General features: G+C 40.5%; 9 protein-coding genes across 20 annotated transcripts; 7 read left to right on the forward strand and 2 right to left on the reverse strand.

Annotated features, from left to right (window-relative positions):
- Positions 1 to 46,644: 46,644 nt before the first annotated feature.
- dnd1 (DND microRNA-mediated repression inhibitor 1) lies at positions 46,645 to 55,122 on the forward strand. The gene is made up of 5 exons (XM_041796823.1): positions 46,645 to 46,793; positions 50,050 to 50,155; positions 52,347 to 52,672; positions 53,260 to 53,392; positions 54,335 to 55,122. Exons 1-5 carry the CDS (start codon positions 46,773 to 46,775, stop codon positions 54,895 to 54,897), a joined length of 1,149 nt encoding a protein of 382 aa, XP_041652757.1. The 5' UTR covers positions 46,645 to 46,772; the 3' UTR covers positions 54,898 to 55,122.
- A 1,547-nt stretch (positions 55,123 to 56,669) lies between these two features.
- hars (histidyl-tRNA synthetase) lies at positions 56,670 to 70,117 on the reverse strand. Of its 2 annotated transcripts, XM_041797581.1 has the most exons (14): positions 69,954 to 70,092; positions 67,013 to 67,399; positions 66,790 to 66,879; positions 66,346 to 66,465; positions 66,167 to 66,262; positions 64,852 to 64,977; positions 64,642 to 64,749; positions 63,634 to 63,732; positions 62,795 to 62,888; positions 62,506 to 62,633; positions 61,672 to 61,944; positions 61,477 to 61,593; positions 60,741 to 60,887; positions 56,670 to 58,380 (listed from the first exon to the last, which is right to left on the reverse strand). In XM_041797581.1, the coding sequence occupies exons 2-14, from the start codon at positions 67,136 to 67,138 to the stop codon at positions 58,321 to 58,323; spliced, it is 1,584 nt and encodes a 527-aa protein (XP_041653515.1). In that variant the 5' UTR covers positions 67,139 to 67,399; positions 69,954 to 70,092; the 3' UTR covers positions 56,670 to 58,320. The 2 variants fall into 2 exon arrangements, with proteins under 2 accessions (XP_041653515.1, XP_041653516.1); XM_041797582.1 differs by lacking the exon at positions 67,013 to 67,399 and having other exon boundaries at positions 69,954 to 70,117.
- A 1,442-nt stretch (positions 70,118 to 71,559) lies between these two features.
- On the forward strand, positions 71,560 to 78,464 carry mlsl (malate synthase-like). 2 transcript variants are annotated; one of them, XM_041797849.1, is made up of 15 exons: positions 71,560 to 71,595; positions 72,264 to 72,392; positions 72,472 to 72,690; positions 73,367 to 73,457; positions 73,545 to 73,621; positions 74,050 to 74,160; positions 74,243 to 74,302; positions 74,619 to 74,775; positions 74,927 to 75,125; positions 75,290 to 75,368; positions 75,451 to 75,543; positions 75,959 to 76,031; positions 76,631 to 76,698; positions 77,324 to 77,448; positions 77,948 to 78,464. In XM_041797849.1, the coding sequence occupies exons 1-15, from the start codon at positions 71,590 to 71,592 to the stop codon at positions 78,117 to 78,119; spliced, it is 1,659 nt and encodes a 552-aa protein (XP_041653783.1). In that variant the 5' UTR covers positions 71,560 to 71,589; the 3' UTR covers positions 78,120 to 78,464. The 2 variants fall into 2 exon arrangements, with proteins under 2 accessions (XP_041653783.1, XP_041653784.1); XM_041797850.1 differs by lacking the exon at positions 71,560 to 71,595 and adding an exon at positions 71,630 to 71,724.
- A 3,490-nt stretch (positions 78,465 to 81,954) lies between these two features.
- Positions 81,955 to 183,441, forward strand: ebf1a (EBF transcription factor 1a). Of its 4 annotated transcripts, none has more exons than XM_041797288.1 (16): positions 81,955 to 82,026; positions 109,537 to 109,693; positions 110,584 to 110,647; positions 111,290 to 111,345; positions 112,521 to 112,594; positions 115,537 to 115,605; positions 144,558 to 144,639; positions 147,733 to 147,874; positions 150,115 to 150,245; positions 153,392 to 153,518; positions 164,438 to 164,526; positions 172,134 to 172,199; positions 172,653 to 172,815; positions 173,937 to 174,116; positions 177,700 to 177,897; positions 180,877 to 180,959. In XM_041797288.1, exons 4-16 carry the CDS (start codon positions 111,334 to 111,336, stop codon positions 180,942 to 180,944), a joined length of 1,401 nt encoding a protein of 466 aa, XP_041653222.1. In that variant the 5' UTR covers positions 81,955 to 82,026; positions 109,537 to 109,693; positions 110,584 to 110,647; positions 111,290 to 111,333; the 3' UTR covers positions 180,945 to 180,959. The 4 variants fall into 4 exon arrangements, with proteins under 4 accessions (XP_041653222.1, XP_041653219.1, XP_041653220.1 ...); XM_041797285.1 differs by lacking the exon at positions 81,955 to 82,026 and adding an exon at positions 108,022 to 108,773 and having other exon boundaries at positions 180,877 to 181,392; XM_041797286.1 differs by lacking the exons at positions 81,955 to 82,026; positions 180,877 to 180,959 and adding exons at positions 108,023 to 108,773; positions 182,096 to 183,441.
- On the forward strand, positions 82,355 to 89,087 carry il12ba (interleukin 12Ba). The gene is made up of 9 exons (XM_041797289.1): positions 82,355 to 82,715; positions 85,065 to 85,152; positions 85,247 to 85,531; positions 85,671 to 85,773; positions 86,088 to 86,329; positions 86,793 to 86,965; positions 87,072 to 87,193; positions 88,547 to 88,593; positions 88,739 to 89,087. The coding sequence occupies exons 1-8, from the start codon at positions 82,641 to 82,643 to the stop codon at positions 88,584 to 88,586; spliced, it is 1,128 nt and encodes a 375-aa protein (XP_041653223.1). The 5' UTR covers positions 82,355 to 82,640; the 3' UTR covers positions 88,587 to 88,593; positions 88,739 to 89,087.
- Positions 183,442 to 221,765: 38,324 nt separating the features above from the next.
- On the forward strand, positions 221,766 to 238,405 carry clint1a (clathrin interactor 1a). Of its 3 annotated transcripts, none has more exons than XM_041797644.1 (12): positions 221,766 to 221,952; positions 228,410 to 228,514; positions 230,134 to 230,230; positions 230,693 to 230,801; positions 231,261 to 231,425; positions 231,532 to 231,541; positions 232,070 to 232,289; positions 232,369 to 232,456; positions 234,324 to 234,389; positions 234,882 to 235,186; positions 236,963 to 237,173; positions 237,302 to 238,405. In XM_041797644.1, exons 1-12 carry the CDS (start codon positions 221,912 to 221,914, stop codon positions 237,634 to 237,636), a joined length of 1,752 nt encoding a protein of 583 aa, XP_041653578.1. In that variant the 5' UTR covers positions 221,766 to 221,911; the 3' UTR covers positions 237,637 to 238,405. The 3 variants fall into 3 exon arrangements, with proteins under 3 accessions (XP_041653578.1, XP_041653577.1, XP_041653576.1); XM_041797643.1 differs by having other exon boundaries at positions 221,767 to 221,952; positions 231,532 to 231,715; positions 234,885 to 235,186; XM_041797642.1 differs by having other exon boundaries at positions 221,768 to 221,952; positions 231,532 to 231,715.
- Positions 238,406 to 240,796: 2,391 nt separating this feature from the next.
- On the reverse strand, positions 240,797 to 247,392 carry lsm11 (LSM11, U7 small nuclear RNA associated). Its single transcript, XM_041798248.1, has 4 exons — positions 246,914 to 247,392; positions 243,737 to 243,876; positions 243,521 to 243,604; positions 240,797 to 241,353 (listed from the first exon to the last, which is right to left on the reverse strand). Exons 1-4 carry the CDS (start codon positions 247,371 to 247,373, stop codon positions 241,048 to 241,050), a joined length of 990 nt encoding a protein of 329 aa, XP_041654182.1. The 5' UTR covers positions 247,374 to 247,392; the 3' UTR covers positions 240,797 to 241,047.
- On the forward strand, positions 247,184 to 255,892 carry thg1l (tRNA-histidine guanylyltransferase 1-like). 3 transcript variants are annotated; one of them, XM_041798250.1, is made up of 7 exons: positions 247,184 to 247,314; positions 249,976 to 250,172; positions 250,290 to 250,466; positions 250,550 to 250,719; positions 250,825 to 250,913; positions 252,034 to 252,141; positions 254,506 to 255,892. In XM_041798250.1, the coding sequence occupies exons 2-7, from the start codon at positions 249,985 to 249,987 to the stop codon at positions 254,662 to 254,664; spliced, it is 891 nt and encodes a 296-aa protein (XP_041654184.1). In that variant the 5' UTR covers positions 247,184 to 247,314; positions 249,976 to 249,984; the 3' UTR covers positions 254,665 to 255,892. The 3 variants fall into 3 exon arrangements, with proteins under 3 accessions (XP_041654184.1, XP_041654185.1, XP_041654183.1); XM_041798251.1 differs by lacking the exon at positions 247,184 to 247,314 and adding an exon at positions 249,556 to 249,635; XM_041798249.1 differs by lacking the exon at positions 247,184 to 247,314 and adding an exon at positions 249,642 to 249,792.
- A 3,383-nt stretch (positions 255,893 to 259,275) lies between these two features.
- On the forward strand, positions 259,276 to 284,772 carry adam19b (ADAM metallopeptidase domain 19b). Of its 3 annotated transcripts, none has more exons than XM_041796928.1 (23): positions 259,276 to 259,517; positions 259,793 to 259,905; positions 260,018 to 260,088; positions 271,372 to 271,450; positions 271,699 to 271,775; positions 275,194 to 275,404; positions 275,489 to 275,554; positions 276,327 to 276,398; positions 276,513 to 276,679; positions 276,860 to 276,944; positions 277,264 to 277,403; positions 277,510 to 277,687; positions 277,783 to 277,872; positions 277,971 to 278,166; positions 280,382 to 280,490; positions 280,590 to 280,806; positions 280,987 to 281,064; positions 282,097 to 282,205; positions 282,292 to 282,421; positions 282,547 to 282,649; positions 282,736 to 283,059; positions 283,131 to 283,228; positions 283,309 to 284,772. In XM_041796928.1, the coding sequence occupies exons 1-23, from the start codon at positions 259,400 to 259,402 to the stop codon at positions 283,313 to 283,315; spliced, it is 2,838 nt and encodes a 945-aa protein (XP_041652862.1). In that variant the 5' UTR covers positions 259,276 to 259,399; the 3' UTR covers positions 283,316 to 284,772. The 3 variants fall into 3 exon arrangements, with proteins under 3 accessions (XP_041652862.1, XP_041652864.1, XP_041652865.1); XM_041796930.1 differs by having other exon boundaries at positions 259,796 to 259,905; XM_041796931.1 differs by lacking the exon at positions 283,309 to 284,772 and having other exon boundaries at positions 283,131 to 283,232.
- The last annotated feature ends 3,586 nt before the right edge of the window (positions 284,773 to 288,358 follow it).

The following is a 288,358-nucleotide window of genomic DNA, read 5'->3' on the forward strand; positions in this document are numbered from 1 at the left end:
AAACTATGTTGACCATGATTGATTTATAAAATCAATAAAAGAGTAAACCATCCAAGGGGGTGAATACTTTTTATAGGCACTGCACATGCTCAGTATTGGTGACCGATATTATCAAATACCAGCAACATTTATATCCTGATGTCTCTGCAAATGTCTCTAACAGCAAAGTGCAGCTAATCTTTCATATGACCTTGTTTGATTTGTGCAGAGGGAAGTGCTTTGTCTTTGAAGGGAGCTTACTTTGATCAGGGAGAATGGAGCAGGTGTGTGTCTTCTCACCAAATCTGTGTCCATTGTATTGTATATACAAACTTTTTCATGATTTTCAACAAAGTCCAGATGTTTCCATTGGTGTTACATATTGTCTCATTTATGAATAAAAAATTAATCCACATATCAAACTGGCCTTGGTATGTCTTTATGTTGTAAAAGTAACATTTTTGTCCTTTTCTCCACATCATTTGATTATTCCATCATGGTGAGCACTCACTTTCAACAACCATTCAGCATCAGCAACAAACCCATTGTATATGAGTTCCATCCACTTTTTAAAACCACCTGATTTTACCCCCTCACTTTTACTGTGTAACAAAATACTTGGCATATCTCTACATCTAAATGATTAAAATCAAGGAAACTCCTTTGGAAGATGATGATGAAGACTGAGTTACTAGTAAATGTGCATTAGTATTACTACTAGTACTTTTATCATTCTTCTCTTTATTCTTATTAGCCTATTATTATTGTGCAGTATTAATAAACTACCCTTGGTAGTAACAGCATTTATTAAAGAGTTAGGCTTGCTTTTGATGAGTAATTTTGTCAGCTGACAGAAATTTAGAAAGGCATCTGGCTGCAGCCCTCGAGCAAACCTCTACGCTGGGGCGTTTGGCTGGAGACCTCTATGGTGGGGCGAAACCTCTGCGCTGGGGCGTGACGTATATTACCCGCGACGAAATTTCAGCTCTATCCGCTTGCCGACAGGCTGACCCTAAATCTAACCAGTTGGGTTTTAATGCCTAAATCTAACCAGTTTGATTTTAATGCCTAAACCTAACCAGTCGGATTTTAATGCCTAAACCTAACCAGTCGGATTTAAACGCCTAAACCTAACCAGCCGGGTTTTAATAGCGTAGTTGGCGTCTGCTACTGCACACCCCAGCATAGGCTTGGGCAATGTACGTCACACCCCAGTGAAGAGGTTTTGCCCCACTGTAGAGGTCTCCAGCCGAACTCCCCAGCGTGGAGGTTTGCTCGAGGGCTGCAGCCAGACCCTCTTGGAAATTTACAGCCTATCATGGCATCTCTGGTCATGATGTTGAGTCAGGCTTTTATTATTGTGATAACTGGCTGCTCTTTACCATTGACATGTTACTTGTCAGATGAAATAGATTTTTGATTATAATAATGTCCTTTCTCTTCTTTTAAATCCTATTTGAGGTCTATTTGGGGGATTGAACATGTTAAACCTGTTGGTGTAATGAACAGTTCACTCTCTTAGCCTTCCTCTTCATGACTATTTTGTTGATGTTAGCATTAGCTAACAAAGCAATGAGGCTGAAGAGACTTTGTAAGTGAACTAAAGCAAGTTTGTGAGCAACAGGTGAGTTCATTATCAACATTAAGATAAATGTCAGACTTGTGCTCTGTGTAGAGGGTTGCCAACTTAGCGACTTTGTCGCTATATTCAGCAAGTTTTCAGACCCCTCTAGCGGCACTTTTTCAAAAAAGCGACTGGCGACTAATTTAACAACTTCTTCTGGTTTTATTGGAGACTTTTGGAGACTCTGACGTGAAAGCACGTATCATTGTTACTCTTCTCAGTGAGCAGTGGTTGCTGCCGTGGGACCCTCCCCATCCCAAAGCACTCACAGGCAGCCCAGTCTTCATGCAGCAGTCCCTCTCAGCTGCAGTCAGAGCAGGAGAGGTTCAACCCTCCATGTCCAGACAGCACGTTAACCGCGCTGTGAAGGCGCCTTGACAGTTTTTCTATTGTTTCTTTTTGGTTCATTTAGATTATTAACGTAGGTTGTATACCAAAAAAAAAAAAAAAAAAGATTATGAAATATGTTTGAAAATGTTCATGTTTAACTGTGATTTGTTGTAGGCTCTTCAATGGACCATAAGTTTTCAAACTAAACCAAAGTTAAGAAACTAAACTTATAAAAAACAGAATATTAAATCAACTGAAAATAAGATTTGAAGTGACTGCCAGAGTATCTCTCTTGAGTCATTTTTGCCAGTCCAGGGTTTGATTGGTTTAATTATTCTATCAGTGATAACCTGGATTGGATTAAACTGAAAGCAGTGGGCAGACTGGTGTGGTCAGGTTGTGACGCAGTCAAAGTGAAGGAGTCCAAATAAGTGATTTTAAAAAATGTGTGTGACTTGTCCCACCCATATACAATAGATACAATGCCCATGGGTTACACAGACACAGAGCAAAGTACAGACATATATTTGAGTTTATAAAATGACTTAAATATATCCGTAAATTATTACACTTTATGCCATGTCCTGCCTTTGGTCCACAAGTTGCTCCACTTTGCTTTCACACCTCAAACAAACCGCACCAGGATTTGTTTGGAAGCAAACCGAGACCCCTGTTTTTAGGCAGACCAGAAGTTATATGTTTGGTCCTCACCAGAGTTTGAATGAGCTCTCACACTAATCCAAATAAACCAAACCAGAGTTTGTTTAAAGTGGGCCAAACTAACCTGACACGCCAGATGGAGTTGTTTCACACATCCAACTGGAAAACCTTCCGTAGAAGGCATTTGGGAAAGGGCAGAGCCTTTGAAAAAATACTCAGAGGGTGATTGATGAACGCTCTGTCACATCTTTATGGGCCAATCAGAGCAACAAAACACATGACGTAGCCGTTACCGAAGTTTGCCACTACGGAGAAGTAAACTCCAGAGAACTGGTTAATGCAGACCATGGCGACTGCAGACATGTCAGTACATGACTTTTTTTTTTTTTTTTTTAAGGAAACAACTCACTGCTGTTCTTTGTTCTTCTTTCTAACTAAAAAATTTCGTCGAGTTCTGATAAAACTGGCACTTCAGCAGCATCCACGCTCATGTCTTCCACCATATCTGCACCAGCCTCTTCTCGCTGCTTGCATACGTCATGATTCTGTTGTGCGAGAAGTACTGCCCCTCAGGAATACCTGAGTTGGACAGCTCTGTCATCACTTATAAACATCTTCAGACAGGCGGTGGTGCTGCTGCTAGAAACAGACAGACTCTAAAGGCATTCGTTATAAACATGAGCACACTACACAGCACGATTATTCATGACAGTAATTAAAGGGATACAACAGCTATTACCATCCAACCATATCAGACCCGTGTGGTTGATAGTCACTAGTTACCATGGTAATTTATTGAACTGAAACAATGTAACGTCCATGCACAGATGAACATGTTTGAGAAACAGATGGCGAGTCCGAGTTACATTGCAGTAACTTCCTCATGTGACGCCGTGTTTGTTGTTTACATCCCACAGATGAGGTATTTTCATACAGCCTGAGCTCTGTGGTTAGTACACTAGGTTAAACAGCAAGTGAATTTCCAGTCTTAATCTCTTTCTGCCACACACCCTTAAGTTAAATTTGAATACAGAATAAAACTCTGCTTTACACCACGTTCAATTACTTTCTGGCTATTATGTAAAGCTCCTCTTTATCTCTGTTGAACCTAATCATGTAAAACTGCATTGTTATTTAGCTCAGTGTATTTCACAGATGCATTTCTCCTTTTTTCAGTGAGAACAGAGATTTTGCTTCCCCAAAGGAGTCAAACACACACTGAATACACATAAAGTAAGTCTATTGTGGGGGCTCAGATAACCTCGGGTGACAAGCATGGGATGGAAACTATAAAAGGAGGCAAATATGGGGGGATTAAACCATAATACAGTATTTCCCCACATGTAGTCTTCAAAGTTATTTGGTTTCTTTAAAGCAGTGGATTACAAAGTGGGGTCATTTAGAGGGCTGCAGGGGCGACACCTGTAAAACTACTATAGCATCACTTTCATTTCATTTGCACATCAAAACACAAGAGAAAAACAGAGGAAGTACTCTCTGACTGCCTGCAAGTGTCAACATGTTTTTACATTCATCACAGCAGAAACTATTTATGTGTCCATCTCAAGGGAGTTCCCTGATTTTGATAATGTTCAAGACCCTTTAAAGGTAAGATGAGCTTATTTTCTCCAGTAATTTACGTAGGTTTTAATCTTATTATGGCTGAAAGCAACCGAAAAGTCCCCCTTTGGTGGCCTCCTGTATGACAATGAGGTTTTAAAGCAAAGATAGAGGACCCTGGTGCAGACTATAAGAAGGATTATTCAGCTAAAAAGGAAAAACAAAAAACAGAGGGCTTACTGTGATGAGGCCAGGGAAATAAACATCTAAAAAAAAAAAAGGAAATGATAATAATAAGGTCAAGCAAAACAAGTGGAGGCATCAGTGGGTGTTAGCCACTAAATAAGATCAACATAAAGGGCCAGATTTAAACTGTCAAAAGGTTTTTCTTGCCCAGGTTCTTCAACAGTTAAAGTGACAAAGAGGAGGCCACTGTTGAAGAAAACTCATTAAATCTCTACTGCAGTTTACCAGAGGGAATGTTGGAGACTCCATGGCTAAGTGGAATAACGTTCTTTGGATAAAATTGTGCTATTTGGCCATCAGACGAGGCGCTATGTTTGTCAAACACCAAACACATCACCACAAACACACCATCCCCACTGTGAGGCACAGAGGTGGCAGCATCATGCTATGGGGATGCTTCTTAATGGTCAGCCCTGGCAGGCTTGTGAAGGAAGTTAAAATGATTGTGGCAAAATATCTTATTCAGTCTGCAAGACAACTATAGCTAGAGAGAAGATTGATTTCCCAGCAATGACCTGACGCATGCTGCAAAAGCTATACAGAAATGTTTAAAGACAACAAGCTGAATGTTTTGCCTCGCCATGTCAGAGCCTGATTGTATTTTATTTTCTTGTCTTTAATCTCTAAATATCTCTGTATTTAATTACACATTCTGTCTTTGTTTACATCAGGCACCATCCTCAGTGGAGGAAATTTCTCTTTCTTACTGAACAGTTTGTACCTATTTTTAAACTCCTGTTGTCCTCTACAGTTTGTCCTCCATAGTCTGTGATTATAGATGTTCCTAACAACTGTCTGCAATTTGTAGTAATGGTGTGTTCTTTTTGTGATGATGTGTTCAAAAGCCATCTTTCGGAAAAAAAAATGTCACTTTTATTAGTTATTGGTTAATCAAAATGAAGTATTTAACACAGACATGGAATAAATGTATATATTAAAAACAATGAAGGCCTTTTTTTATGTTTTATATCTTAAAATGATACATTTAGATCTGGGCCTGTCAGATGAAAAGTGTAATAAGACAAAGAGTATTTTGCAGTTCACAAGGTTTATTTATGGAATAATATACAGCTGTGTTCTTTAAAGACATCATTATGGTATTGTGAAGTAGGAAATGTTTAAGAAACTATTAGCATTGTGCTCTTTTACTGTATATCTCAGCGTTCACCACTCAGACAGTGAATGAATGTTGTCTGGTTTGGTGCAGAGTGAGTGTGGAGCAGAGCGCCGTGGCTGTGATGCAGGCTGTTGGGTGCACTGCTGGACTGTATGATTGTGTAAATGTAGGAGAGAGGAGCTAGAGGAGACACTTTTACAGCTGGTCAACCATAAAAAGCATCAACACAGAGGTACAAGCCCATAATACACTTACACACACTTACATGCATACAGTTCTTCCCATTATGCATGCTTCAGTTTCCACACATGCACTTTCTTTAATTTGTGATCAAGGCAGCTGAGATGGCAAGTGGTTTTTACGAGGAGAGTCTGCAAAATTCTAATGTCTGGATCATGGGTGTCAAATTGAGGAGGAGACCGCCAAGGACTCAAATGGGGGAGGGGCCTGAAATCAACATGATTCTTAATGCTTTCTTAACCTTGATTAGGATTAAAGTTCATTTTAAAAACTTATTTATTTAAAGTTGTCACAAAACTGGATGTAAAATTGTTGATGTGATTTGTGAACTCAAACTAGCTGATTGTATGCCATCACAGCAAAAATAGAAGTCTCCAGACGACCATTATTGGGAATTTTTGGTTTATTTCCTAAGTCCAGTGGCATTATGTTTTTGAGCTGTAGGTCCATCTGAACTATCCTATACTGCCTGGGCCATGCAAACATGGTACCTCAAGAAATTTTGAGGGATTATCTTCAAACTTGCACAAATGTTCACTGTGACATGGGGATATACTGAATACACTGGAGGTACAAGGTCAAGGCCATCTCAGCCATTCCTCTGACCCGCAATGGTCCTCTCACTGTCTAGCCAACACATGGCTCTTGAGCCACATGTGATGATGATGATTTGTGGCTCTTTTATGTCCTAATTTGAAATACTATTCCCCCAGAAAACCTTAAAAAAAGGAAACTCTGACCTCAGAAATTGTCCATTGCAAGTGAGTTTTATCAGTTTGGTTTCCACACTTATACAGCAGGCTTTAATTGTCAAACTTAACCTTTATTTTTTTGTCTGAGTATTTCCATTGCCCTTATATGCATTTTTTTGCCCGTTTTTCTTTTTTTGCCACTTTTGATCTATTTTTACTGATTTTACACCTTCTTTTTGCAAATGTTTGCCACTTTCATCCTTTTTGCCCATTTTTCATCCTTTTATTCTGCTTTCTGCCTTTTGCAATATTTTGCCCCTTTTTGCAATTTTTCCCTTTTTCACACAGTTAAGTTGCCTTTTGCCATTTAATGCCGATTTTTCCCATTCTCCCACTCTTTGCTACTTTTTGTCTATTTTTCCCAAATTTTTACTGATTTTTTTAACCATTTTAGTCACTTTTTTATTAATTTATTTTTTTTGCCACATTTTTGCCACCTGTAACCCATTTTTTGTCACTTGTCACCTCTCTTTGCCACTTTCTGCCCTTTTTTTAATCACGTTTTCTCCCCAGTTTTGGCACTTTTCACCCAGTTTATGCCATTTTATGCAAATTTTGCCCCTTTTCATGTATTTTTGCCACCTTTGACTCATTTTATTGCCACTTTAAACCATTTTGGCCACTTTTCACCACTTAGATTGTGACGCTTGCAGAGGTATTTTTCAATAATTTTGCTCCTTGGTTGAGCAGGGTTGCGTAACCCTGGTCCAGCACTTGCATACTTGGCAGAGCTGTAAAACCACCAAGTGGTAGTTCTAGTTTTTAACCCTCTGAGACCTGAGCTATTTCTTGACCATTTTGTCTTGCCTGGACTTTTTGTCCTAAAAAGCTTATTAACAATCAACACTGTGGTGTACAGTTCCCTTTTTAGGACAACCTGAGCTTTAAGAATATGTGCGCTGCAGTAATCTCTCTTGAATTGTAAAAAGGTTATTGTAAAGACTAAAGAAAATGCTGAACAGAATTAAAACTAAAAGATGAAAACTTTTTTAGCATTGGTTGTCAAAGCCCATGTGATATCCATTTTGGGAAAACATTATGGTGGCTAATGCTAAGCTAGCCGCAGAGATGATAGAAAATTGATTAAAAAGTGGGTAAAAAGATGTTCAATATCGAAATTACAGGTGTGGATTTAATCTCTCAAGACTCCAAAAAGTCACCCAAGTTCCAGGCTCCCTAAAAAAGCTACCATAAGGGATATGAAGGCATGGATAGCATCATTAGAACGTAAACAACAGGCTTCCAGAGGACAAAATGTAAGTGGCTACAATTTATGGTTTAAAAGTTATTTAAGCTTAAATAACCCGTGTCTCTTCTTGGTGTATTCAACATCAGTCCCAGAAGGTTACTGAGGACTGCAGCCAAACTCCCCCACACTATAATCTGCACAAAAGCTGACAGGAACAAGCACGACTTCAAAAGCAATCAAATTAAATCGGGCACCTTCCTGCACATCTGTGCTGAGGTGTTGACATGTTCTAAGTTCTTTGGAGTGTAACTGTTATGAGCCAATCAGAAAATAACATCTCATCTCACTGCTGCTCTTTCTCTTCTTATCTTGAGATGGTTTAAGTCACTTTCATTCATAACTTGGGTACTTTTTACATACTTTTTGGTACTGTTGAACAGATTTTTCAGATATTGGAAAAAGTATGAAGGATTTTGACTTCAGAGTTAACTGTGGCTTTGGTGGGATGTGATTTCTTTTCAAAGGCCCAGAAATCCCAGTGAAGCCCCTGGCCTAACTGTTACAGATTAGTCTCATGAACAACAGAAGGGGAAAAATAATAGAATTAAAATCTATCCAAAGTATTTGGCTTTGTTTTGCACAGAATCATGAGCCTGAGATTATACAATGCAGAGCAACAGGGAGACACAGAGACAAAGATGGGCAGAAGGCTTTTGTTCATGTATTAACGGCTGTTTCAGCCTCACTTACAAATCCCAAACCCTAATCAGAGAGTCCATTTTAATGATGACATGAACACACACATGCACAGAAGTGTAACAACCTTGTCCCATCAAGCAAATTACATGCCTCTATGTTCACCCCCAGAGGTCATTCACCCTCATGGCCTGTTGGGCGACAAGCTGTTCAGCTAATCAGTGGAGAGCCTCCTCTCTCCAGGGAGAGACATATGGTTAACAACACTGTGACATCACAACAAACAACTACAGCTGTGACATCACAAAGTGAAGGCCTTTCAGCAGGGTCATAAATCTCTTTGTGACCACATCTGGCTCCACCTCGCGGTCTGCTGCCATGTGAGGTCTATATATCCACCTGCAAGTGCAGAACAATGTGTGGGGCTGATGGTCACAGTAATTTAAAGCTATCTTATAGGTCATGAAATGATGTCAGATTACATTAAAACCTCCCTCCCCCTTCTCTTACTCATTCTTACAGCCATTTAAAGAAGGGTACAGTCAGAGCTGTCCCTCCCTTTTTCATACAGTGCTCACAGTGCACATAGAGCACGGTCATCCTTAGAATAAACACAAAAATAAAGTTAGCACTTACATACTGTACATTTATAATGTGGTTTGACAAGCAATAATTTTGTCACAGTGACTCTATCGCACTGATTTCTCTGACTTTGAAGGTGTTGGAAATGCAGGGTTAACTAACAACAAAAAACAGAAACAAAATATAGTCAGTCTTTTTTTTTAGTTAATCTGGACCAGGGCTTCCTAAAGTGGGTCATCTGGTGGTCCCTGGAGGTACTGCAAGTGGGCCACAAGAGGTCATTTACCATAAATAAAAATCATAAGTATAATGTCTAAAATTTCTTAAGATCAAGTTTTAAAAGGACATAAAACACCTGATAACTTGTTAGAATGTTCTTAAGAACAGAACTAACCAAACACAGCCAAACAACAACAAAGCTAAGCTTATAGATGTATTTCAAAACTATAAACATCGTAAAAAAGTTCTCTTTTTGCTGTCATTTAATTCATAAAGTTAAACTTCCATTTATTCTGGATCTATCTCAGTGTGAAATATTTCAAGACCCCACAATCATGGAGAAGACTGCTGACTTGACACCATTCACTAGGAGGGTAAGCCACAGAAGGCCGTTCCTGAAAGGGCAGGCTGTTTATGGAGGCTGTATCAAAGCATATTCATTCATTTTCATAGCTGACTGGAAGAGAAAAGTGTGGTAAGAAAAGATGCACCAGCAACAGGGATGAGCTCAGCAATCAGAGGATTATCAAACGAAGCAGAATGAAGAACTTAGAGGAGCTTCACAAGAAGTGGACTGTGGCCGGGGTCAGGGGATCAAGAGCCACCACACACAGACAGGTTCAGGAAATGGACTACAAGTGTCGTGTTCCGAGTTTTGAGCCACTCCTGAACCAGAGATGTCATCTGTGTTTCACCTGGGCTAAGGAGAAAATGTTGCTCAGTGGTCCACAGTCTTGTTTTCAGATGAAAGTAAATGTTGCATTTCATTTGGAAAATGAAAATGGCTAATTTGTTAGGGTCATTAGTTTGGGACTGACAGATGTAAAACTGCATTTTGCAAGTTCTGGAGGAAACAGGTAGTTTAAGATGCTCTGAGCCTCTGCTGATTGGTCAGATAGTGTGACGTCACTTTCCATGACACTGACTGATATGATTCCCTTCCCCACAAAAGGATATTAAAACATGAAAATGACAATAAAAGTGAACAGACACTGCACATTTTTTTACTAAATTACCAGTTCAATTTTAGCAGAGTAGCATGGGGTACCTCCATGCTGATGGATTCTGAAACAACAACTCTGTCACGTAGGCTGTTAATGAAGAATCACAGTGAGAGAACGAAACCACTGCAATCATGTGCAATCATTTTAATGAAATTATTTTAATGGATTTTTTTACATACTAATAAATGCTGATTATGTTGCTTTCATAAACAAATGTTATATTTAGCTGCAAAACAGACTTGACTGAATAAATGAAGCTTTCGTCAGAGCCAGAAACTTCTACAAGCTACAGAAGAAGAGTGTGAAACTCTCAACATGTTTTGGAGTGTCTTTAAACAAGTTCCAAGTTTTACATCTATCATAAATGTATCTTATTTACATTAAAACTATTTACATGCAGAGCAAAAACAATGATAGACTCAGGGGAAAGAAGAGGAGAGAGAAAAAGAGAACAGGTGCAACTTAACAAAAACCTACTGAAAAGACTAAACAGTGTAAATAGTTGCACACAAAAAATTCAATGAGCTGATATAATGATATTACACTTCACACAGTGCTGCTCTCGGGAGCAGACACCAAAGTATGATGCTGGTGATCAAACTGGAGACTTTGAGCATTATTTTCAGTATTTTTATCCTGAATTTTTAATTAAAAAAACAGCTAATGATTGGTGTTTTCAGGGTCAGGCTGTTCAGAAAAGTATGTTACTTAATTCGCAAGCAGGGCGAAAATGAACTCTTAAAGCTCAGGGAGACCAGAACAAATATCACCCTTCATCTGCTGTTATCTCATTATCTACATTATTTAACTACAGCTTACATGCTTTATGCATTTGTTTCATAATTTTTCCACCTCTGAATGGGTCAAGAAAAACATTTAAGGTTTTGGAGTGGCCCAGTCAAAGTCCGGCTTTAAATCCAGTTGAGATGTTGTGGTGTGTGGTGTGACCTTAAACGGGCAGTTCATGCTCAAAAACCCTCTAAAATGGCTGAGTTTAAACAATTCTGTGAGGAAGAGTGGGTCAAAATTCCTCCACAGCAATGAGAAAGACTTATCACCAGTTACAAACGCTTGATTTCAGTTATGGCTGCTAAGGGTGCGAACCAGTTATTGGGTTCAGGGGGGCAATTACTTTTTCCAACAAGGCCAGATAGGTTTGGACCCCCCCCATTTTCTATTTACTGGGGTTGTCTGTGAAATATAAAAATTGGTTTGATAATCTGAAACATTAAAGTGTGATAAATATGCAAAAACATCAGGAATCAGAAAGAGGGCAAATACCTTTTCACGGCACTGTATGAGTTAAAATTAGCTTCATATATATTATTTTACATGGATTGAATACAGGTATTTTTTAGCTGTCTGCTTTTTAAGTGTAGACAACAAACGCAAAAAAGAACAAATTGTTCTTTTTTTGACTCATGCAATGAAGCATAAACTGTTGAAAACTGTTATTTTTTAATCATTATTTTTGTATGAATTTGTGAGGGACAACTTAAAACTGTACAAATGGAATAAACAAAAACCCCTCAGTATTTGGTTTCAGTGGTGAGTGAGCCTTCAGTGGCTGTTAGCTTGTGTGCTCAAGCAATCATGTGTCCACTGTACTCTTAAAAACAGGTACTAAAGAGCAATGTGACCATAAAATATAGGTACATAGGTACATAGATACTGGAGTTCACTCAGTGCAAAACACATGAGAGCCTGCTTGGTTTTCATATGCAGTTTTTGCAAACTTAAAGTTGGCTCTCATGTGTTTTGCACCAACCTGAGGCTTAACCTTGCAAAGCAGATGGATACGTCCGTTTCCACGTGTCTTACTGGCGAATCCATCTTGCAAAGCTCCCGTCTGAGCCACTTGGGCCTGGTTAGAAAGTGACAGGACCAATCAGTGTCGAGGGGCAATACTTTCGGGCGTGGCGGAGTGGTGACGTAAGCAATCAGTGAGAAGAAGCCGGTGCAATTATGGCAGAAGAAACTAGCGTGGATGCTGCTAAAGCGTCAGTTTTATCAGAACTTGATGACATTTCTTCGTTAAAAGAACAAAAAGCAGCAGTGAGTTGTTTTCTTTTCAAAAACGACAAAAGTGGTGTACTGACATGTCTACAGTCGCCATGGTTCATGTTATGCAGCTGTCTATGGAGTTTACTCCTCGGTAGGGGCGCACCTCTGTAGCGGCTACGTCACATGTCTTGTTGCTCTGATTGGCCCGTAAAGATGTGACAAACAGAACATACATCCAATCACCCTCCAAGATTTTTTTCAAAGGCTCTGCCCTTTCCCAAACACACAAACATCTGGAGTGTCAGGTTACCTGAGGCTTCCATCTGCCCGCTCTGCTATAAAGCTCAGATCGGTGGAGGGCTGCAATGAAGGTTGTCCTTCTGGAACTTTGTCCAATCTCCACACAGGATCCTTGGAGCTCAGTCAGAGTGGCCATCGGGTTCTTGGGACACCTACTAAGGGCGTTTTCCCCCTGATTGCTTTGTTTGGCCAAGATTCCTGGATGTGTCAAACTTCTTCCATTGGAGAATTATAGAGCCACTGAGCTCTTGAGAACTTTCAGTGCAGCAGGTTTTTGTAAGCCTTCCTCAGACCTTCCAACAATTCTGTCTCTGAACTCTGCAGGCAGTCCCTTTGACCTTAATGGCTTGGTTTTTGCTGATATTATTGTCAGCTGTGAGGACTCCTCTGCTCATAGCTACAGGTAGTTCCATCAGGTTTCCATTCATCCATAAAGATGAATTTATTGGACAACTGGAAGCCTGAGTCATATTCATATATTTTTGACCAGCGTACAGCATCTCCTTAAAAAAAGAATAGTGTGCTAAAAGTGAAAGAGCATTGGAGAGATTATTGCTGCTCCTGACCTTTTAAACATCACTGTGGTGATTCACTGATACTAATATGAAACCTTTGTTAAAAGAAGCTGGATTGCGTCTTTTTATTTTGGTGTTGAGGGACTCTGATTGAACCTGAACGTCCGTGGTGGTCACCAGTTTTTGCTTCTTGGGAGGTGTTTGTGTCACGGTTTGAGACTCCACTGACCCTTTCAGCATAGAAATCAACACGCCAACTGCATCCCATCACGAACAAGGAGAAATAATCAGAGAGGAGGGGAGGAGGGGATGTAGACCCACGCGAGCATGAAATAACCCGATATTGTTACCAAACAATTTCACATGAAATTTCCCCCACTCAACCCCCGCCAATCTCTCGTACCTACACCTCTCATTTTCTCCCGTCCTTTTTGTCTCCAACCATCCATCTCTTGTTCCTCTCCTCATCTCCTCCCTCCTTCCTCCCACCTCCGCATGAATATCTCTCTCCCCTCTCCAGGTTGCCCTCCGCCTCTTCCCGTCTTCCTCTCGTTTATAGGCTTGTTAGTTCCACTTGAAATGCCAAATGACAAACAATCTAAACCCAGTGAGCCGCTACCTTGCTGCCCTCGTAGAGCCGCGGAGTCTAAACAAACAGGATATGAGCTGAAACGCTCACACAATCCGCCCCCACCAGCCCGCCATAAATCCTCATATAGGATTCAGACACTTCACACTCACATACACAAACACGAGATGTGCACCAGCAAACACAAAGTCATTTTTAACCTTTGGATTTAACGTGTGAAGAGACAGAGTGCGGTAGCATCAGATACTGCGATGTTTTCAAACTCTCGGCTTCAAGCATGACTGAGAGTTCTCCTTCAGCATCTTCAAAATACTAAGGGATGGAACAATTTAGAGTTTTATATGCTCATTAGGATTGTTAGTGTGTCTTTGTATTAAAAGTCTGTCTACGCTGCAAACATTCTTATCTTTTCAAGTCTGGTTTGTCATAATAACATGAACCATAGCACCTAATACAAGCCAAATTCACCTTTGTTCAGTCTTTGTTCTAAGCACAGTAGCATCCTGGGAGAAAGAATATCACTTGCTGCAAAGACACACAATGTCATACTCTGAGAAACACACATACAAACTATAGCTGAAAACTCAAGTGTGAGCTTTCTGTCTTGGAAATACCAGCATTATTTTCCCTCCTCGAGATGGAGACAAAAATATCAAAGTGAGTCGTCGTTTATGTGCAGGAAAGAGAACTTTTTCCACACCAAGAACAGTAAGTATAACCTCACGAAGAAGTCAAGTTTAATAACACTCTTTGGCTAGTGAAGTTACAAACACTGGAAACCCAGGTGCAGTTGACGTTAGCTTGGCAGACCAAGGAGGAGCGGTTCAGGTCGGGGGTGGGAGCATATGCTGGTTCAGCACTTCACCACATCAACCATGGTCCTGTACTACTCTGGCTGCCTGATTGCCATCCTGTAGGCCCCTGCCCCATCTGTCCAGGTATCCTCCCAGCTGCCCCCTCCATGCCCCCCGTTTGGACCAGTCCACCAGGTCCAGGGCACCCAGCATGCGCAAGCTGGATCAAGCCCATGAAAGCTGGCTAAGTGCCTGTAAAAACTGGGCTGCTGTTCCCATATCAGGCAGCTGACCCTTCCAATCCCAGCACTCCTGAGCACGTCAGCAGACACATGGTCTTTCCAACAATACCCAAAGATGTGCCGAAGAGAAGCCAATCCCAAAGGAGTCCAGCCTCACAAGACTCAGACTTTTGTCTGCATTCTCTGATACCGGGAACGCCATGCTGTCTCGCTCAGTGAACCTATCGCTCCATGCACAAGTCCAAGTCCGTGGTTGATCTCAGCCTGCCAGTCAGCATTTTAAAGGATTACACTAAGGTAGGTGAACTGCTCTTCAACTTCCTTTCCCTCACCATTCACAGACACAGATTCAATGGCAGCATCCAAGGCATCCCCAAATGCCTGGATCTTCGTTTTGGCCCAGGAGACGGGAATTCAAGGAAGAGCCACTCCAGCCAGACAACCAAGGTTTGATTTTGAATCACTGCCAGCTGCACAGCGTTTCACCAAGGAAGCACTAGATAGACTGATAGCAAGGTATATTGTTGACGACTTGCTTCTAATATCAACTGTATTCTGCTTACTTTAGAGAATGCTTGACTTGAAATACATGCATTAACACTATCAAAAGTTTGGAAAGATTTCTACTGGGTTCAGTTGTTTCACCACTTTCCAACATGATGATAATGGCTGCAATGTTGCATGAAATTTGAGCTACTGTATTTCCTCTCACATTGCCACAACATTAATTAATGTAATGTGTATATTAATGAGTAGTGAAGCAAAAATAAGTCACTAGTTACTATTACAATGCAGTAACTCAGTCAGTAATTTTCAGTAACCCATCACTGATCATTCCAGTAACCTAAGAGAAAGTCAGGGATTTCAAACACTGATTTTCTTTTGCAGTGGAGCAGATTTGTTTCAGAGACTGTGCACTGCTTTTTTCTGTTAATGACATCAATAAAAAGTTGTCAAAAATACAGCCCATGGGAGCTGATGTGTCATTAGCTCGTTTTATTTTTTATTTTTAGCACAAAAGTGAGCTTGAATCAAATTACAATTCACTTTTAAAGACACTGAGACTTGTGTTGCTGAGTTGATTTATGAGCCATTATGTGACAGTCTTTTTAAGTCGTTTTGAATTGTTGTACATTTTATCCACAATGCTCAAAATATTCTTTGTCACACCTAAAGATGTTGGAGAAATGACATAGTGATTGGTTGTTGTTTGACAAAGCTTTATTTCAAAGGCAGCCTTGGATCACTTGAATATCAATATGAAACCTTTATTAAACATAATTTACAATTAATAATCCTTGAGCTCTGCTGGGGGTTGATGAAAAGATCAGGGAGGAACTGTGAGATTAACATAAACCATCTAATTTTTCCTCTGAGAGATAATTCACCATCCTGTATCATCTGGAGATAAATAATGATGTTAAATAACTTCATATGTATGACTGTTTTTATGTCAGCCATCATGAGAATTAGTATTTCCAATGCTTAAATATAGATTTCCCAAGCACCAGATGCATTAAACTTAACACAGAGAGTAAAACCAGACAGTCACAGTGCCAAAATTGTGCCTGAACCTGTCAATTTGTCTAAGAAAATTCCTAAATATATACATACAAAAATATTTGTGTTGCCATGGAATGCATGAATACATGTAAACACATAGGTCTAAAAGTAAACATGCACACTCAAACATTTATGTGCATAAAATCCATCCATCAATCTTCTTATCTGAGGTCGGTCATGGTGGCAGCAGGCAAGTGACTCAAGTAAGGGAGTTCTAGGTCTGCCCCGGGTCTCTTCCAAATTGATCGGGCCCAGAAGACCTCCACAGGGAGTTGCCTGGGAAGAGTCCTGATGAGGTGCCATCTTAAATGGTTCCTTTCGATGTGAAGGAGCAGCAGCTCTACTACTCCGGATGTCCAAGCTCCTCATCCTATAAGGCTGAGCCCAACCACCCTCCTGAGGAATCTCATTTGACCACTTAAACCCATGATGTCATTCTTTCAGTCATTACCCAGAGTTCACAACCATGGGTGAGGGTTGGAACGAAGACCGACCGATAAATCAAAAGCTTTGCCTTCTGTTTCCTCACCACATCAGTGCAACAGTGCAACACCTGCACAACTGCTGATGCTGCACTAATTCGCCTGTCAATCACAAAGTCCATTCTGCCCTCACTCGTGAACAAGACTGCAAGATACTTTAACTCCTTCATTTGGGACAAAGACTCACTCTCCATACAGAGAGAGTAATCCACTGTTGTAACAGCAGAGTACCATGGCCTCAGACTTGGAGGTGCTTATTCTCATACCAGCTGCTTTGCACTCAGCTGCAAACCACCTCACATCATCTGCAAACAGCAGAGATGAAATTCCCTGAAGCAAATCTCCCTTTCCAGCTGTGCCTTGAGATCCTGTCCATGAAAATCACAAGGGGCCAGCCCTGGTGGAGGCTGCATTGTAAATGTGTCCAACTCTTCGGAGGATGCATTGAAAATCACCACCTTATCATGGTGGAGGGGTTTGTGAGTTCCAGTGAACCCTGGAGCTGTGTGGTTGGGAGCTTTAGCCCCTGGTAGCGTTCACAGAGTCCACAGCTTGGTCATTTTGCCTGGAATAGAGAAACCAGGGGGCCCCTCTGGAGCCAAACCTAAGGAGTTAGCATGATGATGAAAAAGTTTACAAGTTAACAGTTAAACAAATGTCAAAATTTTATGTGGGCTTTGTTAAAAAAAATATATGAAATAACATCAGCTTGAGTGCCATATTTCTTCAGGTGTGATCACTTGGGTACTGTCTGCAGATAGAGTTGTTTAAAAGGATTCAGCAATGTGTCAAACATTCAATATTAAATGCTGGAGGGGAGCTGTCATTACAAAATCTTGATAAACAAACATACTAGACCATCTGAATCATAAAACACATGTGGCACTGTGGCTCTAGCACACACAGTACTCCTCCTTTATCAAACATCTGCTGTTGCTGCGTTTCGCTGTCGGCTCTGATCCTCGCTGAGTGACTGTTTCATGCTGCTATCAGAGCCATCACCACCCTGCATGTGGGCCTGCAGTGGATGTGTGTTGGAAGTGTGTGTGTTTGTTTTCTGAGGAGGAGGGAGGTCGAAGGGTGAACAAACATATCCTTTTGAGTCAGTGGCTGCAGAGCTAATATTGACCAGTCCGCTGGGCGACACGCGGCAGGTCAAATTAAGCACAGTAGCGACAGTCGACAAGCTCCAAGAGCCAATGAGACGCCTTATCAGCGGGATGAATTATTGTCCGTCTGTCAGACTGATCACCAGCACGACACAGGGTGGGGGGGGCAAGCCACACATGGTCTGGGCATGCAGCAGGCATGTTTGTTTATTTGTACCTAGTGTTTACTTTTGTTCATTTACCTTTTTTTATTCATCTCTACCATCTTTTGTACATACGTTGAAAAGTATTACTGCTCCGTGCAGTAATAATGTGAGGATGGTCTAATCTAGACAGATTTATACATATACCTTATTCGTTCCAGGTCTTGGTGATGGATTTAACAGAATTCAGGGGGATATTGAGTACCTTTGAAGTTTTTTGGTATCCGTCTCTTGACTTATATTCCTCAGTAACCTTTTTTTCTGAGTCGCTTGTAGTGTTCTTTTGTCTTAATGGTGTAATGGTAGCCAGGAATGCTGATTGACCAGTGACTGGACCTTCAAGACACAGATGTCTTTATATTACAATCATTTGAAACAATCAGGTGATCCCCATTTCTCTAACTGTGAGACTACCAGCACCAATAATCTGTTAAATTAGGCCAGTCACTTTAAAGGGGGTGAATATTATACATTCACTTATTTTACCTTTTTTTCTTTCTGTTTTCACTTTGACATTAAAGAGTTTTTTTTATAAATATATTGACCATGATTGATTCATAAAATCAACAAAAGAGTAAAAGATCTTCTAAAGGCACTGTGCCCCATTAAATGCATATTAGAAACAGTCAACAGGCATGTCAGGTTAATATTTTCCGGTTAGCTGTAAAAGGAATCCTGAATCTTGTTGGATAGATATTTGTATCTCTAGTATATATATTGAACTAAAACCTCACTACATATCTGCATTTTGAGTAATTTGAGTTTATAAACTCACCAGGAGGCTGTCATGTTTTGGTCCGCACTGGCGCTTTGACATCACAGTTCTGCAGCGCTCCTCACCGTTCCTATGCAGTAACCTGTTTCAGCCAGTGTTAGGGCTGCATCTCAGAAACGCAGCATGTCTAACTCACAGAGAGTTTTAAAATTTGAGCTCTCTTCTATTTTTTATTTGCACCACGAGTGGTTATCTGTCCATCTAGACAGGAAAATGATAAATACACAGCCATATTTACCTTGTATCAAATATTTAAATCCACATCAGTAGAATATGTTTGAAATCAGTTTCTTGATGAAGCAGATGAAGGCCACAAGCTAAAATGCATCTGTTTAATAGTGTTCCTCGAACTACTACTCTTTATGGAGCTTTCTGTTTCCACACAGTTTGGGTAAAGATAAACACGTAGGAAAGCACTTCTGGTTTGTGCTTTTCAAAGTAAAAGTCCCCTAAGCATTTCTTTGGAGAAACTCCGTTCTTTTATTTTGAAAAGCTCCCAGCATGCTTCCACTACACACTGAATCCAGTCACTTGTACAGAGTTTTATTAAGGTAAAGTGTAGGAGGAATGACAGAGCTTTGACAGCAGGGAGACAAAACCAACACGCAGCAAACTCATGTCAGCAACAGCTGCAAGCAGCAAAACCGTCTGATAAACGGTTACTGCTGGCAACGGTGAGGAGCTCAAAGAGAGCGCTGCGGAGCTGTGACGTCACACTACAGGTGCAAACCAAAACATGGCAGCCCCACGGTAAGTTTATGAGCTCAAATTCACTCAAAATGTAGATATGCTGGGTATTTAGGGAGATTTTTAGTTCAATATACATTTGAGAGATAAAAAATATCCATCCAACAAGATGAACTTGTCTGATCATGCAGGTTTCCTTTTAAATTAACCAACAATGTGCCATCTCCTGTCGTTTTTTTAAGTTTTTAACAAATATTATTTGATAATTTACTTTTAATTCACTTGTATTTTAAAAGTTTCTGAGCATCAGTATGCACTCCATGCTCTAGTGTATTTATGGAGCTTATTATCTCTGCTCATTGAACACTTTCAGTGGGACGTGTCTCAATACAGACAAATTAATGTGTGAGTCAGATAGTTTAATGGAGGTAGACTTAACTTTGAAATCTAGAGTACAACAGAGAACTTCTAAAATACAGAACCAGCTCTGTTTACAGGCTGGGCTGTTTGTATGCATGAATTCAAATATTTTATTTTTTTTTATTTTATTTTTAACATTTAAATGCAGACAGAATTGATTTTAATTCATGGTTGTGAGGGTTGTATTTGAATATATTTTGTTTTAGTTAATTTTAGAACTCTGTTAACGTGGATGCTTTATGACCAATGATGTATCCAGTCTCAATTCAGGTGATAAAGATGTTTCTATCATATCATCTTTCTTTTTATACAGCCAGTGCTCTATCAGACATCTTTGGTGAAATATGTACCCAATAAAAATGACAGGATGGCAATTCCTGAACCAGGAGGTTCTCAATCAAAACAATAACAGAAGGTGAGAGTAGAGACATGCTGACTGGGCCAGATATGGCCCTGTTGTTCTTCAATTTTGGTCCATATTGGGAAAATGGGTCTACCCCAGTGTCTTTTTGCACAATAGGCCTGATCTGTTGTGGACTCATATGGCAGATTTGTAATAGTTTTGGACCAGCAAGGGTCCAGATTAACAGAAACCAATTTAATGTTTGGCCCAAATATGCAGGCATATGAAGGCCTGATAAAGACATTTGGTCCAGATCCGGCTCAAAGCTGGTTTAGAGCCCAATCTGGGCCAAATTGTTCCAGCTTTGAGCTAGATCTGGGCCAAATGTCATTGCTGGATGTTAGCTTAAACTACCTTGACAGAAAAAGTACTTTTGCTCCAGTATGGGCTGGATGAACAGCAAAGATGTTTCCCAAATCTGGGAAGTGAATGACAGCCCAAATCAGGCCCAAGTGTGTGACAGCAGTGTCTGAACCATAACAAAACCAGATCTCTACATGTGACTCCCAGACCAGACTCCATACCATTCCCAGAGCCTAGATTCATTTATACCAAACCTTTGATCCTTCCTCTGTCTGAAGGATCCTCCAGGGTCAGGTCTCTTTAAAACAAGGCCGGTGTACACATTTGTTACAGGCTAGTGAGAGTACACAGCAAAAACTGCATACTCAAATTAACACTGTCAGAGTTAATACTGACACTTTTACAGTGTATATATGGGTCCAAACCACATAGTGTGGATTTGATTCTTTCTGGTGAGTTAGTACCTTAACACTAGTTAAGTGTCATTACTGGCTCTTTTTGGAGTTAAAATTTGGCACCTTTTAATACTGACCAGCGTTACTATAGCTCAACACGTCTTTGTGTTAGAAATTTACTCTCTTGTGTAACATTTTCAGAAGATTTTTTCTTTTTTTCTTTTTATTTTTTTTTACATATTTTTGCAATGTATTGTTCCTAATTACTAAATATTGCTGTTTTATATTGGACACCTGTGGCAATGCCAACTGGTGGGGATGGAGCAGAGAGAGAAATATAGAGTTGGCATTCATCTTTTCGTAATAATCAGATCATGGATTGGGATGAGGGTGGAATGCCCTCTACAGGTTGGGAATGAGATCCTGCCCCAAGTGGAGGAGTTCAAGCATCTCGGGGTCTTGTTCGCAAGTGAGGGAAGAATGGAGCGGGAGATTGACATGCAGATCAGTGCGGCGTCGGCAGTGATGCGGTCTCTGCATTGGTCTGTCGTGGTGAAGAAAGAGCTTAGTCGAAAGGCGAAGCTCTCGATTTACCGGTTGATCTATGTTCCTACCATCACCTATGGTCACGAGCTGTGGGTAGTGACTGAAAGAACAAGATCGTGGATACAGATGACTGAAATGAGTTTCCTCCGCAGGGTGTCTGGGCTCTCCCTTAGAGATATGCTGAGCCCAGAAACATGGGAGGGACTCGGAGTACAGCCGCTGCTGCGCCGCTTCGAGAGGAGCCAAAAGAGGTGGCTCAGGCATCTGGCCCAGATGCCTCCTGGACGCCCCCCCTGGTGAGATGTTCCGGGCAGGTCCCACTGGGAGGAGGCCCCAGGGAAGACCCAGGACACGCCAGAGAGACGATGTCTCTCGGCTGGCCTGGGAATGCCTTTGGATCCCACGGGAAGAGCTGGATGAAGTAGCTGGGTAGCGGGAAGTTTGGGCTTCCCTGCTTAGGCTGCTACCCCCGCTAACCAGCTTCAGATAAGCGGAAGAACATAGATGGATGGATGGATGGATGGCATTTCAACATCCATTTCTACAGAACACATTAAGCCACATGTGGGAAGTCACTAACTCAGTGGATAACTTCCCTCATGGTGCAGATGTGTCTAACATCAAAAATACAATAATCTACCAGAAACATGAGTAAACACATATAAAAACTAGAAAAGCATTCAGAGAGCACAGACCCAAAATCAAATCAGTTCTTCCTTATGGCAGTTCTGACATTTCCTGAAAATTTCATCAAAGTCCGTCCATAACTTTTTGAGTTTTGTTGTTAACAAACAAACAAACTAACTAACTAACCCTGCTAATCACATAACCTCCTTGGCAGAGGTAAAAATCCAAACACATTTAAAACACACAACGAATGATGGGAAACTCCACCATCCAGATCTGAAATAGCAGTGTGCAGTGCTTGGATCAACTGACTCTCTTCAAAGTTGAATTAACACTGACTGCACTGACATTGTCAACGTACTCCAACACTGATGGCCATTGTGCTCTGAATGGATTTAAAATTACACTTTGGGGCTAAAAATCAACTCTGAAATGTTTGAAATGAAATGAGATTTCAACACTCCTGGTTTTGCTGTGTACTTGGTTATGTCGTAGGTATGGTTGCGCCCAAATACGCAGCAGCAGAAGTTAGAATGGGAGCCAGCTTTTACCCGGCATCATCTAATATGCTATCACATCATCATATAATCATAATAAATATACAACATGATCATGTAATCTTTAATTATGTAATATAATGATATTCTATGGCACTACTTTTACTCATCCACCTTTACTTTGATAACATAAAATAATGATGAGAACACATTTGCGTTGGAAACAGGGCATTTTAACAAGTATTGGCTTCATCCTGATATTGTTGTATTTATGAAAAACTGAAATTTTTAAGAGAAGGATAACACTGTTCATTGGTATGTGGGCAAAAACAGCTGTTTGAGGACCCTTCCTTCACTTAATGAGGCGGAAGAGCTGTTAAAAGTGCACTTCCTGGTTTACGCTCCAAGCTACAAAGCATTCAGAGACTGTCCACAAGGTTGGCCAGAGGTAACCTTTTTTGAATTAATGTAGACATTTAAGTGCAAAACATTCCTATGTTGCACCTTAAAATGTTTGATGGAAACACAAATTTACTGTGTTGGACTCTACAGTGTAACACATATCAATAAACCATTTTGTTTAATAAAAAACAACCATTACCACTGACTGAAAAGAGAAGAAAAAAGGATACAAATAACCTAACATAACCCCAAAGGTAGTCTTATTATCCTCACTGTAGGTCCAGCTGAACAGGTAAGAATTTTTCCAGGCCTTAAATCTTGTGTATAATAAAGCGGACTTTGATTAATGTATTGGAAAGTGTTTCCTGACATCGGTAATAAAGGAGGAAACTAAAAACACCCAGGCTGTGCTGGTGTGCAAACCCCTTCTAACGGCGACTGCTGCTGTCGCTTAATTGTGTTTTAAAAGATTTCAGTAATTACATTAGAAAGGAAACAAAAGCCAATTTACCTTTTCCTGAACGGACTGGAGGGTTGTTAATTAGATCAGTGAAAGCAGGATTCATTGGAACGCCTCTGTTTAATGCACGCAACACTGCAGGTGATTATAGGCAACACTTTATAGGTAGGACGGCTGTGACTGAACCAGCAGAAGAAATGAGAAGTGAAACATGATTAAACCTTTCACAGCTGCATCCAAACAGTTGTTGGCAGCATCTTTGACCTGAAGCAGTGAGCTGAATGAACCAGTCATCTTAGAAAGCTGCAAGCGTTATATTCAAAATGATGCCTCTGTCAGATTACAATATATGAGTGTTAGAAATCCTTAACTGTTCTCTGTCATGATTCATTTAAGCTCTCAAAATCAACACATCTGTCAGATAACTGGAAATGATTTTCAGTGATTTGTGGAGTTATTTAATTTAACATCTGAATCGCCACTGTACTCTCCTGTTCATAATATTTCAACCTAAAAGTTCCTGCTTCTTTAGAAAGGGTCCTCACAATCAAAATCCCGTAAAGATTTAATCTAAATGAATAACAATGATCCACTGATTGTTTCAAATCTACAACTAAAAGGCATTATTCATGACTCAGCACCAGTGTGCATGTGCTGTGCATTCAAAAAGTATTCAGACAACTTCACTTTTTTCAGTTTTATGTTGCAGCCTGTAGAAAAGTATAGTAGAAAAAACATTTTAATCTCATTAATCTGCACTTAGTACCCCATCATGACAAAGTAAAAACAGAATATTAGAATTTCTTACCAATTTGTTAAAAAGAAAAAGCTGAAATATCACACTGTTGAAAACTCATTAAATCTCAATTAGTGTTTGCCAAAAACCATGGTCAAGTATGATAGGTAAGGTAGTCGACAAACATTTCTTGTTATGGTTTAAGTCAACAAAATTAACACTGCTGCAGAGCTCAGAGACAGGATTGTTGCAAGGCACAGATCTGGGGAAGGCTACAAATAAGTCTGCTGTATTGAAGGTTCCAGAGCCTCCGTAATCCTCCAATGGAAGAAATTTCAAACTGAGCAATATGGTGAAGATAGCGTGAGTAAGAGAGGTGACCAAGAACTTGATGGACGCTGACTGAGCTCCACAGATCCCGTGTGGAGAGGGGACAAAGTTCCAGAAGGACAACCATCACTGCAGCCCTCCACCAATTTGAGCTATATGGCAGAGTGGCTAAGGAAGCCTCTCCTCAGTGCACAACACTTGAAAGACCGCTTGGAGTTTGCAAAAACAAGCCCTCTCAAACTGTTAGAAACAAGATTCTCTGGTGTGATGAAGCAAAGACTGAACCGTTTGGCCTCACATCTTGACATTATCTCTGGAGGAAACCAGGCATCACCCATCACTCCAGCACCATCCCAACAATGAAGCACAGTTGGGGCAGCATCATGCTGTGAAGGTGCTTTTAAGCAGCAGGGAGGGGGAGACTTGTCAGGGTTGAATGAAAGCTAGAAGTACAGAGATATCCTAAATGAAAACCTGCTCCACAGCGCTCAGGACCTTAGACTGGGTTGAAGGTGACCTTCGAACAAACACACAGCAAAGGCAACACAGGAACAGCTTAGGGTTGTAAAGTGTAAAGGTTCTAGAGGGGCCCATTTAGAGTCTGAATTGAACCCTATCTAACAACAATGGAGAGACCTGAAAATAGCTGTCCAATGACCTTTGGACTGATCTAAATTCTCCTTGAACTGAAACATGCAGAGATACTGTGTTTATTAAGGTTTGTCACATTACAGGAGATAAAGACATCTGTGCATCTGCTAGTGAACCTGTGACACCAACAGTTTGTCTCAGGGTTGAAAGGTGTGGATGGTGTGAAGAGACAAGACAAAAATACAGAGGAGAAAGATAAGAGTGCACGCAGGGCCAGGCCTCCCAACATCAAGGTCCCCTCATTAGTGAGCAGCTGTTGAGCCGCAGTCAGATGACTCAAGTTGATTTGAAAGTCTTTAAAGAGTTGTCGCAGCCGGGCTCTGCCTCGTGTGTATCGGAGAGGAATGACGATTGAAAAGTGATGGAGAGTGACAGCCGACAGATTGCAGGCGCTCACAGCTCGCCCTCAGGTGAGACTGGGGAAGACAGATCACCCCTGCTGATGTTCAGGCGAGGGAGGCGGAGAGCACAGCTGTGTGTGAGGAGGGGGGAGTCAGGGTGCAGAGAGAGAGAGAGAAAACGAGCATACAGTAAAATCATGCACACCAGACACACATATCCTCTCTTAAGTGTGTGCATAGCAGATCGTGTGTGTTTCTGACATTTTGGGCTTGTGTGTGTGTGGGGGTGGGGGTGTGTGTGTGTACGTGTTTGCACAAGGGTGTGTGTGTCAGACAAGACCCCGCGGCTGAGGATCTGCTGTCGCTAAGCAGCTGACACTTCTTAGCGACAGACTGACAGATTTTCACAAACTAATTTGACTCTGAGGAAGACGACACAAGACGCTCATGAAACTTTTCTCATCCTGCCAGTGGAGAAAATAAACCGCCGAGCTGACGAGGACGAGGATGACGAGCCAACCTTAAACACTCGACATAAACTCACCCAGGCATGCACGAACACAGTCAGTAGGTGTATGTTGAAGTCAAGCTACATTAAAAGCTCAATTAGGCAATTTAGCTTGACAACAGTCCATGTCTTAGTATAGAATTGAATGGTGAAACATCTATTTTACAGATCTGTACATTTTATACTCTACTTTACTTTTGGCATAAATGAACTAAACACTACCCCAACCCCACTTCTGCTGTACTTAGCATTAACATCAATCAACATTTGGGTCAGAGCAACACAGTAACTTTGGAGTAGAAGCAGAATGGGACCAGTTTGGGTCTGACTGAGGTGTAAGCATAAAAGAATATAACTGTCTCCAACTGTTTTTTCAAGGACGTGTTAGACAATTTGTACCATTTTGCTGGACTAACTTATTCAAACAGTGCATTCAGAAAGTATCTAGATCCCCTTCACTTTTTTGAATTTTTATTATGTTGCAGCCTGATGCAATTTATTAAAAAATAAAAAGCTGGTTTATCACATTAAATGTTGAAGGAATCTCATTAAATCTTAACTACAGTTTGTATCAAGGCATAAGGGAGACTCCATAGTCAAGTGGAAGAAAGTTTTATGATCTTTTTGGCCATCAGACGAGACGCTATGATTGGCAGACACCAAACACTACCACGCAAACACACTGCCCCCTTTGTGAAGCACGGTGGTGGCAGCATCATGCGATGGGGATGTGGCTTGCCAGCCATTCCAGGAAACATACAGGGTAAAAGTAGAGGGTGAAATGAAGGTGGCAAATGATGTATCACAAAACAAATAGCACATTGGCATAAGTGTTCCGTCCGTTTGCAACAACAGTTGATGTGTCTAAACTTTGACTGGAGTCAACCTATGGTAAATTAATTGGGCATGATTTAGCCTCAATGCATACCAGAGCAAAACCAAGCCCTGTGGTCAAAGGAACGGCCTGCAGAGCTCAGAAACAGGATTGTTGCAAGGCACAGATCTCGGCAAGGCCACAAAAATATTTCTCCTGTACTGAAGGTTCCCAAGACCACTGTGGTCTCCATAATTCTCCAATGGAAGAAGTTTGGCACAACCAGGACTCTTCTAAGACCTGGTCGCTAAGAAAGGTGACCAAAACCACAGATACCTGTATGGGTGTAGCAGGGGGAGAAAAAGGTATTGATTACCCGGGCCCACAGTAGTGAGGGGCCCTTGAAAAGCCTGCAATGGTTTTAACGGTGTTTTGATTTTCTATCAATCTGATTGGATAATTAATCAACATATCGATGTACAATGACTGATCGTCACACCCCTAGTAAAGAGTCACTAAAAGGTTTTGAATTTCAGTAACATTTCTTTAACACACTACTTTTAAATGACAGTGATCTTATAATGTGTCAAGTTATTTGAAAAATAATGTTACCGACATTGTTGACAGTTTATACCATAAAAAGCTTACTATATGATTTTCAGACCTCTTATTTGACACACCCTTTTATCCTTGAGCGTTCCTATTCCCTTCTTTCCTCACACTAAGGGAGGGGCAGAGAAACAACCTAGCTATGGCTGAGACGGCCAAGCCTGTCCTAGACCCATCGGAGGCAAATGGATTTTGGCCTGAGCCAGCTCCAGGCCTGGTCTGGGGTTTAAGCAGAGAATATAATCTCTAAACCACAAAATATTTACATAAGGTATGTCAGATTTTTGTGTTACAAATATTCAGATATGAACTTAATATTCAAATATTTAGTCACACTTCCTATCTTAACTTTAGTGCTAAAGTGTCCATTGGGGTCTTTTTTCAGTAGTAGCACCTATTGTTCATAAAGCAATGCAACTTAAAGCCTCATCAGCACCCTGAGCAAAAAAAAATGCTCAGGAATTCTTTTATGTTTTTATATTTTCTGAGATATTTCCTATCCATATGTATAAAGCCCATTATAAGACAGACTTGCTAGACATTACCGAGGGAAGTAGAAGTCAGCTTTTAATAGTCTGGCAATAGTAAATGCAATGAAAAGACGGACGATTGAGGTTGTGAGGGCTGCCAGCACAATGAAATGAAATTATATGAAAACTGAAAAATAGAAAAATCAGTGTATTGCAGGTGCTTCTGGAGATCTGCTTTTTTACTGTCTACACTTTGTGCTTTGGTGTTGTTGGTTTTTACCAATAATGTGAATGTAGAGGCCCCTAAAATGTCATAGCTCAAGGCCCTGGCTACTGCTGATCATGTTTTCTTACTGGAACACATCTTAAATCTGTGTTGTTTCAAAGATAAATGTCTGTTCTGCTCCTTTGTTGATACCGTTTGGAATGACTTTGTCACTTTGGTATGAATTATTAAGAACAGGTTTTAACGGCACATTTTTGGAGCTGGTAAGGAACATGTACAAAAACATAAAAGCATGATCATTTGTAAATGGTGTTAAATGTGAATTTTTGTAAGCTTGGCAGGAGTTGGCCAGGGTGAAAACTTATCACCCTTTCTGTTTGCACTATTTATAAAAGGTCACATATTATGTAAAATACACTTTTTTTGGCTTTTCTAATAAAAAATATGTGCCCCGGGCCTGTCCACAATCCCACCAAGAATCAGAAAAATCCATTCCTTCCCCTCTCTCTTTCTCCACCTTTCAGAAAATGTGTGCTTGAACAAGCCGTTCTCAGATTTTCCCCTCATGATGTCATTTGGGGAGTTAGTACCGCCTCCAGGTTCAGTTGGCCCTCCCTGCTTGGAAGAAAGTTCCGCCCTCCTATCCTGATCCTCCTCTTAGCTGGAGAGGAGGATCTGGAGTTCCACGTCCATTAAGCCACATCCATTTTCTGAGAAGGGCGGAGTCCGGGGCGGAGTCAGGGAGCTCAGTATCATTTAAAGCCACAGGCACAGAAACAGCTCGTTCTTTCATCTACAGTCCAACAACATCCACCTCACTCTTCACAACCAGCCCATAACCATCAACAAAGAAGCAACATTCCTCAGTATCACCTTCCAAAGTGACATGACCTGGACCAAACACATCAGTGACCTGGAACACAAAACAAACAACAGACCCAACCACCTCAAATCCCTCTGCAGAAAGCATGGTGCCTCATCCTCCACAATAATCAAAGTTTACCTAGCATACATCCGTCATCAATCAGTCAACACCCCTCTGTCACTCATCCTTCAGGAAAAGACCCCCAGCCTCCCAACCATCCATAACCCTGATCACTGCTGCCTGAGACAACATACAACATGAACATACACTACATAACACTACACAACACCATACAATACCACTCTACACATTACACAGCATGCACACACACTGATCATTAACATTTACTCTAATAAAACAAAAATCAGTAAAACACAAATAAAACAAAAATCTATAAAAAAAAAAACGAATGAAACATAAAGAAAACAAAAACAAGCACCCTTCAACCTTTTGCCTTGGTACCCACTTGTCTCATCCTCTTGAGTCCTCTGCTTCCTCTTTTTCTGTGGACACCTAAACCCAACCATGGACAGGAAAGGGCACAAGCCCTGAGCTGTCCCACCAGGCTCAAGAAAACTCTTTGACCCCCTTTGAGCTCGTTCTTTGCAGGGCTGAAACAGAGGGTTTTTTTGGACATGCAAAAATCCTATACTGGAATTTTTTTCAGAAACAAACTTTACAGGCATGTGACCTTTAATAACCTTGAGAAAAATTTACAATAGAATGGCATTTGATGACTCAGCAATTTATAGCCAAGTTATGATATTGTTGTATGCTGGTGACACATTTATAATGCCCACAACAAAAGAAGGTTTGCAGAAAGTAATAAACCCCATGTGTGAACTCTGTAACTACCTGAAGTTTGTTTTAATGTTTTTAGTTGTCAAAAAGCAGATGTCAGTCATTGCCAGTTACAACGGTTCATTTAAAACAGCATTGGAGGTGTCACATAAGTAAGCTTCCTATGCAGTTCACCATGCTCTGTAAATGCTTGATCTGTGAGTAAATGCCACTCTTGAGCTTTCTGACAATTGCTCATCCAGAATTTTGGGTTTGATTACCTGCTCAAAAAATAATTAGCAGGCAACCTTTGCACAATATATAGGACTGAATAAAAGGGTATTTTGCATTAAGCCATTTAAAGGTGATAAAATGAATGGGCCTTGGGCTTATATCTCAGTATATATCTCAGCTAAAATATGTTTCACATTTAGCTTTTTGAAGGCAGTTTGAGTTGCTCTGTGTAAGAATGGTGCTCTATCAATAAAGTTGCCTTTACTTCTCTAATTTATTGTCAGTGGATTAAAATAATCTCTGTGTAGATATTGTGTGAAACAACACAGCTAAGAAGAAATAAAGACAGAGAGCCATTTTTAATAAGAATTAAAGGCTCTTGGAGGAAGTTCAACACCAACTCATGAGTAACCAGCCAACACAGTTAGTCACATTGATATTACTTTGCAGAGGGCAGGGCTTGTAAAAACAGTTTCACCCAAACACATTCACACTCGTCCTCTCATCAACGACCCAACACTCAGCCGGCTCTTGTGGGAAATTACCCGGCTGACATACAATGGCCCGGTGTTTGTCTCTGCGTTTGTGTGCTCAGGCCAATAAAAAAGTGTTGATGTGAACCTTTGGCAGAGTAGCTTAGCAACCACCTGAAAAGAGCACGAATTAAATGCCACACACAGAGCCATGTAAAAACAACCTCTATATTAACTCCACGGGGACCCTCAGACGGTCAATAAAAATGCCCTGAGACCTTGATGCAGATCTGATTGTCCTGAAAGCGGCCTGCGCTGCTTATCTAGGATGCAGTAATTCACTTAGATCCTGATACTTCAGATAAACTCTGCTGGGAACACAGGAACGATCAAACAGACATGACGGGAGGAAACACCGTTTTCTTAAATCAATATCCTCCCCCACAGACCTCCAATTCTGCCTCGCCCATCTCGTCTTCTTCTCGTCTATCTTTCCATCAAGGTTAGCCGGAGATATACTCACTGACCTTGCATTCGTATACACAGCTAGCTGCGTCAGGTACATAAGTGACCTTTTGCTCTTTGATTGGGAGGTCAGCAGGCCAGGAAGCATTTGAAGCATGGTGGCAGCATCATGCTGTGGGGATCCTTTTTGGCTGCTGGCTCTGAAAGGCCTGTAAAGTTAGAGGGTTAAATGAATGGAGCAACACGGACTCAGTGCTGTGATTGCAGCCAAAGGTGTATCTACTAAATACTGAGTTGAAGGGGATGAATATTTATGCAGCCACCGATGTAACATCACATTTATTTACCTGACATTATTTTGTAGGAATCTGCTTTCAGGTAGGTTTGTTTTTTTGGCAAAAAGCCAAATGTCATTGATCATGACTGATTTATAAAATCATTAAAAGGGTAAAACAAGGGGGTGAATACTTCTTATAGGCACTGTCCCATGGATAAACTCCCTCCTCCTTATCTGCACCTTCCTATCTTATCTTTTGTTTTTGTTTTTTGTTTGTTTTGGCACAATTAATCACATGGCCCCCATCCTGCAGCAGCGGCATTATCTGAAAAAAATCCATAAAAGTCATCAGTGTTTTTGTTGTTTTTCATTTCTGAACCTGCTGCTTCAGCAAGCTCAGCTCAGCCCCCCTGATGCAGTCGGAGGGAGAAAGAGGGTCAGTTGATCAGTAAACCTTCAGAGTAGTGCCAACGCTACGCCCTCTCAAACACACACACTGAGGGCTGGCAGTTGGCTCTTGGATTGGGGTACAGTCAGCGGTCTTTCACAGCTTGTTGTTTCATTCTGTCCTTCCAAATGAAATAAAACATCCTCATTAACAGCAGTTTGGGTTTTCTGCTCTGTAAAACATTGTGGTGCAAAATAGTCAGAGGTTTTATCCAAAATCAAGAGCCTCAACACAACAAAAATAAAGAGATCTTTTAGCCGATAAAGCTTATTTTGAGCCATCGTTGTATTAAATGAGTTTTAAGAGGATCAGCCACAGTGATTGTACGTCACATGCACTTTTCAAGCCAAGCAATCGTATCATGCTGAAGCCCACCTCTTCTATCTGTGCCAAGACCAAGAAACTTCACCTTGCCGGACGCTGTATGGCGCACCCTTATCCAATAAACAAACTGGACTTTGGGGTGTTTGTATGTTAAAATGCCATTACAAAGCAGCAAACAGGTATTTGAAGCAGCTGGTGCCTCTGGAGTCCCACGAACCTTAGGGTGTAGGATCCTCCAGAGGCTTGCAGTTGTGCATAAATCTATTATTTGACCACCCCTAACAAATGCTCACAAGCAGAAACGGTTGCAGTGGGCCCAGATATACACAAAGACTCGTTTTCTGTCATGTCCCAACAAGGCTGCAACATCAGCAAGGAGATGGTGGAGACATGTTTTGGGCTGCAATCATGGAGAGAGAGCTGGTAGGCCCATTTAGGGTCCCTGAAGGTGTGAAAATGACCTTGGCAAAGTATATAGAGTTTCTGACTGACCACTTTCTTCCATGGTACAAAAAGAAGAACTGTGCCTTCTGTAGCAAACTTATCTTCATGCAAGATAATGCACCATCTCACGCTGCAAAGAATATCTCTGTGTCATTGGCTGCTATGGGCATTTTTGGAAAAAAAAAATAGGTATCATTGGGAGGTTTGTTCAATAGAATCTGAATTATGCTCTAACAGTTAATGACTTGAAAAAATACAGACAGTCATTTGCATCGACTATTTTAGGAAATCTAAACAGAGCAGGTTGACCCAGACAGAAAGCCAGACACAGGACTGAACAGAGCAACTAGTCAACTTCAAAATAAAACACCATATTCTGACAGGGATTTTATTTCATTCAGTCACTTTAGCAACATTACAGTAAGTCAAAACAGGAGGAAAGTGAGATACAATTTATGGCTTCCAACCAATCCAGTATCATAAAGTCATTAAATCCCTCCTAAGGTAACCAGAAACATATTTCAGATATTTGTTGATATCCTGACCTTGACTCGATAGCGCTACAAGTCATAAACAAACAGGCAAGCAAAACCTCTGAGGTTTACTTCCAACACACACAAACACACATGTACATGGAGGCCATTCATGATCCTAACAGCCCAGCTATCATGCTTTGGCTCGCTAACACTGATCACCTGAGCAGCTGTAAGCTGCAGAGAAGCTCTCCCGTGGGTGCTGTTTTGTCACCATATTTTCTCTTTCTGCCGGCTCTTCAAGGCTGAATAAATGTGTTCATGTATCCCATTAAAATCAAGAAACACTTACCACCTTCTCTGTGCAGGGAAATATCTGATGCGACTGCTAATGAAAAAAAAAAGGCTTAACTGTGAAAAATACCACAGCTTCAAGGAGCAGATATCAAAATATGAGAGTGTGAAGGAGCTATTTAAAACCTCTGGCTAAATCTGCTCCTCTCATCACAAACACTTACACTCTGCTCAGTTTGTTTTTAATGACTTCCTTTAGCAAGCATGTTTTGGCTTCGATTTAAAATTCTTTCAAAATGAGGAATTCCCTTGAAATGTGTCGCTCAGCATCCTCAAAATCTGAGTGAAAATGAACACTCATAACTGTGGCAAAGCCATGTTCAAAAACTGCTTATTTGGTCATTTAGACCAAGAGGGTTGCGTACAGATATTCTCAATTCAAACCCTGTGATTACTAATAATTCAATGAAAGGAAGAATATGTTGCTTTCCTGATCATTTATTTTACCAACATTTATGTTTCTGAAGTAAAGCCTATATAGAAAAAGCTAATTTATTGACAAACACAGAGTTAAATTGTTTCCGGTTGTTTGTCTGATGCAGTGATTGTGATGGTTACTTGTTATTTTACTTACATATTTATCTTTGTACATTTATTGAAGAATTTAAGAAACTTTTACTGAAACGCTTGAAACCAGTACAATCTACTTAAAGAAACAATGATGACAAAATAAAAAATCAAAGAAACACAAAAAAAGAATAAATAAATTTTAATTAAACCGATAAATTGAAATAAATACACACATTTTAAAAGCAATTAAAATAAAATTAAAGTAATGAAGAGGTTAATAAATAATTTTCTAATTTTGTAAACAAATGAAAAAAATAGATTAGATTAAATTAATTAAAAATAAATACAAAAATAATATAGCTTTAAAAAATAAAAACTTAATGACTCAAAAGAAATGGAAGACAAGTTTTAAATTGTAGTCAAATGAAAATAAATAAACATAAAAGAATTCACCATATACCAGTAGTGAAAGACTATTAGAGAAATGTTTCTGTTTTCTACTTTTTTCTTAAAGTTTATATTTCATTAGTATTTTAAATTGACTTGGGGGCCACAAGTTGCCCACCCCTGATCTAGACCCTCTCTCATGGATGTGTGGGAGTATCAGCTCACACCTTGATTGACAAATGGTTAAATTTTGCCAAGTTGCAATGTTACCTAATGACCCAAAAGACCAATACTTGAGACATTTGTTGACTGACGTTTCACACAGTCATGGACGAAAGTATTGGCACCCATCGAATTTTTCCAGAAAATACACCATTTCTCCCAGAAATTGTTGCAATTACAAATATTTTTGGTATACATGTTTATTTCATTTATGTGCATTGGAACAACACAAAATGCAAAGGAAAACAGCCAAAATCGGCATAATTTTACCAGTGGCTGCTGGTGCATTTTTCTTCATGGGGGCTACAACAAAATCCCAATTTGATATGTTATGTATGTAAGGTATATCAAAAAATGTTACTACACCGAGGGTTAAGTTATATGAATATGCCTTTTTATACGTCTGCATTTGTTTGGTTGGTGAACAAATATTAAGGTCTGGTCCAAGCTCTTTAATTCTAAATTTCCCCTTCAATGTCCTCCTCTCCAAATGCCTTATTCTTAAACACTCGACTGAGTTTTCCTGTTGAATTTTGCCAACTGTCTTCCTGGCAACTCTTGATGAGCTAAAGGACGAACGCAGGCACAATTTCTGACAGAAAGCCAGAGGTGTACAGCCACGGTGCATGACTTCCTCTGTGTGTCTCAAATTACGACGCGTGTCTCTCTGCTGCCACCTGTTGGTGTCTGGCGAGTGGTAAGTGGTAATCCCTTCGGGGGCGCAGTCATGTAGCACCCACAGATCTCTTGTACTGAAGAAGAACGAATGCACACACGCAGTTTATAACAAAGGTTTATGGAAGGCTGTGGGCGCAGGAGCTCTGTGCCCCAGGGAGGAAATGAGTGAACAGGAGGTAAGGACAAATGCTTAGAACATTCGTGATCTAATGATTTATTGCACAATACATTTAAATCTCTTAATAAATCATCTTTATACAATGCATGATAGAGTTTATCTATATTCATATAAATTTATTGATATGTAAAGTGGGGGTATTATGCCTTTTTTTCAAGGCTTTACACATCTCTCTGATACCCACGTAGTAGCTTCACATGGTTTACAGCTCAAAAAACTCCTCATGTTTCTTATACTGGCATCCTGAAAAACCCTTATTTTAACCTCCGTCTGAAACGCTTCATTTTCGCTGCTGTCTCTTTAACATCCCCCAACCCCCACACGGACCTGCTTTCCTCCGACTGGCCGATTTTCCAGAGGTTGGCCGGCGGCAGGACTCAATGTTTTGTGCCTGCCCCCTCCAATGTGGCTAATTTGCTTTGCTAGTATTTGTAAACTTTGAATGAACCGGTCCAACTGAGTAAAATATGGCAAATTTTAATATACGTCTGTACGTGTTAGACCCAGAGTCTGATCCTGATAGTTTGGAGAGAGTGGGGGAAGAAAACCAGCAGCAGCAGGATGTATCTGTCTGGTAAGTGTTTAATTACTGTGTTACTAAATGGCTTTGATAATGGTGGACTCCTATTGCAATGACCTCATCAGTTGACTCCACTCGGAGAGATTCCCAACAAACCGTTTCATCAGTTTACACTCCAATTCCAAGATTTCTGCCACATACGTTTATCTTGCGGTTTGAAAATTTGCACACGTGAAGTATAGACACCCAACATTGTGACTTTATATTTATGTTTTAAGAATCCGAAAAGTATAATACCCCCTCTTTAAAGCAAATGTTTAAAAAATTATTCAATGAACTTAAGATCTGTCCTCTCTTTGTGGAGAGTCATGGGGGGGCTTTTCCAAAAAAGCTCTACCTCAGTCTCACCTGTCAACAAAATGTTCTCTCAGAAGGATTGAGGTTTACTCAGGTACATTTTTGCAAACTCCAGTCTGGCTTTTTATGTCTCTTTGTCAGCAGTGGGGTTCTCTTCGGCCTCCTGCCATAGCGCTTCATCTCATTCAGATGACGACTTATGGTAGTTGACACTTCTGCACCCTGAGTCTGCAGGACAGCCTGAATTTGTGAAGAAGTTGACTGAGGATGTTTATCCACCATTCTAACTATCCTGCATCACATTCTTTTGTCAATTTTTCTCTTCCATCCACGTCCAAGGAGATTAGCCACAGTTCCATGGGGAGGAGTAGTAGAGGACGATGGCCACAGGTAGGAATGGCCTCCTGGGACATTGGATTGTAGGGGAATGTGCTGAGTTTGTCTAGCACGCCATGGAGAGGGTGGGAGACATTTTTGAAGATGCCCTGTAGTCAGTCTAACACAGCTGTAAGCCTGTTCAGACAGACTAAACTGCAATCATTTCTATACCCATGCATTGGTCTGATAAAGTGAAGAATATAAGAAAACTTCTGATCCTGTAAACTGACATTGTGGTTTAGGGTAACTCAAAGGGCCCTGTGAGGCTGAATCAGGCCATACTGCAGCTCTCATATTTTCAGACCTGAAGTTAGTCTGTTTCAGAGAGCTGCAATGACCGGACACCCTGCAGTCTGCTGTACTGTTGAAGGACTGTGCTGGTGCTGTTCCATATTTTTTGCCCATAAACTATAAATGGCCTATTTACTGCCAACCATTCTCCAAACTATACCATATGTTTGTAGATTGATTTCCTTGCTTGCAGGCAGCCGGTGAACTGTGCTGAGTTTCAGAACATCAGCGGAGAGCGCAGAGGAAACTTTGAGATCTGGAGGCTCTACTGGGCGCTAAAACACAACCATTACACTTGATTGTTTTCCACACTCTCCTCATATGAAAAGGACTTTGAAAAGAGCCCCACGGCTTCCTTTTTTCCTTACATACAGTGCCTTGACAAAAAAAAGTACTAAAAAACCCTGTACTGTCAAAGTGAAAACAGATTCCTTCAAAGTGTCAATCAAACAAAAATATGTCATGTATAATATGCGAATGCATTTTCGCCTCCTTAAGAGCAACTGACCTAATTCAGCCTCACAAGTAGTGAAATGAGGATCACCTGAGTGCAGGGAATGTGTCTTACACATTCCATTTCAGTCACGCTTTTCAGCAGGCACCCCAGATAGTTGCAGTTAGCCATATACTAGGTTTTAACCTGGTCTGCTTACTGCAAGAAGTTTGTGCTTACTGGATCCTCTGCATCCTCAATGACAAGCAGTTTACTTCTTCATCTTCTATTCCCGACTATTCAAACCTCAACCTAAACCCAAATCCCACTGCTTGACTCATCTCAGTTGAATTTCCCAGTCCCAACTCCAAATCCAAAGCTTTATCCTCCATTTAACCCTTTAAAAAGCAGGAAGCGCCCAAAGTGGCTTCAATCTGTTTTTCACGAGGATAGAGAGCAAACAACATGCACACACACAAACACACACTTAAACAAACTGTCAGGCACAGACGGTTGTTACTGAATAAAACATTTGAGACATGAGTAAACGGACTTTTATACCAGCTGAGGCCGGGCAGGGGGAGCACTGCAAGCCTTGATGTGCAGATGTGACGGGGAGATGAATGAACAGCAGGAGACCTTCCTCTCTCAGTGCACACACTCAGATAGCTCCGCATGTCACACGTCACACAGCCGCTGCGAGACAGCACATACACAAGCACAGCCCATGAGTTTGTGTGAGACTTTAAGTATCATTAGGATGTTTCCTTCTGTGTTGATTTCTGCACTCCCTGTGAAGAGAAGTCACAAAAATCTAGTGTTTACATTTGGGGTGATAAGAAAAAAACAGTTCCTTCTCAAATATTTTTTCTTTTATATACACAGCAGCAAGTGAAAGTTTTAATTTACAAGATTTTTCTGTAATTGCGTTTGACAAGAGAGGAGATTACTGCATCATCAGCATATGCACTAAAAATGTTTTTACATAGATATTTAATAAATAAAATAGAGGGCTGCATGGTGGTGAAATGGTTAGAGCTCACCTCACAATAAAAAGGTTCTTGGTTTAGAATCCATATCAGACATTTTGTTTTTCAGAGTTTGCCTGTTCTCCCTGTGCATGGGTGAGTTTTCCAGTTTCCTCCAACAGACTAAAACATCCTTGCTCTTATTAAATTATTCTAAATTGCCCATGAGTGTGATTGTTACAACTAATGATTGTCTTTATATGTCAGTGTTCTCCAAGGCTGCAAAACACATCCAGTCTACATGTGTTTTGTGGACTTAGAGAAAGCTTACGACCATTATGATGGGGGGGGGGGGGTGACCTCAGAATTCCATCTCTGCTTTTTGCAGATGATCTGGTTCTGTTGGCCTCTTCAGCTAGTGACCTCCAGCAGGCACTGGGGTGGTTTGTATATGAGTGCAAAGTGGTCAAGATGAGGGTCAGCACCTCAGAATGCGAGGCCATGGTTCTTTGACTAAATGGTGGCTAGCTCCCTCCAGATGGGGATGGTTAGAGTTTGGAGCAAAGACTTTTTCATTTTTGAAAGTTCTTGGTGCACCAGCCGAGTCTCTGGTTTCTTCCAGTTTGCACAAATCACCACCATCCCCAACCACCACCCATCTACCCTTGAAGCCAGCCCAGGGACAAGGGTTAGAGTTAGGGAGAGTCTTGGCTCTCAAATTACGGTTAGGGTTAGGGAGGGTCTGGGCTGTCTGGTCCAAGCTGAGGGCAAAGGGTTAGAGTTATACCTCTTTTCCACTGGCTGAAAAACCTGTTTAAACACGCTAACAATCTGCTTCTGTTGGCAGTGGGAAAGGCTCTAATTGGCATTCAGACCCACGTTGACTGACTCTGCAATGGACACAGGTTTTTATCAGTTCACCTCTGATCAGCTCCAGTGGGAACGTCACACCCGGGTGAACGCGGGATGACTGGCATAACGTGCCTACGTCATAATATCATGCCCGTAACTTGGGGCAGCAAAAGGACACCGGCAGCTGAGGGATGAGCATTGTTGTTTTTTGGACTCAGCGTGAGATTTATATTTGCAAGATGGCACAGCACTGGCAAGACAGCGAGATCAGAAAGCTTCTATTGGTCCGTGGAGAAGAGAAGATTTGGCGCCAGGTCACAGGGACTGTGCGAGACACAACCATATACAACAATATAGCTAAAATTCTGAGTGAGCTCCGTCTGTAACTTCTGCGACTCTTTGCCATCTCAGCAACAAATTCCATCCACCTTCGTATCATCAGCGCTCGAATGTCGTTCAGTCTGCACTGAGTTTGAAAATTTGGAAAGAGGGACAAAAGTACAAAGTATGAAAAACAGTTGACCACCATATCCATGGCTTCCATGCTCCTTTCCATTGTTTACCTAGTTGTGTTTCGACGCACTGATGATGATGTCATCAACGTGATGACATCAGCTTGACGAACCAGAGGTAAAAAAAAAAAAACAGCCCCTCAGTTCTACTGCTGGCGATCAGACCCGGGTCTGCTGGCAATGGGAAAGGAGTCACTTACTGATTGTTAGCAGGTTTACCCGCATTTAAAAAACTCGCTTTTACACGCTAATTTTAGTGGGAAAGCGGTATTACAGTAAGGTAGGGTCTTGGCTCTCTGGCCCAAGCTGAGAGCCAAGGGTTAGGGTTAGGGTTAGGGAGAGTCTTGGCTCTCTGGTTGTGGTTAGGGTAAGGGTTAGGGTTATGAAGGGTTTTGGTTCTCTAACCCTTTTCCTGGCCTAGGTGAAGGAGTACAAGTATCTCTGGGTCTTGGTCATAAGTGAGGGTACAGACTACAAGATTTAAAAGGCAGATCGGTGCAGCATCGACAGTATTGCAGATGTTATACCGTACTGTTGTGGTGAAGAGGGAGCTGAGCCAGAAGGCAAAACTTTCATTAGGTGAGGGTTTGTTCCATGATCTTTGGGTAATCACTGAACAAATACTTGTTATGAATTTTTACTTTTTTTAATTTAAGGAGTATTTTCCATAAAAATTGAAGTGTATTTTCTCTACAGTAAACCACTATTTTTGTTTCATGGATGAGTTTTACATAAGGAGGGAGAAAAGCTATTAAAAGTGGCCTTTTATCATGCGCTTTTTGCAAAGCATTCTAGAATAGCATGAACCAGAAAGGCCACTTTTAAAACGTTTCCTCTCATTTTTGGAAATTCATCCATGAAACAAAAACAGTGGTTTAGTGTTTAGTAAAAACATCTTATTTCACTGTCATTTTTTATAAATTCAAAGTGCAAAACTTCTACTTATTGTGCCTTTTTAAGGAGCTCTGTGAAAAAAAAAACAATGAGTAATTTCTTTTAGAGAAATGGACGATACAGTGTGTTTTAGCAGGTGTTTATGATGTCATCCTGTAACCAGGCTAAACATGATTAAATAGTACACTGTTGGGATAAAAAGGATTAGTTTTTGGACTAGCTGTTTCCCTTTGCTGCACCCTTAGATAAAAGTCTGTAGTTGTTTGGAGTACCATCTATGGTGGACTGGCACATGTGGCCTCCCTAACCTCAAAAAATCAAAACTTGGGTTGAATGATGACTTTCTCTCTTCTCTCTCAGTTCCAGCTTCAGTCAGAAGAGCATGAATATGTGAGTGTATGTTGATGTGTGTGTGTGTGGGTGCTCATCCAGACACACACACCCCTCACAGAGACGGCCTTGTAACTAAAACAAATAGCTGAGCTGAAAAATCAAAGTCAGCGGTATGGCAGTGTTCTGCTCTCCCTATAAGCTGCTGCTTAATGTGGCGTCGTGCACTCTGAAAATGTTTGTGTCGCTGACAAAGCAGCACTCTTCCATCCATGCCAGACACCTGTGCTTTATCCTGAGACAGACGGCACAACACACACATTGTAGCACAGAGAGAAAACTCCTCTTTGTATGGAACACACTTGTCCTCGTCCTTCAAACCTACACTGTATGTGTTTATTTGAATTCAGGGTTTATTTTGTTTGTTCAAGGACCGCTTCATTCAAACTAGTCAAACTTTTTGGACCAAAGAAGCCCCTATGAGTATAGATGCAAATGAAAACTGTGGGTTCCAACCTTTTAAGATACAAACAGCAATGAGCGGGTTTCAGAAATCCCAAAGTTGAAAAATGTCACATCAGTGGATTTACTTTTGTTTAAAGAGGGAGGGAGAACAATCAAACATTCATGTCATCATCATAAAGCCTGCAGCATTTCTATAACTGAGCACTCAAAGTTGTGCCATTTTTTTAACCTTCGTTTGATTTGAATGAAATGTGGCGCATGACTTTAAAAGACACTTTAGGATGACTCTAGTGAGTTTCATCAGGATTCATCAAAGGCACCTTGAGTTACTGGTAAGTAACATATAGGCCACACCACTCATTTTTCCCTGCTGAAATTCTGTCTAACCAATGTAGAGTTATGTTTCTGCACCACTTTGGATGTTTTACACTATCATTGATTTAATAAATCAATCATGGCCAATTTAATTTGACGTTTTTAACAAGAAAAAAATCTGATTTCTACACAGAACTGTATATTGAATAAAAATATGTAATGTAAATAAAGTGACTGCATAAATATTCGCTCCCTGCAAGTCATATTTAGTAGATGCACCTTTGGCTGCAATCCCAGCACTGACTCTGTGTGTACAGATCTCAATCAGGCTTGCACATCTGGACAACTTTACTCCATTCTTCTTTGCAAAACTGAACAAGCTCTGTCAGGATGCATTGGGATCAGCCCTTTTCATGTCCAGCCACAAATCAAATTATCTATTAGCCTGAGGTCTGGGCTTTGACTTTCCAGAACATTCACTTTGTTGACTTTTCTGTGTAGCCTTCTCTGTATGTTAGGGGTCATTGTCTTAGAATAAACCTTCTCCCAAGCTGAAGTTCTCTTACAGACTGACTAAGATTGTCCTCCAGAATTTTCTTATACTTTGCTGCATTACTTTACCCTCTACCTTTACAAGCCTTCTTAATCACCTGCCAAGAAGCATCCCTGCAGCATGATACTGCCGCCACCGTGCTTCACAGTGGGTATGTTGTAATTTCGTTGATGTGCAGAGTTTGGTGCCCACAAAACTAAGTGTCTTGTCTGATGGCCAATAAAAGCACCAGTTGGTCTCATCAGATCAAAGAACATTCTTCCACTTGACCATGGAGATTCTCACGTGCCTTTTGGTGAATTGTTGTTGAGATTTAATATGACTTTTCTTCAACAGCTTTCTCTTTGTCATTTTCCCATTGAGCTTTGACTGTCGAAAAACCTTAATAATAGTTGTTGTGCAGAGTCTCCAGTTTCAGCTGTTGAAGCTTGTAACTCCTCCAGAGTAGTCATTGGTGTCTTGGCGGCCTCTCTCACTAGTCTCCTTCTTGCCCAGTCACTCAGTTTGTGAGGACAGCCTGATCTAGGCAGATTAATACATGTGCCATATTCCTCCCATTTCTTGATGATGGATTTAACTGAACTCCACGGGATGTTCAGGGCCTATTTTTTTGTAACTATCCCCTGACTTATACTTTTTAATAACCTTTTTTCTGAGTTGCTTCTTGTGTTCTTTTGTCTTTGTGGTGTAATGGTAACCAGGAATACTGATTAACTAGTGACACAGGTGTCTTTATGCTACAGTCATTTGAGACACATTCACTGCACTCAGGTGATCCCCATTCTACTAATTGTGAGACTACCAGCACCAAACAGCTGGACAGTCACTTTCAAAGGGATGAATATTTATGCACTCATTCATTTTACCTTAGATTTTCTTTTAATGATATTTTTGTAGAAATCTGTTTTCACTTTGACATTAAGGAGTTTTTTTGTTTTCTTTTTTGGTAAAAATAAATGAATATATAAAACAAATTATTTTGACCATGACTGATTTATGAAATCAATAAATGGTTAAAATATCCAAGGGGGTAAATACTTCTTATAGGCACCGTATCAAGAATTTTGGTGACTGGATGAATCCTTTTTGAGCTTAGACCATTTTACTGGTGAAGTAAAAGTGAAAGTCATCATCATTGATCAATATCTTTGAAAACAGATAGAATCCAACATGCTTTGTGCTGCTTACAATGAGCATTGACTGATTTTCAAAATAATTTAAAATGGTGTAAAATCCATCATGGCCGACATCGATGGTCTATGAGGCTTCTTGTAGGGCATATTAAAGTGTGAGGGGGTGGCCTTCTAAAAACTGCTTTTTCTTTCCTTATAAAAAGCGCCACCATCTGGATGATTGGAAACATTTTTGGAAAGATAATTCATGGGATTAATAAAAGAAATACTAACAAATTTTCAGAAAAATGCTCACTGGTAAAACAGTTGGAATTCAAATCCTAGAGAGGGATAAACAAGAACTAAACATCAAAACTCAAAATATAGTTATGAAGAAAAATGGTTGTTTTAGGGCCTTACTCTAGCAGGCCAATCCAGTTCATTAACACTATAGAAAAGTTCAGGTATAGAATAAATAATAAATAAGGTATAAAATAAATAAGTGAGATAACAATGCTTTAACCATAACTTTTAAACAATAATCTGGTGAAATCACAGTACTGAATTTATCCAGCAGAGGGCACTATCTCTTTTTTTCATCCTCCCTGTGCAGATAACCAAAAAATAAAAAACACAGTTTTCATATTTACTGATTTAGTGCTAACTTCAGTCACTGGAGCATGGGTGTCAAACTCGTGGACCGGGGGCCAAATCCAGCCCGTGGTACAGTCAAACCTGGCCCACGGGATCATATCATATTTTTATTATAACTGGCCCACCAGAATAAAAATGTAAATTAAACCAATATGATTTAAAATATCCTTGTTAAACCATAAAAATTTGAAAAAGTAAAGAGTAAAAATAATAAGATAGAAAATGAGGAATAGGGGAAAAGAAATAGGTTTGTGTTTTCATTTCATACTTTTGATTCACAAAATTATAGCTTAAATTATAACTTAAACCTATGATTTTATTTGTCATTTATCTTAACCTTTGCAACTCTTAATTTTGACTTTTACCTCATATTTTGACCTTTTTACTCATTTTTTCAAGTTTTATCTCATTTTTTGACCTTTTAACTTTTAATTTTGGCTTTTAATTCCATATATTTACCTCAAAGACTCAAAATAAACTCATATTTTGACCATTCAAACTCATGATTTCAAATTTTTTCCTCATATTTTTACCTTTTGAATTCCCAATTTGAAATTCTTAGTCATATTTTGACCCTTAAACTAATTTGTTTCAATTTTATTTCATATTTGACCTTCCAACCCATTATTTTGACTTTTAATCCCGTATTTTAACCTTTAAGGCTCATGATTTCAAATTTATCTCATATTTTGACCCTTTAAAAAGTAATGGTTTTGATTTTATCTCTCATATATTTGTAGATTAAACACATTATTTTTGTGTGTGTTTTGACCTTTTAAACTAATAAATTCGACTTTTTATTTCAAATTTTGAGCTTTTAAATTCATTATTTTGACTTTTTCAATCTCAAAATATTTTTATTTTACACATAATTCACTGTGTGTAATGAGGTTGACAGTTTATGGTTAAATGTTGACCCTGTTTGGCTCTCAGATTAGACCTAAATTCAGAATCCAGCCCCTGCTGTGGTTGAGTTTGACACCCCTGCACTGGAGGCCGAAGAGCAATGATTCCCCATGTTTGCTCTAAACAGACCACTTTGGGTCAATTTGATCAAATTTTTTCTTAACCTTTTTTTTATCTTCAGTTCAGCATTTATTGCATAATAACTAATGTTTAATTAATGAAAGACCAATAGACAACAGTGCATGTTTACAATGTCATGAGTGTTAACAGATTTCATTTAATTCATAAACATTCTTTAATAAAAAAAAATCAAATATTATCAAATATTGATAATGGGATTTTTTTTATTCAACATATTGATCTCAAAGTGTTTACTAAATGGAGTCTACATTTTCGATTGATGTTATTCCTTATGAAGATTTTTTGCAAACATTGCTTTTCTTCCAGATGTTAAAGATCTTGATATTTCATGTTTTTAACATGTTTTTAAAATGTTACACTTTCGTGTTCATAATTTTCTGAGCATGTCTGACGTATTTTTCTCTTAAGAGGTCCTGTGCAAGGAAACAGACCTGGTCCAACAGTGACACCTTGTGGTCATATACTTGTATTACGACTGTTGTAAAACGAGAAGGAAAACATTGGTATAATATATATTCTCTTATTTTGCTTTTTATCTTTGCATCTTGGACAACACTTTAAAATGTTGTTTTTAAGGACTAAGTATTGGGTGTTTATGCCTTTATTGGCAGGTTTATGGCAGTAGTCGGTGGTTTGGTTTAAGAAGCAGCTCATGGAAATCAAAAATCCACTATCTCAAAGTATTACCAAAAGTGTGGAAAATTCCAATTTCCACAGGTTTCCCGAGCCTTCATCCTCTCACTGGTTTAGTGCACACAAAAGCAATCAAGGGGGAAGATTGCTGATTTGCCAAGTGCCCAGAAAACAACCATTAACACCCGTCAGAGGGGGGGCTGGCCACAGAGGGTCACTGCTGAAAGGGCAGGCTGTCCTCAGAGCAGATCCATGGAAAGTTGACTGGAAGGAAAACGTGTGGTAAAAAGACGTGCACAAGCAACAGAGATTAGCTCAGCCTGGTTGTCAAACAAGGCAGACTCAAGCACTTAGGGGAGCTCAAGGAATGAACTAAGGCTGGAATACAGAGCCACCACACACAGAGATGGGCCCAGGAAATGGACTACAAGTGTCTTATTTCTAAAGTTGAGCCAGTCCTGAACTAAAGATGTCATTAGTGTTTCACTTGGTCTCAGAAGAAAAAAGAACTGGATCACTGATCAGTGGTCCAAACTCCTATTTACAGATGGAAGTTAATTTTGTGTCTCATTTGGAAATCAAGGTCCCAGATTCTGGAGGAAGATCTGAGATGCACAGAACCCTTCAGTGCTTGAAGTCTAGTGTTTTCAGTTTCCACAGTCAGTGATGATTCGGGGTGCCATGCCATCTGCTGCTCTTGGTCCACAGTGCTTTATCAAGTCCAGAGTCAACGCTGCAGTCTACCAGGAGATTTTAGAGCACTTCATGCTCAAATCTGCTGACGAGCTTTATGGAGATACTGCGTGTGTGTGTGTTTTATTTGTTTTGTTAGAAAAATGGTTATAGCCCCTCAAAAATGCAGAGGCGTTTTTACGAAATGATTGGTAGGGGCCTGTTAGTAGCTCATGGTGACCCATCAGAACAAACTTCATCAAGAATCAGCCCATGAGTTCAGTATTGATTAGAATACGTTCCCCTATCGCCCTGAAGAGTCCTATGATGTGGGCTGGTCCAGAAGTTCCAAACACCAGCGGACAGTGAAGTGGTCCTTGTGCCAAGTGTGACCTGTCGACCAATGGTGAGCCCCAGGTGTGTCCGCTAGCATCAGAGTGATGTCATTGTGCGCGCGAAGATAACGAGGGTAAAGATGGAGAACAAGCAGGGGCAGGTAAGGTTTAATTAATGTGTTTTTTGTCGTGTTTTCGCTTTAAGTGTCATTGTTTATAAACTATATAAGAAGTTGAAAAGAGTTAAAAACTAGGTGCAAAAGATTTTATTGGAGAGGCGGCACGAGACCGTTCTCGTTAATTGAAAAATAGACCTACTTGTAGGTTTTGTTTCCCATGGTTCCTACTTTATCGTTACTTTGTGTCTGTAGTCTTAGTTTGTGTCGTTTCTATCATTAGTTTGATTGGCTAATGTGTACGGTTAGTTTGCATCGCGCGCTTGGACAGCTGTTTTAAAAACGTTTAGCTGGCTACACTGTTGCAAGAGTCCTCTCTCTGGAAGGTATCTGCTCTTGTCTGACATCGCTGTAGCGTTTTTGTTCCCCTCCACTGCCTTATTACTCGGTCCATGAAGGCTAACTGTGTTAACTGGTTTTACACTAATGTTTAAAAAGTAGTCTTTAACTCAGAGGAAGCGTTGTGGGTGAACATTAATGTAAAACTTTATCAACAAAAGACTGAACAGCCTGGTGTGACTTCAGCTGATTAACAGTGGATGCAGGTGTGTTAGAATCTGCTTCACTGCAGGTGAGGTTTAAACTGTAAGTTACAATAGGCCTGTTTATTATGGGCATGTAGAGTTATGTGTTTGAACAGTTTTAAAATCTTCACCTAATGATATGGAAAAGTTCCAAAACTTTACATATGACTACATTTACTTCTTCAGATGGGAGAGGGTTTACTATCATTGGAAATTGCAATCAAACAAAATTGCACAATAACATTGGCAACGTTTCTGGAGCTACCAAAAAGCTCTCAATCTTTAATGAAGGGATTATGAAAATGTGCATTGATACATTTGACATCTAACCCAAATTTCTGTTCAAATTTGAGTATTCAGACTTGTCTTTATTATTCCTGTAAATGACAGTTTGTTGTGTTGTCAGTCTTGTTACCAGCACCACTGTTTATTTTACCTGACTAGTTCAGCTAAAAAGGGTTAATGTCTCAAATAACCTTCAACACAAAAACAAACCAGATTTTAACCTTTTAATTTAAATGAACTTGTCAAGTGTTCGATCATTTATATTATTGATTTGCTGCTAAACCCACTTTTGCTTTCAAACATTTCCAATCTTCACATCAACTCACTCTGCCCCACCCACCTCAGCCTCCTCTGACTAGTAAAAAACATCCTCTACTGTCAGTGTTTGAGCTTCAGTTCAAGCTTAGACATTGATATTGGCTTAAAATTTGTAAGAGCTGTGATGCTCCAGGGCTGGACTGCACGGGGCTACCTCACAGCAGGAAGAAGATTCCTGGTTCTCTTCCCGGTCAGCTTCCTGATCCGAGCCTTTCTGTGCTAAGTTTGTGTGCTCTTCCCATGCGTGGGTGGGTTCTCTCAGAGTTCTCCTGCATCCTGCCATCACCAAAGACATGCTCGTTAGGCTAATTGGTGACTTTAAATTGACCTCAGGTGTGAGTGTGAGAGTGTCTGGTTGTTTGTCTCTGTGTCAGCCCATCAATTGCCTGTTGAGGGTGTACCCTGCCTCTTGCCCAATGACAGTTGGGATAGGCTCCAGCCCCTCCTAGGCACTCTAGGTGCCAGATCCACCTGGCCTGCTCGATAGCCATGTCTGGCCCTATTTGAAACACAAATCCTGGAGGCAGTCTCTGATAAACCCCGCTCTGTGGGGGCGAGCGTTGGCATCTTGAAGGACAGAGTTCATTCCCAGACTGTGGAGATAAGGGATTGCCACTGGTTGCAGAATCTCATCTAGATATCTCTCTGCTTTGAGAGAGCCTCCAATGATGACAGGCCTCATTTTTCCAGTGAGGGAGATGCTGCCTCACACCTTCACACTGCCTCCATCTAAAGATAATACTCTACTCTGTAAACAAGAGTCAAGAGCAGAATGATCTGTTTGGCATTTGCAGAGAAGATTTTGTAAATTTGTCATAGGCGCAACCCACATACTCAGCTCTGCTGCTCATCCTACAAATGCCTGTTCCTTACAAATGTGGCACCATTTAAAAGGAGGTAAAGAGGCTTTATAAAAGTATAAGATTTATTGCCAAGAAGCATTGTTACAACAAAGAATTAATCTACCAAACACTAATTTCCTTACTTTATGTGCTAAGTTTAGTAGGGTTTTCGTGATACCTGAATCATGACAACCATGATACAATTCTAGTGAAAGGTTTTGAAATAAATGCAACTAAATTAGTATTGGGCAGTTTCTTGTTATCAGTTGTCAGAGACTGCAGCCAGATTCCAAAAGCAGAAACAGGCACAAAAACAGTGCAGATGATTTTGTGCAATATAAATGGCCTTGTGTAAAGGAATGTGCCTTCAGTTTTTGAGGATCATAACTCTCTCCTCTGTCCCATGAAATTGATATACGCATGAGGACAAAATTATTAGCCCCCCTATGAATTTTTTTCTTTTCTCAAGTATTTCCCAAGTGCTGTTAAACAGGGTGGAGATTCTTTAACACAGCTTTTCCAAACATCCTAATTTTATTTTGGATGCCTCCATTATTTTACTTTGCACAGAGAAACAAAATTATTTCCCAAACACCAAAAACTACTAGGATCAAAATTATTAGCCCCCTTTAGAACTGACCTTTTAGTTGAGCCATAGCAAAAACAACTGTTGGTCAGTGATACACCTTAACTTTGCAATGCTCAAAGCTTGTAAAATCAAGTTAAAACCAATGGTTATTTCGCAGTTTACACACCCCTGGTGAAGAACTACCTTATGATGACCAAAGTGAGCATTATTGAGAGGCCTGCACAAAGCCCTGACTTAAATCCCATTGAAAACCTGTGAGGTGAACTGAAGACCAAGGTCCATGCAAGAAGACCATCAAATCTGGAGGAGCTTGAGAGATTTGCCAAAGAAGAATGGGCTGGGATTCCTGAGGAGACATGTCAGAGACTTGTTGAAAACTACAACAAACAACTGCAGGACGTTACCCAGCAAAAAGGAGACACTACTGACTATTAGCACCAGGGGGGCTAATAATTTTGACCCTAGTAGTTTTGTTTTGTTGTGGAATATTGTCATTTCTTTGTGCAAAGTAAAATAATTTCAGCATCCAAAATTAAACTTGGATGTTTGAAAAAGCTGAGTTAAAAATTCTTTAAGATGTTTAACAGAACTTGAGAAATATGTTTAGATCAATGAAATTTTCATAGGGGAGGGCTAATAATTTTGTCCTCATGTGTAGTGTGGAATTATTTTTTTTCCCTTAGGTTCTGAACCTGGAGCGGGTGGAGAAGCTGGAAACATGGCTGAAGACGACTAACACGAAGCTGACTCAGGTTAATGGCCAGAGGAAATATGGAGGACCTCCTGAAGGTGAGAGAGGCTGCTCAGATCAAACACAGTCTTTAGTTTTAACACTTTAAACTTTACCAAAGATAACAATAGTATCATGGTCTAGAGAGTTTGTGAAAATTGTGTGATTAAATGTTAGATTTAGATATTATAATGTTTGATTAACCCTCAAGCATCACTTTAATTTACGACCCTTTAAAGCCATTAAGGACAAAAATGTCCACTTCCACTTCAGTCCTGGGTATGTCCAACATTAGCCAAAATATTGACTTTGATGCATTATTAGTTTTGGTGTAGCATCCGATTTAAAATTTACTACCCTGTCAAGTCACTTTTGGACGAAAACGTCCCATTGACTCCCATTCGAACCACATTTTTTGATCTCATAGCCGTTGCATGGTATTTTCACGCATTCTGTAATGTTATGTTTCATTATTAAGAAAAATAATAAAATCTATCGTGTTTAATGTTCATCACTAAAATCAGCCATTTCCCCAATATAAGCCTATGAATGAAAAGCCTGTCAATTCATTAGTTTTTGTGCCTGTGTTATTGAGCTTATGACAGAGTCAGAGAAACCAGTTTAGACAACAGCGATGGACGATCAAATGGGAGCGAGTTCTGTTGCTAAAACAGAGTGTTGATAAGGGGAGAGAAGATTTTATTTCCTGATTGTTTCAAAGCAGTTACAATCAAAAGAAGTTACAGTAACACACCAAAAATGAAGGAAGATTCAGGATTTTAACTGATACTGAGGACGATGAAGATGTTTATTTTGGATGCTTATATTATTTTACCTTGCACACAGAAACAAAATTATTTAAAAAAAAAACTGGGTGTAAATTATTAGCCTTTTTAGAATTGACCTCATTGAGCCTTGGGACAAACCACTGTCGTGCAATGATGTGCTTTAACTTTGTAATGCTCAAAGTTTGTAAAATCAAGCTAAAGCTGAGGTTGTCAAGAACTGGAGAGAGAAGTAGCATCAAGAAATTCAGACAGTCACACATTACAGACCAAGCCTGGCAGAGGCAGGAAGAGAATAACTTCAAAGACTCTGAAAAGAAAACTAGTAGGAGATGTGTCTGAAGACCCCAGAATAACTGCCATGACACTAGTGAATAACCTAGCCAAGTTGGGAGTTGTAGTCTCAAAGAAGATAGTCTCTAGAGCCCTGTATAGGAATGGACTGCAAGGTTTCAGACCAAGAACAACTTCTTCAGAAGAGACACCTCCAAGCCACGCTGAAGTCTGCTAAGGACAACCTGGAGAAAGATTATGAATACTGGAAGCGTGTCCTTTGGTTAGATGAGACCAAACTAGGGCTCTTTGGTCATACAGACGTTGCTGATGTTTGGAGAAAGAAGGGAGAGGAGCATCACCCAAAGACCACCGTCCCTACAGTGAAACATGGTGGTGGGAGTATTATGCTGTGGGGATGCTTCAGTGCATCTGGAACTGGGTATCTGTTAAAGGTGGAAGGAATCATGAAGAAAGGAGGAAGAAAAGAAAACCTCAAGCAGTCAGCAGCACAACAGGGTCTTGTTACCAACACGACAGTGGCCCAAAACATGCGTGGCTCCTGGTGAAGAACTACCTCTGGAAGGCCAACATGAACTTTATTGAGTGGCCTGCACAAAGCTCTGACTTGAATCCCATTGAAAATCTGTGTGGTGAACTGAAGACCAAAGTCCACACCGGAAGGCCATCAAATCTGGAGGACCTTGATAGATTGGCCACAAAGAATGAGCTGGGATTCCTCAGGAGATGTGTCTGAGACTTGTTGAAAACTACAAAAAAAGACTGTTGACTAACCAAAAAAAAGGAGACACTATTGAATATTAGCATCATGGAGGGGCTAATATTTTAGACCCTGGTTGTTTTTGTTTTTTCGTGAAATGTCTTTGTTTCTGTCTGCAAAGTAAAATAATGTAAGCATACAAAATAAAACTAGGATGTTTTGAAAGCTGTGTTAAAAATCCTTGCTCTGTTTAATAACACTTAAAAATACTTTTAGAAAGATAGATTTTGTTATTTGTACAATTAATGAAAACCAGAGAAGGAAAACAACATGTTCTTCAATGATCTCATCATTATCTGGAAAATGTCTTTGTTTTGCCCTTAAATTTAGGCGTTAGCAGACAAACTATCATCATGTGATTAATGTCACTAACGATTTGGACAAACGTCTCCCTCCCATCTCTCCTCATAGTGTGGGATGGCCCCTTCCCAGGAGCCCGCTGTGAGGTCTTCATCAGCCAGATACCGCGGGATGCTTATGAGGATCTGTTGATCCCTCTGTTCTCCTCTGTGGGGCCCCTCTGGGAGTTCAGGCTCATGATGAACTTCAGTGGCCAAAACCGTGGCTTTGCTTACGCCAAATACGGCTCGCCAGCTGTAGCCGCTGACGCCATCCGCCTGCTGAACGGCCACACGCTGGAACCTGGCACCCGCCTCAGTGTCCGCCGCAGCACTGAAAAAAGACACCTCTGTGTGGGAGAGCTTCCAGCCTCCACCAGGCAGGAGGACCTGCTGCAGGTACAAGTGCTCTGTTGAAATTAAAACTTTTTTTTTGAAGGAGTGCATGTGAGAGCACTCTTTAATAAGGCAATAAATATATGAAGGGTAATTAATAATAAAAGTGAGAGTAAGTCATTTGAAATTTACTTAAAGTACTCAGTAGCTACTTTTGATACCTGAGGAGGAATTAAAAGTCAAATGCAAAAGCTGTTTCAGATGAAATGTGGAATCATTCTCTCGCCACTGACCATCATGTGCTGTGAAAGTCAAACTTTAGGCCATTGTCTTGTTTGCTGAACGCTAGGATCTTCTCCTTTTGGCTTTTAATGTTTTTTTTTTTTTAACCCAGTACTTAATGCTTTTTAAAATGTAGTGAAGTAAAATACTTCCCTCATATAAACTCGAGTAAAAAGCTATTTAATTACAGTAACTTGAGTTAATGTAATTAGTTGTAGTTAGTTACTTTCCTTCCCTGCTAGCTGATCATTACTGTATTTGCCCTAATGTAAGATGATCTTAATCATGAGACAGCTCATTTTAAAAGCTAGATTTTTAAGTAATAATTCTAGCTAAATGTATGCTACGTAACCACTGTTAACTCTCAGGTGCTGCGTGTTCTGACGGACGGCGTGGAGCAGGTATCACTGAAGGCTGGCCCTGGGATAGAAGGGGTGTCTGCTATTGTCGCCTTTTCATCGCACCATGCTGCATCGATGGCTAAGAAGGTGCTGGTAGAAGGTAGGCAAGTTCCAGGACCCAATTTGTCAAATGTTTCACATTTATCCTGATTTTCTGAAGATAAAGCAGATTGGATAGACCGATGCAGCTACAACATTTAAAGCCTGGTTGTTCAAGTAATGTAACAGAGTTTTCATTATGTTATTGGATCAAATCTGGAAATCAAGTTTGTTTAAAGGCAGAAAAGATTTACATAATCAGATGAGGTCATGTAATTAGGTTGTATTTTAAGTTTTGGTTTTAAATTTTAGATGGACAATGTTCCAGGTAAGATATTGGTATCAGCAGATAAAGTTAAATATTTTAATCCGCAGATATGAAAATTGCTGCCAATGTTTACAGCCAATATAATGACCATACATTTTGGGTGCTACACACTGAAAGGGGCCCCCTATGAGCAGAAGACTGTTTACTTCCACCTCTCTTTTCAGGAAACATTTGGTGCTCTTTCTAATGATAAAAGGTGTGTATAGATCGATATTGGCTAAAGAGTTTGGAAATATCAGATGTGCATGATATAGGATACTGGCAAAAATCTAATATCATGCACCCTAATTTTAGAGTAGGAATGTGATAACTTTGATTAAAAAAGTCAGGGTTATCCTGATCCTAGCTAAGGGCTGGATTCACACTGGATTGCAGGGACAATAAAAGTAAGAAAATTATTAAACTGGTCTAACAAAACATTTTACAGAATAGTTGAGAGTATTGCACTTGTGTTTCTTCACCTTTGAATTGAAGCAGCAGATGTCCCATTGTTTACAAAGGGAAACTGATATTCAGAACAGGAAAAAAAAACATTTGAACAGATGCAGTGCAGAAAGAGCATCCATTGGTTGCATGCTGTTAGGACATGAAAAAAATACATCAGATAGTTGCAGCCATTTTGAGGTAGTGAGGATAATTTCTTTAATGTTTTTCCTCTCTCTATTTGGTCTCCAGCATTCAAAAAACAATTTTCGCTGACCGTCTCCATTAAATGGCAGTCATCAGTGAAGCCCAACGCTGAGGACCCTTTGCCGCCAAAGAAAGCTTCAAAGGGCCTCCTTTCATCAACCCAGAAGCTGCCGCGCCACATCATGAACTCTCCTCGCCCCTCTGTCCTGCCTCCTCGCCTGGCTCGCCCTCCGCCCATCCCCCCGGGTTTCTGCAGAGCTGTGGGACAACCCATCGCCCTCCAGCACGGCCCCTCTCCCAACTTCCCCCCCATCCAGGGGCATCTGGTGCCTCCTGTCCCCTCAGCATCCCCCATGGTTCTCCTGTGTAGGGCCTGCGAGGCAAGTGGCATGGGCCGGCCATACTATGAGATACACCTCAGCCACGCTGGGCCTGATGGATTCCTCTACTTCACCTATGAGGTGAGCATCCCTGGGATCCCCACTGCCTTCAGAGGCCTCGTCATGATCTTGCCAGGACCATCTGCCTTGGCCACAATGGAGGAGGCTCAGCATGCTGCAGCCCAGCAGGTTCTGCTGACTATTTACAACAAGCAAGTCGCTCAATGATGTGCTGATGTTGATCTCCTGTGCATGTTGTACCACACCGTTTGTTACTGTTTGTTTTTTCAATATTATCTGAATGTAGTTATTCGGCTGAATTCAACACGTTTTTATTAGTGACATAGATGTGTTTGTGTTTTGGTTGTGTATGGTTTGTTTCATGCATGCTTTTTATTGTGTGTTACTGTTTAATGTTTTCCTTGTTTTAACTAAAAAGATTTGACTCAAAAATGTCAAATGTGTTTATTATTTTTGTCCATAATGAAGGAATATGGTCGCATTTAGATAGTAAGAGTTTTCATGATTGGCTGATTGTAGATTGTGATTGCTATAGATGTAAGGTAATTTTGTTAGCGACCATCCTAGCACGCCCTGGGGGAGCACATTAAGAAATTTTCCACATTTCAAAGCTTTACAAGTTTAGAACAGCTCTGTCCAGCTCTTAAGTAACCTAACTGAAAATAAATAATTAAAACAAGAAACTTAAAACCCTTAAGTAGACTACCTGGCTTAAAACCACCATTGAAGCATGAAAACCCTTTATATATTGCTGTGCATTTGCTTCTGCCTCTGTAGATGGCATCTGCAATATGGTAATGTTGGTTTCCTAGTGTGTCATTTCAGATTGCATTCAGCATTGTGGAAACGCAGAGAATTAGCATGTGAACACATAGTGGAGGGGAACTATCCTGCTGGCTCTAATGTTCATATCACTATCATGTCCCTCCTTGTTAACCCTCTGTTCCTTCCTCTAAAGAGTGGAGCAACTTCCTACCACCTCATCTTGAGTTATACATTGCACATGAGGAATCAAGGTCAAAAATCACCCTTTTAGGAGGAAGTATTTACAGTGCCTATAAAAGTAGGCTTCAGATGTTTTACCCTTTTATTGTTTTATAGTCAATCATGGTTGATATAATTTTTTATGACATACAAAAAGCCTCCTTAATGTCAGTGAAAACATATTTCTATAATGTGAAGTCAGTTAAATACCACCGTACACCTTTGACTGCAATCACAGCCCTGAGTCTGTGTGGATGGGTCTAAATCAGGCATGCACATCTAGACACAGCAATTTTACTCCATTCTTTGCAAAACTGCTCAAGCTCTGTCAGGTTGCACAGTGATCGGGCGTGACCAGCCCTTTTCAAGTCCAACCACAAATTCTATTGGACTGAGATCCGGGCGTCAGCTGGGCCACTTCACAACAGTCACCTAGTTGTCTTCCAACTATTCCTGTGTAGCTTTGGCTGTATGCTTCAGGTCATTGTCTAGCTGGAAAATAAATCTCCCATGCTGTAGTTCTCTTGCAGACTAAGATTGTCCTCCAGGATTTTCCTATATTTTGCTACACTTATTTTACCCTCTACCTTTACAAGCCTTCCACCGCCTGCATCCAAGAAGCATCCCCACAGCATGATGCTGCCAATACTGTGCTTCACAGTGGAGAGGATGTGTTTGTGGTAAAGTATAGAGTCTGATAGTGTCACTAATTGGGAGACTCCTCTGGTCAGTTAGGTCATTCCATTTAAGAGGGTGAATATAATCGCTTATTTCACATTACATATTTTTGTTTGACATTACTTTGCAGAAATCTGTTTTTCCCTTCCATATTGAAGAGGTTTTTGTACTTTTTTTTGGCATCAAAAGAAAGTTATATCGACCATGATTGATTTATAAAATCAATAAGAAGGTAAAACATCCAAGGTGGTGAATTCTTTTTAAAGGCACTGTATGCACAGAGAGTAACACACTCCACACAGCAGAAGCTTTTCTGTATGGTACTGAATGATGAATGCATTTATTTATGACACTTTAGCGTACAGGCATGTGTGACACAAATTATCTAAGAGCTTAACTGCAGAAAAGAGTTTATTGTCCTTCATCCAGCACAGACAAACGGTTCCAGATGGAATGCAGCTTAAGATTATAGTGATAATGAATCTGATAAGGACAGACTCATCTCCTTGTTGACTTAATATACTTTGTTCAAACCATTTCTTACACAGGAAGCAGCTATGGACTCCTTCAAAGAATATTGGAAACATTTCATGAGAAAATACTGGAAATTTGGATGGAATATATTTCATCCAAAGCCCTTGTGATTGTGGATCTGTGAAGACAGATTTTTGGTCCTTGCAACTTCACTGTTGACATGCCTGACAAATGACTATTTGATTGTTTTGACATTTCTCAAACATTAAAAGAAGATGTGGACAACTTTAGATGAACATTATGAAAAACATTGTCAGAATAGCAGATACTTAAACTCTGTTATATTAGTAAAAATCAAATTATATTAATGTCAAAATTTGTGATACTTTTTGGACAAGTATTCTGAACGGAAACAATGTGTTATTTTCATGATTGATGGCATCAAAAAGTACAGAAGCTTTATAAAGAAATAGATTTTCAGTCATGTTTTAAATCAAAAGCCACCAGAAGAGGAACTGTAACCTCATTCGCCCTCTCACAAACCTCACAATGAGCCTAATGCAACCAGACAATTTTCACCAATACTTTTTCCTGCCACCCCCCCTAAGAAATGTTTCCACAAGTAGTAGCTCTGAGCTGATGAGAGAACGCAGCAGGATATTTTCAGAGAAATTGGAGTGGGTTGGTGATATTTTTTTCATGTGGCTGGTACATGACCAAAGACTGTATGCTGCTGGACCACAACGATCTCCTTGCATGTCATGAAACTGCTTTAATGCAGTTTTTTAAAGCTTCTGTCATTTTCAATATTAATGATAATGATAATAAAAGAGGTGGTGTAAAAAGAAGTATCAAAGTATAAATAAATCTGACAGCCTTAATGCCAATCAATACTTTTTCCAGGCATCACTTCATAAGCTTATTAGTTTTTAGCCCCAAACAAGAGTTTTAATTTCAATCTGAGATCAAACTGCTGGGGTTTTGTTTGGAGGAAATTTGGATTGGTTCATCTAAAAAAAGAGGTCATGGTTGGGCATTTATATTTTGTTAATGTTTTATTTAAGTTGCGTCTTGGACAAGGCAAAAACAAAAACCTTCACTGAGACAGTCACAGAGCTCTCAAGAGACATCATTTTTGGGATAAAATATGTTTCTAAGAAGTCCTGAAAGCAAGGGGATTTTTTTATTTTTCTTAAATGTCACTGTTTTCTCCTTGTAGATTTTTATAATAGCATCCCCTTTAGAAGCAAATCCTGTTAAACTCACTTCCAGTCAGTTCACTGCTCGTGTAACAGCCCTCCTGAATGCACCAAACGCTTTGTAATGGCGCTCTATGTGGCTGCTACAAGAACAACAGGATGGATGTGTGTCTCCAGAGTTGTGCCAAGTCCAACATGCTTGACTGAAGAATGATAGGCCGGTCTGTTTAGGAGTCTGCAGTGTGTGAAGCGACGGGGTGATGTGGCTGGGTATTGTAGCTGAACATGGTGGGGACTATGCCTCAGATGTCCTCCTCCTGATTTCGGCTATAAGGTCTGCTCTGGAAATATCAGCCTGTGGAGAGAGCAGACAAGCAAAAGCCTAGCTTAGTCCTACAACCTAGGGCAGGGCTATTCAATTACAAATTCATCTGGGCCAAATTTCAAAATCAAGAAATGTAGCCGGGCCAGACATGTTCGGCGCCCAGTAAGTAGCTGGTAATGTCAAAATTCTAAACTATACAGATCAATTTGATGAAAAATATGCACTTTTTATTCATAGTTTCCCTTTTAAGTTTGCCAACATGACAAAAGCGCTTCAAAAAGTGCATAACAACACAACAACAGAGCTGCATTTAAACATAACCTAAGGTAGTAGAAATGTTTGTTTCACTTGAATAAAAATAAAATCAATAAAATGAAAGAATAAAATGAAATTCTGTAAATAACAATTTTGGTCACATCTTACTCAGGCATATCTTTGAGTGCATAAAAACTAAATTTGCACGGTTGTAGCTACAGTTGGAAAGGAAATGTTTTATACTTGGTATTTTGGAGCCACTTCTGTCAGCATCGATAGCCACGCTTCAAAACAACGCAGTGCATTGTAGGTAGACTGTTGCTAGGCTACACAGAGTTTAGGCTGGGCCACATGTGGCCCAGGGGCCGCTAATTGAATAGGCCTGACTTAGGGGATAGGGATAAAACCTTCACACTTTAAAGGGCACAAGATGCAGAATTTTTGCACTGAAGTTACCTAAAAAATGTATTTAAATTTAGTAGTAACAGGATGTATCTTGTCCTGGCAGCTAAAATTATAGGAAAGCCAGTACTAATGCTGAACTAATGCTGTCTAATTTCTCCAAAACCCCACAAAGTGATGACATGTAAACTGAACATGTCCAACTGTTTGCAGCAGATAGCAGTTAACACAGCGAGCATATCCCTCGATTCAACACACTAGCTGTTCAGCTCACTAGCCCTCAGACCGTATCCTTTTCAGACTGCTTCCAAGTACAAAAATTACTCATGTAGTCAGTTTCATAATGACACAATATCTTTGTAAGGTCTCATCCACACATAGGCAGGTATTTTTAAAACTGGAGAATTCATAATCAAAAAAATTCTGTCCGTACACATAGGGTTTTAAAACATCCTCGTCTACATGAAAACACAAAAATGCACCGTAAATTCTTTGTTATTCTTGTTAAGTTGAGCTGCTGTTGAGTGTAGCTCAACAAAAAATGAATGAGGATGAGTCTGTGTGTGGAGGTGGATGGTGCGTTGGCTGGGAGGGAGGTAGGAATATCGCATTATTTTCATGAGTCTGCAGTCTCTGTGCGTCATTCCTTCAAAGCAGAAATAAGCGACACATTAAATTCTATAAAAAACTGACCAGCGATCATTGATCTTTAGAATAATTTATAAATGGCAGCACGAGTAGGCCTAATGCAACGTTTTATTATAGGAGAACTACTTTTTTCCCCACAGTTTTCACTACAATAACAATGTTTCAAATTAACTAAACTATAACTAAATATATCATTCATAAAGTTACTTTGTCGAAATGTATATCTTACAACCACTATGTAATAAAAATTATTTAATACTATTTTTAATGCATCCATAACAGATTTTGTGGACAACTCTTAAGCCATACATTTCTAACAACCTCAGGTTGATTTAAAATAAGAGTTAAATGTACAATCTTGGCTCCTTCTTCAAGGACTCATGATGTTGCAAAGTTTGGAGGCTCTTTTTAACTAAGTCGTTGAAACTAAAGTAAACCTGTGCAACACGTAGTTTTATTGTGACAAAAAGGGCACTGCCTGTTATTTTTAAGATCCGTGTTATGTGGTGTTAAAAAGCTTTGAAATTTGAAGCCTGAATTAATTAAATATGTAAACAAGGGCAAAAATACGCTCGGCAGAACCTTATGTGACGTACCAGTTTCAGCCCCAGACTTAGCTGGACAGTTAACCTACTCCAGAGCAGGCTAGTTCTGAAGACTAAGTAACCATGGTTACTCAGCTGAGACTCCAATTAGCCACACTGATGGAATAGAGTTACTTCTAAAATAAACCATGCTAACCAAAGTAAGCCAGGCTTAACACTTTATCTACTTTCATACCACCCATGGCTCCTGTTTGTATTGCCATCGATAGCTAACGCTAAGAGTTAACCTAAGATGGCCTCAGTATGGATAGTGTGACGATATTATTGACATTATTGGAACAGGAACCTTATAGTTGTCAGTTTGTGTTCTTGAGGAGGTAAGGGTTGGAGTAGAAGATAATCCCTCCCATAGGTTGCCACAGCACCATCTTTTTCTTATTGTTTTGATGAGAAAGGTTGAACTAAAACACTGTGCATTTAAAACTCCTGTGTCTTTCTGTATCTATTTGACAGCAGGAGAGTGACTGTGTGTGTTTGTACCTCCTCTCTGGTAGCCACCACCCGGAGTTTGACCACTCCATCTTTCAGCTCCTGTTCTCCCAGTATGGCCACCAGTGGGATCCCAGACTCCTCGCAGTGCTGCAGCTGACTCAGCAGTTTCGGGTTTTTCTTGTACATCACCTCTGCCTGAAGACATGCACAACAACAATAAATTCACAACTTTGTCTTCTTGTGATTATTAATACATGTTAAAAACAATTAGCCCTACATTAAGCCACTTCCTGATGCCTTGTGTGAGTGTACTGACCAATCAGAGGCTCTGTTACAGATCTAAGTTTTTGTATCAGCTTAGCACCAAGTAAAAGCAGATTCACACTACCTAATATATGATGTGTAGATTATTCTGTGTACATTGTACTGAAACAGGCATATGCAATGTAAAATCATTTTTCATTGCAATTAACTTCACCCTGTTTTCACACAATGCATCCACCATTATGCCTGCACAACATGAAAAAAAACTGCTATGTGTGGTAATATTTTAAGTATTGCAATAAGGATATACATTGGGATAAATAAACAAAAGATAAAGCGAGCATATTATACGTAATTTACAGTTTCTATGATTACCTCTTGATGTTTTACACAACATCCATGTTTGTCACACATCCCACCTGAATCTAAAACAAATCCCAGACCCCTTCCCCCAAATTGGAACTTTTTAATCCAAGGAAAGCTCACAGACAGCATGCAATCTGCACAGACACAAACACACCTTGATGCCGGCGTTCCAGAGCTCAGTGATGAGTTTGAGTTTTTCTTCCAGCAGGTTTTTCTGAGCAGATGCCACCATAACCTGAACCTCCGTGGTACGAACCTTCTCTGCTGAGGCCTGAACAACATGGCACAGTTATAATCCAGACATCTACACAAATTTATCCTTATTATCTTAGAACAGTCGACACGTCACCTCTGCCTTCTGCTCCATGATTGAGAAAACCCTCTCAATGCCGATGCTCACACCCACACATGGCACTTTCCTTCCTTTGGGGTCGAACATGCCCACCAGGCCATCGTACCGCCCCCCGCCAGCCACGCTGCCCACGCTAACACTCTCCTCTGAAGGGGAACCATTTTGGGCTTCATTGCACACCGGGACCACGCCTGCCTGAGTCAGAATCGCCTCATAAATGACTCCTGTGTAATAGTCCAGACCGCGGGCCAGACTGAGGTCAAACACCACCTGGAGGGGACGATGGGAAAGATAAAAAGTGTTTAGAGTAGAAAAGAAATGTGGTAAAGATGGGAACAACAAAGAGGAAAATGAGAAGAAAAAACAATAATGCTATTCAACTATATTAGGGATGGGTATCAGGAACTCAGTCCCAAAAGCAGTGTAGACAACATTAGATATGCCATATTTGATGTAATTTTTTATCCCATTTTCATTTTGGCAGTATTCTGATTGGAAATGTAGATAAAATATCTGTAGGCTGTGTGACCATATTTAGCACGGCCATGTGATTAAAGCTGAAGGCTGGTGATGCTAGCACTGCTAACATTTGCCACACTTGGAAAATTGTACTACCTCATCAACCCACAGAGAGTGCAAATACATTTTGCTCAACTTTGTGATTGTTGTCTTACCATAGACTAGTCATGTAGTTTGAATATAACTTTCTGTAAAACCAACTTAGAAATTTTTGGCCTAGAAGCATCCCTATTAGGGTAGTATTGGTATCAGTAAACTTCAACAATACCCATCCCTCTTGATAAAAATAGTGTTGACCACAGTGTGTCTCACCTTGTCTGTGACCTGGAAGAGCTCCAGGTATCCGAAGAGTAGCTTTATGTCAGTCAGGCCAGCACAGGCCTGCTTACTCTGAGACATTTTTGGGTCCTGAAGGAGGCGCTCTGCGAGGTCCTTTCCCCCTAAAGAAAAAACACATTCCTGTTTGCACATCCAGCACACAAACAGCAGGTTCTGATTTACTTAGGGCCAATATTTCACAAGCTGCAGCTGCTGGATGAAGGTTTGGCATGTTCCTTTATTGATGTGATAAATTGTGTTAGTGAGGGGGGAAAAGTCTCACCCTGCATGCTGACATATTCCCCGATCTGGTCAGCAGCTTCCTCTGACAGGCCCTTCTCATCCACCATCTCCTTCCTCACCTCCTCCCATGGCATCTGAGCTCAGCAGGGAGAAAAAGGGCTGATTAGGGATGCTTTCAGCAGAAACCAAAACCACCAATTTAATCTAAATGTCTGGGCCAGGTTGTTTAAAAAGTTACATCTTTTTTTCTGTTCATGATAAGATAATCCGTCCCAACATAATCCTAATTTTAAATCAAGAATTGAACTGGATCAACTTAATCCAGGCACAGACTATGAGAGATGACAAATATAGACAACCGGAGATTGAGACTGGACTTCTATAACATGCTTTGTCCACATGGGGGTGCTGAAATCCATGTGAACTGAAATTCATTGGCAAAATATTTTACAAAGAAATATTCATTTATTTTCTTCACCCAACAAATATATACCTATCATCTTTTTATCATCATCATCACCCATTATCATTGTAGTGATTTAGCAACTCATTTGAATACAACAATCTGTGTTAGTCATTAGCATCTCTGTAACAATAACGTTTAGCTTTATTGCATTTTGTTTAGTTCTCCTGAATCCAGCCCTCTACTAGGATCACAATGATTTCTTTTTTTTTAATTCAAGTTTTTAACATATCTTGTAATCTTTTAAGGCCTCTTAAAATAATCAGGCTCTTGTTTTCATAACAGTATTTAATTTTACAGAGCACAGTGCCATCTATGAAGAACAGTCTTTTAGTGAGCAAATGTTTTACATGAGCATCAGGATCTTAAAAATTCTGTCTAAAACTGGAAACAAGAGTTAATGCATGTGTGTGTACCTTGTCCAGTTTATCCACTGTTGAACAGATCGTCCGAAACTTGTCATCTGGAACACCACACACAGCAAACATCCCATCAAGGATGCGTCTGTCATTGACCTGGAAACAAAGAATGTGGTTAGAGAGATGACAAATATTTATTAAAGTCTTTAAGATTTTATGGCTGTTGACACTTTGATATTCAACAAATATCCATCAATCAGTATGACACTGACTGAACCATTCAAACAGAAATCTTCCATAGTAGCCAAGTTTTCATTTGTTTACTTATAAGCTTATTTGGGACAAGTGTCCAAACAAAGCCTTTACTGTAAAATCTGGGGGGAAAAAGTTGTATCAGTATTCTGAGGGAAAAGTTTTTAACCGTCTTTTTATGTGATGATTTCCATTGAGTTTAGCAAAGTCCTAAATGTGCGGTTTCCAAGCCGCAGTGTTGCTCTTTTACTACCATCAATTTTCATCATTTGGAGTTTATTATTCTGCTAGCTAACAGCGATAGTTGAGCTCCCAGCCTGTGGTAACTTTTGTTTTTTTGAAATTCAGATCTATTGCTAGTGCGTTTCTCTGCACTCTTCCAGTCACTTATTGTGTTTAATTTAGCAGTCTTTTCAATCAAATTAGCCCTCCACAAGGTTTATTTACTAACAGTTTACTACTATTTCTTCAGATGCACAACTATTACCTATTGAGGGAGAAAATATCTTAAAAGTGGCCAGCCTGCATCGCTGTGCCCCAGCATGTTTTGAGTAGTGATGTGGCCACTTGCAAAACACAACAAAGGGGATACATTTTTCCAATTCATCAGGTAATGGTAGCGTCTGCTTGGTGCATATTTCAGCATTTTATCCTGGCATGTTGGTTGCACCAGTATATAAGACTGAGCTAACTTTGTAGCTTGAAATATTGTTGTTCAACTGTGTTTTACTCTAAATGTATGGTAATTCTTTTACTCCAAACTCTAGCAAAATTATGATGAGACCTGAAAACATGTGAATGAACATGTCAAACCTTGATACGGAAGTCTCCAAGGTCCAGCTCACTCAGGATTTCATGGACGATCTTCAGACACTCGGCATCTGGAATCATAGGGTCATACTGCCCTGCTATGTCAAAATCCTGAAACGCACACGATTATTACTTTTACAAGTTAAAATAAACAAGATGCGACAAGTCAGGCAGAAAAACACACAGGAGAGAATGAGTTTGATGGAGACTCACGCATTGGTAGAACTCTCTGTAGCGCCCGCGGGTCATGGCTGGGTTGTCGCGGCGGTACACCTTGGCGATGTGATAGCGTTTGATGTTGGTTATCTTGTTCATCGCCAGGTAGCGAGCGAAGGGCACCTGGAGAAGGTCAGGTCAAGGCAAACAGAGTAATGGCCACAGCCTTGTGGATGTACACCTCAACCAACTAATCAATATGTAGTTTAAATCAATTTATGCTTACTAAATTCATGAGATCTTCATATTACCCCAAAGAGTAAGTTAACAGCTTAAGTAGACCGTGACCAATTTGGCTACAGCAGATCCAGTAATCATGGATGGGAAGTTTCCTCCATTTAAATGTTTTACGACAACATACTGCAGCAACCTTTTAATGTGGTCGTACTCAAAAAACTAAGGGTGAAGCTTATAACCAGCTTTGTGTGAGAGCGCACTCATACTAGGCAGTCAACACCGTGCCTATACATGCTTGAACCCAAAGTCAAGTTTTTTTGACCTACCTCCAAATTCCACATACTCCGCCTGTGCCATGATCCAGGTGGGAACAGTATGTAAATAGCAAATTATTTTGCTTTTCTGGGGTTCAATTGTCATTCATTTCAACATGATTCCATGATTTTATTGCTTCTAATGTGAGTGAACTAGCAAGTTAAAAGGTTTGTGTTTGCTACAACAGATGTTTGGTTTTATTAAAAATTAGTGGTTTTCTAACTAAATGGTTAACTTTTCTTTGTCAATGGCGCTGTAGTGGCCCTGTCATCCACTGATCCTTTGCCAGGGTTAGACTCCTCACAACAGGTAAACCAAGAACCTGTTGCAAGGAGACTATGGATGGAAATTTTATGATGAAAAAAAAATTGGTCTGTCATAAAGATTCATAGAGCAGTTTCACAGTGAGCATAAACTGGCATTGCCTCTAATTAATAGAGCAAACACTCACTATGAAGACTGTATTTCACCAAGAACAGAGGTTGGTAACACTGCACTTCTTGGCCATGACAGTTGATAAACATAAACTGTAGCCTATGTATAATGTAGTCAGTTTCACAGGCTTGGAAGAGTTGATTGAGGCTGATTGGCTTCTGAATCACATGACATCCTTTATGTTCAAAAACCAGCTGTATGTGACTTGACAAACTCAAACAGAGAGAACACAGTGAGCCAACCTGATTCAAGCTGCAACAGTTCAGCTCACACAGCTGTAACTGTTTCCTGCGTTATTCTACGAAACTCTCATTGTGTTGTTAATATTTGGTCTGAAGGGGGCTTTACAGAGCCGAGTGTCTATGTGCTGCTGATTGAAGGATACGGTGAGGTCATATCTGAGGGACAGCAGCTCTCCTCCTTGATCTTTGAGGTCGTAGATGAGCTTTGAATCTTCTCCATACTTCCCTGTCAGCGTTTCCTACAAACAACAGGAGGATAACAAACCTCTGCATGCCATGATTTAAAGCTTAAACTACATTTAAAGTCTGTGTGCAAATATACCTTAAGTTCAAAAACAGGCGTGTCGATGGTCTCTGCTCCGTGGCGTTTGAAGCAGTTGATGATGGTGTTGAAGACTTTCTCTCTGATGGCCATCTGTTTGGGGTTGTAGTCCCTTGTTCCCTGATGGAAAAATACATTTACTATGTTTCGGTCCGACTGCTGTGCCAACTTAACAAAAAAATACATAGGCAAAAAATGTCAGGTTTAAATAATGTATTTATGTTTTTTGATGATAATAACAATGCAGAAATTTTTCACTTTTTCAAAATTATATATTATTTTGTTTTTCTAAATCTTGCATATGGTTAATGTCAGAGTCTTTTATAATGTGCAGGGGGGCTTCATAGGACAATTTATTGTTCTGGATGTATAATAAAATATCTGCTGAGTGTCAGCATGAGTTGAGTAACTGTGTGTTTGAAAACAGTAACACCTCAGTCTCACCTTTGCTGTTTTGAGGACAAACTGTTGTTTGCCTTCATCTCCGCCTATCTTTGCCTTCAACTCCAGCAGTTTGGCAACTTCTTCATCAATCTGCAATGAAAACAAGAACAATGCACACATTACTTGTAGATGATGTGCTGTGTGATTAACATCAGCAGGAAAAGTATAAAACAAAACAGGAATTATTTCTTCAACACCCTTTCATACAGCACCAGGGGCCTACCTGAGCCACAGTGATCCCAGGGAAAGAGTGCAGGGATTGGGCAGTCCGACGACCCACCAGAGCAAAAGTACGAACACAAAACAAGCCCAGAGTGTTCATCCCACAGTTCATCGGGTACAAAAACATTTGGAAAAATTTACACCCGTCCAAAAATCGGGCAAGAAAAAGTTCAGGAGTGCATCATGGGTAAAGTAATGTCCCGTAGCATTGTCCATCAGCAGCCAATCACAATGGTCCACAGAAGGACGACAGGAGTGTGGGCGGGAGAGCAGCAGTGATGTCAAGGAGGGTTGAGGTAGATGATGGTGATGATGAAGGGCGAGGCAAGCCGGGGACATCCAGGGTTGGGCAGGAAGAACAGGAGAAAAGTGGTAAGCAACCCTAGCACTAGGGGAGGGCGAGGCATGATGCATCATCATCATCATCATCATCATCACAGCGTGGAGGATAGAACATGAGATGTCGCAAGTCAATCAAAGCAGCGAGCCAAACGCAGCTCACACACATGCACAAAGACAGGTTCCTGCTCTGATCCTCTCATCATATCTAAATATCAAGTGTACTCAATGCAACTGGCAATTTAAATACCATTTACAGTATATATAGAACTTCAGTTAATCGTCTGTTTTATATATAGTGTCATACAGAAACACAACACTTTCAGCCACTGAAATCTGATAGTGCCTCTGTTTGTCAAGGACTAAGTTAAATGCTCCCTCTGACCCTCTTTTTATGACCTCAAACTTCTGAAGCTTATTGATAGTTACATTTTTCAAAATGCTTTTAGATGTATGATTTAGTATCTAGACTCAATGATAGACTATGTGACCTTAGTCCAATTTGCTCTCCTTCTCATGCACATAACAAAAGGAACAGACAACTATAGTACCGGTAAGAAACATAAGATGAAATGTGCAATTTTCAGCGTGACCTGCAGCAGTCCACAAATCTGGAACAGGCTTGAAAGCACAATAAAAATGTCCAAATTTTTGTCTGTCCTCATAAAGAGCCTGAGACAACAGCTGTGACTAAAATATGGGATCTCTGATCATTTCTTAATAGCTTCCCATAGACAAAATATATGCAAAGTAATTTAAATTGTTATTTTGAAAGTGCCATTGTCTACATGTACTTTATTTGTGTCACATTTAGGACCTTAAGAGTAATTCAGGGTATTTTAGAGTACAGTATATAGTTAATATTGCGCCAGCTGGTCGAATTCTATTTTTATTAGTGAATTGTTTAATGATGTCTGGGCCCTCATCTACAAGCTCCACGTAGCTTCTGGGGAGTCCCATTTTAAAGATAAGTTTATGATTTATCATGATGGTTTGTATTACATTTTTATTGGTTTTGTCAAAAAAAACTGACTGATTAATTAATAGATTGATTTGCTTCTTTACTTCACAAACAAACAAAACATTATAACAGTTATTTTTACAATACCATAACTTTATTTATCCTGCAGGGAAATTCAGTTGTCTGGAGTCTCTCTCATCTGTTTACGGTAGCATTATAAAGTCTAATTGCTGTTGGATGCTGATTATTATTATAGAATGCTACATTTTTGTTTTGCTGAGACTACTAATTTCATATTTATGAGTGGCATTGGAAGTTGCATGTTATTCCAAATAAACACACCACAGACCTCATAAGAAAAACAGCAGCTAAAAAAACTGATCAGAATCATGCTATTACTGAGCCTGAACGCGCCTGCCTATGGCAAGTTATTGCATCAGCTACAGCTACACGCTGTGTACAGATATGCTGACCGTTTAAGTGTTTCCTGACATCCTTGACTTAAAGGCATTTTCCGAATAAAACTGGCCTTTAAACCGATCCTTTAAGGTGATGGCATTAGACTATTTAGCTCTCATTAGTGGGGGGGGGATGCTGAGTAATTAGCTCCTGTTAGCTAGCTGCGCACAGAGTCGCACTTAGCTAATGGAGCTAGGTAGCTATTCCAAGTAACTTCCTCGAGCATTCAAGACGTGGCCAATATCACCTAAAGCAGGGGCAATTTTATCAAACTTGTTTTACATGTAATGTTTTAATAACAAAAGGATGAAGTTCTTGCTAAATCGAAGAAAATCAAGCTAATGTATAACAGGAGGACGTTGAAACCTTCAGCTACTATATGGTTCACTTTAAATTGATGGAAAGTCCAACACGGTTTGGTATGAGGGTTTTCCTTTTAGTCCTACGAATGAAAAACGTTCGTCTTATTTTTACCACGCCTCTCTTTTCTAACATTAAACTGAAAGAAATGACTCATCGAGTAACTGATGTGATAACTGGCCAACTTACCACTGAAAACAATAGATTGTGGTTGGGGTTTGTTTCGTTTTTACCATAGAGGTGAACATCCGTCAAATCCAGTGCATTTTAACATGAATTCAGTTAACGACCGAAACATACAGGCCCTATATACAAACAAAGGCATACTGTTTAATCTTGATCCCTGTCGGAAATTTCGGCATATATATAATTTGCGTAAATGTTGAACTTTAAAAATTAAATCCATTCTATTAGACCGCACTGAATTGAAAAAGTCGACTAGGTTTAGGGGTTTCCTTTTGGCCCTGAGGAATGAACCAAGTTCGCATCATCTATATGGGTATGGCTGGCTAGGAAATTAAACGTAATGGTTTCATTTAACATAAGCAGGTATTGTGATAACAAGCTTTAATTCTGGTGTAAAAATGCGTCGGAGTGGCTGTTCAGTAAAACAAGAGCAAACAAGACAGACCGCAACAGACCTACTGAACTTCAGTGGGTTTACAGGGATTTCCTTTAAGACATGTGGAATGAATGAAGGCTTGTTTGTATCGTCCCTGGCTACATACTTGCTTATTTAACAGCCAAACAGACATGCAGCTCACCGCATGTATAGAGCTAGCTTTAATCAGATTCAGTGATCACTGTTAAACCTTGTACTGACCTGCTCTTTGCTCGCTTTCTCTGACTTTAACTTCCGGACGACTTCCCCTTGGATTTTAATCGCTTCTTGTATCTGAGCCTTGTCCTCCATGGCGTTTTTAAAACAACTTCACCGGTATCTCGTACCGCCTGAAACCCAGCTGTCAACGCTTTTGCCGTGGTTTTAAACGGACACGGAAATACGTCTTCTTCTTCTACTGTTACCAACAACTCACTTACATGAGCGGCACATTGTCGCCATCTACTGGACGCCAATTAGACCTACACTATAATATATTTAAGTAGTACAGTGCATTCAGAAAGTATCCAGACCACCTTTTTTTTCTCATGTTGCAACCTGATGCTACAGTCGAAAAAAAATTTTAAAAAAATATTCTCATAAAGATAAACTCAGTACCCCATCATGACAAAGTGGACACAGACTTTTAGACATTATTTGCAATTTATAAAAAAAATATATATATATATCATATTAAGTTAACGCTGTGGAAAAATAAATATAGCCTGTTTGCAGTTTGCAAAAGAATCCACGTGAAAGCCAAATGGCCTTCACGTGTTTTGCACTGATGTGTTTGCCACTTTCCTTAAAAAAAGCAACCAAAAGAACTCTATAGGATTTGTGTAGAATTAAAAAGCCTTGATTTGACAATAAACTTTATTTTTTATAGCCTTTGCGATTAAAAAAAGAACTGAGGCCGGAAGCATAGAAGATATATTAGGTTATACTGAGGACATATAGTTAAGGCTTTTGGTCCTTCATTGCCATCCAAAAGCAGAATAAATGTTCTCTCTTGGAAATATCAAACCAAATTCATGCATTCATTACTAACAGTTCCTGAAAATCCCCTCCCACACACACACACACTCACATGTACAGAAGAGTATTAGGGCCACTGAAAAAAAAAATTTTTGAGACAAATTTTTTTTTTTTCAATTGTGAGATTAAAGTCAGAATTCTGAGATTAAAGTCGGAATTCTGACTTTAATCTCAGAATTCTGAGAAAAAAAACATTTGAGACTTTTTTTCATTTGAAGAATAAAGTCAGAATTCTGACTTTAATCTCAGAATTCTGCCTTTTTTCTCAGGATTCTGACTTTAATCTCAGAATTCTGACTTTAAACTCAGAATTCTGACTTTTTTCTCAGAATTCTGACTTTTATCTCAGAATTCTGCCTTTTTTCTCAGAATTCTGACTTTAATCTCAGAATTCTGACTTTTTTCTCAGAATTCTGACTTTTTTCTCAGAATTCTGACTTTAATCTCAGAATTCTGACTTTTATCTCAGAATTCTGACTTTTTTCTCAGAATTCTGACTTTAATCTCAGAATTCTGACTTTTTTCTCACAATTGAAAAAAAAAAATTGTCTCGAAATTTTTTTTTTTCAGTGGCCCTAATACTCTTCCATACACATGCACGCCCACTACAATCTATGATAAATGAATTGTATGGAGAACAGATATGTCAGAAGTTCTGTAATGGTGTTGTAATGTTTTAAAAATGTAATGTGGTAATATCAGGACGGTAAAGGACTTTAAACTCTACTCACGGGAAAACATCTTCCTGTTCAAACAATGACAGAAAAAAAATCCAAAACCAAAGTCCACTTCTGACAAGAGAACAGGGGACTTCACCAACATGTTTGTGAGTATCAGCACATTTCCTTATAGTTTATAAAGAATGAAAGTGTATAGGTGATGAGATGACTGGAGAGTGAGGAAGCACTGGCAGAGTGATTCATGCTGAACTTTGAACTTTTCATTAGCTCTTAAAGTAAGAGTATAACTACAGACATGTCTGCACTGTGATCAGTCTAAGGAGATTTTGCCGAAGTAAAAGTGGTTGAAATATGAATCCAGGAAGATCAATGTCTAGCTGGCAAAAAATAACTAAATAGGCTGTAAGCTCAAAGAAATTTTAAGAAGCAAGATGTCACCTAAAATTTAAAGAATTAATGTGATTTTTAATGCAAACTCTCCAAACAGTGAAGTTTCGTTGTGCAAAATAGCACACCAAAACTTCCCATTGTTAATATTGACCTGAAAATAGAACAAAAATGCCAATGGGATGCAAAGTAGCTGAATTTTAAACATATATTTAAAATAGTAATTAATCATGAGTATCATCTTGAAAACAGATCATTTGAAAGTCCAGTAAATAGAAGCTTAAATCTGCAAAAATGATGTCAGGTTTGTCATCTTGGTTCTTAATTGATGTTTCAGGTTGAGGGGTGTTCATGTGAACTTCTGAAATCATGAATTGTTCCGACTCCTCAAAAGAGACTCTGATATACCATCTGCATTGATCCACAGAGCCCCCACAGCATGGAGCTGTGTCCTCCTCCTTCACATTTAGAGGAAGAGTTTAAGGCTCTCTTCACCACAGAGTGCCTCCTTTTCCTCCATGAGCTGATCTCCACATTTGACGAGGAGGTGGATCAGGTAGAAAACCTGGAAAAGTTTCTGTTTGAGCTTGGACTTGAAGACTTTAAAAACATTTCCTCCTCTGTACTCTACTCAGGTTCTGCGGTTAAGAGTTTCCAGAAAGGCTCACCTGGACCTTTCGGGTGGCCTACCAAACTTTCTAGAAACAACATCACACATCAGGAGGGACCCAGAGTGGAGGGTGCTGCCCGTCCCCCCGAGACTCCAGAGGAGACATGTGGATATTGGAGATCTGGCTCCCTGCGATACTCAGCGCTTCATTAAAGCTCTCCTGTCTCCAGCACAGGGCATACAGGTCCAAATCTCATTTAACTTTGGCCAGAAATGTGGTACAGTTAAGCTTTGTTCCATTCCTATTCAAACAGTCTGTATCATTAGCTATTATAACAATAACATCTCTGAGTTATGCTGCAGGGTAGATTTGACCCTCCCTTTTCTTTTGGTCAGTGAAGAATATTGTGTTTAGTTCTTGCTTTTTTTATTTTACCACATAAATTTAAAAATAAATTTGTCCGGTATTTTAAAAATATAGTTTGGTTCTTTAACAGGAAGTGACTGAAACATAAATAATCATCTATGTAGGATAGTGATTCTTACTGCTTCTATTCTCCTTATCAGAGTCAGTGGTAGAATATCCCATAAGAGTATTTCATTAGAGTCCACTAGGTGGCACTGTTTACACACATCTCCACTTGATAACCGCTTAATAGAAGAAGTCAGGTCTACCTTCGTGTACTGTATAAAAAGCTACAAACAGTATTATCATGTATTATTCTACAGTTTGACCAAATCTGTTTACTGCTGTTATAGTAGAAAGTCACAAATACACCCATTTGCCTCAGGTCAACCACAGTAAACTTTCTAACCAAGTCTTGAAGCTGATTTGCTACCTGGTTGTCTTTTTGATCTTAAAACTGAGTAAGAACTGAGTTTATTTGTTATATTAAAGCCATGTTTGTTTGTTTGTGCAGGTTGACTTTGATGATGGAAACTGTCCGACATACTTCAATCAGATAAAAGGCATTCATAATGTTTTAAAGGCCGTTGACAACCAGTTCCCTGGTAAGTGTCCACTTTGAATTCATACTATCACATCTTCATCACTGTCACTGTCACAGTTTTCTCATATCTCTGTCCATGTGGTGACAGATGTTCCACATATATCTCAGGCTCCGGTGCTGATGCTCCGACCCCGCGCCTGGAACATGGTGGAGCACAATATGATGGTAGGTCAGCATTTTATACACCTTTTACATTTCATAGAACTGTACCTTTAGTGGTAAATTAAATATAATGATTTAAGTTGGGGTCAATAAAAAAATGTGCAGCTTTATTTTGTTTTGGAAATATATCTGTACTATCTGGGGTGTTCCAGCATTTCTGGGCCCCAGTAGAGGTATTACATATGGCCCCTTCACCACAGCTTCAGCCAACCCTCAGTCAGATATTTCTAAAACCACGCCATTTACACAAATCATCATTAAATGATAAAGTCTGAAACCAACCCTATGTTGTTTTCATAACAAAGGTGCATAAGCTACAGTTTTTTCAGTCATTCATGTTGTGTTTTTAATGAAAATTATAATATTAAGTCATTGAAAATAGTCCAAACATTAAGAATGGATATCCCTGCTTGTCTCTGGCTGTTCATCAGGTGAAGGGAAAAGAGGTCCCTGGTCCTCTCTTTGACTTTGGACTCCTCATGTTTCATTGTGGAAAGACATTATATGAAAACAAGAGTGGACCCTTTTTCTACCTCTCCAAAGTAAAACACAATCACACTCACACTCAGAGATATATGTTTTATATGAAAAAAGTCAACATAAAGCTGTCTCTTCTTGTTCCAGGTGGAGAGCTTCATGGAGGCCCGACTGTGGAACAAGATATTTGTCTGGACACAAGAGAAGGTCTGCTGCAGAACAAGACTACTAAGAATAAAAAAAAACACAGCTTCATCTGCTTACACAACATTGTCCCTAGCTCTTATTTGACCTAAAAGAGTGAGGGACAATACTGTATCACCTAAGATCATTATGGACCTCAGCAGAGGATGAAAACTGCTGTATTTGCCAGGCTTTCAATATCTTTTAAAGATATGTCATTCTTAGGTGATAAAGTTTGTTTTAGTTGTTCAGAATAAATCCTATAATCTATCCAGTTCAGACATAAAAAGCATGTATTAAAGGGGCTAAAATGTATTTCTGTGCCTCTGTTTCTGTCTAGCTGGGCCTTCCTCTAGGCTGCATCAAGGCAACAGTGCTGATAGAAAACGTCTTAGCAGCATTCGAGATGGAGGAAATTCTCTTTGAACTTCGAGATCACTCAGCTGGACTGAACTGTGGAATCTGGGATTATTCAGCCTCCTTCGTCAACAAGTTTGGTGAGAAAATGTCTCCCTTTTAGCTGCTCTTCACATCCTTACCTAAACATTTTTTTCTATAAGTCAGTGTGCATACAGTACTGTCAAAGCTCCTCAAGTAAATGCACATCAGAATTAGTTTCAGTAATGTCTAGAAGTTTCTCTCCTCCAGGTCATCGTCACAACTTCCTGCTCCCTGACCGTAGTAAATATGTCAACATGGAGAAGCGCTTTCTGCGTAGCTACATGGACCTGTTAGTTCAAACTTGTCATCGTAGAGGAGCACTGGCTACAGGAGGCATGGCTGCCATGCTTCTGCCTCAGGACCCACTCAGCAACTCTTACCAGAGAGTCTTAGCCACCGTCACCAGGTAGAAAAATCTCTGTAAAGGTGCTCCTACTTGTTGGAGCCATCAAGTACATATCCTCCTTTACTCCAGTCTTCTCAAGCTTCTGTGTTTGTGAGCACCCTCAAAGTGACTTAGCTTAGAGTCAATGGTTAATTCTACTGTGTCACTTTCTGTTTCTTTCTCAGACTGAAGTTGCTAGAGATCAAGGCTGGAGTGGACGGTTTCATGGTGTATGACCTGAGTTTGATTGAGCCCATGCAGAAAGTAAGCACTGCACCATTATAAACCTTTTCACAGCTTTGAATAAGAATATAGACACTAATTAAGTCTTTGCCATCTCTTCCAGCTCTTCCAGCTCCACACTAAAGGGGATAACCAGCTTCACCAGCTTCGAAATGATGTCTCTGTGACTCCTGACGATCTCCTGACCATGCCCTCGGTCAGTCTTTACCTTGTTTCAGAAGATAAAGCTTAACTAAGCCACCTGACCACTTTTTATAAGCAAATGACTGATGTAAATGAGTAGTGCTGGTAATCAATTTGGACCTAAATCTTGACGTTTGAGTACAAAGGACTGGAGCTCTATTGTGTAACGAATATGTATGGGGACTACCTGCAGATTGAAACCTGGCTACTGATTTTTTCTATTGGCTGATGTAGAGGTGGGTGAATACTGTATGTGGTACCGGCTTTTGTCATCACAGAGCTCAATAGTGACTCAGAGGTGAGATTTGCCCCCAAAAAACAACCAAAAGCTTCAGCTATGAATGTGAAGTGAAAGTGGCTATAATAGCATTCTCTAATGACAGATTATCCTGAATGAAAGTTTAATTTTATGTTTGTTATTTCACCAGGGAGGAGTCACCCTCTATGGATTAAAGTACAACATTGGAGTTGGCATCCTCTTTATCAATGCATGGCTGTCAGGTTTGTACATTTACACACTCTGACTTTTTCATGTGAGGCCAGGCAGGAACAACAGGACTCCTATCTTGAAGCCAGTGGTTCTTAACTGGTAGGTTGAGACCCTAACATGGGTTGCTGACCTGTTTTCAGTGGGTTGCAAATATGCGCATGGAAATAAAGTACAAGTACAAAAGCCCTAAGACATTTTATTTCAATGTTTTCCCATTATATCTGGCAAATTTGTTGTTCTCTTAAGATTTCAACTAGTTTAGCTCCTTCTCTCAGGATAACAAAGCTGATTTTCCCTTGATAACAAAGTAATTTCTTGAGATTTCAAAAAAAAAAAGAAATAGAAATATACTGTTTGTCTTGGGAAAAAGGAGTAAAATTAAGTGTCAGCATGAATGTCTTCTCAGGGCTTCTATTTTAAAGCTCATGCTTCTTACGTCCTGTGTCTTTTTTCAAAAAATGTTTCGGTTCATCTTAGGGCCAAACTGCAACAAATTTCTTTAAAGAAACTTGAGTGGTTTGAAAATATTTTCATATTTAGTTACAGTATAAGGAGGTGGTGGTGATAAAACCGCTTGTGTAGAGTGATGGAACTTTGCTCTGTTTCACAGGTAATGGACATTTTTTCCACAGAGGCCAGGTGGAAGATTCAGCCACAGCAGAGATCTCCAGATCACAGGTGGGATTTTGTTGAAATGATCTAACTTCAACCCCCAACAAATGAGCCACAGAGAGTTCATACATTTAGCTCGATCAGACATTACAGGGCTATAAAGCAAAGTGAAGGTTAGTTTTAAATTATTTCTAGAAAGTATTTGATGGTGCACTATGTAGATTTTTTTCACTGAAATATCTAAATGAACAACCTATGTTTCTTGCACAAAATCTTTTTGCCAAATCTTCTCCACCAATGCCAAACAGCTTATTCTGCCATTGACTTGTGTTTGGTGGATTTGATGATTGAAGTCTGAAGAAATGAGACATTGGCAGTTTAACAATTTATTCATTTAACAGCCAATCAGGCACTTGATTGTCAGCACTTGGGGGTACCAGAAGCTCAAAACAAGAGTCAATAGAAACAGCAAAATAAGCTGGCATTGGCAGAGAAGGGTTGGCAAATTTGTCATGGGTGCAACCCACATACTCAGCTCTGCTGCTCATCCCGCAAATGCATATTCCTTTCAAATGTGGCACCAGTCAAGCAGATCTGTCTGCAGCAATGACCCTGGGGAACCAATAAGATGGTGGAGTAAAAAAAAAACAGATCTAAGATTAAACTGTGTGTGTGTTTGTGTGTGTTTCAGGTGTGGCAGTGGATCCGTCATCAGACAAGGCTGGAGGACGACCCCAGGGTGGTGAACAGGCAGCTGGTGACTGACCTCGTGCTCGAGGTTTTAATGGAGCTCAGAGAGATGGATCCCTCTGATAGGTGAGCTGACTCTGCACAAGCACATCTTTTGGGTCATTTGTACATCACAGGCAACAGAGGATAACCAGCTTCTAGATGATTCCTATAGATTGTTAGCTGCTCCTGTATGCAGCTATCTGGTTTTATAGTCTGTTTCTCTTGCTTACACTAAAGCTTGCTGATACATGGCTAGTAGTCTAAATGGCTCGAGCTGGAAACCAGTCTGCTTTCTATTCTAAATGCCAAGCCCCCATTTATGAATTTTTGAACCTGTATCCATGTTTTTTCTGTTTATTTGAGACAAAAGGACAGTTGATAAAGTAGAAGTTGGGTAGAGATTAGGGGATGACATTTGGGAAAGGAACCAAAAGTTGGAACGCACCCAGGCTGCCCTCTTGGAGGATTATAGCCTCTCACTTTCTCACTTATAAATCTTCTTTTTTGGTTATTTTTATTGTATCAGTGATAGATGAATGATAAAGGTTATTTCTGCTCTTCTCCTTCTTTTTTATTACTTCAGGTCAAAACAAAGACTAAACACAGCAGCAGACATGTTCCTGGAGGTTGTCCTAAAGAGAGACTTCCCAGAATTCATCACCTCCTACTTGAATCAGGACCACACTTTTCTCAGCTCTCAAGACTGCAGACTTGTGGAGGCTGTGGACACAGATGTTCCCCGACACAAACTATGAAAATACTCAGCTCTGAGATCTCCACATTATTACAGAGAGCACATTAATAAATGATAGTGATATCCTGAGTAGTCATGCATTCATACATACATCCACTGAGTGGTGCTGTGGGAGTGTCTAACTTCATGTAAGTCAAGCAGAATTTCACAATGAAAGCTCCCAGGGCAGATACAGACATTGTGGCTGGTTATTTGATAACATTTCTAAAGTAAGGCAGGTTGTATGATCTTGTTCAGGTTGTTTGTGATCCATCTTAGGATTTGTTTATACTACTGTGTCGAGTCTATGACATCCCTTAAACCTAAAACTTATCATGCAATAAAAAACATCAGATTCCAGTGCAAAGTATTTTTCTGTTTTTGTTTCACATTTATTCAACCAGAGCTGTACAAATAAGATTTCTATTAAATGGATACACTGACCAAAGGTGGGAGCAACATAGTTTTAGAAATTAATCAAACTTTCGGTCAAATGGGTGATTAGTTGGTTGGCTGGTTGGTTGGCTGGTTTGCTGGTTGGTGTTTGGTTGGTTGATTAGACGGTTGGTTGGTTGGCTAGATGGTTGGTTGTTTGGTTGGCTGGATGGTTGGTTGGTTGGTTGGTTGGTTGGTTGGTTGGTTGGTTGGTTGGTTGGTTGGCTGATAGACTGGTTGGCTGATTGGATGGCTAGTTGGTTGGCTGGCTGGCTGTTAGACTGGATGGCAGACTGGTTGGTTGGCTGCTTGGCTGGTTGGTTGGATGTCTTGTTGGTTGGTTGGTTGATTGGTTGGCTGGTAGTTTTTTCTCTGGCAGGCTTAGTCTCAACAGAAAAGTCAGGAACTTTCTAACATTCATATTTGAAGAGGCTCACCTTAAATATCGGATTTGTCACCCTTAAGTGCACCACCACTGTTTGGTGCATGGATATAATTATTTAGATATACATACAAAGATCTCAAAATGTATAGATGCGTTTTCAAGAATTTACACAGATCTGCAAACATGACAAGCAGATTGTAAATGTATACAGTATATCTGAATCTTCTCTAAACTTGAACAACTCGACACCAACACATGTGGCCTTAGTGGTCAGACGTGCACATTACACAGACAGTGTTATTTAATATGATTAACTACTTAAAATAACTGTAGGTATTGTTGTAAATCTATAAAATAGTTGCTTAACTTGAATAAATACACCTAATGCAGCCAAAATGTAGAGGATTGTTGATATGACACCAAACAGAACAAGACAATGGTTTCTGGGCCAACTCTGATCCAAAATCACAGGATCCTGATCCCAGCAGGTTGTTGGATTTAAGTTGGATTATGGGAGGGCCATAAAACTTCCTGGGAAGTAATATAAATTCTACTTTAGTCATTTTTTTATCAAGGATTTTGCTCTTGTATTGCTTCCTGTGGACAAAGTATTTTGCATTCCATGTTATGGAAAACTTAAAAGGTATATATGTGGATAGTCTGTATATTAATTTAGCCAGGGTTTTCTTTGAAAAACAAAACATAAGAAATGAAAGAATAATAGGACAAAGGTAATATGGATAACCTGACCCCTTAAAAAAGGTAATTTGCTGATTGGGATATATTTAGTCAAGGTAGAACTTTTGAATAACAGTGAACAGGAGACTAAACTAGAATATTTGAGTACACCTGAAACATACACACTAACAATTACATTAAGTGACCAGACACTGGTTTTCATTAACCACTATGTGTCATATAATCTTTACAGATTATAAACCACTGTCAATAATGGAAGTTGTTTTTCTAACACAAGGGACAAACTACTTCCAGTGCTCAGTAGAGACAAATCCATTCAGAGGATTCTTTTTGTATAAAAGTGCACTAAAAAAAACTTATATCATTCACAGAAAACTTTACTTATTGAATCCACTAAACTTCCACCTCGACCCACTGCTCTCTGCTCAGAGATACAGAGCACTTTGGAGCAGGAGGGCTTGCTTTGTTAGGAAATTAATTCTAGCTGCCCTGAAAAAGGGCCTTGTTGCCGAACAGGTTAGTTTAAACAATGGTATTGTCTTTTGTCTCTTGATTTGCTAATCAGATGGATTCAGTGCTTTGAGAAGGTATTTCCCCTTTTGGTCAATGGAGTCTAAATTTAAGTCTTTCCTTTTCAGGGTTATATGTGAAACTGTGAATTATTTCCCCAAGGGTGAGAAAAACCTTTAGTAGATTATGATGAGCTAATCATCAACGTGACAGTAGTTCTGTGTTGGTCAACCACATGTTTACAATACTGTTGTAAAAGGGGGAAAAAAAGAGTGAAACTAACCCTGTTGAGTTCATGCTCTGTTTGACTTGTGAACAAACCAGTACAGGTCATGAAACTGAGACTGAAGGTTTTACTGAAGGTGCTTCATGATTATGATACTGCATGACATCATATACAGCAGCGTTTTATTCTGCTGTATGCCTTTGCAGTTAGCCAGAAGAAATAATTCTGGCTGTTGATGCAGTGGCAAGGGATTAAGGATCAGAAACCTCAGGTAAATTCATATATCCTCAAATGGCATTATTGCCATTAATCTGCTATTTCAATTATGCTACTACAATTCCTGTTAAGTCTCTGTAGTAGCTTTGGACTGGGGCTGGCATTGTGTATTTAATTAGGGCCCTCTGCCGCCCTCTGCTGGAGCTTCTGCAGACCTGCACTCCATGTTGTGTTGATATAGCCTATGAGGTTTTGCTTGATTGCCAACATTAAAATAAGTTTGTTTTGATGGTAATGGTGCTGTTTAGGCATTGAGAACTTAGTTTATAATCAGGAAGAGTTATCTGGCTCATAGCTTCATCACAAATCACCTTGGTGTGACTCACTAAAACCATATACACTTACAGTAAACTATTTTTGTTTCTTTTTTTCTAGAGTCTATCATAACTACAGTGGCGCCTGTTAGATTTCGAAAATGATTTATCAAAATCAAAAGGTTTTTGATGAAAAAAAGTGTATGCCTGATTTATTAGACAATGAGAGAACACAACCGCTACAAGAATAAGTTATTCACTCAAGATGAAAATGTCCCCTTAAAAGAACCTCTGATGTGCACCATTTTTTATTTCCATTTGCTATTTCATCCAGAATATTATTTTTTGCTTTCGAGTCCTGACTCTCCTCTCTGACCTGGTTGGCTTTATACTTCTCTTATTGTCTAAATAGTTTCACTTTGTAGGTGTGTTTTTCAGTGACAGTATCATGATAACTTCAGACTGTCAAACCTGTTTTATAGATGACAGAGTACATGGCATGCAGATTAAATCACCTTTGTGTCATTTTCCCAAATTTAATTGTTGCTTTTTGTTCATCAACAAGGGACGCAAGGAAATGGATGAGAAGCTAACAATGAGAGAACAAAACAATGGTCAAGTTAAAAATAAACAGTTTTTGACTATGTTATTCAAAACAAGTGACCATAATGATGTCATATCATGTCTCCATTGTCTCTGCCTTTTACTCAAACTGATTGTCATAACACAATGAGGTGCTCTGGGTTTGATTAATTAAAAACAGTAACATTGTGTCGTAATTCTGATTGTTATTATTTCTATAGAGCTCAGCATTTCTGCAGTGACTAAAAAAAATAAAAATTAAAAATTAAATACCAAAGGAGGTGTTTTGACATTTTTACACACAAGATCTAGTCCAGATTTCTTAGCTTTAAAAGACGTTTCTTCACTTTATTCCGTAAACAAACTAGTTCGATACAGAAGAATGCCATTTTCCGTTTTTGTTAGAAGTTATCTATTCTCATTTACACTAAATGTATTAGAAATACTCTTTTACTCTGAAGGATTATGGCCGGAAGATTGATTACTGACGCTCGTGTGCACCTGTGCGTGAGCGACTAAGCTAACTGTTCATGGGATAACAACGAAAAACTTTGGGCGAAAGGTAAAGGTCTGCTAGAAAATAAGATATAATCGCTATTTTTTCCCTTCCTAATATTTAAATTTAGCCTACCTCAAATTAACCTAACTTTTGTCTTGTTAAATCTTCCAACTTTGTTTTGTTTACATGCTGGTTTCGGACATGTAGCTGGGCAGGCGGTAGTAGTAGGATTTGCCTCTGTTATGCGTTGGAAAATGAACATTTTAAGCTACTTTTTAAACAACGTTGTTAAACTGCCTATAATAGGGCAGTTTACTGAGGCTCTGTGAGCATGGCATCTTACATAGGTCACTTTGGTCCCTACTGTAGATGCCATCGCGACAAGAAGGCGCTGACCAAAGGGAAAATGAAAAAAAAAGGGAATGTGCCAACCTGGAGGTAAACCAACAGGTGCTGCTCATCTAACAAATCAAACTGACCCTTCCCGGTGCAACAGATGTCTGCAGAAGGGTCAGTGCGGTTTAAGGGTCGCAAAGATACAGGTTTGGTGCAGTGAAAAGCGTTATGTCAGTGCGTAAAAGCAGAGTAAATCCTGTCCACATGTTGCCCGCACGGCTGGCTGGAAAGCGAAGTTCCTCTGGACTTTTTCTTTTCGTGGCGACGTAGGGGAAATAGAAATGTCAGCCTGTCAGCCACATAAAACGCTCTCACAACGCAAAGAATCGTCATTCATTGTGGACACTGATGCCAAGGTAAGATGAACATATCACTGATAGATGCTTGTTTACCTTTGTGGTTGAGTAATTGTGATTGGCAGGCTATTGTAATTCAATGAATGGACAAACTATGTATTTTCGATGTGTAAGTGAAATATAATGACCTAAGTGGTATCAAAATATATCTGAAGGCTTATTTATTTATTTTTGGATGAAATTATATTTCTCAATGTAAACAGCTTACGTTTACATTACAGCTACTGTTTCTGAGTGACTTTCCTGTAGGGTAGTTTGTTAGAAATGTGCCTTTGTTGTAGCAATATTAATATAAATCAGTGTCTTTAAATGTTTAATCTTAATTAGCTGGGCTTATTAATTTTTGTAATATACTTTAGATGTACTGAGATTTGTACTAAATCTCTAAATCATGTTTTTCTTAATTTAGTATAGTCTGATTCACTGTTATGCTTTTTGTATTATTAACTCATACTTCAGTAACTGAGTTGCAGAAATAAATGGTGATTTTGTATTGATATATTTTTATAGTGATGCATGATATCTGATATGCCAATAGTTCTAAACTCATTCTAGTCAGTACCAGGCAGTATCAATACTTGTATTAACTCTTTGTTTATTGTAAAGAACTCCAAGTCTCATCAACTAGAACTGAGCTGTTCCTCGTAACATGAGAGTCTAGTTATTTCAGAAACTGTAAAAAACAACACAAACCACTTGATTCTGCCATAAATGACTGATGTATTTTTCAAATATGGGCACTCAGTACTCTAATGAAAAACTCAGTCATTTCTTTTAATATTCATTATGTTCAAATGTATTTTTAACCATGAGCATAAAACCAAACTGTACAAAACATATTATTTCAATTGCAAAAGTTTTAAATTAGATCTAGTTATGACCTATTTTTTCTGGACTTAGAACAAAGTTTTAAACTGCAAGGAATGAGGATAAAAACCTGTTAGAATTACTAATTTTTCCTTCCTAATATTTGATGTTATGCTACCTCAAATTAACTAATTTTGATTATGAAAAAGAAATAAACTCAACTAGTAATGATAATAATAGCTTAATTTGTATAAAACTTTTTAAAAAGGGGTTTACAAAGAGCTTTGACACATACAGAAGCAAATAGAGGAACAAAGTAACACAACCCAATAAAAGACAAAGATAACAAAACAATGAAATCAACAACAACAGCAGAATCCAAACAGTTCGAGAACTTGAACAAAAAAATGAACAAGATAATAACCACGTCTTCAAAAGACTTCAAGACCCAGACGTCATGAGAATACATGCAAACTAAGACATCACAGGACATCATTAGAGCACAGACATAATAAGATACTCTGCAGCTAAGGTTTCACAGACATTATCAGAATGCAGATATCACATTGACATTGTAGGTACCGTAAAAATGATTGGAATCCAGGCAACACAGGAACCCGGCTGCACAGGGTGAGACTGAGAGGATCAAAATTAAGAAGATGTGAGAAATTAAAAGAGGAACAAAGATAAATAAAATCAAAACGAGATCAAAGCAATGCAAGGCAATAAATCAAGATAAAATAGGTCTATAGATGTAAATGTAGTAAAAATAATAAATATAACAGCAGAGCTACAGAGAAGAAAAACAATAAGAGATAGAAGCATTAGGAGAGGACGACAGTGACAATTAAAAAACAGCCAAAAATGCAATGAAATAAATTGAGATTAACATGGAATATAAGCAAATGAAATATACTTTAAAAATCTGGAAGACAGACAATAAAAGCCAAATAAGAAGCAAGTCTGTAAAAATGAGTTTTAAGCAGTGATTTAAAAGATGTTGCTTTATTCTGCCCACCTTATCTCATCAGGCCGGTCATTCCAAAGTCGAGGGGGCCTGATTGAAAATGCTCGATCCCCTTTGGTTTTAAATCTCGACTTTGGAACAACCAGGAGGCCCCAACCAGAGGATGCAAGGCTGCAGACAGGCTCGGACCCATAAGTGCTTTGAAAGTAATTCGTGAAATCATAAAATAAATTTTAAATCTAACAGGGAGCCAATAGGGACATTAAAATTGAGGTGATGTGATGTCGTCTGTTAAAACTGACATTAGTCTGTTGGTTCTTCTTAAAACTCCAAATTGGCAAAAATCTTCATCTGCTGTTACTGATAATTAACTCTTTATCTGCCAGTATTGGTGTCAGGCCAAAATACTATTGTGAGGCCCAAATATTTTTTGTCTTAATTGAGAATTGATGCTCAGGTGTGTGTTTGTCATTGCTGATTATTTTCATTAATTTCTGCTTTGCTTTCTTTCATCTTTCTTGTGATGTCTTCTGGCTTCACTACCTCACTTTCTCTATTCTCTCTTTGTCGTCCAGATGAAGTTATTCATTTTAAGCGTTGTCTGTGCATTTATACAAATCGGTCAACAAAACTCTTCAAGCCAATGGACTCTGCTGCCTAACAGTAAGTTTTATTTCTGTTGAAGACAAATTGTATTATTTTACTCTTTTCAAGTTAAAAAGATTTATCCTTTCTCTAATCTTTTGTCTCCTGTTAGTTCTGGTGGTGGAGGTGGATGGCACGAAGGGCTGGCTGCCTCTGAGCTGCCTGCAGCCCGAGGAGCTAAAGAGTCGAGGCAACGAGAGTCTGGGTATTTTTTGGATGAAGGATGGCAAGAGGGAAGCACAGACAGGAAACACCTATCAGGTGTGGCTGCAGGAAAGCTTAGGAGGGGGCAGCTACACCTGTTACAGTCAGGATGGATCACTCCTCAATCACACCGAGGTCTTGATCCAAGAGCAGGAAACTATGAGGAGGAAGATTCTTGTTAAAACTGACCACGGTAAGTCACATTTAAATGATGCAGCTGTTTGCAGCAGCTTAAACTGGGAACATTTAAAGTTCTTTCAAATTACAATTTGTCCCATATCTAATCTTTGTTTTCATTTCTGTAATGTTTATGTGCTTTTTGTCCTTAACAGATTATCTAAAGTGCTCTGCACAAAATTACAATGGAGAGTTTCACTGTTCCTGGACCTGGGACAGCAGTCGTGCCAGCAAAGTAGCTTTTATCAAAGCTCAGCGGTAAGCTCACCAACTTCTGTTTCTGTTAGCTTTCTAGTAAATCATGTCAGGGCTGACACTAAACAATTAGCCATGAATGCCAACATTACATAGTACTCTGTGGGATCAAGATCTTGTTGTTCGATCAGATTTATGTGCAAAGAATACAGCCTTAATTAAGCTGATTGAATTAAATATGTCGTTATGCAGTGTTTTAATGTATATATCTTATCAATCAGTGAGAGGGGATTCTAGCTTGTTAATATGATATAAATCAAAGCCAAAACTACTGAACTAGTGATGCACTTGAATTCATGTTCTACTATTTTCTGCAGTGCCTCTGATGATGACAAGATCCAGTGCTCTATGGACGCCAGCAGTCAGCATTGGAACTGCTCCTCTAACCAGAGCATGCTCAGCTGTTCAGTGGACAACAGCGGGAACAGCATCACATGTGTGGATGAGCAGCACTGCCCCTATGCTGAGGAGAGCAAGCAGATCCACATCACTGTCTATGTGAAGAGCGAGTACTTCCTGGTGGAGAATTACTCCAAGCGCTTTTACCTGTCAGAGATCGGTGAGACAACACTCAGTAAATTTACATGCAATTAGAAAAAGTCAAATTATTTTGTTAGTCTGACTAAAAATAGACTTTCAGACTGCCTGCATGTCCACCGCGTCTCACCTGGCTGATATGTGCACCCTATGTGTCAGGATTTTAGCGAATAGAAGGCTTGCCTGTTTTTATGAAGAGCCTCATGGCTCTCTTGGCCAAAGTAGACAAGAACATTTTAAAGAAAGTAATACTATGTCACAGGCATGATACACAATGTATAGTTACTCTTCCAGTTTGTGCTTGCTTGGCATTTCTGTGGAGAAACTCACCTTGTTTGTACTTAATGTTTTTATTGTGAGTGCTCCCCGTGTGCCGTCACACAGCAACCAGATTGAAATAGGTGCGACGAGTTAATCTCCTTCTACCTCTTTGTTTCTGATGCCTTTGTTTTCATGTACTAAATTTTTTTTCTCACCCTCTAAAGTGAAACCTGACAAGGTGCAGATCAACAGAGTGAACACGACCCTGATAGAGTGGAGTTACCCAAGCTCCTGGAACAGTCCCTACTCTTACTTCCCCCTCACTTTTCAGGTTGCACAGTTCAAGAGGGAATGTAAGAGGTGTGTTAACCCGTGCACTGACTCAAAACCCTCTAAGGTAAGAGGAATCCACTGACAGGAAATCCCATTAAAATGTACACAAAAATTTTAAGGAGTAATTCTGAAAAACGGCATTGTTGTAATGTCTATATCTCTATTTCCAGACCCTGACAGTCTACTCTACAGGAATTTGTCAGTTTGAAGTTAAGCACAGGTCAAAAGCCGTCTGTGTCAGAGCCAAGGATGCTCTCTGTAACTCACAGTGGAGCGAGTGGAGTCACCTGAGGTCAGTGCCTCCAGCTGGTACAAAGATTAGAGATTAACCCTTATTTATTAACCTTGGATATTTACCAGTGGACCTCACTTATTCCAAATAAAAGCAGAGAGTTTCTACTGGCTTGAATATAGACATTGGGCATTTGAATCTCACTATCATCATTGCTTTATGTTAGGCCTCCACCATATGAAAAAATCTGATGGCCTTCAATAATGTAAATTAAGACAATGACATATGTTAAGAAATAATTTCTATTACCTTTAGCGTTATCTTTATGGCATGCATCTCATGAATCCAATAAAAATCAAGCATTTTTACCTCTGCCAAGGAGGTTATATGATCGGCAGGGTTTGTTAGTTTGTTAGTTTGTTCTGGACGGATTTTGATGACATTTTCAGGAATGTCAGAAATGGCATAAGGAAGAACTGATTAGATTTTGGGAGTGATCTGGATCACCGTCTGGATCCAGGAATTTTTTAAAGAATTTGTTACTATTGGGAAATAGGGCTAATGGCGGAGGTCTGCGCTCTTCCAGTGCTTTTCTAGTTACAACTGAATTAGTTGAAGCAGTTACTGTGGGAGTTACTAATACCTTACTTCAGTTCATCTGACAGCATGAGGATGGTGTCAGATGAATATAAATTGTAAACATGCTGAATAAGAATGCATTGCTCATTTGCATTAATTATTTTTGTATTTATATAAATATATCCAGACTTAAACAGTATATTTATTGCAAAGACTTCATATTGTGATAATGATGAATTGTAAATAATTGTGCAGCCCTGATATGTAGGTTTGTATTTCACTGTAGTTTGTTTTTGGAGGTCTTAAACTGTGAAAAATTAATAAAACTGCAGCTGCTTGAGGGATGACTATTATGCAGAATTTAATGCATCATTCATATCCAGAAGAAGATGTGGAGAGTTTTTCTGCAGAAATGAATGCTTTTTTCTGTGTATATGTTACTGATTACATCAGACTAATAAAATGCTTTACTTTGTCAACTTTCCAATAACATGGGGTGCAGATAGCCTAGCGATTATGTCTGTGTGTCCCATGTTTATAGGCTGTTGTTCTCAAAGTGAGCTGCCTGGGTTGAACTCAGCCTGTGGCTCCTTTCCCCATGTCACCCCCCAGTTTCTGGATTGATTCACTGACCTATAATGGAGTAGATAACATAAAAGCCCAAAATATATAATAAAAAATGTATGAAACATCAAGTTGTATCTGCGAGCATGACATAACTTGGAAAATGTTTGTACTTCCTTCTGCATCTTTGTGGTTTTTCTGTCTTTCTTGGAGTATATTTTGAACATGAAAGGTGTTTCAAACTTATGTTCTTATTTTTTCCAATTACAGATTAAAGAAAAGCAAGAGGAACAAAAAGAACAAACACTGACTTGAAGGTGAATGAACTGAAGCTTGTTTAGCACTTATTCTAAATGCTTCTTCTCTACACCCATTAACTCTACATTCACACACTAATGGTGAAGGCTGCTTTGTAATAACTATTAACTAATCCCATTCATATGCATTCATACACATTCAAAGGCCACTGATGCAGGAGCGGGAACAATTTTGGTTAAGGATCTTACCAAAGGACACATCCACATGTGACTGCAGGAGCTGGGGATCAAACCCATGACCCTGGAGTTCACAGACAGCCGACTACCTACAGGGCCTCTGGGCCACATTTTCTTTAATCTGATAAATGTGTAAAAGAAGCATGAGAATCCTAACAAAGGCTTCTGTTTGTTTATTTGCTTTTATTTATTTTTTTCAAGTTTTTATTATGTGACCATTCTTTGTCATTAACAACAAAAAATCAATAAATCTGTCTTATATCCTAATATGTGATAAGTGAATATTTATGTTTCCCTTTTTCAATAAACTGTTTCATCCATCATTACATGGTACAGGTTTTTTAATCAAAAGAGAATACAGTTAAGGTGTCTCCTGAGGCGTCTGTAGAATTTTGTGCAAATTTTACTTGTCTTCTTTAAAATCCCACATCTCTTATCCCCTCACCTTGACCTCGTTTTTAGAGAACAGAAACCTCAATAATGGTTTGCTTTCAACCTCTGAACAACAGGCTTGAATATCCGCTGCTTCTGTTTTCCTCCCTGAACAGTCAGGTGAGAGAGTAGCTTTTGCTGGAAATTCTGGTCCACACAAAAGCAATAAATAACTGTGCTTTAGCCTTGAAGTGTCTGTTCTCTAGATGATAATGCTTGTACTATAGTACTGCATTTCCTCTTTGACATAAGATGTGGTTTCTGTGTGTCATGTCCTCACATGCTTTGTCCTCCCAATGCAATTTTGGATTCTTCAGATGCTCTGTTAAATAGCAGGAGTTTGTTTTTCAAACACATAATGGAAAATTTAAAGGCAGTAGAAGACATTTGGCAATGGATCTCACAAAATCAGCTCATTGCTGTCCCTTTAAAGTTATTATTACAGTGCCTTTAAAAGGTATTTACACCCTTGGATGTTAATTAAATGAAAATGTATTATGTAAAATAAATGACTGCATAAATATTCACCCCCCTTTGAGTCAGTGTTAAGGACGGCTCTTTTTCAAGCCCAGTCTCAAATTCTCAATTGTACCGAGGCCTGGGCTTTGAATCGGCCGCTCCAGAACAGTCACTTTGTTGTCTCTCAACCATTTCTGTGTAGCTTTCGCTGTATGCTTTGGGTCATTGTCTTGCTGGAAAATGAATTTTATTTCAAGCTATATTTCTCTTGCAGGTTGAATAAGACTGCCAGGATTTTCCTGTACTTTGCTGCATTCATTTTACCCTCTACAAGCCTTCCAGGGAGGGCTGCTGAGAGGCTTGTGGTGATGTGCAGTATGTCGTGTCTGCTAAACATAGCCTTTTTCTTTCACTTTCTTCCACTTGACCATGGAGTCTCCAGCATGCCTTTTAGTGAGCTCTACTCTTGCAGCTCTCTCATAAAGTTTTGACTGGTGAAGAACATTGGACAACAATTGTATGCAGAGTCTCTCCCATCTCAGCTGCTGAAGCTTGTAACTCCTTCAGTAGTCAGAGGTGTCTTGGTGGTCTTTCTCACTAGACTCCTTCTTGAACGGCCACTCAGTTTGCAAGGACTGCCTGATCAAGGCAGATTTACACAGGTGCCATATGTCTTCTATTTCTTGATGATGGATTGAACTGAACTTTGGGGGAAGTTCAGTGTCTTGTAATTTTTATGTATCCATCCATTGCCTTGAACTATTCAATAATCTTTTCTCTGAGTTGCTTGGAATGTTTTACTTCATGGCGTAATGGTAGCAAGGAATGCTGATTAACTCGTGACTGCACCTTCCAGACACAAATGTCTTTATACTACAATCACTTGAGACACATTCACTGCATTCAGGTGATTGGCACAAATTGGCTGACCCTCTGTTGAATTAGGTCAGTCACTTTAGAGGGGGTTAATATTTATGCATTCACTTATTTTACATTGCATATTTAATTTAATTGACATTACTTTGTAGAAATCTGTGTCACTTCGACATTAAAGAGTATTTTGTAATTCTTGGTCAAAAAAGCTAAATTATGTTGACCAAGATTGATTTATAAAATCATGTAAAGGGTAAATCATCTTAGGGGGTCAGTACCTTATATAGGCACTGTAAATGCAAACAATGTCATAAGATAGACTTCACAACCTATGACTGAAGTACAGTTATATCAAAACTGAGCTTTCAGACAAACTTCCTCATTATTCTTTGTTTCCAACATCTCTTTTAGGGAAAATACTGTGTCATAATAGTAAAGTACCACCAACAGAGTAATGGCCTCTGGATGAGGTCTTTATTACTCAACCCCAGTCCCTGCTGGCACCCTAAGAGACCTTTTCCCACAAACAAATTGAAAGTGTGACTCAACTTCACAATGAGAGTGACTGTGACTCAGTCGTAGCCCTCTGCAGTGTGACTTTCTTATAGTACAATACCTGTGAGGCATGCCACCAGTTCTTTAAGGTTAATCAACGACAGTGGTTTCCAACCTTTTTTTAACTTGTGAAGTAATGTCAAGTGTCTCAGCTCTGGCCTCAAGTGAAAACACATAGTGACCATTTAAAAGAGAGATGTTTTTATATCATTCAAATAATGTAATCTGATGTTTGAGTAATTATATATTCTGAAAAAAGAAAATAAGTATTATGTAGTAATTGGTTGTGAAAATGTATCTTTTTTGCCACATGCTCTTATTTCTTCTTATAACCCATTTCATCTAACTTGCATAGTAAAACCAGGTGTACAATGCAATTTAAGCAAAATTGATAACAGTTGTGGTAGAATACCAGTCCATCCATTAGGCTGAATTGTTTTTTTTTAATAACTTGGATCCCCACACTAAAGAGCACCAGAGAGCCTCATCTTTCAACATTTTTCTACACCTATATATCATTAAATTCATCTGCTTTTTGAGAAAATGGTGACAGCTTGAAAATGTGAAAAAGGTGATTAAAATTCTGTCATTATGAATTGACAGCATCAGCGACCTTTGCAACTTAGCATTCAAGAAGGTCAGGTTTTAATTGGTCAAACTACATGCTGCTGTAATTTGCAGTGGATTTAGTCTAAATACTAAGCACAATTAAGTAATAGTAATAGTATTTTGTTTCTAATCTTTGGTTAATAGTTTTCTAAACTATTAGTGTGGTGCAGTATTAAAGCAGATCCTACCGCCTGAAATTTCCAGCTCTGTGATAACAAGGATAAACAGAGTTTTATCAATCATGTAAATTCCTGTTCATATGTGCAAAAAACCCAACAAACACACCTGTACACACCACTTTTTCCCCCTTTTGTCCACGTGTCATTTCAGGAGTTTGTGGTAAATCCTCCGTTCATTTCCTCTTCATAAAAAGCAGAAGAGGTCAAGTGATTTCAGCACAAACTAGCACCCATGACCTTTGATTATTTTTAAGTTATTTGCTTTATTTAACAGAACATGCTTGTCACATTTTGGAAATGTTTCCACTTTTCATCACTGGTTTCCAGTCAGAGGGATTAACTTTGAAATCTACTTTATTGTAAAGAAAGCTGTGTTGCAACCCTGAAAGTGAAAGTTGTGACGTAAAAGTGTGGCATGAATCTCTGTCCTCATTTTACAGGTGGATCTTAGTGTACCGTTAAATATCTTTACATGGAATTCTAACACAGTTAATCTAGGGCTGTCCCTGATTAAGGATTCACACAGTCCAATCTCATCGGTCATACTTGTTCTGTCGTCTACAAATCATCAAAACTTGTCCTCTTTTTTCACTGATCAATATTCTTAAATGCCAGGGACATCATTAGGCTGTTTTTGGGGGGCTGAAACCACCCCAAAATGTTCCTCAGCCCCCCCTAACAATACTTAGAGTAAAAACAGAGACAAAATTAATTTAGGAATGCACCACAGCGTTATGTTACCCACTGCTTAATGTATAGAGGAGGGATACTCAGCCCATGGCTCCCCAGTCGCCAGTGGCTCTTTAGTGCCAAATCTAAATGAAAACTTGTTTTCTTTTAATCTGTGTATTTTTATCGTCAGGTGCACGATGGAGGAATGCGGGTAAGGTAGAGCAGAGGAAGTCCGCTGGTGCTGCGTCTCTCAGTAAGATCATTCATTCAGGTGTGCTGTACTGTGTTCAGACTGAAGCTTCTGCCCTCATTTTAACAAGTTTCTTTAGTCGCATGCTCTCCCACACTGGTATTTTATGATGATCACTGCGATATGTGTCGTCAGTGACCCACACACAAACACGGATCACATGCTGAGATAACGTAATATCTAGTGAAACTTTGTCCAAACATGGGTGTTTTACTTGATCTTTAATGTATTGCTGATAATAAATACTGTCAAAAGAGTGAGTCAAAAGAGTCAAAAGAATGAGACGAGGTGTAACGATGTGTCTAGGAGAGCTGCAGGTGTGAGGCAGGGCTGGTTTTAGTCATTTTGAGGCCCAGGGCAAAGACCAATATGAGACCCCTCCTCCTTTAGCTAAAAGCATCAAAAATTTGGAAAACATCTCAGTGCTATGAAATAATCATGGAACATTACGAGACGGAGATGTTTTAAAGTTAAATGCAAAGCCGGAACTACACTCCAGACATGGCTGCTGCACTGTGTCACTCCGCCCAGTGGTTTACTCAAGAAATAGTTCTGAGTATTTGCTTCATGTGTCGTAATGTTACATAATTATACGTTATTATTTCATAGCGTGGTGCATGTGCAGGTCACAACTTGTCCATGAGAGCGTTTTGGAGTTGTTGGATTGTGTATTTGATGAGTTTGATGAGGATAAGCAAAAAATACCGTCTGCTTACATAGCATAAGCTGTGCAGCTGGTACATCAGTCCCCCCAGAATCAAAAGCTATTGTAAATTAGAAGCCAGTGAGTATTTGTCTGTTTTACTTTTAGTGTTGCTGAGACTGTTCTTTGTGTTTGATGAAATGATTTTTGTTATTGCTGTTTTCCAGAAACGTTCAGCCTAATCCAGGGCCACTTGATGTTAATTTTTGCAATGAGGATGGATTCTCAGGATTTAGCCTAATACTCCTGATGATTTTATATCAAGGACTGGACTTGGTTTTTATACACCTGGATGTGCACGGTTTAATTTTTAAACTTGATATGATGCAGTATTGGGCACATTCAACTGACATGATTGTGATATCCAAATCATGGATGATCTCACTTTTGGCCGGAAGAGAATTAATGTCTTTGATCATGTAAAATGTGCCTGGAAATATTTCTATAATGGTTTTATCAGTATTATTTAGAAACAAGCTCCTTATAAGAAACGCAGGGTAAAAGGCTATGAAACTCCATGGTTACTGCTGACTTATCCAAGGTACTGCAGGAACATAATTTGGCTTGGGCTAAAGCCCAGAGTTCTGGCCTCGACTCAGACTGGTTGAATTTAAGACGTTTGAGGAATTCTTGCACTGTTGGATCAGAGCATTTTCTTTCTGAAACATCACATAATTTTAACAATAAAAGACTCTTTTGGAAGGTGATTTAATCATTATCTGGGAATAGAAAAGCTACTGAGCTCCCCCTTGTATTGTTAAAGATTCTGTTACCGTCAATGATAAAACTACAATGCTTAACTTGTTTAATGAACATTTTACTGATTCAGGGTCCCTTTTTAACAAAGTTAACCATCTTCAAACAAACCCTGTCCATTCTGAACATCATATACGTTGCTGAACGTGTTCCTTAGCAATTCAGTTTCAAGCCAGTTACTGTCAGTGAGGTACACAAAGCCCTCAGACTTTTACACATGAGACAACCTCTGCTGCCTTAAAAGTAGTTAGTAATTAGACAACAATGAACACTGTGCTGTTGTTTTTACTGATTTATCTAAAGCATTTGATACTGTTGACAATGGCAGTTTGAAAGACACTGAGCTGTATTGGTTTGTCAGAACAATCTGTTCGTTGGTTTAGAAAATATTCTCAAACAGAATGCTCTCCAGGGCTACGTTCACACTGCATTTAAAGTGACCTGAATCTGATCATTGTGCTCATCAGTGACTGGTATCTGATTTTTTTGTGACAGTGTGAACAGCGCAAGCCACATAGAGTCTGACCTTTTCTAATCAGACTCAGGCCACTTTCGTATGTGGTTCTGAATTAGATACAAATCTGATCTTTTGGAAGTTGACTGCAGTGTGCATCCCCAAACAAGAAAAATCAGATCTGAGAAAAGATCAGAATTGTGCATTAAGGCCTGTAGTATGAACGTAGCCTTAATGTCTTGAAGTGAAAAAAGGAGTGCCTCAGGGCTAAGTCTTAGGACCACTGTTATTTACACTTCATAGTAAATATAGGTCATTGTCATTTATACGCAGATGATACAGTCATATATTGCTCCACTCCTACACAGCATCAGGCTCTCTGTCACTAACAAGAAGCTTTTATCCTATACAGGACACACTGTGTGCATTAAAATTGATCTTAAATCCTGACGAAACCAAACCCCTGATGTTTTCAAACTCTAAGAAGAAGCCACTGAGCCTTCCCTCTATCACCATGCCTCAGGGTGATGAGATTGAGTTTGTATCATCTTATAAATACCTTGGCTTTTCGATTGATGAGTCTTTGACTTAAAAGCTTCATATTGTGCAACTTATGAAGAGGTTAAAGTTGTGGCTGGGTTTTTAATTCAGGAATAAGTCTTACCTTCCTTTACTGCAAAGAAAAGACTTGTTTTTGCCACTTTAATGCCTTCTGGTTGATTACAGTGATGTTCTGTACATGCATGCATCTTCTCAATGCCTTAAATCTTGGGATGGGGCACTGAGGTTCATTACCAGACTGATGTCCTTAACTCATCATTGTACTCTGTATGATTGAGGGTGGCTTTCTTTGACCACACGCAGACAAAAGCACTGGCATATCCTTATTTTTGAGGCTATTCTAAATCTGCTTCCTTCATACTTGCGGGATTTTTTTCATGTGAAAAGTTCTGGAAATTACGGTCTTCGCTCTATGACTCAGTCCCAACATCTACTTTTGCTCTCTGTGTCCAAAGTCCGTATTGAAATGGGTAAAAGGAGTTTCAGGTCTGCTGCTCCTGCAGGCTGTAATCTGCTACAGGAGACTTTGTCTGGGGGTGCTGGTCTCTGTAAAAGTTTTAAAAGTGAATTAAAAGTGTTGGAGGATGATACTTTTTTTGTAATACTCTTTATTTATTCATTTTGAAAGGAAAATCGAAAAATGAAAAGGAAAATAAAAGGGAGTAAAACTAAAACATTATTCTTACTCCATCTAATTTACATGTTAATTCATATACACATGCATAAATATTTGTCCAAATTCTTCCAGATCTAAGAGGAAGAGGGAGAAAATAAATAGATAAATAAATCAAATATTATTTTATCATTCATGTGGCCTGGAGTGTAGTTTGTACAGCCCTATTTGAACATATCCTTGCTTACACATACACACACATATCCATGCCAGCACATGCTTATATTTTCACATGCATATACCTGAACACAAACACATATGTATACATAAACATATAAACATAAAGATACACACATTTATAACTACCTACCTACACATATCTACATACATACATGCATTATATTATTAAATTATATCACTATTTATTATTTTTTTCCATCTTGACTGAAAAACATCGCTTAGATTCCTGATCTTGTGTGTGATCTTTTCCATATAATAAATTTCTCTAACTGATTCTTTCCACTTGGTTATTTGTGGCACTGTTGGTTTCAACCAGTTTCTGGTTATCAGTTTCATTGCTGTTATTCTCAGTATTCTATACAAGCGTTGATCTGATTTTTGGGACATAACATTTGGGGGATTTTAGGGCCAAAGGGAAATTACATTTGAAAGTCTTATTTATCTCCTTTTCTACCGAGGACCAAAACTGCTCCAAGACTGGGCAGGTGTATAGTATATGGGTGTGGGTGGCATAGTTTTCTCCACACTTATAACAGCAGCTTGATGTTTTATTATGGTTGTATTTTGACTGAATGATAGGTGTTTTAAAGTATCTTATTTGTAGTTTACAGGAGAACTCCCTCCAGAATATGGAGCTTTTTGTTTTCCAGGTGTTGCTGCAAATACTTTCCCATTCTTCTTTTGAAATGGTCATCAACAGCTTTAAGTGTCACCTCCTCCCTCTCACTTTCAATTATTTTATACAGCTTCCTTAAGACATTTTCATGGTTAGGTTTATTATATGTATTGGCTATAAATGTAACCAAGGGGTGTATGTCATTTATAGCTTTGTTGTTACCTGCTGTTTTAGTTCAATAACTTCTTACTTGAAGGTAATTAAAGAACTGGGTATTTGGTAGTTCAGCTTCTTAGAGAGGTTCTCAAAAGTATCCACTCCCTTATCTGTGATAAACTGACTGAATCTGGTCAGCCCTTTTTCAGCCCATGATTTGAAAGTATTGTCTACACTACTAGGTTTAAAATCTCTGTCATTTGCTATTTCCCTTAGATACACCAAATTTCTTTGGATCTGTTTCGTCTGTGTGACTTTTATCCAGGCTTTTATTGTACTTCTAACACAACTATTGTCTATTTTATTGGTAGACCGTTCTGTTATTTTGGTGAATATATTTTCATTCAGTGTTTTTTCCATTTCTGATATTTCCATATTTCTCCATTTTGCATTGTACTCCGTATTCATCCATGCTAAAATTATTTTTATTTGTGCAGCTCTGTAGTAGTTTGATAAGTTTGATAATGCTAGTCCTCCAGATAATTTATCTTTTTTAAATGTCTTGAGTTTAACACGTGCTTTTTTCCCTCCCCAAGTAAAAGTACTTAATATTCTGTCCCATTTATTAATATATTTTGAGGGATGTGTACTGGAAGATTTTGAAATATAACCATGAATCTTGGTAAAATGTTCATTTCAATCGTTTAAGTTTGTCCTGTTATAAATAAGGGTATCATTGACCATCTCCTTTGGTCTTCTTTGAGATTGTATTCCAGTAATTCGTAACTGTTTTCAAATAATTTTCTGAGATCTCCCCCCTAAGTATTTTATTATGTTTGCTCCCATTTAAACCTGCATCTTAATTTAATATCGTGAGGTAATGGTTGGCCAATGGCCAATGCCTCTGACTTACCTGTATTTAATTTATACCCTGATATTTCACTATATTGCCTAATTTCATCCATTACCACAGGTAGTAAGTGAGTTACACCTGTTAATACAGAATTATGTCATCTGCATACATCGCCGTTTTGTGTTCTTCATGGCCAATCTGTATTCCTTGTATATTGTGGTTATTTCTGATTCTCCCTGCTAGTGGTTCCATGGCTAGTATAAAGATCAAGGGAGAGGATGGGGAAAGGGTTAGAGGAAAGAAGTTTCAGGTCTGCTGCTCCTGCAAGGTGTAATCTGCTACAGAAGACTTTGTCTGGGGGTGCTGGTCTCTGTAAATGTTTTTAAAAGTGAATTAAAGGTGTTGGAGGATGATACATCTGGTTGTTGATGTTCTTGACTGATGACTTATTCTGTGACATTGATTTGTTTGATTTGTGATTGTTATAGTTTTTCTGTGATTGTGGTGCTACTTGTCTTGACCAGGACAGTGTTGTAAATGAGGTTATTGATCTCAGTTAGGTTCTCCTGATTGGATAAATATAAATAAATAATACATTTTTGAGCAGATTATCCCGGGTTATCAACATTCATGAGAAATCACGTCTGTCCTATTTCACTACTGACATCAGCGCGTCAATCAGAGCCAGAGGTTAGCGGTTTAGAATGGGGAAACTGAGACAGTTCAGGGAATAAGTGTTGAGTCAGCCTTGACCTTTGCTCTAGGCTTACTATAAAAATATCATCTTTGTGTCTGTATGTCTCACTTCTGTCCCATGATTGGACAGAATTTCCGTGTCTTTTAGATTGTTGCGGTTGAGAGGACTGAGTGAAATCGAAGCCATCACAGTTTCTGTTATTCCCAATCCTGATGTTCCCATTTCATTTTAAACTGGATTCATAGCTCTGAATTTTGGAAAGGAAATAATGTTAAATGTGTCCAAACCTGCTAAACTATGTTGAAACTATGTTAAATCTAAGGAGGCAGGAGTTAGCATTAAAAGAAAATCAACAGCATTCATGAAATGTCATTAGTCAAGAGCACTGTGATTTTCTTCTTGTGGCACTGAGAGGAAGCAAAGTATCTCATGACCTTAAATGTTTATTTAATGTGAGAAATTCACAAAGTGGATGTTTTTTTTTTCACCAAAGCAGTAAAGGATTTTTAAATTTCAACCACCAAGTAACAGTGGACTGGGTCATCTAATTGGCAGAACAAAGTTTGCCAACAAATTCCAAATAATACACTGTAATCATTCAATAAACACTCGCAATCTGACTTTCTCTTGCCATGAACGTAGTGAAATGCCTGGCATTATTCATCCTGCTGTTAGCAAGAGTCTGCACAAACTGTAGGCTCTTTCATACAATGTACATATTAAATTATCAGTTGGGACAGTAACAGTGGCATGCACAGACTTTTTCAAGGGCAGGGGCGAAAAGAAAAAAAGGGCACATACAGCGCGTTCTCGCCACCAAAGAGTGCACTAAGGGTTGCGTGTTTTCGGGGGCACTTTAGACATGTCTATATGTTATACAAATGGCACATTATATAGCCTTAAAACAGACTAACTAGACAGACTACTCAATTTAGTTTGTAGTTAGGATCAGCATCCACAAGAACTATGTAGATTCAACGCTGGACTGTGAAGAACACACAGAAATAAATAAATAAATCCCTAGGGGGTCTGGGGGTCTTCCCCCAGAACATTTTCAATTAAGTAGATGCCATTTCCTGTATTCTAGTGCATTTTAACACCATATTAGCACCAGATAATCCAAACTGGTTCTGTGAGATATAGTTCTGGCTCAATATAGATCAAAAAAGTACCCAACATAAAAGTCATTGCAACAGGCAGTTGAGGGCAGTTTAGTGTGTTTCGCATACAATGAGGGCACTTTAGTACCTGTTTTAACTCCTAAGAGGGCACTTTAGCACGTGTTTTGGCTCCAAAGAGGGCACTTTAGCAACGTTTTGGCTCTAGAGGGCACTTTAGCAAGCGTTTTGGCTCCCAAGAGGGCACTTTAGCACGTGTTTTGGCCTCAAAGAGGGCACTTTAGAATGTGTTTTGGCCTCAAAGAGGGCACTTTAGAATGTGTTTTGGCCTCAAAGAGGGCACTTTAGCACATGTTCTGCCTCCCAAGAGGGCACTTTAGCGTGCGTTTTTCAACAATTGGACCCTCCCCTCGTGCACACCACTGGACAGTAAATAGATCAATTTGTGCAAATATGCATATGGCATGGGGCATTTTACCAAAATGGTTTAAGTAGCAGTTTATAGATAAATAAGTTCAAATGTGCATATGAGGAGAGGCTTTTACTACAGTGAGCTTTCTTACAGTATCTGAGATACAGTAAGAGAGAGTGCATGATATTTTATGTTAATCAGGGCTAAGAAACAACAAATAACAATAATAACAGAAGTTAGTCAGGAAAGAAACAGACACCTACAAAAAGAGCCAAACCAATCTACCTTCAACATTATATCCATAATGCCAACACTCTGGACCTCTGACATGGAAGAGATTAATAAAAAGAATGTGAATAATCACAGTTAGTGCGCTAAAAAAAATCCAGAACAATTGTCAAAGAAAAATAAAGAGAAAAGAAAACAAAAAGGGAAAGGGTAGGGAAATGAAGATAAGGGTCAGGCAAACGGCAGGCCCCTGATATGAGAAATGAACTGTGACCAGGTTATTTCATATTTTTCATATTTATCCTCTAACCTACCTACCTAATTTTTTCCAAAGCTAATCCCAACATCACCTCTCTAATCTAATGTACATAGGCAGGGGGTTCTTTCCCTTCCAGTTCCGCAATATCAAATGGCGGGCATGCAACGAAGCATAAGCAATTGCATTTTTATTGAGGCAGGACAACTTCAGTTCATCTCTGACTACACCAAAGACAGCTATTAAGGGATCAGGTTGTAATGATTTGCCAGATATTGCTGAAAGTGATTGAAAGATTGAAGACCAAAAACCTTGCAAAGATGGACATGACCAAAACATGTGTCCCAAAGAGACAGGAGATTGACATCTTGGGCAGGTTGGTGCAGCATTAGGGTATAATTTAGACAATTTATCATTAGAGTAATGCAACCTGTGGAATACCTTAAACTGAATCAAGCCATGTCTGACACATAGAGATGATGCATGTATACGTTATATAGTATTTTTCCAGGTATCTTCTGGTATAGCTTCTCCAACTTCTCCTTCCCATGCTGTCCTAACTTTGTCCCACGTAAAAGGACAACTATTCAGAATTAATGCATATGTTTTGATATTGCTCCTTGATTGAGTGGGTTTACATTAAGGACTGAATGTAATAAATCTTTAGGGGGTAGAGATGGATACCCAGAGAAGTATTTAGAGGCAAAACTCCAAACCTGAAGATACCTGTAGTAGTGAGACTTTGGTAAGTTATGGTCCTCACTCAAAAAATTAAATGATGCATCTGTAAAAAGATCTTGAAAGTAAACCAAGCCATTTCTATGCCAGACTGCAAATGCCTGATCTATTTGAGATGGTGTAAAAAGATGATTAAACATTATTGGACTGAAGCTACATATATTTGTCGGATTTAAATGCTTTCTGAACTGGCACCAGATTTTAATCGAATTTTGGACCACCAAATTGGAGTTCAATTCAAATAATTTGACCTTTAGTGGAACAAGGGTAGTTAAGATCAAAATCGGGGAGACTGGGAATGTAGCTCTCAGTTCCATATCAGCCCAGACCGGACCTTCCTTATCAGCAAACATGATGATCCAGTATGTTAACTTAAAAATATTGGCAGCCCAATAGTAAAATAAGAAATTAGGCAAACCCAAACCGCCTTCAGATTTAACTCTCTCCAGACTTGACTTCTTTATACGTGCAGGTTTTTTTTTCCATATGAACGAGGAGATAAAACGATCCAGTTGAGCAAAATAAGACTTCGGGAGAAAAACTGGAATCATTTGAAATAAATAGAGAAACCTGGGCAATACAGTCATCTTTACTGCATTTATCCACCCCGCCAGGCAGAGTGGGAGTTTTGACCATTTATCTAATTCAATTTTAGTATGGTCTGAAATAGATCTGAAATTGTATTGAAATATAGCCTTAATTGAACCTGCTATTTCTATTCCCAGGTAAGTCAATTTATCCTTTTTAATTTTCAAGGGCAGATTATCATATGTGATCTGTCTTGCCAGAGTATTCAATGGAAAAAATAAGGATTTTGATAAGTTGATTTTATATCCAGACAAGCTACTGAATTTTTGCAGCAGGTAGAGAAGATGGGGCATGCTCCCTATTGGGTCTGATATTTGCAGAAGCAGGTCATCAGCATAAAGCAAAGTTTTATGGTTTGTTCCACCCCTGGTTACACTCTTAATTCTGCTGTCCGATCTAATAGCAATTGCCAATGGTTCAACTGCAATATCGAACAAGAAGGGCGACAGGCAGCAACCCTGTCTCGTACCTCTGTAAAGTGGAAAATATCGGGAAATCAGGCCATTCGTTCTGACTGCAGCCAAAGGAGCTGAATATAAAACTTGAATCCATCTACAGAAGATGGGGCCCAAAGCAAATTTTTCTAGAGTTATGAAAAGATAGGTCCATTCGAGCCTGTTGAATGCCTTTTCGATGTCAAGGCTTAGAATAACTTCAGGTTGAACTGTTGAATGAGGAGAAAATAACACATAAAATAACCTTCTTACATTGATAAATGACTACCTTTCGGGGATAAACCCTGTTTGATCCTCATTAATAATGGTGGGAATAATAGGGTCCAATCGCTGTGCAGGAACTTTGGTTTGATTTTATCTTGGGGGGGAGTTGGACAGGCCAGGGGTACGTATTTTTGCTAGAAAAGCCTGAAAAAGTGTATTTTGCATAATATGTGACCTTTAAATGGTTTGTGTCAGAGGTGTGTGGTGTCTGCAGTGATGTTACCTTCCCATTTCCTGGCAGGCACGCAAATAACTGTTACTCTGTAGACGACTGCAGATCGTGTCGTTTGGTCAGGGTGGTCTTTATTATGTGCCAGTTTGCGTGCACTACAGTGACCCTACACTACCAGTCCAGTCTAGATAAAGGTATCCCAGGCCACCTCTCTATGCAGTCTGACCTATTGTATATCAAACTATCTGTAGTATCCGTTCGGTTGATGCATGTATTTACAAAAATTGGTCATGGGAGAAAAACTAAGCCTAGCATTAGTTTATGTAGGACATGTTAATCATATGCCAAGCCATGATCAGCTGATGGCCAGCTGATCCTAATTATCACCTCCCAGCTCCCACAGCCAATCACATCTCTTACTCTGAACACAGTGGTGTATTTAAATATGACAAACTTCTCATTAATTCCCTACTTGCATTAAAATGCATTAATGCTGATGCGCCACAATGCTGCTGCTGGCAAAGCTTTAACCCCCTCCACCCCAGCCTCCTCCTTTATAGCATAACACTTGATGCAACTTCATATTCAGATTCATACTACTATGGATTAATTGCTTTTGAACTAATCGTATCAACACACATTCATTATCATAAATGTATCTATCCTTATGGGGGTTTAGCCATGCGCTCCCTGGGAAGTCAAAGCATGCTGCTTCACTAGCCCAGGGAGCATCTTTTGGGCAGAGCCTTCTCTGCCAAGTTAAACTGTATCCATTTTTCAATAAAATGGAAAAATGTATGATGCGAGTATCCATGGCTGAAATGTAGTATTGATCATGAAGTAATTTTTTTCTAGACTTCTCTCTAATTTGACCTTTAATTGCTAGCTTGTTTCTGGATAAATCAGTTTAAGGCCTTATAACTCACCAACTGAATAACCAACAAACTAAATGGTTAAATAGATGAATAAATAATTAAGTAAATAAGAATGGAAGGGTAATAAGACTAATAATAGCAAAATATAGTTTTAGCTGAATCAGTCACAGCCTACAAGCAGTGAGAAGAGGTTGTTTGGTTTTATACTTTGTTTATTTTTATTTATTTATTTGGTTGCTTTTATGTGGCAATGAAACAGTATGACTTAAAACTGACGTGTATATGATCTAAAGCACTGGTCATCAACTGGCGGCTCGGGGGCCATATCAGGCCCCCCAAAGCTTTCTGTCCGGCCCCCTTGAAGATCATTCAATTCACAAAAGCAGTAAAAGAAGATGCTGTTGGCTTTAAATGTCTGCAGTTGTTAAATCTGTCCCCAAAACAATTAGTAGTGAAGTAGTTTTAGAATGACTTGACATTTGATGATCATTCTTTGTAGAAATTTACTTGCCAGCCCTTATCAGTTTTTTTTTTTTTTTTTTTTTTTTTTTTTTTTAAAGGTTAAAGTTGGCAGAAATGGTGCAAAAATTGACAGATTCAGTGGTGAAAAGGGGTTAGAGAGTGGCAAAATGGGTTGCATTGTAGCACAAAGGGACAAAAAATGGCAAGAAAAGTGGCGAAAAGAGGTTAACATGTGGCCAGAAGAGGGAAAGAAGTATGAAAGATGGGTTGAAATTAGCCCAAAAGTGCATGAAAATAGGTCAAAAACTGACATAAACACAAGAAAAGTGGAAAAATGGGTTTTAAAAAAAAGTGGCACAAAGGGGATAAAACATGCAGGAAAAGTGATTTAAAAGGGGTCAAAGAGTGGCAAAAATTGGGTTGAAGTATTAAAAAGGGGCAAAAAAGTGGCAACATTTAGCAAGAGTAGCCTGGCACAGTAGTGGAAAGGTGCTAATGATTAGCACAGTCAATAATTAGCAAGAAAAGTGTTAAAGAGTGGCAAATGGGTGAAAAGTGGCAAAAATTAAAAATTGATTTTTGTTTATTTGAAAGTCCAGCCCCCAGAGTTTCTGCCAAGACTAAATCTAGCCCTTGTGTAAATGTACTTTATGACCCCTGATCCAAAGAATAAACGGGGCAAATACTGAGGATCATTATTACATAACATATGTACGAGCCTGCTATTCTGTCTAAAGAGGAGAACAGCAGGATAGACTTGTTTTAATACCATGCCAAAGATTCAAAGAGTTGCATGTAAAAGATAATAGAAATCAACTTTAAGAAATGCACTGCTAGTACATTAGAGAGGAGAAGGTCAGCACAGATATTGGGAGCTTTAAATCAGGACTCTACAGCTGCTGTATGTTTTTTCTCAGAATGCAAATAGAGAAGTGTTGCTCATAACTTCCTCTCAAAAACTGACATTGAACTCATGCATGAGTAACTTAACCCTCTACATAGAGACTTGCATTAACTCAGAACAGGAACAAGAAAATCACGAAAACAAGAAAGTATCAGGAAATTCTCCCTGTAAGACAGAAAACTTGAAGTAACTCCCCACAAGTGTTTCTCTTCTGATGATGCAGCTGCGCAGTGAATCACATTCACAGCTTGTTTAATGAATCCACAGACTCGTTGACCTTGTCCATATTTGTTGACCATGTTAATTAATGGCCACATTGGGACAGATGGCATTTATCTGCATTCCACTTATGCGTGCATTCATTGGAGAATACGTGACTCAGAGCAGTGTTGCAACTTTGACCGGGCATTGTCGTCGTGTAGCCACTAGATGGCAACATTGCACCAAATTCAGTGAATTTGGTTTCAGACGGGGAAGTGTGCGAGTTACCTGAGGAGAAGTGAGAGGTCAGATTTGGATGGGCCTCACATGTGACGCACAGGACGTTAAAATGAGGATGTATTACACTTTGTTCGGTACTAGATGACTGAAACACTCATGTCATGTTGGCTCGTTTTAAAGTATTTCTATTCACGTCTTGAAAGCATTTGAAACTCTCGCTGTAACGTCACTTTAATACAGTTATCAATCACATGGCATGCTCCAGCTCTCATGTCTAAATATTGGACGTCTAACATTTTTATTTGTCCTCTTTTATGTCAAACCAGAGAGCATATTGCAAGACATAAGGCCCATTCTCATAAGCATATGCCTGTTTTTTTTTTTTTTTTTTTTTTTACAACTAGTGATTTTTTATGAGTCTTCAATTCAATCAGGCCATTATTATCATCAGCCCAACCTTTTGATTTACGGGAACATCTGCTGGTTGTAGAGGAAGCGGACAGCAGCGCGTGCTGCTTCTTTCTGATCACTTACTTCAAAATGTCTAACAGAGTTATAACAGAGAGGATTTAATAGGCTCTCCATATGTGGACACTTGAACAGAAGTCGTATTTGCCCACACACTCACAACACACACACACCTTTGCATCACTCAAATGGCGCGCGCATTCCCGCCTGTGCGTAATGACCGGAGATGTTGTCCAAACCTTTCCGTCTGGGTGCCATGGAGTTAGTAAATCACAGTATTAACATGGCGGGATCGTCGGGCCTCAACTGACATCTGTGTTTTTGGATACTGAGGCGGTGATATTTGGGCTAACGGTGTGTGTTGGTGCTCGAGGGTATAAATACATGCTACCCCAGGGGGCCTGGAGGGTTCGCGCGGGCCCGCATGCCGACCAAGGCAGACAGGTCTTGGCGCGAGAGCCGGCCACAATCAAACAAATGTGCTGAAGGATAGCCCTGGACTTGTGTGCGTGCGTTTGTGTGTGCGTGCGTAAAAGCGCGTCAGCGTGAGAGACATTTTATCTCACGTTGCTTTTATTTATCACTATTTATTGTATGATGTACTCACGTGGTGGGGGGGCTCACATTTCTCCTCCCCCAGCAGGAGACATAAATAAACAGCTCCAGACAATGATGAGGTGATGTGTGGAGTTTGACCGTTTATGGCATTTATCAGAAAGTGTCTGAGAGACTTTGAGTGTGCAGAGGAGAAACAGAACCTAGGAATATCTTTAAATGTCCTGACTTTTATCCAGAGTGGGTTAAGATCATGTGATCACTAAATAAAAAGCATACTGAGATTTTTGAAGGAGTTTAAATTCTTCTGAGGCCCTTAATCGCGCACTTTGACTAAAGTGATACCAAAAGCATCAACATGCCAAACTGATTCCTTTCGACAATTCTTGATAAAATCTTAATTTTCAAACCCGCCTCTCTGATAAACAAAAATCGTCTCTGCTGTTCTTCCCATTTCATTAGAAGAAACCAAACAGTACTTATCGAACAGATGGCCCCCAGACAATTCAATTTAACAATTTAGCACTGACTCTGTAATGATGATGGGGGAGCATGATGAGGGGAGCTCACATCTCCACTTTCTGCAAAGCTGGTCTTTGCTTTGCACTTTTCACGCATGTGGAAGCACCGTGCAGTTTCACGGCTCCGTGAGCTGCCATGCAAATATTTATTTCACACATTTTTTTTTTTAAATTTATTGTTTTTAAGCAGTTATTTCAGACTGATTGCATTTTTTTGGACGACGGGACACAGCAGAGTTTAGCTGTAATCCTCGTATTTATGTTGGATTCAGCACTTAGTCCCACAAGATTTCTGTAATGCATCTAATCAAAGCTCATTTCAAACCATCGGGCTGAAACAGAAAAATGTGCGCAGCGGCTGCCAGGCTTTTTGGTGAGCTGAAACTTTCTTAAGCTCCTAATCTGCCTGAGTTGATACTCTGAATGAGCTCTTAGACTGTTGTTTCTTTTCCTGGGAGAAAATAAAACATTAAAAGTCCATTTAAATTGTTTAAATTAAGTCGTTTTGTTGAAATATTTGCGCAAAAATGGGCGCAATAAGAGATGATTTGTTGGCGTTTATGTGCTGGACAAATGCTGAAAATTACGCACGATTAATTTGGAAAGAGAGTGATGCAGCCAAACTTTTTACTTTTTCTTTTTCACATAAAAATCCCTTTTTTTTAAAGTGTGATGGCTCTTTGGTTGCAGAGATGATGGCACATTTCCACAGCAGCAGCAAACAGACGATGGATGTTACAAGGCTTCACTCTGCCCTTTGGTCTCAGCGGGCAAACTGCGTGGATTAAAACTAATGTCCTCCCCTGAGTTCATGTTTGATAGTCGTGAATACATTAATTGTCAACTTTAAGCACGCGCACATCAAGGCAGGGCGCACACATCGTGCACAGCTTCTGGCTAAGTGGCCGGGGCGGGACGCTGCGTGGGACGAGGCGGGGACAGCAGGCAGGCGGGCGGGGAAGCAGCGTGCTGGAAGGGTTGGTGGACAGCTGATTGTCCGTGTTATTAACTGTGTTTGGAGGCGTGTCTGCTCGCCTCGTAGACCACGCCCCCCTCACCTACTAGTTCTCTCTCCTGTTTGGCATCCCAGAGATGGTCCAAAGTGATTCCTCAGGGAAGAATCGAGCGCAAATCACCCGAGCAGGAGCTGACGAGGAGCGGAGACGCCGCTGCCCAGGACTGCCTCTTAATTGCGCGTAATCTTCCGTTTCATCCATCTGACCAGAGAAGACTTTGTGGAGAAGGAGGTGTTTCATCTTCCTTGGTTTTTCTTTCTCACCGTGGACTGTTTGTTGCCAAAAAAAAAAGTGACATTTTGCGTGTGTTTTTGTCAGCTGCACCTTGATCCGGGGACTGTCGCCAACTCAGAGCAGCCTCTCATCCTGCGCTTCCCTTTTCATCGCTCTCACGGTGTTCATCTTCACAGCTGCAGCTTCCCCCTCTTTTTTTTCCCTTCTGGAGTCGCTGACATGAGGTGCAGCTAACCCTGGATGCTGACAGCTCCCCTTTTTCCTTCCACATGTCGCATCTTTTGTTTACTTTGAGAAAACACACGAGCAACTAAACGCCAAGTGAAACAGACCACGCCACTTTGCTCCTCTGACAGCGCGATCAAACAGACACAAGAGGAGGGGAGGCAGGGAGGAAAAAAAGGAGGGAGCCAAGGAGAGGAGGATAGAGAGAGAGAGGAGAGAGAGTGAGAGAGAGATAGCGACAGTGTGAAGGTGCGTTTTGATGTTTGGCATCCACGAGAGCATCCAGAGGAGTGGGAGTAGTATGAAAGAGGAGCCCATGGTGGCCGGGATGAACGCGGTTCGGACATGGATGCAGGGCGCCGGAGTGCTGGACGCCAACACAGCCGCCCAGAGGTGAGCCCGAGGCGGCCTTGGCGCTGCGCTGACACCGGGGCGTGGAGACCTGAGTTAAAGGGGGGGGGGGGGGGCAGTGCGTAAAGATGTGCGGTGCGGCTCTATCACTTGGGGCAGCTCGCGTCCCCAGAGGACGCAGTTGTTGGATCACCGCTGTTCCTGCTGGCTGTAGAAGTTTTTTAGCTTAAAGTCCAACATGATTAAATAATGCGACTCAAAGAGGTTTCACATACTCCTGGACGGAAAGCACAGTTAGCTCCAAGCACTTTAAGGCTCGCGGGGTTTAAATGTAGGCTCAGATTAACTTTGGTGTGCTGGGAGATTTTTTTTGCTCACTTCGGAACTTGTTTCTATTTCTGTAGGGATAAAACACAGAAGGCTGCTTTTCAAACACTGCATCATGAATATTTATTTTTTTCCCCTTAAAATAAAATAAAATTCTTCAAATTGATCCAAGAAGCTGAAGTTGTGTGTAAGAAAATCACATTTATGACTGCCAGCATGATAATGAGAAAGTCATCTTCTAAAATCTGTTAGTGTGTTTAACAAATCTGGGCCTTTAGCTTCCTGTTAAAACACATTTGTTCTGTTACTGCTGATCTCTAAAGAACTGGAGACAGGTTTTAATTTCGCTTTGGCACAGAGAAATAATAGAGGAGTGACTGAAAAATAATCGGTTGCTTTCTGTTGCATATTAACGCAGTGACTTTATTCTAATCCCTGTCGTTGTGGCTCTGGTGCCGGTCTGTGCTTGTGTCCGCAGCGGAGTGGGTCTTGCTCGGGCACACTTCGAGAAGCAGCCGCCCTCAAACCTCCGCAAGTCCAACTTCTTCCACTTCGTGCTGGCGTTATACGACAGACAGGGTCAGCCCGTGGAAATAGAGAGAACCACCTTCGTGGACTTTGTGGAGAAGGAAAAGGTGAGGTTACACAGTGAAGACAAACATTTCCTCCTTTGCAGAGTTTGGAATAAATCCTTCATAATAAGGTGATATTAAATAGCCCTCATTAAGGCTGAGGCACTGTGCTGTTAATAAGTGATAAATTATCAGACGTGCGTTAACAAAGTAAACCAGACGCACACAGCAGGGATCGTGCGTCATGGTGGGATTTTTATGATGTGGTTTTCTGAAAGATTTACACACCCCTGGTTATTTTAACTCCCCTTTATTATTATAAAACCATCGGAGTAAATTTAACACACACCATCTAACAGTGTAAATCTCATGTACCTTCTAATAATATTGAATTAATATGAGGGAGCACAGCGGGCTGTCTGCTCCTGCAGCCAGTCAGACTATTTAATTTTTTAAACACCAATATTCTTCTCATATTGATCTGTTTGTAAAGCAGCGTTAGAAGTCTTCACTTTAAATGTCTGATTTATTTATCAGCATTACTCGGTTTGTTTATTTAAAGATCCAAATAAATCATTTTTATTAGAATTTTAATATTTCGATGCGATTAATTAAATGAATAAATAATTAATACGTCAGATGATTAATTTTAATTAGTTGCTTTTTCACAAAACATTTTTAAATTTGCATTTTTAAAAAGGCATTGAAGTTGTAAACAGGCCTGCTTGTAAATAAAGATTGTTTTGAAAAACTAAAGTAAATCAAAAATGTCCGTTTACATTTCCATAAAAAGTAATAAAATAAAGCAGAGCTTTCATAGAAATAAAGGGACTAAAAAGATGTTTTTAGTGTTGTTAATGTCTAAACTGTGAAGTGTTGGACGCGCAGGAAAAGTCCCAGGAGGAGAGGCTTTGCTTCCTCTGACTCGGCTCTGTTTGGTTGAATTTTCGTAGGAAACGACGGGGGAAAAGACCAACAATGGGATCCATTATAGACTCCAGCTCCTCTACAGTAACGGTGAGTTTGGCTTCCATCATTTTTATGGAGCAAAAACAAAAGCAGTCAGTAAGTGATTCCAGTAAGCAGAGAGAGAGAGGAAACTAATGTTTCAGGAGCTCACATCACTGAGGGTTTATTTTTAAATTGTGGTGCCTAATTCTCCAAATGTATTTATTTGGACAGCATTAATTATCATAACAATTTCGAATTATTCTATTATAAGAAATGCTTGTATTATCACAATGTTATGCTGCCTTCTGCCAGAAGTAAATATAAATATTTCTGATCACACTACTTTTGCAACAGTAAACTTCCCAAGGCAGCAAAATAGTTTTCAATCCTGATTTTAAAAGCTTATTTTTCTAATCCACATGAACCTATTGAATAATTAAATTGACTGCATACTCAGAAAAATGACATCCATTTTCACTTTTTAAGATGAGTACATGTTTGTTTCAGGGGGGAAACAGTAAGTTAAAATTTTAAGTTTAAGGCAAATTAATGCTGAAAGTATCAGGAACAGTTGAGACTCATTCAGCTTTCATTTAGACTCAGAGGAAATCAGAATGAATAAACTCTGTGACGTCAAAAGTAGGGAAAGCTGAACTTTAGCTGTGATGTGAAACCTGCTGGTGACGTTCTCTCTGTTTGTGTGTGAAGGCATCAGAACAGAGCAGGACCTTTATGTTCGCCTCATCGACTCCATGACTAAACAGGCAAGTTTAACTTAAAGAATTCAGGTATCCTGTGTTGGTTTGAATGTTGCCCATACTTTCAACACTCCCTCTCCTCCCCCCTGCTTCCACCTCCCCCCCGTCGCCCCGCTGCATGCCTGTGTCTGAGACCCTCAACTTCAGCCCGGCACAGCCGGTGTGATAAACGACCTGTCTTACCTGTGGAATACATTTACAGAGGCCCAGAAAAGTAGAGGACATGTGTCCTCATACTCTCCAGTTAGAGGGGATAGAGTGCGTGTTTTTACAAGCCTCAGGTAGTAAATGTGCATGCAAGGCTGTGTGAATACAGTGTGTGAATCTGTGGGTGAGTTGCAGAAGCTGTTGTGTGTTAGTGTTTGAAAAAGACAGTGATGCATGCCAGCTCACTCTTTGAGGACCTTGACCCTCATTTCCTCAATGTGAAACAGAACAAACTACCTCTGAGTGCGTTATGGCCGATTCAATCACACAAAGAAATACAGAGCAGCACATGTGGGCCAACCCACACTCAGGGAATTCTTCTTTTGGATGAATTAGATAACGAAAAAAATACACAGTTTTGATACCAACTCTTTTGTTTTGCCAATTCTGCCGCTAGTGCCATTAGGCTTGAAGAGAGTTTGCCTTAGAATGAAAGGAGTAGGAGGAGATGTTGTTTGTGCAAATGCATGTGTGTTTGCATGTTGATCAGCGTGCACGTATGAATGTGTGCATGTGCAGGGTGATCACAGCCCTGGAGAGCATGTTGAGTGGGGTTGGAGGGGTAACCAGACTAGATTTTTGGACGCAGCGCTGTATGGACCAGATGGTGCACTATACTCCAGTCTGGCAGTCCAACTGCTCACTGTACACAGCATATAAACATTCGTGCACGCACAAACACATATGCACACGCAAGACTACACACACACGCACTCAAAAGCACACACACACATGCACAAATGCTTTCTCTCTGACTGTCTCTGTCAGAACAGAGCGTTCTGCTCAGGAGGACTGGATTCCCACGATACACACATTTGCCAGATAGACAACACTATTCCCAGATGAAAGACGCACGCACACACTTTGCTGCTTTTTATTTGCCACTGCATCGTAGTTCTTTTTTCTTCAAGCACAAAAAATATAAACCACAATTTTCTCAATATTCTGTTCTTTATTCTCTTTTTCTCTTTCAGCCGATCGTGTATGAAGGCCAGGATAAAAACCCTGAGATGTGTCGGGTCCTGTTGACCCATGAGATCATGTGCAGGTAAGACCAAACACACAACTACAGCTGTGATTGGCTGATCCAGCTGTTTTATTTACAGTCTGGATTATGCAGTGGGGGAAATAACTACGTGCATTTACTCACATTACTGTAATTGAGTCGATTTTTTAAAACATTTCTACCTTTTTGAGTAGTTTTAAAAGTCAGTAATTTTACTTTTACCTAAGTGTACTTCTGGGGAAGAATTGCACTTCACTACATTTTAAACAGCATCAGTTACTAAATGACAAAAAAGGAGGTCCAAGCTTTCCTACAGCTACGTGCTACCTGTTTTTCAGGTACCACAAGGACATTCAGAAGCACACAGAGTGAGAAAGTCTCTCTTAGAATTACCCATTGCCCCTTTCACATAACCAGGGTTGCCGACCTGCCACTCTGGTAGCACTCAAAAATCTACCAGCCACTCACAGTTTTTACCAGCCACTTTATTTTAGCAGAGAGCGTAATGAGATGAGTTGTTAAATAAAAATCAAGAACTATAGTATTTAGTATTATATTATAGTATTCAAGTTCTTGTTCCTCAATCAAAATCAGTTCACCAATGTCAAAACTGTTGCATGTGTTTTCGACCACTTTGTCCTATACTCGTCCATGCAAACGTTTGCTGCGTGACATACGGAGCCACTGCAAATTGATGTGGCATCGGAGAAGTCACCCAGAATGCCTTGTGAATTTGAGAATTACAACAAAAATATCACAGGTTAATGTTTTCATTGCATTTAAAACAAATACTCAAAGTAGAAATATCTGGTATTGTTGTCACTTCTGTTTATGTAAGTGCAATTGCTGACATATCAGAAGGGTCATCCCATTCTGCAGAGGTAGAGTTTCCACTCTTAGCTATAGTTCATGGGACAAGGGAGCACTGAAAAATGAGGAGTCGGGGCAGGGCTGGACATGTGATTTGGCATACAGGGCATTTTCCCAGTGAGCCAATGCACTTTGGGGCCAGTGTGAGTTTATCTTTTGATGTTGTTTTGTTAGAATTTCTTACTTTAAATGTAGTTCTACTTCAGTAAGGATATTGTGTCCACCATATTTAACTCTGACAGCAAAAGAATCAGTGAAAACAGGCATTTACTTCTAAGCTTTGCAGCAGTTTGGGGGAGTAAATAGATTGGAACTATTAAAGGGTATGACAAAACAGTGTGATAATATCGTGGAGTAAAGGGTCATTTCGCACAAAAAAAAAAAAGCCATAGCCAAATTTTCTACCCTGTCCAGTTCTAGGTAGGGGTAAAAGTTAGGAATGGGTCTGAGCCAAAGTTTCCCCATTACATCCAAAATTTGCTGTTTCACTGCAGCTTATTATAAACATATGCCTTAATTAAACCACCGCCATTAGTTGACAGCTCATGTCGTCTTGTTTTTCACAGAAAAAAATTATACTGTACTTTTCAACCCCTTAGGTATCAAAGAGAACTTGGCACTCAATAGATATTAAGTGATTTATTTTTTACTTGTGAATCAGTAATTTTACTTCTTAAGTAAATTTAAATCAAAGTAACTATATTTTTGCTTGAGTACAGAAGTCTTTCCACCCTTGGCATTCTGATGAATGTAGCTCCCCATTGGAGGTGTCTCTGCTGGTGTAAAGACGGGGCAAAAACACAAGCAGTGCTGCTAAATTACAAAAGAAATCTTATCATTTTCCTCAAAGTGGGTTGGGGAGCTGGGCCCTGGCCTATTTCTGTTGATAGGGATGTGTGTGTCTATGTGTATATATGTGTGTGTGCATCCCTCTCATGTTCAGCTAATTAGGACAAGGAAAAGCTCATTACTCAAACCCATCCTCCTTAGTCTGTGTAATACACGCAGTTTGCCGTGTCCTGACAGTGAGCTATGTGCAAAGGGAGACGAGCTCAAATTACACATAATATACACATATTCGCAAACACCCTCGCAGTCAGATAAACTAAAGTAAGCATAGATCTCACAGGCAGGGGCGTGCTTTTACAATCAATAAAAGCATCACACAGCATGTCACTGCACCTAACAAACCAGTGATTTCCGAGTACATGCAATGTTAGAAAAATGGCTGATGGCGAAGTGTATCCACTTCCTGGTTATCACACGAGGCAGTTTGGACTGCTTGTTTTCATATGCTGCAGGAAACGCTCGAGATCAGAAATCTGATCCGGCTCTCCAAGCCTCCTGTCCTGGGGGACTCAAGAAAGTAGAGGGGGGAGGGTCAGTCTCTCTTTTGTGTCTTTCTCCATCCTACAGTAGAAGTACACATGCAGGCAGACACAGGTACACTCACACCAGCAGACAGAAGAAAAGGTAGACGTGATGATACTTTTTTAAGGGAGGGGGGGTTGACGGCACACAACACACTCTTACATTGTGCTGCAGTCAAATGATTCAGAAAGGACTCGTCACATCAGTATGCAACCCCCTTCTACCCAGCATGCACTACTCCCCAGGTCCAGTGGGACCACTCTGTGACCCACTTCTGAGAGAGAGAAGCGAGTGAGAGAGAGTGAGGCGGGATAGAGGGAGGGGACGAGCACTGAGGAAAAATAGAGAACATAAGATGTCTGGTTGTGTGATGTCTGACAGAAATGGAGCTAACCTGAGCCCTGGAGGCTAATTCAAGTTTGTATCCAGCCCCATTCAAGATCGCAGCTTGAGCTCCTCTCCTCCAAACTTTTCCAAAAAAAAAAAACACCTCGCTGATCTCGCCAAATGTAGCGTTAGAGCCCAGTCTTACCTCAAAAAGCCAGACAGAAATCCGGCTCACACCGATTCTTACACTCCACAAAAATCTCACGCCCTTTTACACCTCTCTCTCTTTCCTGTATCCCTCCTCTGACTTCCTCTCCCGCTCTCTGCTCTGTGTTATCCTGCTCTCTCTGTTGTTCCCATGTATGCGACTAACTCCCCCCTTTGCCCCCCCCCCCCATTCTCACACCCCCCTGCAGTCGATGCTGTGATAAGAAGAGTTGTGGCAACAGGAACGAGACCCCATCAGACCCTGTCATCATCGACAGGTAAGCAAACTTTCCCCTTGGACCTCAGCTGACATGATGCATCATAAACACAAACATGGCATTGTATCAAAATGTGTCCAGAATGCACAAGCAGAAAATGTTGCTACCAGAGATGCAAATAGACAAAAAACGTCAAAAAACATATCTTAAAATTCAGCTGAAAAGTTTAAACAAGCATTTTAGCTGGGTCCTAATAAAGCAGGCCACAGGTTGTTTAAATCTCGGCAACCATAATCGAGTGTGGAGGCAAAATGTGTGAAACAGCAGTAAATAATATGCCAGTGGTGTATGTGAAGAGGAGGAGTGATCACAGAGCGGTGGAGCTCTGCTTCAAGTGTGGTCAAACAGTGTTTGTGTGGTTTGGCTGATGACTTAGCTGATGAGCAGTTAGGGTTACAGCTACATCCTGACGTGTGTATGTGTGGAAATCTGTGCATAAATCTCTCTCAGAGCCCACTGTGGCTTGTCTGTTGATTTTGACACTCCTGCTTGCACTTTTCTTTGAGTGAACACCTTTCTCCCGCCGTCATAAACTACCTCTGATTGATGCAGCATGATTTACGGTCAGTCGGAAAAAGCAAAGCCTGCTTGATTTACAGTCTAGACGGAGTTGTGTGCATGCGTGAGGGAAATCACTTGTTTATACTTGAGCAGTTGGAGTGTGCGGCTTTAAGGCGCTGAGTTCAGAACAGAAAGAGTGCAAGTGGGTCATTTTTTTAACTGTAATTTTTGATCTTTAACTTGTCAAACAACTCAGGTAAAAAGAAGTGCATTATGGGTTATTTAGGTGTTCTCTCTGATTTGAATGTGTCACATTTGAGTGTATTTATATGGTGTGTTAATGAGGCAGTGACCTGTGCTATCTGATGAACACAGCTGTCCTGTTCTCGCTGCCGCTCTGTCAAAAGCTGCTCTTTACCTGTGTTTCTATGTATGTGTTTTTATGTGCGTGTATCTGTGCGTGCGCCACCCTCGTTCCGCTCCGGTGAAGCGGAAGGCCTCACCTCAGCGCTCCCTGAGACAGCTGCACCCCACCACGTGGCCTCAGACAACACGCCTGCCCATCACTCTGTGCCACATTTTTGATTTTTGTTTTCATGTGTTGAATTTCTCATCTCACCGTTCTGCTCTTAACAGGCGCCTTCCCGGTTAAAACTTTCTCCTCAGTTTTGCTGCAGTTTGAGCCGAGCCACCTTGGTTGAAACAGGCTGCGGCAGAACAGCTTTCCCACACTGAGCATGTGTTGTGGTCGCTTGCTGGCGGTATTCCCCCGACGCCCGATGGCTCAGGTGTGAGGGCAGCATTAACGAACAACAAATTAGAACAGGGGGAGGGAAAACAACAGCAATATCTCCCTTTTCCTCTCCAGCAGGCACTCTTTCTGGACAGGAAAATAGGTCAGGTGAGAGGAGAGCGATTGGGGTTGGGGGTGGCTCAGTTTGAAGAAGGAGGGGAATAGGGAGAGGAGGGTTTATTCGTTTGCTCATTTAGTACCAATATATTCTTGGCAGTTGTAATAATCAGAGATTCATAAACAAACAAACAACTGTGAGGGTGAAACTGACTCAATTACCTCGAGTTCCCCTCCTTCAAATTCATAAAGAAATACCATCAGCAGCCCCTCTCCACCCTTGAAGTTATTTAGTTCGTTAAATAAGGGCTCGTTAGCCCTCTGCTGTTTCGCAGAGATGATTAGATTTTACAGCCCTAATTAGCTGGGCTAGCTCTAACTCTTCTGGAAGAGTAATGGGTCTGATTGCCTAATTAGCTCTCTCTCGTTAAGATGGGAGAAACAGGCCACTGCAGCAAAACCGCAGGAATGAGGAAAAATAAAGTCAGCTAATGAGAAACTTATTTGATTGTTAGGAGAACAAATCTGGTACAGTGAGGATCGGCAGCGCTCTGGGTACTGTACTCGCTTACCAGGAGAATCTCTCTCACCATGCTCTTTATCCCGCCTCCTGCGGAAAAGAGAATTTGTTTGGGCTGTAAAGCGTCTACAAGGAGCAATATGATACAGATTTTAATTATAAAGCATGTTTGTTTAGAGTATGAGAGAAAAACACTTTAACATGTCTCGTTTTTACTGACTGCGAATGAAACATCCCCCACAATCTGTCCTGTTTTCATGCTGTTTTGGTTTATGGCTGGGATGGTTGCAGCAGCTTTTAATTTTACAAGTATCATTGTCATCTTTGACTGACTTAGATAGATTTCAAAGCCCATCTGATCTGAATCACATCGTGCTGGAGATTGCAACAGCTTCCATATTTCATGTTTTCAACCTCTGAGTTGGAGGGATCAGAAATTCAGAAAGACCCTGGCATGACTTGTTATGTCTGTCCTTGACACTGGGCAGAGGAAGCGGCTGAAAGGGGAGAAGCTCCTGTGCGCCTCTCAATGTCTTCCCCAGGGAAACATGTGTGGTCCACTTTAGCCTCTTACAGAGGCAGGATAATATGAGGGGAGCCCTTAACCCCCCACCTCCACTTCCACCTCTCTCCATCACTCCTGTTAGCGTGGGGTTAATCATATGCAGCCACTGCTCGTCAGTCTATCATGTGCCTGGATGGGCCTCAAATCACAAACACATTTCCTCCTCACCCGTGTGCACCTCTGCTCTCTCTCTGCATTCATTTTCTTGAATACATCTTCCTAAAGAACTTAATTTACTCGCAGAACTGTGGACTGATCTCTCATCCCTGCTCTCTTTGGGGGTATGACTGTCCCTCCGGCCCCTTGTGTCCTCTCCTACCACCTGTGTCCCCTGGTCCTTTTCCTGCCCATCCAGCTCCCCTAGGCCTGCCGCAGGGTGTCCCCCAGGCAGGGAGAGCCTCTCCTGAGGGGTGAGAGAAACTCTCTGTGACCAGAGATAAGGATCCGCTGGACAGCCCTCATATCCCATGATTCCTCTTTCCAGTCACGGTGCAGGGAGGGCTTAGGGGTGTCGAGTTTACATGCACACACGATGTTATTTCAGGTTTATAGCTGTTTTGGAGTGTGCAGTTGTGAGTGTTTGCATTTGCACACACTCCTGCAGCCTGCCGTCGATGTGGCCCATTTCCTCACATGCGTGTTATGTGCTTGTGTATCCGAGTCGGTGTTGGTTATTTCCCTAGGAGAGTGTGTGTGTGTTGATAGAGGCCATTTCCTGGCGAGTGTGTGTGTCTTGAGTGAAGAATGTCAGGCAGGAAGTGCTCCTCCCGGGGAAGATGATGTCATGGCCGACAGTTTCCTGTTGTGTGAGCTGGTATACAGGCTGGTTCTCAGCGTGGTGGTGGTGGTTAGTTAGCTCTAGTGGACCAGGTATTGGTTCACGTTCTCTCGGTTTAAAGCAGGGTCACCTGACTCTATGAGGTCACAAAACTTTGTCATATGTACAGGATAGCATTTTCCAAGCTTGTATCTTTTTCTGCATTTCTTGTTCATCCCTCTTTCCCTTTCTCTCTGTGTGAAGTGGGGAACCCCCTCATTGTTTTGGTTGTTATGTTTGGATGCACTTCCTGGGGTGAGAGGTCATGTGTTGCCTTGGCTGGGCTAACGTGCGCTAGTGAATAATGTATGTCATTGACTTTATGTCAGCCCTGCCAGCCCCCCAAGCCGAGCCCACCCATGTTTAATTCATCCATCTCATTTGTGTGTTTGTGTATGTGTGTGTCATTTAGAGGCCCAGTCTGCACCTGTCCAGCCATTAGCCTCATTCTCATTTGCATTCGATGCTAATGCGGTTTACTGGCAGCGCCTTCCGTCCCCTCAGCTTAGTTTCACTTTCATATCCATGGCTGTTTGTGAGAAGGTAGAAACACACTAGAGTGCAGCTAAATGTGCCTCTGACTGTATCTGATGAGCTGACTGATGTCTGAATGATGGGGGCCTCCATTTTTCCTGTTTTTAAAGACCCAGGTCTGTTTTACTAGACAGCAAACCTATTTTTCCTTTCTATCCCACTGTTTGGGTCTCTAAAGTATCTTTTTTTTTTTAAACTTTATCCGATAACATACATTGATCAAAAGAAGGATCATGACATATGCCCTCCCCATCCACCTGTCTGGAGGCATACAACAGGGTTTATAGGAGTAAAATACCATCTAAGATCAGAATGAAAGAATAACGCTGATGTGGGGCCAAAACCTTCTATCTCCATTTTTCACGATTTTATTTTTTTTCATGAATCAGTGCTTTTGGTCTCCCTTTACATCTGTCAACCATGACAATGACCATTGAGTGTTAAATTACTTGGAAAAAATACTGCGTCTTTTTCATTCCCTGAAAAGTGGTTATTTGGAGATATGAGGTCTTGGCCTGATGCCAGTGATAGATAAATAAAATGGGGAGGAAAAATTACACAAATAATGATAATAGTATAAAAAAAAGAAGTTACCAATGCTTAGACTTGCAGTATAAACACAGTGTTACCAGAGAATGAATGACATATCACATTTCACAATCTCCTGCAGCTGAAATCTTGTACATGCAGCAAACATGTAAAAGAAAAGCCCAACTTCTAAACGCATTAAGTTTTTATCATGTTATATAATAAAGACCAGGTCTTACTGAATTTCCCTGCAGATCCATGTACAGAATACCTGATGTTCTCCAAGTCCAGTTAGAGTAGGAGGGGTTTTGCTTGTCCGATGAAGCAAAATGAGACAGAAAATCAGAAACACGAAAGCAATTGCATTCTTTAAGAATGTAAGAGTTTTATCCCTCCTTCCAGCACTCCAAAAATTGCTTGCAGGGGGTTAGGATTTATAATTTCATCGCCTATCACTGAAACACCGAGGTCCAAAAATTGGATTGAGATTGACATGACCAAAACATATGATAAGGAGAGACAGAGGAATACTGACATCGGGCGCATGCTTGGGATAAATCTTTGCCAAGTTATCATTTGAGGAGTGGAGCCAGTGCACTGTTTGAAATGTGACCGTTGTCATATACGACAGAGAGAGAAACGTTATTTAAAGTTGAATAACTTCGGAACCATAAATCTTAGCCTCTTTTTTACCTGTGGAAGCCCTCTGTTCTGCCATTCTAATAACGCTATCCATGTCTTATAGCTCTTAGGAAGGCTTTTCTAGTGAGCCTTCCTGGCCATTTTAAGATTAAATCCACACAAGTAACTCTGATATTGAACGTCTTTTTTATCCATTTTTTAAAACCACTTTTTGTGCCATCAGCTGTTTCTGTTCCGTTGCTTTGCCAAACTGTGCATGCTTCAAGACTTTGAAACTGAATGAGACAGCCTGAAGAGTTTATAATGGAGAGAAAGAGACACAGAAAGGCTGCGATGTGTCCCTCTATGTTACTGTAGACAGGAGCTGCTTTAAGTAATGACTCAAAAGAAGCCAATTCCAAAATGTGCTTTTTTTTTGTAAATAAATGAATATTTTTACTAGTTTTGTCACAGAATGTATTTTGTTTCACTTTTTGGTCCACAAAAGAAGGAAAACAAGTTTGTGACATAAAAATCTTTGAGTTTTAATTTCTGCTACTTCTTTCGTTTTGTCTTTATAGCTCCTTAATTATAAAAAAAATTACTGAACTTTATGCAGCACACATATTCTTAAAGCCTAGGTTGTCCTGGAAAAGGATGTTTAGAACTTGACTGTGCACCGCAGGGTTGATGTTGTACAAACTTTTAAGACAAAGAGTCCAGGTGAGACAGAATGGATAAAAAAAATTGCTTAGGACTAAGAGGATTAAACTGGATGACTCTATGCTGAACACAAGGATGAAGCGTTTACTGTAGAAACTATGTTTTCAAAAGTTTGATCCAAAAAGGTCCCTCTATATCAGCCTCCCAGGTAGATTTAGATTTGTCCCACATAGGGGAAAGTTAATTTTGAATGAAGTTGTATAATTTGGAAATAAAGCCTTTCTTGAGTGGATTATTATGACCTATCTTCTGGGGGCAGTTAGGGTAACATGAAATATGCTTGGAGGCAAAGCTGTATACCTGGAGATATGTGAAGTAAAGAGACTGGCCAATTGTGATCTGGCATAACAACAGAAGTGGTAGGAAGCCCTTGACTGTCTATAAAAGAAAACAAAACCACTTGTACACCACAACAAAAAAAAATTAGAGTCTAGCTTAGATTGCCTGAATAGATGGTTGAATTAAAGGGCAAAGACCAAAATGTTTTTTGAGCTGGTCAAATTTTTTGACTGTGTTTTTAACGACTAAGTTTTGATTTAAATTCTGATTTAAGCACTCAGTAAAAGTGGTGCCATCTGAAATGAAACTGGAGAGACTGGTAGAATGGCTCTTAATTGCATGTCTACCCAAAGGGCTCTGCCTTTGCCAGCAAACACAGTAATCCAGTAGTTAAGTTTGGCAATGTTAGCAGTAGTGTTAATTTCGTTGACTAAAACTATGACTAAAAATGTTTGTCGACAGCCTTTTTTCCACGACAGAAACTAGACTAAGACTAGCCAAAGATAGATCTGTGATGACTAAAACTGACATTAAAAATCCATGACATTTCTCCACTGTGGGTAAATCTGTCAAAAAACAATGCATCTGTTTCTCTTCTGCCTCTCAGCTGTAGAAAGCAGGGACCCCAGGTTTGCATAGAACAAAATGCCATGCCATGCTACCAGATTTACGCAAGAGAAGAAATGCTTGGACTAAATTTAAAGACTGAAATGTGAGGACTTTTTATGGACTAAAACTAGACTAAAATGTTTTTGAGTTTTTTTTAAACTAAAACTGGACTAAAACTGAAATGACTGAAATGTAACTAAAACCATCCATAACTTTTGTAATCAAACATGTGCATTTTATTTCCTTCCCTATCCATATCAAGTTCCTTTTGCTGTAGCAAAGTTTGTTCCTCAGTCTACCTAAAAAAGCAGGTCTGTATCCAAACATAGTCAATTACCTTTAGTTAAAGACAGTAGAAAAAAAACAAAACAAAACAAAATGACACAAAAATAGGATACGATTAATCATGCACAACAACAGAAATTCTGCGATTAATCATGATCAAACATTTTAATGGTTTGACAGCCCTAATCTTTGACCACCTCTCCTTAGCTTTATTCCCCTTTAGGACAAAAAGAAACAACACGACACCCTGAGGCTGACAGAACCTCACATTTTTGTTCCTCTCAAAGGTGGGAGTGATCTTTTTAGATTGTGCCTTGATATTTTAGAGCAGCTTTTTTTCCCTTTTGAGCACATCCTTGTCTTTCCTCATTGATCCTGTGTTTCTTCATGGGGGGGACAGCTGCATTGGATGTTGTAAAGGACCGGCCCTGAGCTGGCTCTGGTGTTTGTGCAGGGCTCAGGGGCAAAGAGGCAGAGTTGCTGGCTCATCGATATGCAGGCAGAACTCCCCTCCCTCAGGTGTTGGCTGCCTCACAAATCTGCCTCACACACACATCACAACGCACACACATAAACACAGATGCAGCTCCCTCACCTTCAGATAAACTCATAAACACTTGTACACAAACACATATGCAGAAGCACGCATGCGCAGTTTGAGGAATCCACAGGCGTGCAGGAATATACAACGCACACACTCACACATTGACCTGCAGCTCTCTGCATCTGTTTGGTTGTGTTCTTTTTTCCCTGCGGTGGTTTCCCCCCCAGGGTTGGAGGAAAGCGCGGCCCCAGGGGACGGGCCGCCGCGCTGATTGACAGCAGGGAGTTTGGAGGTCGAGGAGCCTTTAAAGCAGCGCTGCTTCTTTCTCATCCAGACCTTCAGCACTCTCACCCTCAACAACAGGCTCGCTTTCATTCACCAGCACCCCACAAAAAATTAACACATCATTCTCAGAGTAAACACAGGTTTGTTTCCATGATATGAAATATTAAATTAAGACAAGCTGTTTTTGTTTTTGTGTTGAGCAAATAATGAGGAACACGCTGGAAATAAGTTGTGTTGCATTGTTGTGTTCTAATTCTTTCCTCAATAAACTCTGCTATCACACTTTATAGGCTGTTAAGTTAATGCTCCCCAGATGAATACAGGTAACAAACACTTTATTAGGGCATATAAACTGTAATTTACAAATGTCAACAACGAAAAGTTTGGGATATTTTTGGCCAGAGCTTCTGTAAATATAGCGCTGTTGGAGATTTATTTTCTCTGCAAACTGCTTTGTCATTACTGCTCGACATTCCCAGCCTGACCTGGCCGCTCTCCTTGGCCGTTCCCTAAGCCTTTGTGTCAGTGTTTGTTCTGTCCCAGAATGAAGGGGTTCAGCCGGCCAGAGCTGACCCAAATGAGTAGCGTCCTACTTCTCTCAGAGCTATTTCAGACGTTTTTGGTGTTGGAAATTGCAGGACAGAGATAGAGATAGTAAGGGATTTAAAATAGAATGGGGATATATTTACCATACGAAAGGCTGCTATGACCGTGTGTGGTGCCGCAAGTGACGAAGGAGTAACGTTTTCCAGGATTTAGTCCGTGACTCGCCCTAGAAGATGCGCTCAATTTGCTTTTCAAATGAGGCGTGAAGAGCGCGAGCGTGCGCCTCCTGGTGTGATGCTATACATTTGGACGTGTGTGCGGCAGGGGCAATGCTTTGTTTTCTCAGTGCTCTGATGTGTGTGGACATTCTAAGTGCTCTCTCTCACAGCCAATGTGTTACATGGCTGCCTGTGTCGCTGCTCCTAATTGAATAGACACACCAGTTCCTCTCAGTGAGGATACTCAGGCCTCCTTTCCCAGCAGGCCGAGCTCCTCCACACATGATTCATTGTTTACTGATTATTTCTGCTAAGTGAGATCACAGACTGCACACTTCACGCCAGCTCTGTACCCCCTGACCTGGCGTCTCAGTTCCTATAAGAACCAGTTTCCGCTCTGGGCCCTTTTTTTCTGGCAATTTACCTCAGCGCTGTAGCCCAGGATGTAGGTCCAGGTGTCCAGGATGAGTGCTGGTGACCCGCTGTGCCCGTGCAAGATGTATAGTCTGCTGATTGTTTTCCATCAATCTGTCCAGGAAGAATGGATCGCTGGCCAGGCACTGTGAGCGGCGCTCTCAGTTTCACACGCCACAATAGAAGGAAAACCTGCACGGCATGGGGGAGACAGGGAGGGAGCGATACGGAGTGTGATAGTACTGGACCCTGCAACAATTATCCTTTAAAATCCACTTCATTTTATGTATGATTCCCCCCATTTTCTATAAAAGAATAATTTATTCTCAAGTACTCATATTAGCCACTAAGTTAGCAGATCATTATTTCCAAGTTCAAACTTTTCATATCTGCTCCTCCATATGAGTTCTGTGACATTGAGCTTGACTAATTTGAGCTGTAGTGTTAAAAGACGAAAGGAAATCTTCAAGGGAGTGTCTGTGCTGTAATTAAACGTAAAGCAGGGACGTCAACACGCAGACAATTATGGTCAACAGCATTGTTCATCAAAGGGACGATATAGTCTTACATTCCTAATATATTCTTTATACTTTGCATTAATCATCAACAAATGAGGCCCAAGCACATGTCACTGTTCCAGATCAAAAAGCAGAGCTGAATTTAAAGGCCTTTGTTTGTGTTTATGTAACTGATGTGGGGAGACAAAGTAAGGCGTAGGCAATCGACTGAGACACTTTGTTGTTTTACACCGCCTCACCCCCTTTGTGTGTGCACTGCTCACGTTGTTTGTTTGTTTACCGAGTGGCTTGACCTCACAGGGAGGAATGCTCACTCGTTTCCTTTTCTTCCATGTCTCCTTCTGTGTTTGTCTCTGATTCTTTTCTCCTCCATCCATGTGTCTCTCTTCCTCATCTCTCTTTCTTTCTCTGCCCCTCTGTCTATGTCTCTTTTTCTTTGGTCCTCCCACTCAAACCTCCAGATTTAACTCTGAAGGTTTTTTTTGGTTAATCACACTTGGAATCTTCCCCCCTGCGTTTGAACGCTCTTCCTCAGCGGCGTGTTCTTCCTCGATCTCGGCGTGCGGCGCCGGAGAGAGTCACGCTAATTATCCCGGTTATTGGCTTCTCCAACACAGAGGCTGTGATTTACATGAGGTGACATTCAGTTCAAACATGCAGACCTTCGCAACCTTTTTCTGGAAAACAATTAACAGCACCGTTTTCTCCTGTACCCTCTTTTTTCACTCCACCACTCCCTCTCTCTCTTCCTCTGGCTATTGTCTTCACACAAACACAGAAGATTTACTGCCAAAAGAGAGAGGGGTGTGCAAGGAGGGGAAATAGTTGGAGTATTTTCTGTAGCTGGTGATTTCTAGCTTGTTAATTGACAGTTATTTGTTGTGTTAGATATTCAGAAGGGAGTTTGGAGGAAAGCTAACAAGGCGAGAGGCGTTTAATTTTCTTTTTGCAGGATTGCTGCAAATGCTGGTCCTTAAATTGTGTCACATTTGTACAATAAGCTCTTAGAACTTGTCTACATTTTCACCACTGACCCTGGGAAATTCAAGAAAAACACTTAGACATATACATACACATGATCACGTTCAAACACAAAGACAAACTTACAAGCACGCCATTAATGAAGCGCGTCTCTCTTCTGTCATGACGCCCGTGTAAGCATGACAAGATGTTTACACACACAATCACGGCCGCGCCTCTGATGTGGGCCGGGATGAAAGAGAGATGAGAGGAGAGGAGGCAGAGACGTGACGGTGAGCGCGAGTATGGACTGCTTTTCTCTGTTTGACAGGAGGACAGTTGTAACAGAACCCCACTGAGAGCCAAGAGAGAGAGTTAGGGAAGATATACCTGCAGGAAAATGTTCTGCTTTTCTTCCCTCCCTGTTTCTCTGAACTCAAGCACATTCACGAATCCGGAGGAAAACAATTAGATCCACTCGCTTCCCCTTGTCCTGCAGTGTGGATTACAAATGAGCAAACCTGGCATTTATCACATCACTACAAACATTTATTAAAGCCGGTTCCCCTCTAAAGCTGCAGAGATAACAGTGGGTAATTGCAGAGACTGGCTCTATTAGTTAAGTATGCCTAATGTCACTGCCTCAGAGCATTAATGGACGCCGTAGTATTATGTTCCTGCGCTCATTACCACCCCACTCCCCCTTCAAACAGATCCACACATATTCGCACACCCTCTCCCCCTTCATTGACCCTGCAGCAGGAGTCTGTGCCACTCTAATGAGAAATGGAAAACACTGCTCCGCGAGCTCCAAGACACACATACATGCACGGACACACACACGCTCGGCGGGAGCCATTACAAGGGGACAGAGGGGGTACAACAGTATAATCACACACGCCCAGGGAAACAATTGTGCCGTTATCAGAGTGATCACATTATAAAAGTTTAATAAACACCAAACGGCCTAATGGTGAATTAGCCTGCATCTGCCCTGTGTTGTGCCAGCCTATAATTAGTGATTTAACAGAGACAAACAAATGTTTTTAGCCAGAGATTTTCACAGTCAACAGATTTGCAGTTGGACATAAATTATCTGGCGTGACCAGAATTAAAAGAAAATGTGCCTTTCTGGGAGTGTTTTTTTTTTTTTTTTTGTTATTTGTGATCTTGACTCACAGGAAAAGTCACACGCAGACAAACACGGAACCACAGAGAGCAGAGTTTGGCTCAAGCCCCAGTCTGGTTTTCTAAGTGGCACTTGAGATGTGTATGGAGAGAGGCGGATGGGTGCTTGAGATTGTTGAGGAGGAGTGAGTGAATGAGCGAGATGAGGAGGGGGGGAGAGAAGAAAAAGAACAGGAAGAGACAGCGGTGAATGACGTGGAGTTAGTCAAGAAGAGGGGAAAAAGGACTCTGCTTCTTCTCTCTGGGGCCAAACGAGCTGTTGTTTGTCTACACAGTTAAGAGTTAAATTAACCACTGTATCTAAGTATATCTGGTGTTTAAGTCTTTCCCAAGTGTTAAAATTTTAGTTAAAATAAGTCTAAATAAAGTAAAAATTAGTTGCACTGCAGGGTGTTATTAAAACTTAACATTGCAGTGAATAAACTGAAGAGTGTAAGTTATTCTCAGCAGTGTTGATACAGAGCAAAATCTTCAGTGTTAATTCAACCCCCATAGTGTTGAATTTAACTTTTCCCAAGTTTATATGAATCTCAATGTGAGTGAATTCTCAAATAGTGTTCATTTTTATCCCTCAGTGAAGCCTAGCATTAGTTATACGCCTCTCAGCTCCCACAGCCAATCACACCTCTTTCTCTCAACACAGCGATCCATTTAAATATGACGTACTTCTCATTGATCCCTGCTTGCATTAATGCTGATGCATCACGCTGCTGCTGCTAGCAAAACTTCCTCCACCCCAGCATCCTCCTTTTATAGCATGGAGCTTGTTGCACCCTCATAATCAGATTCATGCTACTATGGATTAATTGCTTTTGAACTCATATTACATTTATAAATGTGTCTGTCCATATGACAGTCTCTAGCCATCCACTCCCTGGAAAGTCAAAGCATGCTGCTTGACTAACCCAGGGAGCATCTTTTTGAGCAGAGCCTTCTCCACCAAGTAAAACTATTTATCCATTTTGCAATAAAATGGTTAATTGTATGACGAGAGTGTTCTTGACTGAAGAGTTGTTTTCTGGCACATTAAAGTGTAATGTAAACCTACATTTATAGTTACTTCTAACTGGAGGTGTTGTTTTTTTTTTTATGAATTTACAGCAGGAAGTGCTTCTTCAAGAGGTGAAACTCACTTTTAAAAAACCGACCCTTCCAGTGGTACAGACAGGAAGTGACTAACTTGGTGGATAACTTCTCTCATGATGCAAAAGTGTCTAACATCACACACAACAACAGTGCACCAGAAACAAGATCCCAGCAGTCATCACTGTACAACAGGCAACATCTTAACACATATGATTACTATGCACATAGGCATGATGGGAAAACTGCCTATATCGCTTAACAGGGTGGGTTAGTTAGTAAAATTCCCATTCATTTTTTCCAAGGCACATTTGATTATAAGCCATATTATCAGAAGTATAAAAGTTAGAGTTACCACACAGCTAAGCCTAAATTGTTGAAATATCAGTGTTAAGCATTTCTGAGTCTATTTTCACCCCAAACATGTGATTTTAACTTCATTCTGAGTGAAATGACCTCCTGTGTTGGAGTTACTAGATAGTGTAATTGCATTCAGTGTTAGTCCAACTGTGTGGAGAGTCAACTGAGTGAAGCTCTGGGCAATGCCATTTCAAATCTTGGGGCTGACTTTTTCCATCATGAGCTTCTATGAAGTGTTTAGATGTGTTTGAGATGTTTTTAGATTTGTTTACGTGCGTTTGAATGTGTTTAGCTGTTGCCTCTTCTAAAGTGATCACTGCTAGGGTTCCTTTGCTCATGTTTCCGGTGATTTATTGTTGTTTTGGGTTTTAGACTCTTCTGCACCATGAGTGAAGTTATCCACTGAGTTACTGACTTTGCACCCATACGACGGTCTACTGGAAATTAAAGTGTTTCCCAACTCTGTATTTGTCTCTTGAATCATCCTTAACAGAAAACTTCTGACTTTGCTGCAGGTGTGACAGTCTTGATGTGTCAAGATCTTTAATTCCAAATTTTTTATTAAGAAATGTATACATCTTACAGTGTTAATATGAGGGTAAGGCTTAGTAGTTAAAATGATACACTGAGAGAGTAAATTTCTAACACTGAACATTTTCTCTTATGTCTAAGAGATGCTTAGGAGACATGGATTTAACGAAAAACTGAATAAAGGGGCTGTTTAACTTTTTGATATTTGTTATCATCCCATACGCATTCGACAAATTGTCACCAATTAACATGGTAGTTAGTTACACTGTAAAAAAAGTGTTTGATATAAAACAGAGGATAGATCCTGTGGGGATTTATTTTTCTTCGTGTCAGTGAGCAGTTGTTCGCTGATAAGTCAGGATGAATGTGCATGTATGATGTGAATTTGGGCATATGAACCATTCCTAAAGCATGCTACATTACTTTGGTTTAGCACAATAGGGAAATACTTCAGGTCAGACTTCCTCAATACAATACAATACAATACAATACAATACAATACAATAACTTTATTTATCCCCGAATTATATAGTCTTATTGCTGATGGTATGAAAGATCTTCTATATCTTTCTGTCCTGCAGCGAAAAGAGAGGAGCCATCCACCACCGTTGTTTCTTTGGTCATTTAGGGAGGTATGAAGTGGATGTGAAGTGGATGATGTTGGATCCAACAAATGTTGGATCGTAGAATCCACAGTGAATCTTCAAGCTTTTCTCCTCGGAAAACAGGACAGGCTGAGTAACTTGAGGCTCCAGCGCAGGCAGTATGCAAGTGTGTCAGACACAGCATTGTAAACATCACCAACAATAAGAGCTAGTGCTGCTAATCCTAACAGCGTAGCTAACACGCTACACACCTGCAGCATCACGGAGAAAAATGTTTGCAGCAGGTCTGCAGTTAAAAATACATTCAGGATCTAATAAAGCACATTTAAAAATATTGATTCTTGGTTATTTCACATCAATTCAGAATCGTAGCAATTAATACAAAACAATTCTACCTGAATCAATTTTTTTTTTCTGGCACCTCTAATACCCATAATCCTAGAGTGTCGTCCTAGAGTGCCCAGAGCGACGTCTCTGGTTGGTTGGGTCTACTGCAACCATGGAAATGACAACCGCACCGGTGAACCGATACTGTAGACAGTTGACAATGAAAATCCATCCAGAAAAAAGGTTCATATATGGTCTGAAACAAACACTACCTTAAAAATGACTAAATGGAATCATAATGGACTGTGGGAAACATAGTTCTTTCGTCCTTGTAAAGAAGAACACAGTCTTGTACCTTTGCCCTTTTCTCTGAGTTAAAATCAACTCTGAAATGTGTAAAACTTAAATGTCAACACTCCTGTTTTTTTTTGCTGTGTATTTGGATACATTTGTGTGCGTATGCAGGCATGGATGTCAAATCAATAACAGTTTATAATTTACCATCACAAGGACCTATCACTTTTTATAGGGCCTCCATCCGCGCTCATCAATATTACATCAGGACCCAGACTCTGAGTGTGAGGGAGCAGGAGGGTGAGAAAACGGCTGAGGAGAGAGAATATGGCTTTGGTCCAGTGTGTGGGGGTGGAGGGGGCGGGGGAGGGCATCTGCTGAGGTTGTAGAAAACATTGCTTCCAGCATACACAAATGTGCAAACGCATACCCTACCTTGCATGTGCGTCTGCATCTGTCCAACTGCTTTTGTGTGTGCGAGTGCACGTATGCGCGAGTGCACGCCTGCCAGCTGAGTGACAGTTTGGTATTGATCTGTGGTAGGCCCCGGTGTCATTAGACCCAGTATGGACCAGCAGGCACACGTGGAGGTCAGGGCATGGAGTTTGTGTATGTATGCCTGTGAGTGAGAGGAGGAGTGGGGGTCCAAGTGTTCAGTAGTGACAGGCTCAAGCCTCTGAAAGAAAATCAATCGTGTCATAAGAGGAAGGTTTCCTCCAGCCTCTCCCCCCTCTGTCTCTCTCTCCCTCCTCCTCTTCTCATCCTCTTCTCTCCCTTTTTATCTCTCTCATGTGCAGACCCTTACATTTATACCTTCATCGACTGCCGTTTTGCACCTTTGTTTTCCAGCTAGCACTCTTGGGTCAGGACAGGGGCTGCATGTGTGATGTGTGGATCAATCTGCGGGGTTATCCTGGCAAAAAAGAGCCATTAGTGACAGAACTGATCCTGGAACAGCCCTCATTAACTAAAAGGGCAGAGGGGCTGTTTGTCCAGATAAAAGAAATGACCCCAAACCAGGACCAATTAACTCTGAGGGTAGAGAGCGGGGGAATTGATGGCTTTCTGCGTTTTTGTTTAATAAAAGTTTGATTAGAAAAGAAGCTGATTGGACTTGTGTTTTATTGCAAATTTAAGCTGTCCCTCAGTTATTTATTATTAAGGATGAGCGCACACACAATCTCACACACAGGCAGGCAGGGCAAGCCTCCACCTGTTCTCCTCTCTCCTCTCTCGCCTGAGGGGACGAGTATGGTAGATAACAGTTTGAGTGGGCCTGCTGCAAAACACTAATCAGACCTAACACTGCCTAATTAGCACAGAGTCCGCTGATTGGCTTACAGCAATAATTAACACAGGTGAGAATAATTAGCTCCCCATAGACCTGTTTGTGCTTGTGTGTATGTGTGTGGAGGATGTTATTATGCAGTCTTAGTCCCCAGTGAGACAGAGGAGGCAGAGGGAAGAATCAAACTCATTACTGAAACCAGGCCAACCTGTGTTAGGTGCTCTGCTTTCCCACACCCAGAGAATTAGCCACAAAGATCCACCATCTCTCCCCCTTTCTCTCCGTCTCTCCGTCCCTTTCCCTTCAGCCCCCCTCTGCTGATGACTGAAGGTGCGTTTGAGGAATCTCACCGCTAGGTGAACCTGCTAAGATGAGATGAAACACAGACACAGGGCATCTTTTTATCATGTTCTGTCTCTCTGGTGGTCTGCCTCTTACTTTTATCCCCCGCCCAGCCCACCTCCAATTTCTCTTCGATATAACAAGAACAAAATGAGTTGAAAAATGTTGTCTCTCTCTCTCTCTCTCTCCTTATAAAAAGCTTCAGCTCTCCCTCTCCATAAAATTGTATACCGTCCACTTCATGAACTACCACTTACTGCTGCCTGTATAGAGGAGATATCGAATCATGCTCAGCCAACGCCTCATGTAGCCTCTCCATGAGTGAGATGGAGATAATGACTGAGAAGGAGAGACAAAGAAAAAGAGGGCTGAGAGACTGGCCGTCGTTCATCAGTCTGTAAGCAGCATGGTGTCCTCCATCTCACTCCTCCTGGTTATTTTTTGCCAAAGTGCCGCTTCTTTGATCAAGCCAACATCACAGAGAAGAAGACGGGCACACAGACATTGAGAGGGGGTTAATATTGGAACACAATTGACGGCTTGTCACTTTTAGCTCCTAGGCACCAACATCGCAAAGTAGTTAGTGAGGTGGAGAGGGAGGAAGGAGGGGGGTACATGCAAACGCACACCTCACATCTCAGAGCTTTTTGAGTGCTAAATAAATTACAAGCAATGATGTAAATTGGTGTTTTCCTGGTGTGTGTGGCTGCTTCTGGGATGTGTTTTTCATGTCAAGACATTTTAGAGTGGTTTAGGGAGTGCAGGATGTACGGGTGATGAATTTAACCCACCAAACGGGGCACAAACACAGTTATGCTCTCATAAAAACACGCGTGGAAGGGAGGGGGCATTCACCTGACCACAGATGCATGGAAGACTACATCCTGATTCCAGCCCTTATCCGTTTTCTCTCCCCTCACATGGGCCTGGGGAGGTGCCAGGGGGGACACCAGGCCCTAAGCATACACAGGTAGAGACACAGTGGGAGAGGAAAGCTCATTGTTGGCTGACTGATCTCCAGTCTTGCACTGACAAGCCTCCCATGTTCCCTAGATGTTTTTTTTTTGTTGTTGTGTTCCTGTCTGGCAAACACTTGCCTCTCAAAAACAGGCAGCTTCTACCTCTGTCACACCGCAGCTGTCAATGCTCCCAGCAAGCCACACGAAGCACGGAAACACACATAGGGATGTATGTACGAGCTAAATGGATGTACTCAAAGGGAGCTTAAACGCATATAAGAGCTGTAAAAGCGGTGTTTACGGGAGGCATTTGCATAGTGTTCACAGCACTTTCTGCCTCCTGTCTCCACACACATATTAGCTGCACTTTCTCCCCTCGAACGCTCTCTAAAGGCCTTCCTGACTAAAGAAACAAAATGAAAGAAGGTTGATTGAGGCAAAACAAGGAAGGTTGTTTTTTTCATATTTCCTGTTTCAATAATTAATATGCATGAGTTTTATGGCCGCTTAAGATGCGATCAATTATTCATTAACAGCATGTTAATTGCATCCACAGTCGTGAATATTTAACCAAACACTAAATCAATGGGGTCGAATGAGCAGCAATATGGACATTTTATAAGCTTTGCCAAAATTAGGTTAGGCTTTAATGAAAACGCCACAAGATGGACAAATGTGGGGGAAACTACACCAAATAGAATTAAATGCAAAATGTTGACTTCTGATAGTTGATTCTGTGACTCTTAGCCTTTTCTTCCCTCTTTATTCTCATCTCGTCCTTTTTTAAATGGAGAAGCTGTAATCTCCTCATCTCTGCCAGCCTTTTCTGCTCTCAAAGATTCCAGACTCCTTTGTCCTGGATCTTTGTGTACTTCTGTGTGTCTGTGCTGCTCCTGTTTGTGTGTCACAGCGGTGTCTGGACGTTGACATTTCTCTGCTTGGATAACCATCGCGCCCTCTGTCCTTCTGTCCCTCCAGCCATGACGCAGGGTAATGTCACCTGTCAGTCTCAAACTCCTACTTACAACCGCCGCCCCCACCCCGGTGGAACCAACACCACCGCCACCTCCACCTCCATCCACCAACCCTTCTCACCCTGACCCTAACTGGAGCTCACCTGCCTGGGAGACAAAACCCTCCATCCTCCCCTTTATTCCTTCTTTTGTCTTCCTCTGCAGAACCTCATATGACTCCATCTCCTCCTGCTCTTTTTCTGCCTTATATCCAAATGTTAACCCCCCTCCCTTCCTCTCACATTTGCCCCCAGGAGCTGGAATATGAAATGGGAAGAAGTGCTTGTAGTGAATGGGAAAGTCAGGGGTGGGAAGTTGACTTTTTGTCTGGACCCAAGTGCGCCTGTTTTCAATTACTCTCCCGGCACAGGCAGGGTGGAGGTTTATGCGTTATATGGGAATGTAATTGACTATAACTGCCCTCTTAACATTAACCAGGTGTACTAGCTGAGTGTGTGAGATTAGGCCCCCGGTCCTGGCCATTATGCTGTGCGGACTTTCTGCCTGTGTGTGTTGTTGTTGATGTATTTATACCCTTCCCTTGTGAGGTGCTACCCATTAGCACCAAGTTTAAATCTGACATTTCTCCTTTTTGTTTCTGCATGTGTGTTTATGCATGCATGCATACCCCAACTGCTTGTCCCCTTGTGTGAGTTTCATCATGTATCTGCCTCAGTGTGCATATGGGAATGAAAGGGAAAGTAAAAAAAGAGGCAGGATACAGATCCAGGCTGCTTCAAGGGGGGCCTGACTTTACAAGGACAAAGTCAAAATGGGCCCATTCACAAGGCTGACACACTGTGATTTGTATGTATAGTGCTGTGCAGCCTGCGGGGCACTAGCCCAGGGGCTATCACTGACACCCAGACCAGTGCGCGAGCAGGGGGGAGGCAAACTCTGTATGTGTGTGGGTGGGAAGAGAAGCATCAACAGGCTGTCAATCAAGGCCGGGCCGCTGCCTGTCACTCCTCGATTGAGCTCGTCCGGGGGAGAATCAGAGTCCCAGGGACCCTCGGAATAAAAAGGCGGCAGAGGAGGAGGAGGTGCAGGAGAGAAGCAGGGACGAGACGACGGTCTGTCTGTCTTAGACTCTGGCTTGATTTGATATTTGATACCGAGCATGTGGCATTTGAATGCAAATCTATTTTGATTGTCCCGTCGTCTGATAGGGTTAAGAGGAACCTATGGGGGATATGCATGTGTATCAGAGACACACACCAATACAAAATGATACGGAGAATTATTCAGAGGGATAATATTGCCCACCAATTCACTGACATTAGCCTTTTTTCTCTAAAAGCAATAAGAACTATATTTAATCATAATAAATATGTAAGGTAATGGATCAGAGACTACAAAAGATTTATGTCTCCTTGTGGTTGAAGATGTTCTATTTATGTGGAAAAACTTGGCAGTGTATGTATGTAAACATCCTTTTCATTACTGTTTGAAAATGTGAGCAGGATAATTATTTTCCCTGCGTGCATGTGGAGGGTTGTGCTTAAAAGCAAGCATGCCAAGTAGGTAGACACACATTCAGATAGATGGGTGGATAAAGCCTGTATTACTGCAGTATGGAAATGCAAGGCTCAGTTCCCTCCCAATTAGAGCAGTGACTTCTGAAATGCCATAATACCCATTAATTAGCAGGCTGCTATTTTCTCAGTGATATGGCTAATTAGTCTGCGAGGCTCTACACTATCTGGACCATTATTATTGGGTTGATGCCATGCAAACACACTCGTCAGGGCTACATGTTGGAGTTGATGCACTAACACGAGCACACTAGCGTTTATATTTGTGGCATTGAAATATATGCACAGTGAACACTGCAACAATTTCCCACAGCTGAGTAACCCTCATTTAAGTGACACCATTAACCGCTTCAGGAGCAGCTAAGCAGAGCACTGCAGAGGTAATGGTGAAGGTTGTATGAACATTTACACACTGGACGCCCTCTTCTTCAAATAATCTCCTCTTAACATGATAGAAACAGCCAGCCCTACTCTGTGAGGAACAACAGGGAAAGATCTCAGCCCCATGCATGTGTATGTGTGAGCACGGTGCTCTCAGCAGTCCATCAGTGTCTCCCATCGGACAGACAGGCCACTGACACAGCACCACCAGGCCGGGGAACCCTTTCAATCACTCGCTCACTTTTCCCTCTCTGTCAGGTGGCAGAAAGAAGTGATTGATTTGTTCTTCCTCGGCGGCGGTGAAAGAGTGAAAAGAAGTTGTGTTAGAAAAAAGAGGGAGAGGTCTGGCATGTGTGACAACCACTTTCATAAGTTTATTAATCATCTTCATCAATAATGCAGCCCTGGACCTGCTGTTGGTTGTCATGCAGCTCATGTGTGTCTCTCCATGCATGTGCGCTCACACTACTTGCAGCCCGATGAACTTCATAAGTGTCCCATCACCACTTTAATCAAATTACTTATGAACCAAAATTGACAGTTTTCATTAATTATAAAGGATTATTCTAATTGCGATTCAAATTTATTCATTTAGAACAGACGGCATTCAGTAATGTTTCAGGAAATTTGCATATTAAATGGAGAGGGTAGGCCATTAGCTATGCTAATGTATGCATGATTCCTTATTTTGTGATTGGTGGGCCATATGTAGCAGGCTGGGGGTGTGCAGGTGAGGAATCTAGAAGGAGCTGTAATATGTTTGATAAACACAGAGGGATGCAAGGCCAAAACACACATGTCCACATGCGCACATACGCTCTGTAGGAAGCCATACGTCTCAGCTCAGTATCAATCTCTCTCTCTCTCTCACATTCCCTGCTTCCATATTCCTCCCTCAAGACCCATTGGTGGGAACAACTTTTCACCCGAGAACAAACACAGCACACTAATTAAGTTTCTGATTTCTGATCCTGCTGCATTTAGAAACATAACCTTGAGCCTGCGTACACTCACAGTCATAGTTATGATTTAATACGGTGCTTAAATGGAACAAAAAGAAAGAACTTTTGCAAGCGGCACATTCATCCCCACAATGTATGGGGCCGGTCGAGGGTTGACACAATGCTCTTTATCAAGCTATATATAGTGGATGCATTATGCATTAAGTTTAACATGCACTTAAATCAACACTATTCAATATGAATACATCAGTCCTCCACTGAGGTACAGAGGAGAACAGTTCGAGTATGGGACTGCACAGGGGCGGGCTTCAACATGCGGTCACACACACTAGTACGGTCACACACACCCTTCGGCAGTGCGGCAGCTTCTACCCCGGCTGATGACAGGGCCATTATTCACTGGTCAGTCCCACGAGGGCAGGGTTTGGGCCGGACAGGGGAGCAGAGCGTCCCAGCATGGCAGGACTGCGCTGAGGTGAGAGGGACCAGGACCCTTCATTACTCCTGTAGTCGAGGCCTGGAGCTCTCTCTCTCTCCCTTGCTCTCTCTCTCTTTGTCTCTGTCTCCATCAGATTAATGGGCCAGGCCCCGACAGAGGAAGTGTTTCAATCAGCACTGCCTGCCAAGCTTGTCCATCATGCAGACAGCCTCTTATTCATCATGGCTTTGATACGCACCCACATACACACATGCATGCACAGATGTTTATTTGGCTGCATTTCTCCACCTGGTGTAAATCCAGGCCACAGGTAGTGATGTTATCAGGCTACAAGTTGTTGAACCCAGCTCCCTTTTCTCCTTTCCCACACAGCAGAGATCTCATTGCCTGTCTTTCAACGCTCCCGGCATGATTTCTCAGTTGAATTTTGAATGATCCTTTTCGGATGAAATGGATGAAACACAATTGGTTAAGTGTCTCTGGGACTTCTGTCCCCAAGCTGGGACTGGAGCTCCGGCTTCATGGAGAAGCGAGGAGCAATCTCTCCCAATGGGGCCTCTCCCTGAGCGGTGAAGACGCAGCACAGATCCTCCCTGACCCAGCGTCCCCCTCCTCCAGGGTCCATTTGTTCTGAGAAATATTTAACAACGGGGCAAATTCAGCTGACACGACATGCACACATTGAGCAGATACAGACGAGGAGGTGGATGGGACGATGAACGGAGCAACTAGAAATGAATTTTTCAGCGCAGTGAGATGTTCTATTTGAATAAATCATGACACTTAAGATAGACATGGGGGCAATATAGAGGTGCGCACTGCTACTTTAAAGAGTAGCACTCCAAAGGAATGAAGCTAAGGATTCAAGTGTGCAATGCTCTCTTTTTCCATCCATTTCTTTGCTTTCTTTGCTTCTTTTTGTCCTTTTATCAGATTTATATGAATTATTTTAGTATGTCATGTTGTGCTGGATGTTTCTCTCGCAGCAAACTGGGCCACTGCAGCCTGTCACAGCCTGGTGTCCGAGGCCCAGGGCCAGGCCCAGAGACAGACCTGGTTCTGGATTATTAATGTCCCCCCCTGTGGAGTCGGACCCCCTCCCCCACCTAGTGCCCCCCTACACCCCTGAGGTCAGCCTGCATGGCTCCTGGTGCAAGGCCCCCCTCATAAATCTCCCTAAATTAGTGTGTGTATGTGTGCCTGTGTGTGTGTACCTCCACACTTAAACATATACTGCAGGCAGGCAGACAGGTCACCACAACAACAAGCCAGTCAGGCTCTTGGTTGAAGTGTCAGTGATGCATGGCGGAAAGAGCCAAAGAGAGACGACGAGAAATGAAACACAAGGGGAGGAAAAGAAAATACACAAAACCGGACCTGAGGAAGACATTTGATTCTCTGAGACTTCACTTTTACTTTGTTTGCCTATTCATCGCTCCTTTTTCTCCTGTAACGTTATATTTGCTGACAAATATTTACACTTAATTTGGACTTCATTAGGATCGATTTCCTGGACAAATCTCAATGTTTAATTGCTCTAGTGCAGGGTCCTCCATTCCTCTACCTGCCTAGATTAGTTCAACATGTCCCACAGTGGTAACAAGCGAGGGGAAGTGCTGTTGTGTCACTTAGTTAACCCCCGAGACAAATGGCTCCCCTCCGGAGCACAGTGAATTACACACCTCATGAAGCATATTAGGAGGCAGACAGACTGCTTTTCTTCTGGAGATGATCTGTACGGCTGAAATGGATGGAGGGAGACGGAGAGGAGAGAGCTGAGTTATGGCATCACCCACAGCCATTTTTACTGCGCATCAGAACAAAACAGAGGGAGAAAGCAGAGAGAGGAGGGGCGAGGATAAAGAAATGAGGCACAATGAGACACAAAAGGCTGAAATAAACTAAAACTACAGAGGAAGATAAAACAGCACTGCTCCAAAGTTATCTGTGTTAAATTTGACAAGGAAAACAACTCTTTACCTCATTTGTTGTTAATGTAGGAAAATTATTAGAAAATATAACAGAATTGTCCCTCGGAGGCTTCCGTGCTGTTAGCTAATCGCGTAGACAATCTTTATCACCACAGTAATAATATTTAGATGCTACAGGGATTACTTAAAAGTTGTGTTATAATTGCTTTCCTTGTTTTGTTTTTTATGGGCAGAGGGTGATTTTGTGTTTAATTGCTCCAAAGTGACAAATAATGGCCGTTACGATATGATGAAAGTGTGAGATCATTAAATTACTACAGCGACCGGCTGCATGTGTTTATTCGTTTGTTTTCGCTGTTACAAATTTACGCCACGAGGCTTCGAGAGGCCAAGCAGTTATTTACACAAATTCACTTCCACAGCCATTCTCGGATTTGGGGGTAATTACGTGAGAGCAAAATGGTTTTATTTCATTTAATCCGGGGCTGGCGCTGCAATTTGGAGGGGTAATATTTGTAGCTGTTTTGTCTGCAGCGTATAACAGGTTGAAACCAGCGAGGGTCTCATACAAACAGGGTAGAGGCACAATATTCACAAGAAGGAATAATAGAGGAGACAGAGGTGTTATTGACCAGCAAAAATGTACTTCAGAGATGAGAATTACAACATTTCAACTGTGAGGATACAAAAGTGTTTCTCACCTGGTGGGTCCGGACCAAATAGTGGGTCACAAAGCTCTGCCCAGTGGATATATGTGGTTGGAAAAAAGGTGGAAAAAACTCTTTGTATGTAAGCCCTATTGGATGTACAGTATATATTCATGCATGTGTTTTTAGGTTTTCCTATAAGCAGTAAATTCCAGAATATGTCTCAAGAGTTCTGCTTCAGTCAGGAACTCTCTTATCTTACATTGTACCTTTCTTTTTTTTTTTTTTCTTTGCAAAACTGATGTACAGTTTTACTTGGTGAAGAAGGATCTGCTAAAAAGTTGCTTCCTGGTTACTAAAGCAGCAAGCTTTAGCTTTCCAGGGAGTGCATGTCCAGAAAGCCCCATAGATAGACACAGATATGACAATGCATATCGAATACAGTAAGATTAGTTCAAACACAATTAATCCATAGCAGCATGAATCTGAATATGACGGTGCAACAAGCTTTATGCCATAAAGGAGGAGGCTGGGGTGGAGGAGGTTAAGCTTGGCCAGCAGCAGCGGCATGGTCATGAGCATTAATGCAAGCAGGGATTAGAGAGAAGTATGTCATATTTTAAGTTATCGCTTTCAAAGCTAAGATGGTGTGGATATTCCTAAAGAAATTACCACATTTCCCTGCTCTCTTGAGAAAGTGGAGTAAAATAGGATACATACATGCCCTTCTGTGAAAAAAGTGCTTTTTGAACATGTTTGTCATGTCCTGTCTCTTGTCTGTTTAGATTTTTCGAATAATCTATCAATCAAAAATCACTTTCTCGCTTCAGCTAGTTCAGAATGCAGCAGCTAGGCTTCTTACTAGCTTTTATAGATGGGCCATATATACTCTGATCTAATATTTACTACTCATTTTAATTTGTTTTTATCTTTTCTTACTCTTTTCGCTTTTATTCTGTTCCATCCCTACTTGATATCCTTTATGCTCTTACATCTCAGGTCTCTTTTTCTGTAGTTGGGTTCCCGTGTTGTCTAGGTTTTTCTTGGTTTTTATTTTTTATTTTCATTTATTTTATTTCTTTCTGGTTTTTATTTGTCCCCTGGGTTCTTCTGTTGTTGGGGTTATGTCTTGTTCTTATGCTCATGATGCTTTGTCTTACTTGTGATTCTGATTATTGTTAACCTCTGCTTTTAAAGGTGCTATGCATCCCAGACCCCAGATATAAAGATATTATCTGGGGTCCAAACTGCACCATCTGTCATTTAGAAAAAAATATGTCAGAATTGAGGGTAAAATGAGTCAAAAACGCCTTTCCATAAATACCCAAGTGTGTTTGAACCTTTTTGGAGTACGAGTGCAAACAAGGCGTCTTCAAAAGCCACTCTGAAGTTTCAGATTCACTGTAGGTGCTTCTGGTATTGAGAAATACAACAAAAACAGAACAGTGTTTTCCCCTGTCTGGATTTGTATTGTGAAACAAAGGCCTGTAGATGACGGCAGCTGGGAGGTATAAGCTGGAAAACTCAAATGGACCAAACCATGAAGCCTTAGCTAGTCCAGGTTCAAAGATGATAACACTAGAACAGACAATGAATATTTTACACCTGTTTTTATGAGGAAGAGTCCAGGTGTTTCAAACTAGAGAAAAAGGATTGAGGTTGGCAGACGTTTTTCTATATAGCATTTTTTATAATTGCCTGGAAAAAGACATTATTACAGCAAATACAGTGAACTTTTGGGAGCAAAAAAGTCCATGGATCTTCATGGATGTAATCATGTTTTTGTATGTAAAATTTGACTGGTTTTAGATTGTGAGGACTCTTTTTGATGCAGCATAGCTGCTTCTGATAAAATATTATTATCAGGAGAGCTTCTAATGGTGAGCTTAGTCACTTTTATTATTGTTTGTTTGTAGCCTGATAAGGATTAATTGTGGCTGCTTTGGTGGTTTTATCTGGGAATGTCTAACATGGTCAGAATCCTCAGAATCTAAGCTTTCTGGTGGTGTATAACATGCTATGCTTACAGTTTGTAAATCACTGAATAGTTACAAAAAATCTGCTGGCCTGCCACTGGGCCCTCAGATGTTTAAGTTATTTGAATTCTAGTGGTCAGAAATTAAAAAAAAATTGGTTGGGATTGCTTTTAAAGGGGTAGTTGTGAGTCCTAATGCTCGCCCAGTTGAGAATCACTGATTTAAAACATTGCATGCAAGGCCATGGCTAGGATATGATTGATCAATTTTTGTGTATTTAATGTTGTAAATCAGTTTAATCAGTTGTTCCAATACAATTAAATATAAAGGCTGTAGAGTATGCGAGGTCATTGGGGGGGTGCATGAGCTCATCAGAGAAGGATTATGGGATATTCCTGACAAAAACCAATTGTGAAGCAATAGAGGATCTTTTCATAGATTGAAAATTTAGGGAAACGATAACAGAGAAAGGAGCAGAGCAAATAGGAGAATTATAAGCTATTGTCATTATTTGTCCATATTTACTGGTCAGCTGTCAATCAGATTATCCATAAGTCCTTATGCTAATCTCTTTGCTATTGCATATCATCACGCACTGCTCTTTATCCAACCCCCCACCCTCCTCCACTCTCTGTTGATCCATGTAAATGTGTGCAGCGGTGATTCCAGTCCCCCGACTCCTGGGGAGATGAGATAGAGCACGGTGGAATCAACATGCTACAGTTTTGTAATGTTTCCGTGCGGCTGACTCCAGACACCTTAAGTCATGTAAATAATATATCAGATGATCCACGCGTGCAGGAGATGGAGGGGACACGCTGACAAAGTGAATGAGGCATGCTGACTTTTTGACTTAGTGTCTTCATTTTTGCACCAGTGCAGTCTCACTTTTTCTTCCTCCTCTTTCTCTCAGAAAGTAACTCTAATATTTAACCCCCTCATTTGGCCACCTCTGACTCCACTGACCCTTCCTCTCCTGTATCCACTTATCCATCATCTGTCCATCATGAATACCTCAGAGGAGCCGGAGAAGGACTCATTGGGGAAAGAGCGGAGTCGATGAATTAAACAGTAGGGCCAGTCAGGAAGGTGGAGTATGTTGGACAAGTGGATGTAGTCCACAGCTGTCTGCGAGGCTGCTCCCTGACCCTGAGGAGATAAGAAAGTTGGGAGACCCTCAGCCTTTGGGGTCCAACCACCGCAGTGAAAAACCCTCCATCTCTGCACTTCATGAATTATTGAGTTATTGGCCTACAGCTTCTAAAATATACAGGAGGGTGGTCCGTCTCTCCGTTTGGATTTCACATACTCTCTACCTCTATCTTTCTATCATTTTCTCCTCTCACTTTTCTGCTTTCCCCTGTCTCCATCTCTCTTTTTCTTTAAACCTCTTGTGCCACAGAAATCATAAATCAGAACACAAACAAGAGGGGGAAAAAAGAAAGCAGCAAAGACAGACACTTTTTTATTCACATCATAAGAGGCTTTATCTTCTTTACTTGGAGAACAGTGTCTACCACTAACCAGCTGTCATGCATTTAAGAGTTGTCAGGAATAAATTCACCACTTCTTGTGTTACATCAGATGCTTGTAATGTGCACAGCAGTAAGCCGGCCCTTGAAATGAGCCAGAACTCTGATCTGTCCATTTATCTTCTTTGCTCTCTTGTTTCTTTTTTTTTTCCCAGATGAAGCAATTGTCCAAGGCTGCTTACTGTGTTTCTCCTGACATGTCTCTCCCTCCTGATGTGTGTGTGTGTGATGCGTCTGCTCGTGCATGATTGTATCTAAGGCAGTTGGCTCCAAACGCGCTGCCCAGTGCAGAATCGTAGCCATAACAAATGAACAGTGGGTAGAAAATAAGACATATGAAAGAAAAGCTGAGCAAAGGAGTGATTCTCTCTCTGGCTGCTGGAGATCTGTATTGTAAGCAGTTTCAGCTGTCAGCACTTCTTTGAGCTACCTCAAAGGGAGGAGGAGGAGGGAAGGGAGGGCGGGAAATGTTGTAGTTTTATTTTCCCCCCTTTTGAGGGTTCCTGTTTATTTGTACACGGCGCTGTTTATTTTCGCGGTTCATTTGATATAGTTTTTCTTCTTCTTTTTCACAGACAGACAATAGAGAAGGGAGAGTGGAGGGATGTTCGCGACTGTAGTTTCACTTAGAGAAGAAGTTATCAGGCTTTGAGCGACAGGGTGGGGCCAGGGAATAAATTGTCAGACGTCCCCTTTCTGCTTTTCAGGCCTCTGGTGCCCCCCCCCCCCCCGCCTTCCACTCTTATACACCCCCCACCCCCCTTTACTCCTCCAGCCCCCTCTCTTTCCTCCCTCCCTCATTAAGTATTGATGTGGGTAGCCATACTTGCCATCTCAGCCTATTAATAATGCATGGCAGGTGCTGTTGATGTGGTCTCTCACACTGAGATTGAGAGAGGCAGGAATGGCAACACTGCGCTGCATAGTAGCTACAGCACAACCTCCGTCACACGCCTCTGCAGCTGGAGGTGGGGGGGTCTGTGTCTGCTGCCCCGGTGAGTTTATGGCAAGCTGTGACAGCAGCTCGGAGATGGATATACAAGGTAGCATCTTACTCAATATCCCCGAGCTGTTTCTACATCCAAAACTGCCTTTGTCATAAACAACTGATGGATGAGGCTGGGGGAGTGTATGATTCTTGTCTGCCACAGCGATTTTTATTTGTTTTATTTGCGGTTTGTTGGAGTAGCTCATACTTCCACTAACTCATTTGTTTATCTTTCTCTCTGTCTGTTTATGCAGGTTCTTCCTCAAGTTCTTCCTGAAATGTAACCAGAACTGCCTGAAGAATGCAGGGAACCCTCGAGACATGAGGCGTTTTCAGGTGAGATTCAACTGTCTGCATAAACACCATGGGGATATAAACTTACCACAAAAAGTAAAGACATTTGGGTTTGGTAGATTATTTCTTCATTGTAACAATGCTTCTTGGTAATAAATCTTATACTCCTGGAAAGTCTGTTTATTTATCCTTTAAATGGTGTCACGTTTGTGAGGATCATGCATTTGTGGGATGAGCAGCAGAGCTGAGTATGTGGGTTGTGCCCATGAAAAATTTGCCAAATCACTGCCAATGCCAAACAGTTTATTCAGCCATTAACTCTTGTTTGGTGGATTGGATGATTGAAGTCTGAAGAAACAAGACATATTGGCAATTTGATTTGTTCATTTAAGAAACAGGAGCCCCAGTCGCGTGTGGAAAAACCATACACAGCCACAGCAGCATGGCACCTCCTCCTCATGCCGGTCGCCAGCGTGGTCACACACTGCTGTGGGACAGCATCTCATTCTTCAACCAGCATTGGTCACACGTCAGCCACTGTGGTTGTGCTGCACGCCTAAGCTGATCCTACAAGTGTTAAATGAGGTCGAGGTCAAACCCCAGTCTACACTGGCATGGGCACAACACACATACTCAGCTCTGCTGCTCATCTAAAAAATGCATGTTCCTTACAAATGTGGCACCATATAAATGGGAAACAAATAGGCTTCAGTGTAAGATTTTTTCTAAGAAGCATTGTTACAACAGAGAAATAATCTACTAAATTCTTACTAATTTATATTGGACTGCATAAATTTCTGATTTTGTTTGGGTTTTTCTGTAAAGCACTGCTGAATGGTCACAGAAAAACACCTGTGTGAAAAACAAAACAGGGCCTCCCTCACGCACTGTCAATGCTCTCTGCGCTTTCCCAGGGATAAATCCAGGCACAACAGAGATTACTGTATGCACTTCTGAAGATTAAATTCAGCATAAAAATCAAAATAAACCTTCTTTTGACTCTTTTAAAAACAAAAAATAATAATGCATAGAGCTTCATACTTAGTGAAATATAAGCGAAGCATTAGGAAGAGCTCTTTTACATAAATACCTTCTCAACATCTGAAATAACAGGACAGAAAACAAAATATGTCCCATCCATATAAACATGGTTTTAATACACTTTATGTGACACAAGCATCCCTTTACAAACTTAAATAAGTAACACTTTAGCTTCTATAATCCTGTGTATTCACTTCACAGAAATTCAAAGCGGGTTTTAAAACCACACTGGAATTTATAGTGATGCCTCTCTATGACTTCCACAACAACAACGTTCGTAAACAACAGGATGGATATGATCTGCATTGTCATTTTTTTAATGTTTTACAGTGTGGGTGCAGAGGTGGGCACAGTTAATCATCTGCTTAGATTTGTACAATGTCAATCTTTTTACAAAGACAATGATTTAAATAGCATTTAATCCATCAATTCTACATAGTCCACAGAAGTTAATGTTATCCAAAAACATTAAACAACTTTTTTTTTTTTAAGTCTGACTATCCACCCCTGGGCCATCAGGGTGTTTTTCAGATCAAACAAAGTTTACAGTTCATGTGAAGCTGTACTGGACTCTCTGGATGATGATTTTACAACAAAATGATCTTTTTGCATGGAATTGGGTCCCCATGATCCAAATCCTGTAAGGCCGGCCACACACTACAGGATTTTAAGCCCGATTTTAGGCAAGATTCGACTCCCCAGATGATTGTGGGGGCGTCCCAACTATCCAAACTTGAGCCTCGTCGCAAATGATTATTTGTCTGAATAGTCTGCATGTGTGTGGTGTCAACACGATTAATTTACTGCTCCAAATCATTTTCCCTTGTTTTATGATTTTTGCTTGACCTGTAATGCATGCCAGGACACTCTGTTGTGGAGGGACAGCAAGACGATATAGACAGACATCCATGTTTGTTTTTTTCTGAGGTCACGTGATCACGTGAGGTCATAGGCAGGTCAGCAGGTGTGTCGTCTCCAGTGATCTGACAATCTGGCTGAGTTATCTAGTGTGTGCGTTTGGAGGATTAAAGATGAAAAATTGTTTGAAACTGTCCTCATGTCTGTAGTCTCCCACAGTTTTAAAATGTTTAAGATTTAAAACTCGTCTAGTGTGTGGCCGGCCTAAGAGAGTAAATATGTCAAAGGTTTCAGTCATTATGGCCTTGCTCCAAATGTATGCAGGCAGCCTGGTTTCAAGTCTGGCCTGTGTCTTACTCTATTGAATAAAGGCATATAAAGCACCAAAATATATCTAAGGCACATTGACCTCACTCTATTATCATAAGCACGTTGTATGTTTGTTGCACAGAGAAACACAGTTAGTCTCTACACTTTGGAGAATATTTGAAAAATACATTAACATACAGGCTGCCATTTTTGTGTAATGCATTCTGGGCAGTGATGTCATATGGCGACCTTGTTCTTACTATTGAGTGTCATCCTTTAAAACTTTTTAGATTTAAATCTGAGGACAGTTTCAATAAAAAGAGATCAAGAAAGAATAAATTTTTTTCATAGAGTGAGATGAGTGCAAAATAGTGTTTCTTTGCACAACTTAAAGACACTCATGTTTATTAGGTCAGTGTGTCCTAAAATGCAGGGAAGCTTAACCGTCCAATGTTCTTTCAGTAGGCAACTGGGACCAAGACAAGCTACAAGGAGTTTTCCTGCGTGACTTACATTTACACAGTAGAAAAAAAAAAACACAAAAATAAATGCAAATTTGCATCTTCCATGCCAACCAAAAGGTGTTATTTCACTTGTTAGATAATGTCACATTTGCTGGAAAAACACTGAAATCAAAAAAAGAAAATTCCAGAACAAAAAGTGCAGTCACAGTTTATGTAAAACATGCAGGGATATTTGTAAAATAAAGCAAGATTCACTTCATGTTTTACTCCCTGTTGATAAAGCTACATTAGAACATACTGGTAGCCATAACACCATACTTTAAAAGAAAACTGAAGACGAATTATAAGATAGAAAATGAAATAATACAGTGGATGTGTACTTCAAAATACAAAACAACTACATATGTCTTTATTTGAATGTGGTATATTGAAGTTCCATGGCCCCCATCTGTCCCTGTCTCAGGTGGTTGTGTCGACTACGGTGAGCGTAGAGGGTCATGTCCTGGCCGTCTCTGACAACATGTTTGTGCACAACAACTCCAAACACGGACGCAGAGCTCGGCGACTTGACCCGTCGGAAGGAACACCTTCCTACCTGGAACACGGTAATAAAAGCAGGAACAAAACCCCCAAGTTCTCTTTGTCTTCTTCACTTTCTTTCTGTTTTTTTAAACTCTCCTCCCCACCCTCTCTCACCAACCCCTCCGCCCCCCTTACCCCTCCTCCTGTCTGGCTCAGCACTCAACCCCTCCTGTCTCCACTCTATCCCTCTCAAACCTGCTCCCTCGCTTTCCGTCTTATCTCTCTGCTGCTTCCTCCCAGATTCTCACTTTTCTCTCTTGTAGGGTTTCTAACTTGTGCTAAGAGAGGAGCGAGTGGTAGCTATAGAGCTAGTCTCTTGTCTCTCCCTTGTGGCTTGCTCCCCTCAGGTCTCTGCCTCTGGGCCTTCTACTCTGCCTCGCATAAGCACTATGTGTCTTATGAGGTCTGTTCTGCTTAAAGCCAACACTGGCTTTATTTCCTCCGAGACCTGCTTTTATCCTCCAGCCCTCCATCACTCCCCATCCCTCAGGTTTTCAAACGCACACAGAAAAGCCCATGCACACATATACACACACCTCGCATGCACACTCAGACCCAAACCTTTAATACTTCATAATGACATGTGCACATGATTTAGGAGCCTGCACTGATTCCCAACTCCCTAATCCAGTTATTTTCTCATTTCGATTTCCCAGACATTGAATAAGAGAAACATATTTTTTTTTACTTCAAGGAAAGTCAACCTCAGGGATGATAATGACAAAATACTAAGAAGGGATTTACATGACGGCCTACAGTAGATTGCATTAAGATTGAATGTTGTGGTTAAGTCTATCCAATGACGATTCTCTAGAGAGGAGGTAGCCACTTGTCCCTGCAACTGGTCTCGATTGGAAAAGTTCACAGGCATATTGTAGATGTCAGTGAAACACAGGAAGAGCCTGCACAGTGCACTGGCAGATGTTCACTGTGTCTGAGAGATTTGTTTGGGAATTTCCTCCTCTCTGATTTTCTCTTCTCCTGATGGCCAAGGTTTGAAAGACGCCACCAGTGGGAGGGTGTAGAGATGTTGGCGTGATGAAAAGAAAGGGTAAAAGTACATGATTGTACACAGAGGCGCTGAAATCATAAAAGACAGTGGTTCCTTTTTGTTTCTCGTGTGTCGAGTTTGTGTGCAGGATACACAACTTTGGGGGCCCATTTCAGGCGGTAATAGATGAGCAGCGCATAGAGTTGAACAGATGGCACCGAGGAACACCCCAAAGTATAATCCTATCACATGGATTCACGTTCCACCATCTGGTTAATCCACACACACACACAAACACACACATGGAGCGCACATAATATCAGCGGCTGTGAAAAGGAGGCATCTTAGGCCATGATTACGGCCACAGATTGCCGCTTGGTGAACGTTGATCTCTGCAGGCGTATCAGGGGGCTAAATATCAGTCCAGCTTGTTGGGGAGGATCAACAGAACAGGGAGTCAGGCGAAGAGCAAAAGGCAAGGCTTCAGGGGAAAAAAAAGTCAGCCCAGTCTAAAGTGGATTATGCCGCTTTACAGAATTACAGCATGTCTGACAAGCTGCATATCTGTTAAGGAGAGGAGATTTAGCTTGTATAAACATGTATTTCCCCCAATGCTGTTCTTTTCTTCAATCACATCCAGTAATCTCCAAGTCCATAATACCACCAGATAAGGTCGAAAAGCACATTGAATACCACTTATTGAAAATGTGGTTTATTGTTGTTATTGCATGTACTTTTGTTGGATAAGACAAAAAAAATATGCTTTAACAGAAAACATGGAAAGCTTACAAAACGCATTACAAACATCCACGCAGGAGCTGAGATGACCCCTGCGCTGAGATATCTGCACAGATACACAAAGCAGCCAGCTGAGCAGGAGCTAAGTGTTTGCTTAATGAAGGCGGCGTATTCAGAGGGTAGAGCTACTGTTGGCTCTGCTCTGCTCCCCGGTCGCGTGGCCTTTGATCAGACACTCAGCACACCTGACATTTACACGCCAGCACGCTTTGCCACGTGTCATAAAACAAGCGCACCGCCGCTGCCCTCGCACACAGGGCAGGGGTGATGTTTAATAACGGAGTGTGTATAATCACTCTGATTAGTATTCCTCGCTCGCCCCCGACCCCTGGGAGAGAGGGGAGAGAGGTGTGTGCGTGAGTGAGGGAGAGATGGAAAGAAGAAGAGGTGACTGTACGTGGAGCTGTACATGGCCTTTATGGGCTGTCATTAGGTTAGTTAGCATCTAATCTATTTTGTGTGTTAATCTTGCAGCGACCCCGAGCATCAAAGCCATCAGTCCGAGTGAAGGATGGACCACAGGGGGCGCCACCGTCATCATCATCGGGGACAACTTCTTTGACGGGCTGCAGGTCATTTTCGGGACCATGCTGGTCTGGAGCGAGGTTAGTCACCAACTAGATCTAGATCTATGTATGTTCATGCACACGCCTGCCTTTTTAAATAGACCATCTTTTTATGACTAGGGCATATTTAAAATAAGGTGATAATGGTCAGAGATACCATCAATGTGTGGGGATAAGTATGCCAAATAAATATGATACAAACAACTTAAAAATAAAGTGCTTAAAAATACAACTCACCATAGTGCTGAATCAGTGGATGCATGAGAATCACCTTTCACACTGAACCTGTATCTTAAGTAGACCTCCCTTGTGTTGTCCCTCTGAGCTCGGCATTGTCCTATACCACAAGACGAGACACGTTATTCAAAGTTTATAACGTTTTAACAATAAATCATAGCTACTTACTTTTTTCGATCATGAAGCCCAACATTGTGTTGTTCTAACTTGCCTTTGTAGCTCTTACAGAGCATTTTCTTGTGAGCCTGGAACTTTGGTGGCTTGTTGAGGTGTTTAAAGATTAAATCAACACCAGTAACTCTGAAATTGAGCGTCTTTTATCCATTTTATAATCCATTCTTCGATCATTCCTGCCACTTGAGGCTACTGCTCTCTGCCATATTGTCTGTTTGTATCCCACAATGGATTGTGACGGGGCTATGACAACCAATGGCAGGCTGTTCCATCATCACGTCACGCTTTGCAAAACAGTACCTGTGCAAACACTTTAAAACTGGAGCAAAGAGCCTGAATGACTTATAAAGGAGAGAAATAGACACAGAGAGGCTGTAATGTGTCCTTCTGTGTCACTGCAGACAGGAACTGCTTTGAATAATGACTCAAATTCCCTAAAGTGCATTGACCCTTTTGTAAAAATGTAAATATTTTATAGGCTTTTTGTCACAGAGTGATTTTTTTTTCACTTTTTGGTCCCCAAGAGATGGGAGAACAAGTTTGCGCAACAAAAACCCTTAGTCATTATTTTTTACTGTGTATAATACATATAAATCTTTGAGTTTTAATTCCTGTTTTTTGTCTTTATAGTTCCATTACTTTTTTAAAATTCAAGTGACATTACTGCAGCACACATATTCTTAAAGCTCAGGTTGTCCTGACATAAAGGATGTTTAGAGCTTGATTTTGGGTTGATGTTTTACAAGCTTTTAAAGACAAAATGTCAAGGAAAACACAATCTACCTATAAAAACAGGTCTATGTCCAAACTGGAAGCCATTTGCCCTTTGTTCAAGACAGTAGAAAAAAAGTTTTGAATGCAAAATAATGGAATTTTAGAATGCTATTAAAAGGATGGGATTATTCACAATTAACTTTAGAAATCCAGAGATTAATTTTGATTAAAAACTGTAATCTTTTGACTGCCTTTAAGATAAGTTACTCATTCTTTCTGTGCGGCCCGATATAAAATGACCCACTGATCGGTACTGATCCATGGCCTGGTGGTTGGGGATTGCTGCCCTAGAAGTTTGGTGTGAACTTCAACCAAACTCTACATATTTATAAAGCACCAAAGTATAACTCAGGTTGACTTTTATATATAGGCCATAGTCTGTGACATTGCTAAGCTCCCATTAATAGGGGAAAGGAAAACTTTCTTTTGAAAGGCAGAAAGCTTGAGTACGATTACATTTAAGGAGTTTTAAATGTGCCTTTTCATCTAGGATTGTTTCATTGAAATCTTTTAGAGGTCTAAAGAAGTGAAAGTACACAATATTTAGAATAGAAGTAAAGATAAAGAGTCAAAACTGCATTAATCATTTGTGTAAGAGAGTTATATTTCTCTTTGGTATAACTTTAATCAACTTGTGACCCCATTAAATTTGCAGTTTTTGGATCCCTAGAGGGGTCTTTTAGACTAAGTTGGAAATTTCTAGCGCACTTAGCCAATTTACGAGTTTTTCTTAAACCCAGCAATTATTTCAAGCAATTTTATTGTTTCAAGTAAACACTGGCAGAATCCACTTTCTATAACTAAAAGATTTCCATCAATTTAGTGTCTGACATCAGTTTTAATTGTTTCTTTTGACTTGCTCAGACGAGCTAAAGGTGTCCCAGTGGTATCTGGAAAGAACATTTTTTTTTATTGTTTAAGAGAAAAAATATCAGGTAAGTGAAAAATAACAAGTACATTAATTATTAATATAAATGCTCATTAATTGCAGCCCTACTGAAAACTTATATACACAGCCTGCTTTCTCATTATTTTCTGCAGCAGTTCTTTATTTTTTCTTCCCTCTTTTTAGTTCCCACCTGTCTTTTATTGAACCACTATCTGCCGCCTTTGAATGTGTGCACACCGTACTGTATGAATCTCTTTGTTGGGAGCATCTGCCACATGACTAAAATGTAAATGTAGTGTATGTGTGAAATTGAAGGTCAGTGAGCGTCGCAGCTAAACAGCTTTCTCTTTAGTAAAGGAATAATTCTATAAAAAGCTCTTATATTATCTCGCTGAGAGGTGATGGAGGCCAGACAATGGTGGAATGAAAGCACAGCTAAGTGAGCAATAAACGGGACAGTTTGAACATACACTCACGTAAACACACACAGATGAACATAAGCAAGGCACTGGCAGCAGCATTGATAGCTTTTGAGCGCTGCTAGCTTTGAGTGCTAGTTCACTATAGCGTGCAGAAAACGAGCACTCAGCGAGGTCTCATCTCTGTTTTGTCTTGTTACCGTATTCCTTCAAAGACCCTTCAGCATGCACATGCAGACATACGTGGCGAGAGGCTCATCAACCACACTAAGTGAGCCTGTTTAAGAGACAGTGGTGCTTTAATGTGGCTAACGGCAGCCCGACATCCACAGTTGACAGACTCAAAGACAGGGGCAGCAGATTATACTGTATGTTTCCTTACACTGTGTAATAGACGTATGCAGAGGAAGGTGTGTTTTATTCATAAACGGATAACTGCTTTTGAAGCCCTCGTACAGAGCCCATGTCAGCACTGATAACCATCCTAAGCCTCACAGTGACATTGCCTCAGGCTACAGGGCCACCTGAGGGCTTTAGCGCTAACACATCATTTTCAGGCTGATTATACAAAGAAAGAAAGTCAAAAGCTGCAAAGGAAAGGTCTGAGGCAAGCCCAGAAGAGTCCCCTGAGCTTATGTTTGGATGTGAAGTTTCATTGCATTAATCTTTATGCCCTCTCTGACTCTCTGTAGCTGATCACCCCCCATGCCATTCGTGTGCAAACTCCGCCCAGACACATCCCCGGGGTGGTGGAGGTCACGCTGTCCTACAAATCCAAACAGTTCTGCAAAGGCACACCTGGACGCTTCATCTACACAGGTACCAGCTACGCACTAGCATGCACTAATGATACTCATTAACAGTGAAATCTACGGGGATCATGTAGTTTTAACCAATCTGCTGGCTTTTCTGAAGTAAGCTTTACCTGAATTCTCTCATTTTCTGCAGACAGACTTTGTGGGAAAAGCTTTTAAAAATAAATAACTCACATAAACCCTGTAGGGTTTTTATCTTTCTATAAGCTGTCATTTTTCTTCACTATGTCTAGAGAAAAATGCTTGCTAAACAACTTAAAATTCAATAAAATGATTCAATAGTTGAGTGAAAAAGCCTGCTGATGAGAGGAAGAAAAGTGTTTGCCCTCTTTTATGAAGCAGGTGAAGGTCAGGAAGAGGTTTAACCTTTTGATTAGTGGGATTATTGAGTTTTAACCCTGTCTAAGGCGTGATTCACAAAGGAAGAGGTCCATGAGGAGAGCATGATTTTCAACGGTGAGTGCAGGAGCATGAATAGCTCGAGCGTTACATCAGAGCGTATCAGTGCAGAGTTATAGCCGTGCGGTGAAAAGAGCGGTAGAGAGAGTGAATGTGAAGCGGTGATTAACCAATGCGAGGCCGCAGGTCCCCAGGGAGATGGTGAATCACATAAATCTGTCTGTAATCTCAACCACTGATAGACTTAGGCTGTAAGCCCCGGCTGGAATCGCCAACATTTGACAAAATCACAATTGAGCGAGCGTGTGTGCGTCACATCACCACTTGCAATTTTTTCACATCTTTTGTGTGTCATAATTACTGTGCATGGACAGAATCCATGTCCATGGGTCATAATCATGACTCTGTTTGTGTTTGTAAGGAAAAGGCTGCAATAGGCTGCCTGTGTTTATACGAAAGTGTGAATGTTCTCAAAGCACAGGCGCGCAAACTGACAAGTAACTGCATTAGTAAGACAGAGGGCAGATGGGTGGGCAGCCTTTACTATGCCAGAGCTGTCCAACAGCCCGCACTCTGCCAAAGCCATAGAGCCGTGCGTATATACGTGTATCTGTGCAGCCGTTTAATGTGCCAGACATGTGGGAACCGTATGCATAATCGCCCTATCTCTTCAGCCCTCTACTCTTTCCCCTTGTCACATTCACTTATTCTAAACTTGCTTCTTTTGGATAAATTCTCCCTCCTCTCTCATGTCTTTTGGCTTCTGCGGAGGCACAAAGAAGAATCTCAACAGGTGAGAGGTAGCAAGAGGTCATCCGCTGGGAGCTGTGATGCTGCTTGCCAAGCGCCAGCACCTTCACAGCGACACAGTCAACCGTGTCGAGGCATAGATCCCAGCTCCACTCTTCACACACTCCACTTCAGCCACTGCTTTTTACCCTCGGCGGGTATTTGTACTTCTCCCAGAGCTCCTTTATCAGTTCTTTTTTTATGACTTTATGTCCTCCTATCGAACTCCTAGAACCTTCACATGTCTCGAATGAGGCAGAGAACAACAGGAGGATGAGCAGGATATTTTCAGCCATAGATGAGGAAGGAGAGGAGATGGATGGAGGAGAGGGGTGCAGGATTACCATGGGCCATGTTGCCCTCCTGGGTCTGTTTGGCACCAGTTTGAGCCCAGTTGCCAGTGGGTACTAATCATGGAGGATTGGCAGCACTGCGTGGCAGCTGGCAGCTAGCGCAGACACACACATCAACACAGCACCACACTCGCAGACATGCATATCCTCGTATATTACTTGTGCACGCACACATGCGCACACTGAATTACATTGGGGACAGCTGGCATTGCTAATCAACTTCAGCTGAGGAGAGGAAAGCGAGCAGCTCACAGACCTAATTAAGTCACCACATCCCCAATATTGCTGCTACTGCTACTTTGCAAACATGGCCAACACACACATCCATACGTTAACTCCCCCCGCCCTCCTCTGTGTGATCATTGATACTCCACAACCGCCCGTCGCCGGGTGGAAACATTTCAGCCGCAGTTCAGGACTGAGGAGACAAGCAGGGGACTTTTGGTGCAGAGGAGATTTCGGAGAGAAGCTATTACAGTAATGTGTCCTCTGCTGTCTCTGAGGACTCCTCTGCCATTAGACTTCAGAAAGCTCCAATTAGACTCATCAAAGGCAATTAAGCTCTCCACTGATAAGAATAAAAGAATGTTTTTTTTCCTGTTCTCTGCTCTTCCTCTGTCTTTTTATCCCCTTATCCCCCTTCTGTTCCTCTCTCTGCCCTCTGCCTTACCCACCTCTGGGGCTGAGCGCTCCCCCTAATCTCTCTCTCTTCCTCCCTCTCTCTCATTATCAGGTCATTGCCCCCTCCCTACAAATGCATCTCCATGTTTGGTTGTGTATCACCTTTTACTGGATTGCTGTCTTTGTAGCATTCATCAGAGCTTCTCCCCCTTCTCTTTTCTCCATGCAATACAGACTGATAATACTCTCTGCCACTAGGTCCCTGTGTGTGTGTGACACAGGGATGCCGGCCATAGATTGAGGGAGTTGATGAATCACCCTTGTCGTTCAAAAGGCAATCCCTCCCCTCCTCAGTATGCAGCCTTGTCTGCTTAGTGCTTCCACTACAGCTTCTGCTGATATTAAAAGGCTCTGCTGGCTCACATTAAGGCCGGCACCACGCGCGGCGACACGCATCCGCACACACGCACGCACAAACATTAGGGGTAGTTTTTCAGCGCTGAGTGCAGATTAGGTGTGTAGGAAACATCACTCAGTCCTTGTAAAGAGCAAGGGAAAAGACAAAAGTCAAGAACAGAATTTAAACCAGGCAGGCTGCTGCTGACATTTCTCTCCATCTCTCTCTGCCTGACTCTGAGCTCCAAATTAGTTTTAGAGGTGGAGGAAGGACTGTCAGTTGTCTGTCATTTTATACAGTACAGAGATACTGGAGTGAAGCACAGTAAGGCTGCACAAGAAGGGTTGTAAGCATGAAGATGATCTATGACGTTTTGTTTAATATTAACCGTTATTAAAGGAGACACATTACATCCATGTTGTACTTTTGAGCTCATTCCCTGTGGTCTAAATTAAGGATGAGTGCAGATTGCTGGCTAAACAGTTAAATCTGGATCCCTTTGTCATGGGCACAAGTTGGTTAAACTAATTATTTCAATTTTTATCAGTTCAGGTTCACAATCCTGGTCAAAGACTCCATCTAAACTGTAACACAGGCACTAGTAGCCCCCATACTTGTTCTTAATCATTACTGCCTTGCTGTCACAATGCTCTTTGATAGGTTAAAACAACTGCTTACAGCTAGAGCACTAATAGCATGTTATAGAAACAGAACAATTTAGCTCTATTTTTATATATAAAACAGAGCTGAAGTTGTTCAGAGGAGCTGTCAGGTTATACTCACATGTAGCCTGAGCATTGATAGGTGATATTCAGCTCAGGAATATGGATGCTGATAAAAAGACCAGAAGCCTGGTGGGGAGTATAGTAACATTAACCACATTATGCAAACCAACTTTTCCACTGTTTTTATGGGGTGTTTTTTTTTTTTTTTTTTTACTATTGCAGCATGAAGTTGGCCCGCAAAGTGTTTAATTTTTTCTACTTCGGCACGTCATTAAAACGCTATTTTAATTTTCATATAATTGGATTTGAAATTATTCAGGGTGTAAAGCCTGTTTTATGCTTGACGCATCCGCAGAGTTGCGAGTGACCATCCCTCAAATGTGATGTTAAATCTTCAGACACGCCCCTTCACTTGGGGTTAGGAATTTTCACCAGGTCGCACACATCTCCAAAATTTTCACAGATGTGGACATGCCAGATATCAAAACATGCTACAGACGTGATTTTTGTAGACACAACACCCTAGCTTTTTGGAGAATATCCATTTGTGGTGAGGAGGAAGCCAGCACTAGGTATAAACGCAACAGACGTTTTTCCGCTGTGATTCCATGTCAGTTTGTGTATGAGGGCAGTCCACTGAGCTCTAATTGAACTGTCACTAGATAGAATACGAATACATCAAAAGATATTTAATAAAGCAAACAAATGTGACGAGTATTTACCCGCCAAGAGATGGCAGTAATATTTGTAAGTGTTTGCTGACCACTGTTAGCCAACGAAAAAGAGGAAGAAGCCGGAAAAAAAAAAACAAAAAAAAAACCCACACAAAGAAGAAAAGTTGGCTCCAGCTACAGGAGAAGCAGAGCAGGGAGACCGGCTGGCTTCTTCTCCCCCACTCTTTTTTAAAAAGCCTCCAGATGTGCAAATACATTCTGAAAACCATGCATGGACCTGTAAAGGCAGAGAACACCACTCCAAGAGTGACTTTAAGGGCTGTGCTCTCGCTCCGTCACAACACCGTGTCCTCGCCTTGACTTGAGCCTATCTGGGGTCCTTCACAGACATACAAAAGTCTGGATTTTGCACGAGTAACCACTGCGCCAGCTTTTTACCAACAGTAGCAGACTTTATGAATCATCTTTTACATTACTCTTAAATGCCTGTATTGTAATTTGCCTTGTATGCTGTCTTTATTTTAATTCAAAATCAGGAAATACCATGCCGCAAATCCGTTTTGTTTTTTTATTATGCATATTCTTTTGTTTTCTCCTTTTTTGTCTCATGTTTAGTACACCAGTGGCTGCACCAACTACCACTTATAAGTTGTAATAATGTTCGTAAAAAAAAAAAAAAACATTAAGTGACGGAAACCTAGAATTATAAATCTCAGAGTTATGTTCCTTTATTATTGATTAACAAACCCATACCGAATTGTGACCCCAAAACTGAGATACGATCCAAAAACAATTTGTAATATGGATCAAGAACCAAAAGAGTTTTTTGACCCTGTTCACATCACACATAACAGACCTTCTCAAGACATTTCTTGTGTCTCTCTTAAATGCAAAACATGCTCCTTCCCAAACGACCATCTCCTCTGTTGGGTGTGCCAACATAAATACAGCAGCATGCTCCCATGGTGTGCCCAAGGAAGCAACATGGCTGTCAGAGGCAACACAGCTGTACAGTGACAGACTAACCCTGCTACGTGAATGTCACTAGTTGACGTTCCCCTTGTGGCTCCCACTTTAGCATAAAACAATGATGAGCCATTGCAAAGTTTAGCACAGAAGCTATGGTTAGAGGTGAGGGGTGATTTATTATGAATCTCGTTGTGACATCCCAAGGAGAGTAGATTCTGAACAGACAATTTTCGTTTGTCAGACACAAAGGACAACCACAAGAAAAAGGACTAGGTTTAATTGTTTCTCATGTTTTGGGTCTTTAGATACCCCACATACACAGATATATCTACAGAAAAAAAATATTTAAAAGTATGTTTTTGATGATCAGTCCATTTAGAGCTGTTCCAGCTAATAATAAAATCTCTTGTACATAAACATAGAGACAAATTTGTTCTAATGGAGCTTCAAATGAGTAAATTATGTAAGTCTGGTTCCATGGAGAATTAAAAAGATAATGCACGAAAAGACCAACAGATAATCTTAAATTCATATGCACATGTGACACACCTGCAATAACACATGATCACACACACATGCAGCATGTAGTCATCTGGCAATAAAAGTGGGGTGCAACCACAAGCCGGTCAATTACTTGTCTTGCTCCTATTTGTGAATGCTTCTTTTATTGAGCTTGGGTGGAGGCCTGCTGTTGATTAAAACGGCCGGTCTCCAGCTGGAGACGGGGCCAGCTGAGATAGCTGAACACACTCACATTTACAGCACACAGACTTAACAGTGAGGAAATTCACACCTCTATTTGAGATTGAGATTAATTTTCTGCACCATGTGGCTTGTCTTCCCTCTTTAGCAGCCTCCGTTCTTATTACGGGAGCATCTGGTCCATGATGATGATGTAAATGAATTTCGAACGTAGATGATTTTATACCCCGCTGAAATGAGCAGCGTTCACCAGGGGGAATGATTTCTTATGTGTTCTTGTATCTTAATTCAAGTGCACACTTTTCCTCCACATTTCCAGGATTTGCATTCTCCCGGTGAGGATCCGTGCTGTCAGGTATTGTTAACTGTCGACATGCACTTTTTGCAACAGATAATTAGAGCTTAGGTTGTAGTAGCATCCACACCTCCATTGATTTGTAGAAACTCATAGCTCCCCCCTCTCCTCCTCCACCCTCTCCTCCTCCCTTCCTTTAGGAGCAAAAAGCTCCACTCATCTGTTTTCTGTGTATGAATTTCCAGCCATGCATTAGTCTCCCTGACATGTTCAAGCGATGCTTTATTTAGCTTGTCGGATTCTGCAAATAAACGCAATCTCTGGGTTTATGGAAAAATGGATAAAAATTAGATTGTAAGGTATTGATCTGGATTGTGAGTAGTCAGTGGAGGTGTTGTATATGTGTGTTAGTGTGTATGTGTGGTGGTGGTGAGGAGGGGGGGTGGCTCTCATCTGTGTGAGGGGGGAGAAATGAAGCCGTAATTCAGGGCTATTGAACCCCCTGCCACTGGCGGCATCGATCGCAAGGCAGCGCTTATGAGATCACACCTGAGCACTGGAGACTGCAGAGGGGAGGGAGGGAGGGAGACGGAGGAGCAGAGAGGGAGAAACAGAGGGTTGTGATATGATCAGCTCCTTGCCCACCATCTGAGGGCCTGTTAAGGTGTTAACATCAAGCCTCAGAGCCAATTACCTAACCCTGCAAGTACGCTATGCCCGCCACAGAGGGGGGACGGAGACGAGGCTGCTGGACACTTACTGTAGTTTCCCCTCCTCCTCCACCTTTATCTCTCCTCCTCCTCTCTTGTGTTTCCTGGACGCCTCCGCCGTGCTGACCTCTCAATTATCCCTCAGCCCCCGCCTTCCACCTTCTCTTTGAACCCCAAACATCCACTCCCCCGTTTTCATTCCTCCCCTCGAGCTCATACCTCCAGCACCCCTCCACCCCAGCCCTCCTCTTCTCCCCCCCCCCCCCCCCCCCCATCACCCCTTCATACACACTCCCCCTGCGGCTCTGTGGGTTATTATAGTGAAATATGAAGCGGTGTGGATTCTAGGCTTCATGAAATTTCCATGAGCATTGATCTGATCTGATGTGGGTGATTGCTAGGTGAATCCCTCCAGTCCAGGGCTGTTGCTCATCTATTCATTTATTTATGGCAGTTATGTTTTACTGGCTTTGATTTGCTCTTCTGGAGAGCGACAGCTAAGGATTATAAATATACCTGTATGGGAGAGTGTGCTTTGAATCCTGGAGTACACACCGGCACAACACTCCTCTTTCCAGGCAGGAGTTTTCTTTTTACTCCAGAGCTAAATTTTGTTTTAAATGGAGATATTAAGCATACATGTAAGAGCATAAAACACAAAGATAATCCCCAAAGAGACAGAATCAGGTAGTTAGTGGTGCCATTGTCCCCCACGTACTCCTCCTCTGCTTTATGGTCCTTGAAAACGAGCAGAGACAATATCACTTCCTCTCTCAATTACCAAAATTGTCTCTTTATTTGTAATAGGGGGTATCTGTGTACGTCTTGGGGTTTTTATGCTATTGTTCACTCGAGGCTCATTTGGCACATTGTGGAGAACTGATAAAAAATTCATCATAAAAACAAAAGCCTTTGAGACGAAAGAGAGGGGATGTTGTCGGAACAATCCCCTCCTCAGACTGCGGGCCTAATCCAGGGCAAATCCTCCTTAAGGCTTTACAGAGATCAGAGAATACGGAAGTAAAGTCAAATATTTGTCCTCAGAAATAATTCATACTTTATTTGTTGCATGTGATCATCGCATTGTTTTGGCTTATTTTATCAGTGGACCAGCTGGCCTGTAATAATGTGTGTCATTCTTCTGAAGTTGAGCCCGCCTCTGGCATCTCTGCTCCTACTTTTTTCCCTCTCTCTCTCTGTTCTCTCTGTCTTTGCTTCCAGCTTTTCACCTTTCCTTTCTTTCACTCTTATGGATTACTGGAACGCTCCGCTGGGAGAGCTGTCCAAATACGTTTGTGTTGCCAAAACAGAGCATCACCGACTCTCACTCTCCTGCTCTCTTGCTCTCCTTTGGTGTGCATTTGAGCTAGCGGCTCAGGAGGCGCCGTGGTGAAGCCACTAGAGGTCCAGCAGGACAGCTTGTACTCATAGCCTCTAGGGGCCTTTTTTCTGGGGGCCGCCTAGTCAGCCTGGCTGCTCAGATGTGAGGCGAGCAGGGCATCAGCCCTCAGGAAACGTCCAAGCTGTGACCCACGGGGGAAACAGACGGACAGCATGGACTCGTACGGGCAATCCTCACGCATAAAGGCTGCTTCTATTTCATGTTTTAAGCATATACAGTCCTGGTCACCATTATTGACACCCTTTTATTTGTTGAATAACCTGTACAATATCTTCAGAAACAAATAAAATGTAATTTATCTGCTTTTTCAACTTGCATGTTCTGATTTCAAAAAGGAAACATAAAACATGATGTGGACAGAAATAAAGGCGTCCCTCCTTAGTATTTGGTTGCACACCCTTTGGCAGCAATAACTGCCTCGTTTAGTCATCTATAGGCTTCTTGCTTTCCTCAGCTGGTATTTTCTCCCATTCTTCTGTTGCAGTTTGTTCAAGCTCTTGTTGTTTGCAGGATTCCTTTCCCCAATGGCAGATTTCAGCTCATACCATAGATTTTCGATCAGAATTTTGATCAGGACTCCTGCTGGTTAGTTTAAAACAGTCAATTTTTTTCCTTTTCAACCATGGAGAACCCATGATCTTTGACTCAAACCCAGTTTTCTTAAACTGGGTAGCACATTTTGTCCTAAAATCCATCGGTAGTCCTCTGGTTTCATGAGTCCTGTGATACGGTCAAGGCCTCCAGTGCCAGATGCAGCAAAGCAGCCCTAAAACATTATGGATTCTCCACCACGCTTAACTGTTGGGAGGGTGTTCTTTTCCCTACGAGCTTTTTTTCACCATCCGTAAACAAATTGTTGTTTTGCATTACTGAAAAGTTCTACTTTTGTTTCGTCTGTCCACAGACATATTTCCAGCGGGACTGTGGTTTGTCCAGGTATTCTTTGGTAAAGATCAGTTGTTCCTTTTTATGTATTTTTTTCAGTGATGGGATCTTCCTTGGCCTTCATCCAAAAAGCCCTGCTTGGTTTAGTGTGTCACTTATCATACATGTTGAAAGCATTGCCCAAGATGGTTCCAGGTTGGCTTGCAGGTCTTCAGATGTTTTACGTCGTATTTTTTCCCACAGTTTCCACCAACTGTCAATGACTGATTTTTTTCCTCTTCCCCCCACGGCCGTGGAGGTTCTTGACAGTTCCATCCGTTGTAAACTTCTTGATAATATTGCACACTGTTGAAACAGGAATACCAGGGGGTGTCAAACTCAAGGCAGGGGGCCTAAATCTGGCCCATAATGCAGTTATACCTGACCCGCGAGATCATATCATATTTTTATTATAAATGGGCCACCAGTATGAGGTCTGCAGATTTCCCCCACTATAAAAATGTGAACTTAACCTTAAAATATCCTGGTAAGTCATAAAAATGTAAAAAAAATAAGGAGTAAAAATAATTAGACAAAAAGTCAGGAATGAATCTGGGAAAAGAAATTAATTTGAGTTTTCATATTTTCAATTTTGCATCACACAATTATGACATAAACTTTTGACTTTTTATCTCATATTTTGACCTTTTAGAGCAACGATTTCAAACTTCATTTCATATTTTGACCTTTTCAACTCCTTACTTTGACTTTTAATCCCATATTTTGACCTTTTGAAATTTAAACTCACATTTCGGCCTTTCAAACTCAAGATTTTGATTTTCATCTTATACTGACCTTTGAAACTCATAATTTGACTTACTATCTCATATATTTGCCTTATCAAATCATTATTTTGACTTTTAATTTTGTGTTCGGACCTTTTAAACAAACAAGTTTGACATTTTTCTCTGATTTTGAGCCTTTAATAGCATCATTTTGACTTTTTTTTTAAATCTAAAAATCACTTATCATCAGTGTTAAGTTTTTTCCCCATAATTTATTACATTTAAAATAGGGTTGACAGTTCTTTGTCAAATGTTGACCCCGTTAGGCTCTCAGGTTAAACCTGAACTCAGAGACCAAAGCTGTTTCATTAGAATCATTTTGTCAAGAGATATTTCACAATATGTATTAAAATATCCATAATGATGACCAGGACTGTGCAATATAGATACATGAGAAACAGTCTGTGCAGAAGCAGCACCATATAGGCTGTATAAAGAAGTCAAGACTGTTATCACTGTGAGCACTGACTCCCCAGGCAGCCCACAAAGAGACCCAGAGAGGAGGAGGGTAAAAGACAGAAAGAGAGTACATTAGGAATGAATTATGTGGAGAGAGCACTTATCCAACAATCCTCCTCTGAAGTGTTTGTACTATAAGCCTCAGATCTTCATTGTATTTATTCTAATGTTTAAATATTCATGGTAAATCTTCTCATATTCAATTACCGTAGCACGACCACAGCATGCCGAGAGAGTGCTTTCTCCCTGCTGCTGGATGATCTGACTCTGCTTGCGTGCGTGTTTGTGTATGCGCGACTGTCTGAGTGTGTGTGTCTGTGTGTTTAGCTAGTTCCCTGGAGCGATCAAGCCTTTGTTATATTGGAACCAGGCTCTGTAATTGCTTATATTAGTTGCTGATCAACGCAAGACCACAAGACACACACACATATACACTCCGCCTGATTCCTGACAGTCTTTTTATTAACCACCAAAGCAGGCGACAGAGAGAGATTCATTACATCACAGGCAAACAAAGACACACACCAGACTTAATAGAGAACACCCACATTTTCAGCATGTTTGGTTTAATGTTGAAAAATTCATGGAAAAACCGCACTTAATTCAGCTGTTTCTAACGTAGGAAGAGAGTTTCTGCCTCTCTTGAACAGTAGGTGTTTTCATTTTTAAGAATCAAGCATTAAATGTTCCTTTCTTGTCTCTTCTTCTGCTCTTTTTAGCACTGAATGAGCCAACCATAGACTACGGCTTCCAGAGGTTACAGAAGGTCATCCCCAGACACCCCGGAGACCAAGAGAGATTACCCAAGGTACACTGCTTCCATTCCTCTCATGCGAATGTTTCCACGTGCAATTAATTTATTGGAATCTGTCTTGGTACCTCTGCTACAAAGAGGTATTGACAACTTCTAGAGTTTCATAGCATGTATGGATATACAAGGGCAGCATGACCTCACACACAGAGGAGTAACTGTATGCTATAAACAGTAAGCTATACATGACACTATGAGTGCACTAAAAACACATTTTATCATATATTCATGCTCATTTTCTGCCCAAACAAACACTTGATTTGCAAAGCGTAATGCACAAGCAGCTCTATTCATCCTTCCACCGACTATAAGGTCATTTAAAGTGGGAGAGATGGAGGGAGGAAAGAGGGATAGAGGGAGGAAAGGAGGTTGAGGGGAGAGAGGAAGAGAGAGGCAGAAGCAGGTTAGGTGATCCATCATAGCTGTCCAGTCTTACCTCCTGCTGGGTCAGTGGATCGAAGTCAACCCCGGGTGGACTTTATTACTTCCAGCACACACAAATACACACATACACAAACAGGCTCACATAAACACAGAGGTAGAGAAGCACCTACACACCTCTCTGCACCTCTGCGTGAACGCTCACACTGAGCAGGAGGAAGTCACCATGAGGCAGAGATGGAGAGCGCAGGTAGAAGGAGGATAGAGAAATCACTTGTCCTCGCTGTGTGTCATGTCTGCCGCATGGAAGACTTGTCCCGGGGAGTTCTGGTCTTTAGCCTATCACCCCCCCTGCATCTCTCTAAATATCTCTGTATCCATCCATCTCTTTTTTTCCTCTCCTCCTCTTCATCCCTCGCTCTGTGGTGTCTCTTTCTCTCCTAAATGAACAGCGGTAGCTGGCAGGCCCGGTTGTTCATTTCAGCTCTATTGATTTGTGCCTTTATTGAGGTAATAACAGTTTGTTGACCACACTTCTCTCAACTGTTGGCCTCAATCATGAGGGAGAGGGGGCAGAAGAGGGGCAAACACTGGCAACTTCTGCTGCTACAAATGTCCAGTCATGACCACCATGCCAACACCTCTCTGCAGTTTTCTTTTTTCAGTTCCTGGTTGAAACCAAATGATTGGGAATATTCTGTATTCTAATCTCATGGCGCCGTTTTCATTGAACGTTTGGCTGCTGCATGAACCCACAGCTGCAGTGAAAGTACAGTGGTGGATCAAGCAGAAGAGCTCGAGTGGTTTTTGACCATGACCTTGTAACCCCAAAATGTACTCAGTTTATTCTTGAGTCTGAGTGAACAGTTTTAACCCTACAAAGCCAATGGATTGGCCAGATTGGTTCAACTCAGCAGAGGGTTTACTTTTACACCACAACCAATCTACTCCTTTGAGGACACATCTAGAGCTGATGTGTTTTGAGTCGATGATGTTAAGTAGCGACATTTCAGTAAGCATTGTTTTGTTCAAGAGTTGGCGGTAGTTTCTTCTTCTTCATATTGGTAATACAGCAGATATCTCAAAGTTTGGTGCAGCGGCTGCTACTTAAAAATGATCCCTGAGTGATGACGTATCGCTGTGACGCAGGGTGGGTACACTTGGGCCATACGGGGCATGGTTTGGCGAAGCCTGGTGCGGCCAAACTGGTGATAGAAAAGTAAATCAGCACAAAAGTCATAGTGGAAAAGCTGCATCAGGGTCATTTTGGGAGAAAGAGGCAGTAGCTATGAGCATGGTTTAGTTGGCGTGAGATTAGCATAAATGGATTGGCACAGATGCAGCTATAGTGGCAGTTTTATCAGAACTGAACATTTCTATATTAAAAGCAGAGAAAAGAACTGCATTGAAAGATTTTCATGGTGGAAAAGATGTTTGGCTTTTCTCCTAAGTGCTTTGGCAGGAGTTTGATTTACCAACTGGCTCCACTGATAGTGAAGACTTGAGTATTGACATGACAATGGCTGCCTTTCGAGCTTGCGTTACTGCTCCTTGGCAGCAGTTTATTCTTACTATGTCATATCTTTTGTTGCTCTGATTGACCTGGCATGAAAGACAAAAACATCTTACCAGTTTTTTTTTTAAAGGTTCTGCCCTTCCCAAAAGTCATCGATGGGGTGTTACCTAGTTGGATGTAAAATACATTTCATGCCACGGATATGTGAACGAGTCTATCTGGTATGTCTAGCTAGAACATTTGTGCAGAGTTTGAAGGAAATCCCTCAACACCTTCATGGGATATTGTGTTAACAGGCAAGTGATGAACTGCAGACCCAGTAATCTTAACCTCTGATATGTCAGAATGGACATTTGTACAATGTTTGAAGAAAATCCTTGAATTTTTTAATTCCATTTTTTATGTAACCTTTATTTAACCTTAACCAGATGAAACCTTTTGAGATGGAAATCTTTTTCTCAAGGGTGACCTGGCCAAGAAGTCAGCAGCCCTACGAATACATAATAACCATTCAAGAGGCAGATTACAACAGTAAGTTGGAATAATAAATTATTTGGAAAGTGAATAACTAATTCCAATTAAAGTTCTGGAAAATGTACAAAGAAACACAGACACTGTTCCTTGGTCTCTTGTCTGTTATTTAAGACTGAATGAAAGACACCAGGTGAGATGAGTTTTGACAGTTCCAGATAGAGTTGGGAGAAAAAAATCGATTCTTAGATGTATCGTGATGTGGAGGTGGAAGATTCTGAATTTATTTACAAATGTCCAATAATCGATAATTAAAAATAATTTAAATATTCAATACTATGGAATAGCAGGAAAAAAAAGGTGACACTCTGACACGCAGCGTGTAACAGCAAGATTTAGATTACCAGTTGTTCATCTGTAAAAAAGGACATTTTATGTTTGTAATGTCAGATGTGTTACAAAGAAAGGGTGCTACTACCTATGGTTCAGTGCAGCTGTAAATTTCCAGTTTACACACATGTTCCATTACTGGATGGTGAAAATTTCATTTATCTAGTTTTTTTCTAAACACAAATGTAATGATTTTATTATGTTTGACACAGTGAAAACAACAGAAATGTAAAAAAAAAACAACTGCATCAAAATGCATCAATAATCAATTAAGAATCAAATCGTAGCCTTATGAATTGCAATCGAATCGAATCGTAAGGTGCCCAAAGATTCCCACCTCTAGTTCCAGATCAGTCTGGGGAGTATTCCATTCAGAGGTTTCCCATAACGCTTTGTTTGTAATGGGCCGTGTAGCCTTTGCACTTCAGCCAACCCCTACATTACAATAAGAACCTCCACACCCAACCCCTTGACATAAATATGCAAAATGTAGGGCTAGGGCTAAGACGTATACCCAAGGGGTATATTGGGATTGAATTTAAGTCTCCATTTTTGCACCGATCGTCGACACAAAGTAATAGCCCATGCTGCTCAGACGTATGTGGACTCACACTACCTCATGCTATCCCTCCATAATTCAGTGTGCCACCCCAGTCATGATTTGTGAAAACGCCCCTTTTTACTTTAGGTGATAAACACAAACATCTTCACTATCACTGCTGGGTGGGAAATGAACATCTGTCACCAGCCAAATGAGGGTATTTTTTAGCTTTAAGGTGAACTGGCTTAACTTACCGGCCATTGGGGAAAATACATTTAGTTAAACAGCATAAATTAAACGCCTTTTTTCTGCTTGTTCCTACTGCTAGCAGACCTACTGTCTGCTACATGCTCACTGCCTCCTCCTCCCTGTGTCAGAGCTGCTGTCAAATGTTTACAGTCAGCTGTGTGCTGGGATGGTTTGACACAGTATCACAAGAGAGTCGTTCTCTGCTGCAACTAGTAGTGTATCTGTTAAAGGTGTGTTTGAACCAATGTCTGCTTGTCTCAAGTCCAGAAAAGTTCAACAAAGCCTGAATTTTAGCCTGAGGCTAGAGAAAATACGCAAAACAATTTTAATTCTAGCAAGTCTAAAACTTGCAATGCAGCAAAATGCCTATGAACTTAAAAATAGCCTATAATTTAGGAATTTTAAGCCTTGATTTTATATTGTACCTCATAAAATAGTGACAAGTAGGTGAAAATCCTAAATTCCTGCCCTGTATCACTGTGATAAACCCACGGACTCTGTGCAGGGAACAACCAGGATATCAGCTGTCGCCTGTTCTATCACTGTATGTCGTAGTAATGATCAGTGTCCAGCTAAAAACAGCCCCCACACTGTGCTGAGTCTAATATTCAGGCAGCCAGAGTGAGGATGGAGGCACATGCAGGCTGCAGGGTGTTTAGCTGAGGCTGTGGTGTAGCCGGGGGTCTGGGTTCAGCTAATGAGTGACCGCCCTGCCAGACGGGGCCAGGCTCTGCTCTGGATCAGGTTCCCCTTCCTGTTGACGTCTCTATGGGCCTGACTTTACGGGAAGAGACCCTGCGCCCAGGAAATGGTCTCCCTTTACAGCGGCAGAGCTCGGGAGGCAGCACAGCGCTAACCACATTTATCTGTTTATCAGAACGACTCTGGAGCGCTGCCTAATCGCGTTTAGCTACTGGACAGATCCCTCGGCTAACGAGAGACTGATAGGTACAGACAGGGAGCAGAACCATGAGAGAGTGATTAATCGAGACGATGGGAGAGAAGAAGAAGAAGAGCGAGACAGGAGACAGTAGTGTGGAGACAGGTGGAGAGAGGAGGGATGGAGACAGACAGAAGTAAAGAACTGAGAAGGCGTTAACACTACAACTGCTATCAGATACATTTACCAGAGGCTGTAATTGTGTCTAACTTTAGATTAATTACATTTTAAAGTCTTTAAGTCTTTGACTTTTTCTTAAAGTGTATTGTGTAGCAACTGGTGTTAGAAATTAATTGAATAAATCCAGATTTTTCGAATGGCCATTTACACCCTGAACTGACATGATGGTAAAATTTACCCCATAAGAAAGCATTAATTTTCCGTCTGTTGTATTTCACACCAGTAGATAAACAACAGCTGCTGCCATTGAAACACTCTATTACTGCACTGCCTAATCAGAAGTCATAGCTCAACCTTCAACATGGACACCACAGGATAAAAGACATCCATTATTGTGAAGTGTCAATGCTTTGAGTTAAGAAGAATCTGGTGTTGGGAAGGTTTCAGGATTGAACGATCAGTCCTAAGACAAATTTTGGATGTGATGGATCATCATCCAACACCGATCCAGTTCTCTCTGTAGTTAATCAGCTGTTCAGTGTCTTTGGTTGGTTCTTTGCAGATGACATCACAACAGTAGAGAACTTCCCTTGGAGGGAAAGTAGTGATTTCTGCACAGAGAAACGCTACCAAAAAGGCCATGTCAAGGAAAAAACTTCCATCTAATGCCTGGACAAGCAGTGTCATACAACACTTGTGTTTGGTATGTTTCCTCAAAGTGGTCCAGTTTGGTACAGCACAGTTTTGTAACAGTTTAGCGTATTAAGCTCTTATCTTACCGATGTTTCCTCAACTGATGTCCATCCAGTCTCTCTCGTTGTGATGTGCAATTCATCTCTTTAAAGAGATCCAGATCATTTGGCTGAGCTCAGCTCCCAACCAGCTCTTCATTTGGTTCCAGTTCGACTTTTTAAACATGAATTAAATAACAACAACGGATGGAGGAAAGGAAAGTGGCACTCAAGAAGGAGCTAGCTACTGCAGCTAACATAAAAGTGATGTTTTGTAGCACAGGCTTGTTCGTAAACAGCTCATCATCTCTTGGTCACTCACCCTACAAGGTTTTTTCAGTTGACAGTCAATCACCGCTTCAATTAAAAAAAAAGCATGCTTGTGACAAAACAATAATTTTTGACATGTTAAAGGGGCTTAGCCCCTTGACACAGTACGAGACTTCTCTAGACTCTTGTCTCCCGTCATCTGACTAAACAACGCTAGACACTAGGAGGTCTGCAGGACTAAGTATTTGTGATATAGTTTGCTTCCATGCCAGGCAAAGTGGTGAAATTGGGGTAAAGTTTAGAGATTTTAATTTTGCTGGTGATAATTGCAGCATACAGGACCACTTAGAGCTTTCATGTACTAACTTGCCTCCATGCCCATTTCTTTCTGATGGCTGTCCCCCACTTCCTGACCTCCAACAGACATTCTGGATCACATGATTGCAAACAACCCATTAATTAATGCACTCAAATAAGGGGTACATGTTACCCGCTGGCTGTTTTAGGCATCTACAGATCCCTGGCAGGTCTAGTGTTGAAAGTTAAAGGTAGTCAATGTTTGAGATGAAGTGACTTGGGTTTCACATATCCTCCCCGAACACTGCTACGCTCCAGCTGCACATCTGTTTGTGTCCTAATGCCTTACTCTCCCCTCATTTCCCCTCCTCCCCTGCCTCCCCCCTCTTTCCCTCCATCCCATCATCCATCCATCTACCTATCTAGCAATCCCTGGGAGGCATGTGGAGTCGAGGAAAAGCAGAGAGAAGGAAGCGAGGAGCGGTGCATACATACTAAAGAACCACTTACCTTCCTAGGGCCTCTACATCTCTCAATCACCTCGAGCAGGCCTCCTCTCCGGTCTCCCCCCTTTCCGTCTCCTCCCTCTCTGCCTCCCCCAGATAGTGCTAGTAATGGGAGGTTAACACAGAGGCAGCGCTCCCATTATTGAGTGAATTTAGCACCTCGGACAGCGCTCTACAATCTTTATTGCTTTGCTGACCCTCTCGTCATGTCCTGGGCGTGCTCGACAGCCTCCACATGTGCGCGGTGGCTGCGTGTGTGCGCCTGTGTGTGCGTGATATGAGTCTGATTGAAAGGCGGCGTGTCACGGAACAGAGAGCACACATGCTCCAGGGCTTGTTCACAGCCAGGAATACACTCAGGAGGGTATAGCGCACAGCGTGTGTGTGCGAGAGTAGAAGGGAAGGAGGGAGAGAGAGGGAAACGAGGGGAAGGTTGTAGGGGAGGGGGCTGCAATTTTCTGGTTGTCGCGCCTCCAGCATATATCCTGGCCCTGGCACATTAACTTTTAAAAAGGGTTTCGTAGGGCTGTAGGTGTCTACATCACACACAACGACTGCCTGGAGTCACACACTCATACACTCAGAGAGGGAGAAGAATAGACAGAGAGAGGAGAGAAAGCAGGGTAAGCGGTAGAAAATGAGCGCAGAGAAAGTGGCAACACTACGGAAGGATAAATGTTTGATGTGGGAAATTCCACTCGGCGGTTTTCACCTGAGCGATGATGTTCTACATTTATCACACAAAGTGGATGCAGGGCTATTCACTTGGATCATTACCGGGGTTAATACAGGGCAGGAGACGGGCGTGTCCCAGAGTTGTAGAGCCGTCAAAGTGATGATATGTTGTGTTAAATGAGATTGATGTGTGATCATGTGCGTTGGATTCATGATCCGGCGCTGACAGCAGGGGAGGAGAAGACGTAGAAGATGGTTGACTGATAAAGAGATATAGGCTCATGTTTTATTCACAGATAACAGTATCTTACCTCTGCTCTCCCAAACTGCCCGGCTGGTAACAAAGTGCCGGGACAGGCCCATTTCTCTTCCTCTGTCTGCCTCCTTCCTCTCCTGCACTCTCTGTTCTGCATTCACAGCATAATGTAAGACGTGAAACGCAGTAAAAGTGACTGAACTCTGTGGGCCGTCATACTCATGATCAATCCCTTCCCTCTTTCTGCGCTTGATTTTTTAGGAGGTGATCTTAAAGAGAGCAGCCGACCTGGTGGAGGCTTTGTACGGGATGCCTCATAACAACCAGGTAAACACGCACACAAACACAAACATGAAGGCAAACATCAATTTCTTTCACTGGAATATTATGTGTGGTTCAGGGATTTTTCTCCACTGACATATGTGGGATTAAGTTTCTTTTTGTTCTAATGGGGTCGAGGATAGAAAATGAAGGAGGAAAAGAGGAGAATAGGGAAGCAGATGAGGAAGAGAAGGACACATAGAGCAAAGGAAGCATCAGGATGAGTCTGTTAATGAGCCTTTCCTCCATTTACTGGAACCAATCCCACAACTCCCAGTAACCACTGATAAAAAACACTCAGCCTGCTAGGTTTACATGCACAATATCTCCAGTGGAGATCTGGCATTCTTGTGAGACCATAAAGCCTGCATCAAGGGCACATTTTCTCTTCTTCTCCTCTTTCGTCTCTTCTGCCTATGTCGCTGACTACAGCTGTTTTTATTTTCCTTTCTATGTCAGGAGATGATTCTGAAACGAGCGGCGGATATCGCGGAGGCCCTCTACACGACAGTGCCACGAGGGCACAACCAGCTTGCCGGTCTTGGCAGCGGCTCAGTCCACGCTGGCATGATGGCTGTGAACTCCTTCACCGGGTCAGAGGTAGCGCAAACAGCCAATCAGGGTGAGCGAACTCAACGAGAAACAATTAGAGGTCGTTATCATGGGAAAAGTGGCCGTGATTTGTCTTTTTTTTTTCTTTTGGGAGAGAGGGATTTCTAGTTAAGATGAGTGGTGCCATAGGGACACTTGATTTTTCATGTGGGAAATTTGGAAAGGGTGATTTAAGAGCGGGGAAGAATTTGATAAAGGAGGACAGAAGGAGGGGGAGGAGGAGGAGAGTGTCGGGGAAAACTTGGGAAGAAGGAAGGTGAGAGAGTGAAGAATGGAGAAAAAGGGAGCCACGAATGGAGTACGATGGAGAAATATGAGTGGGTCCTAGGGGTGTGTATATTAGACTGGGGTCGGCCCCCGTCTGACAGAGAGAGATGCGGGTGCAGTCAGCGGTGATTCATCACATGTATCAGGGGAAGGAGAGGAGAGTGGATGGACCAGCCTTTGGATGTGTCTCAATACCTCCAGTGAGCTTCCCTCGCTCTTCCTCTGTCCTTCATCTTCATCTGGATGCATGTTCAGGTGTGAGGAGAACAGATTTTAGCTGTATACAGTGCTTAGCTTATAATAGATGAGGACAGGGAATAGGTGATGCGTAAGTATCAAATAGGAGGCTCAAACAGCAGGGAAGTGCAGCCTTTGTTGCACTAGAGAGCAGAAATTCCTGATGTTCAACTCCAGCTGTTTCTTTTTTCCCCATTGTCAGCATGTTGGACCTGAGATGTATATTTATAGTCTTCTCTCCATGTTGTCCTCTTTTGTTCCCCACCCCTGTAAAGCAGAAAGGAGGATAGGATCCTGTCAGACATTCTGGCTTCATTCTTTATGAATTATAGGAGAGCTGCAGAGGCCTTTTAGTGTTAATTGCCTTATCAATAGATCTAATTTTGGAGAGGAGCCAGTGAGGTTAAAGGCCCCTTGTTTCAGTGGTCATATTACAGCTAGTTCCCTCTTGTATCATTCTTTCTGCTTTCATGCTCTTCCATAAAATGTCTTGTTGAAGTATTTCCTTTTGCTTTATTCTTGAACTTTTAAAAATACAACTCTCTACTTACATTGTGTACGCTTTCTGCTACTGTACAGCGCCAACACCTTTTCTCTCTCTGTCTCCCTGTCCATCTCTGTCCATAGGTTTCAGTAGGAGTACAAGCAGTGTGTCCCCTCATGGTTATGTCCCCAGCTCCACCCCCCAGCAGAGTAGCTACAGCTCTGTCTCCACTAGCATGAATGGCTACGCTAACTCTGGCATGGCAACCTTAGGCACCTCGCCCAACTTCCTCAATGGATCTGCAGGCAACTCGCCCTATGCTAGTGAGTAAACACACCACATCCTAGATCTGAAACTGAGAGGGGGAGCTAAATAGAGGCAGGAAAAGGCAAAAAAAAGATTGAATGTGAGCCTTTTAAACATAAAAGACGTGCTTCTCTGGTCCAAATAGGAAGTGACACATGCACAGAAAGTGGTGCAGTTCAGCTGGCTCATCTGTTTCTTTAAGAACAGAGTCAAACACAAATCCCCACTTTATTGGCCAGAGGAGCAGATCACCTAGCACCCCCCTCCAACTCACACCCCACCAGCTCTGCTCACGCACACACCCATTCACCCTCTACATTAAAGACCCTTGATTAAATCAATAAACTAATTGCTAGAGAAGCAATTCCATTTCAGCGCTTTGATTCCTGGGTGTTAACAAGTATTTTAACAGGCTCATCGGCCCCACACAGACACTTTCAATCAATGGCCCCTCGGCCTGCCTTTGTAGGTCCAATTTTCATTAATTGATTAGTTAGGCCCCTTCATAAATGGATTATGACTTTATTGCGAGGATTTGTCAGGAAGAGCCATAAAAGCTAAGTGTTGGATAATAACAACAATAAAGGCAGGAGCAGATATCAGAGGGCAGGTGAAATACGACTCGCTTGATTGTAAAATCACTGAGGGGGAAAATGCTCTTAGTATATTAGCAGACAAAAGACAAATCCAGGAGCAGAGGATGGATGGGGTGATGTCAGTGGGAGACCGGATTTGGGTTGTAAAGATAACCCTCAGCTCATTTTTGTCTGTGGAGGGAGTCTCATGATTGTATCTTGAAGCAGGCTGTAAGCAGACTGCTGCTAGTTCCACATCATGCTGAAAGCCTTCTTGTAATAAGCTTTGAAATCAAGAATCTAAGCATTTAAATATATCTTCTTTATGGAGTTTCTAACAAATAATGTTTCAATCCAAAGTTTTTTTTATCTTGACCTACAGCCTAGAACTTCACATTTTTATTTCAAGGCCTGGTTAGAGGATTTACAAAAGTAGACTTTGTTATTTTAAAAAAATGTCTTTAAATAAATGAGTGTTGAGTTTTTGTTTGCTACATTTTTTACTGGGAATTGAAAAAAAAACATAAATCCTCGGTAATTCTATCTTGAGGAGGATAACTGTTATGAGAGCAGCCACAAGTTTACTTACAGATCATTATAAGACAGGAATGAGTTGAATATACAGTTGCATCTAAAAAAATAAATATGTAAAAGTAAAAGTTGATTTACTTCAGAAAGTTAAGCTTTCATAAATTCCAGATTTATCTCATACAAAGGGAAACATTTCAAGACTTTTTTTTAATCTTGATAATTATGGCTTATAGCTCACAAAAATCCACTGGCTCAAAATATTAGAATATTGTAGAAAAGTCCAATTAGCAAAGGTTTCCTGAGCCTTCATTCTCTCACTCTGATTCTGTACAAACAACCACAGTCATGGGGAAGACTGCTGACTTGACAAATGTCCAAAAGACAATAATTGACACCCTCCACAAGGAGGGTAAGCCACAGACGGTCACTGCTGAAAGGGCAGGCTGTTCTCAGAGGTTGTTTCAAAGCTAATTCATAGAAAGTTGACTGGAATGGAAAAGTGTGGATGAGCTCAGCCTTCAGAGGATTGTCAAACAAAGCAAATTCAAGAACTTAAGGGAGCTTCACAAGAAATCGCCTGGACTGGAGTGGATCAAGAGCCACCACACACAAACGAGTTCCAGAAGTGGACTACAGGTGTCATGTTCCTAGTGTTGAGCTACTCCTGAACCACAGATGTCATCAGCTTCCCACCTGGACTAAGGAGAAAAAAAAACACTGGACTGTTGCTTAGCTGTCTAAATTCCTGTTTTCTGATGAAAGTAGTTTAAGATTTTATTTAAAAGTCAAGGTCCCAGAATCTGGAGAAAGACTGGAGAGGCCCAGAATCCAAGGTGCTTGCAGTCCAGTGTTTTCCGTTTCCACAGTCAGTGGAGGTTTGAGGTTTCATGTCATCTGCTGATGTTGTTCAGCTTTGCTTTATCAAGTCCAGAGTCAACACTATCAGCCATCTACCAGGAGATTTTAGAGCACTTCATGCTTCTATCTGCGGAGAAGCAGATTTCTGCTGGAGATACTGATTTCCTTTTCCAGCTGGACTTGGCATCTATCCACAGTGAAGCCAAACTACCAGAAACTGGTTTGCTGACCATGGTATTTCTGTGTTTGATTGGCCAGCCAACTGGCCTGACCTGAACCCCGTAGAGAACCTGTGGGGAAATGTCAAGAGGAAGATTAGAGAAGCTGAAAGCTGCCATCAGAGCAACCGGGACTTCATAACACCCCAACAGTGCCACGGACTGATTGGCTCCATGCCATATTGCATAGATGCAGTAATTTCTGCAAAAGGAGCTCCAACCATTTACTGAGTGCATAAATGAGCATAATTTTCCAGGTCTCTTGGACTGATTTTTTTCTTTTTTTTTTTTTTTTTGTCATTCTAATATTTTTAGAAAGTGGATTTTAGTGAGCTGTATCCATAATCTCAACAATTGGAAAAAAAAAGTCTTGAAATATTTCACTTTGTATGAGATGACTCTGGAATTTATGGAAGTTTCACTTTTTGAATCAAATCACAGGAAAAAATTAACTTTGTCAGGATATTTCTTTTTTTTAGATGCGCCTATAAGATTTAACACCACTTAACAGCTAAGCTAACAAGTTTTACTTTCCCACTTCAGTGAACTTTTCACTATTCATTCTTTACAATTTAAATAGCTCTAGAAAACAAGAGCTAGCATTTTCTAGATTCCAAGCATGGAAGTGGTTTGTTTGCAATCACAGGAGCTGGGTAGGAAGTCACCAACAAAGCCTAAAAAGTCCCAAAGTCACCAAGCTTCTGTAGCCACATATGATTTGAAAATACATGGATGATTTACATCATGCATTTTCCAGGCATCACACTTCACACTTTGGGTTTCACTTTGATGTAAGGCTGGATATATGACCAAAAACTTATGAAGGAGACAGCAACACAGCAGCAGTGAGTCAGCAGTCCATATGGTAGATTTTATTCAAATTGCATGCTCTTACTGTTTACTGAATCATCTCTTCCATGCTTTTCTGAGGCAACAGATGATCTTTTAAAGCCTTGTTTTTAAGTTCCACAAAACAAATTACAGGTACTGCACCCAGAGTTGGAAAGAGTTGTTTTTTAAGCCTTAACACCCCTTTAGCAACAGGATGAGTCATCAAAACGGATTTAACAGGGGGAAACTACTTTGGCTGTTTTCAGTGCAAGTTTGCAACTTAACACATTTTTTGTCTTAGCTAAAGAATATCTAATTGCCAGGTGTTTGCTTAACAACAACAAAAAGGTTGCCAAAAAAGTCTGAGCCATATGATCTGAGTCCAAAACATTATCCCTCCTGCCATCATCCATTGATCAGTCCCTTTCTGCTCATCCCGTCTGCCCGTCCTCTGCCCTCGGCCCTCTCTCTAACCTCATCTCTCCCCCTTTCCGTCTTCATCTTTCCACCCTGTCATTCATCCCTGGCGTGCTCCCTATGACCTCCCCTTAACCCTCCCTTTTCCCAACCCGTCTCTCTTCTCTCAGTCGTCCCGTCGAGTCCTACCATGGCCTCATCAACCAGCCTGCCCTCCAACTGCAGCAGCTCCTCTGGCATCTTCTCCTTCTCTCCGGCCAACATGGTGTCCGCCGCCGTCAAGCAGAAGAGCGCCTTTGCCCCTGTCGTGAGACCCCAAAATTCCCCTCCACCCACATGCACCAGCGCTAATGCCAACAGCCTACAAGGTAAGCTAAGAAACATTATCCAACTAGCATTTTAAAGTGGCAATTATGGACTGTGTATAAAGATGGACGACAAGACAGCTGATCAAAGTGAAGCGAAAACATTTGAAGCTGTAACTGATAGGGCTAATGGCTGACGGGGCCTCTAAGCATGTTATAATTTTTTTTTTTTTCTATGTGGATTTATTCATCAAACGCCATGAGACAACTTGCTTCACTCACTACTCAAAAAATAAACTTTTGTTGTTGTTTTTATTGCCAAAAACAAAAAAAATCAGCACTCTTAAATCTAATAATATAAATATGTTACCTTTTAGAGCAGTTGTTCTCAACTGGTCAGGCATCAGGACCCGCCACCATCCCCTTAGGGGAAACCTCGACCTTAATTATTACAATGTTCAACCATTTAAAGAAAAATTTTGCAGTTTGGACCCTAAATTCAAAAAATATAAAACACATTACACAAAGAAAACAGTCCTACAAGCATAAATCTATTTTCCCAAGACAGCAAGAAAGGTAGGTAATTTCTGATGGAATTTCCTGGTTATCTTGGAAAAACCAGCTGTTATTCAAAGAAAATCAGATAAATAGGTAGACGTCTCAAGACAAACACTAACATTTACTTGTCATCATAAGAAAACCTAAAAAAATACATGAATTAATTTACTATTAGGGCTCCTGTACGTAGACTTTATGCCACATTTTTTTTCCTGGCACACATTTGCGACCCACTGGAAAGGAGCTTTGCAACCCACTTTTGGGTCCAGACCCACCAGTTGATAAACCACAGTTTTAAAGGATATTGGGATTTTTTAATCTGCGATATGTATAAGAACATCATATGGACTGATAAAATCTTCAGTAAATGACAATAAACAAATTCATAAATAAAAACTACAATATGCTTCAAAACAGTTCTAATGAAAGAAAAGTGCTTATAGTTTTACTGAACATATATTTAGTCATTTTAACTTACATTTATATGTTTTGTCCACTTTCTGTGCTGCTTGGTAATCTTTAAACTGAACAGCTGGGGTGTAATGACTTGCTTACAAGTCAATAGTGCCAATACAGAGATCATATTACCTTCAGACATAAATTTAGTGGTGTATGAAGCGATCTGTTAGTAGTATGTTGTTTTCATGGAGGTGTATAGAGCAATTGTGCCACCTTGGTTTTAGCTGTAAGGATGGACCTGCATGCAATGTCTTTTCATGGGGCCCAGAACATCTGCCAGCACCTCTGCATGGCAGATTTTTTATGACATTAACTGGTGGGATACTATTTTAAATATCTGGGATATAATACTACCATATTACTGCCCAATTTAGAAAAGCATTTAGTGGGAGAACCTCTAAACCCAAGTATTGTACAACCTCACTAACTGAGACAAAGACATGCCATAGACCAGAGTGCACAGAGATCAAGACTTTTGGGGATCAAAACAGAGACAAGACAAGCCGAGACCAAGACAAGACCAAGAGCATCAAGATCAATAAAAGAAAACATCACAAGGTTGAACAGTAACTCTCTCTTTAATTTGAGTTTGCTTTTAAATAAATTTTACAGCAATAAAAAAGGTGTCTGCAACTATTTTAAAAGCACCACAATGCAAAAATCTCAAATCTCAGCAAATTGTTTAATTGACCTATTGTTAAAAAGAAATCCATGTATGTATTAACAAGCCACTGAAAGGTCCAGAATCATTTTGAGTATCTAAAATGTAGATGTTTATCTAGATTTGTCCACTGAATGAGGCCTAAAATAAGTTGTAAGAGGCATTTCTGACCAGAAATAAGATGGACTCATTTTGTTAAGATCTGAGTTTTTGCAGATATCTGACACGTAAGGCACTTTGAATAGATTTCTTAGGAGGCATAACACTCAAAGACCTAACAGCAGCGGTTTTAAGTCAGTTTAAAACAGTTCAACTGAGCCTGAACAAAATTCAGTTACAAAATACTCAAAAATCCAGGCTCAAGACCATGAGTAAAGAAGAAGAAGCTGTTTGTCGTTTTAGCAAGGGCTTCTCCTTATCACATCGATCACGTTGAAGGATAGCACATCAGTGTTGGTCTTGACCGGTCTTGATGGAAAATCCCAAGTCTGGCCAGTCTGAGACAAGACAGAGTAAAAATGCCCTTGATTCCAGACCAAGACAAGACAAAGTTCTCAAAACGTGGTCTCGAGACTGGTCTAAAGACCAAGACCGTTCTCAAGTACTACAACAGTGTTACACCCACTTATGCCTTTTTATCGACCCACAATTCGACAGTGTTGACTGACGTGCAGCAGAAACCACCAGGGTGCTCATGATTGAGCTTTCTTTCAGGTGTTTCATCCAATCAGTCCAACAGCACCTTGGGAAAGCTGGATAGTTAGCTCAACTGTGGGAGAGCCACTCCCCTCCATACTAGTTTCTGCCACCTCCTATATCAACATGCAAACCTTCTTTGTCTTATTCAGCCACATGGCCAACTCAGGCCAGACAGCATCACCACCTCCATACATACCAGCCCCAGGAAGTGCTGATGCTCCCTACCCAACCACAGTAGCCATAATGACCCCCACACAAAACTGATATCTGGAGCCAACTTTACACATGTAAAAGAATGGTGACAAAAACCGACAAAGCAGTTTGCTCTGATGTCAGTGTCTTTTTTTTATGTCACCTGTCGTTACCTGGGGAGTTTTTTGGTTTCTTTTCTTCTGTTTCTGGAGTAGGTCGAGACATGTCGTCTTTACGTTAAATTTAAAAAAGGCACTCAGTGAGAGCTGACCTGCTTTTTTATGCATGCTTAAGTTGAACAAAATGCCTTCCTTCATCAAACTTTTATCCTGCTTTTCTTCACCTCGTTATAACAATTTCTCACTTGTAACCCCACTTCCTCCTCTTATTTCCCTTTTCTTCCTCCTCTTCACTCCCTGTATTTCCTTGCTCTTTCCTCCCTTGAACCCCTCCGCTCTCCTTCCTCACTGTAGATCAGTCTTTTGTGGACTCTAGCAAGTACTCATCAGCCAACTCTCTGCAGGGCCTGGCCTTCTCCTGAAGTACGTTATCCCTCTCTTTAATTTTCTACTTCTCTCCATGCGACACTGCTTGTTTACACTGGCAGCTCATCCCACCCTACTCTTCTTCTCTTTTCTGTTTTTATTTGTCACTCTTGACTTGACAGAGAGGCAGCATGCCATGCCATATGTGTCCCATTTCCTGTTTTCACTTCCTGCTTCCTGCCCGTGCTCCAGTGCGTGTCTTTGTAGAGAGGGTGGTGTCAGAGTGGCAGGGGGGTGCTGTTATGATACCACAGGTCATTCTGTTCTCCCATTTCCATCAAATGCAGCGCGGGTGCTGTTGGTCTCGGCAGGATGTTTCATGGTGTTGAAATCCTGCGAGAGAGAAATGATGGATGGGAATCTTTATCAGAGCCCCAAGCTAAGCACTTCCTCACTTCCTCTGTCGGCGTTGATGAGCGCTGACCATGGTGACCCAAAGGCCATTGGCCACTGCGCACTGATCACAGTGACACACACGTGCACACACTAATACACACAGCCGGAGACACTTAGGAAATAACCAGGGAATTAGTGGATTGAACAGAGAGGGAGATCAATAGGGAGCCAATATGTTATATGAAAAATTCCTCACTGTGATGGCTACTGTGCTAAAATGAGGAGGGGGATGATGGGGAGGATGTAGACGCCAGTGAAAGGCAGGAGATTAGAGCTATAAGGAGTTAAATATATGAAAAAAGCTGCCCAGAAAGGACTCATCACTTCCATTTCCATGTTAAACTGTTGAGTGTAATTTCATCACCTCTGTCGGCCCACGTCACTGCACAACCTTCTCATGTTTGAATTGATGCACAATGGCCTTACACAATGTAACTGCGAACAATTAACAGTGGCAGCTAGGCCTGAAGCTATTCAGAAAGCCTGCGAAAAGTTGAATGATGCTGTCAGTGTGCGCCAAGTTAACAGAGCAGCCGAGGAAAATGTTTTGATTTTGGGGCCTTGGAATGAAGAGATAATGAGGGAGAGTCGTCTTTGTTCGCCAGATGCTGGAGCGCATTTCTGTTATGTGACTGTTGTGATGACAGATGAAACCCAGCAATCACATGACTGACCTCTCTATCTCTCTCTTTTTTTTTTTTTTTTTTTACCTCCTCTTCCACCATTTTCCTCCCCCTCTTTTCCCACAAAGCAGCGATTCCTGGGATGATCGTTCCACCCATGTAGAGGATCTGGAGATTTGGGAATGTTGGGAGGAAAAAGACACAGTAGCAGAGTCTGGCGAGCCTCTGTTATGCTCCGGAGCTGAAGTGAAGATAAGACGCAGGACTCTGTAAAACTCAGGCCTTTCCATTGGGATTTCATCTGAAGGGATAGGGGGAGGAGGAAGAAGGGACGGCACGAACCTTTGTGATGTTATTTCCCTCTCGGTCGAATTAGCGTAGCTTCTCTGACACAGCGTTGGATGGAGTGTATAGAGACTGATAGTTTACCCACAGTGTGACACTGACCTCATGAAAGGAGCATTTATTTATCTTTATGTTTATGCCTGTAAGGTTTGGGTTTGATTACTGGAGAGCCCCCACGCCATCTCGCAATCCGTACAACTCGCACAAACAACACTCAAGTGTTGGTTTGACCATGAAGTTTACATAACCTCTGTCACAATAGATGCTTAGCTCGGCATGCTTGCTAAAACCACGAAACAACACACCGGCCAAATGAAACTAAGGTCATGAAAACAAAATTACACAAAAGAATAAAATCAACCCTTGATTTTGCTGCTAATTATCCCACAAATCTCCGAGTTGTGTAACAAAATCTCCCTCAAATCAGAAAACATGCCGTTCTTTTTATGTTTGGTTTGTTTGTTTGAATTTAAATAAAACTGTGAGGATTGAGCTGTTTGCAATATGCTTTTCTGCTTGTCATGTGAAGAAAAAGGCGAAGATTTAGCCAAATCTTTTTGAAGGGGATTTTAGAGAAGACTTGAAAAGCCAGAGGATGTGTGAGTCCAGCCAGCACTGTACTGAAGGAGTCTAGCAAATATCAAATTAGAATAAATGCGTGATATATGTGATATATTTTTGTATATAAACAAACTTTTTCATTTGATATTTTCTTTTTTGCGTTAGCTCTAGTTTGAAATGTAAACATTAAATGTCTTAAGGCAGCTTCTCAGTACAGAAGATAGATTTACTGTGCGTGTCAATATCTCATCTGCTAAACATGAGAAACATGGATTTGGATACAAAAAGGGGATTCCTGTAAAATAATCCTATAAATAATGTATTTATCCCTTGTATTTGTACATTGCCTCTCACCCTTGTTTAGTTGTGTTGTGTAAGTTTAATACAGTAAGTGGACATATTTCACTGTGTTTTGTTGCATTATTTACTGTTGTCTCTCACTATTTAAATGTGACTTTTTGTTTTGTATGTTGTTTTGCATCGGTAAACCATGCTGTCATTTGTTGAATCAAAAACATGCCATTGTCTATTTTTGTATTATTTGTAAGTTAATAAAAAGTTAATTTTTTTCCTTTTGAAAATGTTTATTGTATGGCAAAAAGTAGCATCTTATTCAGAGTATTTGGTTGAAGTAGATTTTTTAAGAATATATACACACATTAATATATACTGTAAATCTATATCTTTTTGTTTGAGGCTTTCAGATTGAAACTGTTCTTGAGCTGATAATATGCATGGGTTCTTCTCTTGAGTGACACTTTCTTTTTTTGTGTGTGCAAACCAAGAGATCTAAGAAAATGCTCTGTGTTTTTCTTTCTTTGATTTCCTCTTTTTTCTCCTCTGTTCTTTCTTTTCTCGCGTTATTTATGCCTGCTTACAGACTGTATCTATATACTCTTTCTTTTTTTTCTGTCACTGTAATCTTTACCAGCAGTCTAGATGCCTTAACAATGCAAACCCATTCTTCATTCAATCACGTGTACAGTTTTCTACCCTCACCACAATTGTCTATTGCCACAGAGGAATTCATGGGAACTTGGGGACAAAGCACAAACCCACTCTGTTTGGTGGTGAAGCCAGACTAGAATACAAAGAGCCATAATTCAACAATCACACACCCGATGTACTATAATACTACAGCAATGGCACGCTTTGAAGGACGCTCAGAGGTCTGTCCCGGCTGTGCTCATTGCACTTTTGTCTTTTTGTAGCAATTATGTAGCTTTTTTTTTTTGCTTACTGAAATAATTCAAACCGCATGTTGGTGATATTTCTCATTAACCACAGGATCACAACAGTGTGACAACACAGCGCTGAGTTAATTGTAGTACAAAGGGGCGCACTGCAGAGATGAGCACTGTCACAGCACAATTTAATCTCAAGTCGCTGGTCGGACTCGGTATCTGACAGTCGATCCCACAGTCCCTCTCTCCTTCGGACAAAACGGCTTCATTACAAGCTAAACAGAACAAGAAGTGAGGGAGCATGAAAGTGAGCTCCTCGGCCCCTCAGCCATTTCTGTAGTCTTTTCTTTGTGTCTGCCGTGTGTCTTCAAGCTGTTGCTGGACAGAGAATAGGGCTTTTCTCCTTTGCTTTTCTTTCCTAGAGCCTGGTTTTGTTAAGTGGGCAGAAAGGAGCGTTTTAACAGAGGCGCCTGCTGACAGACAAGTGTTTTTCAGGCACTTGTGTGCCCGCGCTGCTCGGGCCGGGGCGGGAGGGGCTACACCGTATCTGTTTCAAATGAACTACAGAGGTCTGTTGTCATACAATGGCTTCTTTGTAAGCAAAAGTTCCATCCTGATTATAAATATTGGTAATGGGTGACAAAGTTTTGTATTTAGGTAACAAACAAAAAAAGATGCAAACCAAATAGCTGGTGTCTATTTTTCCTCTGTTTTGTCTTTGACTGCAAATACACTGAACAGCTCTATGATATAAGGGAAGAAAAAATTCTACTGTATAGATTGTTATTGTTTTTGATGAAAATTGAGCTGTAAGATAACTTTTGGACTCTCACAATGTTGAATTAAAGTTACCTCTTGTCTGTGACCTTGTCAGTTGTCATTTTGTCATTTCAAGCAGCTTTTTTGTGACCTACTTTTCTTTTATTGACTTTAAGCATTAACTCTAAAAGAGGGACATCCAAACTCTTTCACTGAGGGCCACATAAAGAAAATAAAAGGCAGTCGAGCGACTTTGGTTTGCTTCACCTTCAGTATACTAAAGGTATTGAACCATCACATTTATGTTAATATTAGCATAACTGAAAAAGCTTTAAGAAAATAAAAACCTACATCATGGCTTGCCATAAATGGATAACTGGGTAAATAGCCAATCACTGTTTAGGATTTGGCAAATGACATTTCAGGAGGGTCCTGATTGGCTCTGGCTACCTCTGGAACTGCCCTTGGTCAAGATGAGAACAAGGTTATTATAGTTAACTAAAACTAAACTAGTACTAACTTTTTTTTCAGCTGTACACTGAAGTATCTGAACTATGATAAAACATCAATGCTGCTGTTTTTTCTGACATTTGCACCAAACTAATAAAAATCTGCATTGTATGGCTTTTAATTAGCTCAAACGGACATCTGCTTTGAAAAATCTTTTCTGAAAAGGCGTGGCTTATGTGACGTAGAAACCAGACTTTATATAAAAGGTAGAATGTTAGACCACTCCCATCCTATCCTGCAACTGCATTGCTTCGGCTCAGAGAGCTCCAGCTTTAGTAACGCTGGTGCTGGAGCCAACAGCCCAAACAGGTAGTGCTCAGGACCACCACAGTCCACCACCACACTACAGCCTACTTCAGGGGACTCTGGAGGGGAAAAATCCTCCACCTCTAGGGATCGCTCTGAGGCAGCAGTGCTGTGGGACTCTGTGTTACTCTCTAGCAAGGGGACATCACTGTCACTCCCGCCTCATCTGGAAAACCTCGTCTTTTTCCCCTCTCTCCTCTCAGGACCAAACTGTCCATTTTTTGTGCACTTTTCAAAAGTCTGAAGTGGGCAGAGTTAGCTCTGAGCTGGGGGTTTACTTACTCTTAAAGTTTAACTGTAACTAAAATAAAAACAAGGTGAACAAAAAAAAAAAGACAATAACAGTAGTATGTGCTTACAAAACTAACTCAAATAGAATAAAATTGGGGATGAACTCTCCTCAGTTTTAGTTTTTGGCAGGAGCATACTGACTGGCATACACCCAAGCCTTAGGAGTGTAAATAGGCCTGATTTGATGGAAGATTTCCTCTCTTACAAATATCCCTTACATCCAGGGTCAGGAAACGGGCAGGTAACATCCCTGCAGACACCTTTACAGGGCACTGCACGGCAAAACAACCCAACACAGAAACAGTTACTCTGATGACGACTCAACAGCCACAAAGCTACTCTGATAACCATTTGAAAGTCACAGAATTACTCCGATGATCGCTCAACATCACAAAGTGCCAGAAAATAAAACTTTCATTTGAAGAGCGTCTGCATAATGTCAAACATCCTGCACTGTCTCTTTCTGCTTGACTGTATCTTAAATACTGTAAGAAAGCTCATTGTGTTAAAAGTATCACCTCCTATGCACATTTGAAGTCATTAATCTATTTATGGTAACTCAAATCACCACAGTAAAATGCCTCACCTCATATGCACAATTGCACCTAGCAACTCTTCAATCATCTTTTTCACCTTATGTAAATCTGCCCACATCCTTGCATATTTTATACTCTTGATCATGTCTAGTCAGCCTTCTTGCATGTGCCAAAAAGCAGGTCAACAAATTTTGTCAAAATGTTTGTTTACAGAATCAACACAGCAACATCACCTTGTGTTAAAGCTAAGATTCAATACAGTCAAGTATCATGTTTTACTGCAGATTTCATTTTATTTTAGAGTTAGCTGTTGGCCAATTAAAAATGGACTGTGGGCCACATTTGGTCCCCGTGCCATAGTTTGGACACTCCTGCTCTGAAAAAGGAAAGCTGGCTAAGACTAATTCCACAGGTCAGAAGCAGGCCTGCACCCCCTCCCCCTCTAGCCTCCTCTCTCTAATGAATCTAATTTATTAATGCATTACTGATGGCATGGTGAACATGGTTAGCCTGACAAGTTTCCTCCTAAACATATTAGTTAATGATGATTCCAAGGTTATTAATTGCGAACGCACCAGCCCACCATAATTGAGTCATCATTTGCATACCCGGTCATCAGCAGAAAATTAATTTCTTTTTTATTTTTTGCATATCTAATTTAGGGCCTGCGATTGGATTAGCTCATGAAAATAGCGGATCCCAGGATTCTGCTGACCTCACAGTGTTCCAGGGTCTCCACAGTAACTGGAGGCTTCCGTAGCGCTCAGGGAAAGGAGGGGGGGAGTGGGATGACCTGGAAGTACTGATGAAATAAGGAGTCAAACTCTGTGTGTGCTGGTGTGTGTTTGCCTCCTTAATTGCCCATAGGTTCATAACTGCTCAGGGCTTTTTCTCCCATACATCTAATAAGAGACTTGATAGTTTGCTGACAAACACTAAAGTGGGTTGTGTAGTGAGTGCGATTGAGCAGTAAGAGGTGGGATATTGAATTATGGAGGTTACACACTCAGTGCTGAGCAAAATGAGTCCTGGAGCCTAATGTTTTTGATTAGCAAGCCGAGCAACACAACCACGCGGCTCCAGGGATTCTGCTTCCCCCAAATGCGGCCTGCATTACAACACTCATACGCTCATAAATCATAAGTGCACAGAGACAAAAGGTGAACCCATTTTGCTCTTTATTTCCAGCAGCTTTTCAGGCTTGGATAGACTGGTCAGTGTGGGAGGAGGACAATAGGAGTGGGAGACCGAGGGCAGCGTGGAGCCAGCAGACCTTGGGGCCTCAGGAGACGTAACATTAAAGACGCTATTCCTGGAGAACCTCGGCTCCTCTGGATACAGACAGCAGAGGCTCCCGCACATCAAGAGAGGTGCTGTTCAGGAGCTTTTCTGCTACTAGTATCCTAATGAAATATATTAATGCACATATTCCTCGCTCTCCTCCTCCTCTTTCTCATTCTCCTCCCTGCATGGACACATGAAGGGAGGAAGAGCAGAGAGAGAGAGAGAGGGAGAGGGAGGCGTATTTGAAAGAAAAGCAGGAGTCCCCATGGGGATCCCGGATAAAGAAAGGAGAGGAAAGAAATGGAAAGGAGAGAGGATGGGATGAGGGGGGAGGATTCAGAATGGAGGCAGACATAGACAAGGAGAAGAGGGATGAATATTAATAATACTCTATGTTGGAAAAATAGTAACAATGGACATTATATGGGAGATGAACTTCCATCCAGGCCTTACTTTCAGTGTTTACAGGTACATGCATGCAAGTCATATTTGAGTGCAAGCAAACCCGGAGAGAGTGTGCACTCACTTATTGGAGGGTGTGTGGTCGTTTCCCACAGTAATTATCCCCGCTGACTGTGGGTGTCTGTCTATGATCTGTGTGCTACCTGTCAGAGGGAGCCCGGCAGAGCCTATGCTTTATATTCCCTGTAATTGCTGCTGCTAATTTACTGTGCGTTGGCCTAATGAGTAGGGAGGTGAGGGGCTGGGGTATGTAATGGATGTTAGAGAGATAGCGATAGAGAGATGGATTTCACCACTGCTGGCAGAGAGAGGGAGAAGGGGAGGAGGCCGGCGAACTGTGTGTGTTAAGCAAGCATGTTGAACACTTATCTTTATTGTTCTACTGAAATGAAAAAAAAAAGATAAGCTATTTGCCCCCCCTTCTGCTTTCTCTCTCTCTCTTCCTCCCTTCAGTCTGACAGTACAGTGGCGACTGCAGCGAGCACATTAGACAAGCTTTTTGTTATGTTGATTAATGATAAAAGCAAATCCATAAATAATATAGATTATTTATTCCATTTATTCACATGCTAATTAGAGCTGTGAGCAGATACCTCAGAGAGATGGCTTTTTTTTTTTTTTTTTTACCCCCTCATCTGTTCTGGTGCAGACGGATAGACCGACCGCCACTCAGACAGACCCACACAGTCACATATTAATGTCATTCACACTTTGAAGCACCAATGGCGTCTTGTGATGGGGACACGTCCACCCTTCATTTCTCCCTAATGAGGTCACGATAGAGGCCAGTGGTTTTCGGCACACACACACACACCATGTGTTTTTGCTCCTGACGAGTAGCGGATTGACAGGGTCGCCTTTGATTGATGCACCATGGTTCTTCCACATGTTCTACAGCTCAGTCATTTAATTATGTTTCCTAAGCATCATTAAGTACCATTATATTCCATCATATTCTAATGAAAGAGGTGGCCGGTCGCAGGACAAGCTAATTGGTGATTAATGTTGTGTATCATTGAGAGAACAATGCAAGATTGGCCGTTTAATGACACAACACTGTATTTAAGTGCTGAATATGTAAAAAGACAAACAGAGGGAGGGATTAGAAAAACTGGGATTATTGAGTGGAGCTGAGTATCCTGGTAAGGAGTTTTCTCCCTGTTTTAACACATCACAGTGAATGACTTTTGTATTCAAGTAAAAGTACAGTTACTCTGTTTAAAAGGTACTTAAGTAAAAGTTAAAGTACTAATCTATACACCTACTCAAGTAAAAGTTAAGAGCATTTAATTTAAAGTTACTTTAAGTAGCTACTGAGCAGCTGTACAGTCAAATATGATCTTTCCTTATTGTCAAGAACAACAAAAGAATAGATCCTCAAACAGGTTGTACGGGTAAAGTCACAGCTGACAGTATTAATTAAACTCTTCCTTTTAAATCTAACATATATTGGTCCACATTACATGTAGTTAAACTACACTTTTGAGAGTGTTAAATATTTTACAGTATGACAGAGCTGCAGTAACTCTTGAAAATCGTTGGCAAAGGGGGTCTTCTCTGGTAGGAACAAAGCAGAGAGTCAACATCATTGCAAGGCAATGCAAACTGAAGAATGTGCACTATGCATCCATCAGGGACATCTAGTCGGGAGCTCTAACTCAGTGGAACACTTCACTCATGGTGCAAATGTGTCTCGCATCAAAAAATAAAACAATACACCAGAAACATCACCAAAAGAACCCCAGCAGGGATCACTGTACAAAAGGCAACATCCAAACACATACCGTAAAATACATCTAAACACTCTGCCCAAGGGCATGATGGGAAACTCTTTCCACACATCCCCCCAGATTTGAAAAGGCAGTAGGCAGAGCTGAGATCAACTATCTCTTTACACTTGTTGATCAGCACTGTCAAACATCTCCAACACTGAAGACCCTTTCACTCAGGATGGTGTTAAAATTACACTTTGGAAGTAAAGATCAGCTCTGAAATCTTTAACCTCTGTTTTTGCTGTGTCCAACAGCTGTTTATGGCTGTGATGTGGAATGATTTTCAAATGGCAGAAAATGCAATATTTCATTAACTTGAAATGTGTCAAAATACCAGTTTAACAAACCATTTTTTTGCAGCTGTTGAGATTTTATGCACATTATGCAAACATTAAAGTGTCATTTTTTTATAATGGTTTAAAAAAAATCCTCCTTTATGTGACATAAATATGATAATGCCCCTAAACAAAGCAAATGACATCACATTTGCAATACGAGTAAAAATAGTTAGCTCATTATATCTGAAACCAATGAAGCCTAGCGTTACTTCAAGAAAGTCATACCCTCTTGTTCAGCTGGTAGCCAGCCTCACCTCCCCCACCCCAGCTGCCCCCTTTACATCTTAAAGATTGTTGCACCACCATATTCAGATTCATGCTGCTATGATTAATTTCTCCGGAAATTTCATTGTTTTCAATACACATGGTCTTATTTATGGAATGATTTATTACTTGAATTTGTCAAAAAAATACATAAGATTAACCCAAGAATAATCGCATATTAAATCACAATCACAATATTTGGGGAAAAAAAATCACAATTAGATTATTTTTGCAAATCATTCAGCCCTACTTTGTGCCAGTGTGTAGTCAACAGAGGTGGGATACAAGAACCCAAGTAAAAGTACAATTACTCTGATTAAAACTTATTTAAGAGGAACTAAAAGCACTGATTTTCAAATGTACTCAAGAAAGTAAGTACCTCAAAAATAACTGCTTAATTACAGTAATCTGAGTAAATGTAATTAGTTACTTTCCATCCTTGCATTCTGCTTTTTCCATGCAGTCAGAGAACCTGGTTATTCATATTCCTCTATTCATAAATACTAAATAATACTAATACTACTAATACTACTAATACTAAAATTATCAGATGTAAATTTAATATCTTATGGGCTTAGCATTGGGAAATGACAACACTGTGGTGCAGGTATGCTCTATTCTCCTCATTACAAGCAACAGGAGAAGAGAGCCGTGGCAAATATCACACGTTGTCACCTCTAACTGGTATCAGCCTGTCACTGCATAGGAAAAGAGCAATGGCTGGAGACATGCAGTGGTGACCATATAAACAGACCTCCTTCACTTTTTCAATTTTATTATGTTGCAGCCTGATGCTACAGTAAAAAAATATTCTCATTAATCTACACTCAGTATTCTATCAAGGCAAAGTGAAAACAAAATTTCAGAAATGTTTGCAAATGCATTAAAAATACAAAAAACTAGTATCACAATGAAATCTTAACAGAACAGACCATAACACACTTTTTTGTCACAAAGAGGCCTTTGTATAAACTATCTATTAATTGTGCCATCATCATTTTTAATATGAGCAAATCTGACTATGACAACCTCAGAGCAGACAGGGCCTCACGCCACTGAGATCTTGTTTTTTATGTACAGGTGTTTGTGATGAGGTAACACACTGAGACAGCACACTGTGATCAGTGGTAGAGCTGGTGGGGGGCTTACAGGGTCTTCATTCTTGTAGCTGAACTGACAAAATCAAACTATGTTATGGCTTCTCACACCTTATAAGCATGCTGCAGTCTAAAAAATACTGTTAACATTGGACTAAGTCTCAACATTTCTGCATGTTCACACATAAATCTATATCTAGTACAACAGGATCTGCTTTTCATGTTCTTTTGTAAAGTGATTTGTGAAAATTATACACCCCCAATTCAAAAACAGTTAACTGTGTTAAATGAAAACAGATGCCATGATTTGCAAAGCTCATAAAAACATATTTTATTCACAATAGAACATAAACAACATATTAGATGAAGAAACTGAGATCATTTCATGACAAATATTAGCTCATTTTGATTTGATGGCAGCAACACAACCCAAAAAAGTTGCAAAAAATGCAACAAATAGATGGAAAAGTAAGTGGTACAAATTAAAAACTGCTGTAGGAGTATTTTGCACTAATTATGTTAATTGGCAACACGTGGGTAACATGACTGGGTGGAAAAGAAGCCTTTTAGAGATGCAGAGTCTCTCAGGAGTAAAGATTATGTGGAAACTGTGGAAATATAACAGATTAGGGATCAAGATTGTTCCCACAGCCACCTAATAAAGACTGGAATAAAAGCTGTGCAGGATGGATCCAGTGTGTTTTTAGAGGAGCACAGAGCCACAGGCTCATCCTTACTGCTTATTTTTATCACAGTACTAAACAATTTGTGTCATTCTATGAATTTTTGCGGTAAATATAAATAAAAAGGCAATGGACTCAGTGTGCAAGGATCAAGAGCATGATGTTTTTTTCAGATTTCAGATTTAAAAAAAAAACATATACCAAAATAACAGACTCAGTGTGCAAAGACCTTTAGGTCATTGTTACACCTGATGGTCCAGGGACTCGCTTTGGTTCAGAACTCAAATTGCAACATTGTTGCACTTTTCTATGATTTGGTTCGCATTCACATCACCCTTGGTCAAACGAACTAAATCATAAGCTTGTGGCGCTGCTGTCCCAGACAAAAAGCGTCGAAGAAGACAAGGAGACGTGGAAGAAGATGAAACCGGAAATCCATCTTCTTCCACCAGTCTTTTTTTTCCACATAAACAATGAAACAACACCTGCTTTTGTTTTGGGTTGTCATGAGCAGACTGAATGACTCAGTACCAAAGAAAAAGGCAAGGGGCAGTACTTTCAGGCGTGGCGGAGTCGTGACGTAAGCAAGAGCAACAAGAGGCCAGTGCAATTATGGCAGAAGACATTAGCTTGAATGCTGCTAAAGAGCCAGTTTTATCAGAATTTGACGACATTTCTTCATTAAAAGAAGAACAAAGAACAGAATTGTTTTCTTTTCAAAAACGACAAAAGTCGTGTACTGACATGTCTTCAGTCGCCATGGTATCCATCCGGACTATCCAGGAAACAGACCAGAGTTTGTTTAAAGTGGACCAAACAGCTCAGGTGTGAACGAGCCCTTAATCAGACAAGAATGAGACAACATTCCTCTGCCAAATCTCCAAAGACTGGTCTCCTTACTTCCCAGACATTTACACCCTTGTTCAAAGAAGAGGAGACATTGCACATTTGACCATGAGTGAATTATAATGATAAAAGGGTAAACACCCTGAGATAGGGTTCCAGGTAGCAAATTCTGGTTTCTCAAAATCGAGAAAAGTGTTGAACCAGTCTCTGAAACTGGAATGTGATGTTTACACGCCCAAACTTTAAAAACCTGATCAAGTAAAGTCTGTGCACTCCCAGGTCTTATATCCCTCTCTAACCTCCTGGCCTCACACATACACAAACACACACTTCCTGCTTTAGTCAGAATTGTTCACCTCTTAGCCACATTACACACACTTACTCCGATAATTCTCCAAAGCGTCTCCACAGGCGTAACTCACCTGCTCCTCCAGATTATCCACTAACTCAGTATTGATGCACTGATTCCCAAGTATGTACACACACAAGAGCTCACGCACACACACAACACACAGACACAAACATCCTCATCTGGTATTGACATGCCGCGCGGCTGTAGGTGTTTCCATTTAAGGTCAGTCGATTGCCTTAAGTATGTAATGTTAGGAGGGGGGTCCGTAAACATGTCAAATTAGCAGTAATGAATGACCAGGCACCAACGGGGGGAACTGTCAGGGTGCACGCCCAGGACAATACATTACCCTGAGTTATCCTAGCCTGCCCTCTTTATAACTCACACACACAATCTCAAAGTGGAGGGACCCATTCAGTGGTCACACTCTCTGCTTTAATGGGCTGTGTGGCTGATTTGGTGTCCAAGAGATGAAAAACACTTAAAGAAAGAAAGTCAGAGTGAAAAGTTCAAGAGGAGGAAAATACAGAGTTAAAGACTGACGGACACATTCAGGATGACAGAAAAAAAAAGTTATTGGAGCAAAAATGTATGAAAATAGATAGAGAGATAGATAGCAAGCTAAGCGAGAGGGAGAGAAAACAAATGGTGGTATTTATTTTTTTCTTCTCAGTGTTGAAACAGGAAAAAGGACCTCTGGTTTAATAAACCATGAATCCTTTCACAGAGGGTTTGTATGTTATTCTTTGGAGAAACAGATACCAGGATAGGAGAAGGAGAAGCAGGGAGCAGTGTGAGGAGGGGGGCAGCCGTGCTCTAAAACCATATGAATGTTAGGTCTCCACACACACACACACAGCGCCCTCAGCCCACTTCCAGGCTGTATGTTAGTTTTGGGTTGGAAATGTGGGATGAAGAGGAGGAGGAAAGGGGGAGACACATCCTTTCAGAGCCAGTCGAGTCGAAATAAGAAGTAAAAGTTACACTTCCCATCTGTAAATGATTAAATCCCTCTCTTCTTCCTCTCTGCATTTGACAGTTTGGGAAAACATATTCCCTGCACATTAAAAATCCTCAGCTCACCACAACAATGCTCCAGCATCAGAATGTGGCAAATTCAAAAGCATAACAGAAGTGTCCTTCTGGGTTCTTACACCCACTGTAGATATGGTGATACATAAACATGTACACAAACATGAACCTACTGTCTCCCGCCCTCCCTGCTCTCCTTCCTGTAACAAAGGTTACATTGATCATGTTTCTAAAAGAGAGCCTGTATTTCCACACGGCCTCTGCCTCTGATATGTTTTCTTTGGCAGGTCAGACCTCCACTTTTGTCATTCACTCAGCATATTTTAACAAATTAGAAACATTAGAAACCAGGATGGCGGCGATGTTTTGGTTTGCTTTCGAAACTCTTACAGTCCCCACAATTATATTTCAAAACACGGGCGAATTGTTTGACAGGCGAGCGGAATAAAACCCTAAAACAACTCTTTCATTAGAAACACATGCTCCCGCAATTAGAACCTAGCATTATGTTAATGTGTGTTTGCACTGGTTCATTTGTTGTCGTGTGAACGGTGACGCAGCCCGAGCGCGTCTGCGTGCGCCAGCGTACGTGTGGGAGTGTGTGGTTGCCTGTGTGTGTTTGGAAGGGACAAAGGGACACAGTGCTCCACATAACAGCGTTACAGATGGCTGTTGTGAGTGGTTGTGACAGTGAAAGCGAGTGAGTTCCCACTCCATACAGATGTACTCTGAGTGACCTTACAAACACAGTGGAACTAAAACAGGCCCCCTACCTCTCGCTCTCACTCTGGCACACACTGTCAATTCTCACTCAGCCCTTGCGGGGCACTAAAAGTTGTTTCCTGAGCCAGGAATACATCAAGGGCCAAGAATATATAAGCAGAGAGCAGGAGAGATGCATAGCAAGGGTCCAGGAAAGCATAACTTGGACTAAGTAAATATTGAACTGAAGGATTAGTAGCTTTTGCCACCTATAAAAGCAGGACGGGTATGCCAGCCTGACTTAACGACCACACGGTCTGACTTTACCCGGGATTGTTTTACCAAGGAGCAGTGGTGGACAAAGAGAACATTTCAACAAGTTCACTTTATGGAGGAAAAATGGGAAAAACTATAATCGACTTTACGAAGCTGAACAACCCACTTCTTCCTTTGACTGATTTAGGGTAGCGTTTAAAAGTTAATGGAGGGAGGAGAGGGCTGAACTCTGTGTTTCACTTTATTAAAAAAGGCAAAGCCAAGAAATAATAATCTACTCTTCTGGAATCAAACTGTTATTAAGAGAGAAATTGCAGCAGAGTTCTTTCTGTGTGACAAAATAATCTGTAAGATGTTTCATCAAAGACTTCTAAGGCCCGGGTAATATGGCGTGATCCACCAAAAACTGAGGTGTTCCTGATGTTTAGTCCTGTTTTCAGATGCAATATTATGATACAACGGAGGCCATTTCAAGGAGGAGGTTCAACAAACTCAGAGCCTACCCTGAGCTCTGAGTTGATCTACCTTCAGATGAGAAACTCTGAGTTTCCGGTTTTCAAACAGCAGATTTGAGTAAGCCAATCAACTCTGAGGTTATTTACAGTATTCAGTATGAGCCTCATCAATGGAGCCATGATACAACGATTCACCAAGTGACAACCAAAGGTCAACGCTCTTAAACTAGAGTTCGCCAAACTGCGAATAAAACTTACACAAAAAGTAAGGAAACTTGTGTTTAGTAGAGTATATGTTTGTTGTAACAATGCAATTTATTTCCCTTTTAAATGGTGCCACATTTATAAGGAACAGTGTCAATTTTGGCAGTAATTTTTAATTTTAGTCTTAGTCTTTAAATGAAATGCATTTCAGTTTTAGTCACATTTTAGTCATTTCTGTCCTTTTTAGTTTTAGTCTAGTTTAGTCGATGAAAACTCAAAAAAATATTTTAGTCTAGTTTTAGTCCATAAAAAGTCCTCACATTTTTGTCTTTACTTTTAGTCCAAGCATTTATTTTCTTGCCTAAATCTGGTACTAAAACATGGTGGTGTGCTCTCTGCACCCTGCCAAACCTAGGGTCTCTGCTTTCTACAGCTGAGAAGCAGAATAGATACAGCTGCTTTTTTGACAGATTTACTAAAAGTGGAGAAATATCACGGATTTTAAATGTCTGATGAAAATGAAATTACATTTTTGTCTAGTTTATTCATCTTGACGAAAACTAAACTTAGTTTTTGTCAGTTTTATTCATCACAGATCTATTTTGTTAGTTTTAGTCTTTGTCGTGGAAAAAAAGGCTGTCGATTAATATTTTTTAGTCATAGTTTTAGTTGGCAAAATTAACACTGATAAGGAACAAGCATGTGTGGGATGAGCAGCAGAGCTGAGTAGAATCCTGGTAGGACAGGGCCCTTCTGTGTGGAGTTTGCATGTTCTCTCTGCATGTTTGAGCTCTTCCTGGGTACTCGGGCTTCCATCCACGGACTAAAAACAAACTCGTTAGTTTCATTGGTAACTCTAAATTGTTCATCAGTGCAAATGTGAGCGTGAATTTCAACCCTGTGATTGGCTGATGACCAGTCCAGAAGTACCCCGCCATTCCCCCATGACAGCTGGAATTAGCCCCAACCCCCCCTGCAACCCCAAATAGGATAAACAGTATTGTTGAAGGAGAGATTCTGGGGGTGTGAGTTAGAAATAAGTAAGCTTGCCAGACCTTCCTCCCACACGTCTTGTATCAGATGTGGACTGCCAGCTCAAGCCTGTATAAGCCAACAAAGCATAAATTGACCTCCATAAATCTATGGCTTTATGTGAAATCACCCACTACTCACTATAAAATTAGCAATATAGATAAATCACCATTTTGTACCATTATGAGTGAGAATTTAGAATCTGATTGCTGAATTGTGGATGTTCCTTTCTTGCAGTGGCTGCCATAAGTGCTGCCTGCTGACTGTAACAGCAGGTAACATACTATAGCTGCTGATGACCATATCATAGGTGCACATATATATATATATATATATATATATATATATATATATATATATATATCCTATAACTGAGGAGAGATCTGGTGATCTAGTATAATGAGTAATGGTGGATTTTCTTGGCACTGTAAGAGGAGTGCATGCAGCTGCAACGTGGTGTGAGTCTAGCTGTATAATTTTTGGCGTACGCCATTTCTGGGGTTTGGCAGTGTTTAGTTCAGTCAGTCTAAGGAAGGCAGTTGGTTCTTGTGTCCCAGAGCCACCTCTGGCATGCTAGTGCTTACTGCCAAACACATTCCTACTTCATCTTACCCATCTACCACCTGGTAATCAGGGCCCAAACAGCACCACCACCTTCAACAGACCCAGGCCCCATAGCCTACATGCGAGCTACAGGTAGTGACAGTGCTAATAAAAGGGGGATATTGCAGGGGTTGCTATTATTATACCCCTGTATTGTTTTACTTCTGAAGAATATCTTTAATCCTATGTGGGGTCAATAATAATAGGTACTCTTTCTCGTCATGAAGTAAAAAGCTTGTGTTGTGCTCTTGTTTATTTCCTTTGAAAATAAAGTTTGTGATGAATGTTAAAGCAGGTAACTACTCCACAGACTCATCTTAATGTCCTTTACATTTTCCAACAATAAAGTTACATGGAAAGTATTGGTAGAAAATGGTTCACTCTGAAGGCAGTTTTCTTCAAACCTGCAGATTTTGTAAGAAGATGCTGCTGCAATAATGTCAGATTGTCATCTTATTGTTTAATCTAATATATACCATCATACATTGTGGTGTGAAGGAAAACAATAGACTGTATGCATGACACCAATAAATGAGTAGTGGCGTGAAAACACTGTATATGTATTAAAAATACAGAATGACGAATTCATTGATTGTGAAATTACCCTCCACTGAAATTCAGGCTGGTATTTACTATTGATCCCTGTTGGCATTGAGCTGTACATTTCAAACCTTATTCCAGGCGCCCGGCAAGATGGCGAGTAGTGTCTGACTGTGTGTTTTATTGTGCTGATGAGCTCACACATAATCCTCCATGGAGAATACACTAGGTACGCAGTAAGGCATACTGATTGAGTCAGGCAAAGCATCAGACAAAACCATGTTTACAAGACAATGGTAGAATTGGATTGTGGGCAATGTAGGCCCCAGATTTTCACAAAGGAAGAAGGTGCATAATATTGCAAGATTAGTATTATTTTTATTTTGTAGATCTTTATTTCTCTCAGGCTGAGATAGTGTACTGGACATTATTTCATGTCTGTTTCATCTAAATGTATACCTTGTACTTTATATGGCTCTGTATTGGTTGTGTAGATGAGGATGGGATTAAGGCTCCTTTTAAGAGATCTACTATCTGTCTCACCTCAGTGATAACAGCTGGAAAATGGCTAGAGTCTAGTAAAACATGGGCCATCCAAACTTAAAGTATTGCTGACCAAGTTTTATTGCAAAACCCCAAAAATCCACTATTATTTACTAAAGCTACAAAATAAACTTTTCTTTAGTGTTGCTGTTTCAAAAAGTAAACTGCTCCACTTCTTCTGGAATTAGCCTTTATTTATTTATTTATTTATTAAGACAATGAGCATGCTGATCACTTGGGTATGTCAGTGTTAGCCATGCCTCGCACAAAAGGAAAGGACAAGAAAATCCTCCACTAAGGCCTTTGACCCCAACAATAACTTGTTTTCAGACTTGTTAACTACAAGCTCCAAAAGATTATTTCAGTCAGGCCAAAGTGTGAAATGCTAACAAGGAGGCCAGCACTAACCCACATTGATATTACACTAAAAAAATCAAATGAATGAACACAGTGCAGTGCATTCAGAAAATACTCAAACCCCCTTCTCTTTCCTTTTAAAATTAGCAGAGGTTCCTCCTTTTTCTCTCAATCTTTGCTGAGGTGTTTCTACACCTTGGTTAGAGTCTACCTGTGGTAAATTTAACTGATTAGACATGATTTGGAAAGGCACACAACTCTCTATAGAAGGCCTCACAGCTGATAATGCATATCAGAACAGCAACCAAGCCTAGCTCAAAAGAACTACCTGCGGAGCTCAGAGACAGGATTGTGCAAGGCTTATCTGGGAGAGGATCCAAAAAACTTCTGTTGCACTGAAAATTCCCAAGAGCACAGTGGCCTCAATAATGTTCATATCCGGGCGCAGATGGCCTAGTGGTTGAAGGTGTGCCCCATGTGCGCGGTGCGAATCTGGACTGTGGCCCTTTCCTGCTTGTCTCTCCTCAACTCTCTCATCCCTGTTTCCGATTCAATCCCCTGTCCTCCTTTAGGTGCTAAAAGCCCAAAAATAAATCTTAAAATGATGATAATAATGTATGGAAGAAGTTTGGCACAACCAGGACTCTTCCAAGAGCTCGTCATCCAGCCAAACTGAGCAATCAGGTAAGACGGGCCTTAGTTAGAGAGGTGATCAAGAACCTGACGGTCACTCTGGCTGAGCTGCAGAGATCGGAGATAGGACAAAGGTCTAGATGGACGACCATCACTGCAGGCCTCCAGTGATCTGACACTCCAAGCAGGCTTACATGGAGTGTAGATTACTGTACAAGTGTAGAATAAGGATAGAAAGAGTCTGAATACTTTCTGAACTATATGTTGGCCCCACCAAAAAGTGAGATGCAGTAACATAAGCAAGTTAAGTAAGTTGAACAATATACCTTCATGATATATCAGCTGTTGTTTGCATAAAATAAGGACGAGTGAGTTCAGCTATCAGGCCTTCACTGAAGATAGTATGAATGCAGTACTCAGGTGCAATCACTCGGTATCCAAAAGCCCAGCATGCTTTATTAATGCAGAGGGCAAATAGAGGCCTATGTGCCTAAATTTCTTTTTCTCCTGTTTCCCTCCCATTTGTAAAATTTTCCATTACAACTGATTCAGTTTGGTGAATCCACAACTTTTTATCTTCATGACTGTTCAAAGAAACCCTATTAATGTGTTTTTCCAAATCACCAGGAAAGTTCAGACTGATGTGCAACAACACAAAATACACTAATGTGTCAGTATTTAACTAAATAAGAAACAATCTATTCATAAATAAGTGTTACCAAGTGAATGTGGTACCAAAAATCTGTTTGAGTGGATAATGCATTAATTGGATGCTGAAATGAGCAAAAAACCTAGCAGCTTATTATGTCATTAATATGGACATGATCATCGTGACAAAAGCTCTCCTTCTTATAGAAATTTCTGATCACTCTCCACTCAGTGTGAATAAAGAATAATACAACCTTTCACACTTATGACACTACGATACATTTTTCCACACTCCCTTCGTACGCCATTCTTTGTAAAGCAGGCCCTCAAATATACTTCTAACAGATCTGTCTTGAAGCATTCCTCTGCTTTCTGTGATGTTGAAGCTGATTCTGATTTTGGTCTTTGCTTGCTCATTCTTTTATTCCTCCTCTGAGCCAGCTCTTTTCTGGTGGTGGATTGTGAAACAACAAGAATGTTTTTTATTCTCGTGCGGTCTCACCCACAACATTTGTTTCCCATTTGACAGATTTTGGAACAGAAATTCTTGGGAGAGAAAACGATGGTTGCATGATGGTTTAAAAAATACACTCCTCGACCTATCCCTCAAATCTCTTTTGCTTGCTCTCCTTTACTTCCTGCTCCGTCTCTACACTTTTTGTCTGTTGGTTTAAGTCCAAACAAAGTCACCTCATCGTGTTTTGTGGGGGGGATTGTAAAGTTTTCATTGAGCCCATGTGGAAGTAATTTAGCTGTAATCTCCTGTAATTGTGACTGTAACACAGAAACAGGCTGGAACAGATTGGCCTCATATTTTTCTTCAGGGTCACTCTGGGCTTATCTCAATATTTAGCGTCTTGCCTGATTGAGTTATCATATCACATTTGCTGTTAAGAGCTGAGTGATGTCAACAGCTGTAACCAGAGAGCAGAAAATGTTGCTTTAAATCACAAAGAGGAAGGTTCCTGTTTGAAGAAAGCATACACATCAGTGTCAGTGTGACCCAACTTTTTAAAATGCATGACATTTAAGAGCACTGCAGAGATCTGAAACAAAAATGCTGCTTAGATTTAAAAAATACAAAAACATTATAGCATGGCCTATCCTAAATCTGAACCCAGTTTCCTACACTCGTGTCACACTTTCTCTCTCAAGCTCATGCAGAAGTCAAGAGCACTCTGCTCAGTTGCAGCTGAGGTGCAAATGGTTTGTCTCTACGCATCAGTGACCCAACGCTGCTCCTTTGCCTCCTCTCTCCTCTGACTGCTCCTCCTTGACTCTGTCCATCAATGCACCACCTCAGTCACCCCTTTGTACTTTTATCTCTGCACCCTCTTCCTCATAATTTGTCTCTCTGTCCTCTGTTCATCATTTTTCTGACTCACGATTTGTTTTCCCTGCTGCCTCAGCCCTGCGGCCCTTGCTCACACCTCCTGATGAATGAGTAATCTTGTTGCATTGTACTCAGCCATCCTTGTCCATGTTTGATAATGGATCATTTGATTCTTTCTTACTACAGTGGATGGTAGACGCTCTGAGCTGGGAGCCATGCAGTTATCATAAAGAGCGTGTCAACTGCGAAGCCACAAAGCCTACAAGTGATTAAAACCCTTCAACTCGGGGTTACTCCATCACAATCATTAGTCTTTTCTTGTCCTACCTTCTGGCTGTAAAACCCACAAAGTCCAACCCTCCCCGTCCGTTAATAATATTCACTCTGCCTCTGATACATTAGCCAGTGAATGATAGGGCAAAGCCCTGGCCTAATTGCTTTCTTCTTGTAAAGTCTCAATTCATTTTTGCTGAGGAGACACAGAGACGTGTGCCTATAGCGCACACATACATGACACACAGAACCTGACGAACACACTCGCACTTACACTTACGCACATCCCCACCTTCCCATTGCTGTTTTATGATGGATGGGGCTGAGGATGCATGGGGGAGGAAAGGGGGGAGAGAGACTGTACGACTGTGTATATGTGTGTATATGTTCACAAGAGTAAGAGTGTGTGTTGGTTGGAAAAGAAAGAAAAAAGGGGGAGAGAGAAGGAGAGGGAGAGAAGCTGAGCTGAGAAGCTCTGATTAACGACACAGAGAAGAGGTCCCAGAGGAGCTGGAGGGGGGGAGCAGAAGTATCTAGGGCCAGCTGAGAGTAAGACAGAGAAAGAGACAGAGAGAAAGAGGGGGGCACAAAAAAACAGTGGTAGAAAATGGGGGTGGAGGGGAAGATGATTTCCTTCTGTGCGTTCATTAAAGAAAGACTCACAAATACATCAACATCATCTGCATAGAGGAGTATTAGCCTTGCAGCTACACCTTCAGTCCATCCACATGCAATTAGAAAAAGTCAAATTATTTTTAGCCTAAAACTGGACTTCTAAAATGTACGTAAACATGCTTGTCCAACTGAAATCAGACTAATTATATTTCTTGAACTTGCTGGACACACTCTAGACAATTTTCAGATCTTTACAATTTAAAAAGACCAAAGACATAAGGACAGTTTAACACAATTTTTCATCTTATAATCCTCAGGGCGAACTCTCTCGGCCAGAGCTTGACACCACACACCTACCATCTGTAGTTAAGATCTCTCAGTGTAGACTCCCCAAACACAAGATCAAAAAGTGACTTAAGAAAAAAAAAAACATGGAGGACAATCAAAATCCATGACTGGCCTTCTGGGTGTGCATAACAGTTGCAGCAAAAAACAAGGAAAAGATTGAGGCCATCTGGTCTGACTGCCCTCATTGGTTGTTATGGGTATTCCATTGAAGGCAGTCTGATCTTGAGTCTTGAATATCAGAGATAATTTTGAGGAAACCACACAATTGATTAGTTGGCCAAATTGATCATTTGCAATGAACCTCAACTCAGGGCACATCCCAGCCATCATGTAAAACTGGACTAAGATCATCTTCATAGCTGTGAAAGAAAGCATAAAAGAAAAAACCAGTATGGATGCTAACGTGCTAAGTGAAGTGTCACTTGCATGAATGCTAAATTTTAGCTTAATTACAGTGCCTATAGAAGTATTCACCCTCTTGGATGTTTTACCCTTTAATTGATAGATATTCACCCCCTTTAAAGTGACTGACCTAATTCAACAAAGGTCAAGCCAATTGGTAGTAGCAGTCACACAATCAGTGAAACTGGGATCACCTGAGTGCAGTGATTTGTCTCAAGTGATTGTAATATAAACCAACCTATGTCTGGAAGGTCTAGTCAAAGGTTAATCTGTATTCCTGGCTACCATTACACCATAAGGACAAAAAACACTATAAGCAACTCAGAGAAACAGTTCTTAGAAAGTATAAGTCAGGGAATGGAGAGAAGTGCTAGTACTTTGTAGGAATCTGTTTTCACTTTGATATTAAAGAGATTTTTTTTGTTTTTGTTTCTTTGTCAGAAAAGCCAAGGGTAAAACATCCAAGGGGGTGAATACTTTTATAGGCACTGTACTTATGACAATAAATCACTTAATTCCAGGTGACTGAATGATGGGACAAGGACAGCAGTCCAATCAAATGAGCTAGTCAAGATACAACCGTTGGTCTTCTTTAACTGTGCATGTAACCATATTGTGATCCCTCTACTCTCCTAATACGACACACAACCTTCCGTTTAAATCTCCTCTTCCCACGATCCTGCAGCCCGCCGCCTGCAGCTCCTGTCCGCAGTGCTGTCAGAAGGGGAAACAGGGTGTGTGTTGCCAGAGCGCAGGCCATCACCTCTCCCTGATTGCACATGAGAGTAGAGGTAATGGGAGTGTAATAGCACCTTAAGTACCCTGCTCTTGCTGACACTGGCTGTATAGCATTACCCCTCGGTCAGACTGTGCAGTAAAGTGTGTGGAAATGTGGAATGAGGGGGTGTAAGCATTGGCATATGTGCAAAGTTTCTTGTGTTCCTATGTGTCAATCCATTTGTCTGCTGTGTGACTGTGTGTGCGCTGAGAAGATGTCTGGCCGATGGTTTGAGTGTGTTGTCTTTTCCCTGAGGGTTGTCTGAGCCACAGCGATCAAAGAGAGAGATGGAGGTTAACTGACCAGACCCGAGAACCTCCACAGAAGGACCTGAGGGACTCGGCTGTGTTAGCCCAGGTACCAATCATCTGACACACACACAAACACACACAATCAGCAGAGCGGGGAGTTCAAAAAGGGGCAGTTTGAGTGATCCGGGGGGGATTCAAAGATCTGTAAGGCCCAAACTAACTTTGTCACTTCACTCACGCAGGCATAGCCTTTCACACAGTATCCATTACCTCAGATAGGATTGCAACAAAACATCAAATAGCTTTATCCTGACTCCTGCTTGTGCTTTCACAAAGATGCCTTCCACTGATATGGTAGTCCTGTAAAGTGAGTATAAGTTATATAGCGGGGGTCCCAGGAGAGACGCTCAATGACTAGTCTTGTACTAGAAAGTTAGACTGTATTCCCGAGTAGCTCAAAGTAACGACTCCCGCTGAAGGACTGAGAGTGGCGCACTTCTGCTGGAAGTTTAGCTGGAAGTTGTGTTGTCACAAAGAGAGAAGAGGGGGAAAAAGAACAAGCGCGTTCAAGTTTGTGAACGTGTGCAAATGTGGAAGTGTGTGAGCCGCAGGAGTGGGTGTGTGCAAGTGTGCGTGGGTCTTAGCATGTGTTTGAAAATGAATGAGAGATAACCATCAGAGGCAGCTGCCGTGGTGAAGAGAGACGACCAGCACCAGCTAGATGCTGCAGGGAAGTTTTCCTTTTTTTGAAAACAACTTTGAATACTTGTTGATTCCTCGGGTGCTTGCATCTCTTACATATTACGGCAGACATCAGAATATGAGTGAGCGCTTTAATTCCAAACATCCTGTCATATAGAAATTCACATCACAATGCACCAGTGGAGGATGTATTAGCAACATGAGGTAGCAACATTACAATGGAGAAATAATCAGGGATTATGATCCAGCACTGTGAAATAAAAAAACAGCTAAAAGAAATACATTACAAAGATCATTTTTCACACACAGGGGGTTTTGGCCTTAAATTTGACAACTAAAAAACAACCTAAAATGACCCGAAATACATAAACAAAGACATTTTCTTCCAAATTTGTTCACATTTATGAACAATAAAGCTGTTTTAAGTCCAATTTGACCTGCATAATATCAAGGAAAAATGCACAAACTCATATAAAAGCAAATGTATTTGTCTAATTTCCAGTCAAATTTTTCTATTTACACTTATTTGAATCCACATTTACCTTGCAAAGCCAAAGGCTACAAAAACATTCCGCTGTGCTGAAGGTTCCAAAGAGCACAGTGATTCTTCAATAGAAGAAGTTTGGCACAACCAGGACTCTTCCGAGAGCGGTCAAACTGAGCAACTGGGGGAGAAAAGCTTTAGTAGAAGAGGTGACCAAGAACCTGATGATCCTTCTGACTGAGCTCCAGAGATCCTGTGTGGAGATGGAACAAAGATGGACAACCATCACTGTAGCCCTCCACCAAGTCGGGATCATGACAGAGTGGCTGGTCTGAAACCTCTCCTTAGTGCAGAAGTGGAGTTTGGGTTTTTTTGCAAACTAGGATTGGGCTGTCATGTGTTTTGCACTAAGGAGAAGCTGGGAATCAGGTCATGTGGAAGGATGATGTCACTGTATTTCTAAATGGGATATAGGATTAAACATGATTGTTTTTAACAGTGTATTTTATGTTGAGGTTGATTTGAAAACAAGAAAGTAGTGATTTATTTCAGACTAATCAGGTCATGCTGCAGTTATTCTTTTTCAAATGATCTTTCTTTGTTACCTCTGCCAAGGAGGTTATGTGATCAGCAGGGTTTGTTAGTTTATTAGTTAGTTTGTTAGTTAGTTAGTTTGTTAGCAACATAACTCAAAAAGTTACGGACGGATTTTGATGAAATTTTCAGAAAATGTCAGAAATGGCATAAGAAAGAACTGATTAGATTTTGGGAGTGATCCAGATCACCGTCTGGATCCAGGAATTTTTTGAAGAATTCTGTACTATTGGGAGATAGGGCTAATGGCGGAGGTCTGCGCTCTCTGAGTGCTTTTCTGGTTAACTATAAGATATTCAATGGTGGATTTCTGTAGTTGGATTCGTCCCCTCTACAGTGAGAAAAGGCTAGAATTATACTCTTGTTCAACTCCCTGGCCTAGATGAGAAACTTAAGAATCACAAAAATTAAAAATGGAAATACAGTTAATGAAAAAATATCAGTATCTGCATCAGTATCGGCAAAGTTGTTATTTTAATGGGCATCAGCCCTGATTTTCACCATCGGTGCATCATTACTCAACAAGTCTGTGTGTGGTGGCTCTTGACCCACTTACTCCAGTCTCAGTCCACTCCTTGTGAAGCACCTTCATGTTCTTGAATCTGCTTTGTTTGACATTCCTCTGAAGGTTGAGCTCATCTCTGTTGCTTTTTCTCCTTTTCTTACCACACTTTTCCCTTTCAGTGAACTTTCCATAAATACTAGTATGTTTTGAGCTGTAAGCTGTAATCATTATGATCAAAATAAAAAAGCCTTGAAATCTTTCACTCTGCATGCGATGAAATGAGAATATCACAGCAAAAAAATAACTTTTTCAAGATATTCTCTATTTTTGAGATGCACCTCTAGAGTAATAAATTGAACAGTTTGGGTGACAGTAGCTCACTTTAAGAGGACTGCGGTTGAGAAGTATAAGTTGATGGAGAGGTGCTAATTTACTTCCACAGTACTGCTGAGGTGCCCCTTGGCAAGGCACTCACATCTAACCACTCAGGGTGCGCTCTTGCATGGGCAGCAGCCCTTCATGCTGACATCTCTCCATGAAGCCTGGCACACACTGAAAGATTTTTAATCATTGTTGAAAATGTGAGACCCCACACATGACAGATTTAACTGCTTTGTTCTTAAAGTGTGTGGTTTACAATGAGATGACCAACACAGCTCACCACACACTAACAGATTCTGTTCACCATCAACCAGTCTCCACCCCCAAAACTCCAAACCTCGCACAGTCAGACGTAACTTAAGAGTTACCAAGCTAAATGTGGCTGTTAGCTACATGCTACATCCACTGTGGCAGCCAGTTTGGTCACCTTCTTTGTTGATTTCTCAGTGGTATGTTTTATGGGACACATTGCTTAAACACTCATGTGGTTGCCACAAATCAACAACGTGGTCCTCCATTTCTTGTGTACAACTAACTTTATGCTTCAAGTCCACTGCTGATGCTATGGCTGTGTTGTGTTTCCTCCTGCAAATGCCTGTTCAGTTGTCCTTGATGTTCAGCGACACAGCAGGATTTCTGATCAAAATATTGAGCATGTTTTATATTTATGATTTCAAGTTGGAGCAGTTCTGATGCAAATCTGTCAAGATAATCCTCAGAATCATCCGATAGTGGGGTCTCTGCTTTCTTTGATCTGAAGGGGGATATCAGGCTAAAAATTGGCATGATTATATTTTGGTCTCAAGAAGGAGACTAGTAAAGGAGACCACCAAGAAACCTATGACTACTCTGATGGAGTTACAAGCTTCAGCAGCTGAGATGGGAGAGACTCTTGATACAACAACTGTAGAAGTTCACCAAAATGCATGTGGGAGGCTCCATGGTTTAGTGATAGATAGTTCTTTGGTCTGTTGATAAACAGTGCTTTTTAGTCATCAGACAAGACACTTTGTTTGGTGGACACCAAACACTACACATCACCACAAACACACCATGCCCACAGTGAAGCACGGTGGTGGCAGCATAATGCTATGGGGATGCTTCTCAGCAGCTGGCCCTGGAAGGCTTTCAAAGGAAGAGGGTAAAATTAATGCAGCAAAATGTTGAAAAATCCTGGTAGACACTCTTGATAAGTCTGCAAGAGAACTACGGCTGGGCGAGGATTTATTTTCCAGCAAGACAATGACTTTAAGCATACAGTGAGAGCTAACTGCAAAGTGTAGAGCAGCCGAGTGAAAGCCCAGACCTCATGTCAATAGAGACTGGCTGGACTTGAAAAGGGCTGTTCATGCCTGATCCCAGGGCAGCCTAACAGAGCTTGAGCAGTTGTGCAAAGAAGAAAGGAGTAAAATTGCAGTTTCCAGATGTGCAAGCCTGACTGAGACCTATCCACACAGACTCATAAGCTGACATGTCAGATGGATGTGTTTCACACATCCATCTAGGAAACCTCCCATAGACTGTGCTTGGGAAAGGGCAGAGCCTTTAAAAAAACTCTGAGGGTGATTCTGTCTGTCACACAACTCTGTGCTGTTCTTTGTTCTTCTTTTAATGAAGAAATGTTGCCAAGTTCTGATAAAACTGACGCTTTAGCAGCATCCACACTAATCTCTTCTGCCATAATTGCACTGCTGCTTGCTTACGTCATGACTCCGTTGCACCCAGAAGTACTGCCTCTTACTCCTCAAACAACGCTGATTGGTCTTGTCACTCTTTTACAGGGACTATTGTGTTCTGATGGGAGCTTTGCAAGATGGATTTACCAATGAGAAACATGGAAACAGGCAAATCCATCTGCTTTGCAAAGTTAACAGTCCCTGATTGCAGCCAAAGATGCATCTACTCAATACTGGATTAAAGGGGGTGAATATTTATGCAGTCACTAATTTTACAATTGTTATTTAATTGACATTACTTTGAGCGGTGTGTATGGTTTTCTATATACAACAATTGTGCAAAACTCAGAAAAGTTGTGAGTGAAGGAGGTTTTGGATGCTGATGGACCATCCCAAAAAAACAAAAACACCAAGGCCCATATCCTTTAATGCCACTCAAGGCTGGGTTGATTTAAAACTTTATGCTGTTTGGTTGTATATAAATGCAAATAATGTGTTTTACACATGACCTTAAATTGTAAAGTAGCCAAGGTTGTCAGGTTATTGTTGGAGGGCAAACTACATAAGCTATAAGTAATATTTTCCTTTAAAATGTACCATAGTAGGGTATGAGTACCATTAGGCACCATTAAATGGAAACTTAGGAACTTCAAAAAGCTCTTAAGGTAACATACTTGGTTATTTTCCATCAGCACTGCAATGTGATGTGACTTTTGTTTCCTTTTACAGTGCGCTGCGTTTCCTGTATGTGTGGAATGGTCAACTGTCCTTTCTGAGGTATAAACAAAGAAAATCCTCCTCTCTCAAGTTAAACACGACCCCAACGATGACATTGAGACCTAGACTGTTTGTGTAGGTGAGGGTGAGAGTGTGCTTCTGTGTGTAAGTATGGGGTGGGGCATCGGATCCCGCTGCTGGGTAACATCTCTGTCAGGACGGCTTCTCTCCATCAGCACCCAGCCTCCACGCGCGCACACACGCACACACTCCATCAGCACCCGCTCAGGGCTCATCAGTCGCGGCGGAGCACATGTGGCCGGAGTATTCAAAACAAAGCTTTATAAAGAGCTCAACTTAGACGGCTCGATGTGACAGTCAGGGCACTAATGACGCCTGGAGACCACTAAATACACTACTGACAGACCTACGGCCTGCATGCCATGCACACACATAACACACAAGGTTTCATTTTGGCATCCACTGACAAACTGTCGCAATCACAGTGGCAGGCTGGAACACATGCTCGCTGTGGCAAACGCGCACATACACACTCGTACACCTTGTGCCCAAGGGCATCTGTCCGCAGCCTAAGAGCTCCCAACTGTTGAGGAAAAACAGCTCAATTAGCTCAGTGGAGGAACTAACAAAATACGTCTATACATGCACATACACACCACCCACACGCACTCAGAATCGCATTGATCCTCTCCCAGTCTGGGGCTCTAATTGGCGTGTTGATGATACAGTGAGAGTGTGGGATCCTTCAGGCAACCATCGAATAACTTCCAGCTCTTTATTTCTCATTTAAAGTTGAAATACACCCAGAAACCTTCGCAGTTGCATGCTGCTAACTATATTCTACCTGATATTCCTTCTGAGATTCCTCTCTCATGTCTGGCTTTAATCTAAATTTTTCGAGTGTGTGGTAATGCCATACCTGAGATCACAAAAAAGCACATTCTGCAGCCTTAAAATCAGAGCATTCCAGCACCATAAATATCTAATAGCTTGATGATTTTGTTGCTCCCAGTAGATTGAACAGTTGTAAAAACCATCTATCCATTATGTGCATGTCCATTAAAACTATGCACGCAAATGCTCAATGAGCAATTGAAATATACCCCCCCCAACACCCACACACAGACACACACACACTAAATATTGGAGCAAGTTATTGAGAGCAAATGGGGTAGAGTTATTTCCATAAAGGGTCTCAGTGGGTCTCAAGGATCTCTACTCTCGCCGACTGGGAGCGATTTAGCGAAGCACACACTGGTATATTAGTAACTGAAGATGTCTGGGGACAAAGCTGCTCTCTCTAAAACCTTATCCCTCTGCTGTGACCTCCAGAGCATTCTCAACTGGGACTGGGAGCCTCTCTCCATCTTTCGCCGTCTCTCTTTCGCTGACTATCTCAGTTTGTTCTCCTTTTCTCTTTGACTTTTGGCTCCTTCTTTTTTAACTATCTTTTCTCTCTCTTAAGGGGAGGGTTATCCTTTTTATCCCTATATATAACATTTTTTCCATTCTGTCTTTCCAATTCGCCCATATTCTACCCTGTTTTTCCACATTTCTCTCACTCTCCCTTGCATCCATCCTCTTTCTCTCTTTCCCTCTTCTCTCCATCCCCTCCCCTCCTCTCTCTCCCTCCTTGGCCCCAGGGACGGACTGCTGATAGACTGTGTACACCAGCTGCCCAGGGGCTATTTTTAAGGAGCATTTGTCCTTCTCCTTCCCTCTGGAGACTGACTCAACCCAACAACATCTCGCCCGTGCACACTCACATGTGCGCACAAACACACACAGAGGCATTAACACATGCACTCATTAGCCCATGAGCATGCATGCCCCACACTTTCTCTCTCACACACATCCTCCGTCCAAGGGCATTCTGTAAATGTAGGGGCAGCTTGTAGCGCCGGAGCCCGCTGCTTAACTGCACAGGAGCCGCGGCGCTCCCCAGCCGGCCTCAGAGGGCTCATAAAGCTCCCCTCCTCCCAGGGTCTGGCTAATACTCTGCCTTGTTCTAACCCTGCCTTACAATAGTTTGTAAAACAATACAGTAAAACACTGTTGCCGAGCATTGCGTCAGGCTGCTCTCATCACTAAACACCCAGCAGCCAATAGGGGCACTTGAATTATGCATACAGGAAGTCGGAAGATTCCAGTTTGGTGGCAGCCTGCAAACTACGTCTAAACACCTCTGTAGGCTGTCTTAATTGACCCTGCTTCTCATTGTGCAACACATGGTGTGTATGCAAGGAGTGTGCAAAAGTGCAACTATGTCTCTTTTATTTGTTGTTCAGTCAGTTTTATTACTGCAACAGTAGTAATTGCCATCTTGCAAAATGCAGTGACAACATAGATCTACTTATTTAGTTTTTCATAATAACACTGACAAAAGTAGAAACTTAAAGCTTAAAAAAAACAGCAAATAGAGTGGTTTAAATTGGAGGCAAAGAAAGAAAAAGGATATGAATAATAAATAAGTCTGCTCCCTACTAGCACTATCCTAAAAAATTCTGAAATTGTTTCAATTTTTTGTTTTCTAACCTTGGTAATAATTGTAAAGGAATTTGTTAACAAGCGACTAAATTATGTTCAAAGGGAAAAAATCTAGGCTGTGAACCTTACTTTCGTTTGTGTTAAACCACGGCTGCTCAAAGCAAATGTAAAATATAAAATGAATCCTCAAACAACTGCTCCGGCAACCTCGTTAAGACATTATTTACTTTCATCGTTAGCCAAGGAAGAGGACACTAAAAATCTGTCAGCAGCCTGAAATGCCTGCTCGAGTGTCTGAGCACTGTTTAATTGTGCCATTTATCAGCCAAAAAAAGCCTACACAGTCATAAATAAACACAATGCCTGTGCAAAGGAATTATAAAAATGTCACGGCGAACCCACAAGTGAGGCCAGCGTTGATGCATATTAAGCGATTTAGTCGGTGAAGGAGTGGAGCAAAAATATGATGGTTAATTTAAGAGTCATTAAAATTGTATGAATGTGCATTGCGCCTGCTTAGAGAGGGATTTTCTCTGATCGGTAACGAAGAGGGAGAAAGAGCAATACAAGCTGCCACACATTGTGGTCTATAAACTCCCTGATTGATCATGGGAGAGGCAAGCAAACCTGAGAGGGAGGCCCAATCAATGTTTCTGAGACTGTGTTTGTGTGTGGGCATGCGTGGGTGCAACTATGTGTGCAGTACTTACATGCAAGTGTGCACTAGTTTGTCTGTGTATGTTTACAGCCTTGTGAGTTTCATGCATATTGAAGCGCAAGCTTTAAGTGTGTGCTTTTTTGGGTTTGTGTGTACGTGTGTGTCTGTGTGTGATTGTGCGCTTCCCTCATTTGAGGAAAGACAATGTTCTACATTCCACAGGGGAACGGAGTCATTACCGAAGCAGGAACTCAAGCCTGGAGGCCACGGCTCTGCATGTAGTGTGAATAGATCGAGCTAGTTTCTCGCCGAGGCGTGCTGTAGAACACACACTCCGCCATTACCAGTGCCCCGCAGTTCAAACCTCGCTTCCCACCTTGTTTCAGCTGAGAAAAATAGGTAGAGTTGACAAAAAACAAACAAGTATCACACTGTGGAAGCTCTGAAGTGAGGCTGATTATAACACTACAAATCCCTCAATTATTTAGTATAAAGTGAGAGGACATTTAAGAGGTGACATGCAGATTTAGACCCTGTGAATTTTCTAAGTGTATGGCAGAGCATTTCTGACCCGTCTCTGAGGGACATATCAGCTCTGCAGCCCTCTGCTGCCCTCTGTTGGCCGCTGAAACTCACCCACTGTTCCCATGCGCTGCAGGTAATGGCCATATGGCAGCTGTCTATCACTACATAACAGGTGTGTGAGTGATTCTCTCCACTCCTGCTCCGCTCCTCTCCTTTTGTCAGTTTCCCTCCTGGAATAAAATAAAGCAGACAAAGTACGGCTTGGGTTAATTTCCCCTGCTGCTGACAAACACAGGTCGTTAGCAGGGCCCACAGGAAACTATTGTTCCACCATAATAGATGGCAATCAGAGGTGAGGTCTGATCACGCCTGCTGTCACCTGATGCTCCTTCTGTTTGCCTGTCTCTCACTTTCTTAGCACTCACTATCTCCTCAGTTTTCCTAAAGCACAAGTGCGGTTTCTTTTTATGCACTCATACTTGCAGATAGATTGTACATTTCACAGTAATTTGTAGTTTTTTCTTCCTTTTTCTCTTGTAGTCTTAGCCACTAAATTAAGCATGACATATCTGGGTTGCGATAGCCCTATAACACAATAGTTAATGCCTCCATACAGCACTACATCTCTTTTGAAAACACACATATAGTGTACACACCAGCTATCAGCTCTAACACACACACAAAGCTCCTTTTATAACCTCCATCTGCTCCTCTTTTTAAAGAATTTTCTTTCTTTCCACATAAATCCATGAACTTACTTCCATCCAGGCACGTTTGACACTTTTTTTTTTCTTAGTCCAGATTTCTTTTTACATTTTCTGCCATCCTTCTAGTAGCAGCAACACTTATTTTCCAGGACCTACAGTCATAAACATTGTTATAGACTTCCTGCGTGTTCACAATAAGACACAATAGTGTTGATTTTGATTGACACCACCAGTGATGTGTAAGAAAAATATGAATATTTACAGTATTAGTATTAGTCATGGTAAAAATTCCAGTCACATCACATACGTACGCTTAAACCACCCTTGATCTATAAACAGACTGAGAATGAAGTGCCTTGATTGGCTGAGAGAATGATTGACAGCTGAACGAGTGGAACCTTTGAATGTGAAACTCAAAGGAAAGATGGGAAGCGTGTTTGTGCGGGTCCCAAGGGGGGAAAAGCCTGGGTTTCACACACGCACGCATGCACGCACATATACACACGCACACATGGATGCACACGCACACATTGTGATCTTGCTCTACTTTGGGCTGTGCTCCACATGAAAGCGTTGATGCTTCCTGCTGTTTGAGATGAGCTGTGCTGCAATAGAACACACAGGTCTGTATATACATGTCAACGGACAGCTCTGTGTGGTGAGATTGTATCCTTCTACAGTACCTTGGCCTTTGTGGAATATCTCTTTCCTCTCCTGCTTTCTTTCCTCTTTCTCTTCCTCCTTGTGTCTGTCTTTTTATATTTCTTTTCCCCTCTTCTCCGTCTTCTTCTATCTCTCTCCTTGCTGTCTTCTTCCTGTCCCCAGAGAGAGAAATGAATGAGTTTCATTCACATCTTCAGATAACAAAAAACAGCAAAATAACATTTTTCCATTCAGTTTTTAGCTTTCTTAATTTCTATCTTTATCACTCAAACATGAAGAAAAACATCCAGATGTTTTCTTTGCAGATTAAAAAGCATAATTACAATCATGTTTCTTTCTGTCAGGCGGCTACTGACTCATCACTCCCTCAAAATAATATTTAGTATAGAAAGTGAGCGTATCACCGTGTTCTACAAATGACACTCCACAAATGTGCAAGCACTGTACCCTTGACTATCCCCCTGCTGAAAGTAAGTCTTAGCCAATTAACAACGTCTTCCACTAGGTCTACATGCGCACACGCAAACATGCATGTGCATGCACGCACACACAGCCAAAACCTCTCTGCTCATGGGACTAAACCTCATTAACTGCTCTGAGACAGACACTCTCTCTTTAATCAATCCTTTTCTAAGACTGCTGCGCACATGGAGGAACGGTGACAATACAACACGAGCACACACACAAACACACACGTATAGAGAGGGAAGCTTAGGTATATTCACACAGATCTCCCAGAGAGAAAAACATGGTCATTTGCCAGGGTGATTCAACTCTAAAACACCCTAATTACATCGACAAAGCCACTTTGTTTTGGTGCTGGATAAAATGTGAATGATTTAGCATATTATTATTATGCCTCTGAAATATTAACCAACCCCGAGGGACTTTATCTGCTCTTTTAAATATATGCAAATTATTTTATTTTGGTTTGGTTTGTTTCCAGTGACTTTTGTGAATTGTGTTTGGATAATTAAATGAGTGCGTGCAGATGTAGAATCGCAGCCAGTGCCTGCACGATATGATGATGTGCAGGATTAGCATACAAAGTAGGAATGTTGCACCTCGACTGCTAATCGACCAACTTTTGTTTTCGCTCCAACCTTGACCTATTTGAAACATCCGCTTGATTGTCTGGCCTTGGAGAGGGAATGTAAACGCTGTTTCCTGACTATTAATTGATAAGACTCATTTGATATTGTCCTTCATTCTCAAACTTTTCTCATTTTAGGTGTGTCAGGCTCTTTCAATTACAACTGCCCTCCTTTCTCACAACGCTGCATTGATGTACCGCACTGACTTAGCACTCTTAGCTTTGCTACACTGCTGGGTGAAACAACTTCTGTGTGAACCAGGTATAATTATCTCCTGTCCAAGGTTGAGGAGTTCTGAATGACGTAGCAGACCTGGAAGAGTTGACGTGCACAGCTCCAACATTTCTGCTCTGTCTTACTTCACTGATTGCCTTGTGAATCCCTGATGGGTTCCGCTTCGTACATAATCATTTCCCTAACATGGGATAATTTGATTCTATTACTCTAACAACAGCGCAAACAAATTGCCTACGTAATTTATTGTGCCAATAATAGCAAAAACAGATGTGGTAATGGTGCTGTGGCTTTCCAACCTCACTTTTATATGGACTTACACCAAACTGGATGCAATTGTTAAAATACATTTATGAACACTGGACTTCAGGTTTACTTTAAGACTTCTCTGGGTCCAAATGTGAAGCATTGTGGTCTGGCAAAGTTGTAATCTTCAGCCTCTTAATTCTTACACAGCTCCTGCTCTGTTTTTCCATCTGTCTATGCTTTCCAGAGCTTTCTTATCAGCGTTCCTTTCCTGTGAGGAGGTTCAGTCGTCTTTGCGAAAAACTGCCTTTCCCTCGTCCCTCTCCATTCTCTCCACCTCTCCATTCACGGATGTTCTACATGCCCTCTAAAGCCCTCCGCTCTGTCCCATTTCTCCCATTGCCTCGGGTCCTTTTTGACACCCCTGGCATGTTAATGGGCCAATCAGAGACTCTGTCCTTGAGAATCTCACTTTGGCTCATTTTCATACCCTCCTTTTCCTCTCTCAGATTTATAACCTCTGCTGCTTACAGCTCCAGATGTTTTGTTCTGCTTTTTACTCTCTGTAATTGCTAATTCAATCTGGTTGTAAAGGAGCAGATGCTCTAAGGACTCGAGTGTATACCTGTGTGGGTTTTCTATGCCTGTACATCCTTCTCGCCAATGTACAAAGCAACAGGATTTAGTGTAACATCCTGACTCATAAACATAAGCCCTCCAGATTACACCAAGCTCATTTCCTGGTGTAGGGGAATAAGACAAACAGCGGTTTTAGCATGCAGAGAATTGCACACTGGCATCAACTTCCATAATACACTGAATTACCGTTGCCCTTAAATCAGCTCTGAGGAGGCTTGCTGGTTTAGCAGGACTGACAGTTGGCTTCAGAGGCCTAAACTGCGGTGGGAGCCTCTCTCATCAGCCTTCTTGGTTTTTTTCAGTCGTCTACTATCCTTTTTCTCACCAGGAAAAGTGGCAATCCAGTCCAGCTTGGAGAGAAAAATAAACAGACTGGTTATCCACAAGAATGTGAATGCTACTTCAGTCCCATTAGGAACATCTGTGAATGCGGTCTGAGATCACAGCGGGTTGTCTGTGCGACTTTGAACATGTGACAAGTGGCCTCATTGTTTTAGCATATTCAATACTGTGCCAGATATGCTCTGTGCACTTGAACACATATCTATGCAGCATTTAAATGAAAGCAAACACACACAAAAGTCCAGACTCACATGCCCACACACACGCACTGCAGTGGACCTGTCATGTGTCATGGAGACAGGGGTCAGATACTGTGTGATGTGTGTGGGGGTTATATCGCTTGGGAAAAGGACTAAAGATCTTACCGAGGCTGCGAGAGGGCCAACAATAACAGCCTGAAATATAACAGCAGTGAAAGAACCCGCGCTCTGACAGGAGGGAAGCAGGGCCCCAGCGAGTGACTCCACACACATCACAACCTCTTCTGCGGGCACACAGATGGGCGGGATGCTTAATTCAGAGCTAATGTGCAAAACAAAGAACATTGTTTTGTAATGACACTGTAAAACTGCAAAGAAAAAAAGCAGAGAGTGTTTCAAGAGATTGGAAGCACATGTTCGCAGAGAAAGAATAATAGCCCAGTTGTAGAAGTGCTGTCTTTTTTTGTGCACATTCCCAAGTCAAGATGATGTTTTGACCACATTTGTCATGGGAACTTCAGCCGTGTAAACACACAGCCTCGACCCCCAGCAGTCCCCCTGACTGACACTCACATGTTTAAAGACGTTGAACACACTCACCCCTATGCAAAGCTCAGCAGTCTCACACACAGGAAAAGTCAGAGTGCCCCCTAGTGCTGCTTGTGCTGCATTAACACCATGTTTATGTGGCGTACTTTTTCATCTCCTTCATCTCAAAAGTTGCAAGTGACAACTTGGTCTCAGTAGACCAAATTGATGATCAACTGAGGAGCAGGATGATGAATGGAACTGGGTTATAAAATATGAAATATCAAGGAATGGCAGACTTTTTTTCACTTCCAAAGACAGAATATGGGTCTAGTTTCTCCGAAGAATGTTTCTGCGTCGCTCTTTTTGAAAATTAAAAAAAGGCGTGCTGTGACAGCATGATTTAGCTGAACAAACATCTATTGAAATCAGATTTCTACAATTAAACTCTCTGCCAGCTTAGTTTTCCCAGACTGCAAAGCACCACACTGTATTTAAAACAAAGCTTCACCCCAGCACACACATGCATCCTCGACATCAGTGTACACAGTTCTGATCTTTAAGGACACAAGGGTTTTCAATCAAAGCTGTGATTGAATACTTTGCCATCGTCAGCACTCACACACTCACAAAAACACACACACATTGTTGACAGAGAGTGTCTTGAGCAACATCATTTACCACTTAGGCCCCTCCCCGAGGACTGTGCCATTCTTAATGCGTGGCAGATAGGTTGATAGCTCTGGTTTCTGTCGAGAAGTGCATGTCAATCAACAGCTCGCGTCAACGTCACCGAGGCAAAGTGTTTCTGAAAGATCTTTTTACTGAGTGCCTTTCTATCTGTCCTCCTGCAACCCACACACTCACACATGCACAAACACACATGCAGCCATTTCCATCTCAGCAATCACTTCTCCCAGAGTTCTCCTCTTCGGACGTGTAACCGTAATTGAGGTTGCTCCCTTGGGTGCAGTGCATTCTGGGCCGTTAAGTGCTGTTTCTTGTTGTTTTTTTCTCAAATGGGTTGTATTTTGGCTATTGTGTTGTTTCTTCCTGCTCTTCTAGAAGTGTAAGTCATGGGCCGTATTTACACGTATCATTAGAGGATAGAGGCCCTGTCTGATTCAGAGCATCTTAGGGCTTACCCTGCCCACTGGAATATCAATCAATACGACAAAGAGTCTTAATACTTCCACAAATGCCCAGTCACAGGAGAATCAAAGAACTATTTCAAGGGTGTAAGAAAAAGACAACCGGCCATTTTATTCTTCACATACACTTCCCTTTTCTCCCCCATAGGCCAGTAGTGCAAATTTAAGATGATACTCAGTTATTCAAAGGTGTTCGCTTGCTCTGCTGACCTCCCTACTCACCACATCAGGCCTGGCTTGAGTACACCCCGCGACCTTTCTCCGCGTTGATGACGTTGTGTGTCCAGAAGAGGGAGTGATTGATCTGGATTGACACAAACAGCCAGTGCCCTGCCTGGCCTGTCACACAGCATCACTGGGTCATTGTAGCATGCCTGAATGCCAGATGAGGAAGGATGGAGAACACACAGGGCGGTGACCTGCCCACGATGATGCAGGCTGCAGTTCTGGGGAAACTAGAAGACATTTGGACAAAAAGGAAATGTTCTACCGTACAATACAGCACAAACAGAGGCACTGTGCTCTAAAGAAAGATATTAAGAAATAAAACACAAGAAAAGATGATTCGTTTGCATTATACAGTCCAACTGATATTAGAGTGTTATGCTGTATTATAGGCAGGGTTGAACAATTTGGAAAAATAATCTAACTATGATTTTTCCCCCCGATATTACAATGGAGATTTAATATGTGATAATGTTTCTTAAGTTTTACATCTATGTATTTCTCAACAAACAAGCAATAAAATGATTAGATTTCATGATAAAACAGAATATTTGGTAGGTAAAACTAAGGCCGAACAATCTTAAAAAAAATGTCAAATTGTGATTATTTTGACTCATTGCAAATTTGATATGAATTGTTGCATTAAAGAGAATGGTCATTTTATGCTTACTTATTTTTTTCAAAAGACAAATTTAAAAAAAATCATTATGTAATCATTGAAAAATGTGATTTTTTTGCAAACTATTCTTAAAAATAATGACAGATGAATATTTGCATGATGTGAAGAGCATAACATCTTTGTTAAAAATGCATTTCAAGTCAATTCTGCAAATTGAAAATTGCATCAGAACATGTTGTAATTTACTATTGATATTATGGCAGGTATGTTGGATCAGTACTATTGGTACTAGCATCCTGGCTAACAGTTACCTCATTTCGGAGCTTAAAATTGTCGACTAATTATTGTGTTTAAATGTTGAAATTATTTATTTGTGCATTTCTAACCTACTTAAAACCTTTTCTACCCATTTTTGCCACTTCTTTTTACTACTTTCAACCAATTTTGTGACTGTTAGCCCATGCCTGTTGCTTTAACTGCATTTCTGTCCCCTTTTGTTTGCTATTTTAACTCATGCTTGCTGCCTTTTGTCCTTGTTTCCACTTTATGCCAACTTTAAACCATTTGTTCTGCTTTTAGCCAATTTTGCCACTTTTTGGAACTTTTTGGCCACATTTTACCCATTATTCCACTATTAGCCACTTGTTTTGCCAATTTTGGCACATTTTAACTTCTTCTTTTTGCCACTTGTGACCCATCTTTACTGCTTTTTGCCCACTTTTAGCTCATTTTGTGCTTATAGTCCATTGTAGCTATTTCTTTTGGCTACTTTAATCCCATTTTGCCAATTCATTGATCTTTTTGGCCACATTCAACCCACTTTTGCCCCCTATTTGCCAATGGTGACACATTTGGCAGATTAATTTTTCCACTCTTAACCCGTTTTTGCTGCTTTTTGCCAGTTGTTTCTGCCTTTTACCCTATTTCCCCTTTTAATTTAGTTCAGCCCCTTTTTGCCAAATTTTGCCACTTCAGCCCATTTTTGTCTCTTTTCACATTATTCTATTCTTTTCCATTAAAGTTGTCTTAGTTACTTCAACTTTATTTTCTGGCATCCTGACATTTGTGCACATTATGACCTAGTTATGAAGTCTTTCTCATCATTTGGCTCACTGTACCCATCCACACTGCTAACTTTACCGATAAAAAGATTATTCTGTTTTAAGAAGAGATTATGAAGAAGGTGATATTGTACTAATGCATAAATAAATTATTTTGTTCCTTTGTTATTATTCAGTTCATAAATAAAATATGATTATCAAAGCTTAATTAGGCAAAGGAACATGAGTTTGCTGACCACCATAGGCCCCCCATTTGGCTGGACCCCACAAAGCTTAAATCATTTTAACTACAGTACTTGTCTTTTCAATATTTAGGCCTTTACAAAACCAGAACTTAACTTTCATTGCCCCCATAAGCAAAAACACAAGTTATGAATGCTGTCGAAACCCTTTTTTGCCTCAAACAGGTCTCATATTTTTTTTAATAACAAACTGGACAGCATAGCTATTTTGACGGCAAACTTTTCACATTTTCTTCTTTATCCAAGGAACCTTTGTAGGGGTGAATAAACTTTTAAGGAATTAAAACCTCTCCAGTCTCACTATTCACCGCGCAACAGGTGTTATCTATTGTTTATTGTCTATTGTTTTAAATACAAAGAGCTTGTTATGAATATATAATACTTACCGTGTGAGGAGGCGCTTGAACAATGTAAACTACAACTCCAATGCTGCTTTACGCATGTTTGATGACGTTAAAGGGGCATTTCCCGTAGTAACCTTTCCTGTCTGTCTGGTGGTGCGTTTGCGCCTCCTGTCTTGAAAGAGAGGTGAAGAGGAGTTTACTTTCCAGAGTTTAAGGCTTGGTTTCGGTGTTTGCCTGGAGTAAAGGGTTTGCTAAGGCAGAAAGCCCCTCTTCACGGAGCCAAGATGCTAAACATGTGGAAGGTTAGGGAGTTGGTCGACAAAGCGTAAGTATCTCACACATATATTGCCTCTTTTCCGTGTCATTTATGCCCGTAGTTTACCTGTTTGATAGAGAGAGACACGTACCCAAAACTTTGACGTCACACCACTCTTACAAGTTAGCTAGCCTGTATGCTACCAGCAAGTTAGTTAGCCTACTTTGACAAATACTATATGTCTGAAGTATCAGTACCTTTCCTTCTAAAAGTTGTTCTGTCCGGTTCCCCCGTTAATGTTGGCAAACATATATACTTGTGTGATATTATTAGGCTTGTTGTTCATGGTTTAACCCCTACACTTTAAGCTAAGTCAGTTAGCTAACCCAAGCTAATTATCTAGCCCTCTGGCTAGTGGGCTAGCTGAGTCGGTTAGCCAGCTAAGCTAGTTTGACAGCTCGACTGACTTATCAGCGGGTGTACACTTAATACGTTAACGGTTTTGTCGCCCAACCGTTGCTTGTAGTTATGTAATAGATACATTTTTAAGCTTCATTTAGAGGTGGAATCGTCATTCTTTTCGGTTAATGTCTTGATAGTTGTATCTGAGTTTATTCTGCTAAGCGTGTTAGCAGCTTTGACTGTGCATTACTGTAGACTAAGTCGGTACCAACACCTAAAACTTGTACATGAGACAACGCTAGTAGATAACAGTGTTATCAGTACGTCGGCCCCATACCTTAGGTTGAATTTTAAATAGAAGCAGTCTGACATCAAGGACTACAAGGTGCTAAATGTGGAATACCATACCTCAGAAAGAGGGATATGACTGTCTTAAATTATACAGAGGAAAGGCACAGGACTCTTGTACTCGAGTAAAAGTATTAGTCTAGTTAAAATTTAGTGAAGTGAAGGAAAAACTACGGGTCTATAAATCTACTCAAAATTAAACATTTCATTTTAAGTTCATTTTAAGTACTGATTAGATATTAAAACTGGGCAATTAATAAAATAGATAAGATTAAATTGCAACAAGTTGCAGAAGGTGCAAGTTGTATTTCTTTAACCTGAAATGTGTGTCAAAATACCACTTTAATACTTTTTGCAGCGAAGATGTTATGACTTACACCTCATGCAAGCTTTCAAGTGTCAATTTATTGGAATAGTTTGAAAAAACCCATCTTTCTTTAATTCTATACACGTTTTCGTATTAAAGAAGAGTGGCATAACTATGGTCATTCTACTCAATCAGCAGTTCATACTGATTTTATGATATGAGTGAAAAATAATCGCAATAAGATTTTTTTTTCAAAGTTGTTTAGCCCTAATTGATGTTTACACAACACATTCTTGGTAGAGCTTTGTTATGTTGTCATGATGGTTGATTACAAGGCTTTAAGTTAAACTAATCAGCCATTTTACGACTGTGATTGAGGTAGATGAAAAAGAAAACATAATAAATATTGATTCATTCACTATCTATTTTCATCCTAATGTATAAGCCTGGTCTACAGGAAAGATTAATCCGTCCAATACTGCGGGGGTCATAATAAAGAATAATGTATTACTTGTGTTTGTTTTTAAAAAAATGCAAGATGGGGCACAGATGGCCTAGTGTGTTAAGGCATGCCCCACGTATGTAGGCAGCCTGGGTTCGAATCCGGCCTGTGGCCCTTTCCCGCATGTCTCTCCCAAATCTCTCATCCCTGTTTCCGACTCTATCCTATGTCCTCCTATCAAATAACAGCACAAAAAGCCCAAAAATAAATCTTAAAAGAAAAGAAATACAGAAGATGAGGAACTTAAAAGATAATCACATATATTTGTAATTGCCATACTGGGAAAAAGGACCCAAGTAGATTATTTTCCCAAATCATGCAGCCCTAGTATCCACTGAGGAGTTATGGATCTCTGACCAGGTTTTTCAGCTAAACTCACACCTTTACAATACTTTAAAACAGAAGAGCTGTTTGGGGATGTGATGTGGAATAATTCTCTCACTATGTGTTACTGTGCAGGTAACAGAGGTATAAGAAGTCAACTATTGTACTCAAGTGAAAGAACTATTGTTAAAACTTACTTGAGTAAGGTACATGTTCTTATTTCAGAATGTACTCAGAATTACAAATAATCTATTTAATTACAGTAATATGAGTAGATATAATTAGTTACTTTCTACCTCTGTTATTATTTTATATATCACTGCAATAACAGAGCACTTATTAATCAGTGACCAGTGATCCTGTAGTGTTGTGGACTTCCAGGGGCTTTTTACTGCTAGGATTTATTGACTGTAGAGAAAGTTGGCTCATTGGTTACTGTTTACCTTTCCACAAGATTTTGATTTCATTTGAGTTGGAGACAGTTTACTAATTTCTTGGCTAAACTTTTATTAAAGAAACATGAAGTATGTAACATGTTTGTACATTGTACATTGTCATTATCATGTGAGTAGTTTAATTTAGCATTATTAAAGGCCTATTTGTCCAGCAGCAGTAATTTAGAACATGACATTATCCACCAGTCAGCTCTGATCTTGGGCAACACCTTGGGGACTGTGTGTCTTTGTTCTGCTTTAGACTGTCTGGTTTGGGTTTAGCTGCTGACTAAATGTGAGCATGCTGTCTTATATTCTTGGGCTGGGGCAGGAAATTGCGCAAGTCTTCCCTAAAGACTCAATTGCTAATTCTGCCAAAGACATTGTTACCCAAAGCCTGTGTCCCCCCTACAGGGGCGTCATGCAGGCCAAAACTCTTTGGTGGGGGGGGGGGGTAAAACTACAGTGGGGTCAAGAGGGTCATTCTCTGAAAAAGGAAAGAATGACATTTTATGAAAATGTTTGAAACTTGCTTAGAGGCAAGAGAAGCGTTATTTTTCTGTCAGTCTAAAAGTCTTAAGAAAACCGGAGTTAAATAATTTAAAACCTCAACTGCCAAATTGCTGTTATTTGCTGCTTTCCCTTACAAGATCAGTTTCACAGTGTCAGCCCCTGAAGTCAAACAGACTACATCTGACACAGTGACCTGACAACTTATAGTTAAAACTACTGTTATTTGTTAAAAACATCCTGCTGTTGCCTTTCATGTTTACCTGCCTCCCTCAGCTTAGTAGCATTACCTGCTTAATGACATCACCATCACATCCTCCTCTGAATTGTCTGAAATGGCTAAATAACAAAAGGAACAAAGCTATATCCAGCTACAAGTTTAAAAACTAAACTTATATAGTAATAAAGGAAAGCTGAGAGGCAGTGACTTTTCAGATTCACCTCAACAATCCAAAAAATATGATAACAATTGTACTGTATTTATCATTAATAGCTATTACACAAAATGACAGTTTTCAAATAACATTAATATTAAATATTTGGGAGGCTTTGTTGATAAAGGCTGAACAATAATTGTTATGTGTAACAAAACTGTGAGTCATTGCATTAACAAGTATTATATAACATTCTTGTGTATGATAACAGTGGGGCTTGACTGAGCCACAACATAAAAGAATGTTTCAGCACCATTTAAATAGGTTCTCCCTTATCATTTAAGGAAAAGTTATGTGAATAAGATAATGCCATTTTGCTTGATTAGTAACAGCCCGTTTTTTTTTTTTTTTTTACTACTGATACAGCCCTGCAGCATTTTAACGGAAATCATTCTGATGGTGCGACAACGTGTGTATCATGACTTCCTTTTTACATAGATGATATCTAGGACGGGAGCCGCCACTGTGAAGTGATAAGAGGTTGCATCACTACATCACATCCTCTTGTGTTTTGTTTGCAATTCATATAAGAGTCTAGATGTGTGAAGTTTAAAACATTCCCATAGTAAACTGAGAACTTATTAAAAGCATATGCCATCAAAAATAAAACACCTCAGCAACTTTAATCTTTAGAGATTTAATGTTAAGTCTTCTGTAATCTTTGACTACACTGTGGCATGTTCAAAACGAGATTATTGCCATCAGAATTTAGTTAATACAAAACTAAACGTGTTTTTTGTCTTGTTTCTTCCCAGGCATAGAGTTACTGTTACCCAAAAGTTTGATTTAAATTGACTGTGAATTGCAGCTGGCGTGGTCAATTTCAAATAATTTTGTTGGCATAGAGTCATTTTCACAAAAGAGAGTAGTTTGTCAGTATGGTAACCGTACCCTGCAGCGTGCAGTAGTAAAACAGCCCTTCTCTACAACCACAGAGAGGGTGTATCTCCAGCATGAAATCAATGCTGCTCTTTCAGGCCCTGTGCATTTTATTGCTGATGTGGCAGCACTGAGGGAGAGATGAGGAGGTGCAGGGTTCAGTTGTTTTGCCTCAAGATGTTTTGGCTAAAGCTGTGACAGGCCTCTGTGAATAATCTGAAATAAGATTCTTGTTTGGTTTTAAATTATGCCTAAACTGCTCTTAAAGACATTTTTGGCTGGATGTTGGTAGGAAAATACATTTGAGGCTGATGCATAGCTCCTCTTGCTGCAAGCATTGAAATTAGTGTGTTTACATGAAGTTAGGAAAAGTCAAATTGCTGTTAGTTTGACTAAAAATTGACTTTTTAGATACATGTGAACATCTAAGTCTGAATTCATAATAATTAAATATCTTTAAGACCAGACCAGCCCACTGAGATAATGTGGTTGGAGGTAGATTTTCTTTTCCACACTGGGCTTTGATCCAGTGTGAACAGTCTAAATGCTAAGCATCACAGGTGTTATGTTATCATCAGCCCTCAGAAATTCACTTAAGCTATGTGTTTATTTAATTTGTTCCAAAAGTAAAGTGTAGAGTATGTTCAAAATATATGGAGCTGTAAAGTGATGCAAAAAAGAAGAGGACTAGTGAAGAGACAAACTTAACAGATACAAGATTTTCTTTCTTTTCCCCCATCTTGCAGTGGAGGTGATGGGAGGTATATATAAAACCCTCTATTTTGTCCAGGTTGTCTGTGTTAAAAAGTGCACTTGAATTACAAATTCCTTAGCTTTTAATTTTGGGGGGTTGCTGAATAGCTTTAAAGAGTTTTCAGCTGTGGCATTCAGGTGCAGCCATGTTTTTTTCCCACACCAGGCCTCATGAAAAAGGGGGTGTCATCACAGTCAGTCACAAACTAGACTTTCATTGTGCCACCACATATGATAGTGTGTCCATGTTTTAAACATTTAACATGCAAGTGGACGCTAACTTGGTGGCCCGGTCAACAGTTAGAAGATCCATAGTTGCTAGCTAAAAGGAGGCATACATATGTTCATCTACTGTAGTGAATGCTGATCCCTGTCAGTAAACCAGTTTGCACACTGTTCATGTATACCATGGATCAAGAGCTGTAGTAACTGAGTAATGACTTACCTCCACTTAACTTTGCATGAAAATGTACTGTGTAATGGCCAAGATAACTAGTTTATCCAGTTATTCTAGAGCTCCTTAAACTAATTATGAACATAATATTGAAATTGGAATTCAGGTTTTACAGAGAATTTGCACCAAGTTAACTAGCTGATGGAAACTTCAATAGTTTACCAGATATATTTAGTCACACAGTTATTGCCTGAATGTTCTTTGCTTTGCAAATTCATTGTTTGTTGCCTTAGATACAATCATGACATAGCTACCTCCTTAACTAAGGTGACATTAGATAGATCTTTGTTATCTGCCTTAATAATACATGCTGATTTTGACTGCATATATGACAACTTATTGTAGAACTGTAAGCAGAAGTCTCAGTAGACTTGTGGTTATTGTGAATAGATGTAACCTCATGCTTGGTTTGTCTTAGTTTGTTTTTTAATCATGTTACTGAATATGTTCATAGACAAAACCTGACAACCTTTCTGAGTACATAGTCTCCAGCTGCTCATTCTGCTGTTATGCTTAAATACTTTTGTGAATTCTAGAGGTCAAGTGGTTTAGAAAACATACTCTCTGTTTACCTGTGCTCATTACAAAGACTGTTTGACTTCCCTTTTTTGTTTTCTTTTTAGTCTTTCCATGTCAACTGAAGAATTCTAACATGGCGATCACAGCCCTTTTTGACTTAGAGTTGTTTTAAGTCTCCCTAGATTTGCATTTGTTCAATTTCTTGTTTTTAGTTTTGCCTTGTGGTTAGATTCAGAATAAACATACAAGCACACCCTATTGTCCCATGATCCTTTCAGCCTCTAGATGGACAAGAGTGTGGGTGTGGCTGTAATGAGAGAACATTTCATCTGTTATTGCCTTTGTTGTTGGTCTCAAAAAAGGTACTGTGTTTTGAAATAAAATGCCATTGTATTTGTAGTAGAAAAATTAATGTAAACAGGGGGGTGCTGTAGCCTTGTGGTTGTGGCCATGCCTCCTTTGAGGTTTTAAAGTGGGTGGCCTGGGTTCAAATCAAGCCTGCACCTTCTTCCTCTTATGTCAGTCCCCACTCTTACTCCCTAGTTTCTGATGCTAGCTACTGTCCTATCTATCAAATGATGGCATAAAACCCAAAAATTTAATCTCTAAAAGAATAATTTACAAAGGCATAGTAACTTTTTTTTTTCTTCTATGGTACAGAACCAACGTGGTGATGAACTATTCAGAGGTGGAATCTAAAGTCAGAGAGGCCACGAATGACGACCCCTGGGGACCATCAGGACAGTTGATGGGAGAAATTTCCAGGTAAGAACAACACACAGTGATGAACAACATGCCACCTTGCACCAAAATTGTTAGTAAATAAGGCCAGAAGATCCCATTTGCTGTTGTAGGTTGTGTATATTTTCCCTGCCCCAAAAAGTCAGTGTTTCCAAGGTGGTATTTATCTGCCAGGCAGAATGCACCTTTATGTCTACTGTCAGTACTACACTCAGTATGTTAGTTACAAATTATTTTATAATTCTCACTAAAAATGGACTTTTAAAATGCATGTTAACATGTTAGTCCCACTGAAATTTTGATAAATTGAATTTCTTAAAGTTGGACTGATAGACTTTGATAAATTTGGTTGGAGATTGGTGTACTTTTGCATGTGTTTGCCTCAATCTGACCCAAAGTGGACTTGGCAGTTTGTGCATGCCCCACAGGTTCCACATCAGACTTTGACCAGGAAGTTGAACAGTGTAAATGCCCAGCATTGCAGGAATTGTATAGTCACCTGCCTTCAGATATCAACATAAGCTAGAGGGATTGCATGCATTGCAAATGTGCCAAAAGTGAAGCATAGAGAATGTAGAAAATGTACAGAGCGTTCATGTTCATTAGTCCATGTTTCTAATGTTCCACGTACAACTTTAACTCTTGCTGTCTTGTTAGCAAGGTCAACAACAAGAAGGTCCATGGTTACATACTGAGGGGGCATATTGCCTTTTGCCTTCTGTGCATGTATACTGGGACAAGCACAGCTGTCTAGTTCAATTGCCTAATCAAGCTAAAACTGTAGTTTGACTTTTCTGTTCATGTCAACATACTGATAGTTTCACAATCACTAAAACATATGGCCTACATTCATATAAACTGCTGACCTGCTTATAGTGTCAGAGCCCTGCAGAGATGGGAACTCTTCATTGTGCTTTAGCTGATAAATTTTTTTTCGTCACGTCAGCATCCAACTACTTTCAGACAAGGTTCTTCTCTATTTTGGATAAACGTCCTGTCCTTTTAGAGTTTATCGGACTCAAATTTTTTTATTCTTGGTAAGGCCTGCATGTAAAGGAAAATCTACAATGGTTGATAAAGATGTTCTATAATAAAATGCATCAAGTCATTATACATAAAGTAATTCTAAACGCATTTTGATGTTGACATAATGCATATAAAACTAATCATTTAAAAATGATCACATAACAGACATACTAATTTTTTAATGTCTTTGTGAACCACATTTTCTCTGCTTATCTCTGCTTGCTAACCTTGCCTATAACCAAACTGACAGTAATCAGTGCTGCTCTGTGGACAGCTGACTTTTAGCTGTGGCTTCATCTGATTAGCAATGTGTTTTGAACGCATGGCACTTGTAGTCATGATTCCATCTGATAAAACAAATGTTTTAATGCTGACTTAAAATGCATAGTACATAATACAAAGACAGTAACTTAAATTCCCTGTAGATACAAGCTTATATTTGCCACCTTTTGATGTCTGATTCATCTAATTTGATACATTTCATGAGTGATGTCCCAGAGCTCCTTTGTACCTGTAGATTTTTGTTAATGGGCTGGACTAAATATCAATCTGTTTTTTGGGACACATTACAAATATTTCCCTGTTTTTCTTTATTCTGTGAATGTTTCTTTAATCAGAGCCACATTCATGTACGAGCAGTTCCCAGAGGTGATGAACATGCTGTGGGCCCGCATGCTGAGAGATAACAAGAAGAACTGGAGGAGAGTCTATAAGGTTTGTCTCAGTACTATTGCAACATCTCACAACCACTCAGGCTTGCTCCTTCACCACAAGGTTTCATACAATTTAAGACTCAGTACTTAAAGTCACAGCTTTGAATAGACCAACATTTCAACATTTTGTACCAGACTAAGCTACAACAAATGTGGCTCAAAACTGGAAACTTTTTTCAATGAGCCTGCTAACTTCAACATTCTTGCTTAGGAATACAGGCAGGAATAACCTTTCAACAAATGTTAATTTCAAACAAAGGACATAAGTGAAGAGAGTTTTTTGTCAACAGAAATTGCATTTTAGGATAATTAGGGAGAGAAAAAATAAAATACCAATGCCTGCTCAGATTGAACACTATGGGAGAAAAATAAAATCTGACAAAATGACTAAAACAAGATTCATCTTGGGTTTGAGACTTGAGCTTTTTTTTTGTCCTAATGCGTTTGTATGTCTGTTTCACAGTCCCTTCTGCTGCTGTCCCATCTAATCAAGAATGGATCAGAGAGGGTTGTTACCAGCGCTAGAGAACATCTGTATGACCTGAGATCTTTGGAAAGCTACCACTTTGTCGGTAAGATGTCACTCTGGTGTTTTACTTGTTTTTCTTCCATCTTCTTACCATCTTCTTGTATGTTGGAAGAGAGGAATGTAAACAAGTGTAACAAAAAAGAAACACTTTATGTTTTTGTGTAATCAGGCTTTAATTGGTCAGATACGCTCTCCACCTCAACATTGAAGCATTAAGTGTTTATTAACAATAGTTACAGTGTGAGCTGTAATGAATGGATGTTAGTCTTAAGCACTGCTTAGTCCACAAACCCTTAAACCACAAACACACATGCTGCCTTTGAGCTGCTTTCATTCTTTCATGTGTTTATTTAAAGGGCAGTTTTCAAATGAGAACGTTCAACTGCCTCTCCTCATTGTTGTTTCATGAGCATTTGTTTTTAATTAAGTTCAAATGAAATGGTTCTAATTAAAAGAGAACTGTTTAATGAGTGTTTGTGTGTCTTCACATTTCTGTGTCCAGATGAGAACGGGAAGGACCAAGGTGTGAATGTGCGTCAGAAGGTGAAGGAGCTTGTGGAGTTTGTGCAGGACGATGACAGGCTCAGGGAAGAACGGAAAAAAGCAAAGAAAAACAAAGACAAATACGTTGGGATAAATTCAGATAGTGTGGGATACCGCAGCTACTGTAAGTCTTTGATTAAATGAGTGATGTAAGATCATCATTGACAAAACATTTGGATTTTATGGAATCCCTCTTTCTTTTCTTTTTCCTCCACTTGAATTTTTCTCAGCGGGGGACAGGTACGACACCAGTGACAGCCGACGAGATAAGTGGGACGATGACTGGGGAAACAAAGGACAATTTCCCTTCAGTGAGAAGTTGGGCGAGATTAGTGACAAAATTGGCAGCACCATTGATGATACCATTAACAGATTCAGGAAGAAGGACAGAGATGACTCGCCAGATCGATTTAGGTAGAGGCAGAAAAGACATCTTATTTTAACTTTGTAGCATACTAGACTGAATGGCAAAAAAACATTACAAATTGAACGAAAACATCAGTAACACCAAAAATAAGAGAATGAAACCTGTTAAAACTCTAGTATGAAAATATATTTCAAAGCAAAAAGAAAACAAAAAACTATACAAAAGGCAAGATTCCTGATGTGTTTCAAGTTTTTCTACTGAAGATGAGAAAAAAGACAAGCATAGATTTATTTGTATGTATGTATTAGAGGACAAAATGGCTATATCCAGAGCTGTTTTTGAATTATTTCTGAAAAGGTAAATTCTTCTGAATGTTGTTGAATTCATAATTGTCCCCATAGTGACAATGAGGATGACCGGGGTCGCTCGTCTCACAACGGCCAGTCAGCTAAAGACTTTAAAGATGAAGAGGAGACCGTAACCACCAAGAGTGTACACATAGTCCAAGCAACAGAGACCACAGCAACACGGAAGAGAGGAGGGGTCCCATCCAAGATAATAGACATGGGGGCTGCTGCCAACTACACAGGGGACAAAAGCCCAAGCACCACCACTAAACAGGTAGAGCGCACAAAGAGGCCTGAAAGAGATTCTATTTTTAATGTGTTAAGCGATTACTAATAAACGTTTGTCTTTTCAGCCCCAACCAGCAGCCGCTCAGCCTGCCAGCACCGCCCTAGCTGACTTACTTATGGTGGACACGACACCAACCAAGCCCCCTGCCACAGGTACAACAACACAACCTCAAGTCTTACTCTGCTGTTTTGTGAAATACTTCAGTTAACTAATGGTCTGTGTCCACCAAGCAGTTTGGTTTTGTAATATGGTATGATACAGGAAACCCTGATGTTGTTGCGTTTCCACAGCCAATGTCCGTCCAGGCCTGCTCCTTGTGATGAGAATTCTAGCTCTTTTTAAAAATCCCGAGGCAGTATTTCAGCTCCCTAATGGCTCTTTGTTTGGTGCCATTTCAGCTTTTTAATGTTTATGATACAGCAACAATATTGGAAAAAGGAAACCAGCTCTCAGACTATAGCTGGCTCATTTACAGAAGGCACTTCACAACAGCTACGCCACAGTAGCTTGTCCTCGTCAATTTATCTGTCATCACAATCCAATTAGGAGCCCACCAGGGGTTTTGCTTTAATCTTATTTTACTGTTTCTCTTAATAGCATTTTTATTACAAAATGAGGTAGAAAAGCTGTTCAGCTTAGTACAAAACATGGACTTTTTGCTTAGTGGTCCAAAGTCCTGTTCTCAGATGAAAGTAAGTTTTGAATTTTATTTGGAATTAAAGGTCCAAGAGTCTGGTGGAAAATCAGAGAGGCACAGAGTCCAACTGTTTTTAGTTTTCACAGTAAGTGATGGTTTGGGTTGCTGTGTCATCTGGTACTTTATCGAGTCCAGAGTTAATGCTGTCAGCCGTCTACCAGGAGATTTTAAAGCATTTCATGCTTCCAACTGCTGAGAAGCTTTATGGAGATACTGGTTTTCTTTTTCAGTAGGACTTGTCACCTGTCCACAATGAAGCCAAAACAACAAGAAACTGGTTTGCTGACCATGGTATTACTGCACTTGATTGGCCATCCAACTGGTCTGATCTGAACCCCATACAGAAACTCTTGGGAAATGTCAAGAGGAAGATGATGGTCACCAGACTCAACATCACAGATGAGCTGAAGGATGCTATCAGAGCAACCTGGGCTTCATAGCACCCCAGCAGTGCCACAGACTGATTGGCTCCATGCCACATTGCACAGATGCAGTAATTTGTGCAAACGCAGCTCAAACCTGAGTGCATCAATGTGCATAGTCATCTAGAAGGTCAACATTTTTGTGAGCTTTGATCTGTATTCATCAAGATTAAAACAAAAGAAGTTGTGAAATATTTCACTCTGAATGAGATGAATCTAGATTATATGGAAGTTTCACTTCTTGAATTAACTCACAAGAAAAAACAGTAGGATCTTTTGGATCAGTTATTTTGATTACCAACTACTTGCATGCCATACTGAACTGAACTGAACTGAACCAGAATGTTCGGTGGCAACACAGCTCTACCTACCTGGAGCAAGCATAGGTAACTGGTGCCCATTGCAGTTCTTTGGTTTTCGCATAGAAATTGATCCAGGGCCAAAAAAAAAAAAAAAATCTGCCAAAAAGTAAAAATATGCCTGCTGCTAGCCCAGGATTGAGTAACATTGCTCATATTCTTAGCAAACAAACTAGACCCTATTAATTAGTAGATGAACTGTTTTGTTCAGTGTCACAAGAGAAAGTAGAAATCAGAAAACTCTACAGTGACTGCAATGTTGGTGCCCAGCTGCTAAAGCTAGCTTCAGATATTGGGGACAGCAGGGGGAGGGAGTTGATGTATAGGAACTAAGTGCACCAGATGTTTTTGGAGCAGTCCCTGGTGCATGGAGAGGGCGGGAGAGCTGAACAGATGTTTGGTCTTCTCCACCTATTCACTGCCACCACCACCCTCCCTCCCTCCTACACTTCTGACACTGAAGGAATGCTAACTATGTAGGAATGACACCTGGAGCTCTCTTGTCTAAAATTGATGTGTTAATGTGTCTTTCTTAATGCAGACCTGATCAGTGGGTTTGCTGACTTCTCGTCGCCTGCTGCTTCCGTCGGCCTCTCCTCAGGAACTGGTTGGTTTCAAGACTTTTTTTCTTCGTTAGTGTGTGCATGTTTGTGCTCTGCTGTTGCAGCCATACTGCTAGAATATTCAGAGGGATGCTGGGAGGAAGCCCTGGCCATATGGAGCCTGCTACCTGCTCTGCATAACAAGAACAGACACACATCAACTCCTGTTATAGATGACAAGGAGACAGGGACAGAGGGAGACGTTGGTGGGGGCGGAGGAAGCTGGGAGAGATTGAGAGGAGGGAAAGAGACGACAAGCAGGGCCAGTTCAATGAAAATTTAAAATGTGGCACCAGTGGTCACTGAGAATGCCCTGGAATAAACTAGACTGGCCTCGCTGAACACTCAACTGCTTCTCCTAATTGCTGTGACAGCTGAAAAATTTCTTGAGCCACTTTTGTTTACAACATCTTGCAGTTATTTACACAGCTCACAATACAAACATTACTGTTGGGATGGGAAAACAAACATTCAGCATACTTTTCTCTCTGTTTTAGCAGCACCAGCCTCAAGTAGCAATGGAGACTTTGGAGAGTGGAATGCCTTCCCTGGAGGTCAGATGCCAGCATCTGCCCAGACTGTTGACAACAGTGGAAACGACCTTTTTGGAAGCATGACAGCGGGTCCTGCATTGGCCCCTGCTCCCGCCCCTGTCTCAGCTGCAAGCACTGCTCCTCCCTCAGCAGACCTGTTTGACCTGATGGGGCCTACGCAGACCCTAACCGCCTCCCAGAGCCTCAACTTTAGCATGAGCAGCACACAAAGCATGAGCTCCACGGGCCTGCCCCAGTCTATGTCACAGGTATGCATGACTGCACTGAAGCAATACACGTGCATCCTTTTATTAAATGATTTATTAATGCACATATCAGTACAGGACTCATGAAGGGGGGCTTAAATGTTACAGGTGGACGTAAAATATCCCCAGGGAAATTAAACCACCATTTCTGATTTTAGAGCTCTTGTAAACAAAGATAGACTGCTTCACTTAGGAGGTTAGTTTTTAAATCTTTAAAATATTTACTTATTTGTAGATCATATTTGGGATTTCATAAAAAGACATAAAAAGTCATAATATATAAAATATACTTTGTTTACCAGCCACAAAGAAACTGTGCGCTTCGATGAATGGATATTGAAGCTGAACTGAGTCACTGGGGTGTTACAGGGTGATAAATTCACATCAAAGACTGTGGAGTATTTCAAGGCTTATGCTCAATATCAGCATTTGGGTAAAAAAAAAGGTCCATATTTTTTACACCCTTTCAAGGCATTTACTTTGTTTAAAACTGGCTTATATTTATCTTACTCTGAACCTTACTATTTAACCATGAAAATCACTGAGGTTTTCAACTCAAATCATATCACCACCAGTGTTTGATGATTTTTTTACACTCATCTGTAACAACTATGGTTTAAGATCAGGTATTTTTTGGGGGTTCTGTGAAGTGCTTTATGCTACAAACCAACGTACCAATCACTTATTTAAACCTTTTCCCCTTCAGCATTATCACATGGTGCAAGTACCTGAGTGTCAAAGGCAAAGGCAATAAATTAAAGAGGACCACAGCTGTCCATTCAATCATGACTTGGCTTCAGAACAAGGAAACTGTGAAGAAAAATATTTCATCATCATTGAAACAAACATCAGTTGGTTGTCTGAGCTGTGATTAGATAATTACAAAGCATTATAAATTAGTTACTAGTACCCTTTAGTGTTTATTTGAGCTACCTATCTATTTGTGTCTTGTTTGAATGTAGCCCCATTGTGTCTTTTTTTTACCCCCCATACTTTCATGCATTTGTTGTGGTCTTAAGGTTGATTTGCATTTGCAAATTTATGCCTCCATGGGTGAGAGTAACACCTTGTGTTTGAATGGCATCTATTTGCAAACCCAAGTTAACGACTTCTGCCTTTTAATGCATATCTCAAAAGAAAGGCAGGGTAATAAAAAAAAAAACAACAAAAACAAGAAAAAAACAGGCTGTTAGCTGAAGTCTTACAGTAGTAATCCAATATCACACTTCCTGTTGACCACATTTGTGGTTATGTGATAAAGACACACCCGTGTGATTGAAAGATGGAGGACAAGCATGATGTTGGAGGGTTAACATGCAGCCTCAACAGATGCTCATCTCCCCCAGAGACCGCCCACTAACCACCCACTCCTGCTGTTACTGACACACAGAATGAGAAGAATCAGTTGAGTTACAAAAACATTTAAAAGCACACAAAAGCATGTGGATGTCGACTGTATTTCTGTGTTAAAAGGTTGCTGACCTACTTAAATAAAACTCAGTCTTTGTTTCACTGAGACTACACCCACCACTCCCTTCTACTCCTCTTACTTTACATGGTATGTTTGAGTTCAGAGGGAGACAGTAGCAGACTCCTCTGACACTGTCAAGGTTAAGTGGGTCAGGTTTAAGCACTCTAGTAATGAGCAGGAACTGCCTCCTTTAATTGTGTATTTTTGAGTTGGAGCATTTATGAATCTTTTTTTTTTTTTTTTTAACTATACGTTTCTGTACCAACCACTAATTAGCTTGTTTTTAAACATTGCTCCTGTATTCACAGCCTCTTCAGACCATGGGTGGTCCTCTACAACCACAGTCTGCCATGCCCCTCCAGCCGCTGCAGCCTGGAATGGCCTCTCAAGGTCTTGGAGCCAAAGGGTCCCTCCCCTCTACCTGGTCAGACCCCTCAGTTAACATCAGCCTGGACTTCCTAGGTCCAGGCGCACAGCCACCCAAGCAGAGCCAGCCCTCACTCAACACCCTCCAACAAGGTGAGAGGAATGTGAGCTCTGGCATGAGCAGCGGACACTATCGCCAGGCTCTCCTTCAAAGCACTCTGCATCAAATGTGATATAAAATTTGGCTTTTTTATTAATTGAGTTTGTTCTGTCATTTCCAGGCAACCAAGCACCTGCCAACATGCTCTCCCAGGGATTTTCCAGTATGAGCATTGGACCTACAACAGTCAGACCGCCTGTAAATCCTATGATGCATCCTGGTGCTGGCATGGGAATGGGCATGGGAATGGGGATGGCCCCCAACCAGGGCATGATGGGGATGGGGATGGGAATGGGCATGAACATGGGGATGCCACAGGGGGCTATGACCATGGGGATGCCACAGGGAGCTATGACCATGGGCATGCCTGCTGCTATGGGAATGGGGATGAACCCTTCAGTGGTCCAACAGCCCAAACCGGATGCCTTTGCTGACTTCGCCAACTTTGGGAAGTGATGGAGCTGGAGAGCGAAGATAATGCGGTGGAGCGGTATCAGCCTCTCTCTCTCCGTCCATTGGTGAAGGATTGTTAAGAGCTGCAAACAAAGAGTACTTGAATAATCTCAACTATCACATACCAACACCCTGCAATCTCCTTGATTTTTTTAAGTAATGCTGTGTAGTGATACAGATCTAAATGAATGTGTGTTTGTGTTGTGTTTGAACCAATGATCTGTCCGCTCTGGGGTTATGGTCAGACACACACTGATGACTGTCTGCCTCGTCGGTTACTCATAAGTCAGTGAGAGGAGGAAAGAGTGAATGTCGGGGATTTGCTTTATAACCTCAATCAAGTCAAATCACCAGAATAGCAAAAAACCTATCAGTAGCTGCAGAATGATTTTTGAGATGTATTCTCAGTAACTTTACTGGATGATTACTTTGAATAACATGATCAGCCATTTTAACTTTCTAATGTGCATCTAAGAATGTCAAGTTACCTCTTTTTTTTGTTCCTGCTCTTCCTATGACTTGTAAATAGAAATCTGAAGCCCTTACAGATAAGTTATGAAGTTCTGTTATGAGAAGAAGTTACGGTGTGAAGAGTTTAATCCTGAAGACCAAATCTGAGATGAATTAAGATCTATAATTAAGCACAGTGACACCTTCTCTTTGTACATATGTGTCCACACACTCCAGATGTGGCCTGTCAGTGCTGCAGTTCATGACTGAGTGTTTGGAGGAAGTTGATTGATTAATATAAGGAGCTTCTCCTTGAAATGACCATCATTTGTGGCCTTTCTTATTGCTAAATATATTATATATTTTACTTATGAAGATTATAATCAGTTTGCATCCAAATGAGATAATCAGTAGGTAGAAAAAGCCTCATATGGGGGGTTGTGGGTTCCTTATAACAGTGCCTGAAAAACCTTTTTCTCTTAAATTAACGTCTTTGAAGGAGACAATGTGACTGTGCAGTCGTGAGGACGTTGCTTCTGTACAATGTACAAATGTTTTTACTTATGCCTCAAGCCAAGCGTCTGTCATTTGAGGAATCAAAATGCAATCACACAACTATTTCACCTGCTGTTTTTTTTGTCCCACACTCATTTTTATAGTTTCCTCTCAATTCAGGCAAATTAACTTAAATCAACACCTCATTTTTTGACAGTTATTACAATTGCATTATGCATGTATAGGTTAAATACTCACTTTAGTGTCTCGATAAAAGCTGCCTTCCATCTTGACTATTCATACACATTAAACAGCCATACATATCAGTGTTGTCCTAAACCACCCTCATCAGTAAGCCTGTTTTGCAGCTCATAACGATGGTGTGAGATGAGGCTCTTTTGCCATAACGAAGCAGTCAGTATACACCCATTCTGTGAAGATGTTTGGATGAAGTGTTGTGGGACATAATGAACACTCCCGTTCAGCTGTGCATCCTGTACCTGAGCTGTCAGACGTACAAAGCATTGCTCTTCAGTGGTTCAAGTGCCTGCCGATGGTTGCCTCCTGACCCTTGTAATAAGTGATTGATAAGTGACTCTTGGCTGCCTGACATTTTGAGTTTGTCAACGATCAGATAAATAATTCACTGACCAGAGCAGAGGGCAGTGGATTGTGCAGCGCCAGGAGGATTCAAGTTGTGCTCTCCTGCTCTCCCAAGGGCGCAGGAGCACACAAACACATAGAAGCCTTGTCAGAGCATTGAAATGACCAAAATCTCTTTGCCGTTTTTCTAAAATATATCAGTAGAGGTTGTTTTATGCGTTTTTTTCTACTTCAAATTGTTTAGATTTTCTCTATGATGGGATTGTTACTGAAACACTAGCATATGCAAATGTAAAAAAAAAAATCTTTTGAGAAGACTTAATTTTTGCATTATTCCCATTTTGATTTGATTTAAACATCAAGATCCTTTATCTACGACATTAAACAGTTGATTGAAATTTGTTAATGGTGTGTGTTATTTGTTGTGATGTGTCATTAGCCTTGTTGAAAAGAGCTTCAAGCAGCAAAAGTGAAGCCACTGCGCTTGACGTTTAAATTACATTTAGTTGATGGGAGTTAAATGTCAGTATTTGAGCGGATAAAAGGCCTTCGTACATTTACAGCTTAAGGCAGAAAGGCAAGAGAGAGAAAATGTAAGCAAGTCAAAACATTTGCACCAATTCAAAAGAGCAGATGGGAGTGTAAACACTTGAACTTTGTGACTACAAAATGATTTATCTGATACATAAAGGGAGCCAGACTACATTTAATAAAGGCAGAGCACAATTTAGAACAACTGGATGAATTTAGTCTGATTTAATACCAATACAACTCTTTGTTTCTTTACTGTGTCAGTAATCCTTGAAGCTATACAATTCACATTTTTTCCCCCAAGTGAACGAGTTTCCCAAGTGACCTGATTGCTGTATCCTGTTTAATTGTGGTCCTATTTCTCAATATTGGTGCTTTGCCCTTCTCTTAATGTGGTAAGGTTTGCTGGAACACGCTAGTGTGACAAACATGACTAAAACATGGCTTGCATTAAACAATTGACCCTGTTTTAGCTCTCTGGAGAGGACACCAGTTAAATGGGCTGCACTAATAATGTTCTGATATATAATATGAAACAATATAGATGAACAACAGCAGGAATGTGTCCTATTTACTGCATTTAACACACATAGAAGAAGGTCAGTTAAACTCAGCAATTTAGAAACTAAAATAAGACAATCAAACTGAAAACAATCATTGTGTGCTTCTCATCATCCAAAAGTAACCTCTGCCATTTAAAAAAGGAAAAAAAAGGCTACATCTTTACAACTTCCATGAGATGCAGTAAACTGTGCTTTTATGGGTAATGTGCCCATTAAAGAGTAAAAGCAATCTGAGACGTCAAGACAAATGACAGCTTTTGAGTGCCATCTGCAATCTCGAGCTTCACAAACTCAATTATTCATAATGCATTTATGAAGTCCACTGAGACTGCGCTGTCATTCCTGTTCAAACTAACGGGAAAAGCAACATAAAGGGACAAGCTCTTTGAGATGACAATGGCCCAGCAGATAGCACTAATGTGTTTCTGCTGCCACCTGCTGGGTAAAAAGTACAACACAGACACAGCTGTCACTAAAAAGACAGGACCAAACAAGACAAGAAAGTACTATAATTAGAACTGAGACGCTTTTATTCTTCAAAAACAAGATAATTTCTCTGGTGGGCAGAGAAAAACCTCCATATCAATATGATACAACAGCAGTCCTTGTTTGATTCTTTCGAATCTGATTAAATCATATCTGTCAGTTCATTTTTGTATTGAACACATATTACTACAGATGTTATGTGTACAATAATACTTAAATTTCCTTAAATGTGCTTCTAGAAAGTGTCCAGGCTAAATTTTTTTTTTTTTTTAAAAAGCAACAGAAATCAGAGCGACTGTGGGTTTACCAGGATGACGTTCTCACCCCGGATAAAGAGCTGGTTGATGTGTCGTGTGTGCACTTTTCCATACTTGTGGCACACGTCTGGACACGGTGCCTTCACTGAGACTTTGTCTTTATCCTGTGTGGTTTTATCTCTATCTGGAAGCTTGGGCTTGGCTGTGTTGCCTCCTCTCTTGCTAGAACGCTGAGCAGACATGCTTTCTGGGTTTGAAGATGTCTCCCGGGCTTCTTTCTTCTTAGCTGAATCCTCGGCTGCTGAGCTCTCCTGGATTTTTAGCTTCTCAAAGAGCTGGACAGAAATTTCAGTCACATTAATATAGGAGGAGAAAATTAGATCTTCGCTTCTTATTTGTAGGAAATTAAGCCTCATTTTTGGCCAGTATTTTCAACAGCAGCCATGAAAAAGATACATTATTGATGTTGGTTTAGATTCGTTTTAAGGCAGGATTGTGGAAGCTTTTCTTCCTGGGGTCCACACAGGGCCCAGTGATATAAGTCACACTGCTGAATTGAGATTTTTTTTTGGCTTACAACTAGTGCTGCACAAGTTTGGCCAAGATGATTAATGCACAACCATAATTCTGATCCTCAGATCAAGATTATAAATCATGACAACACATCAGGACTTCTGTATTGTTTATGGTCTATTTTAAAAACATTTCTTTCCTATTATCAATTGCCAGGGCTGGGCTGAGAAAAATCTGACCATGCATTTTTTTTTTGCCCACAGCTGCCCTAAGTAAATGGCAAAAAATACAGGTGCATCTCAAAAAATGTAAGTATGAAATGTTTTGTTTTTTCCTGTATAATTTAATTCAAGAAGTAAAACTTCATATATTCTAGATTCACCATTACGAAGTGAAATATTCCAAGACTTTTTTGTTTTAATCTTGAAGATAATGGCTTACAGCTCACAAAAAAAAATCATGATCTAAAAATATTAGAATAGTGCAAAACATCAGTCCAAAAAAGGATTTATAATACAGAAATGCTGACCTTCTGGAAATTATGCACTTTTAATGCTCTCAGTAATTGGCTTGAGCTCCTTTTGCACAAATTACTGCATCTATGCAACGTGGCATGGAGGCAATCAGTCTGTGGCACTGCTGGGGTGTTGTGAAGTCCAGGCTGCTCTGATAGCAGCCTTCAGCTCATCTGTATTGTTGAGTCTGGTTTCTCTCATCTTCCTCTTCACCTTTACCCAGCGATTCTCTACAGGGTTCAGGTCAGACCAGATGTGTTTGATTGGCTGGCCAATAAAAACACAATAACACTGTGGTCAGCAAACCAGTTTCTTGTTGTTTTGGCTTCACTGTGGGCAGGTGCAAAGTCCTGCTTGAAAAGAAAATCAGTATCTCCATAAAGCTTCTCAGGAGATGGAGGCATGAAGTGCTTTAGCATCAGCTGAGAGCGTTGACTCTGGACTTTATCAAGTTCTTTGCTTCTACAATCATCTTAAAGACAGTGACTTTGATTTCCAAATAAAATGCAAAGGGAGTGGCACTACATTAGGATTACAACACTAGTTGTCAATTTTCTGGCTCTTTGTCAACCGACTCCACTTTCTCTTTCTAGTCAACTTTCCATGAATATACTTTGATACAGCCTCTGAGAACAGCCTGCTTTTTCAGCAGTGACCTTCTGGGGCTTAACCTCCTCGTCAAGTCAGCAGTCCTCTCCATGACTGTGGTTGTGTGGACTGAACCACAGAGAGAGAATGAAGGCTCAGGAAACCTTTGCAAATTGAACTTTTCCACAATATTCTAATATTTTGAGATAGTGGGTTTTAGATATTCATGAGCTGTAAGACGTTAGCATCAAAATTAAAACAAAAAAGTCTTAATGTTTCACTTAGTATGAGGTGAAGCTAGAATACATGGAAATTTAACTGTCCTAGGTAAATCACTAGAAAAAGCAATGTTTTACATTTCATTCAGTTTTTTTGAGATGCACCTGCATATGTTAAAGCAAAAATGTGCATGTAATCATTAGAAAAAAAATACAAGCATTCAGTATTCATCCCTAGCATGCATTATTCAACTGCGCTTTTGTGCATTTATCTAAGCCAATCACATGGTAGCAACCTTTACATACAGAGATGGTCAAGATGATCTGCTGAAGGAAACTGCTGCTCACTGGATATTTTCTCTTTTTCAGACCGTGCTCTGTGAACCCTAGAGATGGCGGTGAGTGAAAATCCCAGTTGATCAGTGGTTTGTGAAATACTCACTAGCCCATCTGGCACCAACAACCATGGCACATTCACAGTCACTTAAATCCTCTTTCTTCTGCACTTTTATGTTCAGTTTTAACATCAGTAGACTGTCTTCCCTAATGTCTACTTTATCTAAATGCAATGGTTGCTGCCATGTGATTGGCTGAGCAGTTGAACAGGTAAATAAGAATAGGATGAGATTTATATTTCAGTTAGATTTACAATTTAAACACTTTCCTACCCGTGATATGGTGAGAGCCTTCTCATGGTAGAGAGCTTTCCCAAGTAGAGGTTCTCTGTAAGTCTCATCCACATCTACCATTGCCTGACAAAGAAAGAAAAATGTAAAAATAAAATAATGAAGACAAGGCAATCACTTTTACATAAATGCTGTTAATTAATACATAATATAAGATTAAGCAAACAGCAACTGTAAAGAGGGGATATGAGGGCTCACCATATTCCAGAATTTGTCGAAAGCCACAATAAAGCCGGAGCAGACTCCCCTTAGCCCTTTGAAGGTCCTGATGTGGACTTTGACCCTTATCCTTTCCTTGACACACCTGTACACCTCCCCCAAAGGGCTGCCCTCGCATACTGAAGACACATAACAAACACTTTTACCAACTCTGTCCAAAGCCAGCATGTTATACAATAAATACATCTGAAATACAAAAACATGTCTGCCAAAAAGACTAAACGTGTAAACTTCACTGGTGGATGTGATGCTTTGAGTTCATGTTGTTTCTGTACAGTTGGATGCTATACAAAAAAGGTAATAAAAGAAAATGTTTGCAGGAACACATTGAATGCCATGTGTCTATACAAGGTAAAGAGTTAATCACCAGGCTCATGATCATGAAACTGATGTGCATAATTGGCTATAATCTTCTCAGTCCCTGCATTTGCTATAAAGCTTTCATTCCACTACAGGCAACAAATGAAGGATTTCTTTTGGAGGGATAGTGTTCATTCTTTTGAACAATTGGAGGTATTCTAGTCACTAATATTTCAATATTAGCAATCAATTAATTGTTGTAGTGGCAGGCAAGGGAGGGGACTTCAAAGAAGAAGACAAACTGTTTTAGTCATTACCATATATCTAAGAATGTTTCTGTTTACTATAAAGTAAGCAAATTTGTGTTTGGTACATTATTTCTTTGTTGTAACAATGATTCTAGGAAATAATCTAATACTGCTGGAATGCCTGTTTAATCTCCTTTTAAATGGTGCCACATTTGAAAGGAGCATGCATTTGTTGGATGAGCAGCAGAGCTGAGTATGTGGGTTGGGCCCATGAAAAATTTGCCAAATCTTCTCTGCCAATGCCAAACAGCTCATTCTTATTCTTATTTTTGACTCTTGTTTTGACACTCCAAGAAGACTGTTTCCTCATCCTGTCAGCACCTAGGAAGAGCGGTGCGACGAGATCGTGCCATCAATATCGTGCAGACACTTGGAGCAGCAGCTCTCTTTACTAAAAACAATACCAAACTGGAAATTATGAAAAATCACAAAGATGCCCTAGACTCTTTAAATCTATTGGTTTGAATGATGAATTGCTGCTGCTGGAAACCTGTGGAGTCTCCATGTGAAGAATACAGTGTTTATTTAGTTTATGTATGCCCACAGACTCGCTCATAGAGCTGCATGACTTTGTAACATTGGTTAGTCACTGCTTCGTCATGTCTCCTCGTCTCACTGTCTGTCAGTCACACATCCATCATTGGCTGTGCTATCATCAATCAGAAGCTTAACATGAGTAGCGCAACGGGTCGCTGTATACTGAAGCGGTAAACTTAGCAAAACAAACTCTGTTTAAGCACTATAGAGTCCACTGTTAGCTCCAAAAACTGAAGTTACAGCCCCCGTTAAATGCGCCCTGTTTGTTGTCTGACAGCAGACAGAGCAGCGACACACACACGCTCATCTGTGTATCGTGTGCAACACTGTCAAAGCTCATATGAGAAAAAAAGACAACAAAACGATAAAATAATCTATTTCTGTAAATTACAGCTAATGTCTTATTGACAGAAATACTTATTTGAGTGATTTAAATATGGATGTACTTAAAGAAAATGAGAAATAGTTTGATTTTACTGATGCAGCTCTTTTCATTTCAGTCTGTTGTAAATAGTGTTTAAAGTACTTTCAAAATTATCCAAATGCTTTTATTACTATTGTAGCTGTAGCAACAGGTGCATAGTGTAAAATAAAGATGTGGTAGACTATTGAAATGAAAGGTTTGATTTGAAGAGCATTAAAATGTACAGTTTGACTCAGAGTTAGACAAGATAAATTGTGTATAAGCACTGATAGCCTATTCAGTACAAGAGGAGTTAGTTTAAACATTTCTGAAAAGACCTGAATGATTTGCAATTATGACTTTCAGCCGCATAAAGGGCATGTTATCAAATCCATGTATTTTTTTCAAAATTAACAAAAGGTTAAAGTCTCGTCTTGCGGGCCAAAGTCTGGTCTCGTGAGATAAGCATCTTGCCACACCCCTACCTAGACTGTGGTTTCTGTCTTCTAAAGATTTTCAGGCAAGGTTTGCAGAATGAGCCAAAGGCTCTCAGCCCAGACAATCCTGTACAGACTGCACACAGCCAATCTCTGGTCTCAAAGGGCTGCCAGGAAGACTGCATGACTGCCCTTCACTGAAAGGCTCGATTACAGATAGAGTAACATTTTTGGTGGAGGCAGTGTGATAGTGAGGGGCGGCACTTCCCTCACTGTAAAAAATTAGACTTGTCATCGCTGGAGGCAATCTCAATGCAGAGAAATATCAAGATGAGATCCTGCAACTCTTTATCTCCACAGTCTGGGACTGAACTCTATCCTCTAAGATGACAACACTCGCCTCCACAGAGCGAGGTTTGTTAGAGACTACCTCCAGAATTTGGAAGTGGAGAGGAAGAAATGGCCTCCCAGCAGTCCTGACCTCAACACCATTTAACACTTGTAGGATCAGCTTGAGCGTGCGGTTTGGGCAAGAGTGACCAACACAACCACGCTGGCTGACTTGCGACAAATTCTGATTGAAGACTGGTAGCCATCCCACAGCAGCGTGTGACCAGGCTGGTGACCAGCATGAGGAGGAGGAGGTGCCAGGCTGTTGTGGCTGTGTATGGTTCATCCACATGCTACTGAGGCTCCTGCTTGTTAAATTAATAGATTGTCAAATTGCCAATGTGTCTTGTTTCTTCAGATTTCAATCATCCAATTGACCAAACAAAAGTCAATAGAAGAAAAAACTGTTGGCGTTGGCAGAGAAGATTTGGCAAATTTGTCATGGACGCAACCAATATACTCAGCTCTGCTGCTCATCCCACAAATGCATGTTCCTTACAAATGTGGCACCATTTAAAAGGGTCAGTCTGCTGGAAGTAATAGAAGTATTTAGTAAAAGATTAGTATAAAAATAAGTAATAAGTGCCAGTAGTAGTAGTAGAAGAATTAGAAACAGTAATCTTGTAAAAGCAGTAGCAGTGATAAAAGTAACAGGATAAGTAGTTACAATGAAAGAAGAAGAAGAGGAAGTTGTAGTAAAAGAAGAAAAAGTAGCATTAAAGGTAACAGAAGGAGAAGGGGCATGTACTACAAGAAGTAGTTTTGTTGTTGTTAAACCTACAGGGCATCCTTGTCAGGACATTTTTGTGGGGTTTCTGCCTCCTTCTCCTCGGTGTGCCGCTGCTCTCTCCCTCCTCAGACTCCTTCATCGGGTTGTTCACCATTAGCCTCTTCAGCCTGGCGATACGCTCCGGGTCCACCACCCCTTTCATCGCCTTTTGTCGCTTTTTCTCCACGTTCTCCGGCTTGGCCCTTCCTCTGCCACCCTTTAGAAAGCTCTCATAGGCTGACACATTGTTAAAACATTTGACATTAGGGAAAGGAAGCGGTACAGTCGGCGAATACAAGGCCAGGAGGGGGTCAAACTTCTCAGAGCAGACATCGATTTTGTCTGCGTCATTGCCGTCAGCGCTACTGCCTGCCTCCGGTTCACGCTCCGGGACTGCTGCTGAGCTGGAACAGGTAGCTGTTGACCTTTCTTTGCTTTTTCTAGGTTCACTTTTTCTTTCCCCCTCCTCCATGTTTGAAACAACCGCAGATGAACACACGGTGAAGCAAGGAATCATGGGAAAGTTGTACTCGTCATTTATAACTCAGCTCTCACTCTGTAGCTATTTCGAGGAACTGTTTCCAGATTAAGTCAGTCAAACGAATACATTGAATCGTTAAGCGTTAGTTCAGTGTTTGTTTGTTTGTCATGCTTGTCAAGTTGACTTTTATGAATAGATAACTAAGAACAAAACTCAAACTGAGAGGGTCAAGCCATCCGTGTAATTTCTTCAAATGTATTTCGGCATGTCGCTCTGTCCTAATAGACGAGCTTGGGTTGCAGTAACAGCTCTGCACCGCCAGATGGCGGTAAAACACATATGATTTCTAGCTGGCTACTTTGTAAATCCTCTGTTGCGTTTTTATACTTTATTGACAAAATGTGAAAATTCATACACAGCGCCAGGGGTTTGATGGAAGCAAAATACACAGAATGACAAAACGAGAATGATGAAATTATTAATATTTTTTATTTTTATTATTGTTGTTATTGTAAATGTCAAAGGAAAGTAACTATACATATGATCAAATGTATACTTTAAATGTGGAGTTAAGGACTTAGCAGCTTTTCTGGTACATGAGTTTGCTAAAGATTGAATGTAAAGCTCTTTTTATTTTACAGTAGTACTAAAAGACTTACAAATTGTTTTAAGTGTAAAATTAGTTTTCTAGTTTTCTCTCAAATGCTGTGAAACCAACAAGACATCCTTAAGACAGAGTTCGAATTCATCATGAATATTACCAACACAAAGCGACAGATGCTGTGCCATAGACACCAAGTGTGTTCACAAAGAACGTGACTAGTTGACAAAGAATGGAGGAGAGTGCGGTTAGTAGCTGTTGATTCAAACAAACAAATCTAAGTAACTTGAATTTTTTCAAGAGAACCTTGTTTTGCTGACCCATCTCCACACAGGATCACTGGAGCTCAGTCAGTGTGACCATTGGGTTCTTGGTCACCTCACTTATTAAGGCCCTTCTTCCCCAATTGCTCAGTTTGGCATGGGCGACCAGCTCTCTCAAGAGTCCTAGCTGTGTCAGACTTCTTCCATTCAAGAATTATGGAGACTGTGCTCTTGGGAACCTTCAGTGCAGCAGAATTTTTTGTAGCCTTCCCCAAATCTGTGCTTTGCAGGGTGTAGAAACATTTCAGCAACAATTCAGAGAAAAGGGAGTAACCTAAGTTAAATTTCAAGTGTTTTTTGCGCAAGGTGTGAACACTTACGTGAGTTTGTGTTCTTCCCAAACAATTCAACCCTCCACAAAACATTTCCCCAGTAGCCTTGTGGAGTGTCAAGGTGCTCCTTGGAAGATTTCAGGTGTGCAGTGATATCTTTTTTTGGAAAGCAGTGACTTCTTCTGTGGTGTCCTTCATATGGTAGACTCATGAACAGAGATTTCTTGTTCCAGTGATTCCTTTAAGCTTTTAGCTGCTACTCTAGGGTTCTTTTTTTACCTCTCTGAGCATTCTGCAATGTGCCCTTAGAGTCAACCAGGCTGGGTGCTGACTTCTTGGGAGAATAGCCATTTGTCTAACTGTGGGCTGGTGAATATTTAAAGTCTTTGAGATGACTTTACAACCCCTTACAGTCTTATGCAATTCAACAATTCTTGATCAAAGGTCTTCTGAGATCTCTTTTTTTTTGTAAGGAATAGTTATCATCAGCAGATGCTTCTTGTGAGGAGCAAACTCAAAAAGTTTGAGTGTTTAATGAGTCACAATAGCTCTACACCTCTCTCAAATCTCATTTAATTGGTTGTATGTCAGGGGTCCTAACTCCTGCCTCACTTAACTCTTTTTGGAGTCATTAGCCAAAGAGTTCCTGTACATTTTCCCAGCAGTACTGTGAATGTTGAATGGTTGTGTTCAATAAAGATTTTAAAAGTGAAATTGTTCACATTTAATGACCAATTATAGCAGAAAAATAGATAATTTTAAAGGGTTCACATTCTTTTTTGTCACTGTATATTTGGAGCAGGAAATCAGAAAGGCTCAAGAAAAGAAAAAAAAGTTGATTATCTGCCTTTTTTGATATAAAGAAGGCTTACAACATGATGTGGCGAGAGGGATTGCTACCAGTAGGTGGCGGTAATACACCATTCTGTTGTTTGCCAAACGGCAATGAACGTCAAAGAAGACGAGGGACTGTGCAGCGGAACTTTCGTCTGTGCTGTTTTTGCTTTCACCACGACAAATTTAACTGATGGACTGTACGTAAACCAACGTGAATGAGGTAATAACTGTCTGAGGATAAATGAACTTAGATCAGTTTGAACATAGCTCTCGTCCTTCAACAACTAATTGAAGGATTTTGTGCGATTAAAAGTCACATTTAGAAAACAGCGCGTTTAGTGGGTTTTGGAGGTCTAGGAGACAAACAACTCAGTGAAGTAAGTAAAAATATTATGGATGCAGGAGAACATGCACAGTTACACTTCTGTTATGAAGTCTGATATCAATGTATCATAAAAAAAATAAATGGAAAAATTAAGTAGGTTTGCCTGGAAATTGCATTTCTACTCGTTACTGAATGCTTTAAATATTGTGTTGTTCCTGTTGATGTTTATTTTCAGGGGCCTCTCATGCTGACTGGAAGAGCCTGCAGATTTCTCAGCTCTTTTGATGTTGTCAGATCCTTGGCCTGTCTATCTACCAGTCCCAGAAACATGGCCAAGAGCAAGTTTGAATATGTTCGCAACTTTGAAACAGATGACACTTGTCTACGAAACTGCTACATTGTTGTGAGACTTGATGGGCGTAACTTTCACAAGTAAGTCAACCTTTTAAGATAAGTATCTCTTTGAAAAAAGCAGAATATGTAATTTGACTGAAACACAATGAAAAGCCTTACTGCAGTGTTTTAAATCTTTGTGTCTTTGTGTTTCAGGTTTGCAGAGCAGCATAAATTCACAAAGCCCAATGATAACAGAGCACTGGGCCTAATGGCCAGGAGTGCTCGCTCTGTCATGGAAGAACTGGAGGACATCGCCATCGCTTATGGTCAGAGCGATGAGTTCAGCTTTGTTTTCAGAAGGACATCTACCTGGTTTAAAAGGAGAGCCAGGTACTTTGGTTTTTACATCAGAAAATTAAAGCCATTCTCATGACTTTCAAATAAATTTTGTTGCTCTCTGTCTCCTCTGGCAGTAAGCTCATGACTCACGTGGCCTCCCAGTTCTCCTCCTCATACGTGTTTTACTGGAAGGAGTATTTTGAGGAGCAGCCCCTTTTGTACCCTCCGAGTTTTGATGGACGTGTGGTCTTGTATCCGACAAACCGGAACCTCAGAGACTACCTCAGCTGGAGGCAAGCAGATTGTAAGAACATCCTCTGCTCTTGCTGTTTTCAGTATTTGAAAATAAATTGAAAGGGTTCTCTTAAACTGACCATCAAACTTGATCTGCATTTTCTCTCTGTTTCAGGTCACATAAATAATTTGTACAACACAGTGTTTTGGACATTAGTGCAGAAAGGAGGACTCACCACTGCCCAGGCAGAAGACCGCTTAAAGGTGAAAAAAAAAAAAAAACGAAATGTGAAACTACAAATAAACTTAAACCTATCATAACGACTTTTGAAATAACCTCCATTCAACACTGACTCATCTTTATGACCCAGACAGTAACACACTCCATCATCTTGAGCTGTGGTTCCCAAACTTTTTTTCTGGTGACCCAGTTTTTACAAAGTACATTCAACACAAGTTCACAAAAGGCTGCATTTATTTTTCTATTTAGTAGTACTTGAAAGGTTTACAAAAATGCAAGACCTCTAAAAAGGCTTTTACGTTTACAATACTAGTGCACCCTGTAGAAGTACCTTTATTTTCAAGTAAGGAAAAAAAGGATTTTTTGCAAAATATCAAGATTTTTTGAAACATTTTGTTAAAACGTCATGTTTTCTATATTTATACTCCTTTATATTTGTATGATATCAGTTGAGAAACTTTCACAGTTCTCTGTATTTTCCATGATAACTAAGCAAGTAGACTCATGATATCAATTATATATTATATTGTAATCAAAATTGCAATTGAAATATTGTCCAGTGTAATACCATTACACATTATCAAATCCTGCAGCACTGGTTATTCCATTTAAATGTCTGTAACTATGAAGACAGTGTCAATCTATTTGATTGGAAGCAGTCATATATTTCACTGGAAAATCAGCTCTGTCACTGACACAGCTGTTCACTAGAAGTCGCTCTATTCTCTAGAGAGCCATAAGAGGGAAAAGTGATGACATGTGGAAATGTTCTTTATAGCTGGATGTTTGGCTAACATGGGTGAGTCAGAGAAAATCAAAGCTCTGGGCTTCATAATTCCCCTGAAGACTTAAAAAAAAACATTTATTTGGAAAAGAACAATCCCAACTAAAACACATCAAATGGCAAAATAATAATAGAACCAGTGGGCGTTGTGGTCATCTTCTCATCAACCTTACCACACAACTTATAAAACCACCACAAAACCCATGTCGTCTATTCCAGTAGTTTCAGTCTGACTTCAAGGAAGTTGTATCCTGTCACTGAGTGAGGCATCTTGTTTGGTCTGATCTTTGTGGAGACATATATAATTTTAACATTCTCAACATTCTCACTCTATGTAACTTTGTTCTGTCTTCTTCTAGGGCACAATGGCTGCTGACAAAAATGAGATCCTGTTCTCTGAGTTTGACATCAACTACAACAATGAATCTGTCCTGCACAGGAAAGGCACCACGCTCATCTGGGAGAAGGTGTGCGCAGGGAAGGGTTTGACATGGCACACATTACAGAGAAACAAACTAGGAATTTCACATTTTCATTTACTAAATCTGCCTCTATGGTACTATTCACACAGGACTAGTATAACCTGTGGACCTCTGATCATTTGTGAGTTGCCCCCTGACATCAGTGTTTGCTGCAACAGGATAAGCAAAGTCTGTAATGTACTCAAATTTACAGAAATTTCTGAAGGAAAACATAATGAAAATAAACAGGGAATTTTTATTTCTAAAATTCATATACAAAAAATACAATGTTGTGCACATTGCATTCTGCATGTGAAGTTTTCTGCATGTGCGCCCTCTATCAGTATAGAAAAACAAACATGAAACACACTACATGTAATATTCATGGGAAACTGTTTTTATATGATGATCTGATACATTCTTTTTAATCATAAAAGTTTGCTTCATCCTATATACTTTTCTATCTTTATAAAATGCTAAGACACATGCTGTTATAACCTCAAGTTAAGGCTTTTAAAGAGGACAGGGAGTATACTGTTAAGTAAGTTAACCTTGTGGAGTACTGGTTTGACTGAAAACACGCCTAAGTTAACAACAAGTCGCAGGCGGATGAGGGCAGAGTGACTCATTGTCTGTGAGTCTGTCTCATAACAATCGCTGTAGGCTGAGAGCTCGAATACTGTATCATAACTAGCAGAGGCACAAGCTCCATATGGCGAAACTAGACTGTACTAAGAGTGACAGAGCTGCATAGGAACTTCACGTTGTAGACTAGGCTGAATGAAATGGAACTCACCACACAGGAAGACAGCCTCTGTCTCCTTCAAGACAGTCCAAAAACTGACTATGGCTTATATAATGGGGCAACTTGTATTCCAGGTTTGGTGTAATTATCACAGAAATTAATTTTTTTACTTTTAACCAATCTCCTGCCAGTGTTTAGCTGCACATTCTAAGTGTCTAGCTGCACTGATGTCATTATTAATAACATTAATGAAAAAGCAAGTAGTGTCCAACAACGTTTGTCTAATGTCCTGATGAGCTCTAAAAGTAACTCCATAGGTAAGGAGTTTGGAGTGATAAATGAGTTGTGATTTCAGACACAGCCCATCATTCCCAGACGAGCTGCTTCTACTTAAGTCAGTGATCTTTTACATTTCCAATGCCTCCTGCCATGGCTTTTTTGCTCTGGCAGGGTTTTTTCCCTGTATTTCTGCCAGCACAAAATGTTGAGTCCACAGACAGTTTTAGTACTTAGATGTAGATAGGAGTTTGAATGCCAGTATGGAATCTGTGTGAGAATACACATCTCATGCATCCTCTAAGTCCTCATTAGATGTTTGTTGTGCAGTGAAATGACACGAAAGAGAATGAACTGCCATCTGGCAGGTTTAGAAAATAAGTCTTACTACAGAATGTAAGCATTGTAATCAGTTTGTCTAGTTATCAAAGAACATAAAAAAACTAGGGCTGCAAGCAGGACTGAAGGGCCCTCACACCTATGTTGTGGTGTGTTGTAACCGTGGGTGTGTAGGAATTATTGGGTGTTACTGGGTGTAAGCAAACCCATGCAGTGGGCTGCAGCACGGCCATGTAGATCTCCCAGAAGTGACACTAATTTCAGAACAATGAGAATAATCCACTGTCAACAGTGGGTGGCAGTATGACAAGCTAAGATGCTGATATGTTAAGGTGATAGGAGGACTGATTTTTATGATGTAAAACTCTAAAAAGAAAGAAAGCATTATGTTAAAGTTGCTACTGTTGTCTTACAGTGGGTGGCGCTACAGAAAAAAACATGTAATTAAAATTTAAATGTGTAGAGGGGCAGTCCTTTATCATATATGTGGAATTTGAAGCAAATCAGATGTTTCAAATCAGAGTTAGGCTAACTTCCTGTCTCAAATGGTGAGATATCAAAATGCTTGCCATTTCCACTGAGATGATGTGTCTGTTTCATGCCTGTAGGTCTTACCTAGTCCCCCATCTTATGTTTGGGGCCACTGTGAGGCCCCGTTGCAAAGGATTTGCAAGATTGCCCCTAAATACTAAAAAATCCACTTGGGGGCAATTTGGGAGAAAGTTTTTTGAGCATGTTAAAGCCCCAAAATTAGTGGTTCTTCTCACAGGATAATAATAAAGAATACAATTTCATTAGGGTGCTTGCTAACTGAGGATGGTGCTCAGGCCCTAATGGAATAAAAAACAAAAATGTAACATGTGTAACTGGCAGACCTTTTCACAGCTAAGTTCAGTGACCTCCTGTTGTGTGTAGGGGGCTAGACAACAAGCCAAGACTAAAAGTGTTACTTCTCAAAATTTAGATCTCTTTCTTTAACTGATTAAATAAATCTCTCTTTGTGTGTCCAGCGAGATGAAACTGTCATCAAACGTATGAAGCTACCAAATGAAGAGGAGAAAGAAGTGCCTGTGACCCGCAGCAGGAGGAGCGTGCAGAGTCACCACTGTGACATTATAGGAGATCAGTTCTGGGAGGAACACACAGACATCCTGGAGGACGACAACTGATAACAAGTCCTGTTTTGTCTTAGAAAGTACTGTACCAAGTCGAGACAGACTTACTGAATTGGACCACGGGCTGAACTGATAATGCCGACTGTGTGTCAAACAACATGCCACCTATGAATCTCCGTGTGCTTAAAGCATTTTCTGAGACTGAAGTCTTTGATGACTGACTTTGTAGTATAGCTTTCTCACATCTGGAACAAATGCTGACTTTCATGTTTAAACTTCCGTCACAGTTTACACGCAGACGCTTTGCTGCTAGAACTCCATGAAGGCGTGTGTCATGTTCAAAGGAAAGCAGATGATTTCATAACCGTAAAGCAGAGAATGTTGTGCGGATGCACAGCAGTTTACACTGAACAATATTAGCCTCACAGACATCTGCATACCCCTCACTCACCTTCCCTGGTTCATGCTCTCCTAAAGTTACTTTTCCAAAAATATAACCTCATATGAGGTTGTGAATGGCATTTAGACTACTACGAGTATTTGATATGTCAGTGCGTCCAACATGAATGCATCTGGCTCACAATTTTGTAAGGATTTTAAGCCTTCCTTTTTAATAAGCTTCCTATGAATTTTTAATGCTATCTATCAGCATCTTGTTCAGTATCACGTTCAATCTGTAGTAATAAAAAGGGTGTGTCTGAGGTGAAAATGAGCAGAGTAAGCCAGAAACCAATACCTTGGCAGTACGTGTGGCCTTGTCTTGCAGCCAGGAGGCCATTTAGAGATGTGAATGGATGCAGTGGGCTGCAGTGTCATCAGTGCTAATAATACCTCACACACCCCGCGTACACTCTATCCCCCTGACATGTGCTCTGTGGAATATTTATCATCACACTTATAAATGACCCGCTAAGCATGAATGGCTGCTGGAGGTTTGAAGTGGCAGGAGCTTACTGTATTTTGATACTGTAGTAAGCTCAGTAACTGTTGGGGTATTAAGGCCTTATTTTTGGTTTAGTGACCTTGTTCGAAGAATGTAGCTTGTGTACTGTACTTTATGTCACCGGGGCTCACCTGTTTGCTTTTGGGATCAAATTCTTTTGTCTTCTTTATTACACACCTTTTTATAAACAACTATAAAATATCTCTTGTGATCTTTGATGTTAACCTACTTGGACTATCGCCAGAGTCAACACATACAGTGACTTAACATATGTCCCTATAGTATTAAAAACCTGAGCATGCTGGGGCAAGTGGTGCAGTTATTTAAAGACAAGGTGTTTACATGTAGGGATTAAATGAAAGTCCAGTGGGCTACTGGTAGGAAACATAAAGTCGGGTTACATCCTACTGTATATAAGACTGGGCTAATAAAACTGAACTAAAGTGTCACTGTAGAGTCAAAATAGCAGCAAAACTATTATTACTTTTAGCTACAATCACTTCAAAACAGTGCACTTTGTACTATAATTAATTGATTATCTATTCATTATGTATACCTAGAATTTAGAGTCTCGAAATTAACCTAAGAAGTAGTTCTTAGGTCTGTGTGAGGAAGCTGGAGTTCCTGGAAAGAACCCGCACATGCCAAAAGAGAACATGCAAAGTCCTCACAGAAAGGCCTCGCAGATGGGATCTGAACCAGTTCTCTTTTTGCAGTGAGGTGACAACACTGCCTACTCTAACACCATGCAGCTATAGAATAAGTCAAACTAAATTTATAGTAGATATATACACTCTTTCAGATTTCACTTTCTAAACCAAAGTCTTAATGATGCGTGATAAGCTAATTCATTTTTTTCTAATGTCTAAACCAAAGCCTGGTAGACGGGAGATCCATCTCTGAACAAAACAAAAAGCTTTTAGAAAGATTGCACTGGATTGATTTTATGCAGAAAAAATAATTTAATAGAGGTTAAAAAAATGCCATTTAGTTGGCCTAAATATTGTTTTACCCTTATTTAATCATTTTCCTTTCATTATTGGTACAGGACCAGTTTATTTTAAATATTATTTAAAGGCAACAACAGCAGGTTCAGACTGTACTCTTTGTTGTATTATTTACAAAGACCTAATATTAATCCACCAGGAGGACAGCACCTGCCTACTTAGAGGAAAGTAACAGTGACAAAGAAAAAAACCCAGTAAACAGGCAGAAACTTTGAGTAGAACCAGACTCCTGTTGACTGGCCATATTGGCCTTTGAGAGCTTTAAGTCTGAGGAGACATCTGTCGTGATGTCAGTGGTGTTATCAGAGATATTTCAACTTTGACTTGGAGTCTAAATAATTATGACAAACTGGAGATGGGTAATTTTTTTTGAGAATAACTACACAGATAGGGAGGGTCCTATAAAATACAATTTAAGCATAATAAGGATATTCAGGTCTCTACTGCGTTGACTTTGACTAATCTTATTTCTTACATTTCTCTTGAGAGTCCAGCGTCTATATTGGAGTGTAGTAAACAGGGCTTTCCTTAGATTTGGCCAGGGGTGGCACATACCCTCTTTGAAATTATATTGTCCACCACAAAATCCTTTCCCATGATCAGCTATTTGCCTTGTTTGAGCCGGGATTTGCGGTAGAATCTGCCATTTGGGCTTTAGTACCTTCCCTTAAACCTGGTTTATACGTCTGTGTTGAGTATACACTGCAGTGACCCATGTTGTTGTGAGCACTCCATATTGGTGTCTGTGTGTGTGTGTCTGTTACACTGCAATAATCAAACCAAACACTACTTGGCAGTGGGATTTTTCTACTAGTTCGAGGTTCAAGCACCAACTTTCCTGCCTGTTGTGTACAGGAAACCATGGCAACTGAAAGTGGGTGTTAATGTTGGACCTGAAGCGTCTAGATAACAGCAGCTGTTGATGAAACTGCAGTTACTGCACAGAAGAGAGGAGACATTAGAAAAGATGGAAATTATGGCAGCTGAGGCAGAGGCCGGGAATTTTTTGCTCCCATTTGCCCCTGAGAAACATGGGGAGTCTGATATTTTCAGTTTACAGCAGATAGATTTTACTAGTTTTATCACTATCTGCAGCTGTTTATCTCACTTGGTACACAATATGCCTGTAGACAATTATTGAAAGACTGGCAGACCAAAGTGCTACCCGATGGACCTGGCTTGGCATCTCCATCATTTTGCAGTGTAGTTACTCTGCATAGTTTGAGTATGGTGGCATGGAAGTGCAATACAAAATTACAAAGTCTGAAGTGCTTTAGAAAGATTGAAACATATATACATTATCCAAAAAAAATTACATTTTATAAAACAAACTTACATTACCAAAGCACTTTTACAAATCACAAAAAAGTGCATATAAAAACAAATAAACCAAAAAAATCCAAAAATACCAAATAAAAAGTCTGAAACATTAAAAAAACATTTTTACATTTTATGAAACAAATTCAAAATAAAAAAACATTAAACTTTTGTAATTACATTCAACAAAAACAAATTTACAAACACTTGTTCATGTGCTGAGACAGTAGTACAACTTTTAGAACAGTTCTACAACTTCTTAAACAAATGAACAAACAAGGGTATGTCGAGGAAGGAAATACTAAATGATAGAAGGCACCCAAGTTTTGAAATTCAAATAAAAATCTCAGACTTTGTAATTTTGAATTGGGATTTGAAAATTGGTTTCAAATTTTGTTAAAATGTTTCAGACTTTGTAATTTTATATTTGACTTTGTTAAAGTGTTTCAAGCTTTGTGAAAGTGTCACAGACTGACTTGTTCTCAGACTGTAAATTAGTTGTTAAATGTGAATTTGTTATGTCATGTGAAAGTGTTTTGCTAATGTAAATTTGTGTTATAAAATGTTTTGGTAAAGGTAAATTTTCAGTTTCGTTAAAGTGTTTCAGACTTTGTAATTTTGTTTTTGGCTTACAGGCCACCATAGTTCATGGCTATGTGATGAAATGCAGGAGTATAAATCTGGCTTTACATATAAAAGTAGCATATTTTCTGTTGTTAGCACATTATATTTCAAAGAAATACTTTAAAATCCATCTGGGGAGGAGCGGGTCCATACAAATTAGCTATTGCTATTTCTTAGGGGTGCTACTTTAGCTACCTGTTTTTGGATAATTGGACAGGACCAGATTTAATATCTTACCAGTTTCATGTGCTACTTGAAAACAGTTTTGACTGGTGAAGATGGAAACGGTAAATTCATAGGTGTGGGTGAACAAAAATACCAACACTTTGTAAATCACTGCCCCAATTAAAAAAAAAAACAAAAAAAAAAAACATCTGGGCACATAAATAAAAAGTTGATGGAGTGCCCCTTTAAGAACTGATAAAGTCCTTAAACAACCCCTTTTACAATGTGGGAGATGTTTCTTGTTGAATAACAATATGAATTTTTAAAAACGGCATATTCATCACGAGACCATATTTATTGGTTGTTGCCGTGTTCTTCTTCTACTTTCTCTGAGAAATGCTCCATACAGGCTACCCATATTTCTTTGCATTTCTTACATTAGGCTTATGTAGCCATGATTTCAGTGTCTCTTTCTCTCTAGTACATCTTTTCATCACATCCTGGCTCCTTGCCTCATCTCACTGTGTGCCGATGAAGGGGAGGGGTTGGAAATGAAAGAGAGAGATGAGCTCCTGGCAGACTGCAAGCATCTCACTCAGAGGAGCAGCAGCGGCGGCGTATCGCGACGTCACCCCGCCGGCGATATGTCCATCTGACGTGAAACAGCCCGGCCAGTTTACTGCACATTTATGTCTCAGTTTAAAGGATTCATTTGGAGCCTTTTGTTGTTAGAATGCGTCCGGGAGCGAGTCCTCCTCCTCTCGACGCTGCGCAGTCCTCTCTGTGCGTCTGTCTGCTCTTTCTCCTGCTCAGTGTGGAGGCTACTGTAAGGCAAGGCGCTGTTTACAATGGTGAGTGGGATTGTTTCCCCGGGAGGGGACTGGAATAGCATTTTTACATGTGTTAGCAAAAGTAGGTCGAGTTAGCACTGCACTGGAATGTCATTTCAGGCTTTAAATCTAAATCTAATGTCCTTTTTCAGTGTGCATTGTGGCTTTATTACTTTTTAAATGAATCATACTATTACTCAATGAAAAAAATCGTATATTTCAGGTGGATATTTAAGTGTAAATATAAGGCAGCACTTTTATTGTTAAAATGTTTAATATTTCTCTCTTTTTATTAGTAGAAAATAGGCAGGGCTCACCCTGGAGCATCCTTGAGCAAGTACAGAGTTATGAGATTACTTCTCCCACATGGCTGCATCCTCTCAGACACAGGAGGGCTGCCAACAAAGAGGTAAGGATGGCTGTCTTTTCATTTCACTAAAAGGTTATTGCAAAAAAATTACACAGCTAAATGTTGTTATTTTGTTCAGTTATTGTTTATTAATCTGCTGTTTTCTTTACAGCATCCTGCACAGGCACAGGTACAGATCACTGTTGAGGGTCAGGAACTCACGCTACACCTGGAGAAAAATGAGTGAGTGACTCAAGTTTTCTACTGCTAATCTCTGTTTCAGACAAAGGAGTAAGTTAGTGATGTCTTTTGCAACTTTTGCTGCAAGCTAGGGCTTTAAACATGGACCAAAATGAGACATTGTGAGCCAGATTTCTGAAAAGTATAAACCATCAAAATTCGCTCAATGAAATATTGCTCTTTGGATCTTAAATGGAACAAATCATGACTGAATAAAGAGACAGAAGAATGGAAAACAACTGAAATGTACTAAATATCATGGGAGAAACGTAAAATAAAGGGATCCATGTCCGCTTTTTGCCACAATTGTTTTCCCAACCCACTTTTGGGTCCTGATCCACCAGTTTAGAGCCACCGGTCTTGAAGATGCCCTGGCTTGCCTTGTTTATTTGAGCAGATGTTAGTTGTCTCATAGACACATTTATAAGGTCAGTGCCCCTGCGTGTGCAGAGAGGGGGTTAAGGGAGTGCAACAGCATGATGGTTTTGGACTACAGAGGGCTGACACCCGATCTGTATGCCTTGGGCAAACAGGAAGTCCGATTGTGCCTCTGCACCTTAACATCCTGTAATCTGACAGAGTGGTTCCTGTGCAGGAACAATAGGATGGTGATAGGAAGGGGGCTGAGGATCTGGCCTGTTTAATGGACAGTGTGATCGTTGGGGGGATAGCAGGGAGAGCTGCAGAGCTGGGGTTTGTCACTTTTTTATTTGAGCCAGCACACAAGTGGAAAGGGAAGCTTTCATGAACATCAGAAATGAAGTCATTTTTTTTAATGTTCCTGTTAAATGCAGGCACTCTGACATTCATTCCCTCACATGCACACACATTAGCTAACCAAGACTCCACTGTGTCTGACTGAGCATGCCCTCAGGGATTTGCCCCCCGCTCTGCCTCACAGCAGGTGGTCACACTGTTACATTTCCTCCTGGGCAAGAAATTTTCATCAATCACACACACTGTCTGAGTGCGAGTGAGCGACAGTCTAAGAAGGACAGAAAACTTAAACAGTTTTAGTGATTGCACAACTTTTGGCAAATGATAATGAAGAAAAGGAAATGATGCTTTGTGCTATAAGTACAAATTCATGTTACAAAAATTCACAAGAAACTTTTGAAACAACTTTTTGCAATGTGTGCTAGGAACAGGAAATGTGTGAACATTTCACAGTGCTTGTCACTTCAGCTGCAGTTACAGTGCATTCACAGCAGATGATATAAGATAGTAAAGGAAGAAATCTTGATGAAAAAGAGACCTTTACAAATAACAGAACTCAGTTAAACCTACAAAATATATTCCACATCCTTAGTAATGCTGCTTTTATCTAAGTACAGTGTATCTGGGAAAAAAACAAATACAGTTTTTTTTATGGTTCACTCAATAGAAATACACACGTGGACAAAATAGTTGGTACCCTTCTGTTAAAGAAAGAAAAACCCACAGTGATCACTGAATTAACTTGAAACTGACAAAGTAATAATGAATAATAATTTACTGAAAATTAACTAATAAAATCAGACATTGCTTTTGGATTGTGGTTCAACAAAGTCATTTTAAAAAACAAATGAATGAAACTATCCTGGACAAAAATGATGGTACCCTTAACTTATGATTGTGTTGCACAACCTTTTGAAGCAATCACTACATCAAGCGGTTTCTGTAACTCTCAGTGAGACTTCTGCACCTGTCCACAGGTATTTTGGCCCTCTACTCATGAGCAACCTGCTTCAGTTGTCTCAGGTTTGAACGGTGCCTTCTCCAGACTGCAAGTTTTGTCTGCTTCCACAGATGTTCAATAAGGATTTAGATTTAGAATGACTTGATGGTCTTGAGATTTCATTGTACCCTGCACAGATTCAAGACACCCTGTGCCAGATGAAGCAAAACAGCCCCAAAACATAACCAAGCTACCTCCATGTCTTGCAGCAGGTTCAGTTATTTCTTTGTGTCTGAACACAGAGCTGAGGGGACCTGCCAAAAAGCTCCAGTTTTGTCTCATCTGTCCAAAGAACATTCTCCTAGAAGCTTTGAGGCTTGTCAGTGTTCCAGTCTCCCTCCTTTATGATTTGCTTTTAACAGTGGAGTCTTCCTCAGTCTTTTCCATTAAATCCACTTTGGCTCAAACAGAGACAGATGGCATGTCCTGACACTGACGTACCTTAACCTTGGAGTTCACCTCTAATCTCTTTAAAAGTTGTTCTGGGCTCTTTTGTTACCATTCCTATCATCCGCCTCTCCAATTTGTCATCAATTTTCTTCTTGCTGCCACATCCAGGGAGGTTGGCTTCAGTCCTGTGGTCCTTAAACTTCTGAATAACATGGTCAACTGTAGTCAAAGGAGCATCAAGCTGCTTGGAGATGGTCTTATAGTCATTACTCTTAACATGCTTGTCTATCATTTTATTTCTAATCTCCTGGGACAACTGTTTTCTTTGCTTTCTGTGGTTCATGTTCAGTGTGGTACACATCATGACACCAAACAGTAGAGTGACTACTTTTTACCCTTTAAAATAGGCAGACTGATTGATTACAAGTTTGAAAACACCTGTGATGCTGATTACAGGACACACCTTAGTTTAACATGTCCCTATGGTCAAACTATTTTTAAATTTTTTTTTAGGGGTACCATCAGTTTTGTCCAGGCTAGTTTCATTGGTATTTTTTTTAATTATTCTGTTGAACCACAATTCAAAAACAATTTCTGATTTTCCTTAGTTTATTTTCAGTATTTTTCTAAAACTATTTCTTACTACTTTTGTCAGTTTCAAGTTATTTTAAAGACCATTATGGGATTGTCTTTCTTCAACAGAAGGGTTCCAACAGTTTCGTCCGCATAATATATATACTCTTAAAATCTCTAGCTCTAGATCATTTAGGGCAAAGCTATTCAATTAGTTCAAAATGAGGGCCAGTTCCTGAAAAGGGATCCCAAGTGAAGGGCCAGTGAGATATCACATGACATGTGCGTAATCATTTTTATAACTGTACTCTATAGCTCTGTCTCGTTCTGTACAAGCCTGAAAAATGGTGTGACATCTTTGAGTGTAACATGAGACCAATGTCCATGTGGTTTTGCGTATGTGGGAGGATCTATGCACACCTTTGAACAGGTATCATACCTGATGAAGGCCAGTTAGACTGAAATGTTTCCTTAAAAAATGAATAGCACAAACAAAGACAGTGTGCTTGAGCTTTGGTTGTTTTTTTTTTTTAGTTTTAAGCCTTATCCTTTTACAACACACCCGTGACACATTCAGATGCGCAGAGAAGTTTTAGACATATCTTGATATGTGACGGAAAATTTCGACCAGCAAAGTCTGTTTGTAAAAACTGAAAGGAGGCATAACCACAGCTACTGGTGTGGAGTCTGGCATACTTCCACCAATAAACCAATACTCTTCTACTTCTTGTGTACTGGGACAAGGACCATAATCCAAAAAAATGGCCTTAGGGACCTTACTGTGCATTTAAATGTGCTGAATGTCTTGTTTTCAGTTTGATGGAAGTTATCAAAATAACCTTTTTATTAGTGTGATACACCTGATCTGAAGAGTTTTAATTCAACACTGTTTTTTTTTTTTGTTCTGAGGTCTTACTAGGATCAAAGTTTTTTCAAAGGTGTTCAGTCCTTTGGAAAGCTTTTCAATAATTAAAGCACAAGACCTCCCCCACATCACTACCTCAATAACAGCCATACAGTCCCTTATAAAAATAGCACAACAGCTTTCAAGGAAAGAGCCTGCCAGCTCTGTTTGTAGACCCATTATTTAGTCTGAACTTTACTACTCAACCCCAGCAGCAGCCTGTGTTTCTCCCTTTCAGCATTCCCGTTGAGGGTTTCTGTGTTTAGATTTGTCCTCTGTTGGCCTAATGTGGAGACAGATCTACATTACACTATAGGAGCGGTGGGGGCTGGGGAAGACAGCAATTTACGTCTGTGAAGATCAATGTCTGATTTTGGAGAAAAGCCAGAGAAAAAGCTGCCAGTGTCTGTCTTTGTGTCCTGGATGCTCCCTCTTGTCCTCGTTGCCCCCGTGGTGATTTCTCTGACGGCCTGCAGATAAGAGAGGGCGTAAACTAGCTGTGAGATAGTCTCTCTGTTTATCCTCCTGCTGTGTTTTAAATCTTTTTTCCCCATCTTTCTTCTACTTCTTCTTCTACCCAGTTCCAACAAAGTTGGGATTTTGTGTAAAATGTGAATAAAAATAGAATACAGTAATTTGCAAATTCAACAAGACAAGATATCTAATTTTCAAACTGTTAAAGTTGGATTTTTCAGTAATAAACAATTTTTCGGAAAGAAAAAAAATGCCAGCAACAAACTCCAAAAAAGTTGGGACATGGCCAGAAAAGAAGAGGAACGTTGTGAAATGGGCAAATAGTCCAGCAGTTTATGAATAATGTACCTCAACATGCAAGGAACTAAGAGATTTCACCATCTACAGTCTATAATACAATGAAAAGATTCATAGAATCTGGAGAAATCTCTGCACATAAGAGGCAAGGCCAAAAACCGACATTAAATGTCTGTGACCTTGATCCTTCAGGCAGCACAACATTGAAAACCAGCATCATTCTGCGATGGATGTAACAATGTTGACACTGGAGCTAATGTTACTATGCTTAGCAGCTGTGCAAGCTATGCAGGCATGTTATCTATGAAGCTACATTAGCTTTATCTATGCTAAATCTCATGTTGCTAAATTTAACTTAGCTATAAATAATGGAGTTACATAGTTATTGTAGTTATGTAGCTAATGTAGCTAAAGCTAAGCTCACAGTGTAGCTATGTAAGCTACGTAAACATGTTGTCTATGTAGCTAAATTAGCTCTTGCTATATTTGTGAAAGCTCACGTTGCTAAAGCCACCTTAGTAACATTAATTATGTTGCTAGCGTAGCTATGTTAGCTTTAGCTAAAGTTAATATAGTTAAAGTGAGCCACTGTTTGTGTAACTACTTCTATAACAGGTGCATACATAACTTAATCCCAGATTAGACCTCTGACATTTTTCTGTTTTATTTATAAAATGTTTCTGAGTCTAATGTTTGTAATGTGGTAATTTCATCAATGTAACTGCCAGGCATTGTTTATTATACAAGTTTTGTTTAAAAGAAAAAAAATCTAAAACTGGAATGTTGTGCTGGCAATTTACAGCACCTTCTTTCTGAGCTATACTGTGTCTGCAGCCAGACCCTTCTCTTTAATCCTGAGATAGAAATACAGTTTTTCGAGCATCCAGATAACTTCTTTTTCAGGAATGTCACTGCTTGTTTCAGCAACACTCAGAATTGCGACAGCATGGCTTTACAGTGATGGACTGAGGGTATGCATACAGTCCAAACCTTTCTCTCACTGAAATGGCAAATTATGAAGCACAAAATACAACCATGTAAAGCCTATATCATTGAGTACATCAAGCAAGAACGAGAAAGAATTATTCTATCACTTCTGTTTTTATCCACTTTTTACATAATGCCCCAACTTTTTAGGATTCTAGCCCTCTGTTGGTAGTCTTCTCTCAATGTATCACCCAATCAGAGCATGAAGAAAGACTTAGCTGTGAATGTTTGTGGGCATCACTACTCCCAGTGACAGCAGTGCAGACTCAATCCATTTATGTCCTTCCAAGTCATGCCGGTCAATGCATACAAGTGTGAGGGTTGTACGTGTGTGTCTGCTGGAGCTTTTATCTTAATGAAAGGTTGTGTTGTGCCTGTAGAGAGTTGATTTGGCTAAAAGCCAGGCAGGGGGCCGGTGCTGACTCATGGAGCAGGAAAGGGGATGTAAAAACAGCAAGAGAGGGAGGAAAGACTGTAAGCAAGTGAATGATGGAGCGGAGGAGAAGGGTTGAGGTGAGAGAAGTCATGAAAAGAGGAAGGTGGAGACAGTCTGGGTCAGTTCTGGTGTGAGTTATGTGCTTCTGGATCAGATATGAATGGTGTGGATGCTCTTGTTTCCTCCTCTGCATGACTTTCCCTGTTTGCCCTTCCTGCACACTTGTAAGTGCAAGAACCTGAATGAAGCACTCCCCTGGGAAAAGCACACATCATTGTTCCTCCTCTCCTTCTCGTCTCCTCATATGTCTTCCAATGTCTCTTTTAAAACAAGCGCCCGATTCTTCCTCCTTCCCTCACTTCATCGGATGATCCCTAGGGCTCGAGGACAAACATACATCTCCCCGGCGCTGGCTGTGGTTGAGCTTTTGGGAGAGCGTGACCACCCGCAGACTGACGACGCACAGCAGTGAAAAACAACACAAACAATGAAGAATGAAAGCTCAGACCTGATGGATCACACAGCTTGGATAGATTAGTTTTACCTAGTTGCCTTTGTTTCTATGTTTAGTCTCGCAGTGCTGGGGTCCTGTCTGCTTATATGTCTTAGTCTCAGGGAAACACTCACATATACACTCTTAGGGCTTCACACAACAGAGCACTGGCCTCCCTCTGCAATAAAAGCCTCTTCATCATGCATTGCTGAGTGCTACTTTGCCTTTGCGTCAGCCTCAAACCGTTTTTACGGTGATGTCATCTGATACTATGAGAGAATGTGACCCACTGACCCTGATGAATTACCCACATCCCCCTTCTCCTCTCTCCCTCCCTCACTATCTGACAAGTACATTAGCATTACTCCCCATTCTCTCCTCTCACCAGGCTGAACTGAGCCTTTGTCTCGGCCTCACTCCCCATCAGACAGTCCTGATTCAGCTCACACTGCTCTCTTCAATCAGAGCGTCTGTCCAACGCTGGACCACGTCCAAACTCTGTGCAGCTCTCCCGCCACCACACATTGGGGTCTGCACACTTGATTTGAAAGCTCTTGCTGCACTTACAGGAATGCAATTAGACTCAATGGTTGGGATATTCCAAAAGTACTGGCAGTCAAGAGCGATGGATTAAAGGAGTAGTCCCACATTTAAAACATATGCAAAAACACAGATTATTGCTGGTATGTCTGGCTTTTAAAACAACAGTTCAGTAGTGTTAATAAACTGTAGCTGTGACGACTAGTGCCTTATTATGCTAAGCAAAGACAACAGACTACCTGCTGCGGCTTTAGATTTAGCATACAGAGAAACGATGCAATGTGATTTTGTTCCATCAAATGTCAGACTACTTTTAACCTTTGCAACAAAATTTACAAAACTAGATATGCAAACGGTTTCTGGACCACTTTCAAGTAATTTCAATATGTTTGCAAAAAAAAAAGACAACTGTATAAATTAGGATTCTGTTGAAGAGAGAAAGGCATGACGCACTTTAACTGACCAAAAATTATTGTACTTGCATATTCAAATTCCACTCCTCTCCTCTTCCTCTCAAATATTTAGAGACAGTGCTTCTTGATTATTAAAAAAAAACAAAGAAAACAAAGAAGACAAGAAATCAAATGACCAAAAACACATGTAGTTTGCCTTTAGAGGCAGGCAAAACTGTGTAACTAATTCTGTGAGTTATGGATTATTTTAGGTCTGAATCCTTTTACAGTGCTTATAGAAGTATTAGCCCCCTTGGGTGTTTTATCCTTAAATTGGTTTTAGAAAACAATCATGGTCAATATATTTTGAATTTTTTGACAAAAAAAATTGTGTTTGAAAGGTCTAGTCACTGGTTTACCAGTATTCCTGGCTACCATTACGTCATTAAGACAAAAGAACACTTCGAGCAACTCAGAATTGGTTGTTGAAAAGTTAAAGTCACAGGATGGATACAAAATTCCCAAGGCACTAAAACAGAGAGACCGTGCAACAAGGAGACTAGAGAGAGAGGCCACCAAGACACCTATGACTACTCTGAAAGAGTTACAAACTTCAGGAGCTGAGATGGGTGAGACTTTGCAAACAACTGTTGCCCGGGTTCTTCACCAGTCAAAGTTTAATGGTAGAGTGGCAAAGGTGAAGCCACTGCTGAAGAAAACTCAAATTAAATCTTGACTAGAGTTCACCAAAAGGCATGTGGGAGACTCCATGGTCTCGGATGAAACCAAAGTGATGCTTTTTGGTCATCGGACAACACGTTATGTCTGGTGGACACCAAACACTGCACATCATCACAAACACACCATCTCCAATGTGAAGCAAACTAACCAGCGCATGCAAGGGCTCTCTCCACTTGTTACTTAAATTGAAGTGAAAGCTGTTCTGGTGGGGAGGGAAAACCACATGCAGGAAGGGAGGGTGTGTTTCATTTACCATACATGACAAGAGTTGTTGCTGTCATTCTTTTTGCTTTGAAGAACTGTTGAATAATTTTATTCAAAACATTAGAACATAGGGTGGGGGTAGGCAGCACCATCTCACCTTTTACAATGCAGTCTTCTCCTCTCAGACTGAAAATATGCACACTTGAGCAAAGAAAAGTTGTGCAAGAGTGCTGGAAAAGTGTTGACAGTCGAATTATGTGTGACTGTTTCATTTGTGCTTGGAGCTCTTCTTCATCTCCATTGTTTATTCTATTAGTGAACATGCTTTTTGTCAGTATTTGACTTCATAGGGTGACCTGGGTTTTGATCTGACCTGTGTTTCCTATCCTTTATTTCATTCCTCACTCTCTCTCCCCCCTTAGTCCCACCCCACAGTCCTGTCTATAAAAAGCCCTGAATCCCAAACATAAAACTAGACACAATAGACATCATTCTGAATTACATTTTCTTATTGCTTTTTGACTGTACAGTTGAATAACCATTTATAATAACAATTCTAAGTGAAAATGCTGATGAGACGTTTTTCAAACCAAATCCCAACAGTCAGTTATTTTGGGTGTGTCTTGTGGTTTACCCAGATGACAGATGTGTTCTCGCTCTGATTCAGCTCATCAAACCAACAACAGTGGCATTAAAAGACTTTTAACAGGTTAGGATTCTAATTCCTTATAAGATAGGACAATTATGATTTTAAACATTAACATGACTTACATGTGCCAAAAATACACAAATCTGTGTTTTTGATTAGTATTTCAAAAAGACAAAACTCCTTCATTAAACCCACACACTAGTAGTCTTTTCAGCCAGCATGTTGTGTCTCTGGTTATCATGCTCTCTGTTCACAAGTGTGTAGAGCTGCTGACTAGCATGTGACAATAAGGGGGGAATTGAGGAAAGGAGTCCTCGTGTGTCCTCAAGGAAGAAGTAACAAATCTGGGAAAACCAGCAGTGTAAAAGCTTAGTCAATCATCAGCTAGTGTGCCTTGAGGTCTAACAGAAGAGGAGTGATGGGAACATTTAGCAGGAAAACTACATGAAGGCCAGAATAAACGAGGTTAGAAGGTCACATCACTGCACATGGGTGACATCAGCTTTATAAATTGCCACTGAGTGACTGGTTTTATAAATGTGTGTGCCTGTGAGCTTTTAAAGTCCTTGTCAATCCCTCGACCTAAAAGAGGTCAACTATCTTCTTCTTGCTTTGTGGCTGATTGTATCAACAGGCTGTCATTGTTTCTCGTCGCTTGTCTTCAGGGCATCTGATGGGAGAGAAAAGAAAAATCCCCATCTTCCCTTCATTTGTCTCTATCATCCGCCTTTGCCAAGAGCTAGATGAGAGGAATGATACCCCATTGATGTCTGGGCTTAAAGTATGAAGCTAAGGCAGTTTCCTGTTAGCTGAGGTCAGCAACAAGATTGTAAAGAAGATGAAACAGACTGCTTTACTCTGGACAACAACAACTAAATCTGCTGACTATAACCTCAAAAGCTAGCAGGTCATTTTTTTTGTTGAAAGGCTGATAAAATTATCTATCTTCATTATCTTTGATGAAAACTAGTAAACATATCAGTTTTTAAAATGTTTAAACCCAAAATGTTTAATTTTTCTGCTCCTGAGAAGCATCCCCACAGCATGATGCTGCCAGCACTGTTTTTCACAGTGGGGATGATGTGTTTATAGTGATGTGCAGTGTTTGGTGTACCAAACATAGCATCTTGTCTATTGGCCAATTCTTCCGCATGACCATGGAGTCTCCCACATGCCTTTTGGCAAACCCTAGTCCAGATTTAATCATAGTTTTCACACTTTCTTTGCCACACTCCCATTTTCTCTGAGTTCCTTTGAGTGTTCTTATGTCCTCATGGTGTAATGGTAGCCAGGAATACTAAATAACCAGTGACTGGACCTTCCAGACACAGATTTCTTTGTACTACAACCACTTTAGACACATCCACTAAACTAGGGTGATCCCCATTTCACTAATTGTGAGACTACTGGCACCTGCTTGCCAGTGAATACTTTTTATAGGCACTGTAGACCATTGCAACAACAAAAATAAGAATTTTCAGACTAGCCTTTCACCATGAATCATAAGATAAATGAGGGATTCCCTACAGCTTTATTTCACTGTAGTCACAGTCTGTGTGATGGATCAGACTTAGACGATGTGGGAGGGAAGACCTAGGGAGTCAGAGCAAAAGCAAACCAGCTGTGAGGCTGACCGAGTTTATGAATGAAAACAGGAAGGATGGACTAAGACAGAGTTTGAGGGAGAAGGACAGGAAAACAAGCGTCTGCATGAGAAGTAAATATTGGGCCTACAGGCTGACAGAAGTTTGACACACACTCCATCACAGATGAAGAGTTAGAGGAGGTTAATTCTTGCTTAACGCCATTAAATGAATGATTTTCTCCATATCTACATGTTTCTGATTTATTTGCCTCTCTTGTGCTGTGTGGGTGTAATATACTAACAGAGAAATTCCAATCTAAGAAAAACATTGGAGGAAATTGAGAAATAAAAACCTTGTCAAACTCGAGGGCTTGATAAAAAACTTAAACTTAGCATAGAAAAAGCAAACATCACAGAGTTCTGCTGCTGCAGTGAAGTAAAAGGGTCATTTGGGAAAGGTGTATGCTTTTCTGACTTTCCACATTTTTTCTTTGTGTCTTATGTTACCTCTGAGAAAGTCTTTGTCTAAATCTTTAAAGTGGTCTGGATTTGTAGAGTGTCTCTGTCACACTGAATGTTTTATGAGCTGCTGGGAAGAATCGGTCTTCTTCTGTCTCATTGGTTTCCTGCAGCTCTACGGCTCTGGACATTTTTCACCGTTGTCGCACTGTACTGTTGCCCTTTCATGAGACTGCATGTCCGACACTAAGTTGTATATGTCAGAGCTGTGCAAGCTGTGGTCCATTTTTAATGGCCTGCAGCAAATCTCAAAACACACTGCAACAAAATGCAGCTTGTTTGACTGAATTTTACTTAATAGTTCCAGCTTGCATTTTTGGACACCCATGGTATAGATATTTTTTTACAGTGTTCCTAATGTCTTTTGTCATTTGTCTTTCACCAGGCAGCTATTGGCCCCTGGATATCAGGAAATATGGTACACCCCTGATGGAGTGCGCAAGTCCTCCTCTCCTACTCACACTGTAAGTCCAGGAGACAGTTTGATGTTCTTAAACTGCAGCAGAGAGTTATGACTGGTCACAGAAGAGAAATAGATATCACTGCAGGCAGTTAATCTGATAAGGAAGGGGTATAACAGGCGGGAAATTTGAAGCAACATTTTTGCTGACATCATAAGGTCCCTGCTTGTCAAATGATTGTCTATCTTATCACTTGATTAGCCATTTTTCCTCCACAGAGGAGTAGAAATGTCCTTGTTTTTCTCTTCCAGGGACATTGTTTCTACCACGGAGAGGTTCAGGGCTTCGCAGGCTCCAGTGTTGCTGTAAGCACATGCTCAGGACTCAGGTATGTAAACTCTGCTATGGGCTGTTTTCATAAAGTTTTCTAATATTTAGAGTTGTCCCGATGGTGAGAAACATTTCAAAGAACTTGAAGAAGTCTCCCATAAGACTGAATCACTATTCAACTAGCTTTTATGGAGGCCGCTTCTCAAAAGGGAAGGGGACTTTTCTGTAGCCTCTGAGTTTCTTCAACAAGGGAGTAAAGAGGAGAAGCAGAGCTGAGAGAAAACCTTTCCCAATTCTCAAAAGCAAAAAGTGAGAGCTGCAGATCCTGTGGTAATGAGATGTTATTTGTGGCTGATCTTAATGAATAAGAGGTTGTATTGCTTTTCCACAACTGAAGCTTTCAGCTCTGTTGAAAGGAACCCTGCGGATTGAGACATGACGACTTCATTAAATAGTATTATTGTCTTTTATATGTGTGTTGTAATACACTAGGTTTCTTTATTTTAAGGTTTGTCTCTTAAAGAAATAAACATGTTGGCTGCCATTGCTGTGCGATGCTCTCTAGGTAGTGATGACTGCATTGTTCTTCTTCCTTACTGTGTCATCTTTAAAGCCTTTTCAATTTTAACCAGAGTGCAGTTTTAATGAAAAGGACAGTGGGGATTGCATTGCACACTAATGACAGCATACATCTAAATCTATTTTTGCATTTCATCAAAATGGAGCAATCTAGTGTACAATATACATTAAAGACATAATGTTAATCTGATAAGGTCATTATGTCTTTAAATGGAGGGTTCCTTTTAAAGCAAATTTTTCATCATTAGTTTATTTGATTTCCAGATTATATACAAACATTTTGGGCCAATAGAATTTAATTAATGGATGAGAATTCCCTCCATGTTTTCTGCCTGTCTAATTTCCTCCCAAAAAACTTCCACTAATAAGTTGTTTTCAATCACATCACCCTGAATGTCCATTGGGGTTCAGGATGTGGGCGACAGCTGTTAGGAATGAAAGGGAACAGGGGAAAATTTGTATTTAACAACTCTAAATGGATCTCTATGCTGCAATTATCATCACAAATGTTCTACATACTTTGAATACGATTCCTAAACTTTACAAAAAGTGATGTTTTTTCAGAGGTTAACAGTTTTTCCCTGGCATGGTGGCAATCAATATCACACATACTCTGTCCCACAGACCTCCTAGCATCTAGCATCATACGGCCAGACAAAGGGAGACAAGTCTTGAGGAGTCTTGTACTTAGCTAAGAGGCTAGCTGTGCTCCTTTAACATATTTAAAAATCCACATATTATCATAAACATGCTTTTAATTACAATGTCACCTGAGCACCCAAGTGATGATGCGCCGTTCGCCAACAAGCCTGTCCTAAGAAGCCACTCTTTTATGTTAGCTCTGGTAGTTAGCTCCTGTTTAAATGTCAGTTTCCTTTTCTCAGATCTTTGTTGTTACTTAATCCACATCAAAAAAGCCTAACTGGTACCAAATGAAGAGCCTTATGGGAGCCAAACAACCAGCTCTACTGAGCTGAGCCAAATGATCTAGATCCCCAGTTTCTGAGCTAAATATCTCAAGAACACTTTGAGGGATTTTCTTCAAACCTTGCACAAATGTCTTGCCTGACTTAAGAATGAACTGATTAGATTTTGGAGGCACAATGTCACTGTGCATAGGTGAGGGGGTGGCTTATGGGACTTAAGCCCCAAATGTGTTCTTAAATGCGCCAAATCATTCAGGTTTGTTAAGAGTATGTTGTCTATGAATGTTATGATAGATTAATACAAAAAGAACGAAGCAATAAACAATTGGGCCTTGCTGATTACAAAACGGATATTTCATTCATAATGTCAAATTTGGCAGAATATGAAAAAATAAAAAAATCGCCATGAAGAAAGCTATGCACTCACTGCAGTAAAAAAAATTAGAATTTTCAAGTATTTTGGTGAAAAATATCTGTTACCCCATACGTTCACCAAATTCCTGCCCTACTTATGCAATGTAACAAAGAAAATAGACTTCGGTTATTTTTAGGAGGCACAAGGATTTTTTTTTTTAACTGCAACAACTAAATGCACAAAGGTCTCTAACCCAGACCTGCTTGAATTTTTCAAAAAATGTGGGGTTATACAAGGAACTGGGCCTTTCATTTGTTTGAGCTTTAATTTGAAGATATATATGGGATTTTTGGAAAGTTTACCTAAGTTTTTCAAGGCTGCAAACGTCACTGCTTTTACAGTCTTCTAATTTCATGGATGTATTGTTGAGGAGAAATTTGGAGCAACTTATTCCAAGCCAAGAAATCTCCTTTCTCAGTGAAATCCTTGCTGATAATCCCTTTACTGGATCACATAATCCAGGCTCCCCCTATAATCAAACTTAGAAGACAGCCAGTTATTGCTGCAACTTATCATTCAGGGATGCAAGTGTAAATGCACAAGTTGCCATATTTAAATCCGTGTGAAAACTGGCATACATCAACCTCTTAGGACTTCAAAGGTATGCAGCTCAGTGCAAGAAAATCCCCCTTTAAAACCTATATGGCAAATGTGTGGAAAATAGCACAGTGAAACCTCCCCTCTAAATTTAAAGAGCTAAGTTTGAAGTTCTCAACGAGTATCCTCAGAATAGGTGTGGATGTTTTATAGATAAGAATAAAGATTAACCAGAGCCTCCACAACTGTTTGGGCTTTGATGAAACAATGGGAAGCCATTGTGACAGGAAACATAGTGTATGTAGTGTCTTGTTCAGTCCAGCTTTGGTCAGTCCAGTTTTGTAGGTCAGTGGCTCCAGAGTTAGTTCACTGAGTGCAGCTCGGCATAAAGATCCTGTGTTGTCTCCTGCTGGGATCCCGAGCAGCTCGTCCTTCCTGCTAGAGAGAGGAGAGGCCGGTGATGGAGAGGAAACTGGCACGCTCTGACAGGAATCATAGCCATATGTGTGTTGTACTGGGTTCACTGCTCTGCATCTGGAGGAAAAGTGAATGAATACCTCTTCCTATTTAATGTCGATTCTCTGGAGAAATGCAAACACAGCATAGAGCGACGTTGACATGTGGGTGTCTGACCTCTCCAGATGCTTTCTGCAGCTGCCTGACCTACTGCTGTGTGCACGCCTGTGTAGATGTTTGCACTCTTAAGTGGTTTTGTGAGGAGAGGAGAGGATTGTGTATTGCTTTGACTGTTCCAGTGGAGCTAAACAGAAGTAAATCACCTGAGACATGTCCGTCTGATCCACTCATCCGTAACAGCAGCCACAGCCAAAAAATAATCCATCTGTCATGCAGCGTATCATTTTACCCATGCTTTGGTTTTATGGTTTAAAAGGACATTAATATAGGTTTTCTACCAGCTAACAGAATGTTTGGATTGATGACATCAGCATCTCTAATCCCCTGGTGATTTCCTCATGCTATAATTGGATGAAACCATCAGCAATGTCTTGTCTCCTCAGGGGACTCATTTCTCTGAACACAAGCGTCAGCTACCTGATGGAGCCTCTTCCTGCCTCAACGGATGCAGAGCAGCATCAGCAGCATGCTGTGTTCAGAGCCGAGAGTCTCCATCTACCCGGAGGAAGGTGCCTGCATCACCATGGCAACAAGGAGCATGAGGAGGGGCTTAATGGCTTCATACATGGAATGATGTCATTACAGGGCAGAAGGGTGAGTTTGGCTGTGAGGAGCAATCAGACAGTAACACAAAGCAGTGAAATACTTCTTATTAAGAGTTCTTATCTCCATTTTCAGGAAAAAAGGGACCTCAGCAAGAACATGAAGTACGTAGAGCTGATGATCGTGGCAGACAAGGCTGAGGTGAGGACACAGTTGTGGTCAGACATGGACATTTTTAAACCAGACAGTAACTTTTTTTTTATCACATTATATGTGGGAGTACAGGATATGACTTTGCATGTAAAATCAGCTGTGTAGGTGTCAGAAATAAATGTCATGAAACATGTCTGTGCAATGACAGTTAAGTGTGAGCAGCATTCAATATCAAAATACATAACCCTACAGGGATACTGTTGTCCATCTTATCTAGAAAGATGTTGTTATAATGTATTTTGTCATATCATAAAATACAATATCATCTGGCATTGTATAGCATAGTACCATTTATATATTAAACTTTATAGTACTGTATAATACAAATCACATCACCCCCCACATCATATGGTATTACATTGCCTCATATTGTTTAGACTGCAGCTTATCCTATTTTATACCTTATCTTATCCTGTCTCTTCCCATCCTATCATGTTGCAAGTTTGCTCACCACACAGAATCATATTGTTGCAAATTGTATCATTATATATCGTTATATATAGCTCATGTATGGACAAATGGGTTAAGTAACTGAATTTATATGAATTAGAAATCATAATCAATTGCTCCCCTTACCCATTTAGAAGCAAAATAAAGGTTCCATACAAATGCAGTTTTCTTTTGATAATAAAGATAAAAATATTTGTCTGATCTATATCCTGTTTTTCACTTAAAGTGTGAAATCTTTTTTTATAAAAGGGAAGTGGGTTTGAGTTGGTGTGTCTATTTATGTGTTTAATGTGAGTTATGCTATTTGCAGTTTGAGAAGCATGAGAGTAATTTCGAGAAGACCAAACAGAAGCTACTGGAAGCAGCTAACTTGGTTGACAAGGTAACTTTTGACATTAACAAGGAAAGCCACAAATGTACTTTGAGTTTTGTCACGCCCGTGTTTTACAATGATGAGTGCAATTCTCTGTCTGCGACTTCCTGTCTACTCTGGCAGTACTACAAAGCTTTGAACATCCGTGTGGCATTGATCGGTCTGGAGGTTTGGACCAGCCAGGACTTAATCAACGTGTCTGACAACCCTCACAGCACTCTGGCTGCTTTCTTGTCCTGGAGACGCAAACAGCTTGGCACGCTTCCCAATGACAACGCTCAGCTCATCACGTCAGTCACTCTGCTATTCATTTATCAATCTTCACCCTAAAACCCCCTCCCCATTATCTGGTGGGGAACATCTCTCAGTTGATTTTATCTTTGTTGTAAGACAATAGCTGTCACCAGCTGTATTCCCTGTAAGTCATTGTGCAGCTTAAACTAATCACCAGTGTCGTTTTGTATCTTCAGGGGAAAGGGTTTCCAGGGTACCACCATTGGGCTGGCACCTCTTAAAGCCATGTGCTCCGACTACCAGTCTGGTGGAGTGAACACGGTAAGAGACAAGCATCTAAACGAATGTAGAATCTTTTCATGCACTCAAGTAATGGAAACTATGTCTTAGATCAAATGTTAGCTGAAGACCTTCTGCTCACCCCTGCACCAGTGGGATAGGCTCCAATTGTAGGGTGGCTGTTTAGGTCTGCAGCTCTTCGTGCCCACATGTCGATGTATGACGCTAGTATGACTTACTTCTAAAAAACTTTTTATACACCAGCAATGATTGTGTCTCGTATCTGTGACTTTTTTTCTCCTTTCCTCCCCCCAAAAACACATTTATGAGTCTTACAATCCTTGTCTTTTCCTTCAAACAGGACCACTCAGAGTCAGCTGTGGGTGTAGCTGCCACCATGGCGCATGAAATGGGCCACAACTTCGGTATGAGCCATGACAGCACAGGCTGCTGCCAAGCAAAGGCTGACGATGGAGGATGCATCATGGCTGCTGCTACTGGGTATGATACACAAGTGTCCTCCATCCTAATGAATCAAACTAGAGGGGACACAAGGAGGATTTTCAAGATTACATTTACTACATGCTCGGCTTTTGTTTTTCCGTAGGCATCCATTTCCCCGTGTGTTTAACGGCTGTAACCAGAGGGAACTGAAGAGCTACCTGAACTCTGGAGGAGGGAAGTGTCTGTTCAATCTGCCAAACACCAGAGCCATGTATGGAGGACAGCGCTGTGGGAACGGTTACCTTGAAGATGGAGAAGAATGTGACTGTGGAGAGGAGGAGGTGTGTGTGCTGCTGCCCTTAAATGTTGCAGTGTATGTTTTTTTTCTTATCAGTGTTTACACCAAGACTCATGAATCTGCTCTCTCTGAGTGTAGGAGTGTACCAGTCCCTGCTGTAATGCCAACAACTGCACTTTAAAAGCTGGTGCTGAGTGTGCACATGGTATCTGCTGCCATAACTGCAAGGTAATGAAACACACAATCATCAAAACAAAACAGGAGAAAAAAAAAGTTGTATGATGTAATTCTGACCTCCTCTCTCCTCCGTCTCGCTCTCTGTCCAGTTGAAGAACCCAGGGGTGCTGTGTCGTGCTCCGTCGGGGCCTTGTGATTTAGCAGAGTACTGCGATGGAAAAACAGAGACTTGTCCCGCTAATTTCTACTTAGTGGATGGTACGTCGTGTGCAGGAGGCCAGGCTTACTGTTACACCGGCATGTGTCTGACCCTGGAGCAGCAGTGTCGCTCTCTGTGGGGACGAGGTGGGTAAACTAGACACTTCAGGGTGTTTTCATTGAGATCACATCATACAGGACTTTTCTTTAATACAAGCCATATTTTAAAATCATGCTGTCCAAAATATGCATTTTTATTTCAATTAAAAGAAAAAAACACATCACCAAAGTGCATGCATATTAACACTGATGTCATAGGTTTCTGATCACACAATGGTTCACTGCAGCTTTTTAAAATTAACGGAAACAGCCAGATGTTTCATATGCTTTTCATTTTTATTATTTAATCTATTTAAGAAATCTGCCTGTACATAAAATTGTTAACATAGAATATGTATAATGTTAACAGAAGATGAAACATATTCAAAACACAGAATACTCAAAAGTGTCATGTCTGATTCCTAGGACATATTTCCTGCTTTTATGAAAGACAAATCTGATCCCAGACATGCAAATATGATTCTTTAGGGTTATGCAATTCAGCCATATTAACTCATCTGTCATTATTTTAACTCACTCTATATATTCAGGTCTAACTTGGCTTTTCCAGTCACAGAGAATAACTCTATCAGCCGAAATAAAGCCTATAATCGCCAGAGCAAATGCTGGTTTAGAGATGTTAGGTAAACATGATCTGTCCCCCAAGAGACAGAGCTAAATTGATTCATGCACAAGTACCCTGAGCCACTCCTCTATTGTTTTGATTATCTCCAGCCAGACAGGCAGAACCAGAGGGCAGGTCCACATTGCAAGAATAAAATGGCTTTATGCCGTTTACATTTTCAAGTACTGTAACCAGGCCTGCCTACAGGTCTGGTTGGGCCCCTGAAAAAAACCCAGGGAATGGGCCCTCCTAAGTTGCGATTTATTGATACATGTGCGTTTAAACAGTAGCACTGGTGCAAGCACCCTAGCTAACAGTCCCCTCATTTAGAGCTGAAAATCACTGCAGGTTTTTGTTGGGTTTGGGTGTTGAAAATATTCATTCATGCTACTTTTAACCAAGAGTTTTTCTACCCATTTTGCCACTTTTTTTGACACCTTTAAACTATTTTGCTGCTTTTTGGCATTTTTTCCACTTCATTTGCTACTTTTTGCCTACTTCTGCACTTGTTTGGCCTTTGTTGTCTCTTTTTTGTCACTTTTAACCCCTATTTGCCATCTTTTTGCAAGTTGTTAGTATTTTTGCCACCTTTTTGAAACTTTCAGCCCATTTTTGCCACTTTTAACCCATTTTGCCAACCTTTTGCATCATTTAACCTTTTTTGCTACTTTTTTTGGCACTTGTAAACAATTGTTGCCACTTTTTGCTACTTCTGACACCTTTTTGCCACTTTAAAATTTTTTTAAAAAAAAGTACAAAGATGAGCTGCCTGACCAAACTGCAATTAATCACAAAGCCTTTGATTTTTGGGACTATTTTTTATTTAACCAGATAAAAACCCATTGAGATCAGGATCTCTTTCACAAGGGATGTGTGAACTGCGCTTCTTTTTCCATGTATGATTTCAAACTGAAATGTAAGAGCCCTTTTAATCCATTTTGCTGAGTGAAACTTAAAAGTGTGTTATATTAAGTATCTTAAACATTTATTAATAAAGCCAAATCATTATATGATAGTCATTTAGTAACATATACAAATCAGATTTTCCATTTTATGTCATTTTGCAAATATGCATTATTTTGGATAGATTTTTATGGTGTGTGCCAGTAAGGCAGCTTGCCTTTTTTTTTTTTACTTCTGTGGTTAAGTTTAAAATAAATATTTGATATGTGACCTTTTGAGATGAGTCAGAAATTCTCATAAGGGAGAGTCCTGCTGTGGTCTCAAATCTCCTGTTTCTTTGTTTTCATAGACTGAAGGTAGATAAAATTTTAGGTGAGATAGTCAACTGAAGTGTAGTCTAACTCTTAATATATAAATAACACAAGTTTTGAACCATCAAATTATCACGTTACACATATCCAGAGCAGTAAAACTAGCCGAGGCATGTTTAGGCAGAGAGGCTGGATGGAGTGAAAGATGAGCCCTCAGTGGGTTGCAGAATTAGGGGGCCGTTATTGGACAGGGTCCATATTCATGTTGTTATGGAGCATCCCTGGAGAGCCTTTGTAGTACCACAGGAGCCACACACAACAGTGACAGTGCCATCTGCTCTCCATCAGGTGGTCACATTACACACGTTTACTATGTGAGTTTGTGCATGTGCAGTGATGTTCATTTGTTCCCTCTCCACCATAGATGGTCGAGCAGCTCCTGACTTGTGTTTTAAGAAGGTAAATGAAGCTGGGGACATGTATGGGAACTGTGGCAAGGATCTTTTTGGGAAATACAGGAGCTGTAAGGAGAGGTGAGTTCAAATGCATAGCTTCATTTACACACTCTCTTTAAAAACGTTATGTTTCCAGGGATAAACTAAATCTGATATCTTCTTTATTACTTCTTCAAGAGATGCTAAATGTGGGAAAATCCAGTGTTCGACTTCGGCCTCAAAACCCATTGAGAACAACGCTGTCCGAATAGAAACCACTGTGACTGTGGGCAACAAGAAGCTGCACTGTATGGGAACACATGTGTACAAACTAGGGCAAAGGGATGAAGAGGCACAGGGCGACACTTTGGACCCTGGTCTGGTTATGACGGGCACCAAGTGTGGCATTGACTCGGTGAGATTCATGCATGTTTGAAGAAAAACATCACAAATTTTATTCTTGCTGTGTGGAGAATGTGACCTGTTTTTTAGACATCAGGGCCTTATGAAGTTAAAGTGAACAAATCTATTGAAGTGATTCACTACTTTATCCCCTCTCTGTGTCTCGCTCTCACTACCCTTCTTCCCTCTTTAGATCTGCTTTAACGGAGAGTGCCGCAATGCATCTTTCCTCAGAGCTGATGAGTGCAATGCCAAGTGCCACGGACATGGGGTAAGTTTCTCTGTGTGTGAGGAGGGAGATGGATTTCCTTGAAGTGTTAGGAGAGTTCTGGCTGCTGGCCCACTGTATTGAAAAGGTTACAAACTTGGCACTGGAACCGGTAGTGTCGGGATCATTTACTTGATTAAAATTAGCAACCCAGCAGCAAAGACACACTCAAACACAAGCAGAAATGTTAGAAAAACTTGTTTGAAAAGCACAGACGTATTATTTGCAGAATCTCCAGACATTCTTAAATATTATCTGTAAAATAACTCTCAGATTAGATTAGTGGAGTATTTTTTTTCTCTCAAATGTTGTGATTTTAAAAGAAAAATAGCAGAAAGTTGAGCAGAACATATCAAAGTATGGTAAAAGTACCTCAACTTTAATGTAAACATGAATAAGCATATTTTTCTACAATGCAATTTATGATTGAAAGGACATTCAAGCTATTCTATACCAACAAAAACAAAGACAACACATGAAAAAGACATTTGAAATCAATCTCAAATCCGCAACTCACTTTTGATTTTTCAAATGGTCTGTAAAGCTATTTTTGAGGCTTTGAAGTGTGATTGATTGTCTGTTGCTGGGTTTTTTTTGCACTCCTAAACTGGTGGCTTACTTTGATAAGAATGGAGGATAGGTTTACATAGGTAGGATAGGCAGTTTGTTCATGCCTGTATCTGCTAAAAATGAACTTTTTCATGATATTTTACTTTTTTACATACACCTGTACTTGGTGTATGAATACTGACTTTGTTTAAACTGTCTCTATTAGTTATAATTTTGATATTTTGTGTAATGACTGAATATAATATACTACTAGTACTAAATAAGTCCTGTCTGGATATTATTTAATGTGATATTAAAGTGAAATGATTGAATACAGTTTTAATTATGATTAAAGTTTGAACAGTATTACTAAAAAGTTAACAGTATTAATACTACAGTCTTCCCAACTGTGGTAACTGTTTGTTTCATCCTTAATCCCATAATGTCTCATTAATAAATTAAAAATATTTCCCTGTTAATCCACAGCTGTGCAACAACAATCATAACTGCCACTGTGACCCCGGTTGGGCTCCTCCATTGTGTGACCAGAGGGGGTCGGGAGGCAGTGTCGACAGCGGGCCTGTCATCAGCCACAGTGAGATAATTGTTTTTCAAATATGGAACTTAACCAATTTAAACTAATGGCACTTCCTGACTCTTTTCTGCTTTAAAATCCCACAGGTAATCTCCTTCCAGTCTTGGTGGTCCTCCCTCTGGTTCTGTTTGTTGTTCTGGCTGCTCTTGGACTGTGGTGCTGCTACAAACATAAACTCCAACCAATGAAAACCTCTACACCACCTCCAGTGCCAGCGTGTGTATTTTTGTTCTTTTAAATACTCAACTTCTACATTTTAAAAGGCAAAAGTTGAAATCTGTGGATGTGTTTTTGATTTATATCTATGTTTTTTAACCTTATGATCATGTTTTAACCCTTAGTTGCTCAGTACCAGTTGAGGGGAAGCCTCTTTGTGTTGACGGTCATGTGAACGGTCATACCAACCCAACATTCTTGCTTAAGAAACAAGACGCAGATCACCTGGTAACAAGCCTGTACATTTTTACACTGGGCTGTACTTCATAAACTGTTTTTGATGTTATAATAAAAAGCTGAACTCATTTCCACAGGGGAAGTCCTCTCCTCGCCCGAGCCCATCTTGCCCGACTCGGTCCAGACATTCAATTGTGCGTCCAGCAGTGAAGCCTCCTCCTGTACCAGCGTATGCTGCAGAACAGAAAGAGACTCAGCCTGCAGATCCTCCTCAGAGACAATGCTTTCCTCAGGGTTACACTTCTTCACCTCCCTTTAAATCTGTGCAGCTGAGAGAGCTGAAACAAAACCCGGCTCCTCCTCCACCCTCAGGTCCTCCACTTGATTCTAGACCCCACAAAGCCAGACCAGACCCCCCAAACAGACCTCCACCACCTTGTCCTGTAAACAAGCCACTGTTGGTAAGTATTGGTTTTTATTAACGCCACATTTTGATTGAGCAAAGTAAAAAAAAAATGCTTTTTTTATTTAGGAAAAGAACCAAATAAAAGGACTACAAGTAACCACTCATGCTTTGCAAAGGGGTAAAGCTGCTTTGGCGCCACCTGCTGGACAGAAAAAGCCAAACAGGTAATTCCACAGAAATTATTTTCTAATGAACATAGTGCAAACCTTTTTTAACCCTTGCTTTTCTGCCCTTTTTTTTTTAGAACCTAAAAGCTCAGGGAGATGTCGAGGACCGCCACTGTCATCAAAATAGACACTGCCTCAAACTTTTGAAGATTAGCAGCTGAAAAATGTGGCACTGTGGGGGAAGAATCAAAAATACTTGACTCTGTGGATTCAGAGCATTTAAATTGATGTGTAAAAGGGAAAAAAGTCAATATTTTAACAAGTTATGGTACATATCACAATGTATGTCGAGTAAGTCTTAAAGAATAAGGCTTATACAGTGCTTTTTTAATTGTTTGCCCTTGATTTTCTTTTACCAACTTGAAACAGCCCAAGCTGTGAATTTTTATTTTGACATTATTACCCCCATGAATCATGTGTATGTGAAATAGTTCCATGTGTGCAGCAGTGGTGAAACACTGATGGAGAATTATTTATTCACAAAGAGAAATGAATGTTTACAATGTAGTCTACGTACTAATTATGGTGTCTCTTAAAGGGCATCAGCTTCAAAGGGATGTCTTATATTAAGAAATAATGTCAATATTGAAGTGCTCATGCCTGTCATGTTTGAATTGAAGGGGATTTAAACTGGATTAACTCGACTCAGTGAAACCCCGTTGTGCATGCTGTCAGTACTATCATTTAAAGAGAGGTAAAAGTTGGCTGTGTTGCAAGATTTTTTTTTTTATCATTTGAATGATTTTATATTGTTGTAGTATTGCACTTTAAGTAGGGTTTTAATCATCAAATTCCTCCTGTCTCCTGAGGTTGGATTGTTGACATCCACTGAGTACCAACTAATACGATTACTGTTCATGGTGACTTGTATCTGTAAGAAAAGTGTCACTTTAAAGTCACCGTTTAAAACCACAATAACTTTATTTCTCTGTTGCACTGACACTGTGTGTGTGTCTGTGTGCAGGGAAACAATTCAAATCTCTTCTAGATCAAAAAAAAAAGCTTTATTTACATTTATCAGTTCAACATCTCAATATTACACCATGAATCTGAGTCATTTAGCATGTTTTTCAAAGATGTCACTCAAAATGTTCTCTCATGACCAAACTTCTGCAGGAGACGATTGTATGTGGCTGTAGGCTTTGTTACACAGATCATTATGGCATTACTGTAAGGTACAGTTTGATAAAATCTGTTTGACCACCTGATTTGATCCGTGATATTGAAATGCAGTTTGTCAGTTGCCATGTATTACCTTCTTATTACACCTATGCAAATCCTGGCACTGTACAGCACTGTGTCTTCAACTGGAATTCTATTAAAACATGGAGTAATAAAAGCAAAATGTTACACAATTTAACTGCTTGTTTTTTGTCAATGCATGTGATTGCATCACTGTATGTGTATGTACAGTGTAATGTATTGTGTAAGACACTGAGGGACTAACAAACAACAATGCCTAAACAGAAGTAGGTTAAATGGCCTGCTGTGAAATGAAAGCTTTGAAAGTTTGCTTTATGGTTAATTCTTAAATATTTTGTAAATCTATCATTATGTGTGCCACAGTTAGACCTTTACATTTTTATATTCCCACAGTTTTTTAATTATGTGATTATAAATGTATGTTATAGAGGAATATATATAAAACTGTAACTGTGCGTGACTGCGTGTTTGTATGTATAAACATACTTCATCTAAAACACCAATCTATCATTTACAGTTATTACCTTCATTTTGTTCTTTTTATTGTGTTTATAAATATTCTGTTAGTGTTTGTGAGTTAATATCTATTTGTTGTCTTTATAACTTTCTCTGAATTTTTATTGTCATTTTCTCTTGTTAATTGTACAACCATGGAAGCTAAATAATAGATAAATAATCCATCATCCCATGGATAATGCATCCTAAATCCTATTAATGATTCTTCTTTCTTGGGATCAATTGTTTAGTACTATCACTACTACTATTACCACAGTAACTGCTAGTGCTACTACTACTACTACTACTACTACTACTGCTACTGCTACTGTTATTATTAGTATTATTATTATTATTATTATTATTATTGTTGTTGTTGTTGTTGTATTTTAAGTATTTTTGTTTTTATTAACCTTAGTTCATACTTTAGCCACTTGAGGGCAGCACTACAGCAGCCTGGAAGTGCAATAAAAATGATAAAGTCTCAAACACTTAAAAAAGCTTTTAAACAAATGAACATTTAAAAAAAAAATGTATAAATTACAAAGTCTGAAAGACTTTAACAAAACTTAAAACAGATTCAAAAAGTCCAATATAAAATTACAAAGTCAGGAACACTTTTAGAAAACCTGGACCTTGGGTCACTTCTGTCATTTGGTACATTTCCTTTCAGAGATACTGTTGTCTGTGAGATACACAATTTCAAAGTCTAACCCACTTTTAGAAAACTTGAAACAAATTTACAAAGTCCAACACAAAAATACAAAGTCTGAAACACTTTTACAAACTACAAACAAATTATAACAAAGTGCAATACTAGAAAAGCACTCAGAGAGCACAGACCTCCGCCATCAGGCCTATCTGCCAATAGTGAAGAATCTTTTAAAAAAAATTCCTGGATCCAGACGGTGATCCGAATCAGGCCCAAAATCTAATCAGTTCTTCCTTATGCCATTTCTGACATTTCCTAAAAATTTCATGAAAATCCGTCCACAACTTTTGGAGTTAAGTTGCTAACAAACAAACAAACCAAAAAACCCACCCGATCACATAACCTCCATGGCGGAGGTAATAAAATTATAAATTCTGAAACACTAAGCTTATTATAGTTTAGCTTTAGCTAGAATTAAAGAAGGAAAAGAGCAATATCTTGGGCCGAATAGAGTTGTTGTTGTTTCATCTGAAGAAGGTGAGTTCAATGTTTTATCCACCTGTTGTGTCAGCAAACTGTCTGTCATGTGCCGTAAGGACTACACCATGAGTGCAGTTTTGTAACTAAATAAATGAGTTAAAAGAATACTACACGCTGCTAATCATTTAGGCTCATATTTTTCAGCATATTACTGCTGTCTTTACAAAGTATGTACTTTATATTAATTATGCCAATGATTGGAACGTACCACTTGGTCATTGTATCTTGACCTGCTCCGTCTTTGTTACATTTATCAACTCTTGAATACTGTTGGTTGGGGGAAAAGTCACCATAGGTATTTATTTCTGACTAATATGAAGATTTTAACTTACAGCATGGTTTTCAAGATGTATAATATGTGACAGACAAAGGCAACATATCCTATTACTCAGAAATGGTGGTAAAGATGGCCAAAAAATAAATAACATTGTCATCTTTTATGCTGCAAAATTTAGCCTGATGTAGTCAATATTCTTTTATGCACACTACTTTTTACTTTAAAGTATCTGGATGATTACATTTTTTCCTGCATGCTAAATTTTATAGCAGTTTTTCATGGGCGCAACCCACATACTCAGCTCTGCTGCTCATCCTACAAATGCATGTTCCTTACAAATGTGGCACCATTTAAAAGGGAGATAAACAGGCTTTCCAACGGTATAAGATTTATTGCCAAGAGACATTTTTACAACAAAGAAAAAATCTACAAAACACAAATTTCCTTAATTTTTGTGCTAAGTTTACATCTGAAACGTGTCCCACCGTTGATTTGTGAGTCTTTTCACATCTTAATAAAGGCGTTTGCTAAAAGACAGCTAACAAGAACTACAACGTTTTTCAGTAAGACTATACATTATCATCCGAGGTGCGGCAACTGAGCCTGCTGTTCACTTGTATCCACGGGTGATGATGTTAAATTCAGGTGACCATGTTTTTGTACAATATAGCATAACGTTAGCTTTTTGCTTTTGTCAGATAAATTAATGAACCAGATATGGTGCTTATATTATTCATTTATGAATTTTATCATTATAAAACAAAACGTGTAAGTTTCATAAACTTTTATTGGACACAGATCTTATTTTTAGCAATAATTCAAAACCCATTGAAAAATCCCATAGGCTCCACACATGAGACTCTAACTTCCGGGTTTGCCTTCAAAATTAGGTCATGGCTGCACCACTGTATTTGAATGTTTGAATGCTGCCCTTGGTCAGAAATTGTTTTTGATTACTTTGTAACTAGTACAGCAGTGTTAATTTTGGCAGCTCTTTAATATTTTAGTCTTAGTTTTAGTCTTTAAATGAAATGCATTTTAGTTTTGGTCACATTTTAGTCATTTCTATCCTTTTTAGTTTTAGTCTAGTTGTAGTCGATGAAAAGTCAAAAGATTTTAGTCTAGTTTTAGTCCAAGCACTTATTTTCTTGCTGGTACCAAATCATGGTAGTGTGTTCTATGCACTCTGCCACACCTGGGATCCCTGCTTTCTACAGCTGAGAGATTTTGAAAGACGAAAACTACATTTTAGTCTAGTTTTAGTCATCTTGACAAAAACTAAACTTAGTTTTTGTCAGTTTTAGTCATCAAAGATCTATTTTTATTAGTTTTAGTCAAGTTTTTGTCGTGGAAAAAAAGGCTGTTGGCGAACATTTTCAGTCAGAGCTTTAGTCGACAAAATTAACACTGTAGTGCAGGCCCTTGGTCGTGTTTTTTTCAGTTATAAATCAATAGTGTACATACAGATGCTTGAGTCCACTGAAATGACAGCCCCTCTTGAGGCTCTGCTGGAAATGCTGTGAGGTGCCTGCCCTTTGGACCCCCCATCCTTCACTGAGATGAAAGCTGGTATCTGATTTACCCTAATCAAAAGACTGCTAAATACCAAGGCCAGACCCCCTGAACCAACCTCCCTCCTGCTTAGACTGAACGACACACACACACACTCCCAGGTCGACCCTCCGTGGACTGAAAAGCCAGGTGATCTTCTATAGGGACGAAGGTAGCTGTGACTCAGAGGCAGGCGAGAGGTTTTAGCATGTGGTTTAATTACAGCCAGTCTGTCCTGCTGAGTGTAATTAGTGTAAGCTGTCATGTCACTTCCTGTGGAGGTTCATCTATTAGAGATGATGATTGGTTGAGGGATAAAACACAGGGGTGACACCCCCGCCACACTTCACAGTGGGAGGGGGGCAGTAAAGAGAGGAGTTCACCTGCTGGAACCCCCCCTGCCTTGTTT

This window comes from Cheilinus undulatus, linkage group 10, assembly GCF_018320785.1.
Source record: "Cheilinus undulatus linkage group 10, ASM1832078v1, whole genome shotgun sequence".
NCBI lineage: Eukaryota > Metazoa > Chordata > Actinopteri > Labriformes > Labridae > Cheilinus > Cheilinus undulatus.

Excerpts from the sequence above, each read along its gene's own strand:
- dnd1 (XM_041796823.1), top strand. The coding sequence starts at position 46,773 with ATGGAGAACAAGCAGGGGCAG. Across the intron at positions 46,794-50,049 it reads TGGAGAACAAGCAGGGGCAG|GTTCTGAACCTGGAGCGGGT; the intron begins GTAAGGTTTAAT and ends TTTTTCCCTTAG. Across the intron at positions 52,673-53,259 it reads GGCAGGAGGACCTGCTGCAG|GTGCTGCGTGTTCTGACGGA; the intron begins GTACAAGTGCTC and ends GTTAACTCTCAG.
- hars (XM_041797581.1), bottom strand. The coding sequence starts at position 67,138 with ATGTTTTTGTACCCGATGAACTGTGGGATGAACACTCTGGGCTTGTTT. Across the intron at positions 66,466-66,789 it reads TTGTCCTCAAAACAGCAAAG|GGAACAAGGGACTACAACCC; the intron begins GTGAGACTGAGG and ends TTTTTCCATCAG. Across the intron at positions 60,888-61,476 it reads TCTGGAACGCCGGCATCAAG|GCAGAGGTGATGTACAAGAA; the intron begins GTGTGTTTGTGT and ends GCATGTCTTCAG.
- mlsl (XM_041797849.1), top strand. Across the intron at positions 72,393-72,471 it reads TTGACGAGGAGGTGGATCAG|GTTCTGCGGTTAAGAGTTTC; the intron begins GTAGAAAACCTG and ends TACTCTACTCAG. Across the intron at positions 77,449-77,947 it reads GAGATGGATCCCTCTGATAG|GTCAAAACAAAGACTAAACA; the intron begins GTGAGCTGACTC and ends TTATTACTTCAG.
- il12ba (XM_041797289.1), top strand. The coding sequence starts at position 82,641 with ATGTCAGCCTGTCAGCCACATAAAACGCTCTCACAACGCAAAGAATCG. Across the intron at positions 85,153-85,246 it reads ATGGACTCTGCTGCCTAACA|TTCTGGTGGTGGAGGTGGAT; the intron begins GTAAGTTTTATT and ends GTCTCCTGTTAG. Across the intron at positions 85,774-86,087 it reads GCTTTTATCAAAGCTCAGCG|TGCCTCTGATGATGACAAGA; the intron begins GTAAGCTCACCA and ends TATTTTCTGCAG.
- ebf1a (XM_041797285.1), top strand. The coding sequence starts at position 108,640 with ATGTTTGGCATCCACGAGAGCATCCAGAGGAGTGGGAGTAGTATGAAA. Across the intron at positions 144,640-147,732 it reads GAGACATGAGGCGTTTTCAG|GTGGTTGTGTCGACTACGGT; the intron begins GTGAGATTCAAC and ends TCCCTGTCTCAG. Across the intron at positions 174,117-177,699 it reads AGGCAACTCGCCCTATGCTA|TCGTCCCGTCGAGTCCTACC; the intron begins GTGAGTAAACAC and ends CTCTTCTCTCAG.
- clint1a (XM_041797642.1), top strand. The coding sequence starts at position 221,912 with ATGCTAAACATGTGGAAGGTTAGGGAGTTGGTCGACAAAGC. Across the intron at positions 230,802-231,260 it reads GGAAAGCTACCACTTTGTCG|ATGAGAACGGGAAGGACCAA; the intron begins GTAAGATGTCAC and ends TTCTGTGTCCAG. Across the intron at positions 234,390-234,881 it reads CGGCCTCTCCTCAGGAACTG|CAGCACCAGCCTCAAGTAGC; the intron begins GTTGGTTTCAAG and ends TCTCTGTTTTAG.
- lsm11 (XM_041798248.1), bottom strand. The coding sequence starts at position 247,373 with ATGGAGGAGGGGGAAAGAAAAAGTGAACCTAGAAAAAGCAAAGAAAGG. Across the intron at positions 243,877-246,913 it reads TGTCCTGACAAGGATGCCCT|TATGCGAGGGCAGCCCTTTG; the intron begins GTAGGTTTAACA and ends ATGTGTCTTCAG. Across the intron at positions 243,605-243,736 it reads TCGACAAATTCTGGAATATG|GCAATGGTAGATGTGGATGA; the intron begins GTGAGCCCTCAT and ends TTTCTTTGTCAG.
- thg1l (XM_041798250.1), top strand. The coding sequence starts at position 249,985 with ATGCTGACTGGAAGAGCCTGCAGATTTCTCAGCTCTTTTGATGTTGTC. Across the intron at positions 250,467-250,549 it reads TGGTTTAAAAGGAGAGCCAG|TAAGCTCATGACTCACGTGG; the intron begins GTACTTTGGTTT and ends CTCCTCTGGCAG. Across the intron at positions 250,914-252,033 it reads AGGCAGAAGACCGCTTAAAG|GGCACAATGGCTGCTGACAA; the intron begins GTGAAAAAAAAA and ends GTCTTCTTCTAG.
- adam19b (XM_041796928.1), top strand. The coding sequence starts at position 259,400 with ATGCGTCCGGGAGCGAGTCCTCCTCCTCTCGACGCTGCGCAGTCCTCT. Across the intron at positions 276,945-277,263 it reads AGTCTGGTGGAGTGAACACG|GACCACTCAGAGTCAGCTGT; the intron begins GTAAGAGACAAG and ends TCCTTCAAACAG. Across the intron at positions 280,807-280,986 it reads CCAAGTGTGGCATTGACTCG|ATCTGCTTTAACGGAGAGTG; the intron begins GTGAGATTCATG and ends TTCCCTCTTTAG.